The sequence below is a fragment of the Pantherophis guttatus genome, chromosome 3 (assembly GCF_059756535.1).
Source record: "Pantherophis guttatus breed Tessera chromosome 3, ASM5975653v1, whole genome shotgun sequence".
Lineage (NCBI taxonomy): Eukaryota > Metazoa > Chordata > Lepidosauria > Squamata > Colubridae > Pantherophis > Pantherophis guttatus.
The window spans coordinates 74,843,372-75,121,972 of NC_142065.1; the positions used below are offsets into that span (position 1 = coordinate 74,843,372).

Below are 278,601 nucleotides of genomic sequence, written 5' to 3' on the forward strand. Positions count from 1 at the left end.
GAGCCCTGATTTTTAATACAGGTAGTCCTCGACTTACAACAGTTCATTTAGTGACCGAAGTTACAATGGCGCTGAATAAAGTGACGACCATTTTTCATACTTACGACCTTTGCAGCACCCTCCCCCACGGATCAAAATTCAGCCGCTTGGCAACTGGTTCATATTTATGACGGTTCCTGGGGTCATGCGATCACCTTTTGTGACCTCCTGACAAGCAAAGTCAATGGGAAAGCCGGATTCACTTAACAACCCGGTTACTAACTTAACAACTTCAGTGATTCACTTAACAACTGTGGCAAGAAATGTCGTAAAATGGGGCAAAACTCAATTAACAAATGTCTCACTTAACAGCAGAAATTTTGGACTCAATTGTAAGTCGAGGACTACCTGTACAGATGTTATTGTGGCTCTTCTTTCGGTGTAACATTTAATATAAATATTGAAATATGATTTAAGTTTTGTTTATTTTTGTAATAACATTGAAGGGAATCTTGAAAAATAAAATAAGTGTAGGTGAATTAAGAAATACCCATCCTAAGTAGATATGATTTGACTTGCAGAAAATACTTGGGTTTATTTATTTCTTTTGATTCCAAGTGCAGTATGGCAAGTTTGAATACATAGTAATGCCTTTTGAATTGGGTAATTGTCCCATAGTCTTCTCCGGATTCATGAAATAAATCATTTCTGATATTTTATTTATCACATTTAGAAACTTCCCATCTTCCTCACAGAATGAATCTGCAAAGTGTACATTGAAGTTATAGTCTCAGCCTATAAGAAACAAACCCCAACATTAATTTTTCACAGCCTCAAAATGCATCAGATGTAGCATGGAGGATACCGTACTTTCATCTTGCATGAACAGTGAATAAAAATATTAAAAAGTGCACATAATTCTACAGTAAATACTTTCCTTCCAAGCTTTATTTATCCTTACAGTCTACTTCTTGGCTATTAAAAATTCATGTTATATCATGTTGATGTTTGAGTTATATTTACTGAGTCAAAAGCTTGAATCTATATATATATATTTACTTGAATAGAATTTACTGAACTCAGCAAGGCTTCCAAGTGAATTCAAGGAAAGCAATCTGACATTAATGCAAACTCTACAAAGGAAAATTATGCAAAAAGTGCTGTGTTGGTTAATTATCTTTAGTTACAAGCCATCTGTTTTGTGAAACTCCAATCTTTTACTTCATAGAGAATGTCTGCCCAGTTGTTGCCTTCTCAGAAACTTCCAAGAATAAGACAAAGAATTTTTTAGAATCATAGTATGTTGGAAGGTAATTTAGACCTGTTCCAGGAATTCCATGTTGCAGAGTCTCTGAAAAATGGCAATTCTGTCTGTTTTTAAATAACTAGCAAAAAAAAGATTCCACTGCTCCATGAGGCAGCTATTCCATTATTAGGAATTTTCTTCTGATGTCCAACCAGTATTGACTGCCTTGTAATTTAAAAACCCTTGGATTATCCAGACCTATTTCAGCTGTTTCAGACCAGGGTGTAGTATGGAGATCACTGATTGTATTTGTCAAGCTGGGACAGGTTAGTGCATCCACTCTTGTGCACCTTTCCCCCCCCCCCCCAAAGCACTGCTTGCAATAAAAGTGGAGTTCCAACAAAGGAGACATTTCTCAGAGAGAAATCTATCTGTGGAAGTATACAGACAATACAAGATTTGTAATACTTTTTAAAAACACAATCCATCTCATCTGGTTAGATCAACTAGATCCATTTTTTCTCCTGTTTCAGTCTTCATATCATATATTTTTTGGGCTCACTGAACAAACTATAATACATGCAGTATCACATAAACCTGGATATGATCTTCCATACTCATTCCTTCTACTAAAACAACAAAGCAACTTTCCCCCTCTTCAATCATTAGAACCCCCATAATGGTTGGGGTCATGGAGGAAGGCACTATATCTGCTCAATTGGATTAGATTGCTGCATAGATAAAAGCTTCAAACTGATTCCTTTTTCTATAAATAATGGATAGTTGCTTCATGGCAGCCAATTATATATTCTTTCAGGAAGGGATATTGCAGTTCTGCCATGAGAATAGGACTCCTGCATCTAGGAGATTGTTTAAAACTTTGTATCAAGTGTGTAGCGAGTTCTGGTGGCTGAGAGGGAAAGCAGATGACAACCATATTTCATCCTAACAAGTTTGTTGATAGGCAGACTTACCTTGTGCACTTCCTTCATTGCCAGGATCTTTAGATTCAGTTTCAACTGATTTTAATTCTTTCTCCTTGGTTCTGGCAATATAATATGGGGCATCCAGAACTGAATCTGGCATCAGTTATAGTCATCTGTAAAAGTTAGTGATACATTCTCAGTATATGGTAACTACTTTGAGCAGATTCAGGCCCAAATTGTCACTTCCTTATTAATGTAACAGTATCTTCTGGGATAGCCTATGAAGATGCTTAAAATCACAAGCTCTCAAATTTTTGTTTCCTTGCATTCATGGGGCCCTTGGGGTGAATGGTTTGTCTCTAAGGTAGATGAAATTTGTCAAACTGGGAAAACAGTGTTCCATTCTTCAAAGGTTCTGACCACTTCTGATTAGGTCGGGAAAAAATCAGAGTAGTTGAAAATCATTTTTAAAAATGACAATCTCATTTTAAAATATGTACATGCTTTTAAAGGCAGTACCAAGATGAAATTATATGTAAAACTGCCTCTGTAGCCAGGGTTTCAATTTTTTCTGATCTATATTTGAAAAGCAGGAAGAAGAGAAGATGATGTTGCTATGGAAACCAGGACATCTTGCTTTGATATAGCATATTATGAAAAAGATATCTAGAATGAAATCAAATTTTGTATGTGTATCTATATATGCTGCATTGTTCAATAAAACCATATTTTGTGCAGGATTTTGTTTACTATTCTCAACTATGACAGGAGGGAGGGAGAGAAGGAAGGAAGTTGAATACGTGAGTCCACATTATTTATTATAACAGACTCCTAGTTTTTTAAGCAAAAGTTTATGGCCAAATAATTTGTATGCATCAAAATCTTTCTTGAAATGTAGATGCAAAATGCTATTTACAGCACATCGTTTTATTTACAGTACTTTTGTTTTGAAGATATTTTTAATATTGCCAATTAGCAAAATATATGACATCAATAAATCTCCTACCTTTTACATAGACATCCAAAATGTTTTCCAGGATAGGCTTAGGCTAGGAATTTTAAGACAAAAACCCTTTGTTGTTTGGTGAATAATGCATTTCAGGAACTAGATTAGGTACAGATTCCAACTGGTTCTGGCCCTTTCAGTAACATTACTACTATGGATTATTGTATCTTTCTGAGGCAATGAGCCAATAGGGGATTTTGCTAGAGTAGTTTGTGTAATTATTCTACTGTAATCTTATTTGGTTGAGTAAACACAGAAGAGTCTGCTGGAGGACTCTGGTTCAGTTTTAAGGCCATGGCCTCATCAAATCTTGATTTTCTCCATTATCCTTTTAAACCTCTTAAATGAAACCATTAGACAATCTGGGCATGGCTTCCTTTATGGTGATACTGCATCTCCCATCCCTTTTGGGAAGGCTTGCTAGACTATTTCATTTTCTAAACTGGTTAAGTTCCTTCATTGATTGTAGGAACACTAGTGAAATGCATCTAAATTTCAGTAAAGTGTTTTTCAAAGTATTCCATGATATTCTACTTTGTAAACCAGCAGAGTGGTTGATTGGCAAGAAAATCAAATGGATATAAATAGCTGGTTTGAAAATAATATTCAGTATCTGCATTAAGTGTTTCTCATCAAACCAACAGGGTGTCATATGGGTGATGGGTAAAAAAGCAGTGGGAATAGGAGCAAGTTTCGACTTCCTGATAGCTTCCCCATTGAGTTTCCTTGTGGGAAGCTGACAGGGAGCATCAGAAATCCTTCTCTCCCTCTTCCTTTAATAAAGGATTTATCAGGCCCAGTCCAAGAACATAAAACAATCCAGCCAAGGTCCATTTCTTTATTTGTTCACACTAAATGAACAGAATCTTGCCAGATTGAACCCTTACTACTCTTACCCTAATGGATATAGCAAGAGATTCTAGGAGTGGCTATCTCTGATTCCTATCCAGTTGTCTCCTGTTTTGCCCCTCCTTGGAATGAATTCCCTCTTGGGAAACTGCCGCTTCACTGTAGTCCACCATACCACCTCCCCCTTTGTAGGCACAGTCCATCACAGGGTATCCCCAAAACCCATTCTCAGCAATGAATTTACATTGCGGAAAAGTGATTTAAGATACTGAAAGCAGAAGCTGTATTTGTTTACTTGCACCCAAAGCACAGCCCTGATGAATGTAGGTCTTCAAAGTATTACTAATGTTGCTCAGCAAAATTGTATGCACTTAAGAATAAATGATTTTATTTGCATCATGTAAAACTTTAGAACTATGATCAATTATGGCAAGATATATTCAGCAAAGATTGTTTTGCCACAATCAATCAACATTACAACACTATAGAATTTGTAATCTTCCCATTCAAAGTGATTGTATTTATCTATGTTTAAAACATGAGCGTCTATGGAATGGAAGGAGAGGGATGAAAAGACAGAATTTTTTTCTTACCTTTTGTAACTTCTGAAATAAAGTTTATATGCGAACATGTAACATTAGTTCCTATCAGGGTTGAATTACTGTAACATAGTTGAGAGTCTTGAGCTAACCTTACAGTACTTGTACCGGCTATGCATCTCAGCTTCTAATAGTACAAGTTAATAGTTTAAATTGAAAAATATTATTTGGTAAACTTTATATATTTCACTCTATTTTTCCTGTAACTGTTTGTAAATGATAGCATTCCTTTTCATATACAAGATCAATTTAACAAAGCAAGTTTTTCTTTTTCTTATTTTATACCTTATGAACAATTTCTATACAAAGATGATTTTTCTTTTCAAAGTTGTTTTCCAGTCAAAATGAATATTGTCTTCCATTTTTTAATTTCTCTGAAGTTCAGTGGGATGAATCTGCGACACATAACTTTATTTGATTTGAAGTTCAAACATTTTATACAATTTTAAAAATGACTTTTATTAAACTAGCATTTCATAATATTGTCTATACCGTGGCAATATTCAGGAAGAAAAAATCATTTGGATGACATTCAACATTTCAATATGAATAATCTAGAATGTTTTTCAGTCTCGTTGAATGCATTCAATTCAACATCTGACATCATATATCATGCCAATGAGCACTGCATTACTATAAATTTTCTCCATGTGGAACTATTAATGCATTGAATTAAAAAAGACTATAAATGTCCTAAATTGCATGAGCAATTAAATGTACCCCTTTCATGCTCTTAAAATCAATTATTCCTAGAGATTATAGATCTGTTGTTACATATGTTATTGAGGATAATTTATATACAGCAAAAACATATTAAGAGAATTTAAACAGTACATAGTTTATTTATATTTGCTGACTGAAACAGTGATTCATCTGAATTGTTTACATATCTGACACACAAAGAAAACATTACTATTCCTGAGTTTTCATACAACATTTATTCTATTTTCTTAATTGCTAACTAATGCCACCTTTCCATCAAATGTTCAATAACCTTGACAACTTGTCTTGATAAAACTTGAATGGAGACAGCTTGGTAATTTATAGTTATAGTTAAAGTTATAGTGAAAAGACCAATTACATTTATAATGCATACAATGCATTTATAATGCATACAATGATGTAAAATAAGATCACAATTCCAAAGTCTCTTTGAAAAGTTCTAATATTTATAATGTGTAAATTAGAGATTTCAATCTCAGTTCAGTTCTTGAATATGGTCACTGACCAATATGTGTTTCAATTCACTTTCCATAGATAAAATGTCTACCATTCTGTCATTTCACAGAAAAAAATAAAGATAAAAATAGCAACTTGAAAAATCTTGGGAATGTATGTTGATAAGTGGAAGATATGGTGTAAGAATTCATTCCTTGATTTGATGCCTACAGTTTATGTGTTTCTAATTCTACTTTATCTTCAGTCTGTAATGATTCAGATTCACTTTGAGCAACAGGTGGTCTCAATATGATTTCTGGGCCTCCTCCATAGATTGACTGTAGAAAATTCCATGTTTCTTCGGAAATCTGTCCAGAATCAGCTCCTAAAAAACACGTATTTCCATAAATTTTGCCTGACATTTTAAAAGATTAAATCTGGAAAGCACTTCAATATTTATAAATAATTTAATATAAAAAACTCAGGTTTAAGAAGTTTAGTATTATCTGGATTGATCTGTGACTGATGTGATATAGATGATACAGCTCAAGCTATTTTGTACCGTTTCATGTTATTTTGTCTTTGTGAGTTATTAGATAAAGGAGACTTATAAGGAATCTTGAAGTGACATAATTTCTTTCACAAATTTTACATTTTAAAATACCTGTTCACAAATTTTCAAAGTTTAATTTTTGTACCATAAAGGTAGAAATGTCCATATTTTTTTTTTAAAAAAATTGTATGTTCAGAAAATCACTGTAGCGAGATGTTATGCCATTTCTCTACAAGTCACGTTGAACTACATATAGACTTTTAGAGACAAATTTCTCTACATGGGGCTCCCCTTGAGGAGCACCCGGAGGCTCCAGCTGGTCCAGAATGCGGCTGCGCGGGTGGTTATGGGAGCGACGGGGCGCTCCCATGTGACCCCCCCTCCTGCGCGAGCTTCACTGGCTCACGGTGGTCTTCCGGGTGCGCTTCAAGGTTTTGGTTACCACCTTTAGAGCGCTCCATGGCTTAGGACCGGGGTATCTACGAGACCGCCTTCTGCCACCAGTGGCCTCTCACCGACCAGTACGCTCCCATAGAGAGGGGCTCCTCAGGGTGCCGTTGGCCAAACAATGTCGACTGGCGGCCCCTAGGGGGAGTCTTCTCTGTGGGGGCACCCGCCATCTGGAAGGAGCTCCTCCCGGAGATACGGAGGATCCCGGACCTGCGCGCTTTCCGCCGTGCCATCAAAACATTTCTTTTCCAGCAGGCCGGCCTGGCCTAATCTCTCTTTTAAACTTTTTAAAAAAATTTAAAATTTTAAAATTTTAAATTTTGTCTTATGAATTGGGGTGTTTTAAATTTCGTTTTTCGGGCCAATTATTTAATTGTATTTTAATGGTTTTTTAACATTTGTAGTATATGTATTTTATTTGGCTGTTCACCGCCCTGAATCCTTCGGGAGTAGGGCGGTATACAAATTTAATAAATAATAATAATAATAAAAAATTCAGAGTTCCTTTTTTAAGAGCAATAACAAGTGTTAAATAGAAAATTTTTTGTCACATACATGTTTCAAGTACTGATCCTATTTAGTAGTTAATTCTATAAAGAATTCTATTGGCCAATAAAGAATTCTAAAGAATTTTATACAACTAGATTACAACATAAGCCTGTTGATGCAGCAGTATTTAAAGACATTTTAATTATAGCTGAATGCTAGAGAATAATGTGTGTAATTTCTTATTTTTTCTACATTATGTGAAGTGGGATATACTGAATCTATACGAGAAGCTAACTGGAGAACCAATGAATTCAATCCATCAGTCAGAACAGAGCTGGAGAGGACCTTGGAGGTTTGTAGTCCAACCCCCTGCTCAAGCAGAAGACCCTATACCATTTCAGACAAGTGGCTGTCCAATATTTTCTTAAAAACCTCCAATGATGAAGCAGCCACAACTTCTGAAGGCAAGCTATTCCACTGGTTAATTGTTCTCACTGTTAGGAAGTTTCTCCTTAATTCCAGGTGGCTTCCTTCCGTGATTAGTTTCTATCCACTGTTTCTTGTTTTGCCTTCTGGTGGCTTGGAAAATAACCTCTTTGTTTGAATTCCCCATTCCCAATGTGGAGCTTCTGCTATATGCTATACTTTTGAGAATAGAAGGGGCTTATTTGTTTATGGAACTGTTAATCACATAGGAAAAATGTACAGATCATACACAAAACAACCATAAATGAACATTACCATTGGTAAATTTGCATGCAGAGAACTATTATCAGTGTATTCATACCTTGTTTTAGAACAAACGAACCACATTTACTGACACCAATTTTGGTATTGTCAATGGGACCTGGAGGATCTAATGAAATAAAGTATGTTACAATGTAAGATAATTCTATTTAAAGAAACAAAAGCCCCAAAGAAAATTCCTCTCATATTTTATAAATTATTTTAAATCTCTACATAATAAAACATAGCAAAATACACATTTCAAACTGGGATGTTCAATTTGAAACAGCTGCATACAAGTTTGAAAAATGTTGTTTGTAACTGAAAGATGTCCATCCATTAAACCCTTTATCAAGGCTCCCAAAACTGCAGATCCAATAGAACTATTTATTTATATGCATAGTTGTCATGTATTCTTATTAGGTGCTGTTCTATTTTATTTAACATCAGAATTCATTGCACTGCCCTATGATTTTACTGCAGTTATTTACTACCTAATTAAAACCATGTGATCTTTATATAGCATGTTCTTGCAGTCTCTTTGAATTACAGAAGTACTTACCGTTGTCCTTGCCCTTCACAAACGCTTCCCATTCTCTGAACCACTGCATACTGATGCAATAGAATATAGATGGAGACTCCTCCTCTTGGAATGCTCTGTTCAACTGAGGGACAGAAAGAAAATTCTAAAAGCAGATGTGAACAAGCCTAACATAGCTGCCTTAGATTCACTGTTAGTGCCCTCAAAACTCTCCAAAATTACAAATAGTAAGTGCATATTCACAAATTAAATGCTTAATAAGTGTTGGATCAACGTTCCTACTATGATTTTAAAAATGAAAACAAAACACATCTCTACATAGTCTCTGCTAATGTATCTATATACTTCTAAACCTCATTATTCCTGTAACCTTCAACTGAGTGAAATGGTGCATCATAAGGCGACAAATTTTGAACCAAGGTACCTCAAATGGGCTAACTTACAGAATGCATCCAAAATCCAGTGGCTATGACATCCATGGAATTGAAATTTTGCAAATTGTATAAAGTATTTTATGACAACAATCATTAAACTGTTTATGGCAAGATACAAAATGTCATAAAACATTTCCTGTGTTGATATTTAGCTGTGTTACATATTGTTCAACACAGGCTATTTTTTAGGCAGATAACATTTCTGAAGGTATCTCAACTTTTCCAGTGAAGGTAGTACATTAGGAGTTTTGTCACTGTTGAAGGCATTGAGGAACCTTTTAAGGAAATATTTCTGGAAGGATGACCCAGCTAATCATGGGTTGTCAATTATACTACTAAACCTCTATGTGTAATCCTTAACTGGGCAAAACAGTGCATCATAGAGCAACAGTTTTTTTATCAAGGTAACTCAAATGGCCTAACTTAAAGAATGTGTCCAAAATCTGGAACTCCTGTAGAACTGAAATTAGCAAATTTTGAGAAACATTTTGATATACAAATTATCATAAAACATTTTGTAATATAATACATTTCCTGTGGTCAACTCCTGATGCTTGACTATGCTATACAATTCTATATGGGCTACTTTCAAGGCAGATACTTCTCTGAATATCTCCTGAATTTTAAAGAAGGAAATAATTTCTGAAACAATGACTCAATGGTCAAGGATTATCTATTTATCATTAAAACTTAGGGTATACAACGTTGCTTAAAAGTTTGTGAACCCTTTTGAATTTCTGCATAAATATGACATAAAATCTATTTTTCACACAAGTCCTAAAATTAAGAGAAGAGAAATACTGAACATTCAAAAGGGTTCACAAACTTTTAAGCACCACTGTCTATATAAGCTCTATTAATATTCATTATGCTTAGAAAGCATATCATTGAAAATAAATGGATATTATATATACATTTTTAAAAAATTCCCAGCTCCTGAAAATTTCATATTGTGGCTTTTTCCACATCCTGTGTAATGCTTTGTCCTGTAATAACCATTTCCTTTTCAGTCAGAAGTTGTTCTTCACAGATTGTAAATCAAATTTTCTATGATTTTTTTCTCAGTTCTGAAACTCTCTATTATGACATGCCAAAATGGATGCTAAGAAAATATGAAACTTTACATTTTATTAGCAAGAATAATTATGAATTATTTTGAATAATTTTAAAATATTGAGCTTAGTTTGGATGTTCACTTTTTTCTATTTGCAATGGAACTTAGTCCTTTGATGGGTCCTACTAGTGGAAGAACTGAGGTAGTATATTTTATTTTCCCTTTTAAAGCCCACACATCACTACATTGTTTTGAAGAAGCTCTCAATACCTCTGATCCCCAATCAAACTCTTTGGGGACAAAGAAAATTTGTGAAATGAATAAAAATGTTCTATATGTAGCTCACAATGTCTCAAGATAAAAGTTATTGATTTTAAATATTTCTGTCTCAAACAAATACATGATTTAACAAAATAGAAAAAACATATTTACCCGAATAAACATTTCCAGTTCTGTCTTCCGTCTTTTTTCTATTTTCTCTGTTTCCATTTGACAGGTATAACATACATACAAATGATTAACTGCTGGTCCTCCACCATACCTGTAACAATAAATTATTAAATAAATCCCTATTTATTAGATTTTATAGAATCAAACACTATTTTTAGAAAGCAAACTTTTTTTGTTCACATTTTTTTTTACTTTTAAGTAGAAATAAGCCACACATATCTGAATTAGTTGCGCATGGTATATCTATTATTCCCAAACTAGTTCTGATATATCAAAAAGTGAACATCTTTTTTACACCTTAAAAATAAGGGTGGTTCTACTGTTTACTTTTTCCAGATCATATACAAAACAGTATTGTTTGTTTTTATTCTGCTTTCTAATACATTTTTCATTGTACTGTTTCTTTGTTGCTTGATATAACAGAATCTTTGATTTGTTACACATATTTTGACTAAAAAAGTTTGAAATATAATACATGATTTTATAGTAATTTTTGTCCTCACTGAAATGAAAGAAATAATTGCAATGTAAAATCTTTGGTGACATACTATTTTTCTGCCATGGTAAATCTGTAAACTTTTTAAAAGATTCAGAAAAACCAAGACAATCATATTGTAGTATTAAAAAATATCAATTCAGAATTGTTACTTTCACAATATACAACTTTTATCCTCTTCAGAAAACAGTTTATCACCTTTCCCTCTGTGCACATTGACATTTATATGTGGGATTTACAGCAATCCTCAACATACTTTACTCAGAATTACATTTGTTTAATAGGGTTTATTCTTGGGGAAATGTGTGTGACAGTATCTGCTTAATTATTTATACCACATTTGTTTGAAAGTTTGTCAGCAAGAATAAGTATTTAATTCTTTAAAATAAGTATCATATTAAGTCCCTACTTTGTAATGCCTGCTTTATCTACACATAAATATATTATAGCCCATTTTGGAGGACACTATAGTACTTTTAAAATATTGCAAGAGTATGTTTGTTTGAATTAGTGCCTATAAAGAACTGATTATGGAGAAGTACTATATTAAGGCAAAGAGATCAAGTTTTCTGTTATTTCTGATTTTTAAAAGAAATTCTCCAAATGCAATTAAGTGATGCATTTTAAAGAAAACCTAGCCATGCAGATAGATCAGACCTTGAATTAAACTACAGTGGAGTAATATTCTATTGAAAACAGCAACACTAATGCACTAATGCTATAATACCAACTCGCATAATTCTATTTACAGATTGCTGTTTGAGCCAGCAGATGCATTTGTATTTAGAAACAAAGTGAAATTATTTGGTTTTCTCTTTCCCTAATCCTGAATCATCCTTGTCTCATGCCAGTTCACACACTATCAGATGGGTAGTAGAGGTGCATGCATGAAAGTGAATAAATGAAAACAGTATTTCTGCCTTCTGTTTATAGATGTTTTGCTAGATTAAAGAGGTTTAGGAAGTGCTGTCCATCACAGGATTCAGTATGTTCTGTACTACACTATATGCAGATGTTCCAATTAACTTCTCTTTGATAATGTTATTATTTCCTTAGCATAATAAAATCAGGCATCAAATTTAATCTGTTTCACAATTAAAAGTTTACCTGCTGTACAAATTATCCCATATGTTCTGAGGAAGCATTACAACCAGATCTTCTATAAAAGAAGCTTTGTGTGGAGGGACTCCTACAAAAAAAATAATTTAAAAAAATTAAATATGGTTTAGTTAAAAAGAGTAGAAACATTGAAGTAATGCAGTTTTTCAGCAACAGTAAAAGCATAAAACATCTGTGAAAGAAACAACTTCCTACTGTTTTATATTAAAGCTTCTGAGTTTCTACCCCAAAGATAGGTGCAATCTAATTTATCTTACTACAGAATTAAACTATAGGCTAACAAGTCATGACTAGTAATTAAGGACATACATATTTTTTACTTTCAAATAGTAAGTTATCCAGAGTTTGTGTCTGTAATTCTAACAGTAAACCAGTTAGCTTTACATTTGAAGAAATGGATTCTACATAAGAAAAATTTGGGCTGTGATCTGGATAATCAAAAAACCAATTAACTGACTACAGAGTGAAATTCTTATTTAACTGAATAAAAATTCCAATTAAAAGATGTAAGGACAAAAATACATAGGATCACAAAAATGGTCAAAAACTCAAGTTATAGAAAACAGTAGGATTCATTGTTCCAGATAATGAAATGTTATCTTCATAAGAGAACAGTTTTATATGATTGCAGACTCACCTCCATGTATGCAGAGAAAATCATTATTTGAAATAGGTCCTGGTTCAGCAAAAGTTCTGAATTTATTCAGCCATAAACGTGAAATATAAAATTGAAGGAGGCTTGGTTCCATAACATTAAGGCTTGACACTCTCTCTCTCTTTTTTTTAGCTTCTTCGTTACTTTTTCTTTTGAAAAGAGGCAATATTAACATTAGTTAATATGTATGCTGCTTTGAAATGAGTAGTGTTAACAACAGGTAAATATTGATGGAGGAAAGGACCTCATTCAGACTTGTGTTGAAATAAACTAAGAATCTTTTTAAAGATCTCTATTACTTTGTATGACTAAAAATATTAATTTTACAATAGCTAAACTCAATATTGCATACTATGTGCTAATTTTCAATTTAAAAAGTAAGGTTACTTCAAATCTTGATATCTTCAAAATATTTGAGTTCATGATAAGCTGAACTTGGAACTACTCTTTAGAACCAGAGAAAAACATATTAATTCCTGCAAAGAAGCACTTCGAAAAAAGCCATATTGAGTTACAATTAAAGCTAATAAAGCCCCGTAACAATTGGGAATGACTATCCTGTTTTTTTCCCAACCGTTTGTTATGAATAACAGACTTGTATCAGTTTTTTTAAAAAAGCTTCCTAGCAAAAAAGAGAAGGAGAATGTTTTTGTAGATTCTCTCCATCTTTAGTTCTGTCATCAACTAGCCAGAGAAGAATTTTACAAGTTGTAAGACCAGAAGGAAGATTTGCAGTACTGTCTCTCTTCTTTTTTCCTCCTGTGAGAGCATTGACTAAGCAAAACTCTGCTCAAACGATACTTTCACTGACAATGACAACCTCTGCATCTAACCATTGTTCTGCAATTTCAAACTTGCTTTCTCACCTGTAGAAGAGAACATAAGCTTCTGCATTTTGAATAGTTGATTCGGTTACTTCTGTGACACTTTGATCATCAAACTCATACCATCGATTATTTAAATTATTTCGACAATAAGCTATATAATGCCCATCTAAATTAAAGAACAAAATTAAGAGAATTTTTTTTGTTTTAAAATTGCAGGAAAAGCAGTTTGGTACAGATTAATGTAATCTTTTACATCAGCTGCATAATGATGTAACATACCACACACATAGCCTATGAAAACAGATTATATATACTTACTGATTGCAGTTCCATGGTGGCAGATGACAGACAAAAGGTCATAAACTGCTATTTGAGCAGGACTGTCTTTAGCAAGAAAAGGTTGAAGATCAAGTCCTTCCAAAGGAAAGGACACATGAGTTCCAATTTTTGTGGAAAACATAAGATCATGTCTGAATCTTTTGAGATGAATACATAAAATCTGTGAAAAACAATCAACAGACTTATTTGAAAATGTTTATCTTTTATTTTAATATTTAAGCCACAGATTTCTTATTAAACAGCTAATGACTTTTTTATTTCCTCATAGAAAATGAAATTACCACAGAAATATTTATTTAATCTCCTTATTCTAGTGGTTTCTTTAGGAAAGGGGTAATGAAACAAGAGATGTCTTAAATCCTTTTTGCAACCTCCAATTTTGCTCCTTTGCTCCCAGTATTTAGTTGTGGGGTTGTTTTTACTGCTCCATTTGAAAGTGCTTTATGACATCACAATTACACCATAGCTATTATATGATACAGCTAGCAATCATCTATATTTATGCCTCAAACTCCTTGGCAAATATTCTTTACTAGTATTTCTTTTTAAGAATATTGATTGGATTAGGGTCTCTGACATGTTACCCATCACTAATGCAGGATGTGACCTGAAAAAAGTTGTGAACAACATGGCAATAACAATTATTATTATTCTTGGCACTGTTCTACACAAACAGTGCTAAAGGGAGACTACACTGACATGACATGTTAATAATGTGTGTGCATATGGGAAGTTCAAGAATTTGGCCAGAGGGTTCATTCAACCTAGTCGAGCGCATATGGCTTCCCCAGTCCTCTTCCGGGCAAAGAAGGATAGCGGTCTTCGTCTCTGTGTCGACTTTTGCCGTCTAAACGCAGTAAGCGTAGAGCCCCAGTATCCCCTCCCATTGATAAAGCATCTCCTGGCCACATTGGCTACAGGCAAATATTTCACCAAACTAGATCTATGGGAGGCATATTATAGAGTCCGTATTAGACAGGGTGACGAATGGAAGACCGCTTTTAACTGTCCGCTCGGCAGTTATAAATTCCAGGTCATGCCATTCGGACTACAGGGCGCTCTGGCAGTATTTATGCAGTTAATTAATGAGGTCCTTCATGAATTTTTATATCGCGGTGTATTAGTATATCTCGATGATATCCTAATATATACTGGCACTATGTTTTGTGGCTCCGTTACCTGAGCCTGTGTCATCGGCAGGAGAGGACTCCGAGAGTGAAGGAGAGGAGTTGGCAAGGCCTCCCTCTCCAGGACCCTCCTCTCTGGCAATGCCTTCGGTGTCCGCCAAAGGGCAAGAGATAGGGCCGGAGCCAAGCACGTCCATGCAGCCACAGATGGACAGTGATGAGGGTAATGAGTCTTGGCTGGATCCACGCCAGCGTCGCAGAGATAAGCGCGCGCAACAGAAGAAAAGGCGTGCCCAAGATTAGGCTGAGTCACTGGACCACACCCCACAGGATATAAAAGGGAGCGTGGTGGCCAGTCAAACCTTGTGACGAAAAAAGCTGAAAGCTTCCACGCCATTCTGCATTGCCGGACTTTTTGCTATAGACTTTGCTGGATTATCTCTGGACTTGATTGACTCCGTAATTATTGAGCTGTTTCTTTTGATGTACCAGGAGTGGGGAGAAGTTATCTCTCCTCTTCGTAAATAATAAACTCTTGGCAGCCAGCCACTAGGTTGTTGCCAAGTTCCGTTATCATAAGGAAAAGGATTTTGCCGGCTGGTTTGGTCTTTAACTCTTGAATGTCTGTTGGTGTGTGCACGTGTGGTTGGGGACAGAACACTATGGAGGAACATGTACACCTAGTCCGTCGAGTGTTAGAAAAACTTCTGGAGGCTAAATTATTTGTTAAAGTGTCTAAATGCGAATTTCACTGCACTGAATTGGACTACCTAGGCTATAGGATATCCAAAGACGGCCTGGGATGGATCCTAATAAAGTCGCTGCCGTATTGGAGTGGCAACTCCTGGGGATGAGGAAGCAACTGCAGAGCTTCCTCGGATTCACTAACTTCTATAGACAATTCATCCCATTGTTTGCCCATATAGCATTGCATCTTACGAACCTTCTACGGACCCGGGGAATTGATAGAAAACCAAGGCCAGGTCAACACATAGAGTGGTCTTCGGAGTGTCAAAAGGCTTTTGAGAACTTGAAAGCTCAGTTTGCTCGAGCCCCTATACTCCAGCATCCTAATCAGCAGAAACCGTTCATAGTGCAGGCGGATGCAAGTGATGTGGCTGTTGGAACTGTGTTATTGCAGGCTACTGAATGAGGCCGCTTACAGCCATGTGCGTATACCTCTAAAAAATTCACCCCTACGGAGCAGGGGTGGGCTATATGGGAAAAGCGTTCACTGTGTGATGGGCACTCCACAGTTGGCGGCACATATTGGAGGGAGCGCGTGAACCGTTTGAGGTCTGGACAGACCACAGGAACCTAATAGCCCTACAGATCCCCAGGAAGCTTTCGTCCAAACAGGTACGATGGGCCCAATATTTCCAGCGGTTTAATTTTGTATTAAAGTATGTACCTGCGGAGAAGAATTTCCTGGCCGATGCCCTATCTCATATGCCACAGTTTAATAGTAAACAGGATGAAGTGGTGCAGGCCATGATACTGGACGGTAGGAAAGGAGGGAGGGCAGCGACCAGTATAGCCATGCAGCAAAGATGGGAGGAGTCACTAAGGGAGGCCTTAACTAATGACCATTGGCTACAGGACAACGAACACTTACTCAGAGGGACGGGTTAGCATGGAAGGGTGACAGATTGTACATCCCAAAGGGCTTGTGACGGGCTGTCCTACAAAGATGTCACAACGTCAAAGCTGCCGGACAGTTTGGGTTTCTCAAGACCCTACATCTTACACGACGCCAATTTTGGTGGCCACATATGTGGGTTGACATAGAGGCATATGTAACTAGCTATCTTATCTGTGCAAAATCCAAACCGAGGCCAGGGAAACCCCTTGGCCTATTACAATCAGTGGCCACCCCTAGTACACCATGGGACGAAATCGCCATGGATTTCATAGGGGATCTCCCTGAGAGTAATGGGAACACGGTTATATGGACTGTCATAGACCTGTTTTCCAAACAGGTCCATTTCATCCCATGTAGCGGATTGCCATCAGCCCGGAAGTTAGCCAAACTCTTCATCCAACATATCTATCGCTTGCATGGGGTACCCCGTCGCATTATTTTGGATAGGGGGGTGCAATTTACGGCTAGATTCTGGAGGAACTTTATACAAGCCATAGGCTCGACGCAAGGGCTCAGTTCGGCTTTCCACTCTAGCACAAATGGCACAGTTGAAAGAGCTAATGCTATGGTGGAACGCTATCTGTGCTGTTATATCTCCTATCAACAGAACGACTGGTCGTATCTGTTGCCATTCGCCGAAGTTGCTTATAACATTGTAGTACTGGCTTTACTCCATTCCAGATTGTTACGGGACAGGACTTTGTAGCTATACCAGAGCTAGAAAACCTATCAGATACCAGTTCGATACCGCAAGAATGGGCTGATAAGATACAGACACTATGGCCACAGGTTAGGGAAGCGCTGGATAAAGCAGCAATTGAATACAAATCCCAAGCAGACAAGAAGAGATCACGATTAGAGCCATTAAAAGTGGGGGATTTAGTATACCTTTCTACTAAGTATATAAAAATGAGGGTACCAAACCGAAAATTAGGACCGAAATATCTAGGTCCCTTTCCTGTAACCAAAGTGATCAACCCTGTCACCGTGGCTCTGAAACTCCCGCCTCTACTGGGCAAAATCCATCCCGTTTTCCATAGCAGTCTCCTAAAACCCGTAACCGCGATTAGAGACAGTCCAAACCATCCTGGACCAGTTAGGGATGAACAATATGAAATCGATGAAATATTAGACTCCAAGATCAGCAGAGGGAGACTTAAATATCTAGTTCGATGGAAGGGGTACCCTTATGAGGAGGCTTCATGGGTATCCGCGGAAGATGTTAACGCTAGTTGGTTGCTTAGAAAGTTTCATAGAAAGCATCCTCTGAAACTAGAAGCTGTTGTTAACACATCCGCTTTATGTCTTGCAGAAAGACCCTTGGTGAAGGGGAGCCGCCTGTCGAGCCCGATATCCTGCTGATATCTTGGGGCTGGGATACGAAAGAACACGGATGACACAGATATTTATGCACGTGGGGGGTGTTGGTAGCACCAGGGTAGGCGGTCGGGTGCGGGGACTCGTGGTGCGTTGGGGATAGGGCTTAGGAGCCATGACACCCACGAGGTACGCAGTGATGACTGGGAGGGCGCTGGTATGCTGGTGACGCACTATAGCTGAGAGACTGATGCCGCTATTCCATCTGCTGAGTCACTGCGCAAGGGGTAGGGTCTGGGCGGTGCCCCACAGGTGACGGCCGCCCTGGTGATCGGCGGGCGTGTCGGTCATTCGGTCGGGGTGTTAAAAGCGCTGCAAGCCACACGCTTGTAGCGCCAACTTTAAATTGTTATGACTGCAGCATTTTCTCGGAGCCAGCAAGATTAAACCAGCATCACACCCATAGCGTTGTCTTTTGGTGTTATTTGTGGGTTATCATTTCGTTTTGCCCGAGGATCCTGAGAATATCATTTACAGAACAATATTATTGTTATATTTCCTTAGGAAAAGATATGTTTTAAAAAAACCCAAAATAATTCTAATCTTCCCGAAAACTTTCAAATTGTGGAATCCATCCAAAAAGTATCACACTGATCTCAAATGATCCTAATATAATTCTTTGTAATCCAAGTTATCGGTAATATTTTATCCTGAATTATTTTTGTTATTAGGTAATTCTCAAGAGCCTGGAAATATTTAGCTGACCTTTGCTGATCTTAGAAGCTAAGTAGGATCAGTCCTAATTAGTATTTGGATAGGGAACAGTCTTGCAATGAAAAACCACACTTCCAAGAAAATTACATGAATGCAATGACCAGGAAACAAATTAGACTAAACTTTAATTCTCAACATTGAGCATCTCTTAAGTACATTGATAATTACATCAGAAGCAAGAAACTTCTTATATTTTTTTAGGTAAGCACAAAAATATACATATTTCTATGGCTGTTTAATATATGACGATACACATGTTAAAAGCAATTAGAGTTTTAAGATTATTCTCAGTCACCTCAAATGCAGCACTTTTCAGTGAAGGCCAAGCTCCAATATCCAATAGAATTACATTAAATTTAAACATGTTAAGTGAACAGCTTAAAATATACTAGTCCAAACTATCTAAAACTGTTGTGTAGAATGTAACAATTGGTTCTCAAGACTGATAGAGATTTAGGTGACTTTTGTAAATAATCAGCTGCAGCCTTCCCCATTATCAATAAATCAACTTTCCAATGCACCGTAAGGTTATGAGAAAAAGACCTAGAAAATCTTAGCCGTAGCATCACTTGAGCTGGAAAATACTACAATTGCTAGAATTCTTGTATTACCACTCTTTCATGAATCTTGCTAATTCTTAAAATTGTGGCTGAAAAAAACTTTTGGTTGAAGCAGCTATACATTCTGACAGAAAATGTAATTCAGGATAGGGACCATAACAACGTAGAGAAGAAATTGATTTGTTTGACTGTTATCTGTTAAACTGTTAAAAGATTCATCCTGGAAAATGAAGAAATAGAACTGAATACAAGTCATGTTACATGAAGTAATTTGTTCTTATGTTCACACTAATTTATTACAAAAAGGGGGAAAAAGGACATTTTTATCCAGCAAAGCAAAGCAAAGCAAAGCACATTACCTCAGGGAAGTGTTGAACTTTGCAGAATTTTACTCCATTTCTTAACCTGAAATAAAGTTCACATTTAATAACATTGTAAAAAATATTGACCACAATGTTAAAAAAATTCTAGCTTTACTATTTTAAAAATGCTAACTAGAAAAAATGGAATTAGAAATCTACAATTTTTCCCAGTTTTCGTATCTACATATAAAATAAACATGACAACATATATAAAAAACCCAACATATATCTTGGTAAAGTACTAAACTCAATCATCATCATCATCGTCGTCATCGTCACTTGAAACACAACACGCCAGATATCACAGTTGTCGAAAACCCAAAGGTACAATTTATTGACATCATGGTATCAGGAGATGCCAGAGTAGAAGAAAAAGTACTGGAAAAAATCATGAAATATCGCGACCTGGCCATTGAAACTACACAGCTATGGATGAAAAATTTAACAGACAATGACCCATTGTCATCGGGGCACTTGGTACTATGTCCAAGAATTTTATAACATACAGCAGCAAATTGCAGCTTCCTGCATTAACACCAGCAGAACTGCAAAAAACTGCGCTACTTGGAACATCATACATTTTAAGAAGGTACTTGGTTGATACTTAGGACGCTAGCAGCAACCCGTATCAACCATTAGCACCAGTCAATGGTATTTGTGATGCATTTTTGAATGTTCAGTTGACTGAATTTCATGTTTGATGAATAAATATAATGATAATAATGATAACAACAACAACAATAATAATATAATTGGGTGCAATTCCAAAACATCAGGAGCATCACTTTGACACCATCAGTCAATTGCAAAAGGCAGCTTTATTGGAACAGCTTACATCCTGCAACAATATCTTTAATATTACTAAATAACATCTGCCTATCCCAGGTCCTTGGTTTGATAGGTGGACAAAAATACCAAATCCAATCCAAGCATCTGGCTGACTGCAACCAACTATAATCTATATTATAATAATGACAATGAAATGCCTTTTCTTTCCAACTATTTATTTCCTGCCTTTACAAATAGCTGAAGGCAGCAAACATATTCCTCCTCCTGTTTTCCCCACAGCAACCCTGTGATGGGTTGGGCTGAGAGAAAGTGAATGTCCCAAGATCACCCAGCTGGCTTTCATGACCACAAATGGGACTTGAATTCAGTCTCCTGCTTTCTACCCTAGTCCCTAAACCACTAGACCAGGGGTGTCAAACTCATGTTGTCACGGCCTCGTCACGTGACGTATCGGGACTTTTTCCTCCTTCGCTAAACTGGGCGGGGCTAGCACGTGACACATCCGGCCCGCGGCCCACGAGTTTGACACCCTAGCACTAGGTCAAACTGCCTCTCAGATCAAACTGGTTCTAATGGAAAAAATATGGCTGTAACTCTGAATTAAAAGTGTTAACCCGGAATCTAAAGTGTTTTCTTTAGTCTACTTGTTAAAATTTTACTGAATTCTGACTTATTATGAACAAGTAAGTATGCAATACCACACTGTCATTTGGTATCTTTTCAAGGTCGGCCAGGCCAAGAAACAGGCTCCTCAAGCACTACTGGACCTCTATTGTGACAGGGTATAATAACAGACTCTTGAAAGTCTGACAAGGTTTCTCTCACCTTCTCCTCTTACACCTTAAAGAATCTGACAAGGCAATCCTAAATTTGTTTCTTACTGCCTCCTTCTTTGAAAAGCTACCTGGTTTTTAAATAACTGCTCTTGTATTCATTTTTTTAAAAAAAGTTATTTCTGTACTGCTCTACAGTGGCCCAGACAGAACTGGTAGGCAGTTTTCATTCATTCAGCAGATGGCAGCTGAAGTCAGGAGCACCTTTGCACAAAGCTTTCTTGTGTGCCAATTGTGTCATTACCTTGATCAAGAGGTCCTCTCAATCACTCATGAGGCTATCTTTGTAGACCACTCAGAAGTTACAACTGATCTAGAATGTAGCCATGCAACTATGGGCAGTTCTTATTTCGTTCAAATAGCTTTGGAAGGCTTGGTGTTGTAGGTTACCTGTATAGCTCTTCATAGTTTAATCTAGTTACTAAGAGGACTATCTTTCTCCTGTTGTTTGCATTTGACCAGTTAGATCTGAGTGAGTTGATAAGTTCCATTTGACCAGTTAGATCTGAGTTAATTGATAAGTTCCATTTGACCAGTTAGATCTGAGTGAGTTGATAAGTTCGAGTTGTAAACCAGTGTCTTCTTGAGGACCTTAGAAACACACCTCAGTAGCTGGTTGTCCTGCAGAACAGCATTCCCCCTAAGTTTTGCATGGCTGCACCCTATTGGGCTTTTGTAAAGTTGTCAAAACCTGGCTCTTCTGACAGGCCCTGGGGCAAGATACAGCGATTGGTTCCCTAGTGGAGGTTGGCTGGGAAAATGTTTGTTTAGTTATTCTTCACTGTTGCATATCTTGTATTTACTGCTGATCCTGCCTTTTTATACTTTTACTATTTTTTGCTTAACAGAAAATAATCTTAGTAGTTAGAATCATATGACGTTGAGGCAGCATACGAGTGGTAAAATATAAAATAAAACAGTAACAGATAACGTTCAAACAAGTAGCAAGTCTAAATGATGCCTACGTTTTGTCTAGTTGGTTACATGCATAGTTCAGATTAGGCTCTGGCATTTGTCATGAAACTATTCCTGTTTGGTAGAGGCAAATTAATCCTAAGCATTTTTTATTAGGTTTCAAGGCTGTTTGGGCAGTTTTTCAAGAAAGCTTAAGAAGACAATCAATACTTAAAACTATTTTTAAACAAATATTAAGTCATAATGGTTCATACAAAAGGGCTATTTTGCCAACTGAACTGTGCCTGTGTATATTTCATACATTACATCATATTCCTGGTTTCAATAGTTCTATAAATAAAAAAGGGTAGAAAAGTATACATACATATATAAAGAATTTAAATGTAGGTCACTTACTTTTTACATTTTTCACAACTGTACATATTGTCACCTGCAGACATTGTAAAGAAGAGAAGAACAAACATTATTCTAAAAATATAGAAAATTATCTTTTCCCCCTTTAACTCACACTAAATATGTTTGATTTTGCAATATGGTAAATTGATCCTAGCATTTTATAAAATACTTATCCTCGTGAATTGGGAAATTGTTCTTAATTGAAAATCCATACTATGGATACTAATCAAAAGTTAATCTTTTGCAACTATGTTTTCTGAATGTTTGTCCTTGAAAATATTTCTCAATTCAATTTCAACAATAATGTGGAGAAAACTCTAATATGCTTTCTGTTCTGTTAAATGTGAAACCTGATTCAATACAATAAATCACACAAAGTAGCTAAATCAGAATTTGATATTTGATAAAATATGAATCTCTTACCTTTCAATTCATCTCTAGCAAAAAAGGCAGCAAGACAATCTTGTAAGGTTACTGTTGGACCCCAAAACCAGCTAGGGACACATGAGACAACAAACCTGAAATATCATTGATAGAAAAACAGCAATTGTTCTGCTGTTATAGCAGAAACATCAATGCAGAAGAATTACTGAAGTAGTAGAAAGAAAACAACTAACCTTTTGAAATATTCCACAAAAAACGCAATCCAACCTTGAGGAGCATATGCTTCACCACAAGATCCTGCCTTGACAAGAGAGGTCTGATGATTTGCAGAATGCAGCTTAGCAAGATCTTCCTTACCTGGAATAGGTAAAGACAAATCCTGGAAAGTTTCCAGTGTAACTGAAACCTATGGAAAATAAACATAAACACTTATTTGTCAATGTACTTAATCAAATTCTATAATTATATTTGCTTCTTTGAAGCTTCTCATAAAACAAAACATAATACTGCTTATCTGCAATTATGCCACTTGATGGGAACTAACATATATTTAAGTTCACTATAAAGTATGCATAAATATAAGTTACGCGTTCACTGTAAAGTATGAATAAATATATATGTACATAGATATTGATAAATATAAAAATATAAATAATGCAGAGGATAAAAAAATAAAGAACTATGAAAAGGACTAGTCAAACATGTTTGGAAAATCTAGCTCGGATAATCCAAGAATTATTATATTACTTTTTTTTAAAAAATCCACATAGAGAGAAATTTTGCATAAGCACTGTAAAACATACCCGATCACATGTGAGGCACTGTACAGAACTTAAAATAGAACCATCAAATATGTCTGATATAACACTTCGGTATTTTTTGTTTTTCTTCTTTTTAGAGGAAGGCATGGTTGGAACTAAAAGGCCAAAAAAAGCATAACAAAATATTATTTGAACTATCCAGGGTTAATTAACAGTAATTTCTACTGAATTTTGGGAGGACAGGCAGCTAACAGTATTTTTACTCATTCATTATAATTCATGTCCATGTATCTCACCCCAATAGGATCAATCCACCCCATCCATGCCAGCAGAAAGAACATGCTATGGGCTCAATCAGTCAGAGAATTCCAGTGGGAGGGGTCCAAGATAAAAGATCTCTCTGTCATGACCACAGCCCTTTGGAACCTCATATCCCCAGAGGTGAGATCTGACACTTTTGACCTTCTGTAAGGGCCTGAAGACCTGGGTCTGCCAGCGGGCCTGGTGCCCTAATTGTGGGGAGGTATCACTCTGGAAGTGATTAGTAAATTGAGATAAGGGCCCACATCTACCTCTTTGTGCTTCCTCCCTTTTTTAATGATTTTTTTTAGCATAACTATGATTATTATTATAACTGTCTTAGTTTTAATGTTTGTAAGTGCCCAAATTTGCCTCTGGATGAGATGGGTGGCATACATAAATCCAGTGAATAAATAAATAAAAATGTCTTCAGCTTCAGGGCAAACTTGTCTCAACCACAATTCTGCACAAAAGATGGTAATAATCATAGGATCATAGACTGTTTACAAGCAATTTTCATCTGCATTCTGAATTGTTCCAGCCAGTCCAGTATCTCAGTTTTATACAACAATAATTAGATAATTCTATCTCATGCATGTATCAAAAAGATGGTCTCATTTGCAATTCTTTGATAAGCTGTAAGTATAGTCTAATGCAGGGGTGTCAAACTCAATCGCATTGCGGGTCATATCGTGATGTATCGTGGTGGGCATGGCCCATGCGGGCCATATGTGGCCTGCGGGCCACCAGTTTGACCAGCCTGGTCTAATGGACTGGAAGGATAGAGTGAAACAGAATCTCAAAAGTAATGTCAGAGAAATTCAGCTGGGTTTGGAGAAACAAACAGCCACCACTCAATTTATTAGCAGCTAAAGTAGCACAAAATATTTGCAAGGCTATCTTAGTATACATCCTGCCAAAGTAAGTGTTAGAAAACACTAATCTACCTTGCTTGATGTTGAAAAAGCTAAGCAAGGCCCAACTAGTATCTGGAGATATTTAAAACAAAATCAAAAGAAAGCAATGGCAAACCATTTCTATGTTGTAACATAGAAGTTGTCCATGTAATCACCAGGAGTTTAACTTGTCTTAGAGGAGAGTATACTTCATCTTAAAATACTAGCAGATAATCTCACTTAAATGTTAGCTTTGGAACAGGAGATAAATTTACAAATGTACAAAATTATTTCAACTCAATTCAATGATATAAATCAGAAAAGATTTTTTTTAATGAGTCTTAATAGAAGTTTGAAAATGCTGCAAAATGAAAGACTGTGATATTGGAAAATAGCACTGTATTTAAATAGCGCTTTGACAAACCTAGTAAAATGATGCAACTCCCAAAGGGCAAGCAACAGATAAACAGAAGTTACAATTCTAATGCTTAATCCCTAGATAAAAATTGTGAATGCTTGCCTTCACTTACATCTTGCCTTACTTTTATGTGGATTGCGAAAAGGGCTAGCAATTACACAAAGTCTCTTAATACAACAGTGGACAACTTCCCTTGAGTCAGGGGTGATTTCTCTGACTAGCTGTAGACTACAGACCAAAGTCTCTCAATTTTGGCAACTTTAAGGTATGTGGAGTTCAACTCCCAGAATTTTCATGCCAGATGGGGATTATATGAGTTGAAACATCTTAAACTTTCCCTTTCCCACTCTTCAAAATGTATTCTAAACCCATTGAAAATAGCCTAAACTCACATCACAAACTTTGGTAGCAAAATGGCCAAATAAAAACAGATTTGGATTGTTTGGGGAAGCTGGTAGGACTAAATAAAATAAAAATGGGTTCTGCTATGAAAAGTATGTGCATGTGCATTTGCTTGCATGCATGCATGCATGCATAAGTTAAGGGTTAACCATACAAGAGGAAAAGTTAAATTTATCTGTTGAGATGCATGAGCTATCTACACAAATAAAAGCTGAAATTTATCAAATCATTGAACAAATGCCCACATTTCCTATTTATGATCATACATTATATATTATATGCTAGCCTCTTCTTAATACTTATTCATCTCTGTCCTACAATGAAGGTTTTATTTTTATTTTTCTAACTGTAAATTACACATTTGAGAGATAGGACAAACCTAGAGAAAGCTTTCATGACAAATGCCATGTTAAGTGATTATTACAGAGACTAAGAATTGCTTTGTACACTGGAGGTATAGAACATAATTATTAGTGCTACATTTTGTCATACTTTTGTTCATTGTTAATTTAGGTGTCCCATTCCTTTTCTTCCTTTTGCATAGGTCTTCCATTATTCACATATATACTTAAAATGGTAGAATTTTATCCTGATTTTGGTGAGACCACTGGGCATTACAGATTATTCCATATCTATCTTTCTAAAGTCAGTAAATATAAAAACATTTCATGCCACAAAGATCAGAACCACTTGAGCAAGATGATAGTATGGCACACTATTAGTTAACATGTTTTAAAGTAGAAAGGATGCTGCATAAGCTGGGAAAACACATAACAGAGAAGGCAAATCTTAGGCAAGTTCATGAAATAGGAATTTATGTTGTTCCTTTGGACACTGCCTAACCTCTGCCTGAGACTGTCCCCCCAGCCTCAAGAGTACATATAACAGAAGACAAAAGGAAATTAGGAATCAGTTCTATCAGCATGACATTACTATGTAACCCAAGCTAATGCTATGCATGTAAGCCTTTTAATAACTTTGAAATAATATTCATACAATCACCTGAATATCTGCTGTGTATTTGTACCTTCACTGTTTCCTGATTATTCAAAAGTTCAGCTGTTTCACGAAAACTGTTTATATCTTTTTCTGTGTCGTCCATAGAATTTGTTCTATTCATTTTGGTACACAAGGATCTCTCTTTTCTATAATCTTTAGATATATTTCCATCCTCCTCAATTAACATTGCATTTTCTGCAGGGTCGTCTGCCATAGGTTTTGACCAAGGATCATTTTCTACCTTATCATTGTTAACACATGATTGAAAATCTGTATCTGATTGGCATTTTTCTTCTTCCATTCTCTCCTCAACATTTGTTGTGTTACTATCCTCTAATGTAATAACAGTTTCTTTTAACTCTTCATGAAGCAAATCCATTAAACAACGTAGAAATTCCTGGGCATCCTAAAATTTAAAACAGGTAAGTACATGGTTTAAAATACACACCTAATGTGATAAGATTTTAAAGAATACTAATTAGTTAAAAGTAAATATATATTAAGAGGGATATAGGTGTAACATACAGTACTGCTTTTAATTACTTCCATTTTATAATGTGTTCTGTAAAAGTATAGTGAGGGATCCAGAGGAATATGGAGGGAAGAGAACAGACAGAATGGGTTTTTTTTCTGTAGCTCTTGCTCATAGAATCTCCTTGGAATGTCTATTTTGGGCATCAGACACCCTTCTAGATAGCTTGTGCTATTGCATGAAATAATCAGACAGAACAATGTCTCATTTTTTTCTCCTGCCTGATTTTTTGGCTCTCGTTCCCCATGTCAGAGCTCATTTTATACAAAATGGCCGTTGGCCATTAGAAGATGAGGCAAAAGAAAAGCCACATCCCCAAAATCTATTTCCTTTACACTAGATCTATCACTATAATTAATCTAAATGTTATATTAATCAGCATTTTGAAGATTGAAATTAATTTCTGTCATTTAAATTATTTTTAAAACAAAAAATATATGGTCCTAGCTCTCTCTTCCTAGAACTCTCTGCATAGAAAAAAATTAAACTTTGTATTGTAAGGTGTTTGTATTACATCACATTGTAGGTATAAAACCTCAATTAATCAACTTACCTGAATAAAGGAGAAATACACAAAAAAGCACAGCAGTTTGCCAGAAACAACTATTATTTCTGTTTCACTATGTAATAACTACTCCCAGTATCTTTCTTGTGCATATCTATTTTACTTGTGTTTTTATTTCTTTGAATCTTGCAACTGTTTAGCAACAATAATTTTAGTGGCCTAAAAATAGGAAAGGCTTACTTGTTGCGAATAGCCTCGAAATGTTGGATTAACAGCTTTAATTCCTTGAAACAAATTTGTGGGGACCACAGCTCCAGGCCTGGAACAAAAAACATTTAATTTTGTTTACACTTTCTCAAACTGAATGGAGTACTTCAGTGTACCAATGTTCACAATGTTTAGCAAATCGGGAATATTAAAACTAGGAAATTCTTAATTTTACTGTCTTCATATATCACAATTATGTATAATAGAACAGGATTTATTTCTATGTAAATGTACTGTATTTTTTGGAGTATAAGACATACTTTCCACCCACCCCCCAAAAAGTGGGTGGAAATGTTTGTGTGTCTTATACAGCGAATATTGCAGTGGGGGAGGGGGGTTAGTGCTGCGCTGATCAGCTGTTCTAAGATGGGTCGTGGTGGTGAACAAGCCATGGCGTGAATGGGCCATAGAGAACGGGCTAGATGAATACTGGATGGATGCTGGGAGGCAGAGGTAGATTTTTTTCCTTGTTTTCTTCCGCAAAAGCTAGATGCATCTTATAGTCCAAAGAATACAGTATACAGAATCTACTCTAAGGATGGATATGGTTCCACTGGTGAATAGTCAGAACTGGATGTTGGTTTTTGCTTAAAATACTTTGCTATTTATTAAATCAAAGTATTTATTATTGTTAAACCTAATAAAATGAATAGGTTGCTATAGTAATAACTGCATAATTACAAACCAGAATTCTAGTTCATGTACTTACTACTAACAAGCATTCCAATGGTGTGTTCCCTTCTACCGTATAGAATTGTGAAGTGGAAGGTTATCTTTCCACATGTGGAATCTCCCCCCTCCCAACTCTGATATTCTCAGGTTGTTTCAGATGACAGTCCAACCCTCCAGATCAGATGTTGGTGGTACATCATGGAATTTGAGGAATAGACAAAATCCATTGTATGAACAGAAATATGTAAGATTGTATATAATCCATTATTTGGAAAGCATTCTCATCTGAAACAGTATTATATATCAAATTGATTTATAAAAACACATCATAAAAATGAAAGTAGCACCATACCTGCTTTTATGCCAGAGTTCTGTTATAAGTTTGTAGTAACTTCTGCAAATGGCTGGTTTTTTATCGGTCCGAGCTAAACTCCCACAGTCAAGGAAAAACTGTGTCAATGGGGGGCTGATAAGGGAAAAAACAAAACAAGCACAAACTAGTATTTTGAAAGAATGCTACATATATCCATAGTTCTTCAGTCTTAGAAAATTCAACTATCATATGAATTCTCTATCATTAAAAAAAGCATTTAATGTTCAATGTAGTCAATAATATTGCTGAATCCTCCTGCATCTTTTCAGCATGCTAAGAGTAAATCTTCTTGTATGTCATAATCGATGACAAAAAAAAGTTACTTTTACCATTTCAACAGTCAATATTTAAGCAAATATCTGTTAGATCATATATACAAACTGTTTTTGGAACATGATTCAGGAACTGAACAAGTCAAAGACTGCATGATTAAAGAGATGGAGAATTTAAGCAGGTAACTGATATGTAACATATGAGAATATCAATAGAAGGTAAATATTAAATTTACTCTGAATATTACAGAGTTTTAGAAGAAATTTGTTTTAGTAGTATATTAATTCAGCCCTGCCTGCCAAAATGAATAATTCATATTTTAAAAAGTAATGCACAATGAGGTTGGATTCTTCCATATATGATACAATTTTACAAAGTTGAACTATTTTAAAACATGATACTTTTCTTTTCTACCAGTTGTTTTCTATTAAGCTTTATATTCTCACAGTATATATTAAGTTGGCTTTATATATAATCACTGCTAGACTACTGTACAATTTCACCTGCTAACTGGTAGATTAAGTTTTGGGAATATGCATCAATGTCCAAAAAAATTCATATCTAAAAAGTTTAATAACTTAAATTTGGAAACAATTCATAACTTCACATGGCCTTCCATCATATCTAAAGTTGTTCTTTTCCAATGTAAGATTTTAAAACACTAAACTTTAACATTTACTGCTTCAAATTAATTCCAAATTTTTGTTTATTATTTTGACTTAATCTTGTCATTTCAATCACTTTTATCAATTTCTGAACCAATTCTAGTATAAAATGTTCAAATGTTAAATTATTGTATATTTGTTCCAAATATGACTTGTACATTTTTAAAAATGTTTTGCAAATTCTTTATGCAATTTGTATAGTTTGTGAATCTTAAATATACACTTTTCTCCAATTTCCTTTCCCCCGTCTTTTCTCCTCCTGTAACTCTAAAAAAATAAGTAACAATAAAAGAATTGGCATCTGAAATATGCTATATTAATGAAATCAATAGAGCTCATTATTGAACATCTGCTGAGGCCGAACTGTAGCATTATATCAAAGTAGATTTCAGGGGTTTATTTAATTTATCCATGAAACAGGAAGTAACCAAAAAACTATGTTCTTAGAAATTTGCAAGGAGGAAATTCATTCCAAAAATTTTGTTTCCTGTTCATGGAAATCTTCAGAAGCTGGAAAATGTACAGCTAGAAGCTTTTAATATAGATTAAAATTTATTTATTCATCTATTAAATGTATACGCTTCCAATCTCATCAGTATGGAAATTCTCTTTGAGGGCTAACTATTTATTTTCTATCTTTTCCCCAGAAATTACTGAAATTACTGGCTAAAGGAAAGGAAAACACAAACAGTTTTATATTCATTTTTTTACCAGTTTGAAAGTGCTTGTAAAGCTGCATTCATGTAACAAGTGTTTCCAATATTTCTCAAGCCCGTCAAACCTGTAAATTAGAAATACTGCTTAGCAAGCCAATGAAAAAAGTTACAGTGTATACAGGATATAAATAAGCCCTCATTCTGTAAAAATTTAGAATCAGCTTTTTTATAGTATTTACAGAATTTCTGAATATTTTTACCCTGAAAACAATGTTACTATATTGCTATCATACAGAAATCTGCATATATGTCACTGTGTGACATTCACCATCCAACTGTATTCCCGTTTTTAGGCTAAATTCCAATAAATAAAAACAAATGTTCACCCATGAGAAACCAAGCACATCCTAGCAACAGAACATTTTTTAGCCTTAAAAATGAATTGCAATTATCATATTAATAATTTGTTCATTTAACAATATTCATGTGAATTACCCTACTTTATTACCTCTAGCCTTTAATTCATCTTCTTCATCAATTTGAACATCTAGGTCATCAAATGTTGCAATTAAAGGAATTTTCAGTGTAGGGATACTGGGTAACTTAATATCCTTAATGGAAGATTTAAAAAAAAAGCAAAATTCTGAGGAGCATTCTTCATAAAGATTACGACTTTTCTTTCCATTTTTTCTAATGAGCCTATAAAGTTATTTATATCCATTTCCAATATATATTTTGTTCCATACAAAGCCAAAAGTCCAATGATGTATATATATATCATAATATTTCATTATTGAATAATGTAACTAGGCTAAAAAAACATTTTTGTAGGAACATAAGTCTGCCACAACATACTGTCTGGCAATAGAAATGGTTTCATTTGCTTTACGGAATAACTGCATATTACAAATTGACACAATAGCCTTGATATAACAATAGCTTTGATATATCTTTGAGATATTTCTTAGTTCTGTCATCAGATGGCTCATAGTGTAAACAACTATTTTGCAGATAAATACAGTCTATTCACAGAAAGAATTAAGACGTATATGCTACAAAAATGCAGTAAGCTAGCAATATTTTATTACTTTTAAGCATATTTCTACATAAATATATCTAAATGAGATATTTTTCTCTTGTCAATCTGCAGGTGAGTTAGTATTTAATATTTAAAGAATTAATTTAAATAACAATTAATTTTTAATACTCGCAAAAAAAATCCTTGGCAAGGGGCTGTTTGGATTCAAAGCCACAACACAAAGATGATTTATACAAAAATAGATAAATTACAATCTCAACTATAAATACTGATACACATTTTGGTTTTCAAAGAAATCACCCAAGATTGCAAAAACAGTTATATGTTGTTAATGTTTATACTGTAATATTTATAAGCACAATTCTTTTATAAAAGCATACATTTCTCATAATAAAGCTTCTTTTAAAATATTTTTTTTCATGCTATCAGACAGAAGAATAAATTTCCCCCTTTTTAGTTACAATATTACAAATCTCAACAGGAATAGCAAAAAATGCTATCTCCTTATAAAATCCTAGTAGAATTTATGCCAGATGATATATTTGGATGATTATACCTGTACGATATGTTCTGGACCAGGGGAAGATAACCGTACATTTTGTAAGGAAGAATGAGTTCTTAGCTTTCTATCCAGAAATACTTCTTTGCTGCATGCATAACACCAGACACGAAGTGTTGTAAGATTAACTGTTAAACAGTGCTTTGTTTCCTAGAAAACAAAATAGTAATGATATTTTTCATTATAACCAATATGAAGACTAAGAGCACAGTGTGTGTGTGTGTCTGTGTGTGCGCGCGCTATTCAAACATAGTCTAAATCAATCCACTGCAGCTTGAACATCTCTTTATTTGATCATTATAGACTCTGTCCAATGTTGTTTGGTATACAGATTTTTTTTTTTTTATTTCCCAATCTAGAGTTGAAGAGAGAATGAGTGATTGTAAATTAGCCAATTTGCTTAAGAGACAACTAAAATCTAGGATTCCCTGCTCCTGGTATAGTAACTCATATACTGACCAATACATTTACCCGCCCACCAGCTGATAAAGATTAATTACTGCCTCATAATTTATACTTTATATAGTCTTTAGCATATCATGCACAAGGAAGATGAAGGAGACAGATGGTTAAATCCATATGTACTAAAAGGTCAACAGACAGTTTCAAGGCAATACCATACTAATCAGAATAACAGCAGCAAATCTCCCGACCCTGTACAATTATTAATATCCTTCCCATGGAACAGTGCACTTCTTGTCCAAATTAATGTTGTTTAGAGTATGTTTCCCTTGCTTTAAGACTCTTAAGGACTGCAAAAAATGCAGTTTTACTGGTTCAGAATAGAAATGGTGTTTTGTAATAATTTTTCTTCCAATATCAAGTTTCTACATAAAGCCCCTTTAGCAGAAATATTTTGGGAAGTTCAATCATAACATGCAATTTCCATAAAAATTTATCGAACAAAAGCATTTTGCTTCATTGCATACTGTGAACACTAGTACCATAGCTATTTACTATTTACTATTTTCATATATTTTATATGCTTGTTTTCTTTTTCTTTCTTTCTTTTGCTCACTGAATTCCTCTCAGAAAAACAGAATGTAAATGTACTGAATAAATTATACATGAAATTGAATTATTCTGGGATTCCAACATAAAGCTATTCAAATTTCTGTTAATCATGCATATTAATAAATTATCATTAGAGAAATGTGGCAGGACAGAATGCTATGTGTAACCACAGAGCACCAAGAAATTCTGAACTGTGAAGATTGTGTAAACTGTCAAAAGCATATACAAACATACCTCTGAATGTATGGTGCTATGATCTATATGTGACTCCCCACAACCAACGTAGGAGCATCTATTCTGTTAAACCGAACAAAGTAAACATTAACAAGATGCAATCCACTATAATAATAAACAACTAAACCCACTGCTTCTTAGAAAATTTGAGCAGTTTGCTTTCTTAGCAAACAGCTACTAGAAATACTTTAAAAATAGAACAATGACAGTGCCAAATAATGCCTCTGAAGAGGCATGGTGAATAGGATTGTTGGAAAAGATTTATGGAATGGAGCAAAATGGTCATACTTAATATTAACAAATCTGTTATGCAACCTTTTGAGATCATTTTAATTAATTCACAGCAAAACATTTTCTATTTATGCTTGCATAAATAATTAACCATCCTAACACTATAAAAACTACAAAACCAGAATTGAAATGCTATTCCCTTCAATCCCTATATAAAGGAATTTATATTCTGCTATAAGGATTTGTACTTATTTTAGAAGCTGAATTAAAAATGTAAAACCTACAGATTAATTTTTCCCTTTTAAATAAACAATTCAATTTTTTATTTTATTGTTAGGTCACACTTATGATCATATGGTTCACTTCTTCGTTTCTTGTTTCTTTTTTCCCTTTCCTGCATTTTAGCTTTCTGGTTTTTTCTTTTCTTTTTCTACTTACTTTACATTAGTTTTTAATCTTTCTTTAAAAAAACATTTTAATAAATTTATAAAAAAGTATAGCATATTCAGTTAATTATGTATCCTTTATAGATTTATTATTTTCAATGATCACTTAAATCATATCAAATGCATATTTATTATAAATTCAACTTCTAAGGCAACCTATACAGCAATTACTCTTTTATGGCCAAACTTTAGCCGTAACCCTATAATTACTTGAACCAAAATATATATCATAAAAAGGTTTCCTAACATTACATAATGAACTTTAACATCTACCAATGCTTTTCAACTGCAGTTCATTTATCTGACTAAAGATAAATGACTACGATAACATAGAACGTCTATGTTAACAAACATGGTTAATATTGTATCTCCCTGGAAAGCTCTGTTATTAAACTGAATAGCTAACAAAAACAAAGAATGAAATGCATCAATTTATTTTAATTGATAGAAATTCTTTCTATAACGTTGAATTATTATTATAAGGCAGTTTATATGTATATTACACTAAATTCTTCTGATTAACACAATTGAGTTAAAATATAAAGTGACTTTTTAGGAAGAATACACAGGCACGTTAAAATGTTTTTCATATGCCATTCCATTTATGTAGGGAACTATTTTTTTCACAAAAGAGACTTTACAAAACTATATGGCTTTGTTAAATCATCTTAAAAACATTCTCTGGAACAACATAATAGAAACTTAACATATATTTCATCCCACATTTCCAATAAAAATGGAATGTTGACCTGCAAGTTTCAGATGAAATTAAAATGTACTGCGGTTCAACTGTTAAAGCACTAGACTTGATTGCCAGCTTTCAAAAATGGAATTGAAATGTAGCCTTCATTAAGGAAACAATATACAATTTGCATACAATCACACCATCCAGAAATTTTAAGTAACCTTAGTTCTGACTAGAGATCAATAAAAGACGAATAAATAATGATTGCAGAGTTAATGCCTGGTAAAGTTGCACTTTCAGAAAGAAAAACTCTTATCATTGCATATTATATACAGGTAGTCCTCGACTTACGACCACAATTGAGCCCAAAATTTATGTTGTTATGTGAGACATTTATTAAGTTTTGTCCTATTTTATGACCTTTCTTGCCACAGTTATTAAGTGAATCACTGCAGTTGATAAGTTAGTAACAAGGTTAAGTGAATTTGGCTTCCCCATTGATTTTGCTTGTCAAAAGGCTGCAAAAGGTGATCACATGATCTTGGGACAGATCAATGATCATTAGTATGAATCAGTTGGCAAGCATCTGAACTTTGATCATGTGATCATGGGGCTGCTACAAAGTATGAAAGTATGAAATATAAAAAATGGTCATAAGTCACTTTGAACGGTCACTAAATGAATTGCTGCAAGTTAAATACTATCTCTATGTTAATTCTGCTTACCTCTAAGCATGCCCACAGATTTGGTCCTTTTACCTTGCAGTCTTGGCAAGTCCCCTATTAAAAACAACAAGGAATCAGGCAGTTAGTTAATAAAATTAGCTAATATGGAACAAAGAGGGGAAACTCTATTGTTATACTAGAAATACTAAATATTTATTGCATAACAACTTAAGAAAACTATTATTTTAAAGATGCTTATTTTGATTTTTCAACTAGTAGCATGTAAAACTACCGGTACGTTACTAAAATATGATATTCAAAATCTTTTATTAATGTACATTATTACTTCTAGCCCATAAATATATGACATCTACATTCTCCACTTAATAAATTAAGTAAAACTTCATGACTTTTTCCCAAACATTAATTTAATAACACAATGAACATACATTGACTTTAGTCAATGACAAAGATGAGAATTTAAGAATGAAGCAAAGATGAATACAACAAAAAGATTACTAAACAGAAACTCACATGAGATTTGTGTATCAAATCTTCTTTGGTTATCTCACCAACAGATTCCAAATGTGAGCAATCATTGTTTTGCTGAGGCATTTTAACAGCAATCACATTCAAGTATTTATAAACAATATCATCTACATATTGAGAACAAAACATTATTATAGTATTATGAAATGTAATTGGTACAACAAACAATATTAAGCAAACTTTATTAAAAATGAAAACAGATTACATAATTTTATATCATTTATATTAACATTATGTAATGAATATAAAATAACGCAAAAAAAAAAAGAATGGGCGATCTGAAGATTAGAGCTGTGAAAAGCACTGAAAAGGGTACACCACAGAACATGTTAGCACAAATGAATCATCATTCCTCCAAATATCGCTGCTTTATAAGCTGTCATCAGCCATATGCGCCTAGGTATCCTAGTAAAAGTATTTTTGTGTATGCACATGGGAACAACTTTCAAAGGAGTTGTGTTAGTCTTTCAAAGGATATGGCCACTATATTGCTTTCAGGAGTGCCAACAAGCTTTGAAAAAATCCACTTTCAAATACTATGTTTTAAAAACATCCTGTTATAAAAAAAAGAATATCTAAACTTGCTAGAATATCTAAATCAAATTTGTTAAACGCATATGAAAAGCAGTGAATATGCTCTATATAATACTACATAGACATTGATTCCAAATCATGATGCCAAAATGATGAAACGTGTACTGTGACATCACAATACAAGCTTCACCTTAATTTGCACCATGACATTGCAGACAAGCATGTAAAGGGCAGAATTGTGTTGCAATGTACATTTCATCCCTCCCCTGCATGGATGACTGTAATTCAATATATTTATTTGTTTTTCACATTTCTATATAAATGGGGATTCATATTTTGTAGAGTTCACAACCTAATATAAAACATTAAATGCTAATTTGTAATGCTATACATTAGTGACATGGAGAGACTTTGAATTTAACACACAGTTGCCTTTTTCCAGATCAGAAGATGAGTTTTATTATTATAGAAGCTTAACTAGATTTAAATTTTAACCTTCATGACAATTCTTGATCTTGTAATGGCTGAGAATATTCAATAGTATCACCCATCTGGGTTCCTTGCTAAAACCCCACCCCAAAAAAATATATGCAGTTGAACATACCGTTGAAAAAATATTTGGTGTCTTTGGTTGCAATGTTAAATACATTTTATTGTTTAAAAAATATACCCAGGTTAGCTATGGATTTACATTATCATTGTTCTCACTAGTATGCAGCTGAGCTAAAGGATACAATGAGAAACTACTTCCTTTATTTTCTAGTGTTTTTAAACTTTACAACAGAACAAACAATATTATGTAAAAAAGAACAACAGATAATATAATGTTTTCAATTAAGGTATGCAACTAACAAAATTGGTGTATTCTTGAAATCTTGGCCATTCCAAATAAATGGCTTTCACTGTGGCCATTTTGCACAGCATTTTACCCAGTTACTCAAATTCTCCATTTTCTTGACTTCATATGGGCAAAGAACTTGATGTAACTAAACTTAAAGTCACCTCTGAAGAGGGTGGCACATACCGTAAATCCAACAGACAAACAAACTAGGACAACATATCCTATTATTTTGTGATTCCTTTTGGTTATTGTATACATTTCAAAGAAGTGGATTATAGAAGTTAGATTATCTCCTGCCACCTATTCTTTGGACCTTTGCCATCCTGGCTATTGTGGGAAGTAGATAAAAAAATGCATGGATGTGAGAAATAGCAATTTTGAAGGAGAAAGGTGTACCACTTGAGAAAAACCCATTCCCAGATCCAAGAGGTTTAGATAACTATTGTCCATTCTGCATTCTCCCTTTTTAGGGAAGGTTGTTGAGATAGTGATAGTAAACTAATTTCATGGTACCTTTGAAGAAATTAATTATTTGGCCTTTTTTTCAGTTAGGGTTCAGACCTGAATATGTGTAATAATGTGTGGGAAAGACCTTGGGAAATTGGCATAGAGACACTGTCAAGGGAACAATTAGATAAGAGATACACAGCACACAACTGGATAACAGGCAGACTCAGAACAAAGCCTCCCTGGTTTCTCAGTCATAAAGAGTCAGGGCGGAGGATTGAACTTTCAGATTTACAAGATTCTGTCAATGCAGCTTTACAACACAGTAGAAGGCCCACATATCCACAAGCTCTGACCAATAGGTGTATAACACAAAGTCCTCAGGCTCTGAACTAATTGCCCTTTGGCCGCTGGATAGCTGTCTAAAGATATGATATTAAGTTATAATGGCCTTTATGGCTTGGTATCTGAAGGAACACTTCCTTGGAATTGACCTGACTAACTGGATTCTTTGGAAAGAAGCTACTTATAAGTCCCATCCTTCCAAGATGTGGTGGGGAGAGAGTATAAAGTTAGAACACTGTCCTTTTCTGCTTTGGAATAACATCATAGAGATCAGGCTGGTCATCACCTTGTTAACTTTCAGGAAAATGTTTAAATATTGAGTTATTTCAGATGACATTATTTTAGTTTAAGCACTGTATATTTCATTTATTTTCTTTCTATTTTCTCATGTGTTGTTAATGTTATTTTTATTTCTGGGGTCTTATGATGTTCTCTTTTAGTCATACTATGTTTTCATTTTTTTTCCTAAGGAAGCTGTTAATAGTATTAGATTGGGGCAGGATATAATGCTAATAAATAAATCTCAGCATGCTTCTATGTAAGCCACATCAAAGATAGCAATTTATGGATAATTTATTTATTGCTAATTCATCTCTCTATCCCCAAAGTTGTGGCGAGGAGATACTTTGCCCAACTACACTGGTGTGTCAATCATGACTTTACTTGGGACAGAAAGATCTGCCAATGGTAGCTTACATCCTCATCATTATGTTCTATATAGGCCTGCATTTAAAAACCATGGTGAATCTTTAGTTGGTGCAAAATGCATGGCTTGGGTGCTAGGACACATATTGCACATATTTTGTGGACCCTGCTTCCTATCTGCTTTCAAGTACAATTTAAAATGGTGGTTTTAAGTTATAAAACCCTTTAAGGCTTGCCATTGGGTTACTTTGGACCACTCATCTCTCCACTGGAATCAGTCCAACCATTTTGATCATGCCAGGAGAGACAGCAAGCTGTCCTCCATTTTTCAGAAGTTAGAGGGCCAAGATTCAGAAGTATAGTTTTTCTGTTGTTGGAATGATCTCCCACAAGTGCATTTGGTTCCAACTACAGTTGCCTTCTAGAAGCTTCTCAAAATGTAACTATTCTGGAGGGCATTTGGTGGCTGAGACCATGTTATCTGGAATGTAGGTGCACTTATTTTTTTATTTTTCTTTAAAATTTGTGCTTTTATTGTTCTTTATATTGTGTCAAATAGTATATATAGACTTGCAGCAAGTAAATGTGATACATTAATAAACAAAAGATGGTTTCAATACATGCTTTACTGACCAAGTCTTCCTGTATTTAAGCAAATTAGATTTCGTTCCTTTTTTTCAAAACCCTAACCCTTATCCTCTAATGCAATGTGAAAAATTAATATATTCAATATGAGAGTAATTTGTAATTTTTTTCATGAATATTTTCATGGCTTTTTAAAACATGTGGATAATCCTACTTACATACATTTATAAGGATCCTTTGTGCAATATTAATTTTATCTTTGAAAAAACAAAAACAGAACCAACAGCTGATCTAACTAAATATTAAGAAGAATTCAGAAAATAAATATTTTCTGATGACTGTTGCCCAATTAATTTAACTATTTTTTTCTTTCTATTCTTACCCAAGAGTTCAGTATCATAAAAGAAACAATTTCACAACTACAACTCAGCTCATTATATGCCTAATCAAAGCACTTCAAGATATCCAATTATCCAAAGCAATATGACTAAATTTAGTGCTGTAATCTCCTTTATGATATCTGGATTTTGGTTTCATTCTTGGAGAATTAAAAAACAAACAAACCCATGTATGCTGTTCTGCAGTGTATTCTGCTGATTGATCTTTTTGCAGTAAAACTGCTGCCCCAGCATTACTGCAAGCTGCAGCTGAGTTTTCTTCCATCCCTTACATTTAATTGTGTTCTGCATTACAGAATAGATTTCCCAACTGTTTATTAAATGAAGTGGCAGCATGAAATGAAGCAATACGCTGACATAAAGTTAATCCTCTAATTTTCCTCTCCCTGTCCTCGCCAACAAATATATATTTTATCCCACAGGTTTGACAGACCTGCACTTCCTTTTTTTTCCAGGTTAGCGGAGATAAAAAAAAAAAACCTACTGTTTGAGAGACCTGCACTTCCTTTTTTTTCCAGGTTAGCGGAGATAAAAAAAAAAAACCTACTTTCCATGATAATAGCGCTATCTTATGAAACAGAACATACTCGTATTTTCATTCCCTGAAGCCTTGCATCCATTCTTCCTGTACAAAATAGTATATGGCTCAGGCAGGTATCTTTGAGCTTCATAAATCAAACATTATTCAGCTATATTATGGTTTCAAAAAAAAAAAAATCTCATTTATCTCTGGATCTAAGGCGGGCATCCCTCCTTCAGGATTTTTTTTTTTTTTTTAAATTTAGAAAAATATCTGGGAATGCTTCCCCCCTCAAGGAGAAGCCTCGTTCTCTTTAGAGACGCAGAGGCTTCATCTAGGAAGGGACTCTGCACATGTTCAGAGGCTGTATTCGGCTTCAAAAGGTCCGGCCTCGTACATGTTACATCTACAAAAGCGATCCTAAACTAGATTCCGGACTTGAGTTCGGAGAAAGAGAGACAAAGCTGGGAAGAGCCTAAAACTGATTCCTGAAGGAAGAAAACGGAATTCTTACCGGCAGCAGCAGGTAAACTCGTCCCCTGAATACGCCCTTCAAGGTCCTGAGGGCAAGGAGTGGAATTTTATCCGAAAACCTCCAGGTTTTCCTCACATCATTAACGGTCTCTCCATCTCAAAGCCACCGCTCCTTCCCTTCTTCGTCCTCCTCCTCCTCCTCACCTGTATCCTAAGGCTAGTCCAGGGACACTAAACGCATCCCAGAACGCTGGAGGAGAGAGAAAGGCGAGGAGACGCCTCAGTTTCCTTCGCTTTCCCACCTTTATTTTTCCAGCAGGTTCCCGAACGCCGGCGCCTCCTCAGCTCTCATATTGAGCCCCGCAACAAAGATGGCGTCGCTGGCTTTCCTGGGGCTCGAGAGGGCTTGGCGTAGAAGGCGAGCGTGCCCAAAGCAAAGATGGCGGCGATGGAATTCCTCAGCCGGCGTGCCGTCCGTCCTGGAGGTGACAAGCACGCAGGTAGGAGCGCGCCTGCGCATAAAGCTGACGGTAGGGATCGTTAGGTCCCTCGTTGCGAGGAAAGGAGGGGGAAGGAGGTGGAGGCTAATTTCGAAAGGGCGGCCTTTCAACCGGCCGGTTCTAAGAGAAGTTTACGTAGAGAGCCTTGCTTTTTATTCGGTTTCCTTTCCTTGGATCTCGGAAACACGTTTGCGTTTCCCTTCAGCGAAATAATGCCTCATAGATATAGAAAAATTTAAGAACCAATATCCTCCAGAATGTCTACACTGTTTTGGCTGCTACCCCAAAGCTAACCTACCGCGGCGCGTGTTTAGCCGCTATCTTAGTTGCCATTTCCTATTAATAAGAAATAGCGTTAACGGATCTGGAAGACTGCAAAATCCGGATAGCACAAGAAGGCAGGATCGAGTTAAGAGTTTTCTGAATGTCTTTTTCTACCATGTAGTGGCCGTCAGAATATTTGGAGCAAGGATCTGGTAGCCCTAAAAATGGGTTTGCTGCGATCTTATTCTGATTCCATTTGTGCCATTTCTCCATAATAACTAATGGCAAATCAGTGGAGCGCTTCTAGCATGTTAATTTTTAATACTGACTTTACTGTGTTAAAAACTACACCACAATTTTAAGACTTTTAAACTACAATTCTTAAACTACAGTTCTCAACTAATTTGAGATCAATATCCATTGAACTACTGTACAATGGGACTTTATTGTACGCAGACATTGAATCCACGCTGTATCATGATAGCGAATATTAAACATACTTTCAAGTTTCCTAATATGGAAACAGTTATTCTTTTTAATTTTAATTAATTTTCTTAATTTAATGCAGACTTAGCGCCATCTTAGTTCCTATTATGGACAGTTCTTGACAAAGGGAATCCAATACATAATTTAACCTAATCATCATTACAGTGTTGATATCACTTCACTTGGCAGAATGGCCATCAAGTCCTTGGAAAAGATATTCAGATATTGTAATGTGTCTATAACAGTCAGAAATATTCAAGTCACAATATTCCCTGTGATACTCTTAAGGAAGCAAAAGTTGTACTTTGAAGAAGCAGGACAGGAAGAGTATTGATGCTTTTGAACTTTGGTGTTGGAGAAGACGCCTGAAAAGGATAGCCAAGAAACAAACGGATCATCAAATAAATCAACTCAAAGTTTACACTTGAAAAAAAATGGCCAGGCTCAAAGGAACTGGAGAAGGCTCTAATAATGGAAATGGTGGAAGGAAAGAAGAAGAAAAAAACAGCAAGGTAGATGGACTTGGTTACAGTGGCAAGGGTTTATATGAAATGCAAAATTCTGGATGACCATTGGATGATAATAAAGAATGCTTTCCACATCTAGTGGTTACTAGGTTTTTGGAACCAGAATTTGATAATCCAAATACAAATTCCACTGTGTTCAATAGAGACAAAACTGATTTAAAGTGTATAAAATTGAAATTGGCAAATTATTTGAGCACTGGAGACTGAAATTTCTGCAAATATATCTTCAACTTAGTGATAGAAAAGCCGAGTGTATTAAATTTAATGTAAACAAGAGGAACAAAAAAGTTGCTGCATCAACAGAGGGATATACAGATAAGCCCTCTGTTTTCAATAGTTCATTTAATGACCGTTTGAAGTTACAATAGTACTAAAAAAGTGACATGACTTATGATCATTTTTCACACTTATGACCATTGCAGCATCAAAATTCAGATTCTTGACAACTGACTCATATTTATGATGGTTGCAGTGTCCCAGGTCATGTGATCACCTTTTGCAACCTTCTGACAAGCAAAGTCAATGGGGGATGCATTTAACAACCCTGTTACTAACTTAACAACTGCAGTGATTCACTTAAGAACTGTGGCAACAAAGATTGTAAAATGGGACAAAATTCACTTAATAAGGGTCTCGCTTAGCAACAGAAATTTTGGACTCAATTGTGGTTGTACATCAAGGACTACCTGTATCAAAATCACATGATGTGATAGTACCATTTTATACTGCATTGATAAGACAACACTTGGAATACTGCATCCAGTTCTGTTAACAATACAAAAAAAGATGCTGAGACTCTGTAGAGTGTAGAGAAGAGTTACAAAGATGATAAGAGGCCTGGGGGCTAAGCCATAAAATTAATAGTTATGGGAACTAATTATGTCTAGTCTAATGAAGGACTATTTTTCAAATACTTGGGCTGTCACAGAGGAGAGGGGGGTCAACACTTTTTCCAAAGCACTTGAAGACAGGACAAGAAGTAATGGTTATAAGATTATTAAACAGAGATCTAACCTAGAATTGAGAAATTTCCTGACAGGGAGGACAATTAATCAGTGGAACGGCTTTCCTTCAGAAGTTGCAGGTGCTCCTTCATTGGATATTTTCAAAAAGGGTTTGGACAACCATTTGTCCAGAATGGTAGGGTCTTCTGCTTGAATAGGGGATTGGACTAGAAGACCTCCAATGTCCCTTCCAAACCCTGTTATTCTATGTTCTATGACTGTAGCACATGTGAAATATAGATATATGTGAATATGCCCTCCTGAAGACACTTTATGCACTATATTTTGGCCACTCCTTCAGTAAAATCAAGAATCCGTATAAGTAACAATTGATACATCTAAAATATACTGCTCAAAAAAATAAAGGGAACACAAGCAGAAGACATCCGAGATCTGAATGAATGAAATAGCCTTATTAAATACTTTGTTCTTTATATACAGTAGTTTATACACTGCTCAAATACTAAAGGGAACACAAAACTACTGTATGTAATTAATAAAGTATTTAATAAGGCTATTGCATTCATTCAGATCTCGGCTGTCTTCTGCTTGTGTTCCCTTTATTTTTTTGAGCAGTGTATATCAACGATGAAAGCCCAGCTTAACTCAGAGTTATGTTCAGGCCTAAAATTTATTTTGATTAAGAAAATGAAATTTCAACCAACAGGAATCTCAAATTAGGGATCTTAAGGTGTCCCATGAGAAATAAATAAATGCAAAAGACAGACCTAAATTCAGTGTGCTACATCTAATTGGCTCTAGTCTGGAAAAGGACGAGCCAAACTCTTAAATTAACCACAACTCTTCTACCTTGAGAGGTAAATCAGTACCTTTTTCAGGACAGAATGGTGTCCTCCAAAATGGTAATAATGACGACAATAATAATAAAGGCAATAATATTGTAGTAATGTAATAAAAATATATTGATTCTGAAATTCCAGTTGTTGAGAATTTATCTTAATCAGTGTAATGACAAACATAGCTTTTTTTAAGCATCTAAGCTCCCTTCCTGATGTGGCTGTTTTACTCCTATGTCATGGAGCAAAACCGTCATGAATCATTCTTCTGAGGCAGCCTCACAGGATAACAGCCTCTATTTTGTTCCAATCTAACTTGTATACACTCTTAAAATAACTATCTCTTGCAAAACATACCTCAGGTTGAGACAAGAATAAATCCAATTAGATTCCCCTGAATTCATGTCACCATCTCTTCCTGCAATCCTTTTTAACGTAAGGAGGACACATAGATTTTATACAGCCAATTTTTGATATTTATAGAGACCACTAATCAAATTCTTATCCAGGAGTCATGCTGCTCTACATTTCTATATCTATGGTTTCTCTCTCTGCCTGCATCTTCCTCCTCCTGACAGCTCCATCAGAAACCGCTAGCAAGAGCAAGGACTGGTGCAACGGAGAAACAAGGAGTGCATCATCTAAAGCTGAGCTGGCTGACATACCTGCAGAGGTAACTGGCAGAAGTCCTTCCAACTTAATCAGTTCATTATGCTTTTTTTTAAGCGATGGCAAAAGATTGATTTCCTCTGTATAAGAAGAGCTACCCATCTCACCCAAACAGGACAGGGAAGTCTTCAGTCTAGCAGATGATGAAGATATTGTGGTCAATATACTGGGTTTTTAGAAAATTACAAGGTCCTGTCATCCATGGCCACAGTTTCATATTTACATCATCCTAAGCATCCATTATCTTGTTTATCACCCTGGACTCAAGGGATACTTCTGCTAACCCATGGGGATATAATTATACAGCTCTTTGAAATAAGCAATGAAGTCTTATAAGATTCTTTGCTCTTCCTCTCTCAGCCATTTATATATGTATATATTTGTGTGTGTGTGTGTGTGTGTGTGTGTGTATAAAACTCATGCTTTTCAATACAGTTGTAGAAGTGACAAGAACTAAACTTTCTGTTAATTCTAAATGTTCATTTGGAGTTTAGGGGTTGTATCTCCTGGCAATTAGATCAAGAGATTTAGCAGTCCAACACCACTAAGGAAAGTTAGTGCATGTATATTTGGCTGTGCAGCAATATTATTTGGTCTAATATATCTTTATGTCTTGAGGCTAATTAAAATTTTTATGGGAAGCTGCTTTAGCAGTTAAAAAATACATTACAAGCTCATTAATATTTTTAATTGATAAGGAGCATATCTAAAATCATATGCTATTTTTAAGAATAATCTTTTCTTTTGTGACTGAGCAATTTTTCTCCTCAGATTTTAACTGTTGGTTTATAACACAACCTTTAATTTACTCAGAATTCCATTAAATTAAATGGAGCTTATTCCTGGGCACGTGGGTATAGAAAGGCAGCTAGAATTAGCCTTTACTGAAAAGCTCAAATATTGTACTTTCCGCAACATTCAAGGTGTATTACTGCATGCAGGTTTTTTTGTGGTACCCTTAGATTGAAACTAAACCATTGAAGGAATGTCTCAAAGCTAATCCAATATTTGTCTTTGGCAGATTGTCTACCCTGAATAATATGATCCTGACTTAGCATCAGTAGATGATGATATAAGAAAGAAAGAGCAATGTCAGAAGACGTGGCTAACGAGTCACGTTTTCCTCTGAAGACAGCAGCTTTAAGAGTATTTGATCTTCCACTCTCCTGGTATAATTCACTAATACAGGTAACGATTGCCTTTGTTGTTCTTTTTTGCTCAGTTTGAAATGCCTCGGAGTGCTTTTTATTATGTGTCTTTATTTTATTAAAGTATAATGTTTATATGCATAGAACTATTATGTTACTAGTTTGTATTATTACATGGAAAATATGTTCCAATGCTATCTTGCTAAGAACCACACCCTCCTTCCCTTATATTCCCTTAGGTTTTTATTATTATAATTGCTGAATTTCAGGGATTAAACTAATAAAACAGAGGGGTTTTTTTCTGGTTTCTTTCTATAGATTCAGTGGTATTGATATTCTACAGATTTTCTGTTGATTATGCTTTAATTGATACATTGATATGAAACTCTTGAAAGTTGACTTATTTATTGTGGTCTGTGAAATAAGAATACATACATTGCAAGGTTTTTTTTGTTAGGGAGAGCTAGTTGTATCTAAAACATATTACGGTAATGATTAAGCTAAAAGAAGAAACAAAGAAAAAAATAGAGTTAAAGTTAATTATTTGGTGCAAGCTAGTGGTACACTAAATGTAGATTTGCTTGTGCATTATGCTACAATGTGGAAGAGCGAAAGTTTTACATCATTTGACACAGTAAAAATTTTAAATTGAGAAAAATAAAAATTAAAAAAGAATGTCTGCAATTTTAACTTAAATTTCAGGTAGGCAAAATGCAGATTAGAAATATGATTCAGAAAAGCTTTCTTTGCAAAACCTGCAAGTAATAATATTCACAATGCTATTTCGCAGTCCCAGACAAACCATATACAGCAATGCTATGTGGGAATATTATTTACATGCACAATTGCAACTCAGAAGATTGAAAATCCATATTATATCCAGCAGTCTAACTTGCTTTGCAGAAATGATCTTGATCCATAAGTACAGTGTATATACATGCATTTTTACTGCTATTTTACTAGTGATCAGCCCAGTTCTTTTGGGTGATGTCAGGTAGGCTTTCCCCCTGGGGTGGAGAAAAAGCTAGGGGGAAGGCATAGCAAGAAAAGCTACAAGTCTTACATTTTTGGAGCTGGTAAACAGAATAAATTGAAACCATTTCATAATTAACAGTTTGGTGATCAGTCATACCCTAACAAAGTTTCTAGTGGTTACATATCAATACTAATGGTAGATACCAGTGGTGTGTTCCTCCCGGTTCGGCCCGGTTCAGCCGAGCCAGTAGCGGTGACGATATGACGTCACCGAACCAGTTCTCTTTGTTCGGGAGCTGGGCCCTCCCACCCCCCCGCCCCGCGTTATTCTTACCTTTTATTTGGCCCTGCCCCCAATCTATTTGCTGCCTCCCGAGTCCCAGCTGATCGGCTAGAAGGAAAAAAACTGTTTAAACTCTTGCTGCGGGGCTTCAAAGGGCCGCCCTACAGCTGATCAGTGTTAAAAGGCAGTGTGGTGGTAGACCAGTGCGCTCCAAAAACAAATGGGTAGACCGGAATGCTCCAAGAACAAATAGGTAGACCTGTACAGCTCTGCAAGCAGTTAAAAACCTGGTAGACCAGTACCTCTGCTAAATCCTAAAGAATTGTCACATGACCATCAAACTATGCCCACAAAATAAGCAACACCCACAGAACCAGTAGTAAAAAATTTTAGAACCCACCCCTGGTAGATACTATAACTGATAGATTGTGTACTTTGGAATCCATACAGAGTCTTAATTATGACATACAAAGATCAGAATGGTCTTTCTCCAACCTGGGTTGCATGAAGTCATTTAACACAGCATACTGATCATAGTCAGGTATGTATCTCTGTCCTGTGTCACTCAAATGATGCCCGAGAGATTTTTTCCCCAATTCCTGGAAGCTATGCGGATCTGGATGAAGAAGAATTGGCTTTGGCCCAATTCTACAAGATCACATTGCTATGGCTTTAAGGGCTCTCCTGTATCTAGTGGCTTTCTATCATTGATTCTGGATGCGGTAACACTACCCCAGGCAGAGTTTATATATAATCTGGAAGACCTCATGGGCTCAGAGTTCTTGCTTGAGAGCAAGTATCAGTTGTGGTGGTGAGAAAAGTCTTTATACAATTACATCTTGTGTGTGTCAGTTGCACCAATTCCTAGATCCAAAGTCATTGCTGATGGATCTCTCATGCCTTAGTCACTTCCTGACTGGATTATTGAATGTGCTGTATGTGTGGGCTGCTCTTGGAAACATTTAGAAGCTTTAATTGGTCCAGAATGCAGTGGTATATGAGGTATTGGATGCTCCACAATATATACATGTAATACCTTTGCTATGTGAGCTGCAATGGCTTCCTGCAGGCTTTGGGGTACTATTCATAATGTTAATGTTATATTTGAAGCCCTACTTGATGCAGACATGGTTACTTATGGGACCGTCTTTGGCTGTTGATTTCTGCTCATTTATTTATTTATTTGTTTTTATTTGGTTCGATTTATATGCCGCCCTTTTCCAGAGACTCAGGGCGGCTTACAATGCGTTAAGCAATAGCCTTCATTCTTTTGTATGTTTTATACAAAGTCAGCTTATTGCCCCCACAAACCGGGTCCTCATTTTACCTACCTCGAAAGGATGGAAGGCTGAGTCAACCTTGAGCCTGGTGAGATTTGAACTTGCAGTAATTGCAGGCAGCTGGTGTTACTTAACAGTGCTTTAGTCTGCTGCGCCACCAAGACTCATCCCATCAGATTGGGCAGAGTGAGCATGCCCTGGTTCCCATGGGCAAAGCCGTATTATTTGGTGTTTGCTAGGAATTGTGCCCTCTCTGTCATGGCACCTGTCTTGTGAAACAGCCTTCCCCCTGAGATAATGGACATTCCTGAGGCTGCTGACCTTCCAGAAGGCCAAGAACACCTGGTTATTCCCCCTAGGAATTGGGACTATCGTATTAATGGATCTCTGATATTGTTGTTATTTGCTATTGAGATTTTTTAAAGAACCTTGACCTAGATCTTTTTCTTCCCTGTAATGTAATGGATTGTGTATTTGATTTGTTTCTATTTTTGATTGTCATCCTGAGTGCCTTTGGCAGATGGGCGGCTGTATAGATAGGATGAATAAATACATTTGATTCAATGACATATTGCCCATGTAGTTTTGATCCATTTATTCACTTTACATACCACTAAAAGTTTAACAGTGGGATTATTACCAGCTTCTACGGATTGACTGATTCCAAATCCTTTTATGTTGTTTCCAGTGCGCAACTTTGAAAAACCTATAGGAAAATGTACATTATATATGATTCATCCCAATGCAGGTACATCTCCCATTCTTGCCTCAGACCCCTAACACATATTTTAAAAGCCATGTTGTAAAAACTTCCAGCATATTAGGAGTGAGAATGCAGTTCTTATATCTAACGGGAAGACATTCCTTAAGAAGGAAGTGCCTTCAGAAAAACCCTTGGCTCTTCTTGCTGCATCTCATGTAGTCTGGGAACTCTCAGTAAGTAATCTCTACATGATAAAACTATGGATGGAGTATTGAGTGAGGGTTTCCAAATTTTGGATATCACACCTCATCTTGATTTTTTTAGGGACTCTCATCCCTGTCACTTAAACCAACCCTGCCATTTAACAAAAACTCTCAATTCATAATTAAAACAGCAAAAATTATTCATTTCTGTCTTTAATTACAAATAACGGAAATGTTTTTTCTTATACCAGCAAGTTAATGAGAATGCAATGTAATATAACAAGAGCAGAAATAAAATGTATTTACATTACCAACAATATTCCCACAGGCCACCTTTCCCTTGCAGTATTTCCACTGTATAAGCACAGATGCACATTGGGTATGCTCCCTGCCTTCTTCCTGTCTATCCCTCCATAACATTTATAGTGATTTTCCTCTTTCTTTCCCATCAGCCAGCACACTGTAACCTTCCTATTAACACATATCAATCTTCACATTATTTCTTTTCTTCCCGTTCTCCCATGAGCTCCATCCACTTCCCAATCTTCCTACCACACTCTGCTAATTTTCATTGTGCCTCCTTTCCTTCCCATTCGCATATCTATCTATACAGATTTTTCCAATCTATTAGATTCTTCATTGAAAATTGTGGTATTTTCGAATTTCACATTTGTTTTCATGCACAAACACATATTTTGAGGTCCCTGGTAGTAGGGCATGGCAACTGAAATTGTCTTTTTGGATTTCCTGAATGTAATGCAAAAAATAAGACATTTACTTTACCAAAATAACTACAAACAAATGTACTCATCTCAAATATAAGGTAAGTGGAATTAGTATACTTGCTATATAATTAGGCAACTATGATTCTAAAAATGTGTGTACTCTTTTTAAATTACAGTTCAATTTAAAATATGCTAAAGAATGTGAATTGAGGTTGATGTGTTGATAGAAGTGTTTACATTATTGAACGCAGAATTTTAATACATGAATGTAACATTCTTATAAAAGTAAATTGTTTGTATTTTTTGCACAAATGTAATATAACTTTTTTTTAACTATTTGTTTTAAGGTTAAAATCTCATCAGGGCTAAAGAAACTATTTGCGATAACAGCAGTAAGTGCCATAACTGTGCTTTTTCTTGCCCATCACTTCAAAAGAAAACGTGGGAAGAAAACCAGGAAACTATCTCCATGGGATTCAGACCATCTGATGTTCGATTATGCAAAAACTTCTGGGTCAGAGAAAAGTAGGCAACATTTTCTCTATGGAAAGCTAATGATAACACACTTATTTGGGAGTAAGCCTTACTGAAGTGAGATTTCCTTTCAAAGAAGCATCAGAGGTCTATGCTGCATAGCTTACAATTACATGGAAAAAAAGTATAATGGAATAAGTAGAGTGTGGACCCAAATGATCATACGCGACTAGAAATGTATTGGATTACAACTGAAATATAAATAATGTTATTTTTTCAGTCTTGTACAATTAGCCCTATGAGGTTGACCAGACTAAGAAAGCAATATTATATAAGTCAGGTTTACTTTTATTGTAACAGCTATAGTAACAGAATTGTGAGGTGTGAAAGACCAGATCCACGTGTGAAGATTCAGTTTAACTGATTTTTTGCTAAAAGCCAATGCATAACAATTTTCTCAACTAATGGTCAGTACCTGGTTAGAGTTAGAGAACGGTCAACGGCAGTCAAGGTGTGTTGTGGCCCGCCAGCAGCCTGCGTGGATTGTTGCTGATCCCGACGACGAGGAGGCTGCTGTGGTGCTGTGCCAGCAGCCTGTGCAGCCAGCGCTCGAGTCGGACAGCAAGGAGGCTGAAGAAGATGTGGTGCCAGAGGCAGGGATTCAGTCAGGGCCTTCAGAACCTCCAGAGGCTCCTTTAAGTGAAGAGGATGAAGAGGAGGAGCCTCTTGTCAATGCACGGGCACGCAGAGCTGCCAAAGGCAGGAGTGGTTCCTCAGGAGGAGGTATCCTCGAGAGTAAGGCTTGGGGCTAATTGGCCACTCTCTTAGCCTATTTAAGAAAGTACGCAGCTTGCAACAAGCTGCAGGAAACAACTTTAGTTCGCTAATCATTGCGTTGGGATCTCTCTGAAACCTTGCTTCTGGGCTTTTTGCCAACTCCAGTAAGACTCTGTGGAATTCTGGCAGGCTGTTAAGAACGCTTATTAACAGCCGGCATTTGCTAAAACTGCGTTATTTGAGTAAACTAAGTTTTGTTCAGAGTTTGTGTATCCTGTGTTTTTTGGGATCTGTAGCTGGGGCAGAACAAGGTGGGATGGATTTAGTTCATTTTGACTATGTAGTGATTGTAGGCTGATCCCTCTTTTCTCCAGTTCTCTTGTAAAAATCTTGCAAGTCTGAATAAGTTTCCCTTTTCCTCAGTCTAATTTCATGTGTAATACTACTATGGAGTATCTTAAATGAGATGTTTGCCTGGGTTCAGGCCCTGCTTATCTGACTATTGCCATGGCAGCAATTTCCTTCTATTTTTGCCTTTGCCCTCCGCATAATCTCATTTTCAATTGAATTTGCCTCCATATAATTCTAGCTCCACTATAATATTTACTAATAAACTAAATACCATGCACCAAATAGTGCTTTTACTTCACAGCCTCAAATCATGTCCATAAAATGTGCAGAATTCCCTGCAGAAAACAATAGACAAAAACATGATCAATGCTCATGTATATAATATCTCATCCATTATATAGCATTAATAACATATACATGTGTTTCTAAAATAATATTTATTTTAAGATTTTTATAAAGTCTTTTTCCTTAGTTAATGGAAAAGAAAATGCACATAAGCTAACATTATTATTCATCCTCTTTACGTCCTCAGATTCTAGTTGTTCCAGTAGCAAACAAAATCTAACACTTTCCCTGAATTCCATCAAAGAAAAAGGTTTTCAATCTTACATTCATGCCAGTGGTGATCTCTTCAATAAATATTCTGGTTCCGTGCAGAGTTTGGCCTCAGTAAGTGTGATTTATTGAGAACTACTATATGTATTTTAGGAATGAAAAACAGATGGTTGTTTTCTTTGCTTGAGGAACTCTTTATAAAAAGCAAGTACTGTATTCACATACTTCTCTTTTTTTTGAAAAGCATTTCACTGAAAATAGTATATGAATATTTCCAAATAAATTGTTACTTATTTTCCTAGAATAGTGAAATCAGTTATTAAAGGCCCACAATTATTTGTGATTTTTATGCTTTTTATACTTATTGTTCATGAAACCAAAGAGTAAAATATAACTACTAGAAATATATTGTTATATTTCCCTTAGCTTACATGCACATATTGTTTTTTTTAAAATTAGGCCCACAGTGCCATCTCTTGTCCTAGTTGTGTTTGTGTGAATTCTAATTCCTGGGATAAAACAGATGAAGATAATATGAAGCTAGTCAATATTCCAGTAACTACTCCAGAAAATTTATACTTGATGGGTAAATATATAATATTTATGGTATTATTATTAGAAGTACAGTATAACAAAATAAAACAGATTTTAAAACATTTCACCGTTCAGTGCAAACGTATGAAATGTTGATGTAAAGAATAATTAGTATTCTTTTAAATAAAATATATGGTTTAATAGATACTGTGTAAAAATATTAGATGCAAATTCGCAAAATGTTTTCTTATTGAATCCCATAACATGGATTGAGTGATTATATGCCATCAAGTTAGTGTCCACTCTTAGCAACCACATAGATTTTGCCCATGATGATATATCTCAAGTGTGGTCTTTCAGGTCTTTTAATAGTGTACCCACTGCCACTGTAACTGAGTCTATTCAGCTGGCTGCTGGTTGTTCACTTTTCTTTTCTTCCACCTTTCCCAGCATGAGAGATTTCTCCAGAGAGCTAGGTATTCACATACTGTGTCACAAGTAGGATAATGTGAACCTGGTCATTTGGGTCTCAGTTGAGAATACTAGCTTGATTAGGTCAGTGACCCATTTATTTGTTCAATTGGTTGTCTCAGGAATCTTCTCCAACACCAAAATTCAAAAGCATCATGATAGCATTCTTCAAATCCCTGAATTAGTTTAGGATGGGTTATTGCACAAAGCAGAAGGTTGATTTCTGTGGTCTCAATGTTCTCACTCAATCTTATGCTGCTAAGAATATGAGGTATTTATTCTTAAACACTTCAATGTGATAGAACCTAAATCCATTTTATTAATCCTTTTGACTCTGCTTGTTGGGATGTTAAGAGCTGTATTCCCAATACACCTTCAGGAAAATAAACCGGGGAGGAGAGGACAGCTAATTGAATGCAGATCACTGAGCTTGTCGGCAGTTCGGCGGTTCGAATCCCTAGTACAGGTCTCCTGCGTGAGCAAAGGGTTGGCCTAGATGACCTCCAAGGTCCCTTCCAACTCTGTTACTGTTACTATTTTGACACACTCAGGGTTTTCTATCTGGTACATCTAGTAGAGTGTGCTTAAGAAAGAGTGATTCACACTTGCAGGTAAAACAAAGAAAATGTGTGATATAAGGAAAATTTATCATTTTTTTCAGGGATGGAGCTATTTGAAGAAGCACTACAACGATGGGAACAAGCATTGACTTTTCGTAACAGACAAGTTGAGGATGAAGCCAGCTGTGGTGCCATCAAGCTTGGAGCAGGTGATGCTATTGCAGAAGAACAGATAGAGGTAAGAAGATGTCAGTACACACAGCATTTGCTGCTTATTAGGTAACTTTATGCTGTTATATGAATGGAGGAGGGCGTACAGATGTTAAAATTGAATATTCCATTTTCCACTGAAGACATTGAGAAAGGCAGATTGTATCTGTAATTTAAATGAATGCTTTCCCAGGAATATGTTGCTTATATTGTCATTCTTCCTCAATATCGAATTGTACTATTTGTTATAATTTTAGCATCAAAAACATTTTTAAAAATTTATGTGCCGAATTTTGTGTTAGTATGATGATTGCCCATAATGGTTTTGAGGTATTAAAAATAACTACACATAAACTCAGAGAGAAAAAAATTAAACATTTCATTGATTAGGGAAAAACATTTCAAGTGTGTGTGTGTGTGTGTACACACATTATATAATATTTTTTGTGTTGTATTATAAGCTCATTTATTGTCTATGGAAGCTTCATGATCTCAAATGAACATTTTTGTCCTGTAGGATATATCTAGAAGTAAACATGTTGGTATTGACTAATTTGACTGGGTAAATAACCTAACTGCTTCTTTATTTAATTCTTCCGATCCTGCTGTTCTTGCATATGGTGTAGCATAAATAATTAATCACCACAGTAAATTAATCAAATGGGCAAATCATCTCAGCAATTCCATTAGCTGCTTAAAATATTAGTTTATATTTTGCAATTTCTATTTACAGGATATCATTAGTGCAGAGTTTATACATAAGCTTGAACTTTTGCTCCAGAGAGCTTACCGCCTTCAGGAAGAATTTGAAGCCTCCCTTGGAGTATCTGACCCAGGGTCTTTTGCCAATGAGGCTGGTGAGTTTTCTTGGATTTTTTGTTTGTTTGTTTGTTTCTAAGTTTCCAGATTTCCTGACATAATACAGTTCACTTTTTCAATTCAATGCTATCTAGATGTGCATGATTGTAACTCTTGTCAGAAATGACCTGTTTTAACTGAGAATTATTATGATCCAACAAATTGGGAGACCCGTAATTAGAGAAGGTTGAACTAATTATTAGGATAGGATAGGATAGGATAGGATAGGATAGGATAGGATAGGATAGGATAGGATAGGATAGAATAGAATAGAATAGAATAGAATAGAATTTTTTATTGACCAAGTGTGATTGGCCGCAAGGAATTTGTCTTGGTGCATATGCTCTCAGTGTACATGAAAGAAAAGATACATTCATCAAGAATCATAAGGTACAACATTTAATGATAATCATAGGGTACAAATTAGCAATCAGGAAACTATCAATATAAATCGTAAGGATACAAGCAAGAAAATTATAGTCATACAGTCATAAGTGGGAGGAAGTGGGTGGTGGGAACAATGAGAAGATTATACTTGATAACTAAGGGGGATCTGGAATAATGGTAAATGCATTATTTGTATTTTTCTTTCTTACTTTTACATAAAAGACCCACAGAGCTGGATTTATTTCCATAATCATAAAAGTAAGCATTAAAAATATTTGAAGTAATTTTTAAAATAGATATATACAAATAAAATACAGATGTTCACTAGCTAGTGACCTACTTTGGTATATATAGCTACATAGGTAGTGGCCAAACAAATATAAAATTAATCTCAATAAACGAGTATAAAACATTTGGTGGATTCTTAAGTATGATGCAATATATGGTTAGCAAAGCATGTTAAGACTTGCTCTTGTCTTTTTTAAAAAATGAATTATTATATTGATCCCAATTTGTTCCTAGGAAATTTGCTTTTCAAATAGCCATCCTAGTTGATTGAAGCCAAGAGAGGTTTTAATAGGTAGTAGCATCTCTCTGATCTTACTTGGGCTAGAAAGTCGGTAGGATTGGACCTGGTTTGTATTTCTGTGGGAGACTATTAGGGATTTCCTGGGCTATAAATTAGATTGGGAATTTGAACCAACATCCCACAAGAAGCCAATAGCAAGTCACTTCTGTTTTCCAGCCAAAAAAACTATATGAACATGTTCATGAAGCCACCAGGAATAGAGTTCCAGCGAGAGAAAACTTTATTTATCAGAGGCAATAGGTAATTTCCCTTTAAACTACGAATTCTTAACTTTGACAAATTAGCAATCAAAGGCTTAGGTAGAATTGGATATAAATATATCCAAGTAACTCGTCCCTTTGAAATGTAAGCCATGCTTTTTCTAATACCAAATTATGACTCTGAAGTAAGAAAGCCCCAGAGGTCAGAATTCTTATTTTTTTGATATTACATTTGAATGTACTTCCTTGGATAAGGTACTTTTAAATTTAGTTTTCTAGCACCTTGTAGAGTAATTTAGGAAGGAGCTTGGGGGTGTGATCTCATGCTATAAATCATATTGTAACATGCTGAAATTGATGTACATATCCCGTGATCAACTTTGGTTCCCTTTTTAATTTTTCTTTCCTGACGAGTCAGTAGCTTCTATTATTTTCAAAGACTTGAATAAATTTCATAGTATGTCTGAGCCACAATTAGAATATTACAAATTATTGTTTAAAAAAAGAATCTTTTTATGAAGAAATAGCATATTAATTTTTTTACACATGTTTATCATGGCTATATAATATTGGTGGTTCCAGGCATGAAAAATACAACTTCTTGTTGTAAGCTATATCCCAACAGTATATAGAAAAAAGCTAAAGGCTTTTTAAATAGGTGGTACCTAACATGCCCTTTTGTAATACTTGCTATAACTGATGTTTTAATTACTTTATTCCTATTTGCTGTGGACACACAAAGCTGTCAAATGTAGGTCTTGGATGAACCCAGGCGGCACTCTTCTCCAAATCTCTAGAGGGGAATTTTTTTCAGCTTCTACTATTGCTCCTTTTTTTAAAAAAAAAAAAGGGATAAATCTATGATCTTCCATATTTATCACCAAGCTCCAAAGAGGACATATTCATATTTCATTCTCCTGAGATCTTGGGTATTTTATTGTTCACTGCTCTCCTTGGTGGGACGGGGTCCATGGTGAGACTACAAGAAAAAAACTCTATCAAGTAGAGTGTTCCTAAATAGAACTTATCATCTAATGTAGGTGGCAGAGAAGTTAAAGAATGGTTCATAGAAGTACTGTATATGATTACCACAATTCTGACTTATGATTACTTTGTGTTCTATCAGGACATCCAGATACTTCTCACAAACATTATTTTGAGTCAGATATTTAATATATTTCTATCCCATTGCATTAAAAAAGACTCTTGATGACTTACATCAAATATAGAAAACCAATTAAAATTAAGATGGCATTATAAAATCAGGAGAATTCAGTCTTTAGTAGCTTATTTAATGCTGCTTATCTTGAAGTTGCTACTATGTGCAGGAGTTTGCATTTCTGCACTTGAAGGCCTTGAGCCTATCTTCTGTCTTCTACCACCTACTCCCCTACAATGATGCAGCTTCTGACAGGTTGGACCACTTTTTCTTGTTGTGTAAAGGCACTTACGAAATAGGAATGGAGTAGTAATGCTTTGTCCCTGTTGCCATCATCATCTTGCTATCTTCTCTAAGCAGCATTGCTTCCTTTACTTTCCTCTTGTTTGCATATATTCATATAATGCTTTTTTTTATTTTTGGTGTTCATTGCAATCTTTCTGATCCCTAGCCTTCCTGACCTTATCCCTACAAATTTGGGCTATACCCTTACAATTTATTTTAGTTATATGCCACTTTCTATTTTTAAAAGTGGTTCTTTTTGTTTCTCATTTGGTCAATAAGCACTTTATGCAACTATACCAGATTCATCAGATATCTTCCATGTTTCTTTCTTGTGGTTGGGCCGCCTTTATTTCATTTTTCAGGATTTCTCCTTTTTCCTTTTTAGCTTATTGAAGTCAGCTCTATTGAAATCGAACTCTAATCTGACTGCCCTGTCTGCATATAGTGAATTGTATAGTGAATTTTATATATGATTTTCCTAGAAATTAAAGACATCTGATGTGTTGCCAGGGCTAAATATCTATTTTAACTTACTTTTGTATACATATCTGTCTTCACTATCACCGTATGATTAATATGATTTTCAAAGCAATTTAATATGGAAAATCTGTTTCATTAGACGATATGTTTTCAGTAAACTTTTTTTCCTTCATCAAGTGAAATTTTAGGCTTGAATTACCAGACAAACTCTGATAGAATTCTTTCTGACTTCAAATTTTGAATACCCAATTATACTAAATAAGAATCAATAGCAAATTCATCAATCTATTATGTTTCATATTTCATAGACTATAATTTCTTTAACTGAAAAGTTGAAGAACACAAGGTAAGAGCTAGCAACAACTTTTTTGGCATTGCAAAATAGCAAAATCCTGCCAAAAACAGCATAACTCAGGCACAATAATGGAAAGAAAAATTGGCAGGAAAAACTTAGTAATGTAATAATACTAGGAAGAATTGGGTCAGTAAGGCTAAAAAATTTAAGACTTTCTGTTTTCTTAGTCTTGTCTGTCTGAAGATTGAGCCAAATTGAACATGACACTTAATGGAGAATGGAATAGTTCTGTGTGGATTGAGTTAGAACAATGCTTTCAAACTTGGCAGCTTTAAGATGTGTGAATATCAGCTCCCAGCATCCTGGCTTCAGAATTCTGAGAGTTGAAGTCCACATATCTTAAAGTTGCCAAGTTTGAAAAATATACAAGCAATAGGTTTCTTGGCAAAAATAAAAGAGAAAGAAGAAAAAAAGATTATTCTAATTTTGAAGATGAAAATATTAATCTACCGGTATTATCAACATAGAAGAAAAGATACAAAGCTTTTGTTTGTGGACTTCCGATGCTAAATGCTGAGCTTGTCAATTATCTTGGCCTAAGCAAATAGGGAGTTAAAGAAGAGATGGTGTATGTAAAAAGAATAATCTGTCCTGTGATAACTGTGCTATCAATCTATATATTATTTTAAAAATATATAATCTGGTTGACATGATGGGAGAAAAAATGTGAGGGAAAAAAATCCCTCCTTGTTGAGGTTTCTTGGTCTGAGTGATAGCTGACCATTAGGTCTCGTAAACAAAAATGTATTACTGCTTGGGGAAAAAAATGAAAATGTACCCACTGGAATTCTTAAAATCTTAATATCCCTAGGCTGTGCTAGTGCCTCAACCTGAATTAGAAAGGATAAGCATCATCTTCTGTAAATTCTTTTGATTCACATTCTACCATCAAACATCTGTTTATCCATCTTTATCGCTTCATTCAGTGAACCCGCTGGAATGTTGACTCGTCTCATTTGGTTTTGCACCCACTTACAGTGAAAGTGGCAACTGTCCCCGATTTCTCCACTTCATTATCACATTCCATTCTTCCAATCTATTTACATGGGTCAAGGTGTTTGGCATAGATGTTTGCAGCTTCATAATTTTCTTATCCAGAAAATAGCAAAGTAGGTTCCAATGAGTAGGAATAAATTACAGCTTAATCTGATAGTGGATTTTTGTTGGACTCTTCCCCAAATGTTTAATATTGCAACATACATTTGCTATTGACAAGTATAGCAACTATTGAGAAGTAGGTTACTGAGATCTGAATTAACAGCTGAGCTTTATTTGGATTCCCTGATTCAGAGTCTAGCTGCTCCAAAGTCATATATGTCCTTCATTGGTGTTAGTCACAGCTTCAAGATAGGTGTATGATTTAAGATTTGAAAGATGACTCTACCACCCCCCACTCTCACAATCAGAGTTCTCATATCATATGGGGGTTTCCTGGAATATTCCTAGAAAATATTCTTAGAAAATATTAATCTCCACATTAAAACTCCACATTGGTAGAATGTAAACTAGGGTTATTTTTTAATACAAATGATAGGAAGGCCAAATTAGTCTGTCAGTCATTTGGAACAGGAATTAAAATACCCTCTAGTCCCAGAAGTTTTCCTTTCCCTTCCTACTTCATTTTTTCTTTTTCATGCATTCACAAAAAGCAAGTTAATTGGACATATTTATTTAATAACAACAGAAATAGGCACAGTATTTTATGGCTAATTAAAAATACAGCTAGCCAATGTGAATTATAGGAAACCCCAATAATAGAGATAATGTCCAGAATTTCATCAGTCGCATTATTATTGTTACATGTTATATAATTCCTGTTTTAAGACCCTGCCATGAAATGTACACAACTGTTTCCAACTGGTTTGCTGCCAGACTAACATTTTTGCATAGACTAACAAATTTTTTCTTATTAGCCAGTAAATAACAAAGTTTGTAAAAGAAGAATATTACCCCAAGTTTTGTTTAAATGCCTTATGCAAGGGAAGTGCAATATATACAGGCAGAGTTAGTGAGATAGAGACAGTTGAGTGAATTAGATTGTGTTAAGCCATGTATGCATTGTTTATATTCTGTCTAAATTTGTTGAAGTCTGCTGTCCTAAGGCACGGTCTGAAAATGGAACCCCATCCAAATTGCAATCAGTGTGAATTGCAGCTTTTTCTATAATCTAAGCTTGGTTCCTGGTTAATTATGATGGCCTTCACTATATATATATATGTGACCTAAAATTCCTCAACATGGCCTCTGTGATTCATAATAATGTTTTTTAAATTATTATTATTTTCACATTCTTTGGAGTTTTTCAGAGTTTGTGAGTCTTGGTGAAAACTCTTGAATCTCTAGGTTCAAATCCTATTGTTTTCAGTTGCTTTCAATCACTATAGGGTTAAGCACTTTGGGAAAAAAATCCCAGCATGATTATTTATTAAGTCTCTTCATTTTTAAAAAAACATTTGTCCTTCCTTTTTTAAGATGAAAATTTATATGCCCTTATTTATGTTTCTTTATATTATAAAATTATGTTTGTATCGTTAAGGCTGCTGGTTGCAAGTCTAAAAGCTTTTAAGTCCGTACCTTAAACCTGGTAGTGTCAGCCAACTTTATCTAGAAAGGGCTGTTTAATAGATTTTCCTATTAATGCATAATACTTGTTTTGCTACCACCATAAGCTGCTTTTTAAAATCAATGCAAATGCAATGCATAGAATTTGGAAACGTCTCTACTTAAGATGTTTGATTTTATTCCTTTTAGGGCCTTGCTAGAAGGAGTTATAGTGACATATTATATAGGTACTAATACATCTCTCAGATCCTTCATATAGGCCAGGGGTGTCAAACTCAAGACCTGGATCCGGGTGCTTAAATCTGGCCCACGGGGCCAGCCGGGAAATAGCAAAGGACTGGCCCATGGTGCCTCTGGCAGCCAAAACACGGTTCCCCAGTGCCCATGGTGCTTTCTGCCCCCCCCGCATCCCGTTTTGACTGGCAAAGTGCTGCAGGAGGCATCTGTCCCGTCTTCCCCCCTTTCCTCCCCAGCTGGACCATGGAGGAGAACTACAATGCTGATCCGACCTTCGAAGAAATCCAGTTTGACACCCCTGATATAGGTTTACTGCAAGGTAATTGGTATGGACTAAATTTCTCTTAATTTTGGAACAGGAGTGAACTCTTTAGAGGTCATGTGGTGTTAAATCAGTAATGGGTAAATAGATTTTGAAATGCAGAATCAGATGCAAGGTAATGTTATTGTCAGCTTTTAAATTTATCTATTTTTTTATTTATTAAGATTCTTGTTTCAGTAATTTTTAACTGCAGAATGGTGAATTATAAAACAAAAGTGAACCAAGGTACCTCAAATGGGCTAGCTTACAGAATGTGTCCAGTATCTGGGATCCATGACTCTGGTGAAATAATAATTTAGCAAATTTTTAAAAACATTTTATGACATAATACAAAATGTCATAAAACATTTCCTGCGGTCGATTCCTGATATTTGACTGTGCTATACAGTTTGATATGGCCTGCTTTCAAGGCAGATACATCTCTGAATATCTTCCTGAAGTTTTAAGAACCTTTGCAGTATTATATTATATTATTGACCTAAAGGAATCTGGTAGGAAAATGTTTCTAAAATGATGACCCTATGGTTCACAGATTTCTAGTAATCTTATAAAAAAACTTGTCTAAAGAAGACAATTATGCTGAAAATAAGGAACTACAAATGTTGGCCTTGATAGTTATACCTTTATTTAACTGTATTTTGAATGTATAAGCCTATAATTTCTATTGCAATTGCAGATAGAAACAATTATTGTAACTTTTCTGAAATATTTCTTATTATTCTGTAATATTCTGAAATAGCCTATTGTCTGTGCTTCTCTTTAAATAATATCCTACTTCTGGTAGCTTCTGAAAATCTGAAATATTCTTTTATTTGTAAAAAAAATCACAAAAGTTTTCATTCTCTTCTGTTAAACCTTCTTAAGAGCCTTCTTTTGATAGTTTTCTTTGTTTCCTTGTTTTCCCTACTAAAAAGATCTTTGGTTTGTAAACTGTCTCATGATAATTAGTTTATATTCTGGCTTCTATTGTACTTTTTAGTGATACTCAAGTGATACTGGAGAGATCTGACCCTCCTAATGTTCTTTTTCAGTCAAATGTTTTAAGTTTTCTAGCTCCTGGTATCTGGGGGGCACAGAAGGTGGTACCAGTAAAATGTTATGCAGTTAAATTAGGTGATTGGATTCCCCCTTAACAGTTGCCTCAAGGGACAGCTGACTGTGAAGGGAATTAACAGACACATGGGAAGGGGGAAAACATAGCTCTTTGCTCTGAGTTATCTAGCAAAACACCCAAGTTGAAATTAACCCAGCAGCATATCAAGTGGTAATACTGGTATTAATAAATGCCAGTATTAATAAAGGGGTTGAAGTTTCAATACCTAAAGGAAGGGTGTAACTGAAAAGAATTGACAAACGGGAAGTAAAACAATAGGCCAAAATAATAGACCATGGTTAAATAAGCTGAAGGATATTTTGAATACATTTCTGTAATTTAAAAAGAATGTCCCAAACAAGAGCTAACCAGTGTGCTGCTTGAGTTCATGTCCTCCAAAATAACTCTTCCAGGCTCTTCTTTGAACAGTATCTTAGAAAAAATATCAGGAAAACGTTAAAATTTATACATTATATAATGTTCTTTCCTGTCTTTTAAACAGACCTTAGATTAAGCATCTTAGTGAGTTCAGAATAATTACGAACTCTTTCCTTTTTAGCAGTGAAGCCCAGTATGTTTATGAATTTCATACTGTATATGGCTTTTATTTTTCCTGCTGTCCCACATATGTAAGGAATGTAAATAAAAGTCTCTCTGAGTTCATTCATGTTTAATAAGAGCAGTCAAATACTGTAGTCATTGCTAAGCCTTTGTTGCTTCATTTGGTTTTGCCTAAGTTTTAAAGCATTCTAAAACAGTATTGTGAGATATCCCTCCTGACATCTCTGGGTGTGAACAACCTAAGCTTTATTTGCTGTGCTGTGTGGATTTTAATTTTTGATCATCTGAAACTGGTAAAGAACATGCTTGTTTTGAGTATGTTGGCTGCCTGATTCCTCAAAGTTTTAAGGCAGTACCTAGAGAGCACAATGGATGTTTCTAGGTTTCTGATGAAGCCATTTGTCATTCTGTTCTGGGAACATGATGCTAGATGGGATATATTTTCAGTCAGACTCATCACAATTTTTTCTTCTGCTCTAGAAATAGAGCAAACTCTTACACCACTTCATTCTTCCTTGGCCCTTCTCTTTAATTCAGGAGGTGGTAGGCATTGGGTGACGTCAACTGTCCAGATAAAGAGCTAGACTTGGCCTGGCATACTGGCCAAAGTGATGCCATACTACAGGACAGGCTTGCTGCTGGGAATTGTGATCAAGTGATCAAGTTGGCTGTTTTAATTGTAATAAAGGCTGACAGGGAAGAGAATACTGTCCTGTTAAGCATGTTTTTCAGAAATGCTTTTGGAAACGGGCAGTGGTACTCTTGAGTAGAATGCATATAACAAAAATGTTTCTTAGATATGTATGAGGATTTAATGCACTGGGATTATACAGTAAATAATTTAGCAAAGAGGAAGAAGGTCAGGGTAGCTGGGAATGAGAGCAGTGTGTCTTTGAGTCGAGGGATTTGGAGTTTACTGATTTTTAAGCCTCTTCTATGAATTGGACATTTAAGCTCTTCCAGACAGACAGCACGTGAGCATGAGCAGCCAAAAAGCACCATGCCACTATTCTACTGTTTTTATATCACAAAAATTCTATGACTGATATAAGTTAGTAGAAAACAAAATAACTTGAGGTTGCAAATACTATTGTAATTTGTAAACTTGATAAACTATGTTTCAGACAGGGCAGTTGAATAAGGTGACCAGATTTTAACATTGGTAAAGAGGGACATTGTGGGCGTGGCTTATTTTGTGGGCGTGGCTAGCTGGTCATGTGACTGGGTGGGCGTGGCTAGCTGGTCATGTGACCGGGTGGCCATGGCTATGTGTATAGGGTAAGGTGAACAGATTTTAACATTGGTAAGGACACCATTGTGGGCGTGGCTTATTGTGTGGGCGTGGCTTGGAGGCCATGTGACTGGGTGGGCGTGGCTAGCTGGTCATGTGACCGGGTGGCCATGGCTATGTGTATAGAGACTACTCAGAGGGCTGAAAAGTCATTTCTGACAGGTCCTCGCACTTTTGACTGGTCCTCACACTTATGACCATCCTCACATTTATGCCCGTGCAGCATTCTTAACAACCATGTCACTCATTTCACAACTGCTTCTCTTCACCATGGTGACAAGATAGGGCAAAAACGTAAAATGTGAGGACAGTCGTAAGTTCGAGGACTGGTCAAAAGTGCGAGGACCAGTCAAAAATAACTTTTTCAGCCCTCTGAGTAGTCCATATGCACAAAAGGATACAGCAATAGAGAGGGATGAAGGAAGGGAAGGGAAATTAGAGTAGGAGTGACGGTAAGAGAGGGAGGAAGAGAGGAGGAGAAGGAGAAAGGAAGAGGAAATAGGGAGGAGAAGAAGAGGGTGGGGGGAAGAGAAAGTAAGAAGGAAAGAAAAGAGAGGTGGTAGGTTTGAGGAGAAAGATTGCTGTACAATAAAAAAGATGAAAGGGAAGAAAGCCAACCCCAAACAAATATAAAGATATTAAGATAAAGAATGAATTGTTAAACTTTAAAGAATAAAAGAGAACAAATATGAATAAATAGCAATAATTAGAAACACACATACAAACATACAATGTATTTTCTTTGAACAGAATATTTGGCTGGTTCACAAATTTAAACAGTGTTTAGTCATTTCAATTAAATTTACAATTTCTATATTTCCTTTTTGCCATATTTATTCCTCATCTATTTTTAAAAAAAAAACAATATTACCCTTCATCCTCATCTCTAATCTTAATCAAATTCAATTTTTCCCTTCTATTCTATATTATACCCCTTTCCATTGTCATCTATTTTTATATCCATCCTCACATTGGTTAATTATGTAATTATGTAATACAGTTGTTTAATACAAATTCAACATTTTAATATAAATCAATTAGTTATATAACTATCTTTTTTGTATATTAATATGAACATGAATATTCCAATTATTTCCATGCAATCCAATTTCTTACAAATCAATTAATTATATTTACCAATAATAATAAACCAAATAATTTCCCCCATATATTCCTCCAAACCAGAACTTAACCATTTCTGCTTTCAACACAGTATACAATTAATAGTATCTCAATTATTACAATTCCCTAGTTAAAAAGAGCTTTTTTTTCTTTTGTGTTTTAAAATCTTGAACTCTCCTCTTTTGCCCTAAATAATTTCCCATTGTTTGGACCTACCTTTTTTGGTGAGGAAAAGGAAAATAAATCTGTTGCCTAATTTTCCAACGTTGCAAGCAAACACCAAAGCCAACAGCCTGTTTTACTTTCACTTTCGTTTTGAGCTTGGTTTGCACAAAGAGAAAAAAAAACTGCTGGAGCAATTTAGGAAGAGCAGAGCCCTGCGCAAATCAGCTGAGAGGGGGAAGCCGAGCTAATCAACATAGGGCGGCCCTTTGAAGCCCCGCGGCAAGAGTTTAAAGAGTTTTTTTTCCCTCTAGCCATCAGCGGGGACTCAGGAGACAGAATGAAAAATCGGGACTTTTTTAAAACGCCGCGGGACGCGGGACAAATTGCTCTAAAGCGGGACTGTCCCGCCAAAAGCGGGACGTCTGGTCACCTTACAGTTGAATAATGAAAATTAACTGAAGCTGGTCCTACTTTTGGACAAGTGTATGGATGCATTTTAACAGTATTTCAATAACTCCTTTTAAATTATTGTTTTGATTTTACCACAAATAATTATATAGTGGTGAAAATGATGAAAATGTATATTGAAATGTTTGAAGTAGAAACAGAACTTGGGATGATAGTAGTCAGATCCAGGAAGTAAAAAAAAAAAAAAAAAAAAAGGAATGGAATTAACACTAGAATAAACTTGGAGGACAAACAGTGGCTAGACAGCCAGAGAAGGCCAGTTTTAAATAATAGATCTGATAATAATCAGTAGGATTTTAAAATGTGTTGTTTTGTTTACCCATTCCATCTTTCATTTACAAGCTGATCAAATTTTGCAGGATTCTGGGTCACATATATTTGCCTTCATTCATAATCAGATTTTCCTTTAGTTCTGTGAATAATTGTAATCTCTCCTTTGAAAACATAGGTGAAGTAAAGAAGATCCGTGTAAATATTAGAAAAATTAAATATTAGTATTGAAAGAAGGAAATGTTTGAGAAAGGAGGAATTCTATGAGAAACACATTTAAGAAAGTTGTCAACTTGTCACTTTCTTTATATTTTAGATATTGTTAACATGATCAGAGAAGTAGCATGTAAATTAATTAATAATAGTAATTAGTAATAATTGGCCAAATTGAATAGATCCTCGTGTCTTTTCTTCTAAATGCTAAATCTTTTATATATAAAATGCTTTATGTATTTATTTAGTCAGCCATGTGTTGTTTCTCTCTGCTAATGTAAGTAATCGGATTTTAGGTTACTTTCCAATTTTCAACTTTATAGCTTGCTTTGGAAAGAGAATAAGCTTTAGAAAATCCATTGACACTTAAAGACAAGAGGATACATTTGAGAACTGTGTCTTCTGAAATAAATAGGGTGATAGCATATGAGGTAACTAACACAGACTCAGGACTGTAAGAAATCTGGGACTGACTGCCTATGATGGCAGGGTGGATCAAGCAGCTGTGCATTCCTAGAGCTTTCGTTTGCCAGTGTCTCTGTCTAAATCTCTCTTAAACATTTGTACATTATAAATTTAAGCATATGGACGTCTAGGAAAAATTAACCAAGTGCTCTCTGAATAACACTTGATGTTTTGTCTTTGAATTAAAAAAAAGTTATTGTAATGAGGAATTATTGTTCTAGCGGTTTTGAAATATTCAGCATCTCCTAGCTTTATTCATGTCATATGTTTTTTCCAAGTAGAACCTACAGCCATATGTTACATTAATAGCAAATGGAGGAAGTCACTAATTTGAGAAATCTATGACATTCATTAATGTTGCTGATATTATTTAATAAAACTGAAAAATGCTAGCTAGAAAGAGTGCATCCTACAATCTCCTTTAGGTAGTTGACTTTCACTTAGCTTGCTTAAAAAGTTTGGAAGTCTGCCAGAAATTAATGCAGCTGGCTTATTATTTATGAATAGAGGCTAGTAGGCTTTGTGATGGGTAGAACTTTCAAAGTTTTATGCGTTTGCTTACAACGGTTAGGAATTTGTAAATGGGATTGCTCAAATTGAAGGTCTCTATAAATCTTAACTATGAAATGATATGTCCCCAAAGACACTCTCCGCTTTTTTTGGCATTGTTGTAACTCACCTTTAGGAAATGAATAGTAGAAACTAAAGCAAGGTATTCTCTGACATAAACTGAAAATAGCAGACACGAATCTTAGTTGACAGGTTCTCATATCCAGATGAGTATAATTGCACTGTAACAGTGAAGACACATAGAGATAAACCACATTTACATACCATTCAAAAGAGATAATTGAAATGCTAAAAAGGAAACAAAAAGATCAGAACACATCCTCTCCAGCAAATAATAACCAGATATGCAGGAATTAACACCAGACAAACAATCAAACAAGCGGAAAACAATATCCTAATTAACCTAAACTAACATAAATTACCAAGGAGAAAACTACATCTCCATCAACACTGGCTGGGCAACCCACTGTAAATAAACAGGGAACAAACCCCACATTCACTTGCACTGATAATGTTACCTAGTGAAGTAATGAAATGTCCAAGCAAATAATCAAGCTCAGAGATCACCAAGGCCTCCAAAATCTCATATATTAGTCATAAAAGACCTGAAGATCTGTTCTTATTCAGGTCTTCCATGACTAATATATGAGATTTCACAGATTTTTGGAGTAAAATATGTGAAAAATCTGTCTCTGTGATGACATTGATAGCACTAGCACTTAGACTTATATACCGCTTTACAGCCCTCTCTAAGTGGTTTACAGAGTCAGCATATTGCCCCCAACAATTTGGGTCCTCATTTTACCCACCTCAAAAGGATGGAAGACTGAGTCAACCTTGAGCCTGGTGAGATTTGAATTGTTAAATTGCAGGCAGCCGGCAGTCAGCAGAAGTAGCCTGCAGTACTGCACTCTAACCACTGCGCCACCATGGCTCATGATATGCGTAGTTACAACCCAGGGATTTCTTTTGAAGGAATCAGTCAGAGAAAAATATAGTGCATTTTATATATGTTTATATGTATTTTTCTGAAAATGACTCGGTTTGTTATCCTAGTAACTTATTTCTAAGCACCTGTTATGTTTTCTTATTTCTTCTAGAAATAAGTATTCTATTTGTTTCTTTCTTCTTGAACAAGTTACTTTTTTCAGTCTCACAGCTTTGCACTTGTAATATACCATAAAAATAATTTTCAGAAAATATTCAAGGTACAATCTAAACTTGTTAAATGTACTATGTATGTACAGTCCAAATAATTGAAATCCACATAAGTTTTTCTGTTTGCTTCCTAAAAACCATTCCAGTGTTCTTTAAAGGTACTGTATGTTAGAAAAACATAATTTTTCTAAAGCCTCTTATTTGTTATGTAGAAAATGACAGATTGTGCATTATTTTTGTCCCTTTGTTTTATGTACCAATTGAAGTACCACAATGCTTCCATAGACTTCATTTTAGAAACTTTGATTAAAGAGCTGAACACTAAAGATAATCATTGCAATTTACAGCAGCAAAAATCTGACTTCAGTCTAATGACTTTTTAGAGAAGAGAAAAACAAAATGGCTCTATAACTTACTGTTATAGGTCACAACTATATGACAGAAACTCAATAAGTTTCAAAGAGCTGTGGTATATTGTAGTTTCAAACATTTAATTCCCCAAAGTGTTATTATGAATGTCTGTGTTAATATTTTCAAGACATGGGTGAAAATTGAAATGTTCCTATGTATATAACTCTCCTACTGTGCAAATGCGTAATAAGAAAACAGCATTTTACTTTTGGAAGATTATTGTAAGAATTAAGTAAAAAGTTTATAGAAATAACTTTTTTTTTAATAATGTGGTTTTACTTTGCATGCTTTGGGGCCAAACAGCTGAGAACCTGGTAAAATATTTTATTTATTTTTAAAACTGCAAAAGAAGAAGGTTCCTAAAATAGTATATGAAACAAAACAAATACTGTTGCATATAACATGCTACTTTAGGAGTTAATGTAAACACTCTCTGATGTGATTAGTGTCTATCTAATATAAATTTAACAATTAAGATTTAAGCTTAGTCATACTGAAGTTTTCTTTAACAAATTTCCCTCTAAAGCGTAGGATTTGATTTCCCTCTAAATTTCCCTCTAAAGCCTAGCAATTGAGCCAAGGTGGCACAGTGGTTAGAGTGCAGTACTGCAGTTACTTCAGCTGACTGTTAGTTCAGCAGGTCAGCGGATCAAATCTCACCGGCTCAAGGTTGACTCAGCCTTCCATCCTTCCGAGGTGGGTAAAATGAGGACCCAGATTGTTGGGGGCAATATGCTATTTAGAATACTGTCTTTGGTGTAAGCCGCCCAGAGTCCTCGGAGAGTGGGTGGCATAGAAATATGAATACTAATAATAATAATACTAATACTACTACTACTAATAATAATTTGATATTGTTGTAACACTTAATACAATTCAACAGGTTTGGGCTAAAAGTGATATGTGATGCTATCCATTTTATTTTTGTACAATAATTTATGGATTACCATTGTATCTGAACCCATCAATATTCCAAACAGCCATCTTGGAAAAAACAGACAATAAATTAAGATAAAAATAAAATAAAATTAGTCTTAGTTGTTGGGATTTAAAGAAGACTCAAAATTTAATCAACATGTTTCTCTTTTTTAAAGGTAATCAAATGGATAATACTATGAAAGATATTACAGATGAATTCAGTCTGCGAGATACAATAAGTATTGGATCAACAGATTCATTTGTTTCAGCTGCTGAGGTATACTGAAGCAACATTTGCTGTCTTATTGTGTTAATTATCATGCACTTGAGATCTTGTAGTTAGTTAATTAATGGTTTCTGCTGGTCTTCAATTAAATTTCCTAGAACAAAATATCTTGACAAATCACAGATATGTAAAAATTAATTGTAATTGTATGACATTTAAACATTACAAATACGCATAACAATTTTTTCCCCATCCAGTTGTGTCCGAGTTTCAGAGACTGCCTGGGCAAATACCTGTCTTGGAAAGCTTTTTTTTTCAGAATTCATTTGCCATTGCCTCCTTCTTAAGGCTGAGACTGGCTATGAAAGTAACTGGCTCAAGGTCATCCAGCTGTTTTTTTGCCAAGGCGGGACTAGAACTCATGGTCTCATCATACCTTCTACTCTGATGCTTAAGCACTACTCAAACTGGTTCATAACAATTATGAATGCAGAATATACAACATAACATAAAACATAACAATTATGAACAGATATAATGAAATATTCACAGATGCCATGCTTTCAATGTAGAAAAGCATATGTCTGTGGCTAGAGTGGCAGAATATGAAAGTTTCCATAAATTCATGGGAAAAATGCCTAATGAATTCTAGTGGTCATTTTTTTCAATAAAAACATTGCAAGAAAAACGATGGTTTTGAAGTTCTCAGATGGTCATGCTATTGGAATTGTAATGTTTATTTCTCTGAAAGACATATATTTAATCTGGGACATCTGTAAATTAGATTTCATCTTGTCATTTATTTTGCAATATAACAATTTCAAGTATAGATTTACTTACTAGATTATTGAGAAGGGGTGATTTTAAAGGACAGTGTTAATTATAGTATTAATTGCTAATTTTAGGCTGATTATAAATTGTTCTATAAACATTGGTTAAAATTATGTTTATAGATCTAAGTCAAATACATAGTATTGTACTTTTAATGTCAAAAATTAATATTCTGCCCTTAAAAATGACTTGCAAACTACTATACTGAAGAATAATGCCATCTAACTTAGGTAAGTAGGTCTTCATATTGAGCAGATACAATATTATATGAAAGGTCTCCATTGGATGGCAATTAGCTACTAAACCCGGGTCCAGGATGTTATTCTTAATTTATAAATCTGTGTAACGATGAACCATATTATCTGGGAAACTGCTCTCTTCTATAGGACCACCTATTTATTACCCTGTTTCCCCCAAAATAAAACATCCCCTGATAATAAGCCCAATCGGGCTTTTGAGCGCATGGCAATAAGGCCAAATGCCTTATATTAAAAAAAATATAAGACAAGGTCTTATTTTCAGGGAAACACGGTATGTCCTTCAAATGTTCTTAGTATAGTTTGATAATATGCATATAATAGTGATGTGGCAGAAGACATTCACTTTGGACTGCTTTCTATGTGGAATGGGAGATTTGCAGAATGCCATTATGAAGGGCTTCTAATCAAGCAATTATTCATCTAACTATTTTTGACTACTAAATTGCAAAGTTTAAAAATGGTTGTAATGTTTTATGGTTTGGACTTTTATAGCTGGATTTTATTATGTTTTATTACATTACACTTTTGTCCTGGAATTTACTTTGGGAATTCATTTATTAAAAGGCTTTGATACTTTTCTTTATAACAAAAGAACCCCCCTTCCAGTTATATATATAATCAATGATACAAAATAATATTTTTTTACTTTCCTGTTTCTTTGCCTCATCCCTTCTTAGAGACCACTTAAGTCACTTATATTACTTTGGACTTTTGAGAGATATATATGTGTAAATTAATATCTAATTCTTTTCTGCATTTATCATGGCTAGATATCCCTTTTTTGGGTGAACAAAGCTATTTTTGCTGTCCAAGAATGTAATTTTCTGCCTTAATATACTTATTAAGTGGATACTTATTTCCCTATTCTTAATTTATCTTGGCTCTGCTGCTTTTACAAAGTAGCATGTCTATGGTCCACATGTTACCCTAACTTTTCTTTTACATATTTGATTTTCATAATGATCTGCAATGTAAAGTAATATTAAAAAGCAGGTGCCATTCAAAAGACTACAAAGGTGTTATGACTCTGAAAGTAACTTGGTAATAAAACTATTTTTTTTTTAGCTTACAGAACACAAAGAGAGCCGAAACTATTATCACCTGGATTCACTTTGCCACTGCCCATTATATGAAGAAGCTTTGCACATGGCAGAAGAAGGCAAGATTTATTCACGTGTCTTAAGGTAAAAATGTCTTTACATTTCTAAAAATCCTTATGGCAGAATTTCTGAAACATTATCAGAACTTATATTGATTGTTTTGAAATATGCCTAAATTAAAGTGCCTAAATTAAAGTGTGATTAAGTTTGAAATCTTCTTTATTTTGTGCGTAGGACTGAAATGTTGGAATGTTTGGGAGACAGTGACTTCCTTGCTAAACTCCACTGTGTTCGGCAAGCTTTTCAGGTAGAACTCTTTGAGACACATTTTAAGTCATCTTTGTGCTACTTATGACATATCTCTGTTAAATTATTACATAAATTACATAGAGGAGATTTGTAATCAGGACCAAACAAGTTACATAATCAGTATTATGTAGCTTTTGCAAGGTACAGGTAGTCCATGATTTATAACTAGTTGCTTAACAACTATTTGTTTACAACCGACCCTTAAAATTGGATTTATGACCTGGATTCAAAGTTCTGACATTTACTCCCTCTGTGGTCATATGACTGCATTTGGGATGCTTGGCAATCACATGATTATGTGACCATGATTTATGATATTTTTTTCTGAAAACCAGCTTTTACTTCTGTTTCTGGCAAAAAGAGTTTAAAATGTTTACAAAGAAACTAACTAGGGTGTTTAGAAGGCTGGCTTAGTTCAGTAATCAGATGCTATTTATAGTTGCATCTTCGAATATAATTAATGTTGTTTAAATTTAGCCATTTCCAAAGAAGTTTAAAATATTGGCACATTTGGGAAAAGCTCTACCAATCGTTCTATTTTCCAAGCACATATGTAGGCTTTGTTTCCAGTCCTTAAGATTGAAGTCTCCAAGAATTTCATTATTGATTGGAAAAAAAAAATTCTGCCATGGTTCATATAATAATTTAGGTACATGCTTATTCATGATTCTTGACAAAACTATATTTGGCTGGGGTCATACACTATGTTAAAACATAATCTGTGGATTATATATCACAGTGGTTTTATTCACAGAACAAGCTAAGCTAAAACTGAGCAAATGACATGATGGCTTAGGGCATTATGTGAATACAGCCATAGATTTCATTCCCCTTCTTGATAAAGCAAGTTTACTCAAGAAGAAGATAGTGAAATTTCTCTGAGTAATAGGGCCAAAAATTTAGATGGAATGGAACATTTGGTTTCAATTTTGAGTTCTAACATCTTTCACTCATTAATGGTTTCTTTTTCTTTAAAAAACAACAACAGGTCATTCTTTCAGACTCTGCAAATCGAATATTTCTTGCTGAAAGTGGCAGAAGAATTTTATGTGCTTTAATTTTGAGAGCAAGAAAGGTAAAACCTTTGTTGTTTTAATAACTGTATTGTAACAGGCTTGACCATTTAATGCCCTTATAACATGGATTAAGAAACAAGTATTCCTATTTTGGAAAAGTAGTATTCTCCTTTTAAGATTATAAATTTGGTCTACATATGGCAGTATTGTTCATAAGAGTTTATGGCTATGCTTTTTATATTTTCCAAATGTATTGTTTTACGTGTCATTTTCTAAAACATGTATACAAAGTCAGATATCAGAATATAGAATGCCTTATAGTGGAGATACCCTTTGACTTACAAATAAATAGTGATGTCAATTTTAAGGCAAGGATGAAAGAATCCATATAATGTGCAAGTTCTTCAGAGTTTTCTGTTTTCCTTTACAGAACCCAAAGAAATTTGAGGAAGTATTTGATGAAATGATCTCTTTTTTAGAACAAGCAGATCAATGGATTCATACTGAAATGGAGTTGGCTGCTTATGGGGTATGCTTTCAATTAAGTGTTTTAACTTTTTTTTTTTTTTGGCCCTAGATAGCTATAATTTCTTTACTGAACTTTATTTTGTTTATATTTCAGGAACTCTGTTATTTTTATCTAGTTTATTTCTTATTTTATATTTACTAAGTTTGAATAAACAATTTGTTTAAAAATCACCAGGATTTTAATTGTAATTTATAGCATGGACTTGTTAATGGTTTTTCTTTTTTTATAAATGTGCTCAGTATCTTTTTAAAAATTTGATCCTCATGTAGGTGAAACACTTAAACTTTTATGATGTTGTTTTGGACTTCATATTAATGGATTCTTTTGAAGATTTAGAGAACCCACCCATGTCTATACAGAATATAGTTAATAACCACTGGTTGAACTCCTCCTTCAAAGAAACTGTAAGTCCATTTTTGTTTCATTCCATGATTCAGTACTGGCAGGAGATATCTACATATACTGACATCAGGCTGGGACCCAGTTTGTGGAGAGAAGTATTTTTCAACTTTTTAAAGTATAGATAAGAGGCAGTCTCTGTAGGGTTTAGAAAGCATTTTAAGTAGAATGAATAGGATGATGGCATTTCATTGAAAGAAAGTGGGATATGATTCTCTTGGATCCCCCGAGAAAAGGGTTGGGGTGTATTGCTTCCAAGTAAGATGAGTCATGCTTTGAATGAAAGCTTATTATAGTGCTTTCCTTTTCTTATGTAATGTTTTCAAAATTGCTATGGTTTATGTTTTCTTAGTTGATTTAAGTCTCTGATTTTTTTCATAATTTAGGTCATATTAATGTCCAAGTTTGAAGGAGTATAATATTCAATAATTCGATATGCTCCAGGTGAAGAAATGCCACTAGACATCTTACATAATGATCTAAATAACTGTTTCTCTTCTCCTTTTTGTTATGTTCCAGGTCAGTTAATATGTCCCTTGTTCGTGATTTAAGAACCAACACCAGAACTATGTATAATCAGCCTTTCCCTATATTCTATTCTATATTCTATCCAGTATTAGATCAGGTTAAAGGGTTGGTTTAGTGTTACGTATAGACTTAGGCAGGTTAAGCACCCACCCTCTCCGTTACCTATGGCTGATGGAGAGAATCTTATATTTGGATGCTGATAGCAATATTTTAACTAGATATATATCAGCTAAGGATACTATGTAGTGGTATTTGAGAATGGCTTAGAGAGAGAGCAAAAAGACACAGCTAAGAGAATAGTCAATTAAAAGACAGCTGAGTCTGCGGCAGGAATGTGGACAGGGCAAGAGACTCAGAAAAAAACTTCCCTAGTTTCTTGGGCTTTAAAGAAAATGGGGAAGAGATAACTTTCAGACCTACAAGATTTTATTAATGCAGCATTACAATAAAGAAGAATTAGCTCATGTGGTCCTGTTCTCTGTCTGGTCTAACTTATAAGGCTGGTCTGTTACTACCTTCATGGTAACCATGGCCCTCTGTCTCTCTCTCTCTATATACATCAACGTGACATTAAGAACAAATCACACTTTAAATTTTACTTTCTCAATTGGACAGGAAGACAGCATGATGAATATGTCACATTTAACATTACTGTTTTATCAAAACAGTTCGTTTGAGATTTAAGAGTGCAATAAATAGTCTACTAAGGGATGTAAGTATTTTTAGGGTAGTTTCAACTTTTGATATGTAGCTCAAGGGGGAAACATAGAATATATTGAAAGAAAATTCTTTTTGGATTTCATTAAGCTCACTATTGAACCTATTCAGTGGGAGTGATGAAATGAAAAATAATTTTTATTCTTCAGCCATCTTCAGTTCTCTTAACATTGTTACTGTTTTGGATTTTAGCTCAAACAGAAGAGCTGCTAAAATTTTTGTAGCATATTGTGACATGTTTGCAAGACATATTTGAGATCATAATATTTTACAGGCGCTATAGCTTAGATTCCACAATACATACAATACATTACAATTTGGAATGTCCAGATTGTTTCATGTTGCAGTTTTAAGGGACCAAGAATAAGGACAATTTGTCTGGTACTTTGTTGCTCTGCATTTTGCCTTCCCCTGCTTATTACAGCTAGGCAAATTATGATTAGAGAGTCTGTGAGATCATAGACTCCTCTTTAAGAGACAGAGTATTGCAGTCCTATTAAGGAACATAGTAGTGCCATTTTTTTTTAGCCGAGCCATCATCAGATGTAGATGATCATACTGTAATAATTATAGACCATTGGTTAGCATTTCTTTTCTTGGCAAAGAGCTTGATTATTTTGTAATCGCTCGGGATTCTTTCTTATCCTCTATGGTATTTATTATTTCCCCAAAAGTAATTAGTTGAAATTACTGAGAGATTTACAGATTAGTATTACAGGTAGTCTTCAATTTATGACAATTGAGCCCAAAATTTCCATTACTAAGCAAGACATTTGTTAAGTGAATTTTACCCCATTTTATGACCCTTCTTGCCATACTGTGTTCCCCCGAAAATTTATTTATTTATTTATTTTATTAAAATTTTATGCCGTCCTTCTCCCGGAAGACTCAGGGAGGTGTACAGCCAGAGATAAAACCCACAACAATATAAAAGTTAAAAGACGAATTAAAAATATTAAATAATTTGGTCGAAAAAACTAAAATAAAGACAACCCATTAAAATAACATTAGGCCAGCCCTGCTTGGTGAAACAATAGCGTTATAAAACCCTGTCTTATATTTTTTTGAACCCTGAAATAAGCGCTTGGCCTTATTGCCATGCACTTGAAAGCCTGATTGGGTTTATTATCAGGGGATGTTTTATTTTGGGGGAAACAGGATAGTTGTTAAGTGAATCACTGCAACTGTTAACCATGTTAACTATTAGTAACATGGTTACTACATGGGGAATCTGGTTTCCCCATTGACTTTGCTTGTCAAAAGGTCACAAAAAGTGATCACGTGAACCTGGGATGCTGCAACTGTCATAAATGTGAGACATTTGCCAAGCATTTTAATTTTGATCATGTGACCATGGAGATGCTGCAATGGTCGTAAGTGTGAATAATGGTCATAAATTACTTTTTTCTGTGCTGTTGTAACAGTTGCTAAATGAACTGTTTTAAGTCGAGAACTACCTATATTGATGTATGGATGGTATATTTCACGTTCATAGATTGAAGGCATTTTGTGGTTTCTTTTTTTCACTAGGGGTACAACTTTCTGCATTTTAGCCTATTGGTTGGTAGTCCAGCAACAAATCCACATGGATAGAGATTGCTTGGCTTCAGTGATCCATTCTTTAATACATCTCACTTCATTTTTACAGAGCATTGTACACGAGGCTACCTTTGGAGATTGTCCACAAACTGCAGATGTACAAGTCATGGCATCAGGAACTGCGACTGGAACTTGATGTTCCAGTCACAGTGAATCATCACTGGCATTTGGCCATTTCTGGATCCAATTCTAAATTCTGTTTTTAAATCCTTCGCAGCATCTTCATACATATACCTGAGCTCTAATAGCAGTGGTCCAAAGGCTGTAATATACTAATAAAATTGAGATTAATTTCAAAAGTATGCCATATGTTAGATTGGGTTAGAATTTGAACCCTATTTTGTTTCCATTTTTTAATCTAGAGTATATTTCTTTGCCTCTCAGATGCCTCTTCATCTGTCTTGGAAGCAAGTCTGACCTGCCATTGTTATCCGTTCATTCCTTTCTGTGCCAATCCAGCATCCAGGCTGCTGGATTAGTGCAAAATCTAGCTTACTCATTCTTGTTATTTCCTTTCCTTTCTTTCTTCTTTTTCAGAGAGATACATGCACCTTTTCTTTCTTGACTTTGTCTCACTTTGACTTCTACTGTTCAGTTCTTTCTGTGTTATTTGTACTGAATCTAATTTCTCTGCAGTTGACAGAGTTGTGAGCTTCACCATATTGCTCCAATTCCAGGAAGAGGAACAATAAATATGCTATATATTTTCTTCCTTGCCTGTTTCATTTGACCAGACTGGCTAAGATCTAGTAAAAAAATGGGAGACAATGGCTATTTGGAATTCTCTGAGAGGAAGTCATACATCTTATAGTGTGCAAGCTTTCATTCTGTTTTGAATAGTTTTACTTTCTTTTATTATATATTTTGTTTATGTCTGAACTGGTTTTGGCCAGTCTCATTTTACTTCCTAGTACTTAGAATGTTGTAGTACATTCCATTAAAATTCTGCTACATCCTACGGGAAGTAAAAGTCTAGATTTGCCATCTGTATACTGTATGATTCCAGTCCTTATTAGGACAAAACTGCTTAGCTTTATCAAAAACTATTTAAGCTATGCTTTTTCTTAGAATAGGTTTTTTTTTTCAATGTAGTCAAAACAAAAGAATTTGGTTATATATTTTTTTATGGTTACAGATAGTTCTTGTTCAGAAACATAGTGTCATATAAATATGCAGCCTTCTTTAAACACTGAGATTAATGACATATTTTTAAAAAGTTTTAAAATTTATCTATTTTAAAAGATATTTTCTAAAAATGTTTTTCTAAATAAGAAATAGCATAGCATGATTAGGTATCTGCAATTGGAACAGCTAAGAATGCTCTAAATAAGCATTATTAATCCTATCAATATTGATGAGTTAATGCTGATTAAAAGAATGAGTGTAACAAGAAGCAAATTATGTACAAACTGTGCAACATTTTAATTAAATTAAAAGAAATTAAAGAACAAAGTTCCTAATCTTTTATATATAGTAAGACAGATGTATTTGGGCATGTTCTTTACAGTACATAGTTCAGAAACCATTATTCCTGTTTGGCACACTGAAACTTTCTGTGGAATTGGAAAACTGGCATTAGTTGCACTTTGCTAGTTGGACCATACTTCTTTTAACCAGCCTCCTGTTTTTTAAAATGCTTAAATCTAGATGCTGCAAAATACTGCACTAGGAGGTAGCAAGCAGTGGATATTTCCACAAGAAAAATTATTGTGGTGCCAGAAGAGATAATAAAGAACTATTGCATAGTTGTAATATTGCATTGATATTATATTGCTTTATTTCCCCTAATTGCACAGGAAAATAATATTTCTTTGCAAAAACCTGCCTGCCTGGGAGTTCTTTTGAGTATATCAGAGCAGGAGTGGGTTCTACTTACCTTTACTACCAGTTCGCAACAGTGTCGCACGCACTTGCTTTGCTCGCAAGCACGCTCTTCTGCACATGCGCAGAAGCATTCTGATGACATCGGGATTGGTGGGTGGAGCCTCCTGCCAGTTTTATTACTGGTTCTATAGAACTGGTGTGAACCGGGGGCAGCCCACCACTGTATCTGTTTCATTTTCCTATAATCCCCAAACAGAAATTATTTGATGCATTGTAAATACAGTAATATAAGCCTGAGATCACTGCTTGGGCCCTTATTTATGTTTGTTCTATTTTGTTTTGTTCTTTATTGTACAAAAGCTCTTTAAAATACTTTGTTATAGAGGTATACTTTTTACATATTTGACTTGAACACCTTTAGCTTTCTTCTTGCTTTTATTTTATCTTGTTCTTTCTTAAATAATGTGCAATATTAATTCATTTAGAGCATAGAACATAAAATAATATGGTTTAAAGAGACCTTGGAGGTCTTCTACCATTCGAGACAAATGGCTGTCTCTTCTTGAAAACCTCCTGTGATGGAGTATATTTATCATACATATTCTTCTGGTTTCCCATAATAAGAGATATTTGGAAGCTTGCAAACAAATATTTCCTGGATTGATGTTGTTCAGTTTATGTTTGGGGAAAAAGGTGTTCGAAGGAAAGTATTTAAAATAGATCTGTGCAGTAGAATTAAATGGGTAGATAGGAAAAAATTAAGAACTAATGTAAACAAATCTAATATTATAGATGACAAAAATGCTGCTCAGGATGCATTGCATTGTTTTCTCCTTTTTAAGTGCTGCTCATGTGTTTTCCAATGTGCATTCTTTCCCATAGAATATAACTGATGTGATTCAATTGCATAAATAGCATGGCTTTTTCCTGTCCAATGGCTATTGAAAGGGATGTATGAAAGAGCCATGTAATTACCTTTTCCCGTGTACCAACAGTACTCAAATAATGAACATGTCTGCACGCATGTTAATTGAGGCAGGCTAATTGCTGGTTAACATGCACAGCACCATAATGTCCCAATCTTATGACTTCTTAATTGTGGTTGATGTGTTTTTATAAAGTTAACCACAAACCCAGCTCTGCTTATTGTAACTGGAATTTCAAACCAATAAGTAATCTGAATTTCAAACTTTGATTGCTACTCAAATGACTAGCCCCAGATTCAGATAACAATGAAGAAAGATAACAACAGGAAAGACATTGTTGTTAAAGAACCATGTTGCACATTGGAAAGATGTCAATGCATGCATTCCAGGTAGCTAACCAGAATGATCAGATTTTTGGTATCAACTCTTTCTGGCCTTGCCATGGATATTATTAGTTGGTGTCTGTACCTAAGACTTCCTATTCTGGATGGAGAAATATCTTTCAGCTTGTACACTCTATCATCCACCTTTGTAATTTTAGATCAGATTATAAATGTTTGCTGCTATCACAACGATACAGGTAGATTGTTAGCCACCAACTTACATTAACTTTTAGAAAAATGCTAAGGTGCATGAAGAAAGCAGGGAAAATGAGATGCAAATAGTATATTCTTAGCAATAAATACTGTACATTTTGTAAAATTATTTAAGTATATATTATTGCAAATTAAATATATTTTAAAGAGGTAAAATTGTTTTATATTTTATTACAAAATTATTATTGTAATTATACAACGTTTCATGCTTGCAAGTAAATAAACAAACAAAATATCTTACTTAGGCTGTGGCTTCAAGTTGTTGGTCAGTCCTGAAGCAAAAAAAGCAACAAATGAAAGTAAGTAGCCTAACATTTTACATTAGAAGACGTCTGTGCAATGCTATACATTTGTTTTGCAATGCCAATTGCTATTTTAGGACAATCTGTAGATTATTTAGCATTATTTGTGTATAACTATAGAATATGGTAAATTATTGACTTCAGAATTATGAATAAAAAGATAGTAGTGCCTGTTCTTGAACCATTTTTAATATAATTTATCATATGTGAAGTTACAGTTGAACTATAGGCAAAAAAAAAAAAAAAATCTCAATAGTCTCTCCAAAACCAAGGAAGATCAAACATGATTAGTGTTTGGTAAAGAGATTACTGGGGCTGTAGACTAGATCAGAAAGTTGTTGTTTTGTTTTTTTAAATCACAGAAGAAGGAAGTGGCAAACCCTCTTCATGGACATGTCATTTGGCCGCTTGGAGATGATTTTAAGTTTATAAGAGTTGCAGGTTTAAAGATGTCACAATTCTTTATACTGAAGATGGTAGGGTATGATTTGCCTTTTCTGTACCAATTATATCTTTAGGTTCCTGATGGTTTCTTTGCACATTTCTATGCTGTCTGTGAACATATTAGCCCTGTTCTGGCATGGGGATTTTTAGGTCCTAGAAATTCGCTGAATGAATTATGCAGCTACTTCAAGGTATGTGGCTTTATTTTATCAAAAGTTTACTGAATACCAATGAAAATAAAGATGAACTAGTAAATGTTTTATTAGACATCCTATTTTAACTAGAACCTTTTAATTTTTTTGCATTTATTTTGCTAGAATCAGATTCTTTATTTCCTGAAAGATATTTTTGACTTTGAAAAAGTGAGATACTCATCAGTGGATAATTTAGCTGAAGATCTTCTGCAATTGCTAATCCGGCACACTAATCTTTTATTGGTCTACTTTGGAGTAAATGGATGTCAACACCCAACAGCCAGTGATCTTGTAGACGCAAATGTACAATAAATTTCTGTTTTTATTCTTCATGTGAGCATTTTTTTACCTTTTTCTCCAACAAGGAAATTTAATATTGTTTCTTTCCGAGCAAGTACTCCAAAATCTACGATATTGTCAAATGTGGCCTCAGGGAGGTTTAAAAATATACATATAATTGCTTAAATTATTGCTGTACATATCATTTAAAATGATATTTCAATTGTCCTTGGATTTATACGTAACATGTATTTTTAAACTATTACATGAATATTATTTGTGGGGGATACTTTGTTCAGATTTCTTTGTGATGAAAGTGATACAAAAATACATGTTATAGTAAATAAGTTCCTCCCAGGTTTACAATGTATAAATTAGGTAGTACAAAGCTTTCAAAAGCTCTACCTGGTAATGTATTTGCCAAGATTTGCACCTTTTTTGTCTTAACTAATGTGCAATAAAAAAAGATATACGGTGACAAATGATATAGTTTTTGTGTGTATAAGCTATAATTTATAGTGTAGCAACTGTATCAATGCATTTGGCCTTGGAACAATATTCTGTGAGCACTGTTGTAAAATTTAAGAGTTAATATTAAGTTTTTATGTAAATGATGATGTTTTACGTTGGTTGTATTGCATAAAATCAGAGTCTGGTGAACCCTCGGCAGTTGTTTTGAGTAGTTAATAATCTCTACCATATTTATTTATTTAGTAAATGTATAGATTGCTAAATATATAGATAACTCTCTGCAGAGCTTTTAAATTTTTATACATACTATAAATAAATCCTTGTCTAATTGAATCTATTATTTAAAGTATATTTTTAAGGAAAAAGATGTATATTAAAAAGAATAAAAGAGTGAAAGGGTAAATACATGTTCCATTACAATTTTAAATATGTGTTTGTCTCTTTTTAAAACAACAGGGATGCCAAATTAATACCTTTAAGGTCTAGTTTGTGTGTCGTGCATAGATATGTTTTGTTTGATCATGGTTTATTGTATTATCCATAACTGAGTATATGAAGCTGTAAAACATGGTTTATTAAGCACAATGGCCAGATTCACACAATACACCAATCCTCAATCATTCCACATTTTTATTTAGATTTAGAAGGATAAATAAGCCTAAATGGATGCTGTGATTGCTCTCTGAAACAGCACTAATCCTAGCGTTCAGCCAGGAAGCTAGCTATTGACTGTTTTGCTCTGTTTCATACATGCATAGTGTAAGTGTTTATATTGTAGAAGTTTGTTGGATTGGATTTTCAAGAAATCCCTTGCCCAGTTCTGCCTTGCACTTCTCTGTCACAAAATTAAACATTTGATTTGAAATTTATCAAGCATTGAGATATCCTACCAGTTGAGTGTGTTCTGCATATTTATTGTTTTATATATTTTTATTACATAAACTTGGATAGTGATATTCCCTTGCATGAAGAAACATTCAATTCTACCCAGTCAGCACGTAAAAGTCCTAAGATACTGTAGCTGTCTAAAAATTGTGAATATATGATACAGGAAAATGTCATTTGAGTCTTTATATTATGTAATACTATACATATTAATATTTTCAGTATTCTTTTTCTGTCTATGTAAAAGCAAATCAAGATAAGTCAATCTTTTTCCAACTGCAGCAATTACAAGACCATTCCTTTTGCAAAAATGTAAAATGTGCATTTATTGCAAACTGCCCAGAGTCACATAAAAATGACATATAAATTGAGCAAATAAATAGATAATTGACAGAATCTTAATGTTTGATTAGTGGTATCTGAAAAGACATTAAGTAAGTGAAAAATTTGAATGGGCAGCTAATGGAGGCAGCGGCAGGAAAAACAAGATTAAAAAAGAGATCCTGGCTTAAAAGCAAACCAGAGAGAGGGATCTGTGGAAGTTAAGGCCATGGAAGAGGAAAATGGGTCAAATTCCATGAAGCAGGAAAGGGAAGCTGAGGCTGTCGTTGAACGATAGCATATATTTATGGCATTGTTTATATATGCATTTTGTGTACCATGATTTCATGGTCAATTTATCACAAAGAAGGACACACCATTCTTTCTCTGGTCATAGTAGCTCAATAATAAGGGAGTAATAGATGTAACAGTGCAAGTTAGTAACTTTCACTGAATCCTGGGATGATTATTACTATTTTTATTACAGGTAGTCCTCATTTAGCAACCACTGTTAGGACTTACAATTTGGTCACTAATTGAAACCACAACTGTGCTTACAAGTTGACTTCAGCTTTCCTTCACTTTACAGACCCTGCGGAGGTCATCAATGTGAGGATTGATTTCAGAGTGACTTTTTCCATCACTGTCATTAACTGCAAATGGGAGCTAAATGAGGCAATTGCTACATGAGGACTCCCTGTACTGTTTCATGCATTTAGGGCTAAACACACTGGCATGATGTTAGATTAAATAAACCCAGACTCAAATTCTCATTCACATTTGGAAGTTCACTGACTGTTTTGGGATTAATCACTATTTCTTAGCCCAACCTACCTCACAGGGGTGTTGTGGGGATAAAGCTGGAAGAGGAAATGGAGTGTATTCCAATGTGTGCATCTGGAATTAACTACAGGGTTAGTTATTCCAAAACATATATCAGCATTAGAAGTATAATGTGTTGGCTTGATATCACACCTCAGGAAAACAGGTTATGTAAATTCTTGAATGAATAAACATTGCTATTAGTAAATAAACTTTATGCTGGGTTTGGCCTATTGTTCATTTTTCTCATTGAGAAAAAAAGTGGAAACCAGGTGGGGAACAGCCTAATCTCATCTTATTCTCTAGTCAGACACAAGAAAAAGTAGTAAAAATTCTTCCCACTCCATACTCAACAAACTGACTCAAGTTAATTACACTCTGAGATATTCATGTATTTATCTTACAAGATCATTGCAATTGCTGATATGACAATAAGCTAATTTGACTACTACATACATTGGGATGGTTTCATCAATCTGATGCTGGCTGTACTTCATGCTATCATAATTATCTGGTAAGTTTCTATTATTAGTCGCTTGCTCTGTGCAAGTTAGGGCTATAAAAAAGCCACCAGCATTCACCCTCCCCAGTTTCACTTCACAAAAGTGAAGCTTGCCAGAGATTTATCATTGTCCTAAAGAACTGTTATCCCCTCCATCTGGAATATCTGTATACGTGGAAGGAAAATACATACTCTCTTAAAACTAACAGTAAGTAATTCTTTTCCCCCAAAGTGTTTAGATCTAGCTGCATCTGTTTCAACAAAATTGTAGTAAGAAAAATAGCCAGGGTGACTTTGTGACTCTTTGTGTATTTGTATAAGAAGGACTGCTACGAGTTAGTTAATTGGTATCAGATATCTTAGAAATATATGTGCCCTCTCCAAATTCCCGTTCTTCAATTGGTAGGATTAATGGAAACTACCGCAAATAATTGGAAGAGAAGAAGTTGGAAAATGGCTATTTAGTGGCTTAACAGTCCAAGGTTGAGGTTGAGGACATACTTAATTTCATATTAATAACTTAAACCAACTTTCTCTGTTCCAATGTGGGAACAAAATATGGCTTAAAAGGCAAATTTCTCCTGTTCCATTTGATGATGAATTTTTAAAAAACCGGTTTGTGGGGAGGAGGCGATCTTGAAACAGCTTGATTTTCTGTGACTTCTTGGACAAGGGCCAAGATTAATTTGTCATTATTTGAAATAATGACAAATAATGGTATGAGAAATGCACTCTGAACATGCTCAGGAGTCCTCCCCCCCGCTTTTAAACGCTAAGCGATGTCGGACACCAATTACTGTCTATCCCGGGCCCCTCCCTCTCCTCCCACTTTTTAATTTGCCCGGTGCGTGGGGAGATTCTTTCTGAATCCAACTGGGGGGTGGGGGTGGTTGGGAAATTCTGCAGTCGCCGGATATTTATAGCCTAACGGCGTTTTCAGCCCAAAATAACCCGGCTGGGCCGCTGGAGGGGCCTCGGGAGGCGCGGCGAGGGTGCTGAGGGGGGGGGGAGGGAGGAGGGGGCGGCCGCCGTGTGCGTCGGGACAGCTGCAGCTCGGCCTGGGCGCGCTTGGAATGCAGGAACGGGCTGCGCACCGGGACTTTTATGGAAACTTGCAGAGCCCGAGGCTGGAGCCGCAGCCAGCCAAGGGGCGCGCAGCACCAAGGGTAGCAGCAGCAGAGACGCTCGCCCCGGCTCTTCTCACGCCCAGCCAGCCGCTCGGGATTAAACGAAAACGCACCGCGCGGCGCTCCCAGGTACCTCAAGATGGGGTTTTTGCTTTGTTTTTGTTTTTGTTTTTCTGTTATTGCGGGGACGGGGACAGGGGAAAGCGGGAGCGATTCGGACACAAAGGACGGCCTGCGCTCGTCGTCTGTGACGCGCCTGGACTGGAGATGACAAGGCAGAGGGGAAACGGCGCGCGCGGCGGGGCAAGCAAGCCGCGGCTCGGTCTTGAGGAAAAAAGACTTCGGGGGAGCTGAGCTGGCGCTTCGCTTTCTGCCTTTGGCATGTCCCCCCATGGGGGCTCCTCCCTGCGTTGCTTTTCGGCCTCGCCGAGGCGTTCGCGGGGTAGATTTAGATGGAGACCTAAAGTGTCCTCTCACATACGCACACGCGGTCTTTGCGGTTTTCGGTGCGGGTGGGTGGGGTGCGTGAGCCAGACTGGCCTTTTTCCTCTGGCGCTTTAGTTCGGCTGCTTCGCCTGTCCTCAGTGAAACGGCCGCTCGCCCCCGTCTGGACTGCCGTCGGAAAGGAAGAGCAACAGGCTCGGTCTCTCCCATCAGTTTTACTTGGATGAAAATCCCAGCGTTTAAAAATCTCAGCTGGTCATTTTGGGGGGTGGGGGGGAATCGGACGATAGCCAAGCTATTGTGCAACGGAATAACAGCCCTGGAAGAAAATGTTCCTTTTCAAGACATCTTGAATGGGATAAGAAAGCCAGATGTCGCTCATTTTCAAGTAGGGTTTTCTTATTCTGAATTTGAAACATGTGGCAAAGCCCCCGAATATAGACTTTCCTGCAAGAGAGATCCTTTCTGTACTCAGGTCCTGTATTTTGTACAGTAATACATTTCAGTTGAATTCCAGTATTTCCCCAAATTCCAGGCAAATCATGTATGTGAATGTTTCCTTCCCAAATGTCAGAATAAAGGAAGTCTTCCTCTGAAAGGTGTAGTGATTGACAGCTAGAAGGTAGTAGCAATGATAGTATCAGTAGTTAGTGGGAAGACAGTAACTGCCAGAACTGTTGTTCTTGGCATTAGAGTGTGTGTGTGTGTGTGTGTGTGTGTGTGTGTGTGTGTGTGTGTGTGTGTGTGTGTGAGAGAGAGAGAGAGAGAGAGAGAGAGAGAAAGAGAGAGACTATTTTTGCATTATAAGTGGAGCTTACAAAAAAATGAACTAAGAAACTATTTTTGTTTTATAGAAAATATGTTTTTAAAGTCAGACAAAGATGGCAAAAAATAAAAACTTAGCTACTACTTTTCGTATTTCAAACAGGATGTGTGAAAGAACATATGTGCAAAAATATGTAGGCGCATTATAGTTCTTTGATTTTTGTTGACAGACAGCTCTTCCTCACATTCATGTTAATGCACATTCCTTCAGATCTTGAGTTGGCAGAAACATTTGTCTGAGCTCTAACTTGCTTCAGTAATGAGGCTGATGAGTGGTAGTCTTCTTACTGGTTTGATATCCCACAAGTCAAGAACAAAAACGGGTTGATCCCCCTGGCTGTATTTCTTTTCCCTTGGCATCACTGACCAGCATGAAAAAACCCATCTATCATTGTCCTTAATATATGGTGGGGCAAAGTTGAGTTAGTGTGGTTATGTGTCTGAGATGGAGTGTTTAGCCACATAACAAGTTGCCAATGCAGAGTTGCTATGCAGCTGTGACTTGTCAGTCAGACAGTTTTGAAATGCATCTAACAATCTTCTGAAAGAGATTTAGACTAACGTCCAAAGATAGCCAGGCTGACAAATCAATGACTCAGTGGAGACCATGGGTTGAACCAGAAGGGACCATGACTATATCAGAAGTATTCTTTCCTGCCTTATCTTGCTCCCTTCTGGATGATCAGTTTCTCTGCTGAGCTATTTTTCAACATGAGTTTAGTTTTTCTTCTTTTTCAGAAGACTGCTAAATACCTGTACAGAAACAGTGTCACAAGTCACAGCTGTGGCGCACCTCAGCATTAGTAACTTGTCTATTGGACAATTTGAAAAGTGGCTAAAACCTACATCCCATTCATTTGTCTCAAACCTGTCCCACTACACATTAAAGAAAATGATTAGTGGTTGTTTTCTGGCTGGCTGGTGATGCTGTGGGAAGAGAAATACAGCCAAGTGAATCCACCAATTGCTGTCCTTGAATTGCCCTGCAACAAAACTCCAAGGACAGCCCCATTCACTGGCCTTGTTACTAAGATTAGAGGGGAGGCATAATTCATACAGGCTGAGTTTTGTGTCAGTTTAAGGAACTGGAGGAATTTGCATTAACAGCTGTAAGGAAGAACCCCAAAACCAGAACTGATGAACCTGAATTTAAGCAGCCTGTGCATTGGACTGGGGATGAGACAAAAGCAATGTCACGAGGATATGTTTTTTTAAAAGACGGTTAGTGAAACATTTTTGTGCCATGTTTGATGGGATGTAGAAATGAGCTTTTACATTGTGATTCTGAATTATATTAACAGAGCTCAATGTTTTATATTACTTTGCGGCATGTAAATAAGACAGAGATGGGGTGTCTAAAGTGTTGTGTTTTATTTGATTTTGATGATACTGGTACTTAAAATATCAATATTTTAACTGTATTCATAGCTGGCTATTCTGTACATCTGTAAGTGCTGTGCAGTGTCTCCAACGTATCTATACCTCTGTCAATGCTTCATGTCTATTCTCTGAACTGAAGTAAACAAACTATTTTTTAAGTTATAGTGTTTCTGTCAACTTCGAACTGAACCTTGACAGTTTCAGTATTAAAAAAATGGCATCCAGTCTTACAGGATTGTTGTAACATGTATTGAAATAATGCACTGAGAAAGTAAACTATTAAACCTGTTATTATAGTTATATATCCACTTGAGCTACAATAAATAATACCATGTATTCTTTTAAATATAGGTTAGTTATTATGATGTTAGTCTGGCACCAGCTGCTAATTCAAATAAAAATACATGGGGACAAGTTTGTTGAATTAATTTAATTTGCTTAATTCAATGTTCATTTGTCTGCTTTCAGAAATATTAAAGTAGAATTCTTTTTCTGAAGTTTTCTAAGGGATTGTCTGTCTCCCATGTTTTCTGTCCATCTGGTAAGATCAGGCAAAGCCAATATGATTTGGGTCCTTTCAATCAATAGGCCCATCTGTTGGGACCCAGACCTAGGACTTTTCTGTCGCATCACCTGTCCTATGGAATGATATTGCTTCAGATATCATGTAGCTCCTATCCCAAAGGTGGAGATGTTCCAGAAGTCTTTACAAATCTCTGCCTAATTGGTAGTGTCTCTATGGAGACTTGCTGGTTGTTTTCTGTTTATGTGTCTGGATGCATTGGATTTTCTTTCTATTGGGCATGCAGTTTTGGAGGTAGAAGGGTTACTTCTGCTTCTAATTCTCCTTGAGGATTATGACTGTACTAAGTAGGCAATGCAGTATCTACAGATGTTACCTGGTCTTATGCAGAAGGGCTTCATCTTGGGATTTGCAGACATTTATGAATTTATAAGTGCTTTTATGTATTTGTGTATTTTATGTTCAGAGAGCTTCAATGCAAAACTGACTTTTGCTTGCCTAGCCTATTTAGTTTGTAGATGCTTTGTTTCCCATTTCTGCATTCCACTTGGATTCAGACATACTTACGAAGTAAAGATTGTGGGTAGCTGAAAAAACTGTTTTTTGATTCATTCCCATAAATCGGGACTGGGGCAATTTACTTCTTTTTTATTTTTACCAGTTTGCCTTTGGTGAAAATATTTTGTGAAAAGTTTTGTTCACTATATTAGATGTTTGGGGATGAGAAGTTTTCAAACTTCCAGTATGTCAATCTAAACAATTGGTCCTATTAGAGATCCAGTCTTTGTAAGTATTCTCTTTCCAAGTGGTCTTCAAAGACAGTCCCATAGGGTAATTAATGCAGAAATTCAAGAGAGTAGTGATAGAGATATGAGTCAATGTAGGCAGTCCCACCTGCTCCAGGAAGGGTCTCTAGTAGCATACCAGTTGCAACTGGGCAAAGGCCCTCCTTGCCATTACCTTCCAGCAGTAATTAAGAGTCTAGGAGAACCTTTGAGAGACAACAATAGAACCAACAAAGAAACATAAATAACAAAATACAGTTCAATGCTTTCAGGTTTCACCTGTTCCATCCCAACTAGATCTTATATTGATTCCAGAACACTATTCTATTGTACCAGGGCAAATAGGTAAAAAGAAAACTTTTGTCACTTATACAAAATACCATAGTGAGGAGGAAAGAAAGGAATAACACTGGATTCAGAAACTGATAGGCCTATTTAAATAAAGATTGAGTCTAGTAATCCAACTGTCATCAGTCACCACAATGTCTTGGGTGGTTAAAGAGGTCAAATGAATGAAGACACTGGTATTTTTTCTGGAGCAGGGAGAAGTCAAATTGTGGTTTTTAAGGGTTTTGGGAAAGTTTGACCAGTGGTTTCTAAAACACAAACACGAATACACAAACACCCAGAGAGAGTATATACCAGTTTTTTTTAAAAAAACATTTTTAAGAGGCCAGCTGATGGCCCTTCAAATTGCTTTAAGTGTAATGATTTCAAAGTGGAAGGAAAAAAATCAAAGAGGAAAATGGGCTGGGTTCCTAATTAGAGAAATATTCCCACCTTTTTATAAACCTGCAATTCTGGTTTTATAAAACCTGTAATATCTGCATATGCTGGTGTTCAGGTTATATTTGCCAAAAAATTCCTGTTTCCACTTGTATTGAAAGAAAAGCATTGGCACATTTTCCTTCCATGTTGATCCTTTCTGTGAGCATGCCGTTTTATTGATATGTAGTTGAATGCCACACAGTATCCTATACATCTAGTGTTTAATTTTAACTATATATATCCTGCTGTTTCCCCAAACTGCATCTGTCTGATTTGTAGTTATATATTTTTCACCATTGCTTTTCTCCCGTAGGTAGATGTTAAAACACACAGGACCATTGCAAGCTACCAAAAAGTATTATTCAGTCCTTTATAATAAACTGTACAGTACCAGCAAAATATCTGGGGTGTCTGTCTGCATATATGTTTGTATGCATTTGTGTTCCACTGCGTTAACCCAACTCTGCAGCCACTGCTGGAATAATAGCACATCCTAATGATGCAGGAAGCTTCCCTGTGAGAAAACAGTTCAGTTGTTGGTATTCACCACTTTTTGTGTTGCCCATTCCAGGCAGTCGCTGCAAACATTTGAAACTGGTCAAAGGAATGAAATTTGGCAGAAAATCTTTGGAAATTAAAATGGAGCCAACTTTGTTTTCTGCTTGGTCATTCAATATACTTAATGGCTTTTCTGAGTTTGTTAGCACCTGAATAGATTGATTTTTGTGACTCTGTTGATCGTATCGAACAATCATAGGAATAATTAATGAAACTTGTCCAGTCATGTGAAAAAGGAAGTACACACTCTTTGAGTTCTGTGGTTTTACATATCAGGACAGAGTAAAAATCATCTGGTCCTTAGCAGTTCATAAAAGTAGGTAAATACAACCTCAGATGAACAACAACACATGACATATTACACCATGTCTTCATTTATTTTACAAAAAGAAAGCCGAAATGAAGAAGCCATGTGAAGAGGACATGGTGTAATAGCATGTTATAAGTTGTTGTTTATTTGAGGTTTGTATTTACCTACTTTTAAGAACTGCCAAGGACCAAATGATTTTTACTATGTTCCGATATGTAAAATCATAGAACTCAAAGTGGGTGTACTTTCTTTGTCACTTGACTGTATGCTGCCTGACTATCAATAGTTCTAGATGACGCATATTAAAATATAGTATCTTTTGTGAAAGGGATATTAAGGAATCTTATCTGCCCTCAAGAATGCAGGAAAGGGTAATAAATTAAGTAAAACTCTATCCATGGTACATTTTGGAAGATAGATGCTTTAACCTAAGCCAGGAGCATGTGGACTGTTGTATCTTATTTTTCAAGTCACATGTTATGACAGGATTAACAGAAAAGCTCTATTTGATTAAGTATCTATACCAAAAATGTAAGGATGGGTGGTTGTTTTGGACCTGAAGTTACATTTTTTGTTTGGAGATGTTGGTGTGGATCACAGATCCACATAAATGTTATAACGTCAGCAATGGATGGGAACAGAGTTTTCAGTCTGTTTTCCTCTCCTGCATGGTGAGACTTAGTGTTTAAAGATACATTAAGCAATGTAATTACTGTTATTTCCTTTAGTTTCTCACTGCCTTCTGGCATTTGCTACCAAATGATGGCAGACTTTTTGTCAGTATGTGCCCTGCAGATTGTTTACCTGATCTACAAGCCTCAAACATCTGTTGTCTCCAAAAGTTTTTCTTGAAATACTCTTACTGAAATTATAGAGGCAGTAATAAACTCTTAACTCCTTAACCTTTTGAAGTTTTAATAAACAAATAACCCTGTGATCCATTGGGCTATTCTTTAAGAAAAAGGTAATGCAGTCTGATGTCACCAGATTGAACATTAAATTTTACTTAATTGTACTGCTATTACACAAGTGGACAAAAAAGCAGTGGGAGCAGGAGCAATTTCTGGCTTCTTGCCAGCTTCCCCATTAACCTTTACTTGTGGAAAACTGGCAAGGAGCATCTGAAATCATGATCACCTGACCATGAAGATGCTGTGATGACCACAACTTTGCAAATAAAACTCATCTGAACATTCTGGAAATTTCAATTCCAGTGGAGTAATGGGTCCTGGATTTTTTAATGCATTTTTTGAATTAGCAGATATCTAGATAGCTTGATTCAAAAATTGTTGCGGTGCATTGCATCATTTGGGCTAACTTGAGAGTAGAAAGAGACAAACAAAAAAACATAAGAATTTTAGTATAGGTAGTCCTCGACTTATGACAACTGGGCTCCAAATTTCTGTTGTTAAGTGAGACATTTGTTAAGTGAATTTTGCCCCATTTTATGACATTTCTTGCCACACTTGTTAAGTGAGTCACTGAAGTTGTTAAGTTAGTAATTTGGTTGTTAAGTGAATCTGGCTTCCCCATTGACTTTGCTTGTCGGAAGGTCGCAAAAGGGGATCACATGATCCCAGGACAATGCAACCGTCATAAATATGAATCAGGTGCCAAGCATCTGAATTTTGATCATGTGACCATGGGGATGCTGCAAAGGTGGTAATTCTGAAAAATGGTCATGTCACTTTATTCAGTGCCATTGTAACTTTGAACAGTCACTAAATTAACTGTTGTAAGTCAAGGACTACCTGTAATATATTGATAGATTCCAGGCCACTAAGGATTTTAAAGGTCAGCACTTCTATTTGGAAGCAGATGGGCAAGCAGTAAAATTCTATGATTGTACATTGATTTCAGCAGTTCGATTTAATGAGCCACTGGAGCTCTGAAGAAGAGTTATTATATGGACTGGAAATGACCAACAATAAGACATTAGGATAAGGATGTGCAACACAGGTATAAGTGAAAGAATATCTAAATCAAAGCCTATGAAACAGTTTCAAGATCAGAAAGCTCATAAAGTCCATTGGTTCCATTTATTTATAAACTGTTACTTAGAAGTATAGGAAATAAATTAGTTTGAACTTTCATTATAGGAGGATAAAAAGAATAGAAACCTATGGAAAAGGAATTCCCAGAGCAATTCTAAATGATGGGAGGAAAGCAAATATTCTTATGCTCAAAAAGTGTGCAAAGGAGACTCCAAGGAAGTGCAAAGCGCTCAAGCTAGCATCAATCCCCCAGACCAACCTAGAGGAAATCATAAAGTGATTGGTCAGCAAGCAGTTTGAAAGCAGTGCAGTGATTACTAGAAGTCAGCATGGATATGACGAAAATAAGTCTTGTCAGATTTATTTTTTGAAGTTCTTAATAGATTATTGGAATACTGCAGATATATCTTGCGTTCAACAGAGCATTTAATTAAGATGTTCTGATTAACAAAACATTTAAATATAGGTTAGATTGCATGACTTTGAGGTGGATCAACTACTTAGAAATTTTTCATCAGGTTAGAATGATCTATTGCTACATGATTTGATCCTCAATCATATATTAATATAATTACCTGATTGAAGGAATGTTTACCTCATTAGCAGATGACTCAAAACTGGATGTGGCAGAAGACAGAAATAAATTCCAAATAATCTTAGTAGGATTAGATAGAGAGTGGGCTAAAAATAATATCATGAAGTTTAATGTGAATAAATGCAAAATTCTTATTTAAAAAAATAGAGGGTGCTGAAGACAAATTTGATGATCACGTGTAGAAAAAATTGTTCTTTCTACAATTGCAAGCCGATTGAATTGCACTTGAATTAATTGAAGATTATATTTAATCTATAATGTACTACATATGGCAATAGTCTAACATGGAAATGGCTACTGGAAATGGCCATCTGTGCCAAATGGCAACTGTTTGAATAACTCTACAAGTGGGAAGGAATGTAAATTTGGCCTTGGAAAGGGAACCTTTAAGGCAGGAATTTCAGGAAAAATTGCTCAGTTCTGAAAACAGAAAGCATGAGAAAGCAGCTCAAAATATCCCCGCCTTGTTCTTGCTTAGTAGAAAAAAATTCTTAGTAGAAAAAAATTCCCGCCTTGTGCTTGCTTAGTAGAAGAGAAAAAAATCTAGCAAGATTTTAAGCTTCTGTTATTCTATGCTACAATAAACATTTCTGGAATTCCTGCTGCACTTATTTCTTGACCTCATCTTGTTTGAAGAGATAACATTTTCACTTTTTTAAAAAAGACAAAGAGGCATTTACTGTCTAAAATGGAGGGTGCAAAATTTGATTCTAGCCAGTTTCAAGCTACCAGTAGGGGTGGATGTAGGACTAGCTACAAATTGCAAACCTGCGAGTTCAGAAGGAATATTATTCAGACCTTGGCTGATCTCAAAAAACTAAGTAGATTTATTAGTATTTGTATGGATGACAGTGTGGAATTAACAGCTCTGTAGTAGACTTGAAAGTAAAAAATATATCCAGAAAAATTGAATGGCAAACTAGTTCTGTATTATTGATAACATAACTATGCAATATATACATGTAGTCACTAGGAATAGAGTTTGATTCAAGGAAGATTTCACATTTTGTCTTTATCAACCCATCCAGAAAACTTAAAATAGGTTTAACAAGTAACACTCTCTGTAAAAAAGTTAATTAAATCAAGGAAGGGAAATAATTATAAGTACACTAAAATGGGAAACTGAAGGTAGTGAGTTCAAGTTCTGCCTTAGCCACAAAAGCCAGGTTGGACAACCACTCCCTCTCACTTTGGGACAACCACTCCCACTCAGCTCAACCCATCTCACAGAATTGTTGTTGTGACGGAAAATAAAGAGGGGAAAGGTGTGTTGAATATGTTCACTGCTTTGAGTTATTTGTAAAAATAATAAAGATGGGAGACAAATATAAATATAGGTTTAAGTTTCTCTCAAGCTGTCATAACATCTTCCACAGAGCTATTAATTGATGAGGAACAAGTTAGTTGCTCACTTTTGGGGTTGTGGGTTTGCTTTTCCTATGCTTGAAGACTTCATTTAGCTTTCTGTAAACTGTAGAGTCAAGATTTTGTAAACAAATGAGGGAAAAGATTTTTCTACTAAGCAGTTTCATGAGAGGAATGGTACAGGTTTTGGCTGTACAATAATATGAACATGCTGAAGGATCAAAAAAAATATATACAAGAAATAGGAATTGTAATGCTGCCTGAATGGCTGTTGAGACCTAGGCTTACTTAGTCATTACAAGACACAATTAGTCCCAAAAAAACCTATTTTATTGTAACAGCTGAGAATTACTTCATTCCCAGCTGAGTCCAAATTAATTGCAAAACAAGTCCTTCGGAAGAAATCCTTCAGGATTATCACAAACCTTTATCTTCTTTGACACCCTGCCAAAGGCCTTACTTGGCAAAGCCCCACGAAGTTCAGAAACAAGAGACTCTGACTGGAAACAGAGTTAGTAATGCTGCTTTCCTACAAAGAGCCCAAGTGCCTTTGCTGCTCTTTTAAGCCTTATGGGAGGGGCCAGTCATCTCCTGGCCTTACTCCCGAGTCATCCCTTTTTGCTTTAGCTGCTCTTGCCTTCTGGCAGCTCTGCGCATGTGTGCACTAGGAACAGGCTCCTCCTGTTCATCTGCCTCTCTGCTGTCCGACTCTGGAGGCTCCGGAGTCCACCCATCACTCCCAGATGGCCCTGGCCCCATCTCTGCCTCCGATGCAGAGCCCTCATCCTGGCCTTCCCCAGAGTCCAGGACTGGCCCATGTTCCTCCCCAGCCTCCTCACTGTCCGACTCAGCTGTCAGCTCTGCAGGCTGCTGGCGGACCACAACAATGGCTGAGTTCACAGACCACAGCACAGTAAGCCATTGCACTTGTTTGTGTAATATGCTGCCCATTTTGCCTAGTTATTTTTAACCACCATTAATGGCTCTTTTATTTTTATTATCCAAATCCAATAATGGTGCTCCAGTATTGATCAATACGCTTAGTTTTAGGGAAAGCAAGTAGCTATATGGACCCAGGTTAAGAAGGCAATTTGTGTGTCAAATTGCCTGCCAATTAATCAGGCAGGTTGTGTGTCTCGTTAATCAGGCACAATAAAATATAAATGCTAAAAATATCTATGTTCAAATACTAATCTCTGGACCATCTAACCATTGAAGCACAGCATTGTTTATATAATGCTGATAAACAGTATCTTATAAAAAAAAAATTAGATACCGGACTAGTATATGCCCTCAGCTTACAACTGGTCACTATGCGATCTACAGTTTGATATGGGACCCCACAGTCACACTGATGAGAAGATACTATGCCCCATTTATACTGTGAGTCCCAGCAGACACCATGTGAGGTCCAAACCCTATTCAGGATTGTCCATTGCTGGCATGGTAGTTCAAAGCCTGGCATCTTTTTTGTAGGGTCATTTATATGTCTTTCTATGTCTGGTGTTCAGTGACCCTTTTGGCTTTCTATTGAGAATCGATGTTAAAGTTGTTGGGCAGATGTTGTGCAAGTGCAAATGGGGCTTCCTGTATTTTAGTCTTCTGGCTGATAAATGACGAAAGTTGGCCTGCACAGGGAGGAGTTGTTCATAATTTTTTTTCTATTCTCTCACTAGTGCATCATGCCTTTGTAAAGCTGGTGGTACTATATGGCTCAGAACACGAAGCCAGCAAGTCGGAGTGGTTTTGATACAACCACTTATAATCCTCATGGTGTCACTGAGTCTGTGAACTCAGCTAAATATGTTTTAGTCATCATAACATGGTCATGTGTATAAAGTGAGTCTGTAGGTTGAGAGTCACCTGACATATACTGAATTGGTAAAAAAGAAAATAATTAGGGCTAGATCCTGCTTTAGGTCTTTCATATTTGAACTGCTAGAATCTGGATGATCACTTGATGGCAGCAAAGAAAGTTTGCATATATCCAGTTGGCAGGCTTTGGTCCCATTGATCAAGCAGTCTTATCTAGAGAGACCCCAGAGATGTATCTTCTGTATCACAGCATCTGCCTTCTGGAATGAGGTCCCTTGAGATCTAGATGTCTTCTCACATGTTGTTTAGGAATCTGTCAAAGACCTGGTTACAGTATTCTCCCAGGCTTTGGGGCAGGGTGATGGTTGATCTCCTACTAGACAGGTTGATTTGGTTTATTGTATATGTTTGTTTTTGGGTTGCTTACAGTCTGACTTTTGTCTTTTTTAAATTGTAAGCCTCCCAGAATTGTTGGATGTTGGGTAGTTTACACATTGCATAGATAACAAAGAAAGTAAGTTTTTGCAGCCCATATATGGAAGATCTTGCCTGCCCAACTCAAGCCAATGTTATTAGACTTCTGATGGTTCCGTTCTTTAAATTGTTAGAAGACTTAAAAAGCAAATATATATATTGTTTATGTCTTGTATAGGTAAAACAGAAGACAGACATTTTTGCAGACATTTCTTACTGGATTTGCAGAAAGGAATCATGACTGACGTCGCACATAAGACAGAAGTACGTATGAGATCCAAAAGGAAAGTACTTAATAGGAATTTTGCTGATCCTCTATAATCTCAAAATAATGCAAAGAAGCTTAAGTTACGATTCATCAAGCAATACTGGGAGATAATGTCATATTTATGCAGACAGATTTATTAAAATTAAAATGTTTTAACTAGTAGGGTTTTTTAAATGAATGCCTTAATAGAATAAAATTTGTCCACAAAATATTAATTAAATTAAATTAAATTTTAATTCCGTTTTTAATCTGTAGTGCATTAGTGTTAACAAGCCTGAATGCTATGTTCAAAGGCATTTTGTTGATTTAGAGAAAATATACAAATAAAGATGCTAGAGTTGTGAAATATTTTACAAAATATGAAACTGAAGGCTAGTTGCTAAATGTGGAAGTAAAGCATGTATGAGAATAAGTGGATAATAATAAATAGTTCATTACTGAGTTGAAGATAGATAAGGGTACCTTGCTTGGGGTTAATCTATTTATAGACAAATGTACAAGAAATGCTTATCATAACTTTACAAGTGTGTTGACTGGGACCATGAATGTGTGTATATACCACAGGATGAAATCAACCTTTTGTTGTTGGCTGTGAATTTGAATGATTTGCAGTGAATATTAGACTATATGATGCAACAAAGAGAACTGATCTAATAATCATTGAAGACTAAGACATTTAGATTTGATAAAGAAAATTGAGTGAATAATTGTAAGTTATACATAAATGGTAAAAACTAGGGCAAGTTGATAAATTTATAGACCTTGTCAGAATGTTTGGAAAATGGACAAAAATGTAGAAATGCCGGTAAAAGGTTGGTGGATAGTGTGAGATCTGTTTAAGGAATGAACATTTGGTGAGAATTGGATGGGATCCTCTAAAAGAAGTGAAAAGTTTAAAACATCAAAAGCAATATATGAAGAAATGTAGGGAATGGTGGAAGCAAGCATGGTTTGTACAATTCTATGGAGAAATGAAACAATCAATGTTGGTAAAACTCCTTTAGGCAAATTTATACATTATTTTTGTCCGACATCTTTAATTTATTTTTCCCACTATTTCTGCTTCTCTTTCATTTACATAATATTTCTTTCATAAAAATGGAAGTGCTAGATACAGCATGTATCTACGTATCTAACACACTGTGCAATGTATCTTCATTTGCTTCTGTCATCCTTTCCTGATCTTTGCCTTTTCTACATCTTCACTAAGATTCTGCTTTCTTCATCTAAACCTGTACAAAAGTCCTATGTGCCCAAACTTCGAAAAGGTGATATAAAGGATAAATTTGAAGCCATGCAGAAAACAAGGGAAGAAAAAAATCAGAGACGAACAAAAGAAGAAAAGCAAAGAAGAAGAGAACAATATATTAGAGAGAAAGAATGGAACAGGCGAAAGCAGGAGGTCATTTCCTTTGCAATTATTATTTGTTTCTATTGGTTTGATTTCAATTATACTATAATGCTGGTATAGAAAATATATTTCAATCTGATACAAAAATGTACCAGATTTTTTAAGATTGTCCGTATTAATATCTTTGATCCATTATTCAGATGAAAGAACTTCTTGCTTCTGATGATGATGAAGAAAACTCTTCTAAAGTAGAGAAAGCCTATGTTCCAAAACTGATAGGTAAGGAAAATTTTATAAAGGTCTTGACCTACATTATCAATGCTTTAGACACTGTACATTGTCTAAAACATTCCACTTCTGCACTATTACCAAGATTGAAGCAAAATGCCACTTGCCCATCTGATAAATGTATTTACTAGTAATATATTAATGTATGTATTAATATATATTTATTTTAGATGGATAGATAAATGGATAGCTAATATAATGGCAAGTTATCTTGCTGCTGTCCCATTTTAGGATGAAAAGATAATGGTGACTCAAGTTAATCCATATGGTTTCCATGCCTAAAGCAATATTAGAATTTAGTCCCTTAGCTTCTGTCCCAGTACTTCAAACTAATCTACCAGCCTGGAGCCACTTTATTCTCCAGGTGTGTTTTCAAGTGATTTGATTACCATAGCAGGCACAGAATGTTCCAACTTCCCTGCTGATAAGTATAAGATAGAAGTAGTCTAATTTGACAATAGTAATTTGACAACTGCCGGTTTCCCCATTAATTGTTCTTATAAGAAGCTGGCAGAGAAGGATGCAAATGGTGATCACGTAATCTTGTAGCACTGCAACAGTCATAAATTCAAGCCAGTTGCCAAGCATTAGATCGCAATTATATGACTGCAGAGTACCCTCATTCAGCACCATTGCAACTTCAAACAGTTGCTGAAAAAATGGTTGGTAAGCGATGACTATTTGTACAACATATTTTGCTCCAGTTGAACTCTACTAGTTGCTTACATGTTTCAGAACTAATTTAAAGTGTGGATGTTTAAAATTACTCTCCACAAGCATCTATGTATCTGTAGAAACTCTACTACTTCATAGCTCTTAAACACCTTTCAATAATAAAATTAGTTAAGGTAACCTAAACACACATATTTTGCAAACTCTTGGCCTAATTTTTACTCCAACCCATATTTACAATAGCCCGATCTTAATTGTGAAATTTGAGCTGCAGAGCTTAGATAACTACAGTACTTCATTGTAGCAAAAATATACATAAAATGCTCCTAGATTTTATGGATTCATGTGTAATTTGTACCGTAGGCATTATAATTTCTTCTTTGAAATCTGGATAATGCTTTATTGCTTCAAATGTCTCTTTTTGGGTAGCTTGGATAATTAGAAAATATTAATATTTTAATATTTCCTACATGAATTAGAAAAAAGAGCCAGAGGTGTATTGGAAGCATTCATTTTTATTTTGTTTGTTCATAGGAACTGTCAAAGGAAAGTTTGCAGAAATGGAAAAGCAGAGGCAAGAAGAAGAAAAGAAAAGGATGGAAGAGGAGAGGCAGCGAAGAATTGAACAAGATTCGATAGAAAAAAGAAAAATTCAGAGGGAACTGGCCAAAAAAGCTCATGAGGTATGATTATTGAGCTTGATAAAATATGCTTCACATATAAAAATAGCCATGCAAATTTGGATAAGGATAGTAGTATTCAATTGTAGTTTCAAAGGGAAAGCCTTCATGTTGTGTATGAAATTTTTTAAAATAATATTAGTGTTGCAATGTATGTGTGTGTAAATATTTTGAACACTTAGTTATAACATGTGGTCTCTTTTCTTATCCATGTCTCAGACTCCAGGAAGCAAATATTAAAAGACTAACTTAATATTTTAAGTTGTTGGCAAATTACTTTTATTGATCTGAAATTCCTGCAGTTTTCCAAGTTAGAATAAATGTGCTTTCTTTTTGCCAATAAAATAGCTCATTTCCAGAAGGGATTTAATTTTTATGGAAATTCTTGCAGGAAGAAGGGAGTGGAACTAAATTTTACCCAGTCTAACTGCAACTCCTAGTGCTATATCCATGACCTGTTCAATATTTTTTTTCATAGAGCACAGACTCTTCCATAAATTCTTCTAGCAGGTTAGCCCTATTGGTCAAACTTCACTCAGAAGTAGATTTTTTTTCTGAAGCCAAGAAGCCAAGAAGTTAATCAAGCTGAACTTGAGTCACTAACCACCTGTAGTTTCAGTAGTTTGCTTTCAGTATGAGGGTGGGAGAGTTGATTCTTTTGGCTTTTGCAGTGGCATCCACTTTTTTTATAGTATTTGTGAATGCATCTTATTAGAGTTATGCTATCGCATGATATGTTGTGCCTAATGTTAAACTGGTAAGTTTTTTTAAAAAGATCTTTGTCCTGGGATCAGACTCCTAATGCTATTATTTTCTCAATAGAATGCCAAATATGATACACAAGTAGAAACATAAATCTGGTAATTGATTGTTACCAAATGTATGTCTCTTAACATAAGATACAGCACTTAATATTATTAGAGACAGAAAATGTCAATATTACTAAGCCAAATATCTAAAATTCAAAGTTGGGAAAGCAAAATAAAATTTCCTTGTATTGAAAATTACCAGTGAGATACATAGGTTGGGTTTACATATTACTCTAAAGCATAATGTGGTTTGAATTTTGTATTAGTGAATTATGTTGATTATATTAATAACAGCTTATTCAATAAATCGTTAAAAAGTTGAGAATGCAGACACAGAGAAAAATGAGGTAAGATGTTTCTGGTTTTCTTTGAATAAAAAATAACCATGCTTTTTACTGGGATACAAATATTAAGAAGCAAAACATAACACTATAAATGAAACTTGTGTCCGGAGTATCTGTGCAAATTATTACTATTTAAATTTTAAAAAGTAACAACTTTCAATTTAAAGACTGTCCCGAGACTAAAGTTTTGTACTAAAATTCCTTTTTAAAAAATATGGAATAAAATTAGCAAAATGATTATGTTGTAAACTAATGTTTATACTGAAAATGATGATTGTGTCTGGGATCATATGTAATGACTAGACATTAAATAGCACTAGATATTTTAGTATCCTTTATCAGGATAAAAACTCTGTCATATTACTTCAGTAAGTTATTTTTAGATTACCTTTATAATAAGTGCATTACATTTTTCTTCCAAACAATTTGTTTAGCTGTATAATTAAATGCTACTAAGAAGTCACAGAAATGCTCCAACTATATGTAGCTTTAGCAAGTAACCCTTCATACTTCTGTTATTAGCACTAAGGATTCACATATACATAAAACGGGGAGGACAATGCATTAAATTTAAATCATTTGGAATGTTCATTTCATGATAGATAGTGTAACAAAGTTCCTTGAAATGTTTTATAGTATATTTTATATACTATAAAACATTCCAGGCCCAAGCCCTTTATGGCATGGGCCCGGGGTACTTGCAGGAGCACCTCCTACCGGCCTCCCACCGCCCAGTGCGTTCACATAGGACTGCCCTCCTCCAAGTGCCGTCTGCCAGACAATGTCGGCTGACGGCGCCCAGGATGAGGGCATTCTCTGTGGCCGCACCGACCCTCTGGAACGAGTTACCCACTGGGCTCCGGACAGCCCCTGACCTCCGTTCTTTCCGCAAAGACCTGAAGACATGACTTTTTAAACAAATTGTCTGATCTGCTGGGAGTTTTTAATTAATTGTGGGATTTTAATTGTATTTTTAAAAAACTTTATTTATTGTTATTGTTATTGTTTTTATTCTACGTGATGGTTGTGAGCCGCCCTGAGTCCTCCGGGAGAAGAGCGGCATATAAATTTTAATAAATAAATAAATTTTGTATTCATTGCTGTAGAGTAGACCAAAACTAAATTTAATAGTTTTTAATATTATTGTAGACATGAAGATGCTGTACTCATAATGATACTAATCAACAGTTGTATAATTCAATAGTAGTTTTATGAGAATAGCACATAGTTGTTGCTAATTAAAACCTAGGATAGATCATTTGTAATAAAGAGATCATATATCATAGATTTACATTAATTGATAAAATTAATGTGAACTAATGCTAAACTAATTAATAGAGAATGAATATAAGAGTATTAAAAGGTAACCCCAAAATAATTATTCAGATTAAAACTAAAAAGGTCTAGAAAATTATGTTACAAATAAAAAGCTCCAAAAAGTTCCAAAAAATTTGACCACGTTGTTTAAAAGTTTTTTTCCTCCTTTGCCAAAGTCAGAGAAGTAGTTCAAATTTGATAAAGTACATGTATCAACAGTCTACTGTCACAAATCAGATAAAATCAGACAAAACACTGTAGAATGATCATTCTCTTAGCCAGCCAGTATTCCCATCGGTTCGGGTGAACCGGTAGCGGTGTTGGTGGGTGGCTTGGTGAACCAGTAGCAGCGGCAGCATGAGGCTCCGTCCACCTGCCTGGGCATCATTACTTCCTGGTTTTAATCAGGAAGTAACTTGTTTTTGACCTTCTGCGCATGCACAGAGGGTCTAAAATCACACGTGACACACGCTGGGTGCGCACACTTCTGAACCGGTAGTGAAGATAAGTAGATTTCATCCCTGCCCTAAAGTATAATGCTTAATGTCTTAAGAAGTTCTAAATGTTGGTGATATAGCCAAGAATGTCATCAAGGTTCATCTTTAAGGCATAGCACGTAGTTGTTGCCATTGAAATCACATGCTAGTTTCTTTAGAGAAAGAATGCTATGTTCATTAGATTTAGATTTAACACAATCAAAAAAGATACTGAGCAGGTAGGATGAAGAACGGATGAAGAATACAAGAGAACAAGACCAACTTGTTTTATACGTGGCTCAGTTTAGATAATATGCAATATCCATATCTGTATTTGAGCGGACACATCATTGAAATTATTTGCTGGTGGAATTAAACAAAATGAAGAAAAGAAGGGTTTTAGGTATTAATTTCCAAATGAAAAATTGTACCGAGAAAACGCATTAATTGGGATATATATTGTAATTGTATGAACAAAATATACCCCTAACCATGCTTTTCAAATCTACAAGGGATTTTCAGATCATAGGGACGGGGGAAAAAGGGATGCTATTCTTGGCAATAAAAATAACACAATTAAATTTATTGTCAAGTTTCTACAGTATGTAGTTTTCAGAGTTCAGCAACTATTATGAAAGTTCATTATGGCCATCATTCCCAAACTCTGCACTGCAACATGCGGGGGGCACTGCAGAAAACTCACAAGGCACCCTGGCATATCAAGAATCACTAGAAGTGCCATGGATCGAGAAAGTTTGGGAATCTCTGAACCAGACACTTGCCAATCTTTTTTCTTTTTGCTAATTGACTATGATTTTTAAAATGGGCCCACAGTCCAAAGCTGGTAGATAGACTCTGTTCAGCTTGATAGTTTACAAGCTATTCCGTTTTGTTTTATGGAAGTAGAAGGAATGAAAATATTATCTCCTTGTTGAGTTTCCTCTGAAAGCATGAGTTTTATACAAATTAATACATAAACAGACATCAAGTGTATTTATTGAAAGCAGAAGTGCATTATACTAGCACTTTTCAGTGTCACATTTTGAAAATTGCTTATTCAGATTCAAGAATATTTTATGCTTTTTTTTAAAGGTGAAGGGAAAGGAACAAAAGTAACAATATTGTGTAAAATTCTTATTTAATAGATTGATGAACAGTTAAACAATTCGGGAACTGAATCGACATCAGAGGTAATCAGACTTTTTTACAACACAACATTCACCTATTTCTGAATCACTGTAATTACCATAGTAATGAATCTGTTCAAAAGCACTCTGTGTCAAGTAAAATTTTGGGAAGGCATAAGATCACAACTCAGAACATAGTGTGAACACAATTACTTCTGGCCTAATTTTGTTTCAGCTTTATAAAATGATCTTTGTGGTTCTCAGTTATTAGTCAGTGAATAATTGTACACTATTTTACCAAATTTGTTTTCTGATTGATGTTATCTTCTTTATATCTACTGTGATCAAATTTTGCAATGTGGTGTAGCTAAATGTGAGCAGCGTTTTGACACTAAGTGCAATACAGATTGTGGACTACGTGCAATACACACATTTATTCAAGTTTTACTGTGGCTTGCTGAAAAGTCACATTTAGCTATGTAACATACATATTTAAATAGGCTGTAGTGAGTTCAAGTTCAAAATGTCTGATTCAATAAATACACTAAGCTAAAATTAACCAAATATGACTTTAGGTGATGTCTCACTCATTTACTGTATATGTCCACCATTCACTAACTGGGTTCACACTGAGTACTATAATGTGGTTTGCTGGGTTTGGATATAGCAAGAGGTACAAAGACAGCCACTGTGTTTGTAAATCAAAGGTTATGCGTCAGAATAGGTACTTTAGCAACCTAGAGCAAATAATGGCCAAGTATGATCCAGCCACACACTCATGAACCACTCTACCTTAGAAACAAAATATGAATATCTAAATGTAAGATGGATGAATGACTGAACTGTCGTCAGTAAAAAACAGCATTAGACTTAATGCATGTGCTAATGAGATACTATTAGTCATATTATAAGGGATTAGTGTTATTCTTGTTATTAGTTATAGTTATTCTTCTATTTTGATTGTCGCTTTAGATGGCATATATATATATATATATATATATATATATATATACATACATACACACACACACACACACACACACACACACACACACACACACAATTCTCATCTACCATGTATTTACAGGCAATTTACCAATTCAAATCATACAGCTGTTAAGTCATCTCTTAACAGCATGGATTCAGTGTCACATCCATTGTTACACACATGCTTAATTACTTATAATAGCATAATTACGATATAATGTAACTTTAAAGCAACATGCATACACATTTTTAATTTTTTTCATAGCCAAATGATATTCAAATGATGGAAGTCTCTAATCCACACAAGTTAACTACTTGTGTACTTAAGCAGTTATTCTACGCATTTCTTTAACTGAAATTTTTGATATTTACAAATGGAATTTCAATAATTCTTTAAATCCTTATGTTATAACTTGCCTTTAACAGTCTTTTAAAATATAAGTTCATCCAAGCAATTGCCTACTATTTTAATAATTAACATTTAGATGATTCTAATCAATGCTTGAATGGGTTTTTTCTTTTGAGGATATTTTGAACTACATGGTATAAATAATATGGATTATAAAACTAATGAAGCTGACATTGTATTTATCTTTAAATTTCAAATAATAATTATTGAATTTTTAATACCTGATTACAGGTATTATAGTGTGACATAATTTGAAATATACATTGTACTTCAGTTTAAATAATTAATTTCTGATCAAATTATTTATGGTTTGGGTACTTAAACATAACTGTGTTGAACTGTTAAATATCCAAAAATGTAAATAATTTGATCTGTAATACTATAAAGGAGAAATATTTATATAATATTTAGATTAAAAGAGTCTAATGTTTTAAGATAGCATGCTTCTGTAGCAGACAATGGAACTTCCATATGCTTACAGTCAGTGTTCTCTACATTGTAGCTGAATGGGGTATTCAACACAAGATTTTTCCATGCCTTTTATTTATTAGGCATCAGTATGTATTTATGAAACCACATAATATGGCTTTGGCTTTATTTACAGGGAATGGAGATCTTAGCAAGAACAGAGATGGCAAAAAGGAAGGCTGAATTGATAGCAATATTTTGCATAACACATTAATTAGGATTGTTGGATGATCTTTTCTCCTGAGCAATAATATTGTAATAGAATTTTTGGTACCAAGTGTGATAGAGCTCTGGCAATATATTGGTATAATATTTATACATAAGGTAAAGGTTCCCCTGCACATGTGTGTTAGTCATTTCTGGCTCTAGGGGCGGTGCTCATCTCTGTTTCTAAGCTGAAGAACCAGCACTGTCTGAGGACGTCTCTGTGGTCATGTGGCCGGCATGACTTAACGCCAAAGGTGCATGGAGCGCTGTTACTTTCCCACCAAAAGTGGTCCCTATTTTTCGACTTGCATTTTTTGCGTGCTTTCGAACTGTTAGGTTGGCAGAAGCTGTGACAAGTAACAGGAGCTCACTCCATCACTCACTCCATTCGAACTGCTGAACTGCCGACCTTCTAATCGACAAGCTCAACGTCTTAGCCACTCAACCATAATCTTTAAGGACTGAAGTAATTACGATTCCTATTTTCCAAATAAGCAAGGCATAATATATGGTATTTTAAATATTCAATAGACACTACGGTAGTTGTGATGTAGTATTGCTAGTAGATTAATCTAGAGTCTGAAGTTAATTTACTGGGTATCTTTTAGTCAACTACTCTGCCTTTGAGCCCTTCATGAAAAAGTTTTTATACTTCCATATAGATCATGTGTTTTCTAGGAAACAGATGATTTTTTTGTTGATATTCCCTTCCACATAGGTGGTTCTATTTTTGAAGCTGTTTTTTAGGGACACAAAGAACTTTATGGGGGAAGGGAAATTTCTATTGGATTGATATCCTTTCTGATATCCAATCCAACAGGCTGGATTGTCTGAGTCAAATCATGTACAGTGCAAATATCTACATGGGAAGAGCAGCTTCCTTTGATGTCTGGCTATCCAAAGATTATCCATTACTGGAGTTTCTATGCAGTCACAGATTTTGTCCATTCGCTTTTTAAAAATTGAACATTGTATGGAAAGCAAATTATTCACAGGCATTGGCAACTACCCTATTCAAATGTTCATGGCAATCTTTGTTTTTAACAACAGGAAGGTGATGAGTCACTGCTAGTGACGGTAGTTCCTGTAAAAGCTAACAAATCACCTGGAAGGATGAAAATAAGTTTTGAGGACCGAGAGAGAGAGAGAGAAGAACAAGAAAGAAGAAAGATTGAAGAAGAAAAGCGACTGAGATATGAGCAGGAAAAAGAAGCTCTAAAGGAAGTCAAATATTTTTCGCCAGATGTGGTAAGCTAATTGGCATATAAAACTCTTGCATGATCTCCAAAGCATATTTATTTAGAAATAGCCCTCCTCTTTGAATGAGGGAAAAGTTTCTTCCAGGGAAGTAAGAGTTAGAGTTAGGGTTAGAGTTAACTATGGAGAAAATTGTTTTAGGCTGCATGTCTCAAAAGGGTGCAAATCTGAGAAATGAACCTTCTGTATAGGATGAAGAGGAAAGCTTTGATAATGAAAGCAATGAAGCTCCCTCTCCTGGTAAAGTTAAATTAACATTTGAAGAATTGGAAAGACAAAGACAAGAGAAAGAGAAAAAGCAAGCAGAAGAGGAGGCAAGGCTTCGTTTGGAAGAGGAAAAACGCGCCTATGAGGAAGCAAGGCAACAAATGGTAAGCGTATTTGTTTCAACATATAAAGCCAGGAGATTTTTGTAACATGGGATATTGCAGGATGATTTTATTAGCACGTAATGAAGGATTTATCCCATTTAAGAAAAGATCAAAGATTTACAGGGTCATGAAGTTCCTTGTTTCCCATTTCTCAAACACTTCCTTTTTCACCCCTCCACAACATATGGGGCCAAAATGTTATTGAAGGGTATGTGGATTTTTTTTTTCCTGGTGGCTGGAGAATCTCTTAAATAGAATTTTTACAGAGGACAGTCCTGCTACTTGAAAATTTGCTGATTTGTGCCATTCTCCAGATGCGTCTTGTATTCTTCTGAGAAAATCTTCCAAAGTATTTTGGGATCTGTCTCTTTGGGTGGAATTCCTTTGGCTGGATCAAAGTTTCCATAAGCAAAAGGCATTATTTTCTTGGTGGAGAAATCAAAATCCAACTTTTTTTTTAATACTGAAGTTTATAGATGTAATTATCAAAATATTAGTAATCTTTGGGACAAAGTAAATATTATACATTTTTTCTTTAACACTATTTGTCATTATGATTCTGTTTAATAATACACATTAAATATCACTATTGATAGCAGACTTAATAAAATGTAATTGAATTGAATTTAGCCGCCATTATTCTTTAGAGTTAATTGTTGAAAAAAGCTTGATTTCCTTATTTATAGGCCCCAGTTGGTGCGAGTTGGAAGGAAAAATTGCAGTTTCATCTCCTTGAAGTAGGGTTCTCCACAGGGCTGTGTCCTGAGTCTGTTATTGTTCACCTGGATGACCCATGTCTGCTGTGCCACGTCTGCTACGAATTATATTGTGAAGTATGCAGATGACATGGCAGTGGTGGGTCTTATTTGGGATGAGTGGAGGAGGAGATGAAGGCTTTGGTGGACTGGTGCAATAAAAATAACCTGGTTTTGAATATTAATAAAAACAAAAGGAGATAATTGTTGATTTTAGAAAGAGCCGGCATAGTCATTAAGGGTGTAGCTGTGGAGGTGGACAATAGCATTAAGTATCGGGGGGTACAGATAATGAACAATATAACTTGGTCTCTTCATACATTATCTTTAGTAAAGTTTGCAAACCAGCGTTTGCATTTTCTGTGTCGGATGAGAAGCCCATATCTTTCTCCTTCTGTCCTGGCCATCTTTTATAGAGGCACTATTGAGAGTGTTTTAACAAACTGCATTATTGTTTGGTTTGGTGGCAGCAGTGCCTCAGATAAAAAGTCCATACAGAGAGTGGTAAGGACAGCTGAGAAAATTATAGGACGCTCACGTCCCATTATTCAGGATACTGCTTATAAGCGCTATGTGCTTAGAGCTCGAAGCATTGTTAGAGCCCCTACACCCACTTCACTCTCTGTTTCTGTTGCTCCCCTCTGGGAGGAGGTTTCGAAGTATCTATATAGCAGGACTACTAGATTTTGTAACAGCTTTGTTCCTTATGCCATCCGTCTTGCCATCCGTAAATTCGCAAGATTCTTTTTCCCCCGCCATGTATATGTATACATTCAAACTAGACTGTGAGGTTTCTCTGTGTCATATATGTGTGTATATGTGGGTATATGCATAATGGTTATCTTTTGAGAGCTGAATGCAACAGAATTTCATTTTAATGTGTGCTGAATTAGTATACATTTAAAGTGACAATAAAGTTTTTATTCTATTCTATTCTACACCTACCATGTCACAGTAATTAGGCATTTTTCAAATTAATGGCATATTCGAACATTCTTTTGAAAGCTGCTTTAAAATATATTCTTTCCCTGAAGAGAAATGAAGAAAATGAAGAAGAAGCTGAAAATTCTGTCAAGGAGTTCCGTCCTGGAAAACTGAGACTAACATTTGAGGAAATAGAAAAACAAAGGCAAGAGGAGGAAAAAAGAAGAGCAGAGGAAGAGGCCCGGAGGCGTATAGAAGAGGAGAAAAAAGCATTTGCTGAGGCAAGAAAAAGCATGGTAGGTATCCTTTTAGCTATTTCAGCTAGTTTTAGCTGTTCATTTTTTCTAGATTCATTTATCAACCATTAGTGGCACTACACTTTAACATCAACTTGTAACAATGAGAAAAAAAAACCAACCCCCCCCCCCAATCCCAAACTTAAACCAAAAGAAGTAGAGCTAGACTTCTCTGTGAATCAAGGATCTTGTGGAGTTTTCCCTGGGGAAAGGGTTAAATAATTTTTACTGGTGTCTCTTTCACATACTTCCCTCTCCACAGTTTTCTTGTGCTGTTTTCAGTATTCTCAAATCTTTTAGGGCAACCCATAGTAATAATGACTAACACTAATTGATATTTATTTCGATCTGCTGAAACATCAAGACTGGCCAGACCAGTGGTGATATCTAAAATTCGTTACTACCGGTTCTGTGGGCGTGGCTTGGTGGTGGTGGGGTAATGTGACTGGGTGGGCGTGGCCAACTTTTTTTTTTTAACTTTTAAAACCATTTTTTCTACAACCCGATCAGGCAACTTAGCTGGGATCGTCAGAGGCTTTTAAAAGCATTTTTTCTACAACCTCTTTGGCCAAAGAGGTTGTAGAAAAAATGCTTTTAAAAGCCTCTGACGATCCCAGCTGAGCCGCGCAATCATCAGAGGCTTTTTTTTTTAACTTTTAAAAGTATTTTTTTGGCCAAAGAGGTTGTAGAAAAAATGCTTTTAAAAGTAAAAAAAAAAAAAAATGCCTCTGATGATCCCGTGGCTCAGCTGGGCATGGGGGTGGGGGCAGGGATTTTTGCTACCGGTTCTCCAAGCCTCAATCGCTACCGGATCGGGTGATCCAGTCCGAACCAGGAGCATTTCACCCCTGGGCCAGACACAAAAAACCAAACACAAAAAATCAATTTAATTGAAACCTCTCATACTATAGATTTACCTATAAAGTTATTTTTAGGTCATAATTTGAGTTAGAAAGATTATCAAGGTCATATAGATCTTTTTTAAAAAAATCGTAATATATTAAAATAAATAGGAGAAAGTTAATTTAAAAACCAGAAAAGAAAGCAAGTCATAACTTCATAAATTAGTGCCAATTTTTAAATCTCAGCTCAGACTGAGGAAACAATATGCTGATTTGTTTACTAGTTTGAATGAAGTTGGATCATGTAAATGTCTTTACAGTGGTATTTATTTATAAAATTTATTTACCGCCCATCTTGTATCCAAGTATCCTGGTAGCTTATTTCAGATTATGATAATCCAAACTCTCAAAATTTTACCAAGGCATTAGTAAAGATTAGTCCATATAATTATCAATATGTAATCTATAATTTAATGTTTATACTGAACCCATTGTTAATGAACCAGATTATTTTTTAATAGGGGCCAGATGATGAACTTTCACTAATGTCAAAAACTGCATCTCAAGAATCTCTGACGCCTGGAAAACTGGATATTAATTTTGAGGAATTACTGAGACAAAAAATGGAAGAAGAAAAAAGACGCACAGAAGAAGAACGCCGACAAAAACTGGAACAAGAGAAGCAAGAATACGAACTGCTCAGACAAGAAATGGGGCAGGTCTGTGTTTTAGGTTGTGAGATATTTACCTCGATAGCAGACTTGGCTAACAAATTTTTAATTTATAAAATACGTAACTTCTATGGTAAATTTTTTAAAATTAAGGAATACTTTGATGTTCTCTGAGCTTGGTTTTTTGCTTGGTGGTATGTAAATGTGGTTTCTCTCTATATGTCTGTTATTTTTACTTGGATTTTGTTCAGGTATTCTTTGTTTAACTGATAATTTCAAACATTTTATTCTAATAGGAGGAGGAGGAACGTGAAACCTTTGAGCTAAGCAGGGAATATGAGGAACTGATCAAGTTAAAAAGAAGTGGTTCAATTCAACCAAAGAACCTAAAGAAAAAATTTGAAAAAATTGGACAATTATCTGAGGAAGAAACACAAAAGAAAATTGAAGAAGAGAGAGCAAGGAGGAGAGCTATGGATCAAGAAATAAAAGAAAGAGAAGCAGAAAAATTTCAAGAGGTATACTATTTTTTAAGTATATAGAGAAATAATTTGTGGCCACCATTTAAGCAGTTGTGACTGATACTGGAGGCTTCCCAATATAATTTTAAGACCTTTTATAGTTTGGTCATTATCATGTCTCAATTTAGGAGAAAACAGATGTAGCTGTAACAAATGAGCATTCAAAGGAAAATGATAGCACAATGTTATCAAGGAAACAGGATTCTGGATCTGCATAACAATCTGATAATCTTATATATCTGGTTTATTTATTTATATCCCTCCTTTATTGTTTTTATAAATAACTCAAGTCAGTGAATATATCTAATGCTCCTCCCTCTCGAATTTTCCCCACAACCCTGTGAAGTGGGTTGGACTGAGGAAGAGTGACCCAAAGTCACACAGCTGGATTTTATGCCTATGGCAGGACTAGAATTTACAGTTTCCCGTTTCTAGCTTGGAGTCTTAATCACTAGACCAAACTGGCTCTCAATTTAATCCTGTTTTATTTATTAAATACTCACATCTTGCCAGTTAAGTGAAAGGTGCGATACCAATTGTATTCTCTATATCGTAACTGATAATATGTTACCTACAATATAGAAAATACAAATTCAAATCTACAAATAACAACATAAATGCCTGTGGGTAAAAACGAAACAAAACCCAGGTACCATATAATGGATAGGAAGGATACACATTTAACAAATACAGTTTAACAAATGCAACGATCATTAATTGGTTCCAGGAGGCACGATGAATACCAAAAACAATGACTACCAAACCATTCCCCCCCCCCAAATAAAGAATAATGTAATGTAGTGAGTCACAAGGCAGCCGACACCTGGAAGTTCTAGCTTGCGCATTGAGTACCAAAAGATGAATACTGGGACAAAATTTTTGCATCAAATGCAATACCAAACTTGATGAGTTTCAAAGCAATTGAGTAGCAAGATACCACTGTATATTTATTGTAGAAATTTTCAAGATGAAATTAATCATGAGGAATAAAATTCTTGGTAAAAGGTGAATATGATCTGCTTGCTAGATTACAGTCACTTTGTAGAAACTACCCTCTAGTATCTTAAAGTACACTTGATATCTAGGAACTCTTGAAACATGTGAAGCTTTCCAGGATGGTGCATAATCTTGTTTAAATTACCTAACATATTCTATGTCAGGCTACGCTTGATGTTCTTCCAAGCCCACAGTTAATGGAGCTCAGCTAGCATAGGAATTGGGAACATAAATAAAAATAAACCTGTTTTTATTTCATGTGCACTAATTACCAATCAGTTTCCAGGTACAATTCCGAGTTCTGCATTTAAAGGTCTAATGGCTTAAGCTCTTAAAAAAAGAAAAACTTGGCTTTTAAGTTTTGGTGGCTTAATTTGCTTTTTCTATTTTTATTTTAAGCAATTTAAATGCCTCACTGATTTTCTCTGGGAATTCAAGGGAATATATATATTCTATTCTCCTATTCATTTATATCTCAGAACATCCCTGTGAAATATATTGGTATGAGAAAAAAATGATTGAGCCAGTCATTCAGTGATCTTTATGAAATTAGAACCTTTTCATGTTTAAGATGACTAATAAATGTGTATTTGAACTCTGCAAATTAGTTATTCCCCAGATATGAATTGTGTAGGCTTAAGAGAAAGGTTGTACTGTTTACAAACCTGCAGTTCATTCTTTCAAGATGGTACACTGCTCAATCCAAATTCCTGAAAACTTTCTGTTCCTTGAATTCTTCCAAGAATTATCTTTTCAGCTATAGAATAAACCAGTGTTAATGTCTATGTGGACATTTATTTTGTATCAGATTTTGCACACTATGTACACTCAAATGGGTGGGAGGCACTGTGTTGCGGTGGTTCTCCTCCTTTCTCTCTGACCGGTCGCAGTCTGTGTTGACAGGGGGACAGAGGTCGACCCCGAGGCCCCTCATATGTGGGGTGCCGCAAGGGTCGGTCCTCTCACCTCACCTGTTCAACATTTATGTGAAGCCGCTGGGCGAGATCATCCGTGGTTTCGGGGTGGAGTGCCATCAGTACGCTGATGACACCCAGCTGTACATCTCCACCCCGGATCACCCCAACGATGCCCTTGAAGTGATGTCCCGGTGCCTGGAGGCCGTACGGATCTGGATGGGGAGGAACAGGCTCAGGCTCAACCCATCCAAGACCGAGTGGCTGTGGTTTCCGACGTCCCGATATAGCCAGTTGACGCCATCACTGACTATTGGGGGCGAATCATTGGCCCCCACGGAGAGGGCTCGCAACTTGGGCGTCCTCCTGGATTCACGGCTGTCTTTAGAAGAGCACTTGACGGCCGTGACCGGGAGGATTTTTTATCAGGTCCGCCTGATTCGCCAGTTGCGTCCCTTTCTGGATCGGGACTCGTTACGCATGGTCACTCATGCCCTCGTCACCTCCCGCCTGGACTATTGTAATGCTCTCTACATGGGGCTCCCCTTGAGGAGCACCCAGAGGCTCCAACTGGCGCAGAGTGCGGCCGCGTGGGTGGTAATGGGAGCGACATGGCGCTCCCATGTAACACCTCTTCTGCGCGAGCTGCACTGGCTCCCGGTGGTCTTCCGGGTGCGCTTCAAGGTTTTGGTTACCACCTTTAAAGCGCTCCATGGCTTAGGGCCTGGTTATTTACGGGACCGCCTACTACCACCAATAGCCTCCCACCGGCCAGTACGCTCTCATAGAGAGGGACTCCTCCGGGTGCCGTCAGCCAAACAGTGTCGACTGGCGGCCCCTAGGGGGAGAGCCTTCTCTGTGGGGGCACCTACCATCTGGAATGAGCTCCCCCCGGAGATACGGAGGATCCCGGATCTGCGCTCCTTCCGCCGTGCTGTGAAGACCTTTTTATTCCATCAAGCGGGCTTGGCCTGATCTCTTCCCTTTTTAAATATGTAAATTTTAATCTGTTTTTAAATTATTGGGGTATTTTAATTTGTCTGGGCCAAAAAGTTTAATTTGATTTTATCGGGTTTTTAAATTTTGTGTATTTATGTATTTTATTGTTGGCTGTTCACCGCCCTGAGTCCTTCGGGAGTAGGGTGGTATACAAATCAAATAAACTAACTAACTAAACTAACTAACAAATGCATGTAGTTTCCACTTTTCTGCTCTGTACTTGTTTAATGAGGGACTGAATTTAATCTAATCCACTGACTCTTCCTGAACCTTTATGTGCTGAAACCAATGAATAGACTTATCATTCCTTTATTTCTTTTATCTTGAAGATAAGCAACTAGGTTTTTAATGAGGTACAGCAATTACTGTGAACAGTATTCTGTTCACTCAAAGAGTAGACAGTACTCTTGAACGGGTACTTTAATATAAGCATAATGAAAGCTTCAGGTGTTCTTTTTTCAGTCCTATTTTTGTTTGAAATGGAACATTAACATCGAATTTATAAGTTAGGGATTAAAGATTTGGAACAATACCCAACATAGTATAACAAGAAAAGGCAACCTTTCAGGCTTACTAGGACTATTTGGTGTTTTAAAAAAAAATTATTAGCCATGTATATGCCAATTGAAGCGATGTACCTACTGTCTTCACATAACATTCAAAAACTATCCACATGGTGCTTAGAAAACAACCTGCACCTCAGCATCAGCAAGACAAAGAAGATGGTCCTGGACTTCTGGAAGGAGAGGAACCTGCCCCACTTTACATCAAAGGGGGCTGTGTGGTGAGAATCCCCTCCTTCAAATTCCTGGGAGTCCATCTTAGCAAAGATCTCACCTGGAGAAACAACATAACCCAGGTGGCCAGGAAGGCCCAACAGAGACTCCACTTCCTTAGGGTCTTCTGGAAGAACAAGACTGAACAACTGATGACCTCCTTTTACCAGTCCACAATAGAAAGCATCCTCACTTACTGCATTACGATATGGTACGCTGACTTGACAACCATGGATAGAAAGACATTACAAAGAGTGATGAGCACGGCACAAAACATCATGGGCTGTTCCGATATCACTAGATGAAATTGCTAGGACTCGCTGCCTTAGAAAAGTGAGGAAAATACTCAGGATGACTCACACCCTGGTCAGCACTTCTTTACTCTCCTACCTTTGGGTAGAAGATATAGTAGCATAGCCAGTCGTATGAACAGGCTCAAGAACAGCTTTTATCCATGGGCTGTCAGATTCCTGAAGGCAACATAACATCATAAGCATGTAGTATGATAAGACTTGCAGGGCTGGCACATGTTCATATTGGTGCAATATATTATAATGCAATGTTACGCACATTTATGTATAGAGGATTGTGTGTTGTTAGCATGATTTATTGGGTTAGGGATTTTCTTTTTTCACTGTAAGTTATTGATATGTATTTATGTTGGGGAGTGCATGAAGGGAGGCTCAGGCAATCTCATTGTACACGTGTTGTGCTTTGACAATAAAGGTTGAATTGAATTACATCCACTCATTTTAACTAAGAGTTATGGTATTGCTGAATGAGGTGGATTTAGAATGAGACCTTGTGGCTGCAGTTCTTTCAGCATCTTGGCGGTCATGTGATTGAAATTCGGGTGTTTGGCAACCAGTTCACAAATACAGTAAAGTCAATGGGAAAGGGGATTACAAATGATTATTATGTGATTGAGAGATGCCATAACTGCACAGGATTTGCCCAACAGTAGCAACTAGGATGGCAGGAACTGCTGTTCTAAATTAGTGGTTATGTGACATTACACCTTATGACTGTCATTTAGCAACATAGTTTCTGATGCCAATTACAAAGTAAAGGACTACTTGTGTAGTAGGGCTGGGTTTTACTTACCTTTACTACCAGTTCGCAATGGGATCGCTCACGCACGTGCCTTGCTTCTGCGTATGCGCATAAGCTTCAACACATGCGCAGATCACCAATGACGACATCCGGGGCAGCGGGCGGGGCCTCCCACCGGTTTTACTACTGGTTCTTGTGAACCGGTCCAAACCGGTAGCAACCCATCACTGTTGTGTAGGTATTTCAAGTAAAATACTCACCCTAATTATCCTATCTATAAATATGCTAAACATAAAACATTTGTGTTCAATCTTTTAAAAATACCTAAACTCAACAGTCGTTTACAATTCCTTAACACCATTCCCAGCTAAGTTTTCTTTATAACTAACCTTATTTCACTTAGAAAACATATGTTCTTACAATTCCCAAAACTGCATATAGAATGCGCTATTCACACATTAATCAAAGCAAATGCATAGCTTTTCTATTTCCCCTTTCACAAATCTAGAAGTTATCATAATCCATGGATTTCTAATGTTTTATTGTTCAGAATAGTTTTGGCAGATTCAGTAATTTGTATATTATTTTGATACACAATTCCTTATTGTTGGGTTTTGAAGATTGAAGATAGTTTCTTCCTAATAAGTTTACTTTGTTTTCCAGGAGGAAGAAGTTGATGTGAAGCCTGCTGCAAAATGTGAAGCTCCATTCAAACACAAAGTTGACATGAAAGCTCGATTTGAACAAATGGCAAAAGCAAGAGAAGAGGAAGAACAGAGGAGAATTGAAGAACAAAAGCTGCTACGTATGCAATTTGAACAGAAAGAAATAGATGCAGCATTACAAAAGGTATTAGTATCTACTTGATCTCCATAACATACAAGTTTTTTATTGTAAGGTAATAAGAATCCTTATCTGCAATGGGTATGTTCATATGGACAAATACTTTATTGCATATTTATTCTGCTTTTGGCATATCTTTCTGTAGTGGCCACATTAGGGCATTCACTGAACGAACCTCCTCCCTTGCCTTGATTAAATGACATTCACATGTGAAAAAAGCAGCCTAATGAAACTGCTATTCTGCTATGCTATAATACACCCTTGTTGTTTTAATTATTTCCTTATTCTTAAAAAGCTTAAAAGAGATGCTCATGTTTCTCCCTGGCATATTTTATTCTCATTAGTCTGGAAGATGACTGGGCTGTTTGTGTCAGTGTTAGGTAGATGTTACTCAAATCTATCATTTTGCTGTAAATACATTGATTTTCAGCACTTTAGTCTGCTGATCCTTTTTAATTTAGGGGAACAGCTGAAAATGATCTAATTAACTCTGGTAACCCAAGCCTTTTGAAATCCAATTATCAATATTAGTTTCTATTTCTTCACAACTTGTGTTAAAATATTCACAATGTCTGTTTAAATGCAGAAAAAAGAGGAAGAGGAAGACGAGGAAGGAAGTATTGTTAATGGCTCAGTGTATGAAGATGAAGAACAGCAAGCCCGTTCTGGTGCTCCATGGTTCAAAAAGCCTCTTAAAAATGTATCTGTTGTGGACAGTGAACCAGTACGGTTTACTGTTAAAATAACTGGTGAACCCAAGCCAGAAGTTACATGGTGGTTTGAAGGGGAAATGTTGCAAGACTGTGAGGATTACCAATACATTGAAAGAGGAGAAACATACTGCCTTTACTTACCAGAGACCTTCCCAGAAGATGAAGGAGAATATATGTGTAAAGCGGTAAACAGTAGAGGAACAGCCGCTAGCACCTGTATTCTCACTATTGAAAGTAAGAGATAGCATTTCACAGGTTATCAAGTCTTCAGTTCTTGTTCTCTGTTGATTCTTTCTTAACTCCACTTTCTTCTCTTCTCTCCTTTAGCTGATGACTATTAAATATCCTACCATTTCTGGAGCCTTCCTTCCCTTCATTCACTCCATCTATCTTTTTCTCCTGTGGTGGGGCCAAGAAGTTGTCTATCATTCCTCAATTTGAATACTTTTCAGACTGAAATTCGGGCAATAAAAGTTTGGCTCATTTGACATATAGCAGTGCAATCTATAAATGATGGCTGCTTATTTATGCTACTGTACTGGTCCATGTGATGATGTTCCATGAGGCAAATCAAACTGCATGAAACGGTTTGCCATGTGGTTCTAGAATCTTTCATTATGCCAACATAAAATATGTGGTCAAACAAAGCACTCTTGAATGCACTAAATGGGAAGAATAATTGACCAGAAAATCTCAATTCTATTGTTTGCAACTTTAATTTTATGCCAAAACATGGCAAGTTTGTAATTTTTAATCTTTTAGCCAAGAGCAATTCATTCTACACAAATGTTTTGATCAGGGCAACTTTGGGGGCAAAAAAGGATGTCCTTTATTACACTATTAGCTAAAAGGTAACATAGTGTTTTAAGTTACGCTTTGCTTAATGTTTTTATTTTAAATTGTATGAACAAAATAAAATCAAGATTATTAATGGCCTGAAACCAAATGTACACTATTAAATTATGCATTCAGCTGTAAATTAAGTTCTTTAAAATCAAGCATTTGCTTTTTATATGGTATTAGATGGTAGATTTCAGTTCAGTATTCCAGACAAGATGCTGGGCAAATCTGCATCATGTTCAATTTGTTAGCGTAATAGTGGGTGGCTTTTCAATTTGCATCTCATTTTTATAGAACTTAATCATCTCACTACTATTTCCAAACTAAATAACATATATTATTAATACAGTTATAAATCTGGAACAGATGAATAAGTTTTTTTTGGGGGGGAGGGGAATGAAAAGCAGTTAACTAAATCCCATCACATAATTAAAATATGCACTGGAATTTCACATAAATTTGCAAATCTTCCAGTTGGTTTGGGCTTGTATTTTAGTTGCCAGAGCAAGTCAGAATAAATTTTTATGCAGGAGATTTTTTAAAAAAATTGAACCAAATTACTTATTCTGTATTCAATGGAAGGATAATAAATATGTTCTGTTCCTAAAGTTGAATGTTTTCTTCTTTATCAAGGCCGTAGCACTCACCTTTAATAGGTTTTTGGATGTACAAATATTTTTTTTTAAAAAAATCCATTCAAAGATTAAATAATGCAAAAGACAAATTTTTGTCCATTAGTTTACATTTATTGAGAATTCATACAAAACAGTACAATTAATGTATTTTCATGAGTACATACATTGTCAATAGGCAAGCTCAACACAACATACTGGAAAGCATTGGATTTACCTCACGTCCAAGCTGCATCTGCCTAAGATACTTCCCATCACAGTAGCCTTTAAAAGACAGTCTTCTTTTTTAACACGGGTAGTTTCTGCAGAGAACACTATTCTCAGGACAAAAATGCCTTTCATGCATATTAAGATAAAGTTGCATAAATGTAAGAGTTTGATAGGGTACTACAAATAGAAAAATGGATCTATTGTACATATTCTGTAGGACCCAATGTTTTACTTTATAAAACCCTAATACACAAAGAAAAATGTAAAATTCTACCCTCAAACTTATGAAATGTATCTCAGTTGACAATATTTTTAGAAGAAAGGATTAGTGAATGATATAGCCTACCTATCAAGATCACTGAGGTGTAATTTACAAAACTCTAGATAAAGATTGCTTTTTAACTAGCAAATATCCTATACAGAACACATACCAACAGATAATCTAAAGACATTAGCTGAAATTAAGATGTTCCTCTGTTTTAAAACATTCATTACTTTCATTTAATCCTGGGATTCAATTAGAATTTAGAAATATTTTCCTGCTATAACACACAAACTGCACAAAGAAAAACTATCTATGGATTCGGCTCAAAGGTTCCATATTGAGAGTAGAACACTTCAATCCAACCTTATCTTTCTGAAAGAAATCGGACAAACCAAATATAAAAGCTATAGTACAAGAAGATGCCTATAGGTCCACCGAAACAAAAATTATTAACGCAGATCTTCACCTCCTACGTCAACAACTTTTTCCCCTGTTACATCTCCTGTCTTTGACTTAAATTTCAATGTATGCTGTTTGTTAAAAATGAATAGGAAAAAAAACAAGTTTTCTTTTATAATGGTGAAACAAAATTCAACCAAGATGAAGCTCTTCAGCATGTAGCTAGCTTTCATATAAAAATTAATCTGACATATCAAGTATAACCCCCCCCTAAAATAAAATAAAGTGGCTTGAGGGAATTCAAGTACAACTACTGATTTAGTTGTAAACGCAAGACATATCCCGTGCTTGACTATTTAGCAAAGTGTAAACTGATAAATAATTTTTATAATTACCACATAACAAGTTATGGAACATTTATGGTCAAGCAAATAGCACTTTAAAGAATGAGAAGCGATAAAAACAGGCAAATTATACCCTACACCATTAAGTATGGGATACATTTAAAATCGGTATTGTTTTTGCCAATTTTACCTTCTACATGGAGCCCTTCTATGGTCCATGCTCATCGGCTCACCAGGGCCATACACTCAAAGGAATCCTCTTTATTGGAAGTAACTACCTCAGGACCTGATTTTATGAGCTATGATTTGGTGCTTGCAGCATCTTCAGCACTGTGTGTGAAAATGAAGGCAGGGTTTTTGAATATTTTCCTTTCATGCACAGAAAAGCAGGATTTTCGATAAAATCAAAACATTTTATTAAGTGACAAACAAAAACTGATGGTACTGCCTTAAAATTGTCTATTTAAACTGAAAATTAAGCTACCTAAGTAAGTCATATACAAAACATTTTAAAACTAGCAAAAATATACAGCAATTCAGCTGAAATAGCAAAGTAGGAAGGAAATTGCTATAAAAAGAAAAGATCTGCCAAACTTGTTAACATATCACTGGCACAATATTTTTTAGAACTATTTTGCAAAAGTAAAATCTCACTTCTTTTTCTTCTGCATGAAATAATCAAGCTACATTAATTTATGGTTTATGGTGTATCATCTTAAGATTGAGAGAAACATACAGTATATTCGAATACGTAGTATTTGGGTATAACATCCACATTATAAAAGCATTTGTGAAGGCTGTTGAAGTTCTGACCAATATTTCCTGCATCTTGAAAAAATACTTTATATTCATTTGTAACAACTATTGAGGGAAAATAGTAAAAGTGACTTACTCAAAAATTATTGCAGCAATCCACTTATCTTTAAAAAAAAATAAAGATACACATTTACCCAGAAATGTAAATAATTGTTTCAGAATTCTCATTGGAATGAAACCATGAATAGCAGAATACATTTGGGAAAAGATATTGGCAGATTGCTTTTGAATACACAAGCACAAAAAAATTCTCACAGGGACAACATTGATATACTGAAATATGTATTTATACACTTCCTTAGGTTGTGCTTACCTGTGCTTTTTGCAGCAGAACCTAAGGTGGAAGATCTGGGAAGGCACTGTGAAGTATAAATAATTGCACTGTTTGCAATTAATAAAGATTTTATACTTTAAATGAATCAAAATCAACAGCCTCCATTTGGTGAATGATAAAGAATCAGGTGAATGTTTGTTCTGTTTAGTTAATAACTACACCATTTTCCAATAAGCTACAGATTTAACATGCAAAATATTTAAGAGACTTCATAACCTACTTCTCTATATATTTATTAACTTCTAGTAGTCTTTTCAAAATGTAAATCCTAAACTAAACTGGGATAAAAAAAAAATCCCTCCTGATTCTACAGTAGAACAAATGCATTTCTAATTATTTTTGCAATAATACTACTTCATTTTAGACCACATTCAGTTCTTCTCTTGCAGCCACTCTAAGTGAACACTCCAAAACAACAAAATGATTTTCTAAAGATAAGGCTAATAAAGATTTAGAAAAATAGCATATAGCTGCATCACTAATATATGCAGACAACTGAAGACAAAAACAACTTCCTCCTGACAAGCATTTTTAAATGTTAACAATTTATAAGTTGATATCTGAATATATCTCATTTCTGAAACCCTAATGAACAATGTTAGTTCATTGATGAATTCTTTAGCTAAAGCTAAATATCTCAAAATACTTACCCATACACACACACATATTTATGCATATCTAGGTATCTGATTAAACAACCAATTGTAATTTTCTAAAATATCAGCACTGTATTTTATTCCAACATAATATTCACACAGGTATGGCATTTGCATTATGTGGAACACTGACAAAAAGATACTGTTGCAGTTCATCATTTTGTCACTCTGATGTACTTACAGTGCAATGCTCCTTGAAGGAACAATCAAGGATGATACACAGCACAGTCCTCCTCACCCCTACAGAGCTAGTTCTATACTGGCTGGATCAAACCTGCACTTCAACAGACAATGGCAAGACAAACTGTATTGCATGTAATCTAATATATGCAAAAAAGCAAACAGTGGATTTTAACAGAACACCAATTTTCAATTAGAATTATTAAAAGTAAAACGTATGACAGAGACTTTTCAAACATAACTTAAAAACTAGTCTTTCAACATTTAAAAACAGACCTTATCTGAAAAAACCTTTTTTTTCATTAAACATTCCAAGACTCAAACAGCATGTTTCTACAACAAATGCAGTTTTATAACTAAAAAGCATAATCATCCTTACTACACTGAATTCTATAGCAAAGTGCTGCAAACCAACCGCTTAGCACATTTTGTTTTTCTAGATAACTGACTTTAATAATGTGTCTGGAAAATATACTGAAGAATTAAATCATACATAAAACAAATGTTAACTATAGCAGCTATACGGGTCTGGGACAGTGGTCATGAATAAAAAAGAAATTTCAACTGTTAATGCAGAAGTATGTCAAGAAATACCTTCACATACATGCAATTTTTATACAAGTAGAAAGAGAGGAAGATATCAGAATGCTAAATAGTAACATACAATCACAAAAGAGATCCCTCTAAACCTATTCTGGGGAAATACCAACATCAAGCCTGAACTTAAAAGAGAGGGGAAAAGTCTTACTTGTGTACATGTACAGAATTACTAAAAAAAATATTGTTGAATTCTCTTGAGTACCCACATATCCAACTTACCAACACAGGAGGTTTCATATTATTTATTGCAAAGCACAAAACAAGCATTTAAAAGTGATCAAGTATACATTGAAAAAGTACATTTATATCACAAAGCATTGACCACATAATAGTTGCAAATACATTTGCTGGAATGTGTACATCTACACTAATGTACTAAAAACAAACCAATTTCCATTTCTACACAGAAATATTACCTCCTATCAGTTGTGATAGATATTTTGTACATTTCAAAAAAACACTATTTTTAAACCAAACAAAATTATGATCTTCATCAAGGCGTCTGCATCCATACATTTAACAAAGGTTTTTTTCCCCCACATAATGAAGCAAATACTGTATTGTCCACTTCTTATTATTGGCCCTGTGCGAAGAAATACATAAGAAATACACAAAAAGTTAAAGAAAATATTTTTTAAAAAATTGCGCTAACTCAGGAGTGAAGCCTTTAAGAAAGAAAATTTGGTTAATGCAATGTTGGTGGCTTCCTGCATGGCTTTCAAAAACCCTGAGGAGAAATTTTTAGATCACAAACACTGAATGTATGCAAAGACAAACACAGATCTCCAGTTAAAAGAGCATTAATTCATTTGCAGTTACGTTTTATCAGGAAAAATGCATACTTCAGAAAGGTATCTATGTGGGAGACATGCAAAAACAAACAAAATTCCACCCCACAAAAATTGAAAGAAGTATCTCACTAAAATATTAGCTAAATAATTCAAGACTGTTTTACCTGTGGTGCTGGAGGATGTTGTGGCATTCCTTGTGGACTTGTCTGGGCATAATAAGCTGCCTGCTGTCGATAGTACTCAGCCCATGCTGCACTGTAATCTGGCTGACCTGTCGGTGGGGCTCCAGTTGGAGCTGGAACAGCTTGACCTAGAACAAATGTAGATTACACAACTCTGGTGCCATAAAAGGGGCAAAGGAAGCTCAAAATAATCTCATTTCTAACGAACATTACCTTGCTTCTTGTAATATTCCTCCCAAGCCTTTGAATAATCTTGTGGCTGCCCTTGTTGACCTGCAAAACCCCCCACATTTTAATGTAAACACAGCTCCCATGTATACCACAATTACAGTCAAGAATACAATGGAAGAGTTCTTTGTCGTTTTGTTTTGATGTATAGTGAAAATCAGAAAATATTAAAATCTAATATTTTAATTTTTGTTCTAGTTTTTAATACTTAAAATTTATTAATTTGAGTTCAATTTATATACAGTAGTCTGTTGTATGCTGTATATCTATGTTTGCTCAACATAGGTATTATGATAGGCCAATAATTCATACAAACCATCTTGCATAATCCAACCTACTTTTGCTTGTTTGAAAATGCTTGGAAATGTATCCCATATTCTATGCAAGTGTGTAGAAAAACTATTCTCATTATATGGTTTATATAATATAATGGGGGGGGGGGCACACCCTAAGGGAACTTGCCCTGAAATCTGTACCCAAGGATATGTGCTCTTTTCCTTCTAAATATGAAAATGTTTTCCAATATTAAAAAAACATAGTTTTTATCAAAATATGCTTAATACTTAGGTTAACTTTTGTTTTTCAGGACTAGCATGTAGTAAAAGAATGCAGAATAGCTAAAACCGTTCAGCAACCATAAAGCTGCTTTTAAATCAACTTATTGCTGATTAATCTTATTTTTAATTAAATATTTCAAATTTTTTCCAACTATATTTAATATAAACAATAAAAGAAAATGGATAACGAGAAACTTAAGATACATATGGGTCAGTCGTTTTGTATTTAACAAAGTAAATCGAGAATGGTGTACAGATTTAAAATAATACTAATATTTCAATTCTTATTCATATGTCAAATTGCTATGCATTTATTTTCAGAATAAATTCTGTGATGGATGTTAAGATAATGTCCAAAAGCTCATATATTAGTTCTATGGCTTCAGTTTCTCCATTATTAGTTCATTCTGGTTCTTCGGACTATATATAAATTAGTATCTAAAACCAATTTAGGCAGCATGCTTAACATCAAAAGAGCATTATATCTGATGATCATGAATTTTCCTACCCTACCTACTTAAATTTAGCTTGAAGTGAATCGTTCTATATGTGATGAAAATGTGTGGAATACAATACTTCAAAACTAAGACAATTCATATTTTGAAGACAGTTGCATTGAGAAAAATGAAGGCACAAAAAGAAAAACGGATATTACAATATTTTCTAATCCTATTAATTCCAATTCTGAAACTATCAAAACTAGTTATAAGCAACACCTTATTGGGATAGACACTAATTGTAACTAGGTTACATTTGTATACTTAACATGTAGGAGGGGATGTCATCTCTGTGACAATTGTCTAACATCATATAATGTTGTCAAAATAGTTTGCCAACTACTAATCTCACTGGAGAAAGGATAAAAATTCTAAACTAAAAAAATAAACTTTTATTTATAAAAATAAAAATTATAACATGCTAATTTGAACCTTAAATAATTAGTATTTAAGATTCAGTGTTACAAAGTTAGAAGGAATTTAGAAGATATACAATTAAGTCCTTCAAAAAAATTAACCAGTGCCAAATTTTAGCAAAACTCAATATGGTAAATGGAAATGTATACAGCATTTAGTATAGAATATATAAAATGGATCAAATTATCAAAATCAGGAGTGCAAGTTATATTTTCTTATTGTGCTGTGAAAGTAATTTACACTTAAAATCTCTTGCATCTATTAAAAAGGAAATTAGATTGAGAACACTTTGGGAATTAATATTGTGATAATGACTATTAAGATGGCATAATTTTAACATCTAATTCTGGCAAACACCAGACTAGAACCAATTACTGAGAGAATCTCCTATTTCAAATTAGGCTTTTCATTGATGGCACTGGATGCAAATGCAAACACATATATGTGGCTTCCAACAAAATAAAATTAGAGCTATTGCATGTATTCACCTATCTAACAAAAAGGACACACATATTTCATATCTACTACTTCCATATTAAATGTAGTTTCACAACAGAACATGAAACTAGAATAGCTGCATTTGTGATTCAGATTCAATTTTATTGTTTAATGGAAAATATAAAGAAAATGGTAAATATTGCTGATACAATGAAATATTCTAGGACTAGCATTTTATGAATACATTTTACTTATATGTGCTTTCAAGAACATTAATACCAGAATAGGGTTTACAGTATCAGAAGATTTGGGGTCTTGCACTTTAAAGGGTAGATATATTTTTTAAATGAATGGAATTGGATCCAGTTTAACTGCTGAATTATTTAATTTTGACACAAAAATTCTGTCTTAACACATCTGATATGAGAAACAGGAAACAGCAGATCACAATGGAATCTCCCTAGCAAAGTATCAATACAATCTAACCCTAAGCAAGTATAGATAGGCGTCTTCTAGAGCCTGCTTTGATGCCCTCCTATTAGGTCTATTCTACTGAGTTCATGGGACTCCTTATTTGCAGAGACTTTTCCCTTGTGGATTCAGGGAAGTAAACTCATGCTTGTGTCCTTTTTACTATGCTCAAAGACATGCTCTGATCCTCTCAATCATTTCCAAATATGAGGGCCACTCTGATAAATTTTAGATTAATTACTTTTTAAGGGATGCTAACCCCACATTCAAATAACAGGTGGCTAAATATATTCACCATGTCATACAACTGCGCAAAATTTTAAATTAGATGTTATACTATCCTATTGTTTTTTTCTTTCCCAATAACAAATTTTTGCGTTAAACTGTTTCTCATTTTTACTACGAAGACTAGTCAAAGACTATAATAAATGTATTTTATTTTTTTTGACCATAATGGAACAGTAAAAATTAAAGTTTGGTAAGTAATTTTTGACTTTTTTCTTATTTGTTCCCATGTTAGCTGCTGGAAACATTCTGACATGAGGCAATGGACTGGATTCATTTAGTGGCTTTTAGTCTCAAGTACTAATGTTTCCACTAAAAATTGTTTTGGCAGTTTTGGAAATGTGCCCAGTTTAAGTCTATCAAATAAACCTTATTAAACTTAACTTTTCCCATATAAATGATAATGCTTGCAAGACTACTCCTAGTTGTTGGTTTTTTGTTGCAGAAATCAAACTACGAAAATTAGATTGCACAATGCACCTTTTCCTCTGTAAATGTAAAGATGCCATAAAAGCTTTCTGCACACTCAAATCACAAAAGGAGTTTTGTTTTTTCAAAATAAAATCGTGTATGAATCAGTAAAACTTCTGAGAAGTAAAATACTAAAATCAAAAGTAAATAAAACATACCCATTTTTTTATAGTATTCTTCCCAAGCCTTGGTATAATCTACCTGCCCTGCTGGTGCTGGATTTGGTTGATCTCCTGATTGAACAAAAAATAGTGTGAGTAAAATAAAAAACTAAAAAGATTCAGTTCCAATCACTTATATTTTATTCTAATTAAGAGTAAAAATCTTACATCAAGAGCTAACATTTTTATTTTCGAATACTTCGCACGTCTCAGTTTAGAAATGCCTTATTTGCACCTATCATGCACAGAATTTAGCTGCAGGTGCCCCATCTTTTAACCATTAAGATATGTACATTTCTTTATCTGGGGAGATAAATCAGACCTCCTCAATGATTCAACTGTTTCAGTTATATTTAATTGGAACAGTTATTATGCACAAATCAATCTGTCTCCATGACTAATACGTGCCTCTTAAAGGTCCACACACACAAAACCCTTGTAATGGCAACATTTGCTGTTGCATGTGTCCACATTGTTACCATCATTAAACCAAATAGAATATTTGGAAGAATATACAATTCAAGTTAAGAACACTATTTTTGTCGATTCATGTGTAATCATTTGATTGGAAATATGATATAAACCTTTAAATCATTAAGTTGATCTGAATTAATTTTAGATTCAAATTCAGTTTTTGGGTTTTCACCTAGTACAATCATAGTATGTTCTACTGGACTATTTTTCACAATTCCTGCTGATTATTGTCATATTTCTCTTATATACTTTAAAATTAAAACTGAAACCCTACATTTCTTTACGAAACCAAGCTTGAATGGTATTAACTTCACAAGCCTATTACCCCCACCTTTTTTATTTTATTTTTTTTATTGAAAAAGTTTTTCAAATACAAGTTTTTCCCCCTTTTCCTCCCTTCTTCCCCAACCCGCCCTCACCACCCATCCCCCCCTGTGACTTCTTCTTCACAACAATAAGCTAATTCATAATTAATTACATAATATTTTACCATGCCCTTACTCACTCCTCAAAGTACTGACCCTTAGCATAGTATTCTTATAACTCCGCTTTTCTCCGCTTTTCACAATCTACCCTTTTTCTCCTCCCCCAAACTTATAAAATATTATTATTATTACAACATAACTTTTTTTATATATATTAATTTAACATTTCAAAGCAGCCTTCTCCAAATTTATTCAGTTCTATCCAATTCTTCCACTCCCCAAAATATATGACTTAAAAATCCTTTTTCTTAAACTAATCAATCACTAAACTAGCCTATTTCAACCCAGTTTCCTGCAAGATTACCATGCACTACAATTCTAAATATAATCCACTGCCCACTCTGCTGAAATATACATATGTCTATATATACATTCCATTTTATAAAAAGAGAAAAGACAATAACTTTAAATTTATAATTCATTTAGTATCTTCTACCCCCACCTTTTTTACACAGTACAGGATTTTATACCCTGATTTAACATCAACTCAATTTCAACGAAGTTGAGTAACCCATTTGCTTGCAAAGCATAAACTGAAAGCCAAGATAATGTATACAAACTCCAGACTGCAGTAGTGAAAAGGCAAGTCTACTATTGCTCGGGGCTCATTCCCATATTACTAAAACATTTTGGCATATTGTATGAATTTAGATTTTTTTTCTGAGGAATAACTTTAGAAAAAAAGTATTTCTTAAATTCTGGACACATTTTATGAGAAGGATGATATCCTGGGAGTTGTATTTAATTGGCTCATCAACATAATTGCTTGGAATATAAAAAAACTAGTAAGGAAGAGATAAGGAGATTACTGGAAAGTTGCCCAAATCCCAGCCCAACTTTGGTTAAAATTCTCATCAATCTAATGCCTTATCATAAATTAGCTGTCCCAAACATCTTTAGATTTGTCTTACTGATTTTAGTACTGAAACCATCTTACAACATACAAAGCTTCAAATATTTAATTGATGAAATTATAATAAAACAACTCTTTCAAAATATTCTAAGGTTTGAATAAGATACTTCAACATTAAAAAAGCTATTTTGGTATATTTGTTATATTGATACAAGCACGGTACCTTGTCCGTTAGTCTGAGTGGCAGGTGGTGCACTAGGTGGAGCTGCAGGGGGTGGCTGTGCTTGCTGTTGATAGTAGTGGGCGTAATAGGCTGCCCATGCTGCTGAATTAGGATCTGCTGGCTTACCTGAAAATTATGCATGGCATTTAGTTCAACATCTCAAGATCACTAAGATCAGTTGCCATTTACATTCATTCTTATGAAAGATAGATCTATAAAATAAACTCTCCGGAAGTAAAATAGTTCTCTCTCTCTATCTCTCTCTCTCCATCCATCTATCAATGTAAGCAATACAAAATGGGGTCTGTACTAGGATTGTTCTTCATTCAAAGTAGCATTATTTTGGTTTGTTTGATGTGAATGTCACTTTTGGAATTGAGGTGTTGTTTTAAGATTTGGACTGCATTTTATGCAAGCTTGAGGAAATGCAATAAATCATGTGGTACCTTCTTTTGAATAATAAATACATTTATAGCTGGTTTAGAAAGCAATTCCACTAGTTGTATTATCAAGTATGAAGTCATATTTTAAAGTCATATTTTTAAAAATCAAAAGTATTGGTTCTAAATTTAACTCCATATTTAATTCAGGGTGAATTTTGGCTATCTGAAATATTCAACATACAGGTAATCGGTTCATTACTGTTCATATAATGACAGCCCAGATATCATGGCATTGGAAAGGGTGCTTTATGGCCCATAAAGAACTTCTGGCAGTTGCAAAATGTTGCACCACCACTCCTATGGTCACATGATTGTGAACTGGATGCTTGGCAATTGTTCAAAGTTTAGACCAGCTATAAAGTGGCCTGCGATCCTGCTTTTGCCATTTGCAATTTTCTCTGCCAGATTTTAACTTTGTTCCAGCACCTGTTGAAGGAGTTTCCTTCCATACAGAAGGGAGCTGAAATAGTTTGATAGGCAGCTCTTTTATAGCCAGCTCCCAAAATCCAAGCAGAGTGGAGGGAAGCACAGTAAAGTAAGGAGTATGGGTAAGGTATCTCAGGTAGGTGGGGCAGGCCCAGGGCAGTTTGGTGTAGGCCAGGTGTGGCTCTCTGTTCAGGAGCTTGGATTTTGAGCTCCTAAGCAGAACCTCTCAAGGTCTCCTGCCAAGGCACCCTGTGCTCCTTATCTGGGACTCTCTCCATTTAACCTGCAAGATTGCTTAACAACCACAACTAGGAGTGCTGAGATTGCAGTAGTTGAGAGAAACAGTCAAATGGGCATCTTGCTTAATGACCACTTTACCCAACAACTGAGATTCCAGTCCCAATTGTGGTTGTTAGTCAAGGATTATGCGTAAACATAATTTATAGACACTGGGTTTTCACAACTATCTGTGCTTAAATGTGTCTTAATGTTTTTGAATGACCCTATTCACAAGTAATTTTTGCATTACAGTTTTAATTTGCTATTAGACTGCCAAAAACAAATGAATATGTCTTAATGAATGATTTAGTTTATTTTCTTTACTAAAATATGTGATTAATGTGCATCTCATTGCAAACTAAGACCATTTATACATTTGCTTTTACTTACCAGGGTCTGGGGGATTTGGTGGTTGCCAATGTGGATATGCATTACCCCATCCTTGTGGAGCATATGGTGCTGGAGGTCCACTAAAATGAAAATGTAATATATAATTAGATCAAGTAGTAAAATAGCTGCTGCAAAAGATAGATTGCAATCTACTAAGAAAGTTCTGATTATCTCCATAAAGAAGAGAATTGGCCTAGAAAGCCTACTAGAATCCCGTCATATATATGCTTCAGAACTAATGATTTACAGCACACCTAATATGAATTAAAGTGTTTATAATATATATTTTAATTCAGAATAAATGTTCAGTTAAATGATACCCTTTCTCTTAGAGAAATCTCTAAAGTGAATGCTTCTAAGAGTTTGATTATAGAACACATTTAAAAACTGCATAGAATCTACAGATGAAATCCAGATCCCAATCCAACAAGATCTTGCTCTGCAAACATATCTACTAGTGTACAATACTTACTGAGGTGCAGGACCAGGAGGGCCAGGGGTATAAGGAGCTGGATTGTAAGGTCCCATTGGAGCCCCAGGAGGCGGCCCAGGGGGTCCATGTGGCCCAGGAACAACACCATGAGGTCCATGAGGCACAGGGGGGCCCAAAGGATTTACTGGACCCTGTTAAGATAAGTTATAAAAGTTAGGTTATTCTACATCAATAGCAAGTGTAAGATTACACTGTACAGATAGTCCCCAGTTTAAGAACACTGGACTTAAGGGCAACACCTAAATAGACACAAACAGGCTATTACTAAAACTAGTGGAAGGGTTCTCTTTCCTCAAGCTGATAAACTAATGAGGATATACATTTTTAATATGCAGCCTGTTTTCAACAGTTCCTAAAAACACGGCATGGCTTGGGAAGAAAAACTTTGCTTGTGGAAAGTCGATAGGAAAGATCACAAATTACAGTCATGTGTATGTAGAATGCTGCAACCACTGTAAGTGCAAGCCACTTGACAAGCACATTGGGACATCCAGAATTTCAAGGACTGGTCCAAATTATAATTCATTCAGTGCCATCATAACTTTAGTCGTTGAACGAATGGTCATAACCTGAAGACTATCTCTAACATAACTGTTATCTCCTTAGCTTGCAACCTCTCTGCCCACATCAGAACAGATGGCGGCAGAGAAGTAAGAGATCAAAGGGAAGTTTACTCAAATTACAGATAGTTCTTGGTTAATGAGTGCTAGTTCAAAGTTATGACTGTACTGAATGAGTGAACAGTAGTTATCACCAGTCCTTCGATCTCTTGAATATATGCAGACTCTTGCATATATTCCAATGCAGCAGCTGCCACCTCAAGCTGCTGCTCTTGCATCATGGCACCCCAACCACCCATGCACTCCCTTGCTCCCTTCCCATCTGGCAGCAGCCACTTACTGCGTGTTTGCAAGCTGCCTGGGACTTGCAACTTCTTGACAGCTTCCCCCAATTTTGGTTGCTGGAAGTCAGCAGGAAGTTGTGGACATGCTCACTTAATGTCCCACAGTTCTTGCTTAACAATAACAGGGAATTCTGGGCTTGCCATTGCTAAGCATGTGGACACATTACATCACACTTTGATTGTCTCACCCATTGATGGAAATTCCCAATCCCAGTTACCATTGTAACTTGAGGACAATTTATACAGACATTTCATAATAATTTCCATAATTATTAATTTTCTGTATTTCATATTACTAAATTATACACTTTTTAATGAATACGTTGAATTCTCATCATTCAGTAGACTGTGCAGAACAAGCAATCCCCATTTAAATTTCTCATTAGACTTTTAAGAATAGGCAACAAATTTGACAATTGTAATTTTAAATGGGACTGTTCAAAGCTAGCAATATTATATCATTCTGAACAAAGAGAAAATTTAAAAAGCTAATCTTATTCTGTACTTAGCCAGCTGTTTGTACAACAAAACATTAACAAAGAGCTGTTTCCAGAACTCACTCCAATCTTTTCTTCTATGAGCTGCCGAGCATAATCAATCTGTTGTGGTGTCCCTCGAATAGTAAATAATTTCATGTTGGGATCTGCATTTGGTGGTGGATTTCTCTGAAGTTCTATTCTTGCACCAGATTGCTGACTAATGCTCTTGATAGTTTCACCACCTGAATTTACAAAAAAATTATATTATACTGTAATCTATGTAAATTAATAACATTAGAAAGAATAACAACAAAAATCATCTCTGCTTGCTTCCGAAGTGAGAACAGAACTATCTTGGCGACATTATATTACTACTGATATAGCATGTATAGTTTTAAACATTATTTTCTGCCTGACTTTTAACCCATTTTTGTTCCTAGTTGTAGTGGTAAATTTTATTTCTTGGAGATCAAGAACCATGTAATTTTGTGTCGTCATCTATACAGTAGTCTTCAACTGTGCAAGCTGTTCCAGTTTCAATTCACAGTCGAGATTCTGGAAAACTCTGAATAGCTTTAATTGCTTTAAGAAATCAGAGAAGCTCAGAGATACATTTGCAACATACGTATCTGAAAATAGAACAGTATGTTGTTGAGAGTCCCGAGTTTGGCAGGTTTTAATGCTGAACCCACTTTCCACTGAAAGTTCCACTTTCATCTTCTGTATGAGGCATTCAATAAACTAGTATCATGAGTATACAAAGTAGCAGGAATGAGAGAAATACATGGAATGTATTTTCAAATATTGCTTCAACTGAAATAATCACATGAGGTTTTTATTTGTGAATGAATTAACCAAAGATTACAGAGCTAAACCAATTTCGTTGTATACATGACGTGCAATGACAATAAAGGCTATTATTATTAGCTGAGTCACTCATTTTGTTGACATCTGGACAGCTGATGTGATTCATATCTTACCCAAAGAACTATTCTAAATGTGACACTTTTATAAAAATTGAAAAGAATTAGAATGTTCAAGTGTAATTCAGGAAACAACAGATTTCAGGAACAGTAATAGACAGTGAAAAAGCAGTTTAAACTGCTTTCTAAGAAACGTTTAGGGAAATAAATTAGCTGCAATCAGTATTGCACCTAGTTAAAAATCATTGAAGAAAAGTCAAAGAATTATGTTAACTGTGAGGTCTAGTTTCAATTCCTTACTGGATATGTAAGACTTTACATATGGTCCAATCTTTTTCCTAGGATGGCGGTATCATAAATCCTATTGTTTTGATTTGATTTGTAGGATAGAAGAATTCTTATTTATAATGAGGAGTCCATTTCCAGAAGTAATCACTTTCAGTGTAAGGTGGCTAAATACAGTAACACTACTACTGGGTAAAGTTCATTTGCTGTATCTTAGTTGCTATCGTTTTCTGTACAAAAGTTCTGCAGCCAGATTTTATTATCAGGGAGATACTTCAACAAGGACCGGGAAATGAGTTATTCAACGATAATGCCATCTCCTGACCTCAAACAGGAAAATGGCTTATTTATTGTTCTATCTCATAAGAAGCAAGTCAAGCTTTTTACCTTTCCCAATGATTAATCCAGTTTTTCCAGTGGGAACAATAAAATTAAATTCTTGCAGTCCACCAGGTGGTCCCATATTCCAATTTCCCTGACCTCTTCCTCTACCACGACCACCAGGCCCTGGACCTCCAGGATTGCCAGCCTAAATTGTGAAAAGAATTGTAATTAGCAATACTGAAAAAATATTGTGTTCTGCAGAAGCATTATTTCTATTTTGCCTTTATAGGAAAATACAATTGCCTTAAAACAAGAGAGGGGCAGGTAAGACTTCTGTAAAAGTCAACAGTATGTCATTTTTCTTCACAGAACTACCAATCAAAACAACCAAACTATTTCATTTAAACAGAGAAAACATTTTTCTGAACAAAACAATAACCATCTTGATTTTTCTTCTTCCTAGTACGCTAGCTTACTATCTGGATCTGGATTAATAGTAATATAGGTTCAAGCCCTCACTTGACTATGAACCTCACTTGGTAATTCTGGAATGTTCATGAACTCTTGGCTCAACCTACGCTATGAAAATAAAATACAATTCACTAGGCTGAGTTCCCAGAGTAAATGTAGGATATAAATGAAATAAATCATTCTAAGCCATTATTGCTTGTAAGATTTCTACTCTCCCTCCTAAGAGCAAGGGACATGGGGAGATTAAGTGAAAACACCACTGAACTGGCAGTATCACATGATATCAGTCATAAAATAATTCGGGGTATATGCAAAAATATTTGGGAATGCCACAAATAACTGTGGTACCTGCGGGCATAGCACACCGACTCCTAATGTAAGGATCATGGCACAGCACACAAGTTTAGCATCACTTCCAACTGAAAATTATGTCTATCAATTTCCAAGTAGCTTTATGTCTATGGAGATTCTCAGTCATCTAGGTCACAGTTATCCCAAAGGTGCTTTTTTTCAAGAGGCAACTGGACTTTCGAAGACCTTTTGCTTCTCATCCAAGAACTGATGAAGCTTCTTGGATGAGAAGTGAAGTGTCTTCAAGGAAAAACTAAGTCCAGTTGCCCCTTGAAAAAGCACGTTTGGAATAGCCAAGTATCTTTCTTCTTTAAGAAATTGGCTGTTTCAAAAATCTTATATGGTTTATAAGCAATGCTTTTAAAGCATTACTGCTGAATAAAACTCATTACTAGAGGCACAGAACCAGTGAAATACAAATTTATAAACTGCAGACATCTCAATTAGTTTTAACAGAAAAATGTTCATGCACACATCTTCCTAATAAAGGTTATGAAAAAGCAAACACCAATATTTTATAAGAGATATTAAAAACTTGGCTAAACTATTAACCAACCTGAACACTTCGAAGAAGGTCTGTAATAATTTCAGCTGCATGCTGACATCTGTCTGGTGGTCCTGTTATCTGTGCTATTCTATCAGGGGTTGTTCCATCATCTACAAGAGCAATAAGTATTTTTACAAGTATTTAAGTATTATAGATAAAAACATGCAATCTATGTATTTTCCCATGGAGGAACTCTACCTGGTTTAAATTGAATCCTTACACCAGCATCATTCTGTATTTTTTTTATCATTTCGCCATTTCTTCCAATTACAATACCAACTGCAAACCGTGGTATTGGTACCTTAAGAAATACAATACATTTTAACAAATGTTAAAAAAGAATTTTAAAGCAAATCAATATGTTACTTTAGGAAAAACACCATTATACTCAACAGTAATCAATTGAGCAAGAATACTTGAAGGAGAAATTAGATAGTCTGCAGTATTTTTAAGCATTTTAAAGTCTATTTTATGATCAGTATTTAACAGGGAGTAAAGCATCATAATCAAGACGGTTTAAATTAGTGAAAGGAATTGGAAATCTATGTTTGTCCATAGATAAGGATGAACACAGGCCTAAAGTACAAATTTGCCTAAAATATTCATCATACTCACATCTAATCCTTCATTGCCTCCTATTCTTGATCCATATTCATTTCGTACCTCTCTGAAGCCACCTTGATCACGAATTAGGTCTAAAACCATTTCCTTTGCTTGCTGAAAGAAAAATGAGTACACATAAGATGCAATGATCTTACAATAATTTCTCTTGGGAAAAATACAATTTAACGTTTAAAATCTGTTCTTACTTGGACTTTGTAAGGATCTCCTGTGATCCTAAGAGGCTTATCTGCTCCAGTGTTCTGTGGTCCATCTTGAATCATCACCATTTTAACACCTGCACGCTCCTATTTAATAAAATTAATGCATTCAGATTATAAAAATATTAAATGTTCACACATAATTTTAGAAAATAAAAACTGTCAGCTTACTTGAAGCTGCTTTATAGTTTCTCCACCCTTTCCAATAACTAATCCAGCTTTGCTAGCTGGAATCATGATTTCCTGGACAGCATTTCCTGGGCCGTCACCATGATGGAATCCTGGTGTAGGTCTTCCCTTTTCAACTATCTGGTCGAGCAATCTCTTTGCAGATCTTGCAAAAAAAAAAAAAAAAAAGCAATTAAAAAAATTGCAATTAAAAATGAACAAAAAATAACATAACAACAATTGACAGAATATTTAGGGTGGTTGCTAACTAAAAATCATGAAATAGTCTATTTTTGACTTTTGATTTTAAACTTTGAAATGTATTGTTTGCAGTAATATTAAATGGGAAAAGTAGAGAAAATGAGAATGCATGTGATTTCTTCATACTGCTAACAGCCACACTGAACCAATAGTACACTTCACTTGCTGTGTGCGACTTGAGAAAATTATAATTGAATTCTAGCCAAAACTTTGTTACTTGGCTGATCATGAATGTATAAGTATTGCTAAAAGACTATTCAACAAATCACCGTGAATGCAGGCTTCGAAAGTGAACATGTTGTGTACCTATTGCACTTTTTCTTAAAATAATAGCATTATAGAGTGGGTCATCTTGTGATTGCACCTTCATAACAATTTTTGCACTGGTTGCTAAGCAAATTCACTGTTTGCTATGGGATGGTTTTTTTTTTTTCAGGAATTGGAAGTATATGTTGGAAAAAACTTTGTAAACTGCTGTCATCCGACTGTGGATGGTACATGTGGCCTGGTTGCTGGGCGCCCAAAACATGGCCATGTCAGAACTGCAAACATTTGAATTCCAAATCTGGGTTATCTTTCTTTCATGATCTGTTGTAATTTCAAATGGTTGCTAAGAAACTGGTTCTAGGTTGAGGACTACCTCTAAACTAGCCTCAGTAGAGCTACTGAATCTTCCAAACAACCTGGAAGTAGTAATATTTTTCAGTGACTAGGTTAGGGGTCTGTAACCTTAAACACTAAAAGAGCCATTTGGACCTGTTTCCCACAAAAAAAAACACACCGGGAGCCACAAAACTTGGGTGGGCATGGCCAACTCGATGTCACTCACTCCCACCCAGTCACATGACCCCCCCTAGCCACGTCTACCTAGCCACAAAACCATTCTCCCTCTCCCCCTCTCTGTATCTCTATGTCCCTCTCCCTATCTTCCCCTTTCTGTGTATCACTCTACATGTGTCTGTCTGTGTGTCCCTCTCTGTGTATCTCTGTCTCTCTCTCTTCCCCTCTGTGTATCACTGTGTGTGTGTTTATGTCTCTCTCTCCCACTCTCTCTGTGTATCACTCTGTATATGTCTCTCTATGTCTGCGTCCCCTCCCCCTCTCTCTGTATGTGTGTGTGTCTCTCTCTCTCTTAGAAAGCCACAGCTGGGCCAAGCCAGCAAGCTCTTCTTGGGGCACTTTGCTACTCCTTTTATTTCTTCTTTTTGGAAATCCGGGCTGTCTGAGGAAAGATTGCCAGCAGCGGTGTAGGCTTCCCTTTGGGCGACTGTCCTCTTCCTTCCCCCTTCTCCTCTCGCGACCCCCTGGCTGGCTGTGGCTGAGCCGGGAACTTGCACATGTGTGGGAGACCCTCCGCAACCGAGCGTCAAAGCGCAGCAAAGGCGTGCATGCTTAAGGAGGGTCTTAAAAGGACGCAGTTCTCTCCTGCACTGTGGCTCCGGCCATCGCCTTACCATTTCATCCCCCACCCCCTACACCTCTTCAGCCAAGCAGAGGGCATGAACTCTAGCCCAAAGCGGCAGGAAGTGAAAGCTGCCTTATGCGCAAATGTGGCGCGAATGCAAGTACAGAACCACGTTGCTCCTGCACTCTCTGGTAACCCTCCTTCCCTTGTGACTCCCTGGCTGGCTGTGGCTGAGCCGGGAGCATGCGCATGTGCGGGGAGACCCTCCTTAAGCGAGCGGCTGGCCGCCCCGCACCTTTCCTATGCTTTGGTGCTTGCTTGAGGAGGGACTCCCCATGCGTACGCATGCTCCCAGTTCAGCCACAGCTGGCCAGAGGGTCACAAGAGGAGAGTTGCCCGAAGGGAAGCCTCTGCAGCGGCTAGTGATCGTTTCTCAGCCAGCCCGGATTTCCAAAAATAGCCAAAAAAGTAAAAGGGGTGGGGGGGGGGGAGAGGCCTACCAGTGATGGGACAGGGAGCCACAGCAGAGGGCCCAAAGAGCCGCATGTGGCTCTGGAGCTGCGGGTTGCCGACACCTGGACTAGGTAAAAGTATTCAACTGAAAAATCAGAAACCTTTGCACTGAAGATTGTTCATATTTCAGAGTCAGAACTAGATATAGTTCGTGTGCAGCAGCATATAGCTTGGGACATTTTAATTAGGCAAAGTTAAAACACTGAACATATTTGGAAAGAAAACTCTTAACAAAAATTGTTTCAACATGATCTGAAAGCATTTGTGAAGAAACTTACTGTACTGATTCAGGTGTTCCAGTCAACATGCAAGATCTTTCAGGAAGCCCACCACTATCTACAAATGTAAATAGCATAGAATGAACACTTGTAAGCAGATATTAGTAATTTGCTTTTAAGATTTTTAGCAACAGATCACTCAACTAATTCATGATTGTTTCAATTTCACTGACATAAACTGACAATTTAAGATAATAAAATTAATTTGTGTGCATGCAACAATAAATTATGTTCCAACTGTAACCTAGCAAAATAAAGAAAATGAAATAATTACCAGGTGCAATCTGTATTTTACATCCAGATTCTTGCTGTATGCGAGATATCTGTTCTCCCCCTCTGCCAATTACTTGAGAAATGGACAAACAAATCAGTTAATGCATTAATACCATGCACTCCACAATAGTTTTAAATATACTGTAGTAAATATATATACTTACTGAATCCAACCATTCCATCTGGAACTTTGTATTCTTCTGTCATTACAGACCTGGAGAAAGAAACGCATCACAAACTAGTATTTGTACCTAGTTAGAACTAAAGTATTTTCTCCAAATAAAGAAGCAAATCAAATATATATATTTGCTAATTTTATTTCTACTCAGTTAATGTCCTTTGGTTTCCATATTTGTTTAAGTAACTATGCCTAAAAAATAATGTAGCCCATTAATATTTTAACACAGGTAGTCAAGCATTAGCCAATTAGTTAAAAGATCAAAATTTTAATAATGCTGAAGCCACTTATAACGTATGATTTTGGTAACTTATTGCAATTTATATGCATTTCAAAGATACATAATATTATTTCATTTTTTAGTAAAGTTAAAAGTCACATACAAAGCAAAATATGTAACAAGAACATAAATGGGAACTAAAATGTTAGAAAATTTCACCAAAACTATTTAATAACATTTTGAACTTTTAAATTTTCTTTTTCAATTGAACACACCATTATTTATGGCAATGTTTTATACTAATAGGACAAAGAAAGTACAATTACAATTAAAAGATTTCAAGAGACATAGCAGAATCTAATGCAGCCCATCCTACTTTTTCATTTATTTTTTGGTATATACAACAAACATATTTAACAAGTGTTGCAACAAAGAGAAAATACATTGCCTGCATCATGCTGAATAGGCATCTTATTTTCAAAAAAGTGTGAGAAACAATCCGACTTGTGCCATATGAACTCAAACTAATGGAGAAAACTAGATCTATCTTGCTGAGTGTAATGGCGCATTAAAGGAAATGCAATTAATTTTCACTGAAGTAGCATAGTATAAAACAAGCATTTTCAGCTACATAGCTGTTTAACATGTGACTTAAAAATCTAATTTTTTTATCCCTACTCAACTAATTACCTCATCTGCTTCAATGTCACCTATGGTGAACATTATCTGGCAAACAGTAAATAAAAATTCCCTAATCAGTTGAAGCTATAATTATTTCAATTACTGATTGAAATAACCATATGAACATTACTTTCAACCAATAGTTTTTTGGTCTGCTCACAAGGGACAATATAATTTCCAAAGCACATTTCTGATACTGATAACACAACAATTTCTAAATTTCTAAAACAAACCAATAAAAGTTTTTACCTTGAATAAGGATCAAATTAAAGAGAAATAAAATCTTACCTCTGTTGCTGATGCATGGGTGGTAACTGATTTCCAAAAGCTAAAATGAAATATTACATACTTTGATAATTTCACCAAATTATCTACAATAATGGCATATAACGCACAACTGCAAAAACATGCAGGACTAGTTTCACTTCAATATATTTGCATTTGACTAACATTACGTATTTTGATAAAACATCATTAACCCAGAAATATACCACGAACGAGGTAGCTCAAAATTGGTACTATTTTTTTTTTAAAAAAAAAGCACAGAGGAAATATTTGACTTGGTCAATTCCACCTGGTATGTTTAGTTTAGCATTCCTTCTCTTTAGTTTACTTCTAGATCAACTGACAAGCTATGGTTTGCAAGTCTTGGCAAGCAAAAATAATTTACTATTTGGCAAATAAAGGCAAATGGAAGCTTATGTAAATTGAAAATAAAAATGTGAAAGGGAAGGAAAAAACCACATACCAAGGCAAAGTCTCCTTTAAATCAAGTTTGATAGCCAGCACCTGGAAGTTGTTGTCAACTAGTTTCTTTCAGGAAGTGTTTATAGTCTACAATTTGATAGCATCTACAGGTCTACCATTATTAAAGGGCCTGATCCTGTTTAATTCTAAGGCCAAACAAGATGTGTTAGATGCTGGGATGGTCTAGGGCTTTTTCATTTAAAAAGTTTTTCCCCCATGTTCTTTCTTTTTACTCCACGTGTTTTCCTGCATTACACAATACTTTAATGAACTTCCACTCCCCTAAACACTCAATGTATACCTGAATACGAAGCAGGAAGGACCATATAAACCAAAGCCCTGCTTGTCATACATATGGTTTTCAAGCAGAAATGACCTCTGCATTTAGCTAAATACATTAAGGGCTTTTATTCATAAACTATACAAATTAAAATGCAAATTCATAACATAAAAAAGTGGTAGCTGTATTCAATACTATCATGTAATCATTCAAACTGTAAACTATCAACAATTAATAAGAAAAAAGTTCTGGTTTTTCAATAAAATATTGCTGGTTAGCATTCAAAATTGATTGAAACTATTCTGCTTCATTTTTAACTTTTTATATTTTTAAATGAAACCAAGTTTTATAAGGAAAAAGCTAAATGATGCTTCATATATGAAGGGCTAACAATAAAGATGTTATTCAACTAAACCTAGTAACTGTACTTCAATATGGTTCAATGTAATTGTAACCGCTGAGCAGATTTAACAAAAACAGCCACTATCTTAAATTTTGTTCCGGCTGCAATACTAAATCTAACTACCTAAATTACATTAGGTTAGGTAGTAAGTCAGTAGATCTTACTTCTGGATAGAAGGGATGAAAAAAAAAGATTTTAAAGTCCAAGTTCTAAATTTTCATTTCTACCTTCATCAAATTGAGAAAACTAAATATACAAATGAATTAAAATAATTATCGATTTTGAAATAAAATCAAAAGAATTCTAACAAAGTATTGATTTACTGATAGAACAGTATGATTCAACATGGTAAAAGGAACTGTTGGCAGTATCATACACATTTCTACAGAGGTAGCACAGTGTACTACCAAAATATGGCTTGGAATCAATACATCAATAATAAAAAGAAAATGAACACCACATAAACACCTCACAGGAGATAAAGAGTTTATATTGCTAAACTTTATAATCTCACTATGTAAAAAAACAAAGTAATGTAAATTATTTTTAATAGTCTACCTACAGGATTCCATTATTTCTATTTAACTGGCTTAAAAATTCAAGGAAATGTTTCATTACATTTTGTGACTAAAACATTTTTAGATGTAGAATATCTTGTCTTCTATTTGGAAAGGAAGCTTTTTTTTAAAAAAGGTGTAGATTTTTAAGAATCTCTACACCTAAGCAACCAACTATAAATAAGTAAATCATATTCTATATATGTTTGTTAGGTTTTGGCTTAGAGTGGTATGGAAACTCAATAACCACTATTATAAATCTTGGTTTATGGTTTTAAACCCATGTGACTTTATAGCCACTGTCTTTTAATTAAAATATATCTTATTCTGGATTTCTTGGTACATAATCCTAGCGAATCAAGATTGACTCAAAAATCCCTGCACCCCCTCAAACAGAAATTACTTAAAGTTTATAAACAGCCACTTGAAAAGTTGCATCTATAGTCCCCACCCTTGCCAAACCGCACAATAAGACCATGCAAGCTTAGAGAATGGCAAAAGTGAGTAACCCATGCAAAATTTAAAACATTTTATCACAACTGCACCTACTTACTCCTGCCATAATATAACTTTCTAAGTGGAACTGTGTTAAAAAATATCTAAACTACTGAATTATGCAATATCCTTTTAAATCTATTTTCTCCTGTAGGTAAAATCTTGTGTACCATTATTAGAATATAGATAATCCCCAAGTAGATTAGAAAAGACTCCTGACTAAAAAGATATCAGTTGAAGGTTTAACATTAACCCGTTATTTGGAAAAAATGATAAACAACCTTTTATTATTCCGTTTCACTAACACAAAACCAAATTTAATTTTGGGTTGTTGTTTTTTTTTATCAAACAGCATTGATTACTTGTTATTCATTAAGGTTATGTTCCTATTTATATATTACTACTTACTAGCAAAAATCAGCAATCTGTCTACAATGCAGGACAACCACTCTATGCAGCTGATGAACTATAGCTCATGAAAGTTTATGCCTTTTAATAAAATTTCTTAGTTGGAAAAAGTGGTATAGGTAGTCCTCAACTTATAACCATTCATTTAATGTCAATTCAAAGTTACAAAAGCACTGAAAAAAGTGATTTATGACCAGTTCTCACACACTTATGACCATTGCACCATATCCAGTCACATAACCAAACTTTGGGTGCTTGGCAACCGGCCAGTATTTACAATGGTTGCAGTGTCCCAAGGTCCTGGAATTGTCATTTGCAACCTTCCTAGGAAGCTTCTTGATAAGCAAACTCAATGGAAGAAGCAAGATTTGCTTAACAATCACATTATTCATTTAACCACTGTAGTGATTCACTTCACCATTGCAAAAAAGGTCATAAAATGGGATATGACTTACTTAACAACTGCCTTGCTGAGCAACAGAAATTTTGGGCCAAGTTATGGTAGCAAATTGAGGATTACCTGTACCAGATTCCTGATTTTTTATCATCAGAGACTAAAAGGAGCTCTGCTCCTACTCCTGTTGGTATCCCACCTAGCAGAATCCTGTGCATAGCAAGATAATACAAAATTGCAAATGTCTGCTCTTAGGAATGGAGAGAATCAGAATAGATCAATATATACAACTTAAATAGCAGCATTAATTTATGTACAGTATATATTAAATCGGATGATAACGTTACAGCAAATTATAAATACTTACAATCATTGTTTGGGGGAGCAACTTTCTTAGGTTCTGGTTGATCTGCAAAATTAAGAATTTTTTAAATGTTTTGGGTCATAAATATAGATAACTTAAATAAATGGCTGTTCCAGAAGTTCAGAACGCAACTTGTCCAGTGCATTTTAGCATGTTTTTGAATTTTCAGGGAATAGATCATCTAAACAAAGAAAAATCTTATATGTTTAACATTTGGTTAGTGTAATTGGGGAAAAATGCAAAGTACTTTCATTTATCACGTATCATGTTCAATAAAAACACAGGTTTAAAAACGGTATCATGGATATCCAGGCACTAAAATGTAACAAACATTTAACTGTATTATTAGTAATTTGACACTAAAGCTAATGATGCTTCTGTAACAAAAACTGAAACAACCACCATTGTGAGAAATAATCATTCTACAATTAAGTCTGACAACAACCACAATATTAAACAGAAAATCAAAGTTTAAAATTTAACCAACACATAGCAATACAATCTCAAACTGGGGACTGTCATTCAAGCTTCCTTTTCAAATACTGAAAATTTCACAGCATAAAACTTCAAACAGGAGATTCAAAACCACTACCATAGCTACTATCCAAATTCGTTTAGTATGAGTGAAAGTCGTAGATAACCAAAATCTGATAAAAATTACTTTAAATGTTTCCTTCCCACCCCATATTAAGGAATACACGAACCACCATGATTAAGTGCAGTAAAAGTCAGACACATATTCCAAGAAATGTGTGTGTCATCCATTGCAAAAGATTCACTAGTTCATTTCACGTTTACATACTAAACACAGGTAATAAATAAAAATTCCTGCCTTTAAAAGGAGAGGGCATTCCCTCCCAGTGTGTTGTACTGCTCGGACTTGTCCAAGAGCCATCTACACATAAAATAAAAAGAATACATTACATACATCATTTGAAGCATCATTAGCTCAATCTTGAATATTAAAAGCCTCACCATTAATAAAAGGCACTTCATTAAAGTACACAAGTACTCCTTGTCAAGAGCCTTGGAAATGTTCTGCAAACAAAATTATATTCCTTCAAAGCCTACATCTCTTCCAAGATCAGAAATCTGTCTTCATGAATTTAAAAAATACTACACACTTTTAAAAGATAAACACAGTAAACTTGTTTAAGCCCATGACCCTAAGCTTGCTATATATTTCGCTAACATATTGTAGAAGGAAAAAAAAGGTCACAGCATCATCTTATCTGGGTTCAAACAATTTAGAAGACATTTTCTCCAAAATCTATCTGTAAATTTGTAATTTTGGTGAAACTAAGTTTCATTTTAAAATGTTGCACCTGCACAATGCAAAGTCTGAAAGAGTAATTCAAGAAGAGTGTTTTGAATTCACTATAGAATTTGTTAATGTTTTAATGCAAAGATGAGTTTTCAAAGAATATTTACCTACCTTCCCAGATTCTTAAAATGTAAACATCATTGCTATCTACTTTTACGAGTACCCTAGCTGGCTTTTATAAGTCATATCTAAAGATCATGTATGTGCTTAAGATGAATTATTTTGTCTTTAAAGCAGAAAGTGCACAAACTCTCACACACACTCTTCAATCGGTTTACAATTTTGAGAAAGTATATATTAGCATCTTGTGGCATACCTCCATCTTCAAGAGGTCTTTTTTGTCCCCCATAACTGTAATCATTTGAATTCACAGATGTCCCTGATTCATTTCCAATTTTTGCTGCAATCTGGAAAAAAAATACATATTTATTTTTACCAACAGAATTACATTGTACTACTGAATTGTTAATGAAGCAGCATACTTAGCATCCATACAAGAAGTTAGAACAATTAATCAGTGGAACAATTTGCCTCCAGAAGTTGTAAATGCTCCAACACTGAAAGCTTTTCAGAAGAGATTAGCTAACCATTTGTCTGAAGCGGTGTAGGGTTTCCTGCCTAAGCAGGGGGTTGGACTAGAAGACCTCCAAGGTCCCTTCCAACTCTTGTTATTCTATTCCTTTTATTAAGAAATCATTACTGATAATTCTGTTTTATACATGCTCCACCGATCACCTATTATATAACATATTCTATACTTATTGCAGCCATTAATGTATATTATTTATCAAACTGCTTAACAAATTAATTGCTATTAGCTAACTGCTGTCCGTTTTGTCTAAACTATTAAAAGAAAAGGAACTGGGAAAGAACCTATACCTTGGTATTGAAATCCTCCTAATCCTTTACTTCCTTTAGAGCCTACTAACTGAAAGAACTTTGGCTGAACATCTCAGTAAGATTATCAAACTGTGTAGATCCTCCATAACAGAGCCAAAGGGGAGATGTGAATTGAATGAATACCACTACACTACCAAGAATACAGAACTATAGTGTTTGCAGTTACAGACTAGGAATGTGTACTACATATTTAAAATATACTAAATTTTAGAACTTAATAAAAATCAAATCAAATCAAATCAATAAATAAATAGGTCCCTTCTTTTTAAAACATGAGCACAGAATGTGTTTCTATCAGCAATCCAATCTTATTTGTGCTTCCTAAAAGTCAATCCCATTTGTTTCAGAGCACTTCAGCAGAGCTTACTGCTAAGAGCTTACTGGTATTTAAAATAATCTTGATGAAATATCGAAGTGCAATTGAATTGTCTGTTGATGTAAGGTTTTCCCCTTCAGTCTAATCATCTCCGATTCTCACAGAATGGCTAGACAAATGTCTGCAGTTTTCTTGGTAAAGTTGTTCAGAAGTGGTTTGCCATTGCCTTCCTCTTAGGGCTTAGAGAAAGAGACTGGCCCAAGGTCACGCAAATGGCTGTCTGCAGGTTTCTAACCTGATGCCTTAACTACTATCCCAAGGTAAGATGTAATAATTTGCTCACCAATGTATAAGTGTCAGACAACTTCAAAAATAGCTACTGCCACAATATCTCTTTGACTACACTATTTTCTACTCTTTCATCCCTAACTTTATAGGTATATATTTTGTTCTCAAATAGTATGAAATTCACTCTTCAGTGGCTCAGCTTTGAATTTCATTTTCCCTCTCTGTTCCATGTGAAATCATTATTTCTGCCTTTAAGTAAAGGACATTTTGAGTTGAAATCCAAATCAACTCAATTTCAATTCAACTCCAATTCAAAGAAGTAATGGATGGAAACTAATTAAGGAGAGAACCAACCTAGAACTAAGGAGAAATTTCCTGACAGAACAATTTATCAATGGAACAACTTGCCTCCAAAAATTGGGGGCGCTCCAACACTGGAGTCTTTTAGGATGAGATTGGACAACCATTTGTCTGAAATGGTTTAGGGTTTCCTGCTTGAGCAGGGCGTTGGACTAGAAGACCTCTGAAGTACTTTCAAACTCTTTTATTCTGCTATTCAAACAAAGTAGCACAAGGAACTAATTAAATTGAAGGTACAGTAGAACCTCTGATCATAAACGCTTCTGACCATGACCAAATCGGGTTCTGACCACAAAATTCACAAAATTTTTGAATCTGGTCACGAACACATACTCCGGTGGCGATCAGACACGGCTGCGGCCGATTTCCCCTTCCACACTATTTTTTTTTGTACACACCAAATTTCCTGTTGTTTGTTTACAAACAACAGCGACTCACGTATGGCAGCTGCATTAATTCAGGTCACAACCAAATCTGGTTGCGACCAAAGTTATGGAACAAATTATGGTTGTGACCAGAGGTTCTACTGTACTTGCCATGTTTAAGTCAAACTTGATTTGGCACTGGACTGCATATAACACTGGGAACTTTTTCAAGTACCCTCAACTTCAGGATAAAACACCCATTTAAGTTTTTTTCCTAATCATACATTTAACTCACAAGAGTATTGCTATTATAGTTTTAAAATGTCATTTATTCCCTTCCCTTCTTCCACTAAGCTTAACGGTGTACTTTATCTCTTTTTAAAGGAACTGTGATTTTATTCCTATTTAAGCTGATGCACTAAACACTGAAAGTCATTCTGTATTTGAAAAACAGCATGTGGTCTCCACTGAATAAATATATGCTTTTCTGTTTCTATAATGGATCACATTTTAAAAATGTGAAATTGCTTTGGGTTTCTTAAAACATTAACTATAACCCAAAGGGAAGCAGGAAACAAAACCTCACATTACATTATTTTAAAATAATCTCTTTAGTAATATAACAGCTCACAGAAGCCAAGAGTCCATTCTTTTTCTACTTCACTAAAATGCTTCAGCAAGACTGCTTCACCCATTTTTCAATTAGGTGAATTTTCTCTGAATAAAAATGCAAAGAATTTTAAATCAACTTTTAGCTTTGCTTCCCATAAGGAAGAACATCGCCAAACACCTCCAACATCAAGAGGCGAAACACCTATTTTTAGCCATAGAAAGCCCAAAACTAAAAGAAAGGTCAAGAGCAACGTTTAAGTATTAAGACTACCTGGAAACCCTAACTAACTTCATCTCTACAACGTTTTATTATTAAATTAAGAAAATGGGTGGGCCAGATGAAAGCTGGGTGTGTGTGTGTGCCTCCTTGGCCTTCCTATAGAAACAAAAGAAATTATTACACACAGTGTGCAGCTTATGTTTGTGCACGGAAAAGTTGAAGTTTAACAGAACCGGTGGGCACCAGATTACGAGGAATCCGCTCTAACGCCGACAGTTCCCCGTTACCGACATTTTCTCGCGAGCGACAAGCAAGCGAATATAATGGAAAATATTGCACAAGAAGTCAGCATTAGGCCGGGGGATTAAGTAAAGCCCCTCTGCACAGTGGAAGAGAGGATGGATGGATGGATCGACAGGGGCGTGGGGGGGGGGTTTCAGACAACCGGACACACCCGACTGCCTTTTAGTTTTTGTTTCTTAAAAGAAACGAAGGCACCGCCATTTCCAGAAGGCGAAGTAGAAGGATGTTACGGAAATAACTTTCCGCCAAACGCGAGAGTTTAAAAAGTCAACTCATTCCGTTTCTTTTGAATCTCAATCTAATCCTTTTTTGTCCCTCCTTCTCCGTCTCCCACCGTTTAGCGGCAACATAATGGATACCAGGCGATTTGGCCTTCCGCGCTTTTTGTAGGACCAAAAAAAAAAAAAAAAAATCTGAACCGAGTTCTGAAAAAAGCCGCCCGAAAGAAAAGCCATCCCAGCCCTTCAAAGGGGGAGGTAGCTCTCAGCTCCTCCGCAATGTGCGGGTGGGCCTTGGGTTTGTCTCCCTTTGCGAAAGAAGCCGAGGGGTGAATGAGAGAAGCCAGCGGCCTGCTTGGAAGTCTGAGGAGCCAGTCAGGGGTGTGGGGAAAAATCCCTTCAGGGCTCGTAATACACACCTGCCTAGCCCGTTGCAGCGCGTCTTTAAAAGCATCATTGACTGCCCCGCCACCTCCTCCGCCTCCGCCGGGTGCTCCCGAAGAAGGAGGGGGCACCGTAGAATAATCCGACATGTCTCCTTCCACTACTTCCTACCGTCCTACCAGCCTGCCAAGAAAGAAAGAAAATGGCGGCGGGCGGGAGCCTTTCACATTCTTGCGTCGCATCGTGTTTCGCGAGAGGAGGAGGGGAGGCCACTAATACCCTCGCGAGAAGCCTAGGCAAAAGTCGCGAGACTTTGAGCAGAGCAAACCGAGATGATGAAGGAGGGAAGGAAGGTTTCCCTTCCCCCCTCCCCCACCCTCAAGCTAACTCTCGCGAGATAAGAATCTTAGGATGCAGGAGGTAGAATACTCTAGAGCTTTCTAGGGTGTGAAAAGAAAGGAGGGGTGTGTGTGTGTTGTAGATCGTTAAACGGATATGCGAAGGGAGGCGCGCGCAGGATTTCTTCCTGGGTTAGATAAAACGGAGGGCGTATCTCGCGATAGTTGGTTAAGTAATCTCTCTCTCTCTCTCTCTCCCCCCCTCCCCCCCCAGCGTACTTTCAATCGACATATTTGGACAGTTGGGAAAGGGACTGATTTGTGGTACTGTACTTGCTGTCGCCTGTCAGGGAGCGTCTGTCGTGGTGGCGACAACCTGCCGGCTAGCGAGTGAGTCTCTCTCAGGATGGGTAAATCTGAGGGGATGTCTGTAGTGGAGCCTTTGATTCTCGAAGGCACAGAAAAAGCAACGGGGTTGATTCCTGATGGGGGTGTACTGAGGCGAAGCGAAACCCTCTAAAATGCCGCCTATCCGCTTCGGCGAAAAGCGTATCTAACCTATCTCGTATAGGTTTCTTCTTAAAACGATATAACAATATTTGAATAATACGATATAACATAATAAATAATCGAAACGATATAACAATATTTGAATATAACACTTGTATTCAAATACATTTCAACGATAGAATAAGTTTACCTTCAAAAGAAGGCGCTTCTACACAAGCGTTCTCTTAATCGATGTACGTAGAGTATTAAAATCTATAAAGTCTGTGGCTCTGCGAGGGTCAAAACTCTGATGCGAATTTTGCTGTGCAGTAATGGGAACATGAATTAAGCTTTATCGCTGAGGAGGCGTTAATAAAATGATAAAAGTTGGAGGGGGGGTTCCATGTGCAAAAATCCACGGTAGGTACGGTGAATTTTCAAATTCATTATGGCCATTTCCCATTGTAATAGTTAGTAGGGTGTAATTAGTAGATGCATGAAAAAAAAAACGGAGCTTGCTTCCCACAAAATGGACTACTGGGATTATTAGAAAATTATTTCTATATTTTGTCAACTATATTAGCGTTTCTGCACAATTTCTTCTTCTGTTTATATTTCTGGGTAAAATTTTTACTGCAAGGTTTAAAGACTAGCTGCAGCAATACTCTACACGATCTCACTGTTTTCATAATTTGATCTTTCATTTTTTGTAGCTTTTGATTGAAATGGTACTTGGTGGTATAGTTCATGTAAGGTAGAGGTTAATTGGCCTAGCAAACATCACTTGTTCTTCATTGTCCTCTTCAGTAATTAAGTTTTCATGGTGGAATTGCATTTCAAATTTGATAGGCTACATGTTGCCAATATTATTTTTTTGTTGAAAGGTTTTGTTGGATAAAAAAAGATAATGGTGGTCATCCAAATCAGATAAGGAAACATTTATTCATGTTCTGTTCTTATTGAAAATGTCAGTTGCAGCACAGGTTGATACCAGAATTAGGTACTGTCCTTGTGATTTTTTTGTTTCCAAGAAAAACTGATAAAATCACCATTAAAAAAGAGATGCTCAAATAATTTATAATGGTTTTTCTTGGGATACTGGCCTGATACCATATCTCATTTGAAGCACTTCAGATTACTAATAGTAAAAAAAAAATCCCCCAAAAGAGAATAGTTAATAAAAATGTGAAGTCATTGACTTGGGTTGAAATCCTGTAGTATTTAACTACTGCACATCATTAATTTATGAGATTAATATGAGAAGGAAAAAACAATTATTACCAGTCTTAATTATTTGGGGGGGAATAAAATTTAGCATCAAATACTTTGATGCAATAATTCTGTAGTATAGTATTTTTGCTATGAGTTTACAGCTAAAAAAAAACATTTTTAGATAACAGTATCTATATTTGTACAGGTTGTCAGTGACATCTAGTGGTCATAGCTTTTCTGCCTGGAAAATAATAAGCCTGGGTGTTAAAATCTTTTTGAAATCTAGTTTCATTTTTTGATGACTTCATAGACAAGGAGACATGGAGTTTTCCTGGTAATAAAATGGAAGTAGTATTCATTGCTTTTTTTCAGGAAAGTGTCCTAATGTAGCCTACAAGTGTGCTACTTCCTGACAAAACTCCCATCCAAATACAACCAGGCATTTCCTACTAAATTTGTTAATGAACCTTTTAAAACTTTTGAATGCTTGCTGCATTTTATATTATGCAGCTTTTAAGAGCAGTTTGCTTTGGTGAAGAAGCTGCAATACAGCTTGCATATTAAGAGCTATACCGCATCATTCCTTGTAATGATCTCTTTATTTCAAAAAATGCAGGAGATAATCTTTGAGGAAAGAAATTCTATATAAAATTTCCTGATTTTGTGTAGCAATCACTTGGGACTAGGCAAATATTTAAGATTTGTTGTTTAAGATTGTGGCTTTGTGGGTTTTGTTAAGATTGTGTTTAAGATTGTGGCTTTGTGGGTTTTTTTCCTTCAGTTTGTGGAAGTTAAATAGCTAGCAATTCACTAAGCAATCTTTTTCTCATTTGTAAGACAAAAACTTAGAGTGATTAGAGTATCAATATTAATTATCTAACCTATCGTTTTGAATATGTCATGGACTTAACAGACATTCCTAATGTGGAATATGTGGGTAGATTTCATGGTGTCCATGAAAAAGAATTATATCCTTATTTCACTAATCTGAAATTGAGTTTTTCATTCAATAAAATAGGCAGCAGAGAAACTTAAGGCTTCTAGAATGCAAAAAACATTTGTTAAGTCATATTATGTTATGTCACTATCAAAAACTGTAATAACCTTAAATAGAGTATTGTCTTGTTATTGATTTAATGAATTAATAAAGAAGCAGTATGTTGCATATTTGTTATTTTTAATATACTAATACTTGAACATAATCAGTTTTTGTTATATATGTGTGTGTGTATACATATATGTGTGTATATACAAGTTTCAAGCTGTTGAATCCAGCTGTTATTGAACAGTACAAGGGAGTTGGTTCGCTTTTAACTTTAGCAGTATGAGTCATACTCTAATGTGTTAGTGGAGAAAAGACTGAGCATATCTGGCATGGATACTTGGAAACATACTCCACCCCCCTGGAATACAACACATGTCCACATCTGAAATGCACACAGGTCCTTTTTTGGTAAAGTATTGTTACTATGAATTTTCTTCCACTCTGCTTGGAACTCATCTCTTCCCTCCCTCCACAGATTATTACCACCAACAGCTTTGTGGAAAGGGTCCCAGAAGGGAGAAGAAGGAAAGCAAGCAACAACTACTTTCTAAATCTTCTTAGCTATACTCTCTACTTCTTTCTTCTCCACATTTCTGTTATCCTCAATTGCCCTGAGGGAAACATCCTAGAAATTTAATTTCTTTTAAAATAATATTCATTGTATTTACAGTTAGTTAAATTGTTTGTGAATTGCTTTGGGATTTTTTTAAAAAAAATAGGATATTAAAATTGTAGTGACAAAGTTTCTTCTGTACATATCATACCATACCATACCATTCTATTATATTATCATTGGAATGTTTGGGGGACATTCAACAGGAAAGGAACTACTTGAGAATATACTGGTCTCAGTATATTCCTCAGGTCTTCTCCTGATACAGTTCATGGGAAGTGAGAACTCTTGGGAAGCACTCTGTACAAGTACATCTTAAATGAGCAAATTCTATTTGGAATAAGCAGTCTTGCAGGGCCCAAGCTATAAAGGATTTCAAAGGCTATAACTAGCACTCTGGAAACGAACCGGCAATAAAGAAAACCTACAATATTGATATTACATAACAATATAGATTTGTTTCATTTAATATCCAGCCCATTGCATTTTGTTACAATTGGATGTTTTTTTTTAAGGATAGTACTATGTACAGCACATTATATAGTTTTCTAGCGAGGTGACAAAGATATAGGTGACTCTTGTCTGCCCCTTCTCCAAGAGTATTCATGTTAGCACACAGATTAAAGTAGACAAAGGCTTAAATATGCTATTCCAAAAGTGGGTGAGAGAACAGAAACGCTCCTAGATTGTATACCAGCTGTTTTAAGAGGAGAATGACTACATCCATAGTTAAGATGGAATTGTCCTAGGTTCAGTTGACTTTTCAATCCACAGACTCTCTACTTTGATAGGGTTAAATCTTACTCTGTTTCTTCAAGTTTCTTGCATACTCCTGATAAGACCTTCTGACACATTTTGACAGTCTGGAACTGAGAGAGTTAACCTAGATTTCTCAGAATATTAATTATACCAAACCCCATTTGTTGGGTTATCTCCCAGTGACTATATGTAAATGTTAAATGGGAAAGAGATTTAATCTTGTGTCATCTCGTGTACTGGTAGTCCTCAAATTACAACCATTCATTTAGTGAATATTCAAAGTTATAACGACACTGAAAGAAGTAACTTTTTCACACTTGCCACTGTATTGTGGCCGGCCAGCGGCCAGCAAAGCTGGCAGCAGATTTGGACAGTGAGGAGGTTGGGGAGGAACGTGGGCCAGTCCTGGAGTCTGGGAAAGGCTTGGACGATGGCTCTGAGTCGGAGGCAGAGTGGGGGCCAAGGCCAACTGGTAGTTCTTTACTGCCTCTGGAGTCTGACATCAGCGAGTCAGAGGAACAGCGTGATCCTGTTCCCACTGTACGCGTGTGCAGAGCTGCCAGGAGACAGGAACAATTAAGGAAACAGGGTCGACTTGGGAATAAGGCTTGGAGATAATTGGCCCCTCCCATAAAACATAAAAGAGAAGCGAGCAGGATGTGAGCTTTTGCAGGAAGCAATTAGTTCATCTGGCCAATTCAAGATTTGAAACATGTCTGTGCCAAGTTGGCCTTGCCCTACGTTTAAAAATTAGCTCTTTGACAGGTGGGTGTTGATAACCTTCCTCTGAAAGATTGTTTATCAAGCCTTGAGGACTGTAAATGAAAGTAATTTACAGCCATATGAATTAAAGATGTTTGCCAGGATTAAGTTTGTGCTGTTTAATTTCTAAGGAAGCCTAGGTCAGAACACAATGTTGCAGCATCTTCTTGGCCACGTGATCAAAATTTGGGCACTTGGCAAGTGGCATGTATTTATGGCTGTTGCAGTGTCCCAGGGTCATTTGTTCACCTTTTATGAGGTGAACCTTTTAGAAGTTTTTCTAGCAAGCAAAGTCAACAGGGAAGCCAGATTCACATACTAATTTTCCAACTTTGGAAAGAAAGATTGTAAAATGGAGCAAAATTCACTTAAGTACTGTCTTGCTTAACAGTGGAAATTTTGGGATTAATTATCATAAGTCAAGGACTTATGTCAATGGAAGTATCCACTCAGGAAGAAATCGATTTGCCATGGAACAATGCCTCTAATTTTTGTTTTGTATCCAGAAACATACCAAGACTTCATTATAATAGGGTAGACTACCCCTTCCTCCAGATCTCTTAGTAGTTGCTAGCTTACCAAAAAAAAAAAAAAAAGTTTTTGAGTGGATGATAGTTGTCCAATATAACTTGGTCCTTGATCAGACCCATAAGGATGCTAGACTCAGTATCCTTTTAGAAATATTAGCATCTCTTTCTCCCAAAATGATGCATTCACAATGACCCTTGGTATCTTATTTTTGGCCTTAATTACACTAGATATAAATGAGAATTGTCTTTGACAAACTTTTAAGATAATATTACAATATCCAGCTAGCAATAAAAATATTTCTAAAAGTTTAAATGGTTCTTCCTTTACTGAGTCTGGCATACTTGAAGGGCTTTACAACAATCTTGAGAGCCTTGTTGTTCTTCTATTAGATGAGAATTGGATTCTGAATTGTGGCCCCTAGACCACAGCTACAGATCCTTGAAATACCTCCTATCTACAGAACAAGTTGTTGAGCCATTATTACAGCATAGACAGCAAGTAAATACATAAATCATGAGCTTATAGAATGTTATGATGTAGTAGTCCAGCATTTTGGTCATGGTTGCCTCAACTTGATTAGCCCTATAGGCAGCTTTCTAATTCACTACCCAGTATGAAGTATTTAGACTGGCAAGCCAACAGAGTTTCCTACAGATTTGGACCTTTTTGTTCTGACCTTTTTGAATGAAGGAACAGTCAGTTGGGCTATTCTCTCACACTAAATGTGCCATCCTGGACAACTATAACAATTTTATGCAGAAATTTAGAACTGCCTTTGACAATTCCATTCAACAAATCAAAAGTTACTTTCACAATTTTATTCAAGAACAAGCAGCCTTTCAGGATTTGAAACATGTCTTGTCTCAGACTACTGTCTTGATCCCAGCTGCGACATTGTGGAAACTGATACTTCAAACTCTTTTGATTGCTAGTTTTTTTCAGACTTCAGCAGAGGATAAGTATCTGTTGCCTTGTACATCTTATTCTAGACTTCTCCCAGCTGGGTGGGATTATGATGTTTGTGATAAGGACTAGCTATCAATAAAAGCCATGTTCCAACAATGGAGGCATATCTTAAAAGGAGTGGTTCATCCAATGTAGGAATCCTAAGAATTTGAAATACTTGCAGAAGGGTCATACTCTTACTTAGCATCAGGTTGGGTAGGTGCAATTTTTCTCTGGTTTTAACGTCTACATTCTTTATATTTCTAATTTGCAGAATGAATAGTCAGGTAATCTATGATACAAGCCTCCTGAATGATCCATGTCCGGTTCCTTCTGTCACAATCTTGAAATCAGACAATTTTGCTACTCTTAAAATGGCGCTCCCAAGATGTCTCTTAAAACAATAGGACCCATATATCAGAGTTCAGATGGGTGACTTCAAGAGAGTCACAATTTGATTTCAGTTTCCAATCTGCTGTTGCTGACTGCAATTCCTCTAATGCTGATACATATGCACACCCATACCTCTACCAATATCCTCCATTTCACAGCTTGCCATTTTGCTTCTTGAGGGAGTACGTTTATGTGGGTTTTCCCATATCTTATCTTGCAACCCTGCAAGAGGTGCTTGCAGATAGTTAATGATCTTGGTGACATGCAAGCATAGCTGCTGTCTCACAAAGCACATCATTCTGGAGCATACCTGATTGTCTAATTCTGGCATATACATAGCTTGTCCCTGTAAGAGCTGAGATGGCACAGTTGTTAGAATGCAACTGCAGGCTGCTTCAGCTGACTGCTAGCTATAGTTCGGCAGTTCAAATCTCACTGTCTCAAGGTTGACTCAGCCTTCCATCCTTCCAAGGTTGGTAAAATTGAGGACCCAGTTGTGGGGGCAATAAGCTGACTTTGTATAAATATACAAAAGGATGAAGGCTATTGCTGAGCACATTGTAAACCGCCCTGAGTCTTCGGAGAAGGGCGGCATATAAATCAAATAAAAAAAAAAAAATGAGAACCCAGATTGTTGGGGGCAATATGCTGACTCTGTAAACCGCTTAGAGAGGGCTGTGAAAGCACCATGAAGCTGTAAATACGTCTTAAGTGCTATTGCTAGTGCTATTGCCCACTGACAATTATTATTTCTCATGCATTTTTAAATAAATTGAATTAAGGGTTGTATATTCAATGTAGGAAGACAAATATTCTAAGTTAAAAATTTATAATTCCTTTGTGTATTTTCTGAAATCTTTTTAAACTGACCACCTTTCACTCTTAGTCCCATAAGGAATTTTTTACTACTGGTAGAATCAACAGTTTTATTTTAAATATTAAGAAATGGTTTCCTGTAGCACATTTTTTTACAATAAATATATAAAACAAACCTGTATCTGTAATTTACCATCCACACAATACTAAATGGCTACAAAATTCCACAATTAAGGTTTTAAAAAAATATTTGCATATGAAGTTAGTCAGTGAACAGTTAAATGTACAAAGATAGAACACGGCAGAGTTTTGGCAGTAGCTAGCTTGGGAAATGACGTGTTATAACATTTGCTGTTCTAGAAAGAGCAGAGACACGTAGTGTAATTGGGAGTGCTCTGGGTGGCAGTGTTTTTACCAGTTCAATCTTTGTACAAAGTGATCAAGGAGAAGGAGAAGGTGGCAAGTCTTCTGGCTGCTTAATAGAACTATAGTTCTTGTTAATTTTTTTTAGGAACATTGCATAGCTGAGATACAGAACTCATAAACAAAAGAAAGCATACTTTTTAAACATTGATATGGGGAAGGATTACTATTCTGTTCTTGGAATTGAAAAAGGAGCATCTGATGAAGACATCAAGAAAGCATACCGAAAACAAGCCCTTAAATGGCATCCAGATAAGAATAAATCTCCCCATGCAGAAGAAAAATTCAAAGAGATTGCAGAAGCCTATGAGGTATTGAGTGATCCAAAAAAAAGAGAAATTTATGATCAGTTTGGAGAAGAAGGTAATATAATTTCTGTAGTTTCATTTTAGCTATTAATAGAAATAACATTTATGCTGAATATAATTAATTCAAATCAAGAGGAAATGAGCATTTGGCTGTAAGAACTTAATCTGAGAATTTAGCTAAATTTATATTTCAGTACCTATACGCTCATTACATTTGCAAGTCCTGCTTATGAAATTTGTAATTGATTTTCTATTATGCACAGTAAAATTCTTAATTTCGGTTGCAAGAACTTCAGGAATATTAAGCTGCTTTTGGCTGTGATAGTTGCTGAATTGGTTTATTTTGTCCTATCTTTACAGTAACAAAAATTAAAATGTATACATTATTTTTGTTAAAATAAGATTGAAATAGAATGATGGTATTTCTGAACCAGAGTCCAGGTATCCAGATTGGAATCTAGTCTAAAAAGGAAAGAATTTGCCTGATGTCATGAAAATACCAGGACAAGTTTTCAACTTCCTTTCTAGCTATTAATGTATCAAGGGAATGAGACCTAGTTTTTAGAATTCAGCTACTGCCTTTATCTTTCAAAATCTAATTTAAGATTTGGAAATAGCTTTTCTTCTGCTAATTAAGTTGTTTTTGTTCTGTTAATGAAGTTGCTATTTACATTATAGTCCTGTGTTCTCTCAATGAGATAGAAATATTCATATATTGAATATGATGGACTGAAAACATAAGAGTTAAAATGCATCAGTATTTAATAATTATTTTAGAAACTTGTTTTTTTCATAAATGCATATGATTATGTAGAAATTCAAATTAAGTAGTAATTTATAATTTAAGTATTGCCTCCCTGTATTCTTGGGAAATTTATAAAACCTTGATATGCTGATAGAGACTTATTTTTAAAATTATGAGTCAGTGTTCCTAATACCTTTATGTATAGCATTAGGGACAATTATCTAATGAGTTAATTTAGTCAGAGTTTAAAATTGACTGTTGTTCAGATCATGGATAGACTGTATCTATTACTCCTTTTAATTAGACATGGGATTGATATGTTTTGAGCACAATCAATCCATTATCTATTTTAGGAAGCATCATTCTGCCAAGTACATGGTATAGTTTATCAAACCTGGCATCCTTTACTTAGTTCTACATCTTTAGTTGCTAAGGCTTAGTAAATAAACACTCCATTCACAAACAGTGCATATAATAAGCAGGAAGAGTGCCAATAATGCATACTTAAGCCATACTTCAGAATGCATGTTTTAAACCTTTTTGACACATTATTTGCTGCACTATTCAAACATGGTAAAACCAGCAGAAAAGATAGTTGTTATTATATTAACCATAATGTACAATAATATACAAAGAGGCAGCCAAACTATCTTTTGTCAAAATTGATCTCATATCGTAGGTTATTGAAAAGAGAAAAAAAAGCATGTGATCAACAGTTATATCAGCCTCTGAAATACTTGGTGTAGTGATCAGGTATAACTTATGCTAAAGTAGTTTGCAAGGCAGTAAACTCACTGCTTCAAGAAATACTTTTACTCAAAATTTGTATCAGAGATTATTAATTCATATACAGGTAGTCCTTGACTTAACAATCACAATTGAGCTCAAACTTTCCATTGCTAAAAAAGGCAGTTGTTAAGTGTCCCACTTTATCACTTTTTTGCCAGAGTTGTTAAGCAAATCACTTCAGTTGGTGAGTGAATCATGTGGTTGTTAAGCAAACCTGGCTTTCCCCATTGCTTGTCAGAAGTCAGTTGAGAAGGTTAAAAATGGTGATAACACCAGGAGAGTGTAACTGTCATAAATACATGTCATTTGTCAATGCCCAAATTTTGATCTCGTGGCTGTGGGGATGCTGCAATGGTCATAATTGTGAAGACTAGTCACTTTTTTCAGTGCCATTGTAACTTTGAATGGTCACTAAACAAATGGCTGTAAGTCGGAGACAATTGATATTGAATTTTCTCTCTCTTCAAAATTAAAGTTTTATGATTCTGACACCAGAAAATGAGGTATAAATGTACTAAGATTTTATTTCATAGTTTGCCTGGATTAAAATATTTAGAATATTTATAATCATATTTTTATAAATAAATACTTATTAAAAATATGGCAGAAACTAGTCTTTGAAAAATCCACCACAAAGTAAATAAAGAAAAGTTCATATGTTTTGAACCTTTTAGCATTGGGATGGATCCAGATTTAGTCATATTTAGACTAAACCCATGAAGAAGATTAGGCTTAAATCAATTGGACTTAAATTAAGTCTTCTTTATTTCATGTTCCTGTTCTAAATAAACATCAAATAATATTGGTAATTTGAACTTGTTTATAATTTAGATAGCCCTATGGGTTCATAGGGCTATCTATCTCAGCGTAAGCTGAGTTCACGCATGATGATATGTCTTCATTTATTTTAAATAATGATATGTAAACTAAACCATAATGGTGTGCATCACATAGGATGCTGAGTAATAAGCCATGATTTATATACTTGATTTATATCATGGTAAAGTAAAATCGAACAAAAGATAGATTAACACAATGTGTGAATCAATTTTTTTCTTGATATTCTGAAAGTCTAATTTCATAACCAAAGTGAATGCATGTGCGTGCATGTGTGCAGGAAACTCAAAGACCAGCTGGCCGGTGCGCATGCGTGAGCCAGCCACCTTGTCTTCTGGTTTTCAGTGCATGTGTGTCGGCCAGCTGGTCTTCACGCATGCTGGAGCGCCAGAAACCTGAAGACCAGGTGGCCGGCGCACACATGTGCATCAGCCAGCTGGTCTTCGGGTTTCTGGTTCTTCGGCATGCGCGAAGACCAGATGGCCTGTGCGCATGTGTGCACCAGAAACCAGAAGAAGAACTGGCGACAGCATGCATGCCCACAGAGAGGGTCTTGCATGCCACTTCTGACACATGTGCAATAGGTTCACCATCACGGGTATAGGACATTCACTATTGTAAATTTTAAAAATTCTCCAAATTATATCAGAAAGATGGATGGTTAATAAGTTGCTTCAATATAAAAGAAAAATATTTAACAGACTTCGTTAGATGCCTATTTTTTCCCCAGAGATTTGTAAGCTAAGTTTTCTGAGGAGAAATGTTTGTCTCCTGTCTAGTCTCACATATGTGCAAATTTTAAATTCTACAGAATCCAAATTCTCTCAATATGGAAATGTTTGGATTTCAGTAAATAATTTGTAAAAGAAAAAGAATACAATGACTGCTCAATAATGTTATCCCAAAGAATTAGGCGCTACCATTTTGAATGACAATAGGAAAATGGTGCCAGTGAAAACCAGTGTTCCCTCAAGGGCTCTCTTAGTATACACCAGAGTTCATATTACACCATGTGTGTGTCTAAAAGAACATTTAAAAATATCAAGCAGACATCAATAGTAATTATCCACTAGTTAAAAAAAGAACATTTTGGAAGCTAGTAAGCTTTCTGCTAAATTAATGTTTTCTGATCATTCATATCTACTATGGCAATTATTGGTTTGAGATATACAGAACATGTAACTTATTAAGAATGCGTTTTTAAAAAAAGATTGCAGAGTTAACATACCTTTTATCCAAATCATCTATTTAAGCAATATAAAGATCTAGCAAAAAGATGAGAAATTGGTTAAATTTAGGAAGGATGTGTAGGTGAAATTATTCACAGAATGTAGGTGGGTGTCATAATGTAGGAAGATAAGCAAGCTTAAAATAATTGAAGTAACTGTTCGTGTAAGTGTAGTAGCATAACTTTGTAAAATCTCCTTATAAAACTTGCTGGTTTGCAATACATCAATGTTTTGTGGACTCCTTTCCACAATAATTTTATTTCTAAAATTCAGTTGGATTTACTTCCAATAAATATGGATAACAGTAAATCTGTTTGTATATTTGATGAGCAGCCCAATCTTTTATATTCATTCAGAGATGTAATTTCTTTGTGGATTAAACACAGAGATTCAGAATTCCTTAAGACATTGCAACTTAGTCAGTGAAAGAATAACTATGACCCACTCAACTGTATTTTATGTTTGATCATATTTAAAGCATTTCTCTCACTATTTCAAGACTTAATCAGTTTCCCCAAAAATAAGACCTAACCAGAAAATGAGTCCTAGCATGATTTTTCAGGATGCTCGTAATATAAGCCCAACCCCAAAATAACCCCCCGTTAAGATTGGCAGCCAGATGGATGCATTTAGTACCATATTTTCCCCAAAATAAGACCTAACCAGAAAGTAAGACCTAATGCATCTTTTGGAGCAAAAATTAATATAAGAGCTGGTCTTATTTTCGGGGAAACACGGTATTTCCTTGCCTTTCTCCCACATTCCCGAGCAGTTATGTATGCATATAATTGGTCTTTTGCAGGACAGGACAAGATAAGATAAGGACTGTAAACTAAAAGTTTATATGAGTTGTTAAAATTCTACAGGACTCTGTGTTTGCTGTAAAACTAACATGGAACTAATTCTGGGTTTTTATGTTGGTTTACGTAGAAATTGTACTATGTTCATTAGAGTTTACCCTAGCTATATAAACAAGGGTATAATTGTTACAAGTTCTCCCCATCTGATGTCACAGAATCACAAATTATTTTTTCTCAAACTGATAAAAGACAAAATATTCCCTCAAGTAAAAGGACAGAGTCATCTGCCCCCCTCATCTTGCCATTCTGATTTCCTATTTTCTGGATTACAGCCCAATATTGTTTTGTTAGCAAATATAATTATTTCAGCTAGTTATTATTTCTTACGCTTCTGTATTTGGTAGGTTTGAAAGGAGGGTCTGGTGGACCAGATGGTCAAGGAGGTTCTTTCCGTTATTCTTTTCATGGAGACCCACATGCTACATTTGCAGCATTTTTTGGTGGCGCAAATCCTTTTGAAATGTTCTTTGGTAGAAGAATGCCTAGTGGCAGGGACACCGAAGATATGGAAGTGGATGGCGATCCATTTGGTTCCTTTACTACTTTTAGTGTGAATGGATTTCCAAGAGAAAGAAACACAGTTGGTAATCAAGCCCGTCGTAAACAAGATCCTCCTGTTATTCATGAACTGAAAGTATCATTGGAAGAGATTTATCAAGGCTGTACAAAAAGAATGAGAATTTCCCGAAAAAGGCTCAATCCAGATGGTAGAAGTGTCAGAACAGAAGATAAAATCCTTACGATTGATATTAAGAGAGGATGGAAAGAAGGTACCAAAATTACATTCCCCAAAGAGGGCGATGAAACACCCAACACCATCCCAGCTGATATTGTGTTTGTTATTAAAGATAAATTACATCCTCATTTCAAGAGAGATGGTTCAAATATAATCTACCCTGTCAAGATTAGTTTACGGGAGGTAAGTACTCTTTTAAGTTTAACATCGGATTTTTAATACTTTATACAATTTGTATTTATATTGTTTTATAGAAGGGACACGGTGGTTCAGTGGCTAAGACTCTGATTGATCAGAAAGGTCGGCAGTTCGGCGGTTTGAATCTCTAGCACTGCATAACGGAGTGAACTCCCATTACTTGCCCCAGCTTCTGCCAACCAGGAATTTGAAAGCATGTAAAAATGCAAGTAGAAAAATAGGGACCACCTTGGTGGGAAGGTAACAGTGTTCCATGCACCTTTGGCATTTAGTCATGCCAGCCTCATGACCACGTGTCGTCAGACAGTGCTGGCTCTTCATCTTAGAAACGGAGATGAGCACCACCCCCTAGTGTTGGGAACGACTCGCACATATGTACAAGGGGAACATTTATACTGTTTTATATTTGTAGTTGAGTTAAACTGGACATAGATCAATGTTCTTTAAGAATACAGGACTTCGTGTAAGTAGTTTACATGTTAGATAGCTTAATGTGGAAATATGACATGTAAATTTAGAATTTAATATGGTAAATAATATAGTTTGTAGCATTTTATCCTTCTCCCACAAAGTTAACTCCGTTCTTGTTAGCTGTCTATTCAGTGAATTGTTTACCTCTGAACCCTGTCTTGCTTTTTCCTCACTGCAATTGTACACATAAATCATCCAACTTTGTGCCAGTTTTTTGGGCTGCTTTTGCTTGCATTTTGCATTTTTATGGGATTTGCAAAACTAGGGTGTGGTGTTGTACTACAACAGTGTTTAGTAAATGTGTTGTCCTTAAATATTTCCCAAATAGAAATGCAAACAGTCTATTATGAAGTAAAATAATCAGAATGCCGGTAGAAGGAAATGAATCATCAAGTATTAGAAATGTTTTTCCTAATCACAAAAAAAACAATAACACTATGGGGAGAACAAAGGAACAGCATTCTGCTTGTGTGAGCAGCTCTATGCTGATCTGCCATGGTATTTTCATTGATTTCAAATATATTTTATCACAACATTAATATAATGTTGATATAATTATATTTATATGGCAACCAAAGTTGTCTCCAAGCAAGATGGGCAGCACATGTTTAATAAATAATAAACAAATAAATAATGGACTCTATATTGTCAGTTCAAAAAAATAATAAATAATAAATTGTTAGTTTTCAGTCACCAGATACAGAATAATAATATAATAAAAGTATATCCTAAAACATATATAGTATTTAAAAAGATACCAAGGCCATCAAATTATCCAATATAAGCCCATTATAAATGTTTTGAAATATTTTTTTAAAATTTATATAGAATTCTATCCCATCAGTAAAACATGAACAGGAAGTATGCTGTATTGGTACTTTTTTATTGTGAGCATGCAAACTAGATGACTAGATTTAGGAGATACATCCACTGTAATAATCAATTGTCTTATAAAGTTAGCAGCATTCACATTTAGTTACCCTTAATGCACAAATCAGAATATTCTATTAGAGCACTGTTTTATGTTCACAAGGAGGCTGTTTCAAAGGAACAGCACTTTACATGAAGAACAATATTGCTAACAAGCCTTGGCCTTCCTGACCTCCCTAACATGAGACAATGCTAATAGTTTTTCAAGGATAGGTCAAACTGGGTAGACTAATGTGGTCCTGCAAGTAAATATGCATGTAGGGATTTATAGATTAACATGATTAACACTGCAACTTTAAAATTACATCCATAAGTTTGATGGCAACCAATGCAGAGCTTGCAGTATAGGTATAATGTGCTCCCTTAGCAGACCCTGGTATACACATGGGCTAATGCTCTGGGAGTTTCTCTGAGATCCCACAATTTCTCTGTAATTTTCCCACAAATAGTAAGATTGGTCTGGGTGCTAATTGTTCAATACCTGTAGCTTCAAGGTTGTTATGTGTATCTTTTCACGAGACATTAACAATCTCTTAGATCCAGGAAACGCCTCCCTCCCTGGGCTGCTAGAAGGAGCCAGGAAGGGCAGGAATTCAGCCCACAGGTAGCAAATAACATCTTAGAGAACATTATTTATTTACATCTATATTGTGATTTTTAAAAAGGTGAGTGTTCCATCTCTAGAATATTCTTGCACAGCAAGAATAACTCTGACCACAGAATATTGTCTTCTTTTGTCAGAACACCTGTTCACGATCAAAATGGATATTTCAAGGTTAGAACAGTCCAACACTTCTTGCAATCAATTGCATTCCAAGGCTATATACAGGATATTCCTATTAAATGGGATACATATAGCTGCCACTTCTGTTACATTAATCAAAATGTAAGAAGTGGAAATTCATGTCATGTGCACAGAATATACCTTTGAAAGAAAAGATATTGTTGGCAATGTTCCTGTCTCCTCTCTTTACATTTATGCATTCTTTGCACATTTTGTTAAATGATAAAGTACAAATGGTATTTATATCCTGAACTGTTCAACTGTTTGGTGGCAACTCTCCACTTATAAAAAAAGATACAACATAGTGGCATTTGCATTTGAATTAATTATACTGTCATTTAAAAATATAATTATTTATCTTTATGGAGGATATATAGTATATTAGAAGCCTGACAAAATAACAAATATGCTGCTCTTAATTGTTTCAATTTACTATTTTCCAGGCTTTATGTGGCACCTCAATCAATGTACCAACTATAGAAGGCCGAACAATACCTATGACAATAAATGAAGTTGTTAAGCCTGGAATGAGAAGAAGAATAATAGGATATGGTTTACCATTTCCTAAAAATCATGAGCAACGAGGTGACTTAATTATAGAATTTGAAGTAATTTTTCCAGATAATATAGCTCCAGCCTCAAAAGAAGTACTCAGGAGAAATCTTCCTGTATCATAAGAAACATATGTCAGTGAACTGTTCCGAATAGACACTGAACATCAAGGACTTTCAGGTTTATGCTGCAAAAGTGCAGTCTATAACTGTTGAACTTTCCTTTTGTGTGCGCAGGTAGGGAAGTGAATTATGCAGTGTTGCATGAGAATTGGAGTACAAAGACTTGCAACTAAGTATAAGGCTAATATTACTTACCGTGTGTTGGATCTTCCTTTACAAAACACTTTATCCAGTATTTCGTGTCCATGTAATCATGGGTAAAAAGGGAACACCTCTGTCCGTGTATTTCTAATAAAGTGCATAATTTGCAAAGCACTTTAGTTCAGATAATCCTGATTATCTGTGTGTGTTAAAATATTACAGTATTAGAATTCATTATATGAATCTATGTAACATTTGCAATATTTATTTTATGTATATACTCTAAGCTGCATTACCTTTTGCACAGCAGCAAGAAAGTAACATTACTTAAAATGTTTATGAGCCCAAAGAAGAAGTGGGTTTTACATTATTGTACCAGTCTGTGAATTCCTTTACTCCATTATTCTGGTGGTAAATATAGTGACCTAATAGAAAATAAAATTTGATGGCCTACTGTTTTTGGCCTAATAGATTTCCAGGTAGAAATTGTTGTGAAAAGGCATTAATGCTCTCTGGAACTTATATTTCATGAGGTGGCATACTTATAAGCATCAACTGAATAATTAGCCTAATTCAGTTAAGATTGCAATCTTTCTCAAGTTTAGTATTCTTGCAAATTCTGTAAACTGTAAGTTGAACCTGAAGTTTTTATGAGTACATAATGAATTATTGTAAGAAAAAGCAAGGAAACTTTATTTTTGCAAAGACATACACATCCCAACTAGTATTCTTGGGCAGTAGACAAACAGTATTAAATTTAAGACAACACCTACTTGTTTTGTAATATGGTCAAATGGAAACATTCATGAAATTATTTATCTTTGTTTACAATAAAGCTTCATTTTATTAAGTCAAAATGTGCTAGATAGCACTTTTAAGTGACAGGATGTTTAACAATTATGTAAAAAGTTAATGATGCCAGTTTTCTAAAACTAGCATATTAAAATCCAAAACAGCTGCAGTAATTGATGGTGGGAGGACACACTTTAAAAATGACTCCTGAATGAATGGGAAATTTTTTAATGGGATTTAGTACAAAGGCTGTAAACTGACAAGATGTGCAATCTTAAACCAGGGCTATGGAAAGCATTTGAAAGAGGTATTTCACAAAGCACATTAAAATGAATGAAGGATCAGTCTTCAAAGTATTAAAACAGTTGTCTGCTCTGCAAATCTCATAGCTTCTTCAGAAACTCTTCCCAGTTGTCTGCATGCTCATACACAGAACATTTTTGCTGGGACACCTGCATGTGGAGTAAGCAAAGACTGCTTTCAAACCAGTTGCATGTGCCTTGCAAAGGACATGATTACTTTAATGCTTTGAAGCAAAATGCTAAAATGCTCTGCAAAGAACCTCTTGAGCACCTTATAACATCCCTTTCTGGAACTAGAAAGAATCTATGAAGCAAGTTTTAATGACTAAAAATGAGAACAAGAAAACTACTTTTTCTTTGTGCATATTGTAAATGTATTTAAATATACTTTATGATAATGTATTGCATTTCATATTTTTAAACATTAAACTATTATTTCTAACTTTTCCCCCTCCAATTGTCAATTTGATGCATGAGAGCAAATGGAAATGGTATTTGACATTTGAAGCATAACATGTATCTGCAGTATGGAGATCATAATGCACTATACCAGTGTTTCTCAATTCTGGGAATTCTGGGAGTTGGAGTCCAGACATCTGCAAGCTGCCAAGATTGAGAAACACTGCTCTATTCTGTTATTAAGAATAAATCCCAATGAAACCTATGGTATTAACAAGATAGGAAATTTCAAGATTGTATATTAAATGAACGGGTTTATACATAATAAGACCGTTTTTATGTTTCCTGTTTTGTTGCATAAGTCAGTTGTATTTACACATACTATACTACAGTATAATCCATGGTTTGCAAACTACAGTGGTTGTGTTCACGCAACATGGTATAGAAAACTTTTTTCTAGGTGTAAATTCATTAATATATTTTAATATTAAGAGACTGTGTAACTATCAAAGTGACCATTTGATATTCCCACAGTCATCTGATCTAAATAAATGGTAGTGTTTTGTGGCAGTAGAATTTATATGGTAAGTGTATATTCTATAACGAGCTCCTGGTTTGTCCTGAATATAATGCCTACTTTTTTATTTATTGCATTTAAATCCTGTCCTTCCTCATGCCTTAATTACCTCCTGATCAGACTATTCTAACACCCTTTTCATAGAGTTGTTCTTGAAAAACTTTAAGAAGCTGCTGCTGGATTAGAATGCAGCAGCCTCAGTACCATTGGGCAAACAATGGTGCACCCACATAACACGACTGCCACATGAGCCTGCAAATTCTTGGGTGCAATTCAAGGTGTGGTTGTCATCTTTAAAGCCCTAGATGACCTGGGATTACATTACTTGCAGGTCTGCCTCTCCCCAGTGGTTTTTGCCTATCTCATCAGATCTGGCAGCATGAGTATACCCTAGTCTTAGGTGAGGTAATGGTGACTTGATCTTACAAGTTTGATTAATGAATAAAAATGATAAAGATTTTATTAAAATGAAAAACTGTTGAATGAAAAACTGCAATGATGCAAAATAACTAGCAGAAATAAACAAAACACATGAAAATTTTTTGAATTCTCTAAAATGTACAGTTCCGGGAATGGAATGTTCCACAGAACATTGGAATATTCAATGTTTCTTTTAGACCATACCGATCCAGCTATTGCTGGGAAGATCAATACTGATTAAATCAAGAAAGGCTAGATCAGTATAATTCAGAAAGAAAAATAGAACATTCCAATGTTTCCCAAAATATTTTTGGAAGGCTTTAAGAGCTGTAGCCAAGGAAACATTAAAACATTGTTTGCTAAGTTTAATACATCCAAAACTTACATATTTCTTGAAAGTCACAGTGAAACCCATGAATAAAACTACATTTCTGTTTAAGCTATTATAAATCTGATTGTTTTTAAGAAGATTAAGACTTTGTCTTTGATTTCTATGAAATTTAATCCCAAAAGGATCAAGGAAGCAGTCATCCAAATAAATTCCAATAATTGATTTTGAAATAAAGCCGAAGTACCTAGGTGTGTTTAAAGGTGGCAGCCTATCTTTACTTCTGGGTGTAATTCAAAGTATTGGTTATTATGTATAAAATGCTTTGTGGCATGGGTCTAGGGAATTTGAGGTGCTTACCTAACTGCTTGTGGCCATCCCACTAGGTAAGGTAAGAGGGGCTCTTACTTGACCTAGGTAAGAGAGGGGAATAATTGAGCCCAATTTTTGTACTGTGTCTTCAGCAGCCATTTTTTGTTTTGGTTGGCCTTGACATTTTTTAATACTGTACTTGTATTTTTTTAAAAAAAATATTATTTTTTAAAATCTTTGTTAGAATTGCAGTCTGAAGACGGGTGGCCACTTTTTTTAAAAAAATAATACCTATGAATAAAATTTTATGCCACAGGGTCTTCGCGACGACCCTCTACAACTCAACGACTGACACAAAAAGCACCTAAGAAGAAAAGAGAAGGCGGGGGGGGGTATCGGTCGCGAAATTGCTCCCGGGCCCAAAGCCCCGTTCTCTCATTGGCTGCCGCCTGCTTGGCCCACCTGCCGGCCGACGGCTAAAGCGGGAAGTGCGGCGCGAGCTCGGAGCCCGAGCGGGCAGAGTTCAGCCAAGCGGGAAAGAGCAGCCACGCCGCCGCCGCCGCCTCCAGCAGCGCACAGGTGTTTCTGGCCGCTGGCTTGCGGTGGGCGGGCTGGGAAGATGCCTCTGGGGCTGAGGAGAAAGAAGAAAGGCAAGTCCAGGGAGACCTCCACTTTGGTGGACGGCGAGGCTCCCCCGGCTCGAGGGCGAGGTGACGACGAGGTCGGAGTCGTGGCCGGCGCTCGTGCCGGAGCGGTGGGCGCCTCAGCCTCGCGCGGTCCCATCCGGTTGGTCTTCCACACGCAGCTAGCGCACGGCAGCCCCACCGGGCGCGTGGAAGGCTTTGGCAGCGTGAAGGAGCTTTACGCTAAAATCGCTGAGGCGTTCCACATTGCCCCGGCCGAGGTACGTGGCCGCTGGTGGGGCGAGTGGGCCGTGGGGGGGGGGAGAGAAGTTTCCCTTCCCGCTTCACCCTCGGGGCTCACCCAGGTCTTAAAGTTTCCCTTCTTTTCTACTGCATGACCGTCACCCAGGGATCCGTCAGATTTCAATGTTCCTGTTCGGGATATGTTAACAACAAGGCAACCGAATGGAGTAGCCCTTTCTGTTTAAGCGCAATGTCTACTTTTCTACAGTCTTTGGGGTTTCCAATAATTTTTCGCCCTGTATTTTGACTGACTGACTGACTCACTCACTCACTTAAAGTCAAGTTTGCCTCAAGTTGAGTTTAAGTCCTGGTAATTTACGAACATGCCCATCTAGATTTCTGTCTGCCCTATATGTATATATTTTCAATCTATTAGGGTTTTTTTTATCCTGCCTTCTTAAATACAACAACTGAAGCTTTACTAGGAGAGGAGAACTGAGTTTTTATGCTTAGTTAGGCACAGAAGCCAGATGGGCCACTTTGAGCCAGTACCAAGAAAGTACTGGCAAACCATTTCCAAAAATGTTACCAAGCAAACTGAATGGATCTCTCCATGTAGTTATTTGGACTCAAGGTTGACTTGAAGGCATGCATATGGACACACACACACACACACACCTGATATATTGACTGACTCACTGTCTGACTGACTCACTTAAAGTCAAGTTTGCCTCAAGTTGAGTACTGAAGCCTAGTTATTATGATGCCTAAGCAGAAAATCTGAGGAATATTGTAATCTCAAAACTTCAACAAAATTCAAGTAGATATTAAACACATCACAATTATCAAATGAGAAGGTTCTTCTCTCTCACATGCGAGCGGCATAAACAACTTCTTTTCCCTGCCTTTCATCTACCTATCCTACCTTGAATCAAATTAAGTAATATATTAATTCAACAGCTCCGTGCACCTGATGAAGTGAGCTGTAATTTACAAAAGTTATTCTTTCAGTAAAGTGTATTAGTTGGGAAAGTGCTATGAAAGTCCTTTTGGTTTTTGTAGTATTTCCTGGGGTTAATCCATATAGTAATAAATGCTCTGATAAGTTTGTGTTCTATTAATGGTGGTATTGAATCTGTTGCTTTTGATGAGTTGATTCATCCTGCTTAAAGCTTTAATGTCGCTTGTAGCTTTGTTGTAATAGAAAGATACTCAATTGTATTATTCAAATATCTGGCTGAGTGATTTGCATTTTATTCTGCAGAACTGTTTTCTGTAATGATTGCAAAATGAGACACAAATTTGCTTCTTGATTTATTTAAATTACTACAATAGCTCTATATTTGTGGCTCAGAGCACTGTAAAAGAAGCAATTCTTAACACATGTAATTATATTCCTAGCTACAAGTATCATTTTACTCTAGGCATTCAATTTACAATAGTATCTTATTCATTCGCATGAGGAACAATAAAGCTTTGAAAGAGAGAAGTTTCTTTATTGATAAAAAAGTTCAAACGGTGTTTCACACAAGGCAGAGTTTGGAACATGGCATTCTTGTACTTACAGTTTCGTACACAAAATGAAAAAAGCCCCTTTCTTTGATATTCTTAATAAACTAGAGTAAAGAAGGTCAATAAGTTGATGCCTAATTAATATTTTTATGAGGTTTAGATAAAACATTTTTTTGAAAATAAAAAAAAAAACTAGGCTTTGTTGTTCAAGCATTCATTTGTGACAGATGAAAGAAATGAAGATATAAATGTTTGGATTGCACTATTGGGGAGAAACATTTGTTTTGAACAGAAATCTAACCCACTCCCTAGAGATTGACCAAAAATTTTACACTTGCTCACACATTATTTTTTTTGATCATAAGACTGTGCTAAATCATTTTTTAATGTTTCATATACAAACATGCAAACATTAACATTAGCAGTTCAGCTTGACTGATAGTCTTTACTCCTTAAGCCAGGGGTGTCAAACTTGATTTCATTGAGGGCCCCATCAGTGTTGTGTTTGACCTTGGGGGTGTTTGTGGGTGTGGTCAGGATGTCACTTGTGTCAGGGTACCTGTAGTGGCCAAGTGCTAAGGCAGGGCTTCCCTCAGATCCTCCCTCCTTCTCATTATAATCTTCCTTCCTTCCTTCCTTCCTTCCTTCCTTCCTTCCTTCCTTCCTTCCTCCCTCCCTCCCTCCCTCCCTCCCTCCCTCCCTCCCTCCCTCTTCATTGTCCTTTCTTCTTCCTTTCCCTCTTTCCTTATTTTTCCTTCCTTGCTCTCTTCCCATCTATCCTTTTCCTTTGCCTTTCCTCTTTCCCTTTCTCTTTTTTAATTTTAATTTAATTTAATTTAATTTCCAATTTATATACCGCCCTTCTCCCTGAGGACTCAGGGCGGTGTACAGCCAAGATAAAAAACATAGGATACAAATATTAAAACATTTAAAAATATATATAAATTTTGGCCCGAAAGTTAAGAATCACAGACTAATTAAAAGAATTTAAAAATTTTAAAATTTTAAAAATTTCTTCTTAGGCCAACCCGGCTTGTTGAAAAAGATGGGTTTTCAGGGAACGACGGAAGGCATTGAGGTCCTGGATTCTTCTTATCTCCGGGGGCAACTGATTCCAGAGGGTAGGAGCCCCCACAGAGAAGGCCCTCCCCCTGGGGGCCACCAGCCTACATTGTTTGGCTGATGGCACCCTGAGGAGGCCCTCTCTGTGGGAGCGCACGGGTCGGTGGGAGGTCGTCGGTAGCAGCAGGCGGTCTCGGAGATAGCTAGGCCCTATGCCATGGAGCGCTTTAAAGGTGATAACCAACACCTTGAAGCGCACCCGGAAGACCACCGGGAGCCAGTGCAGCTCGCGCAGGAGCGGTGTTACATGGGAGCGCCATGTTGCTCCCATCACTACCCGCGCTGCTGCATTCTGGACCAGCTGGAGCCTCCGGGTGCTCTTCAAGGGGAGCCCCATGTAGAGAGCGTTGCAGTAGTCAAGGCGAGAGGTGACGAGGGCGTGAGTGACTGTGCACAAGGAATCCCGATCAAGAAAGGGCCGCAACTGGCGAATCGGCGAACCTGATAAAAGGTCCCCCTGGTAACAGCCGTCAGATGTTCCTCCAAAGACAGCTGCCTATCCAGGAGGACTCCCAGATTGCGAGCCCTTTCAGTGGGGGCCAAAGACTCGCCCCCAATAGTCAGTGATGGAGTCAACTGACTATATCGGGATGCCGGGAGCCACAGCCACTCAGTCTTGGAAGGGTTGAGCCTGAGCCTGTTCCTCCCCATCCAGATCCGCACAGCCTCCAGGCACTGGGACATCACTTCAAGGGCATCGTTGGGGTGGCCTGGGGTGGAAATGTACAGCTGGGTGTCATCAGCGTACTGGTGGTATCTCACCCCAAAGCCACGGATGATCTCGCCCAGCGGCTTCACATAAATGTTGAACAGAAGGGGCGAGAGGACCGATCCCTGCGGCACTCCACAAATGAGAGGCCTCGAGGTCGACCTCTGCCCCCCTGCCAACACAAACTGCGACCGGTCGGAGAGAAAGGAGGAGAACCACCGCAACACGGTGCCTCCCACCCCCAACTCTTCCAGCCGGTGCAGCATGATACCATGGTCGATGGTATCAAAAGCCGCTGAGAGATCTAATAGGACCAGAACAGAGGAGTAACCCCTGTCCCGAGCCCTCCAGAGATCATCCGCCAACGCGACCAATGCCGTTTCCGTGCTGTGCCCAGACCTGAAACCCGACTGGAACGGATCTAGATAGGATGTTTCCTCCAGGAATTGTGGAAACTGTTGCGCGACCACACTCTCAACAACCTTCGCAATGAAGCGAAGGTTGGAGACAGGACGATAGTTAGCCAATATTGCTGGGTCCAGGGACGGCTTCTTGAGGAGAGGCCTCACCACCGCCTCTTTCAGGGCAGCAATTGGAATTCCTGGATGCGCAATCCAGCAATTGGAATTCCTGGATGCGCAATTGAAAAGGGGAAACATTTCTCCTTTTTTTTTTGTTTTTAGTTTGCTAGCTCTCTTTCAGCAAAAATGGAGCTGACAGAGGGCTGCAGGAGGCCATTGCTGCCGGGAGGGCTGCAGATGGCCCTCCAGAACTCCCGTTTTCACTGGCAGAGGCTTCTCAGGCTGGTCCTTTGCTGTTTCCAGGGTGGCCTGTGGATAGATCTAAGCACCCCGTGTGCCGGATCCAGCCCACAGGCCTTGAGTTTGACACCCCTGCCTTAAGCAAATTAAGGCAAGAAACTTTATGATAGCATTAATGCTTGCATATTGGAAATTGTGATGAATGGGTTTGGCTTTTGGATCAGCATAGTGGATTCCAATGTTTGTGAAGCTTAACATAATTTGCAGACACAGAAAACCAGAATTTTCTTGAAGTGGTTTGTTTTATAATGAACAATGGTAGATTTTACCTTGATTGGGCCCTTCTGTGTTTATGAATCTTCTAGAGAATGTTAATACACAGTTAATCACTGGCTTTGTTGGCTGGCCTAGAGGCTCTGCAGAAATGTTTTAAAATTGTTTGTTTCCATTTGTTTCTGTTTGCTTCTACATGCCAAATTGATTACTGTTTAATTTCTATTATTTCCCCCCTACCAAAAAAAAAAAGACAAAAAAGAATTAAGTGGCACACTACAAAGAAAATGATGACCAATGCAAAGATCACTAAATATGTCATTGGGTCATCCAGTGCTGGATAATTGCTTAAATACAAAGAGCAATAGACTCAGTTAATTGCATTAAGTGAATGGGGCACTGAGTCTCACAGTTCTTTCTAGTAGCAGAAGTAAGACAAATGGAAATAGCTGGATGGTAAACATAGACTTTTGATTACAGGAGATATAGTTGAGACAATTAAGTGTATGTCACATATAATACATGTCACATATAATATATGTCACATATAATACATGTGATGGCAGTATGTTTTTTTCAATCATATAGAAAGAGAAAAGGGGTCTGAATTTCAGCAAAACAGGCACAGGATATTACTGAACATTAATAGTGTGACATTAACCTGCTGAGCAAAAAAAAAAAAAAAAATTAAAGACAAGGTTAGGAAAGTGCTACTATATGCCTTGCGTATATATTTCCTGTTTAATATTTAATTTAGTTTCTTGAACCGGATTGGGATAGTTCAATGTTCGGATCTGTTCAGCTACAATTTCATATCTTGGATAATTGTCATGTTGATGTTATCAGTTAAACAAAACAAGCCCCCTCTGTTTTTATGTATAAACAGTACAGTTCTCATTCAAAATATTTATTCTTACCGAAGCAAGTGCCCCATCATCGGAATCCTGAATTAAGCAAACAAGCCCATTTACTTTATTCACCATCTTGTTTTATGAATGTTAAAACATATCATGGCAAGGTCTAATTCCAACTTTTTCAAAGAAAACGATTAGAAGATTTGTTAAAGTTACATTTATAGTTATTAAATATGTTAGTGCAAATGACAATTGTTACATTAATATAAGACATATTAGTCAAAAATTACTATTTTGCACTGCACACATTTGAGAATTGTTAGACTTAGCAGAGTGATTAGGCTGGATCCATATATTGTCACCCTGGATTTTCTTGGTTTTGGAATATTGTAATGTACAAGACCAACCAACTGTGACTTACCAGTAATGAACAAACCGTTGCTTAGAACAGTATATGAACCAGATTGCTCTCAGTGATGATTAACTCAAATACAGGATTCCTATTTTAATGTAATGTTCTTATTTTTTATTGGAAATAAATATTATGAATTTGAAAGATTTATGCAGTTTTAATTAACAAGATCCTATTGGAGGTTCAGGTTGATTTAGGTATGATTTATTTGATTTATATATGATTTCATCATGACACATTTATAACTTTAATTATTTTTTTGAAATACAGAAGCTACATGCAACCTTTATACTAAGGCAAAGTACAAATAACTCTGGTTTAATTCTTTACTACTATAAATGAGGATTTCTGTATATCCTGCAGGGATCACTGCATTTACTAACATGTTACTAATTCTTTATAAAAGAAAGAGTGGATGTATTGTGGAAAACGATCTGTCTAGTTACTCAGTTCTATTAGTTAATTAAACAGTGTTGCTTTCATTCCCTTAATACACCAGTCTTTCCTCTTCTCCTTTCTCACTACACCTTCTTGCTTCTTCAGCCTCCAGTAATTATTTTTCTGTGTTTGATATGAGGTTGTCTCGAATTTACCACAAACAACTGATGCATGTGCATTTTATTCTGTGAATTATTCAATTAGCAATTCACTTCTGGGTTATTATTTTCAAATTACAAGTGGAAAGATTTTATTTTATTAATACTTCACTCAATAAAGTCTAAGCTAAGCCTCTATTTTGCATCACCGGAATCACTTAGGTACTTACACTGAATGAAATAAAATAAATAAAATTTGAGACATGATTTATATTACAACAATATAGGGGGAATATAATTTGAATTAATTAGTCATTTAAAATAGTTCAGCTATAAAATATACTGTCTACTCACATTATGGAGGAAGAAATCAATCTTCTAGAAGCAGTACTTTAATTACTGAATATTGTGAGCCCAGTGTAAATGATTTGTCAATGGGCTAAACATATTTGTGAATGGGATATTCTATTTTAGGTTTTGGAACTTCCAGCTGAATTAAGACTGCTCTGTGTATAAATATTTGCAGTATATATCACATACTTCTATTTAGATACAAAGTTGCTTATTCAAATATCTTTACTTTGTGTGTTCTTATTATACTATCTATAAAATAATTTGCAGTGACATCTTAAGAACAACACTGACATTTTGAGACTAACATATCACTAAAAGCTATGCTTTATCTTACCTATGCATTGTCCAACAAACCACAACAATTGAGTTCTTGTACATGCCAAGTTGATTACTGTTTAAGTCCAAGAGCAAGGTTTGAAACCATGCACCTGCACACACTTTGTGCAACTTCCTGGCAGTGGAAGTCCATCTATGCCAAGGCAAAGGATTAAACCTCAGTCAACAACAGCAAGGATTCTGGAGCCAAGTTCTTCTAGGAGCCAAGTTCTTCTAGGAGCCGTGGAGTGTGTTGCTGCAAAATACAGCACTTGTTCCCGATAAAAGTCCCTTCCCCCAGCATTTCCTTAAATGTTACTCCAGGTGAACCTTGTGAGGAGGGGTGGGGCACCTTCCTCCTGAGTACTTGGGTTGCCCTGCACTGACTCTGCCTCCTCTCCATTCTCCGCATTTGGGGAACAGGCGGAGGAAGTATTTGCTCGTCTCTGTAACTCCACTGCTCCTCTGCTCTGCTTCTGCTTCTTCTTGTGCCATTATTGGATGTTGGCGATCATGTTGGCAATTCTATTTTTATCAACAGCCGCACAAAAAAGTGCTGTTGTGTTTTGTCCAAACCAGTCCCTTAGATTTTGAAGCCATGATCATCTTCTTCTGCCTGGACCGCGTTTGCCTTCAATCTTTCCTTGGAGGATTAAGTGAAGTATGCCACATTTTTCTGGGTGTCACATCACATGTCCAAAATATACTAACTTCCTCTGCTCTGCTATCTGCCCTTTCCATCTCTTCCCCCCTTCCTCGGTCAGCCTGTGCCCTCTCTTCCTCCCTGCCTACTCTTCTGAGGCCTGAGGGGTCTGGGACTGCCTCGTCCTCATCCCCAGGTCATTCCTCAGGGACCATAGGGAATGTGCCCACCCCCTCCATTGGCTCCATCTCCGTCTCCTTGGGCCTGAGCTCTGACGGGGCCATGACAGCAATGTAGCAGCCAGCTAGCCTGAGAATGTACTGATCAGTATGTTTTAAAACATTGATTGATTGATTGAATGCTTGACTGTCAGAACAATTTGTACTTAAATTACTTGGTATGAGTGTGAAGAAAAATATTTTGCTTATTTACCATTATTGCTTTGTATAAAAATGGAACTCAGCAGGAAAATTATATAACCACTAATCAAAGTTCTTGTTTGACTGAAACACTTCCAAGAGGGAAGTATATAAAATTGGCTCATGCGGAGGCTGAAGTCAGTTTATGTTGCTCGGTTGCAGTTTTAAATAGAGCTACATCGTCTCAGATTTCTAAATATCACATTTCTGTTCTATTGCTGGTTTTATCTAGTCATAAGGGTAAAACTAGTTAGAAGATGATTACTTACACTATCATGTTGACAAAAGCAACATTCAGAGAAAACTTTTTTCTCCTTAAAAAAAAAGGATATCAGAAATATAATGATATTAAAAAGGATTGTAGAGCTTAGCAGCACTAACCTTTGAGAAACTTTGAAACTGTATATTGTATCTTTCCTATTAGTTTCTCAGTGTAGTATTTGATGCTTCACCCTATCTTTCAGATTCATGGTTCAAAAATATTTACAAGTTAGCATATTGGATATATCTGATATGCACTGTATGTATGATATGCAAGTTACATGAGAACCTTGCTTTTTATTTCTGCAAAACAAGTAAAAAAGAAGTAACCTTTCATTTGGGATGATATCTGAAATATTTAAACATTTTGTATTTAAAAATAAAATGTAACATTTTTTTCTTTTTTAATTGGGCATAGTAATCATAAGTGGACACTATCTCAATTCCCATTCAAAATATTTTCCCAAAATAATATGCAAAAGATAGCAGTTTTAAAGCAAAATATTCCAATTAACATGAATAAGCCAAGCACCTTTCAAATTAACTCCTTAAATTGAATTCCTTTGAAAGTTTTGATTTTTAAAACAGTAATTTTAACCATTTTTTCTTACTTGTAGTCCTTCCATATTATGATGAGTTTGAAATGTATTATTTAAAGCTATTTAGCCAGTACTATATTCTGCAATCTATATTACAAAATCCTAAAGCAATGTAAAATAAAATATTAAAAATGGTTTTTTTTCAAAAATGGACACCGTGTTTTAATGCCACTATATTGTTATGTTTTTAAATTTGCATTCCCTAATATTCATAAAGGACCCAGACTGAAATTTTGTAGCAAGAATTTTAAGTCAATTTATTACATGTTCAGTTGAAAGATAAACTTGCATATCAGTAAATAAATACCGAAAGAACTCTTGCTAAAATGCTAATGATTACAACTTGATCAAACCTTGTTTGTGGTGTCCTCTGTTGTTTCTGACTCCATAAAGGAATCCTAATTGGATATCTAGTTTATTCTCTTTATCTAGCAGCTGGACTTAGATATTCTGCTTCTTTTCAAATCATTTATTATATTTGAAATCTTGGACAACTGTATTTCTTACAAAGACTAGGATATTACTGTGTAGTTTTGCCCGTACCTTTGGCTCAGAACAATAAACATAACAGAAAGTTTATAAAGTATTTTATAAGGAAGGAATGCAAGAACCTCTGAATAAACAGTCTCCGTACTAGTCTTCCTTTATTTCTTTGTCAGTAAATATAAATTTAACACTCTGAATAAACAATTACTCAACACTGGGAGAGGAAAAGGGACGAGAAAGAAACTCAGGATAATCCCACTTTGAATTGGTTTGTCAGTTTGAAGGGGCAAAAGGGGCAGAGGAATAGTCTGGCAGACCTTCAAGATTCTATTATTATACCCTAGAGCAGGGGTCCCTAACATCTGGTCCAAGGACTGGAACTGATCCATGGCATGCAGGCAACTGGTTCATGCAAACAAGCAAAGCCCCATTTGGGGAATGTAGGCAGCACGCAAAACCATGGCTCCTCTGGTCCGCGGAAAAACCTTTCTCTACAGAAATGGTCCCTGGTGCCCAAAAGGTTAAGGCCCCTAAGGGGCTTCTGCCTTAGGGCAATAAAAGTCCTTTTGTAGTCTGTCTCCTGACATGCCTGATATTTACCTAGCATACTAATCTGTAAACTATGTTTTATAAATCATCTGTTCACATGATATACTAAATTAAAATCAGATTATGGCTTTGTGCCATGCTTGAGCCCATCCTAAATATTTTGATTGGTTTCCTCAATAATTAACATTATTAACAGTTTTAATAATTGCTACTGTTAATACAGTGATTAAAGGGGGTATGATGGCTCAGTGATTAAAAACATTGAACTTGTCATCTGGAAAGCTGACAGCCAGGTTTGAGACCAGAGCACCATGCAACAGGGTGAGCTCCCGTTACTTGCTCCAGCTCCTGGCCACCTAGCAGTTTGAAAGCCTGCAAATGTGAGTAGATAAATAGGTACCACTTCAGTGAGAAGATAACAGTGTTCCATGTGTATAGTCAATGGCGTATAGTCATGCTGGCCACATGATAATAATTATTGTTCACAATATCACAATATCTTACGCCATAACTAAATACTATAAGATTCTCCGGTTTGCTATAACTCCAGAAGTTTTTTTTTCCAATATACTTAAAAAAATTGAAAATAATTTTGGGGACTTTCCACTTTTCCCACCTGGGAATATTACTGGGTAGAAATCACCTACCCAGTAATATTCCTACCCAGTAATATTCCTTAATATGTATTTTATAGCCTGGTCAATTTAAACACACAAGTGTTAAACTAAGAAAAATGGAGGGGAAAGAAGCAATTAGTACATATAATGCCACTGATGAAATAATGAAGATTTGGGGGTTTATGGCAACAAATGAATCAATTTTTAATTGTCATGGAAGAAATACTGCAGTCTATCAAAATCCAAACTATGTAGGGTATGCACAATGAAGGTTATAGTTTATACAGTAGAACTGTGCATTGGCAGGCAGATGGCCTTTTTTCCTTTGCAGTATGTACACACCTTGATTCATATTGAAATAAATGTACAATATGTCGCTCATTTTGAAAGGATAGAACTTTTTAAATAAACAACTCAACACTTTATGATTTACTGCAGGAAGTACAAAGTTTATTGCAGATTAAAAGCCCTAGTTGAAGGATAACTTTGGATGAAATACCTTGTTCTTAAATGTAACAAATTGAAGCTTTGGAGTGAAATATGATGTAGTTAAATTAAATGCATTTTTATTCTGTTCCTTTTTAATTACAAAAATAAATACAATTATGAAGCTACTACTTACAAGATTTTCATTAACTATCGTATATAAGACTGTAACAGTTGTGAACTAAAAAGTGTATTAAGTGCTGATACTATGTAGCATATAAAAAGTTGGAGTTAATGATCAGAAATTAGGTAGAACTTTGGATTTATTATTAGCATTTTAATAAAGGCGATATTGGCATTTTAGCATGGCATTCCATGCCTCCTTTTGAAGTTAAAGAAACCATGTTTTTCCTTTGTGTCAAAGCCATTTCCTTTGATGTGCAAACACTAGCTCTTCGGGGACTGCTTATCACGCATTAGAGCTGGATTCTGAAGTCCTTGAGTGTTGCAGGTGTCAAAGCAACAAATCTGTGAGGGAAAGGAGGAGATGCATCATATTTTAACGATGTCTTATCTTTTTTGATGTCTAATCAATATCTTTCACTGTTTGATTGTTTTCTGACATATCACATATATAGAATGTATCTATGATTTGTTTCCGGCCCCCTACATAAAAACTTGGCACCGCCTTTTGCTTTACCTAATGTACTTGTGGTTGATATTGTTGGGAGGTATGATGAAAAAGCCACTTTGCAACAGTATTGGATATTTTTCAAATTTAGGGACTTAGTTGTTTCCAGTTTCATGTCAACTTGGGTGCCTGAGTTTGATGGGCAACTATTTAAGTGTTCATCTAAGACTGCAGCAGGGCACCCTTCATGGATCATATCAGTCATGGAACATGTGACAGTTAGCAAAGGGTGACTTCATCCCTACATCTTCAAATAAGGGAGACAACTGAACAGCCAGGTGATAAACACTAGCTGGTAGTCCCTGGGAGAGAACACAAAATGGGACAGAGGAAGAACACACTGCTGGAGAGTCTGTTGGAGTTCACCGTCCAGTTGTGGGCCAGGGAAATCTATCAGTCCAGTAGGGAAATGATTATACTATACTATACTATGATTATACTGTACTAGGAAAGTGGACAAGCTATACTGGGTTTCTTTCATGAGAGGAAAGCAGCCAAAGTGAGACTTCTTTGACTTACGGCTACTGGGGGCAGTCCAAGTGCAAAATGAGCAGAACCATTCCTGTCAGATGGACTTTGGATCCTGTGGGCTGAGTGACATGTCACCCAGATATAGTTTTTAAAAAATAATGCCCTCCATCACTCCCCTTGATGTGCCACCCCTGTCCTTCTGAAGAGATAAAGATTACCTGATTTCTGTCTCATGTCCACCAAGTATGGGCCAAGAGGAGCAGAGTGGAAGTGAAGACCCACAATCATGTGGCTACTCCCCCTGTAGATCCTTCACACTATAGTGAAAGAACATTTATCAGCTCTGATAGTTCAGATCACATATTTGAGAGGGAGCATATGGACATTATTTTGAGAAAAGCAAATAGACTGCAAACTCTGGAATACAAAAACAACATGAAAAACTAGCAAAATTGAAAGCATCCGACACCCACCACAGGAGCAGCTGGACTGTTCTCTGTCAGAATTATTACAAGCTTATTTAGAAAAATTCCAGCAGGCTTAGGATTCTGGAAACTTTCCAGTTCAAATTGGAATGAGTAAGAAACAAGCTATTTCTTTAAATAGAAACTAGCAGTCATTTTTTGGTAAACAAAATTGGCCAGAATGGGAAACTTCAATTGTTGTCGACTAAAACTTTTGAAAGTTTTTGGTGGAAAAGGAAGATAAATCAAATTAAATCAAATTGTTTATACTTGCTGGGACAAAGGAGGAAGTTACTTATTTTTTTTTTGCCTTTTACATTTTTCTCTTCTTTTTCTTTTTCTTTGCACTTTTTATTTTTTCTAATATGTATTAATTTTATCTGTATAATGTAATTGTAAATAAATATTATTAAAAAAGACTTATCCAATTGTTTTATTTTTAATAATTAATTAAAAATTTGTACAGAATAAAAACAATGCATTTTTTTAAAAAGGAAAAGTGCATAAGTTAAATATGATATAAATAAGAAAGAAATAGAAAAGACAGAATAGAGAGAGAAAAAGAAAAAAAGATATAACGTATCTTCCGTTCTTCACAGCAGTTATAAATGCATTTATATTTTTCAAAGTTGTGTCTTAAATATAATTATAATATAATAATTATATGATATTATTATATTATTTTGGTTCATCCCACAGTCAGCCAGATGTTCGCAATGAATTTGGCATTTTAGTCTGCCTATCAAGTCCTTCCCAAGAGTATGTTATTACAATTATAATAATTATAATAGGCATATGGTCTAAATATCTCAATATATTCTATACCATACCATAAGAACCATACCATTGGATCCTGTGGGCTAAGGGACATGTCATTCAGCAATGGTACTAGGCTAGGAACTCTCATGCAGCATATTATTTGAGTAATTGTTGGCTTTTGGTGCTCTGGAAGCACCTTATTTCAAATAGGATGTTTTTTACTTTGTGATGTATTTCTTATAGGAATTTGGGGACTTGTTACAAAATGTTTAACATTTTTACAGCAGTATTATATTGAATTATTTCTGTTTGTATCAAATAGCAATTATTCTGCTTCTTGCAATAAACCTTGGCAACAAATTACAGGCTTTGGGCATTGAATGGATTTCGTAATTAATACACATTTGAGTTAAGAAATCACAGTAACACATAGCATGGTGACTTTTATAGACTACTGTAACACACTTGCTGCCATTGGACAATTATTTAGGTCTCCTATGATTTCAAAATTTATTTGAAAAGTAATTAAAATGCATCTATTTTTCTCTTGGCTTTATAGATCATGTTTTGCACATTGAATACACATAAAATTGATATGAACAAGCTTTTGGGTGTACAAATTGGTCTTGAAGACTTTATATTTGCTCATGTCAAAGGAATAAAAAAAGAAGTGGAGGTTTTCAAAGCAGAAGATTCACTTGGACTTACCATTACTGATAATGGAAATGGATGTGCCTTCATAAAGGTAGGTTGGGGATGAAGTGAATACAGGTAGTCCTCAACCTATGACCACAATTGAGCCCAAAATTTAGGTTGCTAAGTGAGAAGTTTGTTAAGTGAGTTTTGCCCCATTTTACAACTTTTCTTGCCACATTTGTTAAGTGAACCACTGCAGTTGTTAAGTTAGTAACATTGTTAAGTGAATCTGGCTTTCCCATTGACTTTGCTTGTCAGAAATTTGCAAAAGGGGATCACATGACCCCTTGACACTGCAACCGTAATAAATATGAACCAGTTGTCATGCATCCAAATGTAATTCACATGACTATGGGGAATGCTGCAGTGGTTATAAGTGTGAAAAATGGTCATGTCAGTTTTTTCAGTGCCATTGTAACTTTGAATGGTCACTAAACGAACTGTTGTAAGACAAGGACTACCTGTATGAGAAACATGAACAGAATATTAATTTATTTCATTAATTTATGGTGATAGCATTGAAACTGTGTTGAGTAACTCCTAAAGCGAATGTCTTGAAAGCCTAATACTGATATTATTTCTTAAGTGAATACTTACAGAAGAAGGAATATCTGACAGAACCATTTCTTTTTAAAAACGGAACATTTCATTTATGAAAGACACTTTAGCATATGACAAACCATATGTCTGTATGCTGTATTTTGTATTCAATTGATCCTTATTCTATCATGATCATTTTTAATTGTCCTTAAAATACAGTGATCACGGAGACATTATGCACATCTACATAGACTAGCCCATAATTTCAGCAAAAACATGTTATATTACTCAGAGGGGAGATGTGAAAGACAGCATACTTTCTTTTTCTACTATTTGTTCTGGAAAAGTCTGTCATTTCTCCTGTCAGTTATATTTTCCTGTCAACCAGTTTTTCCTCTGAGCAAGTTCTTCCCCATCCTGGTCACCTTCCTTTGGATAGAAGCCAAGAGAGGGAAGTTGATAAGGGCTGGAGAGTGGAAAAATCTCCCTGTCAATCACATATTTGCCAGCTTTATAGATTAATACTGAATCTTTTTTAAAAATTTCTCATTTTTTTCTAATATTATACAATTTGATCAGATATAGTGCATGTGTATTTGTAGATCAGAAAAACAAAACAGAATGAATTAACTCCTTATTCCAGAATTTTGGGTTTGGTAAGATTTAGATGATTACAACCTCCCTATGGCCATTTTTATCTTTGAGGACGAAATGAGAATTAGATTATATTCTCTGATCCTCAGAAGTAACTTACATAGAGTCAAAGGAAATTGCTACCATTCATTGTAAAAGATACAATTTAAAAAAAAAATCAAAATATTGAAAATGGAGGCAAATCAGTATTCCTTTTCTAAAATTGTCAAATGCAGAGGAACTGAAGGCAAGGTCTTCACATAAGATCTTGATGAGTGCTGTACATTTATTATTATAGCCGTTTGAAATTATGGAATATGGATTGTTACATATAAATTCTGAACTGTCTTGTATGTTTAGCAGATGTTAACTATATAACTATATGTTCCATCATTGGGTTTTTCTTGCCTTTTTTTCTAATGATACCCCAAAATCTTCTGAAAATTTCTTCAACATCACAGGACACTATTATCTTAATTTCCTGAATATATAAAGAGAATGAAAATCTCTTCTCTTGCCTATCTTTCATTGGATTTTGATAAATGGATCTTGGCTAAAAATATGAGTGTGTTCATGTTCATATTTGTAGTTCATAATTTCCTGAACCAGACTATTTTCCCCCATTCATCATAATATATATAAAATTGTTTTTGTCTGCAGAGAATTAAAGCAGGAAGTCTTATTGACCAAATAAAAGTGATATGTGTTGGTGACCACATAGAATCCATAAATGGAAAAAACGTAGCAGGCTATCGTCATTATGAAATTGCTAAAAATTTAAAGGACTTGAAGAAGGGTCAGACATTTACATTAAAACTGATAGAACCTATGAAATCATTTGGTGAGTGGAATATATCCACCAAAACATTATACTTGTACTGATAATCATATTGCGTAGAGAATAGAGAGAATAGAGTAAAACTATTCTCAATGATCATCACAATTAAGGTACTTAATAATAAGGTTTAAATATGTCTTTCCATACCTTAAACTCTATTACACTAATTATTATGCAGACAACTCCATACGAAGCTCAAAAACTTTATTTCATTCTGGGGCATACAAAAAGGGGTTATCAAGCCCATGGTTCAAGGGATGTATCAAATTTTAATTTTGTTGGGCAGCCTGATTTAAAATAAAGACAGGAATTAAATGAAATGTTGAAAGCCATATGCTTTCAAATTTATCTCATTTCAGATGTATTAGGGCCCTCTTGGTAATGGTTTTTCAGATCTGCAAATCTACTTCAATCAATCCACACTAGGTATATCTTTACTGCAGTGGTGGGTTTCAAATTTTTTTACTACTGGTTCTGTGGGTGTGGCTTGATGGGCGTGGCATAGCTTGGTGGGCGTGGCAGGGGAAGGATACTGTAAAATCTCCATTCCCACCCCACTCCAGGGGAAGGATACTGTAAAATCTCCATTCCCTCCCCAATCCAGGGGAAGGTTACTGCAAAATCCCCATTTCCTCCCAATCAGCTGGGACTTGGGAGGCAGAGAATAGTTGGGACCGGGGCCAGTCAGAATTTTTACTATCGGTTCCCCAAACTACTCAAAATTTCCACTACCGGTTCTCCAGAACTGGTCAGAACCTGTTGAAACCCACCTCTGCTTTACTGCCCTTTAAGGAGAATTGAAAGATTCACTGTTTACCTTTTCTTGTAATTTAGTTAATATTAAATTACACAGCCATACTGGATCTGAGTTGCTGAAACTTCAAAATTTCAAATATATTCAAAGTAAATATATAAATATACTTTAGACAATTTGGAAAATGAGATTCTTACTTTTGAATGGAGCAGCATCTAATTTTTTCAGGAAATACAGGTATTTCTTTGCTATGACAATTCTTTTGTTGTCTAAGCATTACTGGATGAGAATTATAGTGATGTTTAGTTAATTGGGGAGTCTTACATCTGGAAGCACATCTTACATTTTGTGGAAGCACAAAATTAAGAGGAGAGGTCAACAAGAATTGCAGCTGCATCTCCAGTAGTTTACCTTTGCCAACTAATTTTTTGGGGTATATTTTCAAGCCCAAAGCTATATAGTATGATGAAATAGCACATTGAAATTAAGTTGCTATTCACTAACAACAGGTGTGATGAAATAATACGCATTGGACTTACTGAGTCTTTGATGACCTTGAAAAGAGTATTGAGACTGAATCAGTTTAGTTAGATAATAGGACAGTTCAGAACGAAACGAATTATTTTAAAGCAGTTATGAGTGAGATAGACAAATTGATTAATAAGATGGTTTTTATAACCCCTTGGTTGGCAAAATGTTTTTATCTTAAAATTGCTGTACACTAGTAATTGTTGATTGAAACATAAACTTTCTAGTCTACCCATTTATAAAATGTGTGGGTCTTGGCCCTATGAAAAATGTCTTAATGATTCTGCTAAAGTAATCTGCAGATTAAATCCAGTTCTGAGTTGAATTAATAGATTGCCAAAGTTCATCCTATGAACCCTAAATTTGGGTTTGATGTTGTTCATCTTGAAAAGAAGAATAATTATATTTGGTGTTGAATTTGAATGAGGGAAACATATATCTACTGCAGAAATTATCGAGCCAAGGTCAAAAAGTGGAAATTTTGCAGAGGAGAAAATCTGCCGAGGAAGAGAGACTCTTCGACTAAGAGCCAAAGGTTCTGCTACAGTAGAAGAAATGGTGAGTTTTTAATTAATCTTTGTCCCGAAAACAGATTTTTGTTTTGTTTGGATGAAGCCCTTAAACTATAGCTTTAACCAATATTCCCTTTACCCTGGTGCATTTGGCATCTGCCTCATTTCTTCCGTTCCCACTCTGCCATGTTAAGCTGTTGCTGCTCCTACTGTGCCATCTGTACCATTTCCAGCAATGAAAGTTGCACAGCAACTTTCCTTAAAACATTGATTTCAGGTTGAGATTTGGCTAAAAATAATGGTGTAAAAAGTGCAAGCTTAAAGCAAAAAGTAAAAGGAAGAGGAAAGGAGACAGGACTTTATTCACAGATAAAAAATTTCTTGCACGGATTTATATTCCTTGCAAACAGCTAGTCATTTGCATTATTTTAGAGAGTAGTTGAGGCCACTTGGAGGTTTATCTGTATCCTCAGGGTCACCTGAGTAGTGCAAATGGGTGTGAAACTTTCTTGGAACTGCTGAAAGGACTGTGTTGTCATTGCATATAAATCTTTCCATTCCCCACCATCCAGTGAGAACTGAAGAACCTTCTTGGATGAGAAGCAAAACGTCTTGAAACAAAAACAAGGTGTCTCTTGAAAAGGCACCTTTGGGACAACCATGACTGGATTGTAGGAGCAATCCTATATGCTCTGAAGCACTTTTTTGTCTTCACACATTAAACCCTTGTATGTGGGGTGCGACGGGGGTCGGTCCTCTCGCCCCTTCTGTTCAACATTTATGTGAAGCCACTGGGTAAGATCATCTGTGAGATCATCCGTGGTTTTGGGGTGAAGTACCATCAGTACGCTGATGACACTCAGCTGTACTTCTCCACCCCGGATCACCGCAATGATGCCCTTGAAGTGATGTCCCGGTGCCTGGAGGCTGTATGGATCTGGATGGGGAGAAACAGACTCAGGCTCAACCCATCCAAGACTGAGTGGCTGTGGTTTCCGACGTCCCGATATAGTCAGTTGGTGCCATCACTGACTATTGGGGCGAGTCGCTGGCCCCCACGGAGAGGGCTTGCAACTTGGGTGTCCTCCTGGACTCACAGCTGTCTTTAGAAGAGCATGTGACAGCTGTGGCTGGGAGGACTTTTTATCAGGTTCGCCTGATTCGCCAGTTGCGTCCCTTTCTGGATGGGGACTCGTTAAGTACGGTCACTCATGCCCTCGTCACTTCCTGCCTGGACTACTATAATGCTCTCTACATGGGGCTCCCCTCGAGGAGCACCCAGAGACTCCAGCTGGTCCAGAATGCGGCCGCGCGGGTGATTGTGGGAGTGATGTGGTGCTCCCATGTGACTTCCCTCCTGCGCGAGCTGCACTGGCTCCCGGTGATCTTCCGGGTGCGCTTCAAGGTTTTGGTTACCACCTTTAGAGCGCTCCATGGCTTAGGACCGGGATATCTACGAGACCGCCTTCTGCCACCAGTAGCCTCTCACCGACCAGTACGCTCCCATAGAGAGGGGCTTCTCAGGGTGCTGTCGGTCAAACAATGTCGACTGGCGGCCTCCAGGGGGAGAGCCTTCTCTGTGGGGGCACCTGCCATCTGGAACGAGCTCCCCCTGGAGATACGGAGGATCCCGGATCTGCGCACTTTCCGCTGTGCCCTCAAAACATTTTTATTCCAGCAGGCTGGCCTGGCCTAACTTCCCTTTTAAATTGCTTTTTAAATTTGTCTTGTAAATTGGGGTGTTTTAAATTTGTTTTGGGCCAAAGTATTTAATGTATTTTAAATGGTTTTTTAACGTTTGTACTATGTGTATTTTATCTTTTGGCTGTTCACTGCCCTGAGTCCTTCGGGATTAGGGCGGTATATTAATTAATTAATTAATTAATTAATTAATTAAATAAATAAATAAATAAATAAATAAATAAAAACACTGCAAAGCTCTAACAAACACAAAAGGCTCTGAAGAAGTATTAGTCTCATCGCATTTTATGATTGAGTTTGCAACGAGGCTTGCTGTCACATTTGACTTTCTTAGTTCAGCTTGAATGTTCAGTAGGCAATCATATAATTATTGTTCAATAATTTTTGTTATTGAAATTCCTCATCTCATTATAGGATATTAAATTCTGCACCAGAGAAGTCTGGATTCTGTGTTTCATTTATTTTTAGTTATTTCTTTAATCAAATGTCAAGGCCTTCTGGCTATGGGCAGTTTACAGATTTTAAAAATCCATGATAAAAGAAACACAAAGAGCTGACTGGAGAGCAAGACACCAATCATAAATCATCCAAAAGGGAAGTGGGGCATCAGAAACGCCCTGTCCCCAACACTTGGGAATTGGAATAAATTATATATATATATATATGTGTGTGTGTGTGTGTGTGTGTGTGTGTGTAATTAGCTTAGTGTAATGTTTTCCAACTTGGGCCACATCGAGGTGTGTGGATTTCAGCTCCCAGAATTCCCCAGCCAGCATGACCGTTTATTAAGAATTCTTGGAACTGATGTTTATATATCTTAAAATTGCCCAGGTTGAGAAAAACTGGTTTAGTAATAATTAGTTTGGAATCAATATTGATATGATTGCATTGCAAGATACTGACAATTTTCACTTAATTTTTAAATATTATAATTAATCTGTTTTGCATTACTCATTGCATGGTTTATATTTGTTTCTTCCTTTTGGTAAAGCTTTCAGATGTTGAAGAAAAGGCTACCAAAAAAGTGGATGATCTTCTGGAAATGTACATGGGAATAAGAGATCTTGAACTAGGTCAGTATTTAGGTAACAAACCTTCATTTCTAGTTCTGCTGTGGCTGCCAGAATTTCAATATAGACATATTCTGAATGTGATACTGTATAAAATATTGTTTCTTACTTTTTTTGCCAGCCAAAACAGTGTGGTAGGCCTGTGGAACTATTGATACATATCTATAGCTTTAATTTGAATTTAAAATATTTTGTATTATGACAAATGATTTAACATATTATAGTTTCCAAACTATTAAGATGTGATAGATACCCACAACATATTAATAGTTTGGGAATCCTGTTAAATCATTTGATACCCAGTTACACATATAAAATATGACAACAGGATTCCAATATTTTCTCACAGTGCTGTTTCTAAAACAAAAGAAACCATATTCTTAACAATTGACGATAAGGATTGAATCCTTCCAAGCCAGCAAGGATGATTATGAAATGAAAAAAATTGTTTCATGAAGAGTTTAGATTGCTGTATCTGACCTCATATGCGCAAAATAGTGTTGTACAATATTGAAACTTGCACCCATTATCTATTTATGTCAGCCTGATATATTAGGATCCTCATTATACTACTTAGAGTAGTAAAGCACAGATCTTAATATATCAGACTGCATGGTTGACTAGAAAGGTTGATTGCTATGATTGTCTTTAAAAGCATAAACTCCTGTTCAGCGATGTGTTCGGCTATTAAGGCAATTGTGTGTATATCTACTTGGAAATAAGCCTCATTCATTTCAAACAAATGGTTATGAACCGTAGGCATACATTCCCCTCCCAATAACCTGAATTCTATTGGCAATTTGAAGCGTATATGTTGCCTGTCATTAAACATTAAGATCAAATTCTGTCTCTTCCTTTTTTCTTTTTCTTTTTTAATCTCTGTGTGTATGTATATGATTGTAATTCTGAAGATCAATATCTTGCCACAGGGCAATCATACACCAATTACTCAATGTATTTTGTTGTATATCTGTGCAATCATCTCTGCACAGATTAGGCATATAAATTAAAGCAACAAAATCACAGTGTTTGTTATAATTAAGAATCTTTAACAATTATAAGTAAATTCTCTCTGTGTGTAAAGCATCAGCCATAATTGTGAGTAGATTTTTATTTGGAGTAATTATAGATACCTGTTTTATGAAATATGTATTTAATTTAAAAAGCCTAATATGTAATAGGAATTTGTAGTATTTTCTAGTAGTTCTTCTTAACAGCCATTAGAGGCCAGTATCTGATTGTTCCATATTGGTGTACTGTAATACTGACAATAATATTTTTTGTTAAAACAATCAGAGAATTTCACAATGTGATGAGAAAGGGCATGATAATAATAATAAAAATTATAATAAAGACAATGGTGATAATTAATACTTCACTGTTGTTAATAAATGACTTTGATTAGAAAACCTTACTACAGTATTTAGGTTTTCAGTTCCAATAAACATTTACGGTGGGGTTCACCTTTTGGTGTCAAAAGACATTTGCTTCTAAGAAAACTCTTTAAGTGTTATTAGAATATAAAATATACCATTATATTTCTGAAAGTTAAGTTAAATTAAAACGAAGTTAGTCTTTCTTCTGTCTCCCTTTCCCTTTGATTCCATTATAAAATGCAACGGGCAAACAGTCCTTATTCAAAAAGTAAAGTTCCAGGAAGGCCCCAGTTCTCCAGTAGGAGGTTTATGGGTATTGTGAGGACTGCAAAAATGAAGAAGACTCCTTTAATGTTGCTGTTCCTCTTGTTTCTCTTGTCTCTTGTTATAGGAGTAATCCTGTAAATTAGATAGCACTAAGTATAATGATATTCATTATATTCAAGCTGTGATTGAAAGAGGATCTGAATTTGGTTCTTGAAGAACCAAACAGAAGGCACTGCCAAATGCCAACCACACAATTTTAGCCCTACTCTGGTGGTCTCTTCTGCATGGAAGATGATAGACCTATAGCAGAAAACAAATTCGCACTTGTGTTCTCAGGTTTTGTTATCCTCCAACTGAAATGGATGGTGATATTTGTCCTAAGTGGGGCTGAATTTTTAATCCTTGAGAAAATAAGAATTCCTTAGAGGATTAGTTGCCCTGGCCTTAAATACATTCTAGAGATATTTTTTTAAATTAAACTTTCATTTTCTAATTAATTAAGGAAGTTTACAAATGTTTTGTTTTTTAAATTACATTTTTTAAATAAAATGCAATTATTCCAAGTTTGTTCATATAAAGTTTAACTACTACGATTCATCTCGATGTGCCTACAAAAATAATAGATAATTTCCACCCCCCCTCCTTCTCTGTCTTGATTTAGCTGCAACTATGGTAGAAGCCGGAAAAGGCAAGAACAATCCAGATGAATTTGCTGTAGCTCTTGATGAAGCTTTGGGAGATTTTGCATTTCCAGATGAATTTGTCTTTGATGTATGGGGAGCCATAGGTGATACTTTGAAAGGGTGATTTTAATGAGAGGCATTAATTGTATTAGAGTACTGTGACAGCTGTGTGGATGCATCACATGGGTAGTCATGTACATGGCATGGGGTATGATCCAAGTATTTTAAAAAGGCCTATTTAAAATTTATAAACTTGACCAAATTACACGAATGTAGGACTGTATCTATACAAAGCTTTTAGCCCGATATTGCAGTTAATTTAACATACTCACTTGGAATCTTTGCTGAACAAAATTCAAGTACTTTCTCTGTGTATGTACATAAATACCTGCCAGTTGCCAAGCACCCATATTTTGATCATGTGACCATGGGAATAATGCAATGGTCATAAGTGTGAAAAATGGCCATAAGTAATTTTTTTCAGTATTGTTGTAACTTCGGATGGTCACTAAAAAAATGGTTGTAAGTCAAGGACTACCTGTATACAAAATGACTAACCAGCTTCATGGAATAAAATGTACTTTTTTCATTGTTTTAAATTTGGATTAATAGCATCAAAGAGAGGTTAAAGTATGTACAATGTCAAAGAAGTGAACAGAATTTTGTACTGAAGTTCACAAAGCTGGCTGGGTGTGAGTTAGGTGGCCATATAAATTTATCAAACAAAGTCTCTCAATCTTAGACAGATGACAATGACAAAACACTTTCAAAAAACCTTGCCAAAAAACCTGCATGGAGTTGTCCAGACTTTTACCAGGATCAAAAGATATCTTGAAGGCATCAAAAATCAAACCATATCAAACAAAATAACTTCACCTATGATTTACTGCTTTAAACTATGAACCAGTTCCAACATTCCATGCAACTTCTGCATTTGTCAAGAAAACATAGAGATAATGCTGAGATTTCTAGTGGACTTTCCTATATAAATGTAGTTTTTGTGTGAATTTGACCTTACTAAAGTTGGAATCTCTAATGTAATAGAACAATGTCTTTTTTGTAATCGTACAACATCAGAAATAGGGATGGATACTTATTAAAGCTAATTTCGAAGTTATCCTCAAGAAAATTATTTTTCTTTCTCCTGTTCTTGTCCTAAGTGGTTTGTTGCCAAATGTATTTACAGAAGAACTTAATGGCAAGATCACTGCAATGTTACCTTTCAGTAGATCTGATATAACGTAAAATTAGGATACTATTTTAATCATTTTGCTTTAAACTATGGTAGTTGGAATTGACATTGATATAGAGCACCTATTTAAATGAGAATTCTTTTAATTTGAATTCTTGTCTCTTTCTCTTATATTTCTCTGATTTAGATAGATGCCACATACACAGATGACACTTTGTTCTGTATTATACTATTAAATTCTTACACACTCTTAAAATAAAATACTTAATTTTTTCATTCTGATTCTAATTCAATTATGAATCAAGTAGGTTTTGATTGTGCTTTTCAAAAAGCGTAAAAAATCTTTTTTCCAGGGTTGGTTTGAAAGAAGTTACAAATGTTGAGCTGAGTCTCACAAAAGTGAAGCTTGTTTCACAACCCACCAAATATGGTATGTCATTACAGTAAAATACTTTGAACATACTTATACTACATTTTTACAAATTTCTTTATACCTGAATGTTAAGTAAATAAAATATTTTCTCAAAAATGTTAGGTTTCATTTCTTGGTTTGAGGAATAACTTTGTAATAATTTCAGATTAATTCTATCATCTATATCTATCTATCATCTATCATCTATCTCTCTCTCTTTCAACCAAAATGGGCATTATTAAATGAAACATGAAAAGTAATTTGCTATCTAGAATGAGTCTTAAAAGGCCCACTTTGCTGCTCACTGTATATTGTAAATATTTTTTTTATTACTGAAACTGCTGATGTACAACTTACAAAACACACCAAACCCAAACAACTGTCATATAGCTTATCTTCCAGAAACCTTCCCTTCCCCCAAGTCTGGCAACAGATTTTTAAAAAAAGAATGACATACTTATATGTTAAGCATAAAGGATAATATTTCAACTGTGTCATTAGGACTATGGAAATTGGGTGGTTCCCTTAACCGCATACCACAATGCAGTTGAGCCAGGAGGTGTTTACATAGAATTTATTTCATTTATTTCTCATTTATTTCATTTTAATGTGCCTTAAAAAGAGAAGCCTATCCTTCTCACACATGGGTTAGTGAGAAGATGCCCTAGAAGTCCCTGGTGGTAGTGATAACCTTTCATCCTATGGGCTATGTCATTTAATACTTAGAAATGAAGAAAAAAAGTTGCCTTGATTCTAAGTAACTGTGCATCCAGGTGGAATTCGTAAAATACAAAGAAAGTAGAATTTAAGCTACAGAAGCATATCCATGCACCAATTGGACCCAAGTGCCACATACAGTGGTACTTTAGTACTCAACATTAATTGGTTTCAGGAGGTGCAATAAGTACCAAAAATGATGAGTACCAAACAAATTTTTCCCATAAGGAATAACAAGGCAGTCAACACCAACAAGTTCTAGCTTATGCAATGCATTCCAGGACAACATTTTCACATCAAAATGTGTTGAGTACCAAATGTGAAGAGTTTTAAAGCAAAAGGATCACGGTATTGTGATGGTTTTATTCTTTGGATATCGATGGTCCATAGTATAATTTATTACATTATACAAGATTTTTGAGCCACACAGCACTTTAGATTTAATTCTAAAAGGGTGCTTCAGACTGCTAGGTTTTGAATTTGTTTAAGAATTTGTGAACCTATGATCACTTTCTTTCAGTTCTTATCATACAGGTATGTATGTGCAAAGCACATGCAATCATATCTTTCTGTGGCAGTTTAACAACGTGTGGCCTTAAGCTCCAAAAATCGTCCAGGCAGGCCTGCTATAAAGTTAGTTTCTCTCTTTAAACTGTTTCTGTAATCATTGCTCGCACATAATATTGACAATATTTCAGCCTCTGATAGTTTTTTACGTTCTATTTTGTTATATTAAATTACTGTATTAATGTTTATAAACTTATTTTGTTTTTGTTCTCTGAAGCACTTTTCATCCTGCAAGGAAGAAAAAGCAGCCAAGCAATCAAGAAAGTGGGAAGTAATAAGTAAATAAAAAGGTTAACCATATTTGTCTCTTGCAATAAAAACCCTTAGGAGTCCTGTTATATACACAATGTAATCTTTTTCTAGTATAATGAGTCCTGGCCATTAATAAATGTGCTGAAATGGATGTTCTGTATGGGATAATATTTCAAATAATCTTTTGAAACTGATTTTAGAGAATAGCACTTTTATATTGTTTTTCTTCTAAAGGGTTGAGGAAGATATTTTATACTTTCTCTATCTCTAGGAATATTTACAAAACACATTGTAAAATCTCTAGATCATAACAGTACATATAAAAAAGTGAACATAATAATTATGCTTTTGATCAGTGAGGGAAAATAGTTTGATAAGCTAAAATAATATGCATATAGGAGAAATCCAGTGTCTATTAAACTTTTGCTTAAGGGTCATAATTATTTATTTTGTATTTTTTTTTTTAGTATATCTATATAATGCCTTCCATCTGTTCTAGCAGCCAAAATGACATACACAGAAAACAAAATGGCTCATGGGCAAAAGCTTAATAGACTTTTTAATAAAGCAGTGAGTGGTACATAAACTTGCAAGAAGGAGATAGAAGGCAACAGCGCCCCCCCCCCTTTTTTTCAAACTATGGAAAATGCAAGAGAAGATCATAAGGGTGTAATAAATGAAAAAGATAACTCCAAGGTATAAAAGCAGAACAAAATTAAACCTTTAGAAGTGGAAAAATAATTCTGCCAAATGTATCCAGGAATTGCAAATTAGTAGCAGAACGGGATAAAATGAAGGAAGGAAGACCAAACCAGCCGGCAATATCCAACCTAGTGGCTGCCTGTCAAGAGTTTATTATTTACAAAGAGGAGAGATAACTTTTCCCCACTTCTGATACATCAAAGGAAAGCAGCTTAATAATTACAATTAAGTCCAGAGATAATCCAGTCTTAAAGCAAAAGTCCGGCAATGCAGAATGGCGTGGAAGCTTTCAGCTTTGTTCGTCACAAGGTTTGACTGGCCACCACGCTCCCTTTTATATCCTGTGGGGTGTGGTCCAGTGATTCAGCCTAATCTCAGGCACGCCGTTTCTTCTGTTGCGCGCGCTTATCTCTGCGATGCTGACGTGGGTCCAGCCAAGACTCATTACCCTCATCACTGTCCATCTGTGGCTGCGTGGACGTGCTTGGCCCTGGCCCTATCTCTTGCCCTTCGGCGGACACTGAAGGCATTGCCAGAGAGGACGGTCCTGGAGAGGGAGGCCTTGCCAACTCCTCCCTTTCATTCTCGGAGTCCTCTCCTGACGATGACACAGGCTCCGGTAACGGAGCCACAACACATTGTACCTTTAAAATAGCTTATAATCACTGAAATATTTAAAAGGAAAATGCTTTCAGTAAGCCTAAAGTGGGAGAAAGATAAAAGAAATCATGAAGTTGTTCTGGTCAATTTAAGTCACAGGCTTATTGTTTTGCAGTAATAGTATGGAAGTGACTTCTCTGAATAGGTTTCCTAGTTTATAGTTTAGTTATAGGGTTCTTCCAGGGGTGGGTTCTACTTACCTTTACTACCGGTTCGCATCATGCCCACGCGCGCTTCTGCATGCGCAGATGGCCTATGATGACGTCTGGGTCAATGGGCGGAGCCTCCCACCATTTTTACTACCGGTTCTTGTGAACCGGTCCGAACCAGGGGCAACCCACCACTGGGTTCTTCTATTTATAAACTATGTTATCCCTGAAAATTAAATACAGCTATTTGTTGGGTTTTGTATTGGTTTTGAACATCTACTCTTCTCAGAGACATCTTAACTATAGGATCACCTTTCTTTTCAATAAATATGGTGTCCATTTTGCAAAAAAAAAAAAAAAAAGTGAACAACTATATAATAAATTCTGACTGCTAATCTGAAAATATTTTTTTTTATTGCGAAAGTTTTACAATTACATTTTCATCCCATTTCCCCCCCCAACCCACCCCAAAGCCCCCAATCTAACCCTCCCTAACCCCCCTAACCCTCCCCTCCCCCCCGGACTTCCACAGAATATACTCCCAACAAAATCCCCTTTATATAAAACTTGAACCCTTCCATCCCCCATATAATTTTTTATCTTCACAAAATTCAAATATTTCTATCTTTATATAATACTATCAGTGAAAAGCTATTTGATACTTCCTAGTTTGATATTTGTTCTGCACATAATCTATCCACTTTTTCCATTCCCATTCATAAGTCTCTTGTGAGCGATCTTTTAAATATGCTGATATCTTCGCCATCTCTGCGAAACTGGCCATCTTCAAAGTCCATTCTTCAATAGTGGGCAAAGCTTCATTTTTCCAGAATTTACCTATCAATAATCTCGCTGCTGTTATCATATACAATATCAACTTTGTTTCATCCAATGTAAAACCCTTAACTATACCCAGTAAAAACAACTGTGGAGAAAATTGAATTTTTTTCTTCAAAACATTCTGCATGACCCACCAAATTTTTATCCAAATAGCCTTAACTTTCTTGCAAGTCCACCAAACATGATAATATGTAGCATCTAAGCAATCACATCTCCAACATTTTGGCTGAACATTAGGGTACATACACGACAATTTCTTAGGATCTAAATGCCATCTATAAAACATTTTATAAAAATTTTCCCTCAAATTCTGCGACTGTGTAAATTTAACATTCTGAACCCAAATTTTTTCCCATGTTTCCAGCATCATTGGTTCTGCAAAATTTTGTGCCCACTTAATCATACAATCTTTAACCAATTCAGTTTCTGAATGCTAATCTGAAAATATATTGATGGTATTTACGTAGGTTACTCAATAGTGTTGTTCTGTGAGCAGTTTACAAAGCAAGGGCAAAAATTAAAATCAACAGCAAACCACAACAAAACACAGCTAGAGCTTATGAGCTGGATAATGATATGACTGCCTGAATTATACCTGAAATTTTAAACTGAGTTTTCACAATCTCCAGAGAATTAAATATCTTCATCTACAGCCAATAAGATTGTAAAGACTGTTGGGAAAGGATGACCTACAATTAGGTAACCCTACTAAGAAGGCTTTCTCTCAGGTAGAGTACCTAGAGCAGGTCTCGAAACAGAATTTTAAGATTTAGAGTTTAGACTGGATGGAAATAAAGATGCATTGTCCAGATAAAACAATTTTTTACATTTTAAGTATCTAAAGATCATTTTGAAAATGGAAACAAACTAGGAGAATATTTGACATATTAAATTAAGAAAACAGAAGGAAAATAAGACAATCACATAAACCTCCAGGTGGCCTTAACGACCCACTAAGATAATGCAAATATCAAGCTGTCTGCAAGGAGTATAAATCCTTCCATTTCCCATCATCCAGTCAGAGCTGAAGAAGCTTCTTGAATGAGAAGTGAAACATCTTCAAAGAGAAAACCAGAAAGTTCAGTTGCCTCTTGAAAAAAGCACCTTTGGGACAACCATGACCTGGATGACTGAGAATCTCCATAGACCTAAGACAATAACAGCACTGAAAAAAGAGCCTAAATTGTTCCCTTTCCCCTTTTTTTGTTTAGGATGGGGAATATGTCTAACTTTGGGTGGGGTGGGCAATATGCTTAGAAAAGAGAAATATTAGAGTCCCACTGAGAGAACCTGTCATGTCAGCCAGAACCACTAAATCTAAGCACCACATTAGCCACTGCAGCCCCTTGCCCACACAATGGAGGAGGAAGAAGAGTGGCTCCACACACAGCAGGAAGCCACTTCAAGCTGTAATTGGTCCCAACAGCCCTGCTTCCTGCTGTTCAGCTTCCCCAACCCCTCACTTGCTAAGGGACCAGTTGTTGTCCCACTCAATAACATTTCCTTAACATAGCACTCTATGTCCTAGTACAGAACAGGTGAGGCTTTTACTTAATACACAAAAGAAACCCTGAACAAGCTTCCTTAGCTTAATACAGTTACTAGGCAATTTGGTAACACTTCTAAACAATTGTGTACTCTGCCTATCATTATATTATAAGATTTCTAAATAGTCAGAATTTATCTTTGAGGGTTTTTTTCCTCTCTCTTTGCCACCAATGTTCCAGCACCACTCCCTAAGTAAGTTTCATGAATTCAGAGTCAAATAATCCCATAAATCTCATTATGGTTTACAATGTGCAGATATATAATTTTGAGTTGATCATAGTGTTTAGGTATGGACTGTATAAAAGAAAGAATAAAAATTCTTGTCCAGTGTTTTTTTTATATAAGCACGTTTTAAGTTTCCATGAATTCAATTTGTAAATAAAAACTTACTGTTTTCTTTCTCAATAATTAATGAAGAACAGCCCTTGATGCATCATAAAACTTGGATAATAAATTGCTCATCAGTGACTCTAAGGAATATAAATGTTTGGCAACAATCTCAATTTCTTACATCATTCAAAATATAGCAGGATAGGATGTTCTGGAAGAAAGCAAAGATCAATAATTGTTTATGAACATACCCTGATTTAATCCAAGATTTAATTTGGGTATAAGAAAATGCAACTGGGGTTTAAAGATATAGCCATCATGGAATTAGACAGTGCCATACAGGCTTTTGGATCCAATCAAGAATTAATGCAGGAATCCAAATCTAATCATCCTTCATCACCCAACAGGTATCTGTCTAGTGTCCACTTGAAAAGAACCAGAAAAGGGAAATTCATCACTTCCTGGCTTTTTTCCCCAACTACTCTCACTGATAGGAAGGTCTTTTTTGCCTGAACAATTATTAGGAACTTCCTGTAATCCAAACACATTATATCAAGGTCTGCTGTCTGGAACAATGGAGAATTGATCTTGACCTTCTGCTGGGTAATATTTTTCAATTATCAAATAAAAATTATTATTTGAAAAATATGACATCTACCTCAGACTACTTTTCCTGAGGCTAAACCTTTCCAATTTTTACACACTCTTTTTATAAGACTTAGTTTCTAGTCCCATGATCATCTTTGTTCTCGACATTTTACATTTCATCCAATCTGATATTATGAGCATACCCTGAGCAAAAAGGGATAATTATTGGTGAACTTGATAAAAGAATGACTTTGGATCCAACTGTGTATCTGTTTAGTTATCATGCCATCCAGCCCATGCTTAACTAGTTTGTCAATCTAAATGTCATATTGGTGTTTTATCAAGTCCTGTATAGAAACCAAGATATATCTATAAAATTCCTCAAATATATAAATTATGCAATCAAAACCTGACAAAAAATAGTTTTGGAAGACTTGTTCTTGACAAATACACTCTGCTTTCTGATAATTATCCCATTGTTTTCAATGCTTACATATCAATTATTTAATTATCTGTTCCAGGAACTTCTTAGATATCAGTTGGCATTGTCTTGTCTATATTTCTAGGGGTTCTTTGTTTCCTGCTATTCCTTTTAAGATGGGGACTATAATATTGTAGGAAACAAGTTAGATGTTCCAGAAATCAGAACACGCAACAACTTATATAAATTACAAGGAAGCAGATTTTGATTGAATAAAATCAGACAGAATTTCATATTAATAGCTGTTCAATTATTATTGAACTATTATTGTTTTAGGAGCTGGTAGCATCTCTTCCACTTGTCATCCACTTGATACGTTGCTGTTCAGGTATTTGAAGGCTTTCCACAATTTTTTTAGAGGCCAAACATTCCTAATGCCTTTACTTGTTTCCCATATTTTTTTCTTTCCCGATCCCTTAGCCTTGGTTGGTTGCTGTACTCTAAAGACATATTCTAGTTTATCAATGCCCTTTTTAAAATGTGGTGCTCAGACCTTGACACAATATTCTATGTATTATTTGACTGATAGAGCATAGAGAGGAGCAATGCCTTCTATAATTCTATTGAGACAGCCTAGGATTACATTTTTTGGCAGATAGGCTGGGTGCTGGATCATATTAGTAGCTGATATTCAGTTTATGATCCACTAACAACCCATTCCTTTTTTCAGGTATTGCTTCCCAGTATAATCTCCTCTAATGTGAAGTCCTGCTGTGCTTTTTTTCTTTCTTTCTATTCAAGTGAAGGACTTTGCATTTGTTAGTGTTGAAATTATATCTTTATTGCAATTGATCCAACTTGTTTTGGTCCTCCTGCTTTTAGTTATTATCCATTTTCAGATCTGATTGTCATATTTTTAGCACCTCATCCAAATCATTTATAAATATATTGAGTAGTAGAGGGTCTAAAATAAAGCCATCCCTAGCTCTATTATATATGTTAAATTGTATCTGATTTCTTTTACTAGCATTTTAATTTCATTTTGTTTATTTCTCATACTCTGAACATTTGGGAAAGGACGATGAAGACCATTAACTTTGTGAGCCACTATTTTTTTTCAATTTTTCATTAAATGATTTTATAGAACTCATTATAACAACACTTCCAGAGTGTACAACCTTTATTTGATATCCTCACTGTAGAGCTTTTATCTCCAGCCTCAGAATCCAATGCATCTTGTTATAAATTCCAATCTTCCAAATAACACAGAGTTTTGGAAGCCAGGTTGCTCCAATTAGCACTATTGCTTAGCTAATCATTCACTTTCACTTTCTGTCACATTTCATGAACTGGAAGGATAGCTCAAAACCTCATCTGAATCGATATGGTCTTGAATGCATTCCTAGATCTTAAATGTTCGTATTGATTTTTTGTAGTAATGTTTGTTCCTACATGAATGAGCAGAAGGAGATAATGATCAGTGACTTCAATAAATGTTGGAAATTGTTTTGTTACATCCCTGATCTTTGTACCTGGTAAACAACAACAGAAAAGACCAAAACTGTAGACTGAACCAATTACTAGGATGCCAATTATTATTCCATATTTATTGCCACCACCTAATCTGACCTTCAAAAACTATAGCATTAAGCTATTATGTACAACAAAATGTAGGCACTTGTGCATTTGTTGTTGATGGATGTACTGTCCAAGAAAATAGGTCCTTTCAAATTACTATTTCATTGTTTATCCCTAAGCAAATAAATCAGGAGAAGATGCTTGTCTTTTCTGTGAAGGCAAGACACTTTGTACCTGTTTTTGTTTTGGAAATGGGTATTACTTTTCACAGTATGAGAACCAGCTCTCAATACAAAACTTTGAATTTTGAAAATACAAATACAGATCAGAGTGTTATATAATATTATAAACGGTATAGATTTATTGAATTACAACTGTTATTTTTATACCTGTTTAATTATGTTTCGGTTGCTTATTTTCTTTTTTCCATTGCCAAATCACTATCTCTATTATGTCTCTGTCTCTGTCTGTCTCTGTCTCTACCTATCTCTCTATGTCTCTACCTCTACCTCTTTCTCTTCATATCTCCATCTCTTTCTCTCTCTCTCTGTATCCTATCCTATCCTATCCTATCCTATCCTATCCTATCCTATCCTATCCTATCCTATCCTATCCAATCCATCCATCCATCCATCCATCCATCCATCCATCCATCTATCATCTTCTATCTATAATCTATATATCATCTCTATCTACAGTCTCTATCTCCACCTCCATCCCTATCCCTATCTCTTTGAAATTCTCTTCTGGGTCTTTCAGATGTTGCCACAAATTATTTTACTGAATGTCACTGAACTATCACAGGATTCAAACAATGAAATATACCAACAAATTGGAATTCTACTATTAAAATTTAAAGGTTTCATAGTAAGAAAAATTGTAAGTAAGAAATACTTGTGGGTGAAACGTATTTGGTTTAAATTTCAGACAACCATTAATGTGTTAAGTGCACTTTGTTTAACCAAGACGTCTCATTTGTAAACTGGAACAATAAGAAATACAACCAAATGTTTGCTGATTTACTGCAGGCAGAAATAATGGCTGCAAAGCACTTCTCAATATTATAGCAGAAAAGCTATGTTGTGAACATTGTACTTAATATGAGCAATGAACAATGAAAATAGGTCATTGTCAGATTGCTGCCACCTAAATACTTCAGTGTGAAAAATGTGGACATTTAAATATCTCCCAGGGCAAAAATACCTTTATTCCACACTGTCTGTAGGCAATCCTCTGAGATCTTCTGTAGAAAATTTAAGCTTTTTGAATTGAGACTGTGGGTAATAAAAGGGAAATTGCCCTAAACCATTAATAGCTCTTTTTATTTTACTCAATTAGTCTATGGAGATCAGAAAATGCTGAAATAAAAATTGCTCAAAATATCATTAAATCATATGATTTAATACTGTCTACTATCATATAGGTTGCCAAGGCTAAAAAAAAATTGGCAGTTCATGTTACTACAATGAAATTGGATTCACACAATGCACTAACCATGTTTTGTGTAATGGTATTTTTAAAGTAAACCACAATGGGAGGGTCCCTATGTAATAAAGCACCTTCTTGGTCTGTTGCAATTATTTTGTAATAATAGGTGTTCATAAAATTAAAAAGTCGTGCCAGGTCAGATACTCATAGGTTGAAAAAGCAATGCTCTATCTCCATGGCTTGGATTTTAATTGTAGGGCAACCAAGATTACAAAATGTAACCTGTGAGACCAAGGCAAGAGGGAACAAAAAATATCTAAACACAATTCTCTTAGGATGCTAGAGCCTGGCAGGGAAAAGCGAAAAGAATGAAGGAGGGGAGTCTCCACCTGTGTTTCACAACCTTGGCAACTTCAATTCCCAGAATTCTCCAGTTTGCTGAACCAGGAAAAAATCTCAGAAGGAAATAGCTGAATGTCAATAAAGAATGGAAATCACTAAAAGCAGAAGCTAAAGAGATCTATTGGTCAAGGAAGCCTTCCAGAACAGATTTATCAATTCTAAACAGCTGAGCAATGACTTTGTGACTTTGAAGCAACTAAAAGTCTTTTCTTTGCTGAATCCTCATCAGAGGGAATCAGACTAATATCTTTAAAGTAATAACTTTAAAGTTATATCTTTAGTAATATCTTTAAAGTAATAACAGAACAAAGAGGTTTGCTTAATGTCAATTGACCAATGATATTGCTTAGGGAAATGGACAGCAAGCAACCATAGCACGAAAGCTCATTTTAATGCCATCCATTGAACTGGTAACACATTCTTTTAAATAAAATTAGCTTATTATAATTTGATTTAATATTAAGATAAAACCGTTTGAATGTTTCACATGCAGGCCAACCCTCGTCTACTATGAAAAAAGATTTGCATCAGAAATTGTTGGTGGAAATAGAAAATTAAGATGAAGGAACATAGGCAAGGTATACAAAGGGATTATAAATATTTTATTTACAGAGACTGCAGGGTGGAATCATTCACCACTGAGTAGATCTCCATATGTGATTTAATGCCTTGGGTTGATATTTAAAAAGGACCTTGAAATATGAAAAACAACAATGGACATCTGGTTTTAGACCAAAAGGACAAGAAATTTGGCTTGAAAACTCAGCAGAAGGCAAAAATTGTTTTTCACCCTTGCCCCATGACAAACCAAACAAGAATGAAGGAGGGGAGTCTCCACCTGTGTTTCACAACCTTGGCAACTTCAATTCCCAGAATTCTCCAGTTTGCTGAACCATGTTCACAAATGCCTACTTCATTGAGAACAAATTAATAATATCCAAACCATGCCATCAAATAAATTCTACAAAGTTGAATGTCAGCTCTGTTTGACTTCCTTTTTAAAGGGAAGAAGAAAAGCAAAATGAAATTTGTTGTATCTTCAAGATTTTCATTGGTAGGAATGTTTGTGCATATGCTGGTTCTCTGCATTGTGACATGCAATCCAAACACTAGAATTGCTTCTAAAATGAGGATGTCCAGATGCTCGCAAACATAAACAGATTTTTATAGTCTATATTTGCTTCATTAGTTGAGTTTAAATTACTCAGAATAACCTTGGATTTTAAACCCATAGCTTGCTAAGCAAGTTGTAATAATTGGTTCATATAGAAAACTCATCATATGGACTTTTCACAAATCTTGCTAGACAAAAAACAAATCCACAACATAATGGGTTAGCATTATTATGGGAACCAACCTATGTATCTTGCAATGTGATAGGAACTAAATACTAACAGTCTATGTTGTGACCCATGGTGGTTTAGTAGTGGTCATCTCATCTGGTCATAAGCTCTTTCTCTCCAGCAAATTAATTCAATATTGCTTAAATAGTGGAGAGAAGGGACATCCAGAACCCTTCAAATAAGTATTGTCTTTTAATACAGGTTCTTACTGTTTGTCTGCAACCACAGAAAGAACCACAGGGAGAACAATACTTTTTTAAAGTTCATGTCTGCAATAACATCCATTGGAGTTTAGGCAACACATTTGCTCCTGCTTTTAATGACAGAGCTCACAAAACACAACAATTACTAATTATTTTGAATAGAACTATAATAATGCAGCCAAACCATTAAATGAAATCAGCAGCGGTATGTTATCCTACTTGTTTCACATAATTACGTGGCTTCTTACACAATCTTGTTTTCTAATATGTAAATATAAAGACTGCTTGCAAAGTAAACTGATATCAATTTACTTTGCTTTCAATAACTTGTTTTTGCTCAGTTTTCAACACAGGCAGGAATCTAATTGGAAATAGCAGTACTTTAAATTAAAATAGCAGAGAAAGCTAATAAAAATACTGCTTTAAAATGCTCACTAAAGATTTTGTCAGAACAAGAAAAAGTACAGATGTTGACATGGAAAGTTATGCCGTTGTCGAGCAGATGTCCTTATTCCCAAATGCCCTAATTGTTCCCAAAGTATTCCTGAATGCTATCATTATTGCACAGAATGTTCAAATTGTAGACTTCTGGATCTCTTTCCTTCTCCCTGTGCATGATCTGTAAAATATTGTTGGTTCACATGGATGTAAAAGTATAACAATATAATAATAATTCACGAACTGAATCTGTTCTCTGAAAGAAACAGCAAATGGTAGATATTATCAAAGTAGCCTCTTCTCACTTCAGTGTCTTTTATTTTTATTTTCTTTATTTATTCATTAAATTTATAGCCTGATTTTCATCCAAGGGAAAGGTACAGATACCCTCCAATTTTTTCTGACAGCAACAAATGAGTTGGGTTAGGATGAGAGGCAGTGACTGATCGTAAACCATTCAGTGAGGGACCATGGCTGAGAATGGATTATTTGGATCTAGGCATCTCCAGTCCTAATTTGCCCCTTAATTATTACCGTATCCTGGTTTGATCTGCATTACTGAAAATAACCTGCTGTATGAATGACTGGACATAATGGTAAAAATGTCTAAGGCAGCTTGGTCTGTGGCATTTTAATTACAAAACCAATCCATCTGATTAAATATATTAAATACTCCTGTGCGTTGGTCCATGTACAAACACAGAAACTATTTATAGATTTAAATTTCACCAGCCGTGAAATACTGTGCTACTTCCACCAGATGGAAAATCTGGTGTAAGCATAAGCGTAGAATTCAACTTTCCATCTACTGTACACCTGCTCTAAAGAATAATGTTCAAATAGGAAAGCAAGGAAAAGTGCTGTGGTCTCAAGTTATAATTTCAACTGTTCATACCAGCAACCAGAATTGGATGTGGAAACAAACTAGAAACTTATTCAGAGATTTGTGATTAATGAGGAAAAGGTGATTGACTAAACAATTTCTGAACAGATTGAGGGCATAAGCTGCTACTAATCTAATAAATATTTTCCATAAGCATTTGTTTGCTCTCATTCATATTAAAGTGTACAGATCAAAACTGATTGGCATTTTGGCTGTACAAGAACCCAGTTAATTTAGGGTGCCTGTCCATATAACATGCCAAATATGTGAAGAAGACAAGTAGTGACAACATGGCTGGGTTTCACTGCAGATTGTTAAAAATGATGTGCTGAATTTATGATTTTGGTTCTTTGCCAGTGCTATCCTTATCTTGCTTAAATGATAAATAGAAATGTTTTTTTTCTAATTTAAGAACTGCTCTGTGGTGTTAATTTATTATCTGAAGTTCAGAAAGCAGGAATCACTCTTCTTCATATCAAGGAAAACATTTCCTCTAGGTGAACTAAAATCCGGTGCCACAAGAGAATGTCGCTAAGGATATATGTAGCTGAACATATGAAGAGAGCAAGGTTGAGTTTCATATTTCTAAAAAAAATCCTTTGTACATTTTTATAAAGACTGAATTTATGCAGATAAAATCTGCAATGGATGAGGTGAAGCAGATCTTTTTTTTTTTTGAAATGGACAGTTTTGTTTCTTTAAATGAGAAAGTAGTAAGTGAAATATTGATACCAAAATTCCATCCTACAGACAGACCATCCATCCTACTCAATCTGGTTTTATATAAAGGAGACAGTGGTTGAAAAATGTGAATAATGTTAATTAATATTAACTAATTAATATTTAGGAATGCAATCTTTAATATTTTAAAATATAAATTTATGTATAACATATTTAATTAATTAATATTTAGGGATTAGGTTGATTCCATTGGAGCAAATTTAGGCCAAATATGAATCTGCAATTGAGAAAGAAATATTAATTTGTTTTGCTTTTTGTCTCTTTCTATATAGTGAAGCAATAAAAAAATAAAAATAATAATTGTGTCTTGATTTATAAAATCTTGTTTAGACTAAAATGGTTTTGAATAGTTTGTGATTCAGAGTATTTGTAGAATACAATATTTATCTATCTATGTGAATTGGACCAGCACATTACAACACGTTTATTTATTTATTTATTTATTTATTATTTATTTATTTTGTTGCATTTCTATGCCGCCCAACTCCCAAGGGACACCCAAGGGTGGTTTGTTTTATGTAGCATGCTATGCATAGTCATTCAGACACTTTTCTTAGGTTCTGATGTTCTCACAACTGCTGCAATCAGTGAAATTGAAGATATTTGAAAATATATGACATATCTGCTATGTGATCTATTAATGTGTACCTTTGGATGAAATTCTCAATTCCATATTCCAAAGGAATCTGAAATCCTGTCACTATCCTTAACTCCTATTTCTAGGATTTATAAAATTGTCAGAAGATATTATGGTGAACATATCACCATAGTGAATTTTTACTCTCTCTATTCATTATCTCCTCTCATTCCAGTATTGGTGGTAGATGTGATATGCAATATCTCTTGATACTCAACTAAATGTGTGAGGTTGTTTGCTTGAATTTTATCATGCTACCCACCGACTGAGAGGATGCAGACAAGTAGAAACTTACTCATACAAACTGTGAACCCTGGGATTTGGGAAGCAGAAACCAACTCAGGCAAGTTAGCTGGTGGAACTCCTAATAGCGAATGCCTGCTCAGCTTAAGAATATGCCAGAAACCATGAAGAGTTGAGCAGACGTGCCCTGCTTGGCTTCTTGAGAAAAAAAACTGCCAAGATCCTTAATTGGGCTGGGACATAAATCCTAGCCTATTTCACAACAACTGGGGCAGTAGCTCCCTGTTGGAAACAATCACACCAAACTTTAGTCCATGGTTTCCTGTCCTTGAATTCTATTTGCTTTAAACCTGGACCACCTCACTAATTATGCAATAATTGAACCATTCCACTTATGTTGGCTTAAACTTACCCATCATCTGATTTGGCTTTGGACTCTCTTAGCCAAGACTATATGCTTCTATAAATATTACTTGAATGTGTACATGGTTGCACACAGTAGCTGCCTGCCTGCAAAATTGCTTGTTACTGGCTCTTGTAACCAGCTCTGTGCATGAGTACTTAGCCTGAAAATAGGATAAATATAGTTGCCATTCATTCTGGATAGCAACTAGACACTAGACTGTTTTCTTATTACTGATTGGTTTTTATTTGGCTGTCTTGAAGCTAGAGGAGTGTCCTTTCATACCTACCGATGTAATCATCCTTGATGATATATCCTGGAACAAGGAGAATGTAGCTCTACATAAATAACTGCTATTCCTGTGGAAAATAGTGCAAGTTGATATATTTAGATCACTCTTGTGCTCTATGTGCCTTTAGTATACAAAGAATCTTTTTTGAATCAAGTTTGGCTTTTGGTCTCTTCATCTCTTTTGGTATCAGCTCAAATCACTGTTGGACAATGGAAGTATTGGAGTTTCAGTAATACTACCTCATACCAATATTGAGATATTGCTTTTATTTATATTGCTTCTCTTTACAGGACTGAATCTGAAGCTTAAAAATAAAGAATTTATGATCTATTTAATTTTAGCAGCCAAAATTTGGATGGATTTTATGGTTTTATTGTACTCAATAGCAATAGACCGCAATGTGTTATATTTTACATGTAAGGTAAATTTGTATATGTACAGTTCCTGTTTCTTTATTTACATTGTAGTAAATAAAGGGGTTTTCCCCCTACATCTTAATCTTACGCAATATTACCATAGTTCAATAAAAACAATAAAAGAAAAGATTCTGTCTTGCTCCATACCATTCCATAGTAAATGTGGGAAAAGCAATTGTCTAACATAATTGGTGGGAAAAAAGCCACTAAATTCACATGTACCATGAAGAGAAATAAAAAAAAATCAAAAGTAAAAAAAATGGATTGTGAATAAGTGGCTGATCTTTCATCACAGAATCTGTGAGAAATACTTGTGAGAATATTTTTTGTCAGTTGCACAAACCCATTGATATTCTGAGAATATAGACAAGAGAGATCTGTGCACAAAAGGAAATAGTGCTGTTTATCTGCTTGATAAAGAAATGGTAGTTGTAGCAGGTGCTTTTATAATGCCAAGGAAGTATAGTCTTTTTTTCCAGAATTGAATCATTGAGTAATCACATGTCTTAGCTTTTATTAGGCCTGCTAAGCACCTCTGAGGAGAAATTGGAGGGACATAAATCTAAAAGTCCATAAAAAGTATTTTCTTCTAAAAATACATTAATTGGTCATGACGTTAGGTAAGAATTGAATCATACCTATTCAAGAAAATATCCAGAAGGAAGGTCTTTTTACCAGCTATATTGCCAGCTATATTTTTAAATTATGTAAAGTGAATCTAATAGTTGTTTTACTGGCTGCTATTTGTTTCCTTACTATCTTTTGAAAGACCCATGGCAAGTGTTATCTTAAGTAATGGCCTCTCTACATTTCAGACCAATAGTGAACATGAACATATTAAATCCAAGGAACTATTTCTTTTTGAATCAGTGTTGACACCTGATGGCAGCTTGGACTTGTCTCTCTGCAGTTTTCATGACAAGATGTTTGGAAACAGTTTGCCACTGCCTGCTTCCAAGGGCTGAGAACAAGTGACTGGCACAAGGTCACCCACCTGCCTTTGTGCCTAAGGCAGGACCAGAATTCAGGTTCTCCTGCTTTGTAGCCTTGTACCTTAGTCATGTACCTGCATGAAAGGGACTCTCTGAAATGAGAATAAAAGTATAAAAACTAAAAAGGAAAAAAAAAACAAAACCCAATGCAATTGCCCTAAGATAAATTGTATATTTTAGGGCTCTTGATATGTATATGTATGATGATGTGTATATATGCTTTTTTAACATAACTTTTAATAACATTAATTGTATTTCATTGCAATTGTTCATGTGTAGTAAGACACAAGTAAAATCAGGTTTTGGTAATTGAAGCCATAAATTTGTTTTAATCCTTTGGAAATAATGAGAGTGCAGAGACTCCGTTTCCATTATCCAGTTGTCAATCTCTATGGAGAAGGTACGTAATTCAGAAGAATGAAAATATTAAACTTTGTTTCAAAAGCAAATTAATATATGTAATTACTTCTTTTCAGGATATAATACTTTTAGGACATTGAAAAATGTTTTATTAGTGCATCATTATTCTAGTAAAAATGGATTGACATTAATAAGAATTTCTCCTGGGACTGAACTCCTTATGTTGTTTCTTAAAAACATTACCATCTGGAATTGAGGAATGTGGCAATTTTTTGTTGCTATATCAGTACCCGAACAATACATTTACATTGGCAGTCTCCAATATGTAAGAAGCAAAAGTTACATGGGAATATAAGACTGTGTAATGGAAAGAGACCCTAAAATACAGATACAAAAAAATATGGTGGATGTTTGATTCCATCCACACCTGTTAGCATGAAGCCTGTTGAAAGCTTCTTTAATGGTAGCCATGTTTCTCTAATCCCAAAGTTCAGACTCAGTTCTTGGTTGTACACACTGCACAACGTACACGCTCCACAAATAAATGCAAATTATAAATATGTCTGTGAGGGGAAAAACTATGAAAACAAACCAATGTACCCAAGAAAGGGATGTTGCAAAACTTCTCAGTGATTTTCAAGCATACTGCTGATTGACTTCTTTTATGGAAGGAGGAAGAGGAAGCTTTGTTCTCTTTCCTTCTACAATTTCTGACTGAAATTCTTTCCTCCTTACTTTGCTGAAGAAGAGGGAAGAATATCCAGGAGATGAGACTATTCTGATGATCCTATATTACTTTTTTCTATGAATATCCCTCAGACAAGCTGGACCTGCCAGCTTATCACCATCATCTGAGAACTGTTAAGGGGAAGTACTTCACATTCACAAGTCTGGGCTAACAGCATGGCCAAGAAGAGCACAGTATGGATTATAAAATAATAAAAATGTGATGAGGAGCCTAGTTAAAAATACTGCTATCAATACTATGGCTTTACTTGTATCTGCAGTCTTCTTGAGAAGAATTACTCTTTATATTTGGAACGGAAGCTGAAACTTCTATATTTTGCCTTCAATTTTAGAGGTTGTTATATAAATTTATAGCTAAACTGGGAGAGAATAAGTATTCTTAAGAGAGGTATTTTAAGAATGCTAAAGAATACTTTAAAAAGATATTAAAAGAAATATTTAATGGAAACAGTTTCCTCCTTACCAAGAATGTAAGAATCAATAGTATGGTTGTGTCAGTACTTTGGGAAAGGGCACTGTGCCAAATCTTTTTTGAAAGGGCAGTTTCTGGACATTTTGAGGCCTAGTGGAACAGGTAAGATGGCTCATATTTGCTGTAGTCTTTGAGAGGATATTTGTGCTGCAGTAATTAGTCACAGTTCTGAATTTCTGGGTGATCAGTTGCTGATCAGCCCTGCCTTGACCAAGGCTGGTATAATCAATATAGCTTCAACATGCTGCCTGGGCCTGCTTCAGCAGAGATATTGCTAAATTCTTAGAAAGGGCAGCTACAGACATTGTTTAAAGAGCTGGATATGCTACTAGAGTGGCTTGTATGATCATTATTCTCAATCTTAAAATGCAGTTCTCATTCTAATCCTACAACGCATGGGAAAGTTCAGTAAATGGAACAAATAAGATATACAGTTATACCAATGGTGGATTTCAAAATTTTTTAATACCAGTTCTGTGGTTGTGGCTTGGTGGGCGTGGCATGGCTTGGTGGATGTGCTGGGACTCGGGAGGCAGAGAATAATGGGGATGGGGTCAGTCAGAATTTTTACTACCGGTTCTCCGAACTACTCAAAATTTCCATTACCAGTTCTCCAGAACTGGTCAGAACCTACTGAAACCCACCTCTGAGTTATACTATTACTAGATTATATTATTACAGTTTTTTTCAGTGATTTTAATTAGTTGAAGAGCGACTCATATCTTCGTTTGTGGACTGTGGCAAAGAAGGAGCAAAAAGCTATGAGAACAAGACTTTTGCATGTAAACAACTCTTTGTGCCTGGAATGTGGATGGGGATGGGGGAACCATGTTAGCAGGCTGATTCAGTTGTGGTCTAAAGGAAGTTTACAGGACAAAAACTTGGCGCTCTTCAGCCCAACAAAAGGAGTCAGCAAGTCTGCCGAGTCATTATTCAACTCCAATCAGGATGGTTTTTAAATCTATCAGTAGTATCTGGAACACAAGGATTTGCTATAAGTTTTATCCTATTTATTTATCACCTCCAGTAAAGTAATGAGAGAATCAAAATTTGAATCTGCCTTTGGGAATTATATATAGGCAATGCAAAGCTGGTAAACTGATTGCCAGAGGGTTAAAAAAATATTTTGTGAAGATGGTATGAAAATATGGAGTCTATTCCACAGGAAAAGGCTTTAGGCAACAAATTAGAATTTTTATCTTCACCCACGCACATGTGGTTCACTATTATAGCAATGCACCAGGCCTAGGATGGTAGACAGGTACGTTGATTTCAATGTTGTTTTTTTTTAAGGTTCCCTTCCCATTTGCCAGAGAAGGTTGAGATTTTTTTTTAAAAAAAATCCATATATTCTGCTATGCATTTTTCCAGTATACACCATTTTGTCCACAATATGCATACTGCTGCACACTGTTTTAGTTAACATGGTGTATTTTTGTTTCTTAATTTCATTAGGACAAGAGCTTTATGTGAGAAAACATTTCCCCAAAATACAACTTTTAAAACCAAATTGGGGAAGTATTTCATTAAATGGACAGAAATGCTAGTTTCAAACGATAACATTTTGATTTGTATATTCTTTCAAAATGTAAAATTGAGGAAATTCAAGATGGGAAAAAGGAAAATATTTCTGGAAAAATATTTGATTGTATAAAATGACCAAGGAAATGTATATTTCAACAGTTTGCAGTCCATTATTAAGGGGAGCAGGGGCCATATTGTCTAACTTTATATTCTATTAATTTCAAGGATCATCTTAGACAACAGATTTCATCCAGTGTATATATTTTTTCCAGATCAACGATGAACAGGTGACATTGTGACTTGATAATGGTGATAAGCAGTAGTGGGTTTCAAATCCTGTCGCTACCGGTTGCTCGTGAGTGTGCGCATGCGCAACACTTCTGCACATGCATAGAGATTACCGGGTGGGTGAGTGGAGCCTCGTGCCGCCGCCACTACCCGTTCACCTGATCCGGGGCGAACCGGTAGCAACCCACCATTGGCGATAAGGTCTTTGTTTGTTTTCAAACTCTTTTATACGATGACGTTTGCAATTCAAAGCTGAATAAAATTGCTCATTAAGGGATTGTATTTAATCACTTAAGAAAGGCCAGATCATGATTGTTGAGAGTATGAAACCATTTTATCTGGTTATTAATCAAGATCTATTTCAATATTGAAATATTTGCTTTATCAGAACTTCATTTTTCAGCATAAGAGTACAATGTATACATGGAGTATCTGGAAGGGAGAGCAAGGTGCCAGACAAAACCAGTCTGAAATGCTTTTTCCCCACTACAGGTTGTTCTTGACTTACAACAGTTTGTTTACTGACTGTTCAAAGTTACAACAACACCGAAAAAGTGACTTATGACTGTTTTTCACACTTAAGACGGTTGCAGCATCCCTATGGTCATGTGATCAAAATTCTGTTGCTTAGCAACTAGCTCATATTTATGACAATTGTACTGTCCTGGGATCATGTGATCCACCTTTTGTGACCTTCTGAGAAGCAAAGTCAATGGAGAAGCCAGATTTACTTAACAACTGTGTACTAACTTAACAACTGTGGTGAACTGTGGCAAAAAAGATCATAAATGGGGCAAAATTCACTTAACAAATGTCTCACTTAGCAACAGAAATTTTGGGCTCAATTGTGGTTGTAAGTTGAGTACTACCTGTTTTGCAATTACCTTATGCCTAAAATGTTTTGCATAAGATACAAAACATTGAGTTAGCTTTTGGTAGCAGTTCAATGAAATAAAGTATCTTTGATATTGTTTTGGGAAAAGATTCACTTTAAGAACCATACAGTATTTGTTTGGAGAGGGATTTCTTTTCCTTCTTTTCTAATTAAATTAAGCTGTCTAGGATGATTGTTACTTGGCAATGTAATATCAAACATGCCAAAGGAGCTTGGTCATTCCATTAAAAATGTGTGGATTTCAAATTTTACTGTTTCATCCTAGGCGTTTGTTTAGTTGCATTTGTCTGTTCTGATTGAGCTATATCAGTAGGTATGCGAATGTTGCTGAAACATAGTCGTTTATCGACAATGGTTTCTCTCTGATCTCTCTTTAAAAAGGGCAAATATCTGGAGTCCTTTAAAATGTATTTGATCATGTGAAAAACAATTAATGATTATTCACATATATAATTACTTTCTCTTCCCATCAGAAGAATTACAACTTGGCAGCAACCTTTGGAAAGATCTGGTGGCTGCACCCTGTTCTTTAGAGATAAATTGAAGAGCTATAAACTCAGTTTCTGCACTCCTGCTTTCAGCTTGGTTCAGAACAGATTATCTCATTTAATGTTCTAGCTATTTGTTCACTGGCAGACAGATGTGTCACCTATGCCAACTGGTTAAGTAAGAAGCCTGCTTTCTCACAGCATCCTGGACAAAGAAAGGGGAAAAAGAGAGCTCATGTTATGATGTCTTTTCTTTTTCTTCCTGCCACAAAACAGTTTATTTCAGTTTCCTGTTCTCTGTTGGAAAGGTTCTTCAGCCTTTGAGCCCCAAGTTTTATTTGCAGGTATGGGATAGGGAGACAAGTAGTAAATCATAACTGGAAGTTTGTGTGCTCAGTTTTTTGCAAAAGTTAAAAGAAGATCTGGCTCCTAGATTGAAGAAATTCATCATTACGTTTTATGTGCACCATGTTTCATTTTATGCACTCTACCATGACATTTCCATAATAGCTAATTGGGATTTTTTTTTTAAAAAAAGAATATATATAAGTCAATTTAAACAGCTGCCCAACAGCAATTCTAATCAGCTAAAAACACAAGAAAAAGAAATGAAACACAAGAAAAAGAAATGAATCATAATATATATTTAATAGCAACTGAGAAAATAGCAGTTGTCTTCCTAAAAATAATCCCATAAGCCCCCTTAACCTTCTGATTCCCCATGCCTGGGAATACAGCCTTATGTTTTTAATGTTTTCTGGAATACTAGTAGAGTTGGGGCCAACCAGATCTCAAGGGTATGGTGTTTCAAAGAGCAGACACTGCAATAGTTTATTAGTCATTCTTTGTTACAACATAACCCTTTACAATAACCTGCCTGGTTATTGTGGTATAATATTTCCCGAGAAAGTCATTTAAATAGAATGAAAAATTAATTACTCTTTCATACCAAACTCTTAGCGACTTCCCAGAAGTCCATGCTATTTTCATGACAACTGTACAAAAGTGTTTTATCAACACCTTCTTTGGGGATATCTTTTTGACAGTTTAATTTACTGCTCATGAATTTCTGGATGGTTTTCCACTCAAGCCCTGAACTGCTTAGCTTTTCAGGAGGAGCTGGGGTCAGTTAGGTGATGCCGCCCAGCTGGGGAGATATAATGAGGATGGTGCTAATCTGGGAATGCATCTTAAAAGGAATTAGAAATGGGAATTAGAAATGCGGACGGATAATGTTGGAATCATTACAGATTTTGATACTTCTCTGAACTTTGAGTTGTTAACACATGCATTTTTATGGGTTCTTGGTGTTCTCTAAGATTGGTTGATTTCTTGCAGATGTAATGAAACATCTGTAGGAAAATAACCAGAGAACACCAAGAACCCGACAGCTCAACCCTGAACTACACATATTCTCTAGAATAAGTAGTTATATTTTTAATCACACTCCCAAACATGTAAGTATTTTTTCCCCCCTAAATATCAATTCTCATTCTTTGAGAACAACATTGAGGTGCTTCTTATCATTGTTCTTTTGGTACATAGAGGTACGTTTCTTTGTATATACAGTATGCATATGTGTTTATATACATTCTTAGGAAGGACCAATGCATGTATTTCAAGTAGGGAGCCCTGCCTACTGCTGTGGGTTAGAGATACAAATATTGTGTTCATATATCTTTTTTATGCATTAATTGTTGGAATAAATTAGAGTTTAGATTTTGCACGTTAGAAATGAGGGCCATAAAATAAACAAATCAATAAATACTGAATCAGGCTTTTCATATTTCATTAGGTCCTGGCTGATTTTCAAACATGATTAACAAAGGCTGTAGCAATCCAAAGAATACGCATTACTCTTCAGGTACTTGCAATCAATAGAATAACTTCTGAGTATGATTTAAATTTGGTCTGGCATTTGTAATACTTTCTGCTTATTAAGCCAAAGCATGTTATGTAATTATTACCAGTTTTGTGCAATAGTTGTATGATTGACAGAAACTAATAACTCCAAGCCGTTTTAATTTTTTAAAAAAACCCACACATGTACATGCACACACACACGCACACAGACACACACACACACACACAAATTCAGAGCAGGTTTGGGAAAGAATCAGAACTGTATCAGGACAAAAAGAAATCCTTTATGTTGCAAGCAAGTTTCCCATGCTCTGCCAGATATTCTGTTTTAAATGTTCAGTTGAGGAATGAATCTCCTGAGAACATGCAGCCAAACTCTAGCTGCAGCATACCCCATGAAAACCCTTAGTGCTTTTCATCAGGAAATGAGATCAGCTACCAACAGCCTTACGGATAAAGATTATAAGGCAGAGATAATGTAAAACACACTGCAAATATTGTACAACCTCAACTCATCTGTAGGTGCATGGCCAAGAATAAGATATAATGGGAACCAGTATTGTAACAATAGGAATGCTATATCTACTTTGTTGTATAAGTTAATCTCCTCCAGCTATGTTTTGGTTTTGGTTATTTATTTTTGATAACTGGCAATGCAACTAAATGAAATATTACTTAGGCTCCAAATTTGAAGGGTTTGAAATTAGATGCAGATTTCTTAACTCTTGATAACACATTTCCATTTTAATCCCGTATCCTATCTCCAAAGCATATTATCATCTATAAAACTTCATCTTCAGTATTCATTGACATTTGCCAGCAGTATTGGTAGAAAGCATAATAAAGAGATAATAAATCAGAACATTTATTTTCCAATTAAGCTGCTATCATTTTTCATATTAATGATGTCATAATTTATGTTAGCTTGTCTTCTTTTTATGAATGTCCACTCTCTGTTGGGAATAATTCCCCAACATTCCAGATGTATTCATTTGTTTTCTGTTTGTAGCTGTCTCCTAAACAGTTGTTACCCACAGGTTATCCTGTAGTACACCACATTCTTTTTGTTTTATTTTTGTTTCTGCGTTATTTAATCATTTACCGATAATACCAACTGTGCAGCGCACTGGCCTAAAGGTGAAGATGCTTGCCTCCCACTTGGAAAGTTGAGAGTTCAATCCTAGGCAACAACATATGTTTCTTTATTAAGGCGCAAAGAAAAAAAAATCTGCTGTGAACTTTGCATAGGTGTCAAGAAGGTAAATGCTCAGCTCCATCCAGTCATTCCAATTTCACCCCAAATCAAGGGATTAGGTTCGTAAATCCATGGTAAATCCCTATTTCTCAGTGAAAAATGGAGATAGAAAGAATGCTAATCACATCATTCTGACCTATAATTCTTGAGAACAGAGATTTACTCAAGCCTCAATCTTTAAAGGAGATTGAAATGCATGCTACTCTGTTCTAGTATTCAATAAATCATGTTTCATGGGTTAGAATGTTGTGCATTTTCAACCAATTGTGCTTATTCTTTCAGTGAAGGTTAAGTAAACCATAGCTTTTGTGATGTGAGACATTTTTTACATTTGTTACATGTAACAAAAATGATCACAGAATCATAAAATTCTCCTCTCTGTCTGCTCAAGGAGAGGCAGATATGTCTCTCAGTCCAATGAGGAGTCACTCTCTGCCCAAAGTTAGTCAGGTCTCAATCCCGTCCCAATGTGTGCTGAAGCCAGATTGATCTGCTTGGTACATCTGTCTAGTCAGCGTGATTCTAGGATGACATTTTTATCCTCCACAGTGTGGCAACTCTGGTCCTCTCCTGTACTGTCCCAGCGTGCATTGTGCCCAGGGCCGGATTTAGATGAAAAGAGGCCCTAGGCTATTCCACTTATGAGGCCCTTTCACCTATAGTGAAAGTGTAATTTTAATTTTGCTAACAATTTGAATGTAGGCCCTCTTGATCTTGAGGCCTTAGGCTGAAGCCTAGTTAGCCTAGAGGAAAATCCGGCCCTGATTGTGCCAATGATCCAGAACCTTTCTGCTCTGTCATATCTCTGGCTGCAAGAGACTTCTGGGCTGCCAGCTGCCCCATTTTCAGTGCCACTGGCACGGTCAGTGGTGATAAAGAACATTGGGTTGGATATGAAGCTGCTGGTTCACAGTTGGACAATGGCAACATTGAATAGCACTTGGCAGAATGCATGGTTTACGATAGTTATGCCACTGCAACCATATCCCTCTGAGTTGTTGAGCAATAGGGAAGAGCATTTGTCTTGGGGGAAAAAATCAGTTTATTCTTCCAAAAGAATGGATGAAACTAGACATAAGAGAATATGGAAACTGTCTAGAACAGAATAAAAATAATTATATTACAGAAGGTAATAATGATGGAAGAAGTATTTCAGAAATCTATATGAGTTGGTGGTGTATTAAAGAGTGGAACTGAAAAGTTACAAAGAAAAATAAATGATGAAAAGAAAATCATAAATAGTGTGGAATATTAACAAATTGTAATACTGCAGATATAGAGTGACTAGACACATTTAAAATATGATTGCTTATGCAGTGCTGAATGATTTGTTTACCATGTGTGTGAAGTCTGAAACAATGCCTGTTGATTGGATGAATGCAACTATTGTTCCTTTATTTAGAAAGAAAGGTAACAAACATGGATTCTAAAGCCATAGAGGGATTAATTTGTTAAACATGTCTCGGAAAGTGTTTGGCAGAATTTTTACTTAAAGGTCATGAAAAATAACAGTGGGCTTAGCTTGAGAAGTAAAATACGGTTGCAAATCAGATTTTGGCTCTAAATGTATGAATATATCAAGTTTATTGCAAGCTTGTGAATTGAAGGACCTTGAAGAAGCTAAATTATAGAACATTTTGCTCAAATATAGATTGAAGATTGCTGAAAATGCATAGGAATAAATATAATGGTTTGTGAATAGTTCAATAGAAAGAAGGGAATGTCACAAATTGTGTGATGTCTTCCTATTTGCTTATTTATGAATGTATGCATAAGCAATACTTGCATTGACATTACAGGTATGTCAGCCAGGTCCATGATTATGCATGTAGGTTTGTATGCAGATGATACTGTGTTGTTTATTTATGAAGCAATGACAAAGGATGTAAACCTGGGTGTATTTCTATCATAAGATTTACTCTTTAATTTCAAGCATGTTATAAATTCTTCAATTGTCTCATTCTCTGAAAACAAATCTTCTATAGCATTTTTTTTTCATGGCACACAATCCATCTTACAGTTTTGTAACAGAGCTTTATATTTATTCCCTTTTTGAGCCATGGATGTAAGTGTATTATACCACATGAAGAATATCTGCTACAGGAAGATTACTACTCTGTTTGACCTCTTCTGAGCAGAATCCAAATGCTGTCAAGTAGAGTAATTTTTCTTTTGTTAAAAGTGTCACATTGGTCTTACATATTACCTGTTCACTTTATTTCTGGTGTTGGTTTCAGAGCACTTTTTAAACTGAGACTGTCACTATTCCGCTAACATCAAAGGGCTACTATTCCTTAATAGTTGCTCAGTAATGTTGCAGTTGGTTTTCTGTCTTGTGATGATTCTCTATGGTTTGTGCAGCAAAACATTTTCTTGTTTTAAAAAGCTAGTACAAGTTGTAGTAGTTGCCAAACCTTAGTCTTACTTTAATTTTAATTTTAAAAAAATTTTTAGGTTGTTGATAGTAACAATGATGCAATCTGCATGTGGAAATATATTGAAATAGCCTCCACTAGTTAAATAATGGTGAAGACCTGGCTTTTCCAGCAGGCCTGGGGCCGTTGATCTCGCTTTGCGATCTGACGAGATCCGGCCATGAATGGTGTGAATGGGTTTTAATGTTTTTAATTTTTTAAATTTTTAAGTGTTTTTATAGTGATTTTTTTGAGTGTATTGTGAGCCGCCCTGGGTCTTCTGAGAGAGGCGGCATATAAATTGAATAAATAAATAAATAAATAATGTTTTCTGCACAGATATTTCTTGTATGCGCAAAGAGAAAACCAAGTCTACACCACAAACCTCTCGCCAATTTTCAGCAGTGTCGTCTCAGGTAATACGGTCATATTGAGGATTAACTTCTAAAACCAATATATGAAATAAGAGTGAAAGGGGAAGAAAAGTAACGAGGAAGCGAAGTGAATGGGTCAAGAAGAAGGGGAAAACTGAGAAAGTCATAGCTTGGAATTCCTAAGGTCCTCAAAAACAGAGGTTCTCTTCATCCTACAACCAAACTATATATAGGGTATGTGTCAAGTTTCGAGGTCGTCTCAAATAAATTGCATTTCAAACAAAGTCTTTGATAAAAACTCTCATTTATTAAGCACGACATTCTAAATCCTGGCTCATCGTAGCCAACACTGACTTCCAGACCCGAAACCCTCCCTTTCCGTTCCCCACTCCCCTGCACTCATTTGCCATCTTCCAAGTCATTCTACCCCTAATCTACTGCTCCAGCTCAAAGGAATTTCCCCCCTCCCATCTTATCTCCTAGGGGATATTATCTCCAGGGAAAATACGTAGGTGAAAAGTCAAACGTCCCTTTCCAGATGCCTCCGCTTCTCCTTCTTATGTCAGCACTAGAGTAAATGAAGCTTGAAGTGCTGACAGTATGTGTCTATATAAACTTCAACTGCTTCTCTGAATATAATTTAATTCTCTAATTTCATACACAAGTCTGCAACTGCAGAAGTACCTAGGCTGCTAGTTCATGTATAGTTAGAGAAGTTTTCTTTCCTCAGCAATGCTTGCAAAACTCAGAATGTGCAACAGTTTAATATAGCTCTTGTATATTTTATAGGCAATTCAACCAGCTTCCTACAAAAGTAATATAAAGGAATTGTAGCATCTTATAGTACAACAGGTATTTCATCTTTTCTGTGTGGAAAATAAGGTTTTTACATACCATTCAATAAATGTCAAAGTTCTTAATTTCCTGGCAGTGATAAACCAACAATTTTGAGGAGAATTCCAGGAATGATGAAAGTATCTATTATTCCTTCTCTTTTCCAGTGACCAATCGCTTAAAATTGTTCCACAGTCCTTTTCCAGCAACCAGAATTAACATAGTTGACTTCCCAAAGTAGGTTGCCAGTAATTTGTAAACATACTGCAGAAAGCAGGGGACTCTATCTCAGAAACATGCTCTGAAAAGAACATGTTTATACAACATATTTAATCAAATCTGCTAGGTTTTGATGCTAAACTTGAATACTGTTAACTTCAGTTTGTTTTTATGGTTCAGGTTGGGGTGTACCAAATATATTACTGTATTTTTTTGGACTATAAGATGCACCGGTGAATAAGACACACCAAGATTTCGAAGAGGTAAGTAAGAAAAAAAAGGTTTTTGCCCTCCCCAGCCCCCAGGAGCACTCTACAGGCCTTCCAAACCCTCCGCACACCCTGTTTTTGCAAAAAATGTGCTCATTTTTCGCAAAAATGGGATGAGCGAGGTGGGGCTTCAGGAGACCAAAAATGGCTGTATTCAGTGTATAAGACGCACCAACATTTCCACCCTCTTTTAGGGGGGAAAAAGTCCATCTTATACTCCAAAAAATACGGTAGTTTATGTAGTGCAACCTGGACAATAAATTAGTAATCAGATTAAAATATGTGAACATACCCATCTTTGGGGCAAATATAGGTATATATTCACAGGTTTATCTCACATTTATTATTGAATATATCATCTAGTTGGCTTTGTGCCTAAGGCAAGACTACAACTCATAGTCTCCTGGTTCCTAGCCTAGTACCTTAACCATTATACCAAACTTCCTTTATCTCTTACACTTTGCGCAAAATATGTAGATGTCAGATATCTATTGCACAATAAGCCTGCCTGTGTTCAGTAAAATGGAAAAGGCACTTCTGAAAGGACCTTCATTAACTGGTTTATTAACTCTTCACCCAAATATGCTAATTAGGGTTATGGAGCAATTTCTTCATTACATTTAGAAAATTGTCTAATTACTGAACCAATTGCTTGCTATAGATGCATACTGTAGATGATAAATAATAACTATTAAGGACTTTCTGCAGCTCTCCTGATGCAATGCATAACAGTTAGGCTACTGTAGCTTAGTAAATAAATATAGTGGCAGTGCAGCACAATTTTATGGATGATAGACACCCACATGTTAGCCCAGTTGCAAACTGTACATAGTTAAGTAGTGGTATCAAGAACTGAAATTCTCTTTTTGATACAAGGGTGGTTTAAGATTTATTGCAACTGTCTTAAGAGGATTTAGTCTGGATCATGTAAGGGCAGAACGCCTCATTTTTCAGCGCTAAAGTAATGTGATGATAGTAATTCTATATGCAGCTTTTCCTTGGTCTAAACTGATTCCTTAATACTGTATTTGTTATATAGCAGTGTATACTGTTGTAATAAACATATACTGTAGCACAGGATTACAGGCAGAAAGATGACAAGATGCTGGTAAACAGTTATTTTGCCTTGATGTGCTTCCTATATTTCCCAAGGTTCTGAGATAGATTTTAATTCTTCATCTGAAAGTTGAAAAATTGAATAAGCAAGCCAATTATAATACTGTCCTATTGTTTTAATGTTCTGATATTCCCAATGGTTAGATATAAGAAGTTCAGATTAATTTTCCACTCTTGGTAGGCATGGGGTTATTTACTACAGCTATTTGTTGTGATCTGCTAAAGGAATCTGAATGTAAATACCCTCCAGGTAAAATTGAGGGAATTGGCAGTTTAAGATTTCTGCTGTTCTGAGAACAGTCTGTGCCTGTGTTTGTATGAGGCTAAGTAAAATTCTTTTGCAAATTGCCTCTCCAATCTATAGTAAACAATTTTGTGAGACAGTGTAAAGAGAGTACAGCATCCTCAGATCTGAGAATGACAAACCTGAAAATGCAACCAACTGTTGCAGTGCTTACAATTGCCTTCTGTTATTGCCCTAAAGATATCTTTTCATCTTACAAAGAAGATCATGAGAGTAGAATCAAACATTCTTGCTTCACAGAGAGTTATTTATGAACTTAAAGGCGATTTGGTCTTTCTGACAAATATGTATGCAATACAGTTTTTAGGACATTCCCCTCAAATAGATCATTAGCTGAGAATTTGAAAGCATCTGATTTGTACTTTATAGTATTTCAGTAATGTTTCTTCAATAATTGTCAAATGAGAAGAGACTGACATAGAATTCTTTGATGATGCGATGGACTCTACCACTTGGATGGTACCACAAGAAGCTTCTGGAAGTTTCTAGAAAGAAAATTGTGCATAATTGCTGGGAGCCCTCATGAAGGAGTAGGAAAATCTACCTGGAAACAGAGAAAGCTCACTAAAAATTAAGGTTTGTGGTGAGGTCAACAATTTGTGGTCAACAAATTACGTAGTCAATGGGAGCCCCCATGAAGGAGCTAGAAAAATCTCCCTGGAAACCGAGAAAGCCCACCTAAAATTAAAGTGTGTGGTGAGGTAAATGTGGACAACCATTCAGAATTGATGATGGACTTATGCTGTATAAATACTTGTTGTGAAGGGATGCTTCCTGCTCTTTATTTCTGCACAGTAATAAAGTTTTTAATAAGTTCCCACTCACTTTTGTGAGATTATTGTCTAACTCACACCAACTGAAACAATCCCAGCTTTGGTTTGGGCCAACAACTTCATATCTCAGGGAATAATTACATTTTTCTATTGCCTCCTTAATAGTTTTTTTAAAAATAGAATAGTCAGGAATAGATTGAGGCTTAAAGAAAAAAAAACTGGAAAGTAGTTTTGCGCATAGTGAAGCATAAAAAATGTGATTTCCCCCTGCTACTCTGAAGTGGTAACAGTTCACCATAGCCTAATCTTCTTCTTCTAAACTAAGACCTTTTAGTACAGGCAGTCCTTGTTTAATGACCACAACTGGAACTGGAAATTTGGTTGTTAAGCAGTCACTATGTGAACCCACAATTGTGCTTATGATCTTACTTCAAGTTTCCTATGCTTTATAGAACTGCAAAGGTGGTAAATGTGAGGATTATCTGATGTCACAAAGATCATTTTTCATCACCATCATAACTGCAAGCAGTTGCTAAATGAAGCTGTCACTAAATGAAGACTACCTGTAAGTACATTTGGGCTCTGAGTGATTATCCTGTGTGTTAAAGATACCATTTTTTTTCTTCTGAAATGGTAAAATGGTTTAGTAAACCATTTAGTAAAATGGTTCACATTTTACTAAATAACTTTAGTATTATAAATTATTTACATTTATATCATTCTTTTTAAATATCAGATGTTCTATTTGTCCTTTAATATTGGCTACTACAATGAACCTATGAAAATTTCTACTATTCATTGCCACCATATGCCATGATAATATTAGTTTGCAGTGATATGATCGTATCATATCATTTTTGTCTTATTTCTTTTTGGTCAATTGTTTTAAACTTGATTTTGCTATTTTTTGTAAATTTAAATTTGGGCAGACTTAACTGAGAAATAAAATTTCTTTACTGAATTAAAACATTTTCTTCTAACATTTTAAATATGTCCTAAATATTATGAATAGGGATGATGAAGATTATTATTTGCTATCAAAGTAGAGCATCGCATTAGAAAAATGTGATGTTTAATACAAATTTAAATCATGAACATTGTAAGATTTCTCATTGTGAGAAACTGATTTAGTACCGAGATTGTATATAGACTGAAAGAATCATGGATTTCTGTAGAATTATGGCACTCAATACATGTACTTGTAATTTAAATGTAGTTATTTTGAGTATTCTATAGATTTTTGATGTTGAGACTGATGATTTTAAAGCATAAATACATATATTAAAGCATTCCCTGAATGCAGGATAAAAGTTTCATAATTTCAGAAAATTATAACCCAGGCTATCAAATCTAATTTCCTTTTGCAAACTAACTTTGACTTGAACCCTTGAAAGAGAGTCTTTTGTATCAATGAAAACTGATTTTAATTGTCAAACTAGTCCTGTTAGAAATTTAGGATTTTTTTTTTTTAAATTGCCTTTCTAAAACTTTTCTAACTTTTTTGTTGTGTTCTACAATTTGGAATTATTTAGAACAAGCCATACCTTTCATTGGTTTTAAAGCACAATCCTATCTCTACTCAGTTTTGTTTTCTCATCAACAGATGGGACTAAACAGGCTTGAAAGAACTCCAGGATTTGCAGTAGGAAAAAAAAAAACTTTAAAAAACCCCAAAACATTGTAATGAGGACCAGCTGATTATTACGAAAGAAAAACTAGATAGAAGAAGGAATAGAATATCATGTCAGGAAGGTATAATTGATTGATAGAACAATCTGTGAAAGTATTCTTTCCTGAATGTCCCCCTACTATTTGGATAGTTTATTTTAGTTCTTCTTGTTGGTTTTCCCTGTAATTAAACACCATCTGCTTTGTGGACATGAGCTTTTCCTACCCTCATTAGCTTTTTCTTTAATTTCTGAAAGTCTTGTCTTTCATGCAGAGTATCTCAAACACTTTTGGATGTAATTTGCTTCCTGTGATGACCAGAGCTCTTATGCAATTAAGAGATGAATGTGTGGGTATAGTGAGGTTGAATTAAATGAATATAAAAGAGAATTTCTCTTAACTACTTTTTCCTTTCTGCAGTCTCATTATTCCCACTGATATTTCTTTACAAGAGCAACAGACACTCTTGGCCATATGAGCAAAAAGCCAAAGATAACTAAAGTTATACTTGACTACACAACAAACACATACTGTGTGATCAATAACAGACAGGTAGCCCACAGGGGGAAATCTCCACAATCAATCACAGACTCAGCTTCAGCCTGATTATACATTTTCAACTTGCATAGGAGATCCAGATCTAATTAAAGAAGTACCAGGGTTTTCTAAGGCTAGAATACAGATAATATTGGATAGAACTCAGAGATGGGGTTCAGCAAGTTCTGACCAGTTCTGGAGTGAAAATTTTGAGTAGTTTGGAGAACCAGTAGTAAAAATTCTGACTGGCCCCACCCCCATCTATTCTCTGCCTCTCAAATTCCAACTGATCAGGAAGAAATGGGGATTTTGCAGTAACCTTCCCCTGGAATGGGGAGGGAATGGAGATTTTACAATATCCTTCCCCTGCCATGCCCACCAAGCCATGTCATGCCCACCAAGCCATGCCCACCGAACAGGTAGTAAAAAAATCTGATGGAACTAATAATTATTTTGCTGACTGGTTACTACAGGACACAAATGCATGCAGCTTTCTTGGCAATGTTTTTGGGACTGGCTTACCAGGACCTTTTTTTTTTATGGCTGAGAAAGTGATTGGCCCACAAACCCTCAGTTGAATTTCATGCCTAAGGCAGAACTAGAACTCATAGTCTCCCAACTTTTAATCCTGTGCCTTTAATCACTACATCAAACTGGCTCTCTTGAGTGCTGCTTGATCTCCTGTTTATCTGTGGCTTTCTCTGAAATGCCTGTTGACATGATTGCTAAATAGTAGGAATTGAGGAGTTTTATTAGGAGAATGTATTGGCATTGGACCAATTAGGAGAGAAGATATTTCTAAAATAGCTATGAAATATGTGAAACCATGAGGTTTGTCCCATAATCATGAAGTACAAAGCTTTCTTAGTCATTATATTTTTGTATCAATTATTATTATTACTATTGGTAATTTGTTTACTCTTTGCTTTTTATATAAAATGATTATTAAAAATATTTTTTTAAAAATTCTTAAGAAAAAACTTCTCAGTGGACAAAAAACTTCAGGGACAAATCTCTTCTAAACTCAGTGGATGTTGTCTCTGTTACCAAACAGATCTGTTTGGTAACAGAGACAACAGATCTGTGTTATATCTGTCTGTCTCATATCAATTGTTTGATATTTCATTGAAATAATTAGAGACAGGATGTCCAGTAACTGTTTGTTTCTGAGACCAGAGAATGAAATCTTTATTTTTAACCATTTGCCTCTTGCAGAAAATTAAATTTCACATTAGAAAAAAATAGCAGAATTTAGCTAAAGTTAACATTGTGAAAACTTGACCTAATGTGCATTCTCCTTAACTCCATAACTCGGTAACTCTGTAACAGAAGAAACATGCAACTACATGAATCAGATAGTCCTGCAAGTGTTACCATTTAAATTTTTAGAGAAAGACAAACTCTCCGTTTCAATACATTGAGTATAATTTCTTTTGTGCTTTAAATTAAAGTGTCTTTAGGATGATACTAAAATACTGGCAATAATTTAATGCATAGAAAGTAGATTACTGTGTAAATGAAAGTACTAGTTTCTACTAATGTATAATGACTGTGGTCTATGCCAAAATATGGTTGGCTAGTTTGTACTTCAGTCTGTCACACAATCAAAGCTCGCAACTGAATGTACAGTAGTACAGCAAATAGTGTAGTTACTGGCCTGTTCTTAGTTCAAATCTGGCTTTCAGCTATGCATATAAAATTATTCACACATTTGTTTTTCTATTTTGTGATCATGTGCATAGCTGAAAACCAAACTTTAATGAATACCAGATTCATAATTGTTTAAGATTCTTACTGTAGCTGCCATTCTTTAATAATTAGGGGAAAGTATTTTATAGCGTTTAATTCTTTCCAATTTTTTTAGGCCTTAAATTCTCTTAACTAGTAAAACAAAAAGTAAGTATTGGATTTTTGGGATAAAAATCCTTCATTGTTTTAAAGTTGCAACCTGCAAAGCAGTGAAATAGTCATCTTTAATCTGACCCAGTTTAATTTAACAACACCAAAAAAGCCATACAGTGGAGGAAAACAACAGCCCATTTATTGCTTAAAATAAGGCACGTGGTAGCTCAATGTGCTTGGCTGTCCTTTACAGCTATGTAGCTTGGGGAGTTTTAGAGCCTGTTGTGTTTTTGGGAAGACTTAAGTCATAGCATGATTGGATAGTATCCAAGATAAAAAGAAAATCAGAAAGGCCACATTTGTTTACTCAGCAGACTAAATACTTTAGGTGTTTACAACCCTGAAACATAAAATGACCACTCTGTCTGAGTTCGTATGCTGATCCACGAACTCACCTGATTGCTTTCTGGTGTAGTACAAACTCAATCAAGCCACCTAGAGATGGCATACAAACTTCTCTGCTTATGGTCAGAGCTGTTAACTCTAAGGCACGTGTATGGTTATAAGGGTTGTACCACATTTTGGATTATCTATCTGATATATTGATAGAATAACTCACACTGTATACCAATATATAAGCATGATGTAATTGGGAAGAGGCACCCAGGAGGTCCGCAGCAAGTTGAGATGTCATCAAAATGATAAAATGTGTGTTGTGACCTCATAATTCAGGGTTTGTCCCTTACATATTTTGAGTATAGCATTATAATACAAGTACAAAATGGTGGAGCTTGTATTGCAACATTGCAACGCACATTTTATTATTTATTGTCCCTGTAATCTCTCCAGACACTGAGAGTAAGGACCTGGAGGCTGTAATGGTATGACCCATGGGTGAAATTCAGCCGGTTCTATCCAGCTCAGGTGAACTGGTAGTGCCAGTGGCGGGAGGCTCTGCCCACCCACCTGGACGTCATCATGTCCCATTTTTGACCCTCTGCACATGTGTGGAGGAGGCGCGCGTGCTCACATTTGCAAACTAGTAATGAAGATAAATGAATGACCCCTGGTATGACCTCCAGGTCTTTGCCCAAATAATTATCCAAATACACATATACATGGTTAGGTACACAATCCCTTTAAGCACACCAATGTAACTAGTGTAGCATGAAAATGTAATGTAAATAAGTAAAGTTTATTTGCACAGCACTGTTCACACTATGTTAAGAATACTTTAATAATATGGTGATGTTTGCCTATCTGTATCTGTCTTTTCCAGCTATGGTATGTAGCTATCTGTTCAGAACCAAGGTGGTTATTGTCGACTCCAAAACTCCAAACATGAAAGGAGTGTTTTCACTGGTCAAAAGAGACCACTGACCTAGTTCTCTACGAATATACAAGTGGTCTAGAATATAGGGGCTTTTTTATCCTTAGGTGTAGCAACATTGAAATTGGTCTAGGTTTCTCGAAGTTTTACAAATCCTTCCAGCCAGAACAGCATTATATAGTAGGCAGGAATCTGTCCTCATGGCCGAGGGTCCCTACTTTTTCTTTTCATTTTTTTTTTAGCCCGATGAACTTCTTTTGCAGTTGCTTCCACTTTTCTTTTTATCTTTCTAGGTCTTCCTCTAAAGTTTTTCCAATTTCCAATTGGCTGTTAGTTCCTGGGTTTTGTAGTACTTATCACTTACATCATACAAATGTTTACATCTTCTCACTTCTTTGGCAAGACTCTCTTCTATCTCTCATTTTGAATGTGCCTTATCTTCCATCTCCCAGCAGGAATTCTGAACCAATCAACATGATGTACACCTCTGCACAATGTGCAGTTGGGATTTGGGAGATGTGTGTTGGCCCATCTGCAGCCATCCACCCACCCACCTCTTTGCATCATAGGTATGCAGCCGTGGCTATAGGCAGTTGTGGGCAACTCTAAATCAGCCTTAAAACGTGCGTATGACAGAGCTGTAAGCCTAGCATAATGATCTGAAGTTCAGCATTTCTTCTTTATACACAATATTGCTGCCATTTCTTTAGTTCTTTCCTTCAGTGGAATCCTTCAGGAGCAAATGGGATTTTGAAAGGGTACCTGTATTTCTAATGCTTAATTTTCATTTTCATTTTAATTCTAGACCAGGGGTGTCAAACCTGACTGCACTGCAGGAGGAATGAAATGCTACCGGTTCGGTCCAGTTCGGGCGAACCGGTAGTAAAAAAATGCTTTAAAAAGTAAAAAAAAGAGGTTCTGATGATCACAGCTGTGCCGCGCGATAATCAAAACCTTTTTTTTTTACTTTTTAAAATCATTTATTTACTACTGGATCGGGCGAATAGGTAGTAAAAAATGCTTTAAAAAGTAAAAAAAAAAAAAAGCTGGCCATGCCTATCCAGTCACATGACCCCCCACCAAGCCATGCCCACCAAGCCACACCCACAGAACTGGTAGCAAAAAAATTTGCATTTCACCACTGCACTGTGGGCTGTATTGTGACGTATCAGGATTTTTTTGCCTTTGCGGAGCTGCGTCGGGTGTGGCCTGCACGGGCCGTATCCAGCCTGCAGGCCGCCAGTTTGACAGGCCTGCTCTAGACCAATAAAACACAAATTAAATACTTAAAAGTGCAACTGAACGAATTTGCGCTAGAAAGGATATAGCAGCTGTCATATGCAAGCTATAGCTGTTGCTAGGATCTTGGTAAGTGTTCTGGTTAATTGCTCATGTTAGATTTTGTAGAAGGAGGTAGGTATCTTTTTCAAAGACAACTAAGTCTTAATCACGATTTAGTTCTTAAAAATGACAGGGTCAAAGTATCTCAGTTTCACTGTGTTGTAATAACAGTTTTCCTTGTGGATAATGTACTTCCACATAACAAAGCCTTCCTAAATTACACATTTGAAAGAGAGTGGATCTTAATTGGGCTGTTCTGAATATAGTATCATGTTGTTTTGGTTACATATTCTCTAAATTTGTATCAGTTACTGAGATCTGTCAATCTATCAGAATGTATCATTCTTAGCCAATAGATGAGCAGAGGTGGCTCAGCTTATTGGCGCTCCGCTATTGCCCCAGTAAATCAGATCAAAGCAAAATCAATGTGAAATTGCAATCACAATTGCCCCTTAGAAATGGGCATTCTTGTTTCCAAAAAGGTTCACAGCTGGGCAAGAGGAATCTGCAACTTGGTGTGATTGCACATGTTCTGCAACATCATTGAATGGATGCTGGTGACTGTTAAGGGAGTATCAATATTCTGCGTAATCATCTTGGAGCCTTGTCTGGAAGTGATGTAACAGGAAAAAAGATCAGAGAAAGGAACATCAAAATGGTTCTCTCTTTCTCTTTTTTTTTAGTTCTAACCTTTGCAGTTTGTGTGGTGTGTTCTGGTATACTCTTTCAATAAAGCATGATGTATAAATTTCATGTGGAAGACTATATTTGTACTCTGCTTATTCATTTATTTTTTCAGCCAGTAAAATGGAGTGTACGTGCTGGCTTGGGAAATATATCTACTTAATGTAGATTTTTTTTTTCAACCATTAATATTTTTGGCTAGTAGTATTGTTTATTTTCAGCTGCCTTTACTTTTGATAGCAAAAGTACTTTTGTCAGAAAAGAAGTGTGCGTAAGAAAATCTGAGATTGCTCATGAAATAAGTTGTCAGGACAGGGTGTTCTGAATTAAATAGGACATGACAAATTTAGGACATGAGAAACACACTGATGGAGACCCATGAAATTATTTATTAGAGCCCAGAAATAGAAAATGTTATTCAAAAATAGCGTCAGTATTAACCATTGCCAATATGCCAAGTGTAATTCAGTGCCATTATGTGTTTAACAAAGGGGTGAAATCCAGCAGGTTCTGACAGGTTCTGGAGAACCGGTAGTGGAAATTTTGAGCAGTTTGGAGAACTGGTAGCGGAAATTTTGAGTAGTTTGGAGAACCAGCAAATGCCACCACTGGCTGGCCCCAGAATGGGGTGGGAATGGATTTTGCAATATCCTTACTCTGGAGTGGGTGAGAATGGAGATTTTGCAGTATCCTTCCCCTACCATGCCCACCAAGCCATGCCCACCAAACCACACCATGCCCACCAAGCCATGCCCACAGAACCAGTAGTAAAAAAAATTGGATTTCACCACTGGTCTAACAGGAGTACTGTAAAGCAAATCTAATCTACTACTTATTATTATTCAGTCTTGATGAGATTTTCATTTCCAAAGCACATTGCTTTTTTATTTTGTCCTGCTGTGATGAGATAATCATGCTGTCCATGATGTAACATTTTATTCAAAAAATATTTATCCATGTTTCCATGAAAAATTACAATTTTTAAATTATTTTTTTGCTCTTAACATACTATAAAATCTCAATTACTAAAGCCACTTTACGCTTTCATGCGGAAATTGTTTCCTTTGTTTCATATTTTCACTGCAGATTATCTTTAATTTGGTCACTTAACTTTTAATGTACACATTTAATAATACCATCTAATGCACAGTCTTCACATGTGGAAAAATATGGAAATTAAATGGTCTTTTAAAATAAATTTACATATATTGTTTGAATTTAAATATTTTTATTACATGTTTTCCTCAAGTTGTTGAATTTTCCTTTGTAAAACAAAACTAAATAATGTTTCACATGAAGTGAGTGATTGCCTAATGTCAGAAGCTCCATTTTGTCTCACCTCTTGGCACCTAGAGAGATATCTACCCTTCCTCAAGATGCCAAGACACTGTGGCACCTTGTTCTCCTATCACTTATTGCTGGTATGGGTTGTCCAAAATGGCTGATTTCACCTCTTGGCAAAAATACCTGTATGGGGTGGGGGAGAAAGGTGGGATCCGGGTGTTCTCTGGTTCATTATGTTTTGTTCCCTTTGTCAGTGTCAGCCAGGGATGGAAGGATTGCTGGTTAGATCAAAGGAAATCGGTATGATCTGAAGAGAAGATGAAGATGCTTGAAAAGTTGCTGAAGGCCAGGAGGGGAGTCTATGAAACAGTTGACTGTTTTGAAAGTTTGCTTATCTCTTATAACTCTTTATAATTATAGTAATTTTTCTCACAGTATGATTACTGTCTTCCAGGCTGCATTTAGCCTCCACTGATGGGGTGAAAATGTTTTATATTTTAATCATTTTAATTGATAGTTTATTATGAATAGGAAAAGATGGACAGTACATTTTAAGTGAGTTGACTTATTAAAAAACATTATGCAAAACTGTGTTCTCTGCAGTAATGACAATCTAACAGATGTTGAAAAATATTTTAAATGATCTTATTCTATGAGTAACAGAAACAGGCTGTCACTAGGGTTGCCAGGTTTGCTTCCAAAAAATAGCGGACAAGCGGGGGGGAGGGTGTTAAGTAGTAAAAAAAAAATTACAATTAAATTATATATTTTCTTACAAACATTTTAACACGTATTAAAATAATCACTTTAAAACTTTACTTAAAATTCAAAACATCAAATATATTATAATAATATGTAAAATATTAAATTACATTTTACTTTGCTGTCGTGTGTATTTTTTATTTGACTGCGCAGCTTTGATCAATTCTTTGTGTTTAAGGAATAATTCTTTAATTTCAGTACAACGTTGAGAAATATTAAAAAAAGAACTCGACACAGCTGATTTTTTATTGATGTAGAATCTTTGAAAGAATCCTCATAAAAGTCTAAAATTTTCACACAGTCCTTCTTCACAAGTAAAATATTGTGCAACAACTTTTTGCGATTTCCCTTGTTTGATGCGTCAGTGGAGAGAGAAAATGGAATTCCAGTTTTAAGATCATTGAGAACCAACTCAATAGAAAAAGGATACAAAACCTCATTGACAATAGCTGATGATTTGGTTCTTCCACGAGACATCTTTTTTACAATTTCTGAATCATCAAAAATTTGCTTCATTAACTTAATACCGCAATCTTGAGCCAGGAAAGAAATATGGTGTTTGATCCCATGGTAAGTTTCAGCCATTTCAGCTACAGTCACTTTCTCACTGAAAGAGGAGTCTTTAACAATGAAAAACAAATTGATTCGCTTGTTGTTGGAAGCTATTTTCTCCTTATCTAAATGATTTTTTGTGCTTGCATGCTGTGTGACAATTTTTATACCATTATATTCAATTGTGAACAATTTCTGACACAATTTACAGTAGGCCGTCATATTTGTTCTGTCGGTTTCGTTGTTGGTAATCCATGCAAAAGTAGCTTCCCAATCTTTGGTGTATTTGCACACTCCTCTCTTTCGTTTTAAAGAATTCAAAATCTCGCCACTGTCACTCTCATCACTCGACGCCATTTTAGGTCAGTCAACACAAGCTACAATACATTTTAAAAATGTGAACTGTACATAATTTTATAATATATATTTATTTTAATCTCATCATTAATTTTTTCGGAGAATCGAGTTCAATGGATATTCGATCTTTGTCTCATTCTAATTTATGAAAAAAAAGACAAAACGCAATTCTCCTATCCTTATTCTCTTAGACTGTACAGCTTTAGATTACGTACCATTTCATCATAAAGCTTTTGAATAAAAAAAATGTCCACTATTTTGTGAAAAAAAATAGTGAACATAATGTGAAAAAAGTGGACTGTCCGCTCAAATAGTGGACACCTGGCAAGCCTGGCTGTCACATGATTAAAATCATTGCATAATAAGTGCAGTGTCAGGGAATTATAACTCTGGCATCTATAATAAACAGTTTTCTATTCAAAGAAATCAGGCAAACAACCTGGTTTTAATACCGATCTATATAGCTGATATGAAAGGATATTAGCCACTTTCTTTCAAATGAATGGAAATACTAGGATATAATGTTAAACTGTAGTTTAATACTGTGCATCTAAGTTTAGATTTTTGGGTAAGCTCTAGTAAAGCAGGAAGCCTTATATGTATTGTGAATCTGGGCAATTGAAATTCAGTCAATAAACCATGATTATTCCAATTCAAGGTTAGCACTCTCTATTTTCCCTTCCCAATGCCTGCTACAGTACACTTGGAGGAAAGAGATCTGAGATGTTGTTAATATTATATTATTAATATTATAATTTGCTGAAACAAGCTGGAATCAAACAGTGATTTATGATGCTGGCATATTAAATAGCTTTATACTAAAAGGATTGGATTATATTTTTTTGATTATTTATTACAATTATTTTATAGTCTCCAATCCAAAGATTCTGACCATTGTAGATATATGTAAAATAGATGTAAAATAGATAAAATAAAATATAAAAACAATATAAAATAGTCACCCAAAAATTGTCTCAGTTAAAACGCACCCCCAGATAGGAAGAGCCATTGTCAAGGCCTTTTAGCTGTACTTCCGCTGAGATCCATATTGCTTTTACTCTGATGATGATCAAAAAATTGTTAATAGCCTGGCTACCCTCTGTAGAATTCTATGTAATTAAACTTCTTCTTTATGAAGCACATAATTATGGTCTTATTTTATTGTTTTCCTGTTTTTAAGTAATGCAGAGTCTTGTGGAATTGGGTGGCATCTAAATTGTAGAAATAATACATAAATAAAACCTTACACTATATAGTAGTCCTCGATTTACGATCACAATTGAGCTCCAAATTTCCACTGTTAAGTGAGTTTTGCCCATTTTACAACATTTCAGTTGTTAAATGAATCACCACAGTTGTTCAGTTAATAACATCGTTTTAAAGTGAAGCTGGCTTCCTCATTGACTTCGTTTGTCGGAAGGTTGCAAAAGGTGATCACTTAACCTTGGGACATGCAACTGTCATAAATAAAGTTAGTTGCCAAGCTTGTGAATTTTGACCACGTGATGATGGAAGTGCTGCAGTAGTTTGTAAGTGTGGAAAACGGTTGTAAATGACTTTTCCAGTACTGTTCTAACTTTGAAGGGTCACTAAATGAATAGTTGTAAGTTGATTTTACCTGTAATAAAAACCGTTTCAAGACTTCCCCAACATCTCCAGTTCAGCCTGGTGTGACAGTGTATTGAAGATGCCCTACTGCCAAGCATTGGTTCATCTCATTTAGATTTTTAGAATGATGTGGAAAAGCCTATGGACCCCCACTTTGCAGCAACAATGGGATTGCTTGTATTTTCCTCCATACTACTGACTGGAACTGCCTCCTCAGGTAGTACTTGGATTCAAACCCTTACTTGGATTCGAACTTGGGCTTCCTGCATGTTAGGCAGTTGAATTAACCTTCTGAGCCACAAGTTCTCCTCCCTTCATCAGCTTGAGAAGGGGAAAGATTAAGTGTTTACCAGACACATGGTCTACCCCAACATGTGGGAGGCGGCATGAAGGGAGGAGAATTTATGGCTCAGAAGGTTAATTCAACTGCTTAACCTGCAGGAAGCCCAAGTTCGAATCCAAGTAAGGGTATGGCTAGCTAATGAAAGCCTAAAAGCTTGAAATAGAGCGATACTAGTCTCCCTTTATTTCTTTATCAGCAAAATATAAATTTGGTGGTTTACGTAGGAAGAACCTGGCTAAAGATATATATATATCTAGGTCTCCCACCTAGCAGGAAGAGATTGCTGGCTGCTAGAAAAGAAAAAAGCCCAGAATCAAGTGGATGTGATTCTACTGAGCTGGGGCTGCAGAAAAACCTTGGTTACGTAGGGAAAACCTGGCTAGAGGAAACACACACACACACACACACACACACATTATATATATAGTGTTTTTCTATCGAGACACCTGGTCTACCCCAACATATGGGAGGGGGCATTCTGCTGCCTATATATATATATATATGTGTGTGTGTGTGTGTGTGTGTGTGTGTGTGTGTGTGTAATCCAGTAGCTCCTAAGATCAAAAAGCAGTTCCTATGTATAAAATTGAAAGTTGATATTAGCCTGACAAGAGATTCATATTTATTAATATTTTTATTAATATTTTAAATGCTGGAAATAGGTTTTCAGACAGGTATCAAAAAATGTGAGAGACCTGCCATTGCTTCAGAAAAAAATGTAAAAATGCCATTGTTATTTCACTATTATATGTATAATTTCTTGATATGGTATATAATGCAACATCTTCTTTAGGCTCTGTTTTTCCTAATAGCTTTGAACATATGGCTTTGAAGAAAAGCAATCAATTGGCCATGTCCTAATAACTGCCAATATTACAGGAATGCATACTTATCACTTGTCATGCTGATTCTTATACATTATCCAGGCATATGTGCTTCTTTTTCAATTTATTTGGTACAGGCTGTCATAGACCATGAAATAAAATTGGTGCTTGCAAAATTTTACTATCCTGTTTACAAATTATGCAGTAAAATGTTAGGGGTTTAACCTGTACATTTTTTATTTTTTTATTGGAATATATTAGTTTAATTGATATTTTGTACTGAATTTTATTATTTTTGGCTGATCTTTGATTGTAAAATTTTTATGTATATTGAAATTGGTACAGTTTTTAATGCACATTAATCTTTTTCCTACCTTGCTGCTGCAAGTTAAAGAAAGGACTTCAGCAGAATGTGCTGGTTTTCTCAAAAGGATGAATTAGGTGATGCCTGTTTCTTATGTACTTGCTTGCAATGCTATGATGCACACAAAGGGAGGAACTTGTGTCATGATGCTGCAGTGCTTGTTTCATTATTGTTCCTTTTGACCCTGTTGGTGCACATGGTGCACGTGGGGTTGAAATTATATCATCCAGAATAATAAACTTTCGAGTGGTACAGTTGGATGCAAACAATGCAAATAAATTAAGTTTACAATATCAAAATCAAAATTCTTATCAATATATATTTCATTAAAATATTTTTATCCATATAGGAAAAACTGCCTCTTAAAGAATTGTGTCCAGCTTTATTGTTCTGTGAACTTACTTAAATTCAGATGTGGATTTAATAGTCAGATATCAATTGTTTGACCAATAAAAAAACCAAACAAACTAATTCTACTTAGTGTAGATTTCCAGTGTCCTATTCTGTAATATTATTTGGACTGTCTTTGTGCTTAGCAACACTGAGAGGTTAAGTGTTTTAGTAGCTACCGCTGCTATATGTCAACAATCAATTGTTATAGAATCAAGGAACTGACAAGGTTATTTAATACAAAGCCCAACCATACTTGCTCACTACAGGAATTTAAATTAAAGTGCTCTAGACAGATGGCTTTTTTAGCCTCTGCCTAAGCACTTCCAGCAAAAGGGGAGCCCATCACTTCATGGGATAATTGGTTATTCTATCAAATTGCCCTTTTAGGAAACTTTTTCTAACATTAAGTTGGCATCTGCTTTGGCAAATTAACATTTTAGAAAAATGCATTAGGTGATTTAAGTGACAACAGTGTGTGTGTGTGTGTGTGTGTGTGTGTGAGAGAGAGAGAGAGAGAGAGAGAGAGAACTGAAGGCAACATTCAAAAACAGAGCAATGTGCAATGCATCCTTAATATCCTCTATTAGCATAGGAAACCCAGAGCTAAATAAGTTGTTTTTAATGTGGCCACATGGCAGATTTGCTTGAAGGCCTTTCAGTTTTGCAACTATTTTACACTAAAGGTGTAAAGGTACTCAAGTCTTCAAATCTGGATGGAGCCTGGGTTGCTAGAGTGTTTTAGAATTGGAGTTTTCTGATTTTTGGTCTGATTTTTTCTTCTTCTGATTTTTGGTCTGATTTTTTTTCTTTCTGAGTTTTGGTCTGATCTAGAAATACTGTCTAGTTTTCTTCTACATTTTAATTTGCTAAACCATACTACTACTTCCCTTGCAGTCCAAAGGAACTTAGCTCTCTGAACTATGATCTTTCTTTTTTTGCCTATAACATGTTAAGCTATACTTCAGGTTAGAAATGAAGGAAAAATTGTATGGTTGATCACAGCGGTTGATTAGTCGCTAATTACATTTTGCAAAGGATACAGTGATCACACATCCTATTAAGGCGACATGGCAATCTGCTTGACTGTATCATCATATTTAAAGAGTCATGAACATCTGGGATTTTCATCACATATTGTTTAATTGACTTGAATAACAAGTACATAAAGCAATTGAGTGAAGCACATTTCCTTCTTGCTTAATGTGGTATACATTTATAAATAGGCTATCAGCAGTGATATTTTTCTAAACATCTCAGTATTTCCTCCATAATAAAACACGTGAAATTTACATTCTCCCCCTAGAATGTTTTTTTTTTTTGATAAATACGGGGAATCTCAAAGAAAAGGACTAATTGTTTATACATGGAGACTAAGACTGTAACCTATGAACTATAAACATTGCTGAATGTTTCAGGGGATACTTGTGACTAACAGTACTTGATAGCCTGCAGAATTCTATCTGCATAGAATTGTTGCCTGCATTGTTCTAAATTCCAAGCTTTTCCAAGTCTCATTCATTTCTAAAGAGTGCAATATATTAACATTTTTATTTTTAAGGCTGCTTCTGTACTTCATGTCCAGTATTTTTATATCTGGGTCATTAGTGTCTTAACGGTACTTTCAAACAATGAGGCTTTGTACTGTCCAACCTTGCAATTTCATATTTGAAACACAATTGAAGCTTGAGTGAGCTGACTAAAATTGCAAGGATGGCATGGGCTTTTCTATATCCAGAGGAGTAGCACTTGTAGAGAACTAATAACTAGGCAGAATACTGTGCTTTCTGGCTCATATGTGAACAGAGATGTCTCAGTCAACTGATGTTCGGCTATTGGCCAGTATGTGTAAACATAGTGAAACCCAACCACTTAGCAATACTTTGTTGCCTACAACTGGACAATCTTTTTATGGAGGAGGGGAGACTCTTATAAATTAAACAAAAAATGACTTCCAAGTGTCATGACATGGTGACATTACCAAGATGGTGGAAATGGTCCTTGGATAGTTTTTTAAAAAATTAAAACAGATATGAGCACGCTCTGGAATATGCATCTTCAGAAGCAGCTATTTAGTTATAGCCTTGCATGGTTATTGTAGCATTGCCTATCTGATTTATAGCAATAACAAATATTATCGAAACTTAATGCTAAAATTTATTGAACTGACACTTATTGGTGCCAAATAAATGGAGTATCATTAGTGAGAAACTCATTTTCTTCACTGAAATGTCAGAGATACAGTAAGTCTTTTAAATTTTGCATATTGTAGTAATCTTGAAATATGCCAGGAAAAAAATGACTATCAACTGGCTTTATTTGTAAGCTATTGCAATGCAAGATGATATTTAATAAGAAAAAAATCTAAACCACAAATATTCTTAAGAATGTCTTTCCTTAATTAAACCCTTACTTCTTATAATCCCATAAAACCCTTTTTATTCTCTCCTATAAATCCAGTTCCTTTGTTATCAAGTGCTGTTTATAGGCTGACAGATCTTATGTGGTCTATCTTGTGAGGCTGATATTTTGGCAGGAGGTCCACACTATAAAACAATTGAGGGAGAATAATTAAAGCTTGCAAAAGGATTCTAAATGTTACTTTTTGAAAACAGTCTCTAATTTTACAGAACTTTGTTAGAACTATTAAATGTATTGTTTACATTCTTTTTCTCCTCCAAAAACTGGTAACAATTATTTTTACAGTTTTTCTATTTCTAAAACATTTATTTGATTTATATCTCAATTTCTACTTGCACAATACTCAAGGTGGTTAAGAGCAACTTAAATATAGGTACAAAAATACAAAATCAAAGATGTAAACCGTAACAACTAATAAAGACATCTTGGCTACTCCACCAATGATAGGAAAATACTATATAAATTTGATAAATAAATAAGTGCACTGCTCTACACCAGGGGTGTCAAACTCCCGACCCATGAGCCAGATGTGTCATGTGCTGGCCATGCCCCTGCCCGGTTTAGCAAAGGGGAAAAAAGTCCTTATCCGTCATATGATACCGCCATGATGACGTGAGTTTGACGTCCTTGCTCTACACTATGCATTGCATAACTGAGGACTTTTCATCTCTAAGAAATGAATCTGATAAAGAATAAGCCTTTTGAAAGACCTCTCCTCCAAATCATAATAATTAGAAGAATTCTGAACAGTACAAATAATATCTTTGATAGGTAGGCCCTAAGCTATTTATGACTGATTTCTATTTTATGGCTGATTTCTTTTAACACAATAAAATATAATAATGTGTTGATTAGTAACTTAGCTACTACTTTTTGTAGAATTTCGAGCTTCTAAGCACTTTTTCAAAGTCGTCATGTGCAGTGCATTGTAATAAACATTATGAGATGAAACCAAGCTGTGGATAACACCAATTACACAATGGATAATGAGGATGAGTGCAATACATCTGCTCACTGAAAGCCTTGATAGAAGTGGGTTGCTCTCTGCTACTATAGGCTGTTAAATTCAGCAGGTTCCAACATGATGGATTCAGTGGAGTGGTCACTCCTGAGAATCCTGTATGTGCCCCACTTGTAGTATATTGGATTATTGTTGTATTGTTATGATCTCTCATGGTTACTTGATTATCTTGGATTGACTTTATGGATTGCAATATTCCTTGATTCACTGGAGTTGGCTCCTCTAGAAGCAACTTTCTATGAAGCAAATAGTGCAAAGGCTTGTTCCTGTCTTTAGTGTGGAAATGGGCAGTGAACACATTTTTGTGTGTTTAAACAAAATTTAGAAACAATTTCAAAATAGACCACAACCTACTTCTTGATAAGGTAGAAAAATGTGGGAAAGACAACATCACCACCAGATGGATTTGTAACTGGCTGAATAAACCGTACTCAGTCAGTAGATCTTAATAGTACTACATCTACATTGAGGGAAGTAAACAGTGACATACCACAAAGCTCCATCTTAGGCCCAGTATTTTTCAATATCTTTATAAATGATTTAGATGAGGGAATATAAGGGGAACTGTTCAAATTTTCAGATGACACTAAGCTAGCAGGAATAGCCAACACTCCAGAAGACAAGCTCAGGTTCCAAAAAAATCTTAACAGACTTGAACAATGGGCCCTATCTAACAACATGAAATTTAATGTGGAGAAAAGCAAAGTTTTGCACCTAGGCAGGAAAGCCCAAAGGTACAAGTACAGATTAGTCTAAACCCTGGCTCAAAAACAGTTACTGTGAGAGGGACCTTGGAGTGCTAGTGGACAATCACTTAAATTTGAGCCAGCAGTATGCGGCAGAAGCCAAAAAAGCTAACATAATCCTTGGTTGTATAAACAAAGGTATAGAATCAAAATTGTGTGAAGTATTAGTACTGCTTTATAAAACCTTAGAAAGACCACACCTGGAATACAGAATCCTGTTTTGGTCACCACATTACCAAAAAAATGTTGAAACTCTGGAAAAAATTCAGAGAAGAGCAACTAGGATGATTAAATGTCTGGAGACTAAAACACATGAAGAATGGTTGCAGGAACTGGGTATGGCTAGTCTAGAGGAAAGTAGGACTAGGGATGACATGATAGCAGTATTCCAGTATTTGTGGGGCTGCACGACAAAAAACAATGGATGGAAACTAACCAAGGAGAGAAGCAATCTGAAATTAAGGAGAAACTTCCTAACACTGAGAACCAGTGAAATAGCTTGCCTTCAGAAGTTGCAGGAGCTTTATCACTGGAGGTTTTTAAGAAGAGACTGGATACTGAACAGCCACTTGTCTCAAATTATATAGAGTTTCCCGTTTGACCTCCAGTCTATTCTGATTGATTGACATTAGTGGTAGTGAAGTGGGATTATTAAAATGCCTCGTACTTCATTTCCTGGAAAGGGGGTGTATTCTGTTGCACTGGCTTCCCTCTAGAACAATGTATCTTCCCCCCCACCCCGAGATTCATGCAGTTTGTTCTTTATGATATTTAGGATACTTTTAGATACCTGGTGATTCTCCCAGGCCTTGCAATATAAGTGGAGGCCCTTTAGTTATGTTTACCTTATGGCCAGGTGACTGTTCTTCCAGGGATTCAGGCGGTCCCAAAATTGAATAAGTAAAATAAAACAAAGGGCAGTGAAACAAGCAAATAAACAGTAATATTGAATCATTTATGGAGAATAAAGGGGGGGGGAGGTTATGCTTTCCTCCTCCTATATTCCCTAGAGCAACAACCCTGTGAGGTGGATTGTCCTGAGAAAGAGTGACTGATGTAAAGTCACCCCACTGGCCAATCCAAAATGGCCATTCCATTATGTCTTCCTTGAGACAGAAGGAAAGTATTTCAAGATAATTTGTGATGTTCCACAGCTTTTCTTCATCACACCCCAGCAACCAGTCTGGATACTGTTGTTTCTTTCACACAGTTAAATGTAGGGTAGTTTTGCCACTCTCATACAATTTAATTGGGGTACTTTTAGGGGACTGATTGAAGAACTTTTTCAACTTTTTCTCCAAGCATCACTTGCCAGTGGGAAAACAAGCTATCACTTGTTCGTCTAAATATGTGATAAACTGGGGATTTTCTCATTTTTTAAAAAAATAAGCAGCCTCAGTTTTGTCCACTCACTACTTCTCACAAAATTCAGATAAATTGATTTTATAGATGCTGCCATCTAGAGGCCATAGAAACCATCAACCTGCAATAATGACCTCCAGATCTCACCATCTATGAAATCTTTTCACAGGATTTTCAGTTTCCTCAGAGACTGATAATCCTGTCAGAGAAATGATATCATTTCCCTAGCATACTCATGCACACACACACACACATATTGTAACATTCTTGGCTAAGAGAACTATCAGTGTCCTGGGAGTTTGTATTTCAGTGTAAAGAGAAGACCAGTTGTCCAGTCAGTCTTGCAGCCAAAGCCAAAATAGTCATGGGAATACAGTGTCCCCAGTGATCAGATAGGAAATTTTGGGGCCGATTGGAGATGAGCAGATCACCATCCATGTTTAAAGCAGCCTATATTTTTGGCATGGGAGCTTTCATGTTAGAAGAAGAAGGAAAATACCACTTTCTATCTGGAATAACTAAAAATAGTTCTAGGTGGTATTGGATGAAATGTTATGTTCCTCAGAACAATTGGAAATAAATATTTATGTCCCAGCAAGCAGAAGAGGAGGCTAGAACCGTACTATAAGCCACTATGAGTTGTTTAACAAACTATAAAGAAAAATGACTCAATCTAATGTGTAAATGTATAAATCTAGACTATTTAAGTTTGATATACCAATTTTTTCTAGTACAGTGGAACACTATTTATGATTCTTTGGAAATAAAAGTAGGAAGGGTTATATATTAGTTATATCTATTTTTTTCTGTTCAATTATATCTCATTTTGTTGTTTATTGGCAAGATTTTCTCATAAGTGGTTAGCCATTGCCTCCAGGGCTGAGAGAAAGTGACTGGACCAAGGTCATCCTGCTGGCTTTGTGCCTAAGGCGGGCCTAGAACTCATGGTTTCCTAGTTTGTAGCCTGATTCCTTAAGTATTACACCAAACTAATCAACCAACTACAAACTACCTATGATAATGAAGTAATATTTTTAAGCAAATATTTTGGGTCTGGATCTAAAACTAATATTAAAGCAATACACAAAATCTATAGGGGACTGTTGTATATTCTTTGAAATGATATGTTGAAGTAGGAAAACATCCAAGAAGGTGTAAATTGCTACTTTTCACCCAGTAGGATTCACCCAGTAGAATTCTCTATTTTAATCTTTGTATTTCCTAAACTCTTTAAATGTGTCCAAAAGAGTCTTCCAACTTCTCTTTTGAAGATATTGGAGAATACATTGGAGGTCTGCGGAGGAAAAGAATAATATGTATGCTCTGCTGCCTGATGGATATTTTTTCATATCAACAGAATCACTTGATGCTTTCAACTATTGTCACAAATGAAAATCAAATACTTTCTCTTTTATGGTCAGAACAAATAGAGAGAGATGCTTCACAATGTGCCAGGACACCAATTATTTTGATGGTTTGGATAGCAGGTCCTTTGTTAGGAACACTAAAAACCTCTCTATTTCTACTGGCTATGCTGCCCTGAATGGACAGAGTAATCTGATCATTTGTTTCTGACTACTGGTGCTTCTTCTCCTACATTTGATTTTTGTTTAAAAATGACATTCTTTTCTGCTGCTTAGCAAAGATGGCTATATTGCAAATAGTGTCATGCATAATTCACAATAATATACCAGTTGCTTTTCTTTATATATTAAATTGGGGATGAACAAGTTATGGGTGTTCAAATGTTACTAGATGAATTACCACTAGTTTACGTCAGCATGGCCAAAAGTTATGAATGGTTATAGGCTTCCTCAGTTCTAAATTATAGCAACAGTCATTGTGCTAACGTATGATTTATCTCAGATATTTATTTCAGTGCCCTAACTTGACAGATACCTGAATAATCCCTGCTTTATTTATGTAGTCAGTTTCTAAGGCTGCCACTTAGAATGGGTGGTTGACTAAGAATGAAAAGCAGATAAAAACAAATAAAAATAGCAACAATAAAAAGTGGCAACAATTTAGGAGTAAAACAATCCCCACTATGCCTCAAATGGTGGGTTTGCATTTGTTAAAGCAGAAGTGATCCTAGGATTGAGAACCGAGTTTCCCAAGATTGCTACATAAGACTCTTCCAGCTCTTCCAGTGTTGAACATATTTTCACCTGATTGTGAAGAGTTTGATAACAATACTCATTTTCTTCAAGAGAAATCAAGTAAAGCCTAGGATGTGAAGAGTAAGAAATTCACTATCATTATTATTCAAAAGGCTTCCTTTATATTAGGATTAGAAAAGTATTAAAGAAGGTTGAAAATAATTTCAAGCAACATTACAACATTCATTGTTGTGACTTTTCTTTCTTACATCAGAGAGGCTTATGCTGAGAACTAACAGCTCACCACTTGTTATATATGCTCGCTTCAACTCACTTCCTTTACAGAGTTGTTTTTGGAAGCCTCTGCTCACTGCAATTTAGGCATCTTAAACGCACCAGCCAAATACTCTTCTTGAACAAGATCATCTATGTTTCTTGTCAACCTCTGCAGTGATTGACCATGTGTTTTGCATTGCTGAGTTTACATTCTGTTTTTCACTCTCTCTGGCTCTGCGATTCATCCCTGCTTCTAATCCACTAAGCAGGCATTTATTTATTTAGCACATTTCTAGGACTCTCTGACTCCAGATTGACTTTGGACATGTTACAAATTTAAAAAGGCGAGAAACATAGCAGATTCAGCAAACTGTGGTATCCTTGGTACTCTCTGACCTTGGTTATTTGCTTACTGATGGTTCATTACCCAACTAGATAACATCATTGATGAAAGTGATGTGGGGTTTGCTCCAGTGGTGAAATCCACATTTTTTTACTACCGGTTCCATGGGCGTGGCTTGGTGGGCATGGCAGGTGAAGGATACTGAAAAATCTCCATTCTCACCCCACTCCTGGGGAAAGGATATTGCAAAATCTCCATTCCCACCCCACTCTGGGACCAGCAAGAGGTGGTATTTGCCAGTTCTCCGAACTACTCAAATTTTCCGCTACCGGTTCTCCAGAACCTGCTGGATTTCACCCCTGGTTTGCTCCCTGTTTATATGCAATGTGTGGGTTGCTCTCTGTTTATATAGTTTACAATAGCTTGCTCTGCCGGGGTGGAGGTTTGGTTTTCTGCTTGATAGTTCCTTGACTAGGGGATTATTTTCTGCTTGAATATCTTGTATTAAGCCAATACCAAGTTTAACTTGGAATTGGCTGCTAGAAAGGTTACTTTCTTTTTAGTTTTTTTATTGTCTGTTTTGAAAGATGGGTAGTTATGGCTTATCTCTATATATTTATTGATGGCTGACTTGTCTGAATTTGTCTAAATTTCTGAATCTTGTCTGAATTTCTGATTTGTCTAAATTTTTGAATATTGATGGCTGATTTGTTTGCATTTCAGCAAAGGAAAATAGTTGCTCAGAGCATACAGTAAAACATCTCTTCCTCAAACTACACCCCAAAGGGGCCCCAAACCTCCCTAACTCAAGGCCTGAGGAAAGACTTCGGGTTTGCTAAATGTAGACGGGGTAGGGACAGTTTAAATTTCTGTGGGGATACTATTCCAGAAGGCAGGTACTATGATGGATAAGGCACAGTTCCTGAATTCTGCTAGATGACAATGCTTAATTTATGGAACTTGGAGCATGCCACTTCTGTCCTGATTGCACAGGGCAGACAGACACCATGGAAGATAGTTGGGTTTGTGCCATGTAGGGCTTTAGAGAAAAAGTCAGCATTTTACTTCCACCAAGAAGCTTATTGGTGGTAACCAATACAGCCTGAATACCAGAATTGTTTCATGGGCAAAACAATATTGGCCCATAATTGCTTGTATTGTCACATTCTGGCCAAATCACACTTTCCAAGTGGTCTTCAAAGGTAGTCTCAGATGGAACACATTATAAGAGTCCACACCAGGGGTGAAATGCTACTGGTTTGCACCAGTTCGGGTGAACCGGTAGTGATAAAAGCTACCGGTTCGTCTGAACTGGTATTTCCAATGATCAGATGTGCCGCGCGGTTTATATTTGCAGGAAATCCTGCTTTCTAGTGAAGCTAAATTGCGCAGCACAGCTGTTCCCCCCCTCACTGTTCTACTTACCTTCCCAAGCCTCCTTTTTCAGTGTGAAGTGCGTGTTTAGCATGCATTGTGCATGCACACACAAAGTGCTTTTGGCATGCACTCTGCACATGAGCACCTACTGAAACCAGTGTCAGATAGACTAACAGTTCCAAGGATTATGCCACCTTCCTTAGCAGATTAAGAATTAGACTACCCAGCTAGCCAAACTAGACCACACATTCATCTCTACAAACTGAGCAGGATTGGATGAGCTTATTAGAAAGTTTTCAGGTCAATTTTCAAAGTTCACTGCCATATGTTTCAACAAAGCATATCCATGTGGAAATTCAAAATCAGTTATCAAATAATGAAACTCTGTTAATGGGCATGTGAATCAGATGCAAGGAAAAACAGTTTTAATTAAATGCAGAAAACTTACAGTATAATTAAACAATGTGATATTTTCCAGTCTTTCTCATGACTAGCATTCACGAGCTGTTCTTTGCAATGGAAATCTGTCAACAAATGAGCTCACTGAAATGAATTAAAAGTCTCTAGCTGCCATGATGGGTTTAAGATATCTTCCATGCTGCATTAAATAACTTAACAGAAATATGAATTTAGCAAAAAAATAAACCTAAGAGTTTCTGCTTTATATAGCAACAACATTTAATGAAAATGAAATCTGATTCTCAGTATCTAGGTATAGCTTGGGACTTTTATAAATCTCTGGGTCAGGGTTAGAAATACGCTGAATTAATTAAATGTATTCTTTTAAAAAGCCAGATTCCAGTTGCTTTTTACAATTTGACAGGCTTATCCAACAAAACATATATTTAAAATGTTAGGAAACGACTGGTCATAATCAGGAATTTCCTTGCAAGAAGAGGTATTTCCCAATTATTCTTAAGCAATAATCCTGTTTTGCATGAGAAGATAGCATGTTTTCTTTTCCTAATTACAACCTTCTTCTCATATTGCTTTTGACATATTTCTGTCCACAGAAACACATTGGCATATTCCTACATTATTTTCAAACCTTTGACTATATATTGTATGCAAAGGTAGGCTGTATGAGAGTTTATAAGCTGTGACTATGTCAAAATCGTAAAAGCCCTGTTCATAGGCAACTCTCTTGACTAGGAAACTATAAACTTTTATGCTTCCTAACAGCCTTCTGAACAGAGTTCGATTTCCTTTGAAGGGAATCAAAATGCATTTTTATAAATGGAGGGCCAACTGGTCTCCAGAGAAAGACACATTTTTTTTCCTGTCTGGCTTACCAGCTCTGGTTGCTTCTAGATAGAGATAGACTTGCCATAATGACATTCATTGATAAACTGAAAACTGGATTATTTCTCTGTGCTCTGTATATAGGACTGAGATTAAACCAGAATTGATGGCTCAGTTAAAAAAGAAAGCTTAACAGAAGCACATAGCACCAGTTCCAAAGAAGCTGCACTTTCTGTTATTACAGTGTTGAGGCAGACTGACATAGAAGAAATAATTTAGGACATCTTTTTTCTATAAACCCAGATATTATGATTCAATTGAATACCATCTTGATGGCGTTAGATTTGCAAGAAGTTTATTATGTAGCAACAACATAAGGTGCTTTCAATAGTGGCATTTTGATTCTAAAACTCTCTTCCACAGATCCCTTGTTTGGACTTTAAGCGTGTATTTTTTTTACCCTCAATTAAGCTTGTTCCTTCAGGTTTGTTCTATAAGGGGAAACTATAATGAAAACATATAAGACAAAATTCAAACACAAAATTCCTCCTGGAATCCACACTACATATCAGACATCAACACGATTGAGCAGGTCCAGAGGTATTTCATGAGAAGAGTACTCCACTCCTCTACTCACAATAGAATCCCTTATGCCACCAGTCTTGAAATTCTTGGTTTGGACAATCTGGAACTGCGCCACCTGTAGTCCGATCTAAGCATAGTACACAAAATTGTCTGGTACAACGTCTTACCTGTAAATGACTTCTTCAGCTTCAACCACAATAATACATGGGCAAACAATTGATACAAACTCAAGGTAAACTGCTCCAAACTCAATTGCAGAAAATACGATTTCAGCAACAGAGTGGTCAATGCCTGGAATGCTCTATCCGACTCCATTGTTACAGCCTCAAATCCTCACAGCTTCAACCTCAAACTGTCTACCATGGACTTCACCCCATTCCTAAGAGGTCTGTAAAGAGGGCATGCATAAGCGTACCAGCATGCCTACCATCCCTGTCTTACTGTCCCCATTTAACTGTACTTACTTCCTATGTTTATGTTTATGTTTATGTTTATGTTTATGTTTATGTTTATGTTTATGTTTATGTTTATGTTTATGTTTATACCTATACCTGCTATCTTGTACATGTTTGACAAACAAATGAAATGAAATAAAATAAACAGCCATCTCTGTGGATATTTTAAATATAATACTCAGAAAGCTAGCTTTGCCTGATACCTATTAGTATCAGGCAAAGCTAGCCTTTTGGATATTATATACAGTTATATAGTTGGTGAACCCTGGCATAAATGCTGTTTTGTCACCCAAAATGTCATGACATGTCAGTTTTGACACCCGTGTTACAGGTTCTCAATCAATGCCCTAATGTGAAGAATTGATACCTGTTAGTATCTATTAGTAATTGATACCCTTTGGAGGCTGATATGAGGAGGAAGAACAGCTGGGGCCTGTTCCAGATGCACATATGCGCAGAGCAGTTAGGAGAGGTGAACAATGGAGGACAAGTAATTGACTTGGGAAGCAAAGCACATGTGGATGCTGACTGGGCCCTCCCTGGCTAGGGAATAAATAGAAGGAAAGGGAAATGGTTGTCGTAGGAGACAACACTTTGTATTTCTGAACATTTTGCTCATTGTGTTTCGTGCCACAAAGACTGTGTGCCAGAACTTAATTTGCAGCCTTTTGGCTAGGAGCTCACGGACTTGCAATTATCGCAAGGAACTGATAAGGTCTGTTACGGCAGTTAACTCCTTGAAGGACTATTGCCTGGACTTTTTGGTGGGTGAATGCAATTAATTCACAACAGGTAAATAAAGAGGGGTTTTTCGTGACAAGGAGTCTGTTTCTTGCTTCTGCTAAGGCTGGGTCAGAACTAGTGGTGGGATTCAACTGGTGTAACAACCAGTTTGCTGACTGCGTGCCAAACGTGCACTCCATGCACGTGTGGTTCATTTCCAAAGTGGTCTAAAACTTAACTTCGACTGCACTCCGGTGAGTAAAACAGCTGAGGCACGCCTATCAGCTGGGCTTTAAAAAAAGAAAATAAAGGTCAGTATAGTGCAGGTATAGGCGGGTGGGAGGGCCGACATGATCGTCAGAGCGAACCGGTTCACTCTCAGCTGATCATCGGAGCAACCGGCTCACCTGAACCGGTCCGAATAGGCTGATTCCCACTCCTGGTCAGAACAGTCCCTTTGGTTTGTATGTCACAATGTCATATACATATACAGAGTCAAAGCTGACAGTACAACACATTTGGATGAAAGCTTCTGATTCTAAAGATGTTTCTGCAGCTGAGTAGGGCATTGAAAAAAAACTGTAGAGAAAGATATTGCTAGGAGAATTACAGCAGTGTTCTCATGTAGTTAACTGCAGTTGAACTCAACTCAACTTCAAGGAAATTTTTAGTTTTGTCTTTGACGGGATGGGCTTAGTCAGCAGGCCAGATCAGACTGGAGATTCTGCATCCTTGCTAGGTAATTAGCCAACTACTGTATGTTTTTTGAAAGGATGACTTAATCTGCTCGCTTCTTTAATGTGCTTGTATTCTAGTAAACAATTTCTGTTGCCTTGAATAGTCAGCCAGTGTATCCATATAAGTATATCCACAGGCTTTTATATATGCATTTGCATTAGTCATCCTTTTAATTTCATCATTAATTATTAGTCAACAAATGATATTTCAAATATCTCGAATTTGATGCCAGAAATAGGGAACTTTACCATCATAGAATACATTTCAAATTCAATAGACAATCCTTTCCATTTGTATGCAACGTTTATTACTGTTCAGTTTGCACTGAAACTAGACAGCATGAAGGCAATAAAAGTTAAATGTGATGGATAGATTTTTGGCTTATTTAAAGTAGACGTAGGGCCAAAGTAGACTGGATACGGAGAGTTTACCCTCTTTTTGATCTCTAGACTCTTTAGTAAGATGACATAAAAATGATCCAAGAAAAGATTCAGACTGTGACTTGTCTAGTACATTCCAAATGACATTCAGTACCTTTTAAAAGTTTGCATAGTTGATATGCCTCTATGTAAGTCCATTTGTTTGTCTGTGTTATTTAATACTGTTTCTAAGAAGAAAAAAAAGGCCCTTATTGATGCCAATTATGAAAATTCATAATTGATGCCAAAAATGTCTTTATTCCTTTTGATCTGATCCCTGGTTTTGTTTAGCTAGAAACTGAGCAATCTTAGCCAGAGTTTTTTTCTCCTTTATGCTGTGAGTTCTTACTTAGGCATTGAAACAACAACAACTTAAATTCAGGAGAATATGTTTTTAAGTTACAACCAGCTTTTTTGCCTTCTCTTAAAGTTAAATATGTACATAATTCTGCAAAGCTTATGTGACAAAACATACACACTTCCACCAGCGAAGCGATAAAAAAGTGAACATAGGGAGCTAGCTTTATTTTTGAAAGAGAATAAAAGCTAGTAGAATGTTTTCCATTCCTGCATGGAAAGGTTTAGTGCAGTCTGTCACTGAGCAGAGAGAGATCCTCACAATAACAGCAGACATGTAGAAAACATGCTTTGTCAGGTGAGTCACTGCCATATCTGAGCATGTACAGAGTAACTACTCTAGGCATGGGAAGAACATACTCTGCAATCTCTCAATGGGTGGAAGCAACTTCTGAGTCTCTTATGTACTAAAGGGGTGCTGATAAAATGTCCTGGCATGAGAAGCAGAGGCCTTTTTATAAGCATCATGAAAGCTCTTTTGTTGGATATAAAGTTGACCCCAAATGAAGTCTCCAAGGCAGGGGTGAAATTCAGCGGGTTCTGACAGGTTCTGGAGAACCGGTAGCAGAAATTTTGAATAGCTCGGAGAACTGGCAAATACCTCTGGCTGGCACCAGAGTGGGTGAGAATGGAGATTTTGCAATATCCTTTCCCCAGGAGTGGAGTGGGAATGGAGATTTTACAGTATCCTTCCCCTGCCATGCCCACCAAGCCATGTCCACCAAGCCACACCATGCCCACCAAGCCACGCCTACAGAACAGATAGTAAAAAAATTTGAATTCCACCACTGCTCTAAGGTGAAGGGCTAGGAAAAGAAAGAGGCTCTGCATCCCTAAATCATGCAGCCTTTTTGGGGAGCATGCATAGGTTAATTACATGCTTTTGTTACTGTTCATTCTGCAACACAGCAAAGAATAAAAACAGTCCTTCATGCTAGTTCTAAATCCAGTACCCTCATTTTATTTCATTTCCAGTCATTTTTAGTAATGCCAAGGATTCAATATGTTGCCATAACACAGCTTCTGAAAACCTGCGTGATAAGAATCCTTCACCATTTCTGATGATTGTCTGCTTGACCAAGAAGAACAAATTGATGGCGGCTTTGAAAGGCTCATTAAAGGCTCTGGATCATAATAAATATTCCCATCAAATTGTATAAATTATATTTCATGACACTTTTGTTGAAATATGTTGCGTTGATATGTTGCATTGTGGTAGGCACTAATCCAGTTTTACTAATATCAGACATTTGGACCAAACTGCCTGTGACTTTGAAAAGACTTGTAAGACACACCAGGGGTGAAATCCAGCAGGTTCTGACAGGTTCTGGAAAACCAGTAGGGGAAATTATGAGTAGTTCGGAGAACCGGCAAATACCACCTCTGGCTGGCCCGAGTGGAGTGGGAATGCAGATTTTGCAGTATCCTTCTCCTGGAGTGGGGGGGAATGGAGATTTTGCAGTATCCTTCCCTGCCACACCCACCAAGCCACAACACGCCCACCAAGCCACGCCCACAGAACCGGTAGTAAAAAAAATTGGATTTCACCACTGTGTCAAACTGTTACACATATCAACTACAAGAAGATGTTAATTGGCTCAAATCTTTGATGATGAATATTTCTGTATAGATTTGCTGATAGCCCTTTTCACATCTCCTCCTTCATTCTGGATAGTATATGAAAAGATCCCCTGCCTTTTTCCTTTTAAAATTTCCTTGCACAATTTAACCCACCGATCCTATTCATTAGAAGGGTTTACAATTTCAGAAGTGGCTCTGATTCTATGGTGGTAAGTGCTATTGCAGTGCTGAAGAACATCGACCACAATGTCCTACAATGTCCCACATACCCATAATGGTGGGTATTTCTAGCTGTAAAATTATTTTTCAAGATGTCTTTAAAGCTTTTATTGATAGCTGCCCTAGTTTTTCTATGAGTGACAAAGAGATTGGTGTTGTAGTATTCTAAACATTCCTTCAGAGATTTGTTTGAGAATTCTTTAATTCCACGTCTTTGTAATTTAAGCGGCACAAATCCTGTTTTGGAAGATTATTAAAATGTGGTGGCTACCTCTTTCCTCAATTTGTCAGATAAAAGAATAGGCCAAGTACATTTAATAGTATATTTTTCACTAATAAGATAAGGCGAACTTTTTCCCCTAGATTTTTGAGAATAGTTTTCAAATACTATTTTGAAAAAAAGAGGAAATATCTATGAGATTAACTTGTCATTGCTGTTCTAGGCTAGACGCTACTGTTTTATTACTAGGAAAATTGACCTTTCTTGGTTTATGAAGGGTATAATTCTTACTCTGAAAGCTAGGTCTTGACTCATTTCCTGGACTGCTTTCTATACTCCTGAACTAAGGAATTTATATCCATATAACTCCTTACATGTAAATGCTCTTTACACTTTAAATATTTCAAGTTATTGAAAAACTGTGGAAATCATCCTACATTGACATAAAAATAGAATTTTATTGATAATATTCAGACCCTTCCCACCATATTAAAAAAAAGAAATATTGTGATACATCATTTTATAATACGCACACTTTTCTAGCTGGTCTATATTTCATGAATTAGACACACAGTCACAAGAAGGATGTTGGAGAAGACATAATTTACTGTAATGGTTAAAGGCACTGGGTTAGAAGTATGGAGAATGTGTGCTGTAGTCTTCTTTTACTCATCACTATAATATAATTGTGGCCTTCTTTGATTTGCTGGCTTTCTAGATATTGCAAAATATAATTAAAATCCTTTATGGTGACATTTAGCACGTGGTTTTTATATAATAATCAGTGGTGAAATCCAATTTTTTTTACTTCCGGTTCTGTGGCGTGGCTTGGTGGGCGTAGTGTGGCTTGGTAGGCATGGCTTGGTGGGCAGGGCAGGGGAAGGATACTGCAAAATCTCCATTCCCACCCCACTGCAGGGGAAGGACACTGCAAAAACCCCATTCCCTCCCACTCCTAGGGGAAGGATATTGCAAAATCTCCATTCCCACCCCACTCTGGGGCCAGTGAGAGGTGGTATTTGCCGGTTCTCCAAACTACTCAACATTTCCACTACCGGTTCTCCGAACTGGTTCTTCAGAACCTATCAGAACCTGCTGGATTTCACCACTGATAAAAATAAATGAAAACCAATTACTTATCTCCTAGGAATCCTTACTCTCCTTCTCAAATGGGGCTGTTTATCATTTCACAGGCTGCTTAGTAAGTATTACATGATATTGCTTCCATTTTCTTCTGTTTCTCCTCATCTTCATCAGAATTGCACCACTTAAGATATCCAAACAAGATTGACCTGAAGAAATAATTTTCTTCATCAAAATTCCAACAACAGATTATATTACAATTTGTCATTAGTCTTTCCATGAAGGCTCTATCTTAGCAAATGCTGAGAAAGACATTCTTGAGTTGGTCCAGGTGCCAGAAGGTATCTCCAATGATGTAAAAATGTTTGTAGAAAATTAAACTCCCCTTTGGATCTAAGACTGTCAGCTTTAAAATTATTACCATTATTTTTCAAAAGCATACAGAACTTGAAACAAAATCTATATCAGGAGTGCCAGATTTATTAGGACATGTAACCCATTTTTCCTTAAATAAGTGACAGATGTTAATACTTGCAGAGTATGCTTTCCATGAGTTTAGAGTACAGTATGTGTAACTACAGGGTAGTTACAGATACAGGTAACTACATATGACCGTAATTGAGCTAGCAATTATGGTGTGCTAGTCATTAAATGGGTCACCATGTAACCATGCCTGATTTTACAACTTTTTTTGTAAAGATAATTAAGTGAATCACTATGGTTGTTAAGCAAACACAGCAATCATTAAATGAATCAATTGTGCTCAATGGGCATTTTTTTTTGGCCAGGAAACTGTAAGTAAATGCTGGTTTTTGGCCAAAAAATGTCATAAATTGCAGTCATGTGCAAATGGCCATAAAGCAGGCTAGTTGCTGATTGCCCAAAATGCAATCACATGACTGAGAGGGTGACTGTCAGAATGTTGGATCTGGGTCATAAGTAGCCTTGAGGTGGTCCATTGTAACTTAAGAATCACTCCTCATAAGTCAAAGACTATCTGTAAACTTGCCTTATAGAACATGCCTTGTTCATCCCAAGTATAATGGGGCTGGACATGCCAGTAACTTACCCTTTTTTGCAGTACTTTGCACAAGCCTAGACCTGTCCATTTGAAACTTCTTGTTAAACTTTTCCATGCAAAAGTTTAAAATTCTTATTGATTCTTATTTTTGTTCCCAAAGGTTCAAAATAGGGTTTCTTCACTGTAGTTATTTTAACTGCTTATTGCAGAGTTGGAAATACATGTATGTCTTCCAGTTAAACTGCAAAAATATATCTATTTAACTTTTAGGAAAGGCAAAATAGTTGCCTATAACTTAAGCATTCTTTGTTCTGCATTTGAAGTGCTGATTTTAGAAACTCAACAAAAATAAAACTTTAATAGTACTTTCTCATTTCAAAAGTACTTAAGAGGGTGTTTGCTTCAAAATGGAAGTTTTCAATGTAATCCCTCCCTAGGATTATCAGAGGACGATGCTATAAAATATAAGGTTTAGCTCACGGGTGTCAACTCACTGCGTCACATTGCCGTCACGTGACATATCACAATGTTTTCCCTTCACGGAGCTGGGGTGGCCGTGGCCTGCACCTGATGTATCTGACCCACTGGCAGCTAGTTTGACACCCTTAGTTTAACCCTCTCTGAGGAGATTAGGTAACAGTCACATCTGGTAAAGGTGGTGATATCTGTAGCTCTTGATTGTTTAATGTCATCACAGATTAAAATTGTCTAGCTGAAATTAGTATGCACCACAAATACTCATGAGCTTTCCACTTTATCAGATATGTGATTTGTATATTGAGTTATAATGATACCCCAGATATATCTGGGTGAGAAACTACAAACTGGAGATTAATAATATCACAAGTAATTTACTGTCATCAAGATGCATGTGAAGATGAAATTCTAAGGTTTTTGTTCAACCATCTTTTTTTCTTCAAAGTGTTTTTAGTTATTTCGGTAATATAATATCCAATGTAGTTATAAAAAATATTTGAAACATCTCTATCATCATATAGGATGGAATTTTACCTAGCACAGTGTTGGCAGACTTCTTTTCAGCTCTATGAAAAATCTTCTAGGAGAATTGTGCTGCCCTAATAGACAAGGAGCAACTTCCACAACCAATACTTGTCTACAATATGATTAACCACTTCGAAATTGAAGTAGCTGTCAAAATCATCTTACACTGGATGCAACAAGTTGGCTGTGTTGAGTTGTCCCATTCCACTCTGTTCCCTGCTCAAATTCAATCATATCATCTTGATTTACCTGACTATAGAATTACACGGATCTTCTTTGTACAGGTAGTACAGGTAGTCCTCAACTTATGACCATAACTGAGCCCAAAATGTGTGTTGTTAAGTGAGACATGTTTTAAGTGAGCTTTGCCCCATTTTACGACCTTTCTTGCCACAGTTGTGAAGTGAATCACTGCAGTTGTTAAGTTAGTAACATGGTTGTTAAGTGAATTTGACTTCCCCATTGACTTTGCTGGTCAGAAGGTCATAAAATGGGATCACATGACACTGCAACCGTCATAAATACGAGTCAGTAACCAAGTGTCTGACTTTTGATCATATGTCCATGGGGATGCTGCAATGTTCTTAAGTGTGAAAAAAAGGTCATACGTAATTTTTTTCAGTGCCATTGTAACTTTGAATGGTCACTAAGTGAACTGTTGTAAGTAGAAGACTACCTGTATTTATAAACTGCTTTTTGGAGGATTTCAAATTGCATCGCAGATTTTACAAGTTTTATTGTTTATAACAGTTTAATGTCTTCATAATGGCATCCTTAAGAGTTTACAACAAATAAAGACACAAAGAAAGAGAAATATAAGTTATTCTATTACGACCAGCGAGAAAGTGTGGTTTAAATTTCAGATAAAAATTCTATTCTAACTCAGAAATCCTTCAAGATAGCACACCTTTGTGAAGTGAAAGCAACTCAGTTTGCTTAAGTCATTCGTGTTACGCAGGTGACGTGATTCACTTCACTGAAATAAAAAAAAAACCCCAACTGGTTCACTTCAATAAAGCAATTCAGTGACCTTGGACTGCTTTGGAAAAGTGCTATGGAAAAGGCTTCCTTTTAGACTTTCCCTCCTGTGTCAATCAAAATTGTCCAGGATAGATGTGTTTAGACTTAGACTTGTTTATAGCATTTTCAGAATTTTCCCTGCCTGGAAGAATGTAGCTTTTCATTCTAATTTTCATATCCCTTGCACACCAGAACTGCAAACCAGAACAACTAGACACAAGAACAGTTTTTTCACGAACGCCATCACCCTGCTAAACGAATAATTCCCTCAACACTGTCAAACTATTCACTAAGTCTGCATGACTATTAATCTTCTTATTGTTCCTATCACCCATCTCCTCCCACTAATGACTGTATGACTGTAACTTTGTTGCTTATATCCTTACAATTTATATTGATATTGTTTCCTGATTGCTTATTTGTACCCTATGACCATCATTAAGTGTTGTATCTTTATGATTCTTGACGAATGTATCTTTTCTTTTTATGTACACTGAGAGCATATGCACCAAAGACAAATTCCTTGTGTGTCCAATCACACTTGGCCAATACAGAATTCTACTCTATTCTATTGCTGAAGAAGCCTCTTTCTGCATGCTCTGTGGAAAAAGATTCAGTGATGTTCCGAAGAACAAAGCAAAGAAACACCATCATTTTGGTTCTTTGAATCTTCATCGAAGTGAAGCATTTCCTCAAAGCTTCTGCAAGGAAACTCCCATTGATGCTGCTACCTATAGCTCAGCACAACTGAAGATCTGTTAACAGCCACAAGCTTCAGTTCCAGCGTAGGAAACAAACTCGGACCCTTTTCCCATCTCCCTCGCCGCCCCGCCCCGGTTGTGTATCAAATGCAAAACAAAAGTAGCCTATAGATTTCACTTTGATAATTATCTTGGAACATATGTTTTCATTTGGGGGTCCCAAATGAAAATTAAATTAGATTTTTGAAGGCATGGTCGTAATTATATAGGAACAGCACTTTGATCTTACCATTTTTGTTTGATAGAAATAAAATTGGGAAAAGACTTTTACAGTAAGTGCCAAATTAGCAGTAGTCTTCACATTCACAGGAACTTCAGAAGCCAGTTCAAGCAACATACATTTGCCAAAAGACCCACAACCTTGAATCAGACCCCCCCCGCTAAAATATGACAATATTCAACTACCAGCCTCACTTTCTTCTTGCCTGAAATTAGAGTCATAGAGACTTGAAAGCCTACAGCTTATAAAGAACCTTTTTTTTTTTTTGCAGATAAAAAGTAACTATTAGAGCAAATCAGTGGTGAAATGTAAAATTTGTTACTACTGGTCCTGTGGGCGTGGCTTGGTGGGGGGTAATGTGACTGGGTGAGTGTGGCCAACTTTAAAAAAAAAAACTTTTAAAAGCATTTTTTCTACAACCTCTTCGGCCGAAGAGGTTGTAAAAAAAATGCTTTTAAAAGGCTCTGACGATCCCAGCTGAGTTGCCTGATCGTCAGAGGCTTTTTTTCTTTTAAAAGCATTTTTTGATCAGGCAACTCAGCTGGGATCATCAGAGCCTTTTAAAAACATTTTTAAAACAACCTCTTTGGCTGAAGAGGTTGTAGAAAAAATGCTTTTAAAAGGCCCTGACGATCCCAGCTGAGCTGCACGATCATCAGAGGCTTTTTAAAAAAACTTTTAAAAGCATTTTTTCGGCTGAAGAGGTTGTAGAAAAAAATGTTTTTTAAAAATAAAAAAAAAAGCCCCTGATGATCGCACGGTTCCGCTGGTCATGGAGGGGGGGGCACAGGGATTTTTGCTACTGATTCTCCAAACCATCCGCCACCATCGCTACTGGATCAGGCGATCTGGTCCAAACCGGGAGCATTTCACCCCTGGGGCAAATCATTTTTGCATGATATTAACAAAGATAGTCTACTCATCATCTTGTTAGAAAATTGAAAATGTTAATATTTCTTTTTTATTTGCGTTTGCTGATTGTATCTTATTACTTGCAAAAGGGAGATTGTAGTAAAAGTGATATACAATGAATAGGACAAGAAAGAGACCATACCTTATATGGAAGAGGAAGAACCCAGAAAGAACAAAAGCAAGAATTAGTTGAGCAGTGAGATCTCTATTAGGGAAAAAAAACTTAGGGTAAGAATTTTAGGTAAGTGTACCTGTCTCTCTGACTCCTGTGAGTCCCTTGGACTGCAAGGCGATTAAACCGGTCAATCCTAGAGGAGACCGAGCCTTACTGCTCTTTAGAAGGCCAGGTCCTGAAGATGAAACTCAAATACTTTGGCCACCTATTGAGAAGGAAGGACTCACTAGAGAAGTACCGTATTTTCCGGCGTATAAGACGACTGGGCATATAAGACGACCCCCAACTTTTCCTGTTAAAATATAGGGTTTGGGCTATACTTGCCATATAAGACTGCCCCTCTTCCAATGCACACCAAATAAAAATTTAAAAAACATCAACTGGCTCACCTACAATGTAAAAGCAGCTGTGCTAGACCCAAAATGGCCCCTGCAACAAGCAGGAACCTCACACAGCCACAAAAAGTCCAAAAAACCAACTTTCACACTTTACACACACAAAATTCCACATACAGCTTTGTGAGATTTTGTGTGTTTGTGTAGTTGGAGTGAAACACTACAGAAACACACTAAATCTCAGAAAGCTGCACAAATATTATTTTATTTTATTTTATTTTTATTTTTATATGAAAGCTAAATTTAAAACTTCCTAAACGGCTTCCTAAATGGCTAGGTCTAAAAAAGAACAACTAAAAAAACCCCAATTGACTATTTTTTTTAAAGCTCCCAAAGGGGAAAAAAACTTACCCAATAGAACAGGGGTCTCCAACCTTGGCAACTTTAAGACTTATAGACTTCAACTCCCAGAATTCCTCAGCCAGCTTTGCTTTGCTGGCTGAGGAATTCTGGGAGTTGAAGTCCACAACTAACTCCTTGCTTGATTGCAGGCAGGGAGTTGCTTGCTTGCCTGAATAGATTCAAGCAAGCAAAGCAAGGCAAGCGTTGCGATTAGCAGCTGAGGTAAGCAAGCTGGAGGACGAAAACTTTTTCCCTTTTACATGGCTCTGGCCATCCCAGCTGAGTTGCAGGGAACTCAGCTGGGATCGTCAGAGCTGGGATCCTCAGAGTAAAAGGGAAAAAACTTTTTCCCTTTTACGTGGTTTCTGGTGATCCCAACTGAGTTGCAGGGAACTCAGCTGGGATCGTCAGAGCTGGGATCCTCAGAGTAAAAGGGAAAAAACTTTTTCCCTTTTACGTGGTTTCTGGCGATCCCAACTGAGTTGCAGGGAACTCAGCTGGGATCGTCAGAGCTGGGATCCTCAGAGTAAAAGGGAAAAAACTTTTTCCCTTTTACGTGGTTTCTGGCGATCCCAGCTGAGTTGCAGGGAACTCAGCTGGGATCGTCAGAGCTGGGATCGTCAGAGTAAAAGGTAAAAAACTTTTTCCCTTTTACGTGGTTTCTGGCGATCCCAGCTGAGTTGCAGGGAACTCAGCTGGGATCGTCAGAGCTGGGATCCTCAGAGTAAAAGGTAAAAAACTTTTTCCCTTTTACGTGGTTTCTGGCGATCCCAGCTGAGTTGCAGGGAACTCAGCTGGGATCGCCAGAGCTGGGATCGCCAGAGCTGGGATCGCCAGAGCCATTTAAGGCTCGTCAGAGCCTTTCGGGCTGGTCTGCCTGGTTACAGGAGAACTACACCTGGCGTATAAGACGACCCCCGACTTTTGAGAAGATTTTCATGTGTTAAAAAGTCGTCTTATACGCCGGAAAATACGGTATCTAATGCTAGGCAAGATTGAGGGCAAAAGAAGAATGGGACGACAGAGAATAAGGTGGCTGGATAAAGTCACTGAAGCAGTAGGCGTGAGCTTAAATGGACTCCAGAGGATACTAGAGGACAGGAAGGCCTGGAGGAATGTTGTCCATGGGGTCGTGATGGGTCGGACACGACTTCGCAACTAACAACAACAACCTCTCTATCTCTCCCCTCACTCACACACATTTATGTACATATATACATAAAACCCCATAGACCCAGACTCACTCACCCAAACTTACAATTTTTTAAAATATGAAATTGGCAGTTGATTTTATGAAGGGAAAAAAACAGGGAAGATGAAAGTTAAACAAAGTCTGCATGGGAATGGTCCAGAAGTAATCTGGGTAGAGATTGCAGATTTTCAAGTTATATAATTCATGTGTTGGAATTTAGGTAGTCCTTCATTTATGACCATAATTGAGCCCAAAATTCCTGTTGCGGAGTAAGACATTTGTTGAGTGAATTTTGCTGCATTTTATGACCTTTCTTGCCACAGTTGTTAAGTGAAACACTACAGTTGTTAAGTTAGTAACATGGTTGTTAAGTGAATCTGGCTTCCCCATTGACTTTGCTTGTCAGATGGTCACAAAAGGTGATCACATGACACTGCAACCGTCATAAATATGAGTCAGTCGCTAAGTGACTGAATTTTTGATCATGGAGATGCTGCAACGGTCGTAAGTGTGAAAAACTATCATAAGCCACTTTTGTTAGCGCTGTTGTTACTTTGAACAGTCACTAAATGAACTGTTATAAATTGATGGTTACCTGGAGTTTTGAGTTGGAGCTAGAAATTTGGAATTAAGAAACAAACAACAGTTTGTCACCATTTTATCAAAATTGAAAAGCAGTACCAACTTTGAAACTAGCTTGTTTAAATTGTATTGAACATTGCTAACTTGCTCTGATCTTGGCGACCATGGTTGCCTAACTGGAATGAAATGTTGGATGTTAATTGTAGGATTGTGGTTTGATTGTTAATGCAATCACAATGCAGAATGAAATAGATGCATCAACATATAATTAGGCCATTTATATTCTTATTTATTATACTGAGATTTGACCTACTAGGGCCAATAACCTTTCCTTAGGCAACTACAATTTCAGAAGCAGACAATATAACATAAATTTGCCAGAATGGAAATGAGTTAAACATGACCGTTACTGCAATTCTTGAATCATCATGAAATCTCCATGCAAATAGATACTAATTAAAAGGGCACATATATTTCAAAATGGATTACATGATTTTGGCTGCTGTTCACTGTTGGAAAGAAGACCCATTTAGAACTCAGATCTTTAATGCGTTTATGTGAAAATTATCATTACCAGCAGGACTAAGGTAATGAAATTCCAGTTATTGTTTTTGTGACATAAACAGCAATAAATAGTGTAAAACAAATGAATGTGCAACTTCAAATTAGCTAATTCCTAGCAATCTGCTGAAGTCCTAATCTTCTGCAGCACAGATGTAAAAATGGAAAATGCAAGTTTGATTATGATGATTTAGTTGTAATTGATAATAATTTATAATAAGAACAGTTCTCTGTTGTACCAAGAAATCTGTTTTTCTAATTTAGGCAGAAAAATTAAAAATTGTAATATTTTCATCTGTTTCTTTAAATCTGTAATTCTTTTAAATGAAACCTGGCTTTATTAATCTATGTCCAAGAGTGAATCTATGAGTTCGCATTGAAATATAACATAAACTGGGCAAAATGACACTCGTATGCTTTTGGATTTTACCAACTTTTCTCCAAAACCTACTGTATAGAATTCTGTAATTTGTTTCGATAAAATATCTCAATTCCATAACCCATAATGCACTGGACAGAATAATTCACTTTAATGAGCTGCAATTTTGCCCTCAAGCTTTATTGCAAATTTCCTTGTTGTGGGCTGCCAGCGGCCAGCAGAGCTGGTGGCAGACTCAGACAGTGAGGAGGTAGGGGATGAACATGGGCCAGTCCTGGAGTCTGGGGAAGGCTCTGATGACTGCTCTGTGTCGGAGGCAGAGATAGAGCCAGGGCCATCCAACAGTTATCAGCTGCTTTAGAGTCGGATATCAGTGGGGCAAAAGAACAGCTGGAGTCTGTTCCCGGTGTGTGCATGCACAGAGCTGCCAGGAGAAGGGAACAGCTAAGGAACAATGGCCAACTCAGGAGTAAAGGCACAAGTGGACGGTGAATGCCCCGTCCCATAGGGAATAAAGAGGAGCGAAAGGGGAAGGGCGTTTGCAGGATACAATTAGTTCAATTCATTAGGGTGAAGATCTGTTCCTGACTTTTTGCCAAGTAATTGCTGCTACAGTTTGAAAGATATCGGCCTGGCAACTCTCCAAGCATGATGAAGGTCTGTAGTTGTGAAATCTCATAAAAGACTGTTTGCCAGGACTTTGCTGGAGAGGAATTCCCTTTAACCTAAATATAAGAGGTTTTATTAGGACAAGGAATCTGCTTCGTGGTTTGGGGAAGCCTAGGTCAGAACATTCCTCAATTAAAAGAGAAAACATATTGGGTTACTGAGCGTCCCCAAAGAACTGGAGGTATTCCTGCTGTCATTATTAATGGGAAGACCAGGCAAGAAAAAACTGGTCTTAGACAAAGGGAACATCAATAAAACAAGCAAAGAATACAGCTAGTCCTCGACTTACAACAGATCATTTAATGACCGTTCAAAGTTACACCACTACTGAAAAAACTGAGTTATGACCATTTTTCAAAGTTACGACCTTTGCAGCATCCCCACGATCATGTGGTGAGCATTCAGATGCTTGGCAACTGGTTCATATTTATGACCTTTGCTGTCATGCGATCCCCTTTTGCGACCTTTTGACAAGCAAAGTCAATAGGAAAACCAGATTCACTTAACAACTGAATTACTAACTTATCAACTGCAGTGATTCACTTAACAATTGTGGCAAGAAAGGTCGTAAAGTGGGCAAAACTTACTTAACAAATGTCTCACTTAACAACAGAAATGCTGGGCTCAGTTGCGGTCATAAGTTGAGAACTACCTGTACAAAGAAGATCCATGTAATTCTATAGCCAGGTGAATCAACATAGTATGATTGGATCTGAGCAGGAGACAGAGTGGAATGGGACAACTCACCCCAGGCAACTCCCTGTGGGACAATTTAACAATTCAATTTAATTATTTATAATAAATAAAAAAATATTTTAATTTTTGTCATTCACATTTCATTCTGGCTTGTTTTTTCATATAGTTCTAGGTTATAATATATGAACATAGAATTTTGACTTATTCCTCATTTGCTTTTATGTTCCATCCATTTCTTTGAATTAGCTGTCAAAGGGAATAGGTAAACCAAGAGTTATCCACAGATGTATATGAGTATTTCTATACCAACATGCAAGGTTGATTGCCTTCTACATGAAGGTCAAAAGACAGTAACCATAAAATCCTGTCTCTTTTGTACAGGCATCATGCAGCAACCCATTGTCATGCACCCGTCGGAACCTGAATCTGCAGGGGAGGATGAGCCGGAGCTGTGGCTGACTGAGACTGAGGGGGTTACTTCATTGACTTTGGAGGAATGGGGGAGGAGCAGGACGGGGCAGCCCTGGGCCCCTCAGGCTTGGGACAGCTTACGAGCACAGAGGAATGGGGGCAGGACGACCGAAAGAAGGCTGGCAGTGGAGATGAAGAGCGACGGAACTCAGATGATGAGCAGGGACCACCCCCTCCTGATCCCCAAGCATGGAGAGTGGAGAGGAGCCGGAAACAGTGCAGGCCGACCTGATGACTCGGAAGGAGAGCACCCCGCTTCCCTTCACAAGGCACATCTGGGAACTGAGACTTAAGGAGATGCTGTGGGGAGGGGTGTTTGTCAGGAATAAGCGCTGAATTCCGTTGCTGATGTTTGGAGTTTCCTGGACTTCTTGCTTTATTCCTTACTTCCTGGACTAATTGCCTTGTTCCTTTGCTTCCTGAAACCATTGCCTTGTTCCTTTGCTTCCTGGATTCATTGACTTATTCCCTTTCCCTGCTGGATTTCTTGCTTTGCAACCATTGTGCTAACAGCGTTTTGCTGGACTACTTGCAGCCAGAGGCTGCTGGAGGGGTGTGTGTGTGTGTGTGTGAGAGAGAGAGAGAGCACTTTGCCCTGGAACTTGCCATAAACGGGAGCATTTGGGGGAATGTTGGAGCAATAAAGGAGCAGTTTGAACTATCAGCTGATTGTGTTGTCCCTGTGCCTTGCCCCGGGTCATCATACCCATAGAAAAAGACGGTGAGGCTTAAATCACAAGATTTTTTGGAGGTTATCTGCATAGTTGATAGAAGAAAAAGAAGCTTAAATTTGGAAAGAGAAAAAATTTTGGGATCACATTGTTATAGAAACAATTTATAGTTGTTATTTGCATTTGGGATGGAATAAAACAAAAAAGTTGCGAAAGAATGGAATAGAATAGAATAGAATAGAATAGAATAGAATAGAATAGAATAGAATAGAATAGAATAGAATAACAGAGTTGGAAAGAACCTTGGAGGTCTTCTAGTCCAACCCCCTGCTTAGGCAGGAAACCCTATACCATTTCAGACAAATGGTTATCCAAACGCTTCTAAATAAGTAAATAAAGTTTACATTACAAACATACACATGTTTACTAAACATATGTGTGTGTTTAGTAAAATATAAATCTTATTATATTCAGCAATGTGTACTGATAGAGTAAGCCTGCAATGGATTGCCATTATAGAATATGAATCATTATTTTCCAATGAGCATTTAGTATTTAAATAGCTATCCAGTTGAAATGTAATTGCTGTAAATAAAATTACTTTTAATAATAAAAATCATTTTGGATAAGCAGGAAACCCAAATTAATATTTCTTTTTTAATATGGCATGTTAAACTTTCATTTTCAATTCTCTTTCAGTGTATTCCAATTTTTCTGTTTTGTGTGTGACATAAATATATATTATGTAATCAACAGGAAAATTATTCATCCTTTACAGAGATGAATTTGACCTTTGTGTCTCTCATACATATGACATATTTTTAAGAAGTCAGAAAAGATTTATTGCCACTGGATTAGGAAGATATGATGGTCTCCCATGGGCTGCCTAATAATTGGATGAAGAAATCAAATCCTTCAACTATTCAAGGGCTTTTCTTTGTTGCTTAATTGTTTTATGTGACTAAAATATCACAGGGATCCAAAACCAATAGCACATTACATCTTTAATTTAATTGTTTTCCATTAAATATTTTCCTTGCTCTTCCAAAGAACAAAAATCATACAACATAATTCAGCAGGTCAATCTGTTAATTTGTTAAATTTGCAAGCCAATACAGAAATAATTATTTATTGGCAGTTACCAAACTATTTAAAGCCAACATTTGAGCTACAATGCCATACGGTGCTTACTTGTTCATCTATAAGGAGATTACAAGCTTAGTACCAGTTAAATATACAGTATGCATTCTTAAAAACTATAATGTATATCCTTCAATCAACGTCTAAAGCTTTAATTTGGTTATGATTAGGCTGTATCTCCTTTGGGGGTCAATTAAGCCTCTGGCAATTAAATTCTGGCTGAAATTCTTGGGGAACTACTTGGTCCACCTGACCTCATTAGATGGAGTTAGATATATCCTAAGCAAACTTGATCTTGTAAAACTTTGGCTGAATTTTTATTTCCTAAATTTTTCTTTATTAAATCTGAATGTCAATAATTTCATCAACTGTAATGGTATTATATTGAGGGGATGTGGCACCAATTGTGAGGAGGAGGGTTCTGATTTAGTAGGGAACTGATTTATGGAAAAGAGAAGAAAACTTACTAAAAGAAAATCTAGACAACCAGATCCAAAGGAAGAGGATTTCTTAGGATTCATATTCATCCATTGGCATCCTTCAGTCTCAAGAGACTATGGTATCATGCTCTGGAAAGAGGTCCTAAAACAGCATCTAGTGTGACTAAAAAGGCCAATTCGAGAGTGGCAATCCCTTCCTCACTGAGGGCAGATACAGTCTGTCCCCTGCCCAGCCCCCAGATTTCGCTGGTTCTGGGACTGCCTCTTTGCCTCAGCCTGCCGAACAAGTGTCTCTTTGAATTGGAGAAGGCCATGCTGTGTCTTTAGCCTCCAAGCTGAACGATCGGAAGTCAAGGTTTCCCAGTTGTTAATGTCTATTCCCAGGGTCTTTAGGTCCCTCTTGCAGATATCCTTATATTGCAGCTGTGGTCTTCCTCTGAGGCGCTTTCCCTGCACTAATTCTCCATACAGGAGATCTTTTGGAATCCGACCATCAGTCATTCTCATGACATGCCCCATCCAGCATAGACGTCGCTGTTTCAATAGTGTATACATGCTAGAAGTTCCAGCATGTTCCAAGACGGCGCTATTTAGAATTTTGTCCTGCCAGGTGATGCCAAGAATTTGTTGGAGACAGCGCATATGAAAGGTGTTCAACTTTCTCTCCTGCCGTGCGTAAAGGGTCTAAGACTCATTGCAGTACAAGAGTGTGCTCAGGATGCAGGCTCTATAGACCTGGATCTTTGTATGTTCCGTCAGCTTCTTATTAAGCCATACTCTCTTTGTAAGTCTGGAAAATGTGGTGGCCGCTTTACCAATACGTTTATTCAGCTCAGTATCTGAAGAGTGGGTGTCAGAGATAGTTGAGACGAGGTACACAAAGTCATGGACGACCTCCAGTTCTTGTGCAGAGATTGTAATAAGGGAGCTGAATCCACGTCCTGACCCATGACTTGTGTTTTTTTCAGGATTCATAGGACATCAACAATGTGACTTTGCTTATTTTATGGATCTTTGTGAATGAGAATACTTCATAATCCCTATCTGGGGATAAATTCAGCAGATAGAATCCAGAATTAATTATGAAGTATGCTTAATTATACAATTTATATGTATCTTTGCCTCCTGCATCTGAAATCTGGCAGTAGACATCATAGGACTCACAGAATTATTCTCTGTACAATCAAGAAAGAACTATACTAAATATTTCTTAATCCATTTGGCATTGTCTTAATTTCCCATAGAAAAAATGGAGAAATATATACAGAATAGAATAGAGCTGAAAAGGACATTGGAAGTCCATCCCTCTTGCTCAAACAGGAGACCCTACACCATTTCAGACAAGTGGCTGTCCAGTCTCTTCTTAAAGACCTCCAGTGATGAATCATCTACAACCTCTGACAGCAAGCAGTTCCACTGGTTAATTGTTCTCACTGTTAGGAAATTTCTCCTTAATTCCAGGTTGCTTCTCTCCTTGATTAGTTTCTTGTCCTGCCTTCTGGTGCTTTTGAAAATAAATTAATCCCCTCTTCTTTGTGGCAGACTCTCAAATACTGGAATACTGCTATCATGTTGCCCATAGTCCTTCTTTTCTCTAGATCAGCCAAACCCAAATCCTGCAACTGTTCTTCATATATTATAGTCTCCAGGCCTTTAATCATTTTAGTTGCTCTTCTCTGCACTTTTCCCAAAGTCTCAACATCTTTTTTGTAGTGTGATGACCAAAGCTGGATGTGGTATTCCAGTTGTGGTCCCTTAAAAAAAGGTATTTTGAAATAACTTTTAAATAATTTTTTAAAAAGAAATATTTAAATAAATAAATATTTTAATAAATGTTTTAATAAAAATATTACTTAAAATATATTACTTGTCTAATATTATAGAAACAGATCTAAAAGAGGGTATAGATACTAAATAACTAAAGAGAACATATAAATAACAAATTAGAACTATTATTTGGAAAGCTTATTATCTTGGATTTACAATTAATTTTCAAATACTATAAACATATTTAAAAGTTTTTCTCAAGATGTTCAAAGGAAAAGAATAAAATGAAATTAGGAGAGAAATTTTCCAAGTAGTATTCATATGAAAGATGATTTTGAAAAGCAATTGGAGATCATCAGCTATGTTTACGGATGGTAGTAACATATGCATAATTAGATATTTCTCATCAACCTTCTTGGCTGTCATCTAAGGAGTTACATGTTTTCTTGAAAATATTACGCTACACTACAAACAAGTGTTCAGTTCATTGGTTCTTTAATCTCCTTCCTTCCAGTTATATTTGCCAGAGTTTGTTGTAGAAATCAAACATCCAGAAAGCACAAACAGGCAGACTGATTCAGCAGGATTCATTAACTTCTGTATATACATATAACACATGAAGATAAATTTACAATACCAACAGCAGATTTCTTCCAACATCGTAGCAGTTACAAGCAAACATAAGCAGAGTACAGCAGACAGACAAGTTTGCAGCTTCAGAGCTCAGAGTTTAACACAGAGCCACGCCCAGGCTCTTTCCAGTTTCAGTTTCAATTCTCCAATCAGCTCCCATTGGCTGATCTATTCTAGTCTATGAATATTCATACTCTGACAAAATTGAATGTGGCTGCTAGGACAGTAGGTGGAGGAACAAGTTCTACTTTTTCCAAATGACCAATTTTTCTTCCTGCTAGAGAAGCCAAATGATCTTGGACAGGCTTATTGGAAGAAAGATGAGTGGGAAATCAGTCTTTTCCTTCCTTTCCAGCAATCCTATTTAAGACTGATTTTCTATAGCTATTACACAAGACACAACAGGAATTTCATGTTTGCTGTCTAGCTGATAAAGTGTGAAATTAACTTTTGCGATTGACAATGCTAGCTGTGCTTTGAGATGCTGAATAAAACATGCAGATCTGTTCATGATTTCAATTGTTGAGTTGTTCTAGAACAGTGAAGACGCAGAAAGGTCACGCGTGCACACGCTCATTGGGGCCGCAGTCCGGAAAAGCTGAACTTCTGGGTTTTGGCGCGCATACGCACCCAACAATCAGCTAGCCAGCATGCATGCGCACACCAGTTTTCAACACTGCCACGTGCACGAAGGACAGCTGATCGGTGCGCATGCATGCATGCCAGAAACCTGGAAGACAAAGAGCCAAGGCTGTGCATGCTGGGTGATATGGCTTTGGGCGCCATTTTGGGCATGCCTGCCATAGATTCAGCATCATGGTTCTAGAGCAAAGGATATTGAATCCTGCAATTTGCTCTACAGGAGCATACAGAAGGCAGTATTGAGTGTTGAGTTTGTGTGTATTGGTAAAGCATAGGGGAGGGTGGGGAAGAAATTTTAGATTTCACAGCTTCATTCTTACATTTTCTGACACTTTTGTACCAATTGAGCAGAAAACAAATATTACAATTTATATCTATCATCAAAAGCCCTAATTCTTCTGGAGTTCTGTGGAAGCAACAGTGACCTGAAAATGGTTCTACAAAACCAATGACAGTGTACAGCTGGTGAACAGATCAATTCCTCAGAACTCCTCTCCGGATCAAGGAAAGAACTAGAATCACTCACAGGTTTGTTCTATACTGAGACTGCCTGTAATAGATTACAAAATAGTCATCTCCAGTAGATTTGAGATCTCTGGGAGTAGAGAGAAAATCATTCTGCCCAAGCTACAGTTTGGTGCCTTTAAATGGACATAGGCTTTACCCACTTCCTCTCTTAATTACTTTAGGAAACTGCTTGTCATTGATTTTCTGAAGGGCAAATATCATCATACTGGAAGAATTTCCTTCCCCTCGCAATGAAAGAAGTTTTCTGTAAATTTAAGGATTAAAAAGAAAAACTTTAATTTTTGTAAAACAGAAAAGGGCAAACTAGAATGCTGATTTTGGAAATTTAAAGGCTAAACTAAAAGGCTTTAAGTTATAAGACTTGAAACAATATTTCTTGTGGGTTTTAAATGTTTTTAATAAAATAATGTAAGAAGGTTTTGAAATCAACCCTAACAAATCTTTCCATGGACAAGTTTTATTAATTGGAAAATTAACATTTCATTAGAGGGAATTTTCAAGGTTGACCAGAGAGAACAAGAGAGAACTAAGAATTACAGTAAAGAAGAAGAGACTCATTCATATAATGGAGCAATATTATTTGACTGTAGAAGAAATTAAGAATGTTTGGGAACAGTGTACTTAGAAATTACTTAAAAGATATTACTTGTCTAATATTGTAGAAATATTTCTAACAGAGGGCATAGGTACTAAATAACTAAAGAGAACATATAAATAATAAATTAGAAAAATTATTTGGAAAGCTTATTATCTTGGATTTACAAGGGGATATATTAAACTACACAAGCTGTTGCAGGATACAATCTGGGCCAGTCACTGGGACCAAAAGTTTAGTCTTCTGAGTTTTGGACTCATGCAGAAGCCTTGGTGGTGCAGCAGACTAAAGTGCTGTTAAGTAGCACTTAGCTGCCAGCTGCCCGCAATTACTGCAAGTTCAAATCTCACCAGGCTCAAGGTTGACTCAGCCTTCCATCCTTCTGAGGTAGGTAAAATGAGGACCAAAGTCAGCTTATTGTGGGGGCAATAAACTGACTTTGTATAAAAAAGAACACCGCTTGGGGGGGCCGAAAGCTCTACTAAGCAGGTATATACAAAAGTATGAAGGCTATTGCTTAATGCATTGTAAGCCGCCCTGAGTCTCCAGAGAAGGGCGGCATATAAATTGAACCAATAAATAAATAAATAAATAAATAAACTAACAACTAACGTTGTTCCTGAAAGGAGCAAAAAGAGCAAATGATAAGAAATCATTTTGTAGGACATCATTTGATGGGATTAAAGATCAAGCTTTCTAAAAAGCAAACAGAAGAAATATAAAGTGAATTTATTTGACCAGAGTTAAAATATGTGTGTTTTTGGCATTCTGGTAGATTTTCTTTTTGACAGGACTGAATAACAATACTTTAAAGCTCTGTTTATAAATGAGAAGAGATTAAAAAAAATGATAAATCGGAATACAATATGGATTTATTTGACAAAATTTATTTTTAGTAGCTCTTAATAGACTTCTGCTCATTAGGTTTAAATAATGTGCTTTGATCTGATTATTGATAAAAGTTGAGATATAGGAAGAAGAGATCTTTTCTTTCTTTTTAATTGAAATATTAGAGAAAGTGTTAAATTACTGAAATTGTTTATACTTGTCTGAAGGAAAGGGGTTAGAGTTATCTTTTATATATGTTTTCCTGTTCTTTTCTTTTTTTCTAGCTCTTTGCACGTCTTTTTCTTTTTTATATTTTTCCTAGTTTGTATCAGGTTTTTTTATCTTCATATTTGTAGACTAAGATTATTTTTCTAAAAAAATCCGCCGAAGCTGCAGGTTTCTCAAATAGGGCAGTCTATACTGTAAAACATATTTTAAATGTTGCCTACAAAATTCATGGGTGATGTATAAAAATATTATATTTCATTATTTCCATTCTTTAAGGATTTCTGTTAACATAAAAATTTCTGGACTAATTCATCTGAAACCTATCAAACCAAACTCTTTGTTTCTTACAATACTAATCAAAGAGAATGAATTTAGAAATTCAGATTTCCAAACTGAAATTCTAAAAGATGTCCCAGTGGAAGTACAAATTCAGACTTAAATTCATATAGTTACTGTCCTTACTGGAAAGAGTTGCTCATGAGTGATGGGACGCATCTAGGCTGCAATTAATTTTCTCAGTTCTGAGTGTGCCAAGGATATCTTTTAAAAAGAAAAGAAAACAACTACATAGCTTAAATTATTTTCTTGAAGTGTACGTTTGCTCTTGTGGGATTTATGACATGGGATCCAGTGATTTAGTCTTTCCTGAATATAGTTCTAGGAGTTGTGAAAGAACACACAGAACTGCCCAGTAGTATTATTTCTGTGGCAAAGTATCTAGCCTTGGACTGGTGATGGAAAATAGTTATGATATAGCTTGATTTACAACTTAGGGTAGATGAGTCAAGGCCAAGCATTGCAAATTAAAGTTCCAGTAACTGTTGCTTAAAGCTCCTCTTAAGGGTAAATAAAAACAGAAAAGAAAGGGCAAGAAATAAATTCCATGCAGTGTAGGAACAGAATGGAGTTTCAGATACAGAAATTGAAGTGAAGAAAAACAGATTCAGTGAGAAATTTATAAATATCATTTTTCTGATATTTTTCAATAGGAATAGAAGCAAAAAATAAACTATATAAGGCCAGATTTAGGACAGAAAAACATGTATGGGTGATACTGACTATAAGATTAGAAACAGTATGATAGAAGCTACTTGCTATACGTATAAAATGATTGACCATATTTTTGGGGAAAAATAAAAGGACAAACCTGAAAAAGGGGGCAAATCTGAAAGAGGACCTTAAGAATAAAAAGTTTTAACTGTTTATGTTTAGAACGTTCTTTTGCAAAGAAAAAAAATGAAGAAAAACTTTGTTTATTCTAACAAAAATATCTAAAATCAAAGAATATATGTAAATTTATTTTTAAAAGACCATTCAGTTTCCATATTTTTTTTACATGAATGAAAAAACAACA

The 278,601-nt window shown here is 35.9% G+C and overlaps 6 protein-coding genes across 31 annotated transcripts; 4 read left to right on the forward strand and 2 right to left on the reverse strand.

Annotated features, from left to right (window-relative positions):
• Positions 1-4,995: 4,995 nt before the first annotated feature.
• Positions 4,996-47,703, reverse strand: USP33 (ubiquitin specific peptidase 33). 5 transcript variants are annotated; one of them, XM_034437032.3, is made up of 24 exons: positions 40,966-41,265; positions 40,479-40,556; positions 36,122-36,243; positions 35,648-35,701; positions 33,561-33,623; positions 32,310-32,462; positions 31,223-31,325; positions 30,770-30,839; positions 29,100-29,213; positions 28,049-28,127; positions 26,775-27,177; positions 23,799-23,911; positions 23,229-23,401; positions 23,035-23,105; positions 22,612-22,645; positions 19,676-19,721; positions 13,876-14,056; positions 13,597-13,723; positions 12,713-12,879; positions 12,064-12,145; positions 10,443-10,551; positions 8,544-8,646; positions 8,043-8,111; positions 4,996-6,148 (listed from the first exon to the last, which is right to left on the reverse strand). In XM_034437032.3, exons 2-24 carry the CDS (start codon positions 40,483-40,485, stop codon positions 5,991-5,993), a joined length of 2,601 nt encoding a protein of 866 aa, XP_034292923.1. In that variant the 5' UTR covers positions 40,486-40,556; positions 40,966-41,265; the 3' UTR covers positions 4,996-5,990. The 5 variants fall into 5 exon arrangements, with proteins under 5 accessions (XP_034292923.1, XP_034292921.1, XP_034292925.1 ...); XM_034437030.3 differs by having other exon boundaries at positions 23,035-23,129; XM_034437034.3 differs by lacking the exons at positions 40,479-40,556; positions 40,966-41,265 and adding an exon at positions 47,630-47,703 and having other exon boundaries at positions 23,035-23,129.
• On the forward strand, positions 41,366-83,537 carry MIGA1 (mitoguardin 1). The gene is made up of 17 exons (XM_034437036.3): positions 41,366-41,425; positions 45,082-45,176; positions 46,194-46,360; positions 50,837-51,014; positions 52,624-52,760; positions 53,106-53,232; positions 54,313-54,449; positions 55,155-55,278; positions 70,737-70,837; positions 72,943-73,061; positions 73,212-73,284; positions 74,275-74,361; positions 74,733-74,831; positions 75,101-75,235; positions 81,666-81,719; positions 82,241-82,357; positions 82,484-83,537. Exons 3-17 carry the CDS (start codon positions 46,262-46,264, stop codon positions 82,670-82,672), a joined length of 1,776 nt encoding a protein of 591 aa, XP_034292927.2. The 5' UTR covers positions 41,366-41,425; positions 45,082-45,176; positions 46,194-46,261; the 3' UTR covers positions 82,673-83,537.
• Positions 83,538-85,638: 2,101 nt separating this feature from the next.
• NEXN (nexilin F-actin binding protein) lies at positions 85,639-121,385 on the forward strand. 12 transcript variants are annotated; one of them, XM_034437040.3, is made up of 14 exons: positions 85,639-85,848; positions 98,782-98,867; positions 100,082-100,273; positions 100,423-100,501; positions 101,717-101,865; positions 105,954-105,998; positions 109,057-109,254; positions 109,455-109,634; positions 111,424-111,609; positions 112,973-113,170; positions 113,419-113,640; positions 119,045-119,230; positions 119,811-120,171; positions 120,265-121,385. In XM_034437040.3, exons 2-14 carry the CDS (start codon positions 98,841-98,843, stop codon positions 120,276-120,278), a joined length of 2,037 nt encoding a protein of 678 aa, XP_034292931.1. In that variant the 5' UTR covers positions 85,639-85,848; positions 98,782-98,840; the 3' UTR covers positions 120,279-121,385. The 12 variants fall into 12 exon arrangements, with proteins under 12 accessions (XP_034292931.1, XP_087745977.1, XP_087745979.1 ...); XM_034437039.3 differs by lacking the exon at positions 85,639-85,848 and adding an exon at positions 86,640-86,896; XM_034437037.3 differs by lacking the exon at positions 85,639-85,848 and adding an exon at positions 89,112-89,257.
• Positions 121,386-121,501: 116 nt separating this feature from the next.
• On the reverse strand, positions 121,502-152,346 carry FUBP1 (far upstream element binding protein 1). 6 transcript variants are annotated; one of them, XM_034437043.3, is made up of 22 exons: positions 151,833-152,346; positions 148,148-148,238; positions 147,340-147,402; positions 146,511-146,552; positions 143,148-143,187; positions 141,945-141,994; positions 141,782-141,853; positions 141,508-141,565; positions 139,054-139,216; positions 138,871-138,969; positions 138,677-138,778; positions 138,260-138,362; positions 138,071-138,171; positions 136,756-136,897; positions 135,242-135,402; positions 133,757-133,908; positions 133,285-133,364; positions 131,747-131,872; positions 129,709-129,783; positions 126,400-126,459; positions 126,169-126,314; positions 121,502-125,796 (listed from the first exon to the last, which is right to left on the reverse strand). In XM_034437043.3, the coding sequence occupies exons 1-22, from the start codon at positions 151,944-151,946 to the stop codon at positions 125,788-125,790; spliced, it is 2,049 nt and encodes a 682-aa protein (XP_034292934.1). In that variant the 5' UTR covers positions 151,947-152,346; the 3' UTR covers positions 121,502-125,787. The 6 variants fall into 6 exon arrangements, 5 of the variants coding, with proteins under 5 accessions (XP_034292934.1, XP_034292935.1, XP_034292936.1 ...); XM_087889858.1 differs by having other exon boundaries at positions 123,547-123,802; positions 151,833-152,246; XM_034437044.3 differs by lacking the exon at positions 126,400-126,459 and having other exon boundaries at positions 151,833-152,339.
• On the forward strand, positions 152,183-170,365 carry DNAJB4 (DnaJ heat shock protein family (Hsp40) member B4). Of its 6 annotated transcripts, none has more exons than XM_087889861.1 (4): positions 152,183-155,289; positions 160,212-160,486; positions 165,236-165,810; positions 168,454-170,365. In XM_087889861.1, the coding sequence occupies exons 2-4, from the start codon at positions 160,276-160,278 to the stop codon at positions 168,685-168,687; spliced, it is 1,020 nt and encodes a 339-aa protein (XP_087745987.1). In that variant the 5' UTR covers positions 152,183-155,289; positions 160,212-160,275; the 3' UTR covers positions 168,688-170,365. The 6 variants fall into 6 exon arrangements, with proteins under 6 accessions (XP_087745987.1, XP_034292938.1, XP_034292940.1 ...); XM_034437047.3 differs by having other exon boundaries at positions 152,230-152,525; XM_034437049.3 differs by having other exon boundaries at positions 152,235-152,525; positions 160,316-160,486.
• A 2,060-nt stretch (positions 170,366-172,425) lies between these two features.
• GIPC2 (GIPC PDZ domain containing family member 2) lies at positions 172,426-197,373 on the forward strand. The gene is made up of 6 exons (XM_034437052.3): positions 172,426-172,859; positions 186,614-186,799; positions 188,584-188,764; positions 190,492-190,601; positions 193,248-193,329; positions 195,631-197,373. Exons 1-6 carry the CDS (start codon positions 172,575-172,577, stop codon positions 195,774-195,776), a joined length of 990 nt encoding a protein of 329 aa, XP_034292943.1. The 5' UTR covers positions 172,426-172,574; the 3' UTR covers positions 195,777-197,373.
• Positions 197,374-278,601: the final 81,228 nt, after the last annotated feature.

What these genes read in the sequence shown, in the direction of transcription:
- MIGA1 (XM_034437036.3), top strand. Translation starts at nt 46,262, where the DNA reads ATGTCAGAAGACGTGGCTAACGAGTCACGTTTTCCTCTGAAGACAGCA. An exon ending in AGAAAATTTATACTTGATGG is followed by an intron (nt 53,233 to 54,312) that starts GTAAATATATAA and finishes CATTTTTTTCAG; the next exon opens with GGATGGAGCTATTTGAAGAA. An exon ending in AATTATGCAGCTACTTCAAG is followed by an intron (nt 82,358 to 82,483) that starts GTATGTGGCTTT and finishes TTATTTTGCTAG; the next exon opens with AATCAGATTCTTTATTTCCT.
- FUBP1 (XM_087889858.1), bottom strand. Translation starts at nt 151,946, where the DNA reads ATGTCGGATTATTCTACGGTGCCCCCTCCTTCTTCGGGAGCACCCGGC. An exon ending in TGGATTAATCATTGGGAAAG is followed by an intron (nt 135,403 to 136,755) that starts GTAAAAAGCTTG and finishes TTGTAAATTCAG; the next exon opens with GTGGTGAAACTATCAAGAGC. An exon ending in AACATCCTCCAGCACCACAG is followed by an intron (nt 123,803 to 126,168) that starts GTAAAACAGTCT and finishes TATACTTCACAG; the next exon opens with TGCCTTCCCAGATCTTCCAC.
- NEXN (XM_034437037.3), top strand. Translation starts at nt 89,227, where the DNA reads ATGTCACGAGGATATGTTTTTTTAAAAGACG. An exon ending in ATATGTTTTTTTAAAAGACG is followed by an intron (nt 89,258 to 98,781) that starts GTTAGTGAAACA and finishes TGTCTTGTATAG; the next exon opens with GTAAAACAGAAGACAGACAT. An exon ending in CTGAGGCAAGAAAAAGCATG is followed by an intron (nt 111,610 to 112,972) that starts GTAGGTATCCTT and finishes ATTTTTTAATAG; the next exon opens with GGGCCAGATGATGAACTTTC.
- DNAJB4 (XM_087889861.1), top strand. Translation starts at nt 160,276, where the DNA reads ATGGGGAAGGATTACTATTCTGTTCTTGGAATTGAAAAAGGAGCATCT. An exon ending in TGATCAGTTTGGAGAAGAAG is followed by an intron (nt 160,487 to 165,235) that starts GTAATATAATTT and finishes TGTATTTGGTAG; the next exon opens with GTTTGAAAGGAGGGTCTGGT. An exon ending in TCAAGATTAGTTTACGGGAG is followed by an intron (nt 165,811 to 168,453) that starts GTAAGTACTCTT and finishes ACTATTTTCCAG; the next exon opens with GCTTTATGTGGCACCTCAAT.
- GIPC2 (XM_034437052.3), top strand. Translation starts at nt 172,575, where the DNA reads ATGCCTCTGGGGCTGAGGAGAAAGAAGAAAGGCAAGTCCAGGGAGACC. An exon ending in ATGGATGTGCCTTCATAAAG is followed by an intron (nt 186,800 to 188,583) that starts GTAGGTTGGGGA and finishes TTTTGTCTGCAG; the next exon opens with AGAATTAAAGCAGGAAGTCT. An exon ending in CTGCTACAGTAGAAGAAATG is followed by an intron (nt 190,602 to 193,247) that starts GTGAGTTTTTAA and finishes CTTTTGGTAAAG; the next exon opens with CTTTCAGATGTTGAAGAAAA.
- USP33 (XM_034437030.3), bottom strand. An exon ending in TGCTAGAGATGAATTGAAAG is followed by an intron (nt 22,646 to 23,034) that starts GTAAGAGATTCA and finishes CAATGTCTGCAG; the next exon opens with GTGACAATATGTACAGTTGT. An exon ending in GCTTATGTTCTCTTCTACAG is followed by an intron (nt 12,880 to 13,596) that starts GTGAGAAAGCAA and finishes TCTTTTCAAAAG; the next exon opens with AAAAAGTAACGAAGAAGCTA.